The following is a 288,358-nucleotide window of genomic DNA, read 5'->3' as shown; positions in this document are numbered from 1 at the left end:
CTCTGTCTAAAGGAAGGTTCAACTCTGTGAGTTGAACACACACAACCCAAAGAAGTTACTGAGAATTCTTCTGTCTAGCATTAAATGAAGAAATCCCGTTTCCAACGAAATCCTCAAATAGCTCCAAATATCCACTTGCAGACTTTTAAAACAGAGTGTTTCCAAACTGCTCCATGAAAAGAAAGGTTAAACTCTGTGAATGGATCGCAGTCAACACAAAGTGGTTTTTGAGAATGATTCTCTCTAGTTTTTATACGAAGATATTTCCTTTTCTACCGTTTGCACCAAAACGCTTGAAATCTCCACTTGCAAATTCCACAATAAGAGGGTTTCAAATATGCTCTGTCTAAAGCTAGGTTCAACTCTGTGAGTTGAACTCACACAACCCAAAGAAGTTACTGAGAATTCTTCTGTCTAGCATTAGATGAAGAAATCCCGTTTCCAACGAAATCCTCAAAGATGTCCATATATCCACTTGCAGACTTTACAAACAGAGTGTTTCCAAACTGCTCTATGAAAAGAAAGGTGAAACTCTGTGAATGGATCGCAGTCAGCACAAAGTGGTTTCTGAGAATGATTCTCTCCAGTTTTTATACGAAGATATTTCCTTTTCTTCCGTTGGCCCGAAATCGCTTGAAATCTCCACTTTCAAATTCCACAAAAAGAGGGTTTCAAATATGCTCTGTCTAAAGGAAGTTTCAACTCTGTGAGTTGAACACACAAAACCCCAAGAAGTTACTGAGAATTCTTCTGTCTAGCATTAGATGAAGAAATCCCGTTTCCAACGGAATCCTCAAAGAGGTCCAAATATCCACTTGCAGACGTTACAAACAGAGTGTTTCCAAACTGCTCTATGAAAAGAAAGGTTAAACTCTGTGAGTGGAACGCACACAACACAAAGTGGTTTCTGAGAATGATTCTCTCTAGTTTTTATACGAAGATATTTCCTTTTCTACCGTTGGCCCAAAAGTGCTTGAAATCTCCACTTGCAAATTCCACAAAAAGAAGGTTTCATATCTGCTCTGTCTAAAGGAAGGTCCAACTCTGTGAGTTGAACACACACAACCCAAAGCAGTTACTGAGAATTCTTCTAACTAGAATTAGATGAGGAAATCCGGTTTCCAACGAAATCCTCAAAGAGGTCCAAATATCCACCTGCAGACTTTACAAACAGAGTGTTTCCAAACTGATCTATGAAAAGAAAGGTGAAACTCTGTGAGTGGAACGCACACAACACAAAGTGGTTTCTGAGAATGATTGTCTCTAGTTTTTATATGAAGATATTTGCCTTTCTACCGTTGGCCCCAAATCGCTTGAAATCTCCACCTGCAAATTCCACAAAAAGAGGGTTCAAATCTGCTCTGTCTAAAGGAAGGTTCAACTCTGTGAGTTGAACACACACAACCCAATGAAGTTACTGAGAATTCTTCTGTCTAGCATTGGATGAAGAAATCCCGTTTCCAACGAAATCCTCAAATAGGTCCAAATATCAACTTGCAGACTTTACAAACAGAGTGTTTCCAAACTGCTCCATGAAAAGAAAGGTTAAACTCTGTGAATGGATAGCAGTCAACACAAAGTGGTTTTTGAGAATGATTCTCTCTAGTTTTTATACGAAGATATTTCCTTTTCTACCGTTGGCACCAAAGCGCTTGAAATCTCCACTTGCAAATTCCACAAAAAGAGGGTTTCAAATATGCTGTGTCTAAAGGTAGGTTCAACTCTGTGAGTTGAACTCACACAACCCAAAGAAGTTACTGAGAATTCTTCTGTCTAGAATTAGATGAGGAAATACCGTTTCCAACGAAATCCTCAAAGATGTCTAAATATCCACTTGCAGACTTTACAAACAGAGTGTTTCCAAACTTCTCTATGAAAAGAAAGTTTAAACTCTGTGAGTGGAACGCACACAACACAAAGTGGTTTCTGAGAATGATTCTCTCTAGTTCTTAGACGAAGATATTTCCTTTTCTACCTTTGGCCCGAAAGCGCTTGAAATCTCCACTTTCAAATTCCACAAAAAGAGGGTTTCAAATCTGCTCTGTCTAAAGGAAGGTTCAACTCTGTGAGTTGAACACAGACAACCCAAAGAAGTTACTGAGAATTCTTCTGTCTAGCATTAAATGAAGAAATCCCGTTTCCAACGAAATCCTCAAATAGCTCCAAATATCCACTTGCAGACTTTAAAAACAGAGTGTTTCCAAACTGCTCCATGAAAAGAAAGGTTAAACTCTGTGAATGGATCGCAGTCAACACAAAGTGGTTTTTGAGAATGATTCTCTCTAGTTTTTATACGAAGATATTTCCTTTTCTACCGTTTGCACCAAAACGCTTGAAATCTCCACTTGCAAATTCCACAATAAGAGGGTTTCAAATATGCTCTGTCTAAAGCTAGGTTCAACTCTGTGAGTTGAACTCACACAACCCAAAGAAGTTACTGAGAATTCTTCTGTCTAGCATTAGATGAAGAAATCCCGTTTCCAACGAAATCCTCAAAGATGTCCATATATCCACTTGCAGACTTTACAAACAGAGTGTTTCCAAACTGCTCTATGAAAAGAAAGGTGAAACTCTGTGAATGGATCGCAGTCAACACAAAGTGGTTTCTGAGAATGATTCTCTCCAGTTTTTATACGAAGATATTTCCTTTTCTTCCGTTGGCCCGAAATCGCTTGAAATCTCCACTTTCAAATTCCACAAAAAGAGGGTTTCAAATATGCTCTGTCTAAAGGAAGTTTCAACTCTGTGAGTTGATCACACAAAACCCCAAGAAGTTACTGAGAATTCTTCTGTCTAGCATTAGATGAAGAAATCCCGTTTCCAACGGAATCCTCAAAGAGGTCCAAATATCCACTTGCAGACGTTACAAACAGAGTGTTTCCAAACTGCTCTATGAAAAGAAAGGTTAAACTCTGTGAGTGGAACGCACACAACACAAAGTGGTTTCTGAGAATGATTCTCTCTAGTTTTTATACGAAGATATTTCCTTTTCTACCGTTGGCCCAAAAGTGCTTGAAATCTCCACTTGCAAATTCCACAAAAAGAAGGTTTCATATCTGCTCTGTCTAAAGGAAGGTCCAACTCTGTGAGTTGAACACACACAACCCAAAGCAGTTACTGAGAATTCTTCTAACTAGAATTAGATGAGGAAATCCGGTTTCCAACGAAATCCTCAAAGAGGTCCAAATATCCACCTGCAGACTTTACAAACAGAGTGTTTCCAAACTGATCTATGAAAAGAAAGGTGAAACTCTGTGAGTGGAACGCACACAACACAAAGTGGTTTCTGAGAATGATTGTCTCTAGTTTTTATATGAAGATATTTGCCTTTCTACCGTTGGCCCCAAATCGCTTGAAATCTCCACCTGCAAATTCCACAAAAAGAGGGTTTCAAATCTGCTCTGTCTAAAGGAAGGTTCAACTCTGTGAGTTGAACACACACAACCCAATGAAGTTACTGAGAATTCTTCTGTCTAGCATTGGATGAAGAAATCCCGTTTCCAACGAAATCCTCAAATAGGTCCAAATATCAACTTTCAGACTTTACAAACAGAATGTTTCCAAACTGCTCCATGAAAAGAAAGGTTAAACTCTGTGAATGGATCGCAGTCAACACAAAGTGGTTTTTGAGAATGATTCTCTCTAGTTTTTATACGAAGATATTTCCTTTTCTACCGTTGGCACCAAAGCGCTTGAAATCTCCACTTGCAAATTCCACAAAAAGAGGGTTTCAAATATGCTGTGTCTAAAGGTAGGTTCAACTCTGTGAGTTGAACTCACACAACCCAAAGAAGTTACTGAGAATTCTTCTGTCTAGAATTAGATGAGGAAATACCGTTTCCAACGAAATCCTCAAAGATGTCTAAATATCCACTTGCAGACTTTACAAACAGAGTGTTTCCAAACTTCTCTATGAAAAGAAAGTTTAAACTCTGTGTGTGGAACGCACACAACACAAAGTGGTTTCTGAGAATGATTCTCTCTAGTTCTTATACGAAGATATTTCCTTTTCTACCTATGGCCCGAAAGCGCTTGAAATCTCCACATTCAAATTCCACAAAAAGAGGGTTTCAAATCTGCTCTCTCTAAAGGAAGGTTCAACTCTGTGAGTTGAAAACACACAACCCAAAGAAGTTACTGAGAATTCTTCTGTCTAGCATTAGATGAAGAAATCCCATTTCCAACGAAATCCTCAAATAGGTCCAAATATCCACTTGCAGACTTTACAAACAGAGTGTTTCCAAACTGCTCCATGAAAAGAAAGGTTAAACTCTGTGAATGGATCGTAGTCAACACAATGTGGTTTTTGAGAATGATTCTCTGTAGTTTTTATACGAAGATATTTCCTTTTCTACCGTTCGCACCAAAGCGCTTGAAATCTCCACTTGCAAATTCAACAAAAAGAGGGTTTCAAATATACTCTGTCTAAAGTTAGGTTCAACTCTGGGAGTTGAACTCACACAACCCAAAGAAGTTACTGAGAATTCTTCTGTCTAGCATTAGATGAAGAAATCCCGTTTCCAACGAAATCCTCAAAGATGTCCAAATATCCTCTTGCAGACTTTACAAACAGAGTGTTTCCAAACTGCTCTATGAAAAGAAAGGTTAAACTCTGTGAGTGGAACGCACACAACACAAAGTGATTTCTGAGAATGATTCTCTCTAGTTTTTATACGAAGATATTTCCTTTCCTACCATTGTCCCCAAAGCGCTTGAAATCTCCACTTGCAAATTCCACAAAAAGAGGGTTTCAAATCTGCTCTGTCTAAAGGAAGGTTCAACTCTCTGAGTTGAACACACACAACCCAATGAAGTTACTGATAATTCTTCTGTCTAGCATTAGATTAAGAAATCCCGTTTCCAACGAAATCCTCAAATAGGTCCAAATATCCACTTGCAGACTTTACAAACAGTGTTTCCCAACTGCTCCATGAAAAGAAAGGTTAAACTCTGTGAATGGATCGCAGTCAACACAAAATGGTTTCTGAGAATGATTCTCTCTAATTTTTATACGAAGATATTTCCTTTTCTACCGTTGTCCCGAAAGCGCTTGAAATCTCCACTTTCAAATTCCACAAAAAGAGGGTTTCAAATCTGCTCTGTCAAAAGGAAGGTTCAACTCTGTGAGTTGAACACACAAAACCCAAAGAAGTTACTGAGAATTCTTCTGTCTAGCATTAGATGAAGAAATCCCGTTTCCAACGAAATCCTCAAAGAGGTCCAAATATCCACTTGCAGACTTTACAAACAGAGTGTTTCCAAACTGCTCTATGAAAAGAAAGGTTAAACTCTGTGAGTAGAACGTACACAACACAAAGCGGTTTCTGAGAATGATTCTCTCTAGTTTTTATACGAAGATATTTCCTTTTCTACCGTTGGGCGAAAAGTGCTTGAAATCTCCACTTGCAAATTCCACAAAAAGAGGGTTTCATATCTGCTCTGTCTAAAGGAAGGTCCAACTCTGTGAGTTGAACACACGCAACCCAAAGAAGTTACTGAGAATTCTTCTAACTAGAATTAGATGAGGAAATACCGTTTCCAACGAAATCCTCAAAGAGGTATACATATCCACTTGCAGACTTTACAAACAGAGTGTTTCCAAACTTCTCTATGAAAAGAAAGGTTAAACTCTGTGAGTGGAATGCACACAACACAAAGTGGTTTCTGAGAATGATTCTCTCTAGTTCTTAAACGATGATATTTCCTTTTCTACTTTTCGCCCAAAAGCGCTTGAAATCTCCACTTTCAAATTCCACAAAAAGAGGGTTTCAAATCTGCTCTGTCTAAAGGAAGGTTCAACTCTGTGAGTTGAACACACACAACCCAATGAAGTTACTGAGAATTCTTCTGTCTAGCATTAGATGAAGAAATCCCGTTTCCAATGAAATCCTCAAATAGGTCCAAATATCCACTTGCAGACTTTACAAACAGAGTGTTCCCAAACTGCTCCATGAAAAGAAAGGTTAAACTCTGTGAATGGATCGCAGTCAACACAAAGTGGTTTTTGAGAATGATTCTCTCTAGTTTTTATACGAAGATATTTCCTTTTCTACCGTTGGCCCCAAAGCGCTTGAAATCTCCACTTGCAAATTCCACAAAAAGAGGGTTTCAAATATGCTGTGTCTAAAGGTAGGTTCAACTCTGTGAGTTGAACTCACACAACCCAAAGAAGTTACTGAGAATTCTTCTGTCTAGCATTACATGAAGAAATCCCGTTTCCAACGAAATCCTCAATGATGTCCAAATATCCACTTGCAGACTTTACAAAAAGAGTGTTTCCAAACTGCTCTATGAAAAGAAAGGTTAAACTCTGTGAATGGATCGCAGTCAACACAAAGTGGTTTTTCAGAATGATTCTCTCTAGTTTTTATACGAAGATATTTCCTTTTCTAAAGTTGGCACCAAATCGCTTGAAATCTCCACTAGCAAATTCCACAAAAAGAGGGTTTCAAATATGCTGTGTCTAAAGGTAGGTTCTAGTCTGTGAGTTGAACTCACAAAACCCAAAGAAGTTACTGAGAATTCTTCTGTCTAGCATTAGATGAAGAAATCCCGTTTCCAACGAAATCCTCAAAGATGTCCAAATATCCACTTGCAGACTTTACAAACAGAGTGTTTCCAAACTGCTCTATGAAAAGAAAGGTTAAACTCTGTGAGTGGAACGCACACAACACAAAGTGGTTTCTGAGAATGATTCTCTCTAGTTTTTATACGAAGATATTTCCTTTCCTACCATTGTCCCCAAAGCGCTTGAAATCTCCACTTGCAAATTCCACAAAAAGAGGGTTTCAAATCTGCTCTGTCTAAAGGAAGGTTCAAATCTGTGAGATGAACACACAACCCAAAGAAGTTACTGAGAATTCTTCAGTCTAGAATTAGAAGGAAATCCCGTTTCCAACGAAATCCTCAAAGATGTGTAAATATCCTCTTGCAGACTTTACAAACAGAGTGTTTCCAAACTTCTCTATGAAAAGAAAGTTTAAACTCTGTGAGTGGAACGCACAAAACACAAAGTGGTTTCTGAGAATGATTCTCTCTAGTTCTTATACGAAGATATTTCCTTTTCTACCTTTGGCCCGAAAGCGCTTGAAATCTCCACTTTCAAATTCCACAAAAAGAGGGTTTCAAATCTGCTCTGTCTAAAGGAAGGTTCAACTCTGTGAGTTGAACACACACAACCCAAAGAAGTTACTGAGAATTCTTCTGTCTAGCATTAGATGAAGAAATCCCGTTTCCAACCAAATCCTCAAAGAGGTCCAAATATCCTCTTGCAGACTTTACAAACAGAGTGTTTCCAAACTGCTCTATGAAAAGAAAGGTTAAACTCTGTGAGTGGAACGCACACAACACAAAGCGGTTTCTGAGAATGATTCTCTCTAGTTTTTATACGAAGATATTTCCTTTCCTACCATTGTCCCCAAAGCGCTTGAAATCTCCACTTGCAAATTCCACAAAAAGAGGGTTTCAAATCTGCTCTGTCTAAAGGAAGGTTCAACTCTGTGAGTTGAACACACACAACCCAATGAAGTTACTGAGAATTCTTCTGTCTACCATTAGATGAAGAAATCCCGTTTCCAACGAAATCCTCAAATAGGTCCAAATATCCACTTGCAGACTTTACAAACAGAGTGTTTCCAAACTGCTCCATGAAAAGAAAGGTAAAACTGTGTGAATGGATCGCAGTCAGAACAAAGTGGTTTTTGAGAATGATTCTCTCTAGTTTTTATACGAAGATATTTCCTTTTCTACCGTTGGCACCAAAGCGCTTGAAATCTCCACCTGCAAATTCCACAAAAAGAGGGTTTCAAATCTGCTCTGTCTAAAGGAATGTTCAACTCTGTGAGTTGAACACACACAACCCAAAGAAGTTACTGAGAATTCTTCTTTCTAGCATTAGATGAAGAAATCCCGTTTCCAACGAAATCCTCAAATAGGTCCAAATATCCACTTGCAGACTTTACAAACAGAGTGTTTCCAAACTGCTCCATGAAAAGAAAGGTTAAACTCTGTGAATGGATCGCAGTCAACACAAAGTGGTTTCTGAGAATGATTCTCTCTAGTTTTTATACGAAGATATTTCCTTTTCTACCGTTGGCACCAAATCGCTTGAAATCTCCACTAGCAAATTCCACAAAAAGAGGGTTTCAAATATGCTGTGTCTAAAGGTAGGTTCTAGTCTGTGAGTTGAACTCACAAAACCCAAAGAAGTTACTGAGAATTCTTCTGTCTAGCATTAGATGAAGAAATCCCGTTTCCAACAAAATCCTCAAAGATGTCCAAATATCCACTTGCAGACTTTACAAACAGAGTGTTTCCAAACTGCTCTATGAAAAGAAAGGTTAAACTCTGTGAGTGGAACGCACACAACACAAAGTTGTTTCTGAGAATGATTCTCTCTAGTTTTTATACGAAGATATTTCCTTTTCTACCGTTGGCCTGAAAGCGTTTGAAATCTCCACTTGCAAATTCCACAAAAAGAGGGTTTCAAATCTGCTCTGTCTAAAGGAAGGTTCAAATCTGTGAGATGAACACACAACCCAAAGAAGTTACTGAGAATTCTTCAGTCTAGAATTAGAAGGAAATCCCGTTTCCAACGAAATCCTCAAAGATGTGTAAATATCCTCTTGCAGACTTTACAAACAGAGTGTTTCCAAACTTCTCTATGAAAAGAAAGCTTAAACTCTGTGACTGGAACGCACAAAACACAAAGTGGTTTCTGAGAATGATTCTCTCTAGTTCTTATACGAAGATATTTCCTTTTCTACCTTTGGCCCGAAAGCGCTTGAAATCTCCACTTTCAAATTCCACAAAAAGAGGGTTTCAAATCTGCTCTGTCTAAAGGAAGGTTCAACTCTGTGAGTTGAACACACACAACCCAAAGAAGTTACGGAGAATTCTTCTGTCTAGCATTAGATGAAGAAATCCCGTTTCCAACCAAATCCTCAAAGAGGTCCAAATATCCTCTTGCAGACTTTACAAACAGAGTGTTTCCAAACTGCTCTATGAAAAGAAAGGTTAAACTCTGTGAGTGGAACGCACACAACACAAAGCGGTTTCTGAGAATGATTCTCTCTAGTTTTTATACGAAGATATTTCCTTTCCTACCATTGTCCCCAAAGCGCTTGAAATCTCCACTTGCAAATTCCACAAAAAGAGGGTTTCAAATCTGCTCTGTCTAAAGGAAGGTTCAACTCTGTGAGTTGAACACACACAACCCAATGAAGTTACTGAGAATTCTTCTGTCTACCATTAGATGAAGAAATCCCGTTTCCAACGAAATCCTCAAATAGGTCCAAATATCCACTTGCAGACTTTACAAACAGAGTGTTTCCAAACTGCTCCATGAAAAGAAAGGTAAAACTGTGTGAATGGATCGCAGTCAGCACAAAGTGGTTTTTGAGAATGATTCTCTCTAGTTTTTATACGAAGATATTTCCTTTTCTACCGTTGGCACCAAAGCGCTTGAAATCTCCACCTGCAAATTCCACAAAAAGAGGGTTTCAAATCTGCTCTGTCTAAAGGAATGTTCAACTCTGTGAGTTGAACACACACAACCCAAAGAAGTTACTGAGAATTCTTCTTTCTAGCATTAGATGAAGAAATCCCGTTTCCAACGAAATCCTCAAATAGGTCCAAATATCCACTTGCAGACTTTACAAACAGAGTGTTTCCAAACTGCTCCATGAAAAGAAAGGTTAAACTCTGTGAATGGATCGCAGTCAACACAAAGTGGTTTCTGAGAATGATTCTCTCTAGTTTTTATACGAAGATATTTCCTTTTCTACCGTTGGCACCAAATCGCTTGAAATCTCCACTAGCAAATTCCACAAAAAGAGGGTTTCAAATATGCTGTGTCTAAAGGTAGGTTCTAGTCTGTGAGTTGAACTCACAAAACCCAAAGAAGTTACTGAGAATTCTTCTGTCTAGCATTAGATGAAGAAATCCCGTTTCCAACGAAATCCTCAAAGATGTCCAAATATCCACTTGCAGACTTTACAAACAGAGTGTTTCCAAACTGCTCTATGAAAAGAAAGGTTAAACTCTGTGAGTGGAACGCACACAACACAAAGTGGTTTCTGAGAATGATTCTCTCTAGTTTTTATACGAAGATATTTCCTTTCCTACCATTGTCCCCAAAGCGCTTGAAATCTCCACTTGCAAATTCCACAAAAAGAGGGTTTCAAATCTGCTCTGTCTAAAGGAAGGTTCAAATCTGTGAGATGAACACACAACCCAAAGAAGTTACTGAGAATTCTTCAGTCTAGAATTAGAAGGAAATCCCGTTTCCAACGAAATCCTCAAAGATGTGTAAATATCCTCTTGCAGACTTTACAAACAGAGTGTTTCCAAACTTCTCTATGAAAAGAAAGTTTAAACTCTGTGAGTGGAACGCACAAAACACAAAGTGGTTTCTGAGAATGATTCTCTCTAGTTCTTATACGAAGATATTTCCTTTTCTGCCTTTGGCCCGAAAGCGCTTGAAATCTCCACTTTCAAATTCCACAAAAAGAGGGTTTCAAATCTGCTCTGTCTAAAGGAAGGTTCAACTCTGTGAGTTGAACACACACAACCCAAAGAAGTTACTGAGAATTCTTCTGTCTAGCATTAGATGAAGAAATCCCGTTTCCAACCAAATCCTCAAAGAGGTCCAAATATCCTCTTGCAGACTTTACAAACAGAGTGTTTCCAAACTGCTCTATGAAAAGAAAGGTTAAACTCTGTGAGTGGAACGCACACAACACAAAGCGGTTTCTGAGAATGATTCTCTCTAGTTTTTATACGAAGATATTTCCTTTCCTACCATTGTCCCCAAAGCGCTTGAAATCTCCACTTGCAAATTCCACAAAAAGAGGGTTTCAAATCTGCTCTGTCTAAAGGAAGGTTCAACTCTGTGAGTTGAACACACACAACCCAATGAAGTTACTGAGAATTCTTCTGTCTACCATTAGATGAAGAAATCCCGTTTCCAACGAAATCCTCAAATAGGTCCAAATATCCACTTGCAGACTTTACAAACAGAGTGTTTCCAAACTGCTCCATGAAAAGAAAGGTAAAACTGTGTGAATGGATCGCAGTCAGCACAAAGTGGTTTTTGAGAATGATTCTCTCTAGTTTTTATACGAAGATATTTCCTTTTCTACCGTTGGCACCAAAGCGCTTGAAATCTCCACCTGCAAATTCCACAAAAAGAGGGTTTCAAATCTGCTCTGTCTAAAGGAATGTTCAACTCTGTGAGTTGAACACACACAACCCAAAGAAGTTACTGAGAATTCTTCTTTCTAGCATTAGATGAAGAAATCCCGTTTCCAACGAAATCCTCAAATAGGTCCAAATATCCACTTGCAGACTTTACAAACAGAGTGTTTCCAAACTGCTCCATGAAAAGAAAGGTTAAACTCTGTGAATGGATCGCAGTCAACACAAAGTGGTTTCTGAGAATGATTCTCTCTAGTTTTTATACGAAGATATTTCCTTTTCTACCGTTGGCACCAAATCGCTTGAAATCTCCACTAGCAAATTCCACAAAAAGAGGGTTTCAAATATGCTGTGTCTAAAGGTAGGTTCTAGTCTGTGAGTTGAACTCACAAAACCCAAAGAAGTTACTGAGAATTCTTCTGTCTAGCATTAGATGAAGAAATCCCGTTTCCAACGAAATCCTCAAAGATGTCCAAATATCCACTTGCAGACTTTACAAACAGAGTGTTTCCAAACTGCTCTATGAAAAGAAAGGTTAAACTCTGTGAGTGGAACGCACACAACACAAAGTGGTTTCTGAGAATGATTCTCTCTAGTTTTTATACGAAGATATTTCCTTTCCTACCATTGTCCCCAAAGCGCTTGAAATCTCCACTTGCAAATTCCACAAAAAGAGGGTTTCAAATCTGCTCTGTCTAAAGGAAGGTTCAAATCTGTGAGATGAACACACAACCCAAAGAAGTTACTGAGAATTCTTCAGTCTAGAATTAGAAGGAAATCCCGTTTCCAACGAAATCCTCAAAGATGTGTAAATATCCTCTTGCAGACTTTACAAACAGAGTGTTTCCAAACTTCTCTATGAAAAGAAAGTTTAAACTCTGTGAGTGGAACGCACAAAACACAAAGTGGTTTCTGAGAATGATTCTCTCTAGTTCTTATACGAAGATATTTCCTTTTCTACCTTTGGCCCGAAAGCGCTTGAAATCTCCACTTTCAAATTCCACAAAAAGAGGGTTTCAAATCTGCTCTGTCTAAAGGAAGGTTCAACTCTGTGAGTTGAACACACACAACCCAAAGAAGTTACTGAGAATTCTTCTGTCTAGCATTAGATGAAGAAATCCCGTTTCCAACGAAATCCTCAAAGAGGTCCAAATATCCTCTTGCAGACTTTACAAACAGAGTGTTTCCAAACTGCTCTATGAAAAGAAAGGTTAAACTCTGTGAGTGGAACGCACACAACACAAAGCGGTTTCTGAGAATGATTCTCTCTAGTTTTTATACGAAGATATTTCCTTTCCTACCATTGTCCCCAAAGCGCTTGAAATCTCCACTTGCAAATTCCACAAAAAGAGGGTTTCAAATCTGCTCTGTGTAAATGAAGGTTCAAATCTGTGAGTTGAACACACACAACCCAATGAAGTTACTGAGAATTCTTCTGTCTAGCATCAGATGAAGAAATCCGGTTTCCAACGAAATCCTCAAAGAGGTCCAAATATCCACTTGCAGACTTTACAAACAGAGTGTTTCCAAACTGCTCCATGAAAAGAAAGGTTAAACTCTGTGAATGGATCGCAGTCAACACAAAGTGGTTTTTGAGAATGATTCTCTCTAGTTTTTATACGAAGATATTTCCTTTTCTACAGTTGGCAGCAAAGCCCTTGAAATCTCCACTTGCAAATACCACAAAAAGAGGGTTTCAAATATGCTGTGTCTAAAGGAAGGTTCAACTCTGTGAGTTGAACACACACAACCCAAAGAAGTTACTGAGAATTCTTCTGTCTAGGATTACATGAAGAAATACCGTTTCCAACGAAATCCTCAAATAGGTCCAAATATCCACTTGCAGACTTTACAAACAGAGTGTTTCCAAACTGCTCCATGAAAAGAAAGGTTAAACTCTGTGAATGGATCGCAGTCAACACAAAGTGGTTTCTGAGAATGATTCTCTCTAGTTTTTATACGAAGATGTTTCCTTTTCTGCCGTTGGCCCGAAAGTGCTTGAAATCTCCACTTTCAAATTCCACAAAAAGAGGGTTTCAAATCTGCTCTGTCTAAAGGAAGGTTCAAGTCTGTGAGTTGAACACACAAAACCCAAAGAAGTTACTGAGAATTCTTCTGTCTAGCCTTAGATGAAGAAATCCGCTTTCCAACGAAATCCTCAAAGAGGTCCAAATATCCACTTCCAGACTTTACAGAGTGTTTCCAAACTGCTCTATGAAAAGAAAGGTGAAACTCTGTGAGTGGAACGCACACAACACAAAGTGGTTTCTGAGAATGATTGTCTCTAGTTTTTATACGAAGATATTTCCTTTTCTACCGTTGGCAGAAAAGCGCTTGAAATCTCCACTTGCAAATTCCACAAAAAGAGGGTTTCAAATATGCTCTGTCTAAAGGAAGGTTCAACTCTGTGAGTTGAACTCACACAACCCAAAGAAGTTACTGAGAATTCTTCTGTCTAGCATTAGATGAAGAAATCCCGTTTCCAACGAAATCCTCAAATGGGTCCAAATATCCACTTCCAGATTTTACAGAGTGTTTCCAAACTGCTCTATGAAAAGAAAGGATAAACTCTGTGAGTGGAACGCACACAACACAAAGTGATTTCTGAGAATGATTCTCTCTAGTTTTTATACGAAGATATTTCCTTTTCTACCGTTGGCCCGAAAGCGTTTGAAATCTCCACTTTCAAATTCCACAAAAAGAGGGTTTCAAATCTGCTCTGTCTAAAGGAAGGTTCAACTCTGTGAGTTGAACACACAAAACCCAAAGACGTTACTGAGAATTCTTCTGTCTAGCATTAGATGAAGAAATCCCGTTTCCAACGAAATGCTCAAAGAGGTCCAAATATCCACTTGCAGACGTTACAAACAGAGTGTTTCCAAACTGCTCCATGAAAAGAAAGGTTAAACTCTGTGAGTGGAACGCACACAACACAAAGTGGTTTCTGAGAATGATTCTCTCTAGTTTTTATACGAAGATATTTCCTCTTCTACCGTTGGCCCAAAAGTGCTCGAAATCTCCAATTGCAAATTCCACAAAAAGAGGGTTTCATATCTGCTCTGTCTAAAGGAAGGTCAAACTCTGTGAGTTGAACACACGCAACCCAAAGCAGTTACTGAGAATTCTTCTAACTAGAATTAGATGAGGAAATCCGGTTTCCAAAGAAATCCTCAAAGAGGTCCAAATATCCACTTGCAGACTTTACAAACAGAGTGTTTCCAAACTGATCTATGAAAACAAAGTTTAAACTCTCTGAATGGAACGCACACAACACAAAGTGGTTTCTGAGAATGATTCTCTCTAGTTTTTATATGAAGATATTTGCCTTTCTACCGTTGGCCCCAAAGCGCTTGAAATCTCCACTTGCAAATTCCACAAAAAGAGGGTTTCAAATCTGCTCTGTCTAAAGGAAGGTTCAAATCTGTGAGTTGAACACACACAACCCAAAAAAGTTACTGAGAATTCTTCTGTCAAGCATTAGATGAAGAAATCCCGTTTCCAACGAAATCCTCACATACGTCCAAATATCCACTTGCAGACATTACAAACAGAGTGTTTCCAAACTTCTCTATGAAAAGAAAGTTTAAACTCTGTGAGTGGAACGCACACAACACAAAGTGGTTTCTGAGAATGATTCTCTCTAGTTTTTATACGAAGATATTTCCTTTTCTACCGTTGGCCCAAAAGCGCTTGAAATCTGCACTTGCAAATTCCACAAAAAGAGGGTTTCATATCTGCTCTGTCTAAAGGAAGGTTCAACTCTGTGAGCTGAACACACGCAACCCAAAGAAGTTACTGAGAATTCCTCTAACTAGAATTAGATGAGGAAATCCCTTTTCCAACAAAATCCTCAAAGAGGTCTAAATATCCACTTGCAGACTTTACAAACAGAGTGTTTCCAAACTGCTCCATGAAAAGAAAGGTTAAACTCTGTGAGTGGAACGCACACAACACAAAGTGGTTTCTGAGAATGATTCTCTCTAGTTTCTATACGAAGGTATTTCCTTTTCTACCGTTTGCACAAAACCGCTTGAAATCTCCACTTGCAAATTCCACAAAAAGACGGTTTCAAATCTGCTCTGTCTAAAGGAAGGTTCAACTCTGTGAGTTGAACACACGCAACCCAAAGAAGTTACTGAGAATTCTTCTAACTAGAATTAGATGAAGAAATCCCGTTTCCAACAAAATCCTCAAAGAGGTCTAAATATCCACTTGCAGACTTTACAAACAGAGTGTTTCCAAACTGCTCTATGAAAAGAAAGGTTAAACTCTGTGAGTGGAACGCACACAACACAAAGTGGTTTCTGAGAATGTTTCTCTCTAGTTTTTATACGAAGATATTTCCTTTTCTACCGTTGGCCCAAAAGCGCTTGAAATCTCCACTTGCAAATTCCACAAAAAAGGGTTTCATATCTGCTCTGTCTAAAGGAAGGTTCAACTCTGTGAGTTGAACACACAAAACCCAAAGAAGTTACTGAGAATTCCTCTGTCTAGCATTAGATGAAGAAATCCCGTTTCCAACGAAATCCTCAAATAGGTCCAAATATCCACTTGCAGACTTTACAAAGAGAGTGTTTCCAAACTGCTCCATGAAAAGAAAGGTAAAACTCTGTGAATGGATCGCAGTCAACACAAAGTTGTTTCTGAGAATGATTCTCTCTAGTTTTTAAAAGAAGATATTTCCTTTTCTTCCGTTGGCCCGAAAGCACTTGAAATCTCCACTTTCATATTCCACAAAAAGAGGGTTTCAAATCTGCCCTGTCTAAAGGAAGGTTCAAATCTGTGAGTTGAACACACACAACCCAAAGAAGTTACTGAGAATACTTCAGTCTAGAATTAGATGAGGAAATCCCGTTTCCAACGAAATCCTCAAAGAGGTCTAAATATCCACTTGCAGACTTTACAAACAGAGTGTTTCCAAACTTCTCTATCAAAAGAATGGTTAAACTCTGTGAGTGGAACGCACACAACACAAGGTGGTTTCTGAGAATGATTCTCTCTAGTTTTTATACGAAGATATTTCCTCTTCTACCGTTGGCCCAAAAGTGCTTGAAATCTCCACTTGCAATTTCCACAAAAAGAGGGTTTCATATCTGCTCTCTCTAATGGAAGGTCCAACTCTGTGAGTTGAACACACGCAACCCAAAGAAGTTACTGAGAATTCTTCTCACTAGAATTAGATGAGGAAATCCCGTTTCCAACGAAATCCTCAAAGAGCTCCAAATATCCACTTGCAGACTTTACAAACAGAGTGTTTCCAAACTGCTCTATGAAAAGAAAGGTGAAACTCTGTGAGTGGAACGCACACAACACAAAGTGGTTTCTGAGAATGATTGTCTCTAGTTTTCATACGAAGATATTTTCTTTTCTACCGTTGGCAGAAAAGCGCTTGAAATCTCCACTTGCAAATTCCACAAAAAGAGGGTTTCAAATATGCTCTGTCTAAAGGAAGGTTCAACTCTGTGAGTTGAACTCACACAACCCAAGGAATTTACTGAGAATTCTTCTGTCTAGCATTAGATGAAGAAATCCCGTTTCCAACGAAATCCTCAAAGAGGTCCAAATATCCACTGGCAGACTTTACAAACAGAGTGTTTCCAAACTGCTCTATGAAAAGAAAGGATAAACTCTGTGAGTGGAACGCACACAACACAAAGTGATTTCTGAGAATGATTCTCTCTAGTTTTTATACGAAGATATTTCCTTTTCTACCGTTGGCCCGAAAGCGCTTGAAATCTCCACTTTCAAATTCCACAAAAAGAGGGTTTCAAATCTGCTCTGTCTAAAGGAAGGTTCAACTCTGTGAGTTGAACACACACAACCCAAAGAAGTTACTGAGAATTCTTCTGTCTAGCATTAGATGAAGAAATCCCGTTTCCAACGAAATCCTGAAATGGGTCCAAATATCCACTTGCAGACTTTACAAACAGAGTGTTTCCAAACTGCTCCATGAAAAGAAAGGTTAAACTCTGTGAATGCATCGCAGTCAACACAAAGTGGTTTCTGAGAATGATTCTCTCCAGTTTTTATACGAAGATATTTCCTTTTCTACCGTTGGCCTGAAAGCGTTTGAAATCTCCACTTTCAAATTCCACAAAAAGAGGGTTTCAAATCTGCTCTGTCTAAAGGAAGGTTCACCTCTGTGAGTAGAACACACAAAACCCAAAGAAGTTACTGAGAATTCTTCTGTCTAGCATTAGATGAAGAAATCCCGTTTCCAACGAAATGCTCAAAGAGGTCCAAATATCCACTTGCAGACGTTACAAACAGAGTGTTTCCAAACTGCTCCATGAAAAGAAAGGTTAAACTCTGTGAGTGGAACGCACACAACACAAAGTGGTTTCTGAGAATGATTCTCTCTAGTTTTTATACGAAGATATTTCCTCTTCTACCGTTGGCCCAAAAGTGCTCGAAATCTCCAATTGCAAATTCCACAAAAAGAGGGTTTCATATCTGCTCTGTCTAAAGGAAGGTCAAACTCTGTGAGTTGAACACACGCAACCCAAAGCAGTTACTGAGAATTCTTCTAACTAGAATTAGATGAGGAAATCCGGTTTCCAAAGAAATCCTCAAAGAGGTCCAAATATCCACTTGCAGACTTTACAAACAGAGTGTTTCCAAACTGATCTATGAAAACAAAGTTTAAACTCTGTGAATGGAACGCACACAACACAAAGTGGTTTCTGAGAATGATTCTCTCTAGTTTCTATATGAAGATATTTGCCTTTCTACCGTTGGCCCCAAAGCGCTTGAAATCTCCACTTGCAAATTCCACAAAAAGAGGGTTTCAAATCTGCTCTGTCTAAAGGAAGGTTCAACTCTGTGAGTTGAACACACACAACCCAAAAAAGTTACTGAGAATTCTTCTGTCAAGCATTAGATGAAGAAATCCCGTTTCCAACGAAATCCTCACATACGTCCACATATCCACTTGCAGACATTACAAACAGAGTGTTTCCAAACTTCTCTATGAAAAGAAAGTTTAAACTCTGTGAGTGGAACGCACACAACACAAAGTGGTTTCTGAGAATGATTCTCTCTAGTTTTTATACGAAGATATTTCCTTTTCTACCTTTGGCCCGAAAGCGCTTGAAATCTCCACTTTCAAATTCTACAAAAAGAGGGTTACAAATCTGCTCTGTCTAAAGGATGGTTCAACTCTGTGAGTTGAACACACACAACCCAAAGAAGTTACTGAGAATTCTTCTGTCTAGCATTAGATGAAGAAATCCCGTTTCCAACGAAATCCTCAAAGAGGTTCAAATATCCACTTGCAGACTTTACAAACAGAGGGTTTCCAAACTGCTCTATGAAAAGAAAGGTGAAACTCTGTGAGTGGAATGCACACAACACAAAGTGATTTCTGAGAATGATTCTCTCTAGTTCTTATACAAAGATATTTCCTTTTCTACCGTTGGCCCGAAAGCGCTTGAAATCTCCACTTTCAAATTCCACAAAAAGAGGGTTTCAAATCTGCTCTGTCTAAAGGAAGGTTCAACTCTGTGAGTTGAACACACAAAACCCAAAGAAGTTTCTGAGAATTCTTCTGTCTAGCATTAGATGAAGAAATCCCGTTTCCAACGAAATCCTCAAAGAGGTCCAAATATCCACTTGCAGACTTTACAAACAGAGTGTTTCCAAACTGCTCCATGAAAAGAAAGGTAAAACTCTGTGAATGGATCGCAGTCAACACAAAGTGGTTTCTGAGAATGATTCTCTCTAGTTTTTATACGAAGATATTTCCTTTTCTTCCGTTGGCCCGAGAGCGCTTGAAATCTCCACTTGCAAATTCCACAAAAAGAGGGTTTCATATCTGCTCTGTCTAAAGGAAGGTCCAACTCTGTGAGTTGAACACACGCAGCCCAAAGAAGTTACTGAGAATTCTTCTCACTAGAATTAGATGAGGATATCCCGTTTCCAACGAAATCCTCAAAGATGTCCAAATATCCACTTCCAGACTTTACAAACAGAGTGTTTCCAAACTGCTCTATGAAAAGAAAGGTGAAACTCTGTGAGTGGAACGCACACAACACAAAGTGGTTTCTGAGAATGATTGTCTCTAGTTTTTATACGAAGATATTTCCTTTTCTACCGTTGGCAGAAAAGCGCTTGAAATCTCCACTTGCAAATTCCACAAAAAGAGGGTTTCAAATATGCTCTGTCTAAAGGAAGGTTCAACTCTGTGAGTTGAACTCACACAAACCAAAGAAGTTACTGAGAATTCTTCTGTCTAGCATTAGATGAAGAAATCCCGTTTCCAACGAAATCCTCAAAGAGGTCCAAATATCCACTGGCAGACTTTACAAACAGAGTGTTTCCAAACTGCTCTATGAAAAGAAAGGATAAACTCTGTGAGTGGAACTCAAACAACACAAAGTGATTTCTGAGAATGATTCTCTCCAGTTTTTATACGAAGATATTTCCTTTTCTACCGTTGGCCCAAAAGCGCTTGAAATCTCCACTTGCAAATTCCACAAAAAGAGGGTTTCATATCTGCTCTGTCTAAAGGAAGGTCCAACTCTGTGAGTTGAACACACGCAACCCAAAGCAGTTACTGAGAATTCTTCTAACGAGAATTAGATGAGGAAATCCGGTTTCCAACGAAATCCTCAAAGAGGTCCAAATATCCACTTGCAGACTTTACAAACAGAGTGTTTCCAAACTGATCTATGAAAACAAAGTTTAAACTCTGTGAGTGGAACGCACACAACACAAAGTGGTTTCTGAGAATGATTCTCTCTAGTTTTTATATGAAGATATTGGCCTTTCTACCGTTGGCCCCAAAGCGCTTGAAATCTCCACTTGCAAATTCCACAAAAAGAGGGTTTCAAATCTGCTCTGTCTAAAGGAAGGTTCAACTCTGTGAGTTGAACACACACAACCCAAAAAAGTTACTGAGAATTCTTCTGTCAAGCATTAGATGAAGAAATCCCGTTTCCAACGAGATCCTCAAAGAGGTCCAAATATCCACATGCAGACTTTACAAACAGAGTGTTTCCAAACTTCTCTATGAAAAGAAAGTTTAAACCCTGTGAGTGGAACGCACACAACACAAAGTGGTTTCCGAGAATGATTCTCTCTAGTTCTTATACGAAGATATTTCCTTTTCTACCTTTGGCCCGAAAGCGCTTGAAATCTCCACTTTCAAATTCCACAAAAAGAGGGTTACAAATCTGCTCTGTCTAAAGGAATGTTCAACTCTGTGAGTTGAACACACACAACCCAAAGAAGTTACTGAGAATTCTTCTGTCTAGCATTAGATGAAGAAATCCCGTTTCCAACGAAATCCTCAAAGAGGTCCAAATATCCACTTGCAGACTTTACAAACAGAGGGTTTCAAACTGCTCTATGAAAAGAAAGGTTAAACTCTGTGAGTTGAATGCACACAACACGAAGTGGTTTCTGAGAATGATTCTCTCTAGTTCTTATTCAAAGATATTTCCTTTTCTACCGTTGGCCCGAAAGCGCTTGAAATCTCCACTTTCAAATTCCACAAAAAGAGGGTTTCAAATCTGCTCTGTCTAAAGGAAGGTTCAACTCTGTGAGTTGAACACACGCATCCCAAAGAAGTTACTGAGAATTCTTCTAACTAGAATTAGATGAAGAAATCCCGTTTCCAACGAAATCCTCAAAGAGGTCCAAATATCCACTTGCAGACTTTACAAACAGAGTGTTTCCAAACTGCTCTATGAAAAGAAAGGTGAAACCCTGTGAGTGGAACGCACACAGCACAAAGTGGTTTCTGAGAATGATTCTCTCTAGTTTCTATACGAAGATATTTCCTTTTCTACCGTTGGCCCCAAAGCGCTTGAAATCTGCACTTGCAAATTCCACAAAAAGAGGGTTTCATATCTGCTCTGTCTAAAGGAAGGTTCAACTCTGTGAGTTGAACACACGCAACCCAAAGAAGTTACTGAGAATTCTTCAGTCTAGAATTAGATGTGGAAATCCCTTTTCCAACAAAATCCTCAAAGAGGTCTAAATATCCACTTGCAGACTTTACAAACAGAGTGTTTCCAAACTGCTCTATGAAAAGAAAGGTGAAACTCTGTGAGTGGAACGCACACAACACAAAGTGGTTTCTGAGAATGATTCTCTCCAGTTTTTATACGAAGATATTTCCTTTTCTACCGTTGGTCCGAAAGCGCTTGAAATCTCCACTTTCAAATTCCACAAAAAGAGGGTTTCAAATCTGCTCTGTCTAAAGGAAGGTTCAACTCTGTGAGTTGAACACACGAAACCCAAAGAAGTTACTGAGAATTCTTCTGTCTAGCATTAGATGAAGAAAACCCCTTTCCAACGAAATGCTCAGAGGTCCAAATATCCACTTGCAGACTTTACAAACAGAGTGTTTCCAAACTGCTCCATGAAAAGAAAGGTTAAACTCTGTGAGTGGAAGGCACACAACACAAAGTGGTTTCTGAGAATGATTCTCTCTAGTTTTTATACGAAGATATTTCCTCTTCTACCATTGGCCCAAAAGTGCTTGAAATCTCCACTTGCAAATTCCACAAAAAGAGCGTTTCATATCTGCTCTGTCTAAAGGAAGGTTCAACTCTGTGAGTTGAACACACGCAACCCAAAGAAGTTACTGAGAATTCTTCAGTCTAGAATTAGATGAGGAAATCCTTTTTCCAAAAAAATCTTCAAAGAGGTCTAAATATCCACTTGCAGACTTTACAAACAGAGTGTTTCCAAACTGCTCTATGAAAAGAAAGGTGAAACTCTGTGAGTGGAATGCACACAACAGAAAGTGGTTTCTGAGAATGATTCTCTCTAATTTTTATACGAAGATATTTCCTTTTCTACCGTTGGCCCAAAAGCGCTTGAAATCTGCACTTGCAAATTCCACAAAAAGATGGTTTCATATCTGCTCTGTCTAAAGGAAGGTTCAACTCTGTGAGTTGAACACACGCAACCCAAAGAAGTTACTGAGAATTCTACAGTCTAGAATTAGATGAGGAAATCCCTTTTCCAACAGAATACTCAAAGAGGTCTAAATATCGACTTGCAGACTTTACAAACAGAGTGTTTCCAAACTGCTCTATGAAAGAAAGGTGAAACTCTGTGAGTGGAACGCACACAACACAAAGTGGTTTCTGAGAATGATTCTCTCTAGTTTTATACGAAGGTATTTCCTCTTCTACCGTTGGCACAAAAGCGCTTGAAATCTCCACTTGCAAATTCCACAAAAAGAGGGTTTCAAATCTGCTCTGTCTAAAGGAAGGTTCAACTCTGTGAGTTGAACACACGCAACCCAAAGAAGTTACTGAGAATTCTTCTGTCTAGCATTAGATGAAGAAATCCCGTTTCCAACGAAATCCTCAAATAGATCCAAATATCCACTTGCAGACTTTACAAACAGAGTGTTTCCAAACTGCTCCATGAAAAGAAAGGTAAAACTCTGTGAATGGATCGCAGTCAACACAAAGTGGTTTCTGAGAATGATTCTCTCCAGTTTTTATACGAAGATATTTCCTTTTCTTCCGTTGGCCCGAAAGCGCTTGAAATCTCCACTTTCAAATTCCACAAAAAGAGGGTTTCAAATCTGCTCTGTCTAAAGGAAGTTTCAACTCTGTGAGTTGAACTCACACAACCCAAAGAAGTTACTGAGAATTCTTCTGTCTAGCATTAGATGAAGAAATCCCGTTTCCAACGAAATCCTCTAAGAGGTCCGAATATCCACTTGCAGACGTTACAAACAGAGTGTTTCCAAACTGCTCTATGAAAAGAAAGGTTAAACTCTGTGAGTGGAACGCACACAACACAAAGTGGTTTCTGAGAATGATTCTCTCTAGTTTTTATACGAAGATATTTCCTTTTCTACCGTTGGCCCAAAAGTGCTTGAAATCTCCACTTGCAAATTCCACAAAAAGAGGGTTTCATATCTGCTCTGTCTAAAGGAAGGTCAAACTCTGTGAGTTGAACACACGCAACCCAAAGCAGTTACTGAGAATTCTTCTAACTAGAATTAGATGAGGAAATCCGGTTTCCAACGAAATCCTCAAAGAGGTCCAAATATCCACTTGCAGACTTTACAAACAGAGTGTTCCCAAGCTTCTCTATGAAAAGAAAGGTTAAACTCTGTGAGTGGAACGCACACAACACAAAGTGGTTTCTGAGAATGATTCTCTCTTGTTCTTATACGAAGATATTTCCTTTTCTACTTTTCGCCCAAAAGCGCTTGAAATCTCCAATTTCAAATTCCACAAAAAGAGGGTTTCAAATCTGCTCTGTCTAAAGGAAGGTTCAACTCTGTGAGTTGAACACACACAACCCAATGAAGTTACTGAGAATTCTTCTGTCTAGCATTAGATGAAGAAATCCCGTTTCCAACGAAATCCTCAAATAGGTCCAAATATCCACTTGCAGAATTTACAAACAGAGTGTTTCCAAACTGCTCCATGAAAAGAAAGGTTAAACTCTGTGAATGGATCGCAGTCAACACAAAGTGGTTTTTGAGAATGATTCTCTCTAGTTTTTATACGAAGATATTTCCTTTTCTACCGTTGGCACCAAAGCGCTTGAAATCTCCACTTGCAAATTCCACAAAAAGAGGGTTTCAAATATGCTGTGTCTAAAGGTAGGTTCAACTCTGTGAGTTGAACTCACACAACCCAAAGAAGTTAATGAGAATTCTTCTGTCTAGCATTACATGAAGAAATCCCGTTTCCAACGAAATCCACAATGATGTCCAAATATCCACTTGCAGACTTTACAAACAGAGTGTTTCCAAACTGCTCTATGAAAAGAATGGTTAAACTCTGTGAGTGGAACGCACACAACACCAAGTGGTTTCTGAGAATGATTCTGTCTAGTTTTTATACGAAGATATTTCCTTTCCTACCATTGTCCCCAAAGCGCTTGAAATCTCCACTTGCAAATTCCACAAAAAGAGGGTTTCAAATCTGCTCTGTCTAAAAGAAGGTTCAACTCTGTGAGTTGAACACACAAAACCCAATGAAGTTACTGAGAATTCTTCTCTCTAGCGTTAGATGAAAAAATCCCGTTTCCAACGAAATCCTCAAATAGGTCCAAATATCCACTTGCAGACTTTACAAACAGAGTATTTCCAAACTGCTCCATGAAAAGAAAGGTTAAACTCTCTGAATGGATCGCAGTCAACACAAAGTGGTTTTTGAGAATGATTCTCTCTAGTTTTTATACGAAGATATTTCCTTTTCTACCGTTGGCACCAAAGCGCTTGAAATCTCCACTTGCAAATTCCACAAAAAGAGGGTTTCAAATATGCTGTGTCTAAAGGCAGGTTCAACTCTGTGAGTTGAACTCACACAACCTAAAGAAGTTACTGAGAATTCTTCTGTCTAGCATTAGATGAAGAAATCCCTTTTCCAACGAAATCCTCAAAGATGTCTAAATATCCACTTGCAGACTTTACAAACAGAGTGTTTCCAAAGTTCTCTATGAAAAGAAAGTTTAAACTCTGTGAGTGGAACGCACACAACACAAAGTGGTTTCTGAGAATGATTCTCTCTAGTTCTTATACGAAGATATTTCCTTTTCTACCTTTGGCCCGAAAGTGCTTGAAATCTCCACCTGCAAATTCCACAAAAAGAGGGTTTCATATCTGCTCTGTCTAAAGGAAAGTCCAACTCTGTGAGTTGAACACACACAACCCAAAGCAGTTACTGAGTTTTCTTCTAACTAGAATTAGATGAGGAAATCCGGTTTCCAACGAAATCCTCAAAGAGGTCCAAATATCCACTTGCAGACTTTACAAACAGAGTGTTTCCAAACTGATCTATGAAAAGAAAGGTGAAACTCTGTGAGTGGAACGCACACAACACAAAGTGCTTTCTGCGAATGATTGTCTCTAGTTTTTATCTGAAGATATTTGCCTTTCTACCGTTGGCCCCAAAGCGCTTGATATCTCCACTTGCAAATTCCACAAAAAGAGGGTTTCAAATCTGCTCTGTCTAAAGGAAGGTTCAACTCTGTGAGTTGAACACACAGAACCCAAAAAAGTTACTGAGAATTCTTCTGTCAAGCATTAGATGAAGAAATCCCGTTTCCAACGAAATCCTCAAAGAGGTCCAAATATCCACATGCAGACTTTACAAACAGAGTGTTTGCAAACTTCTCTATGAAAAGAAAGTTTAAACCCTGAGAGTGAAACGCACACAACACAAAGTGGTTTCTGAGAATGATTCTCTCTAGTTCTTATACGAAGATATTTCCTTTTCTACCTTTGGCCCGAAAGCCCTTGAAATCTCCACTTGCAAATTCCACAAAAATAGGGTTACAAATCTGCTCTGTCTAAAGGAAGGTTCAACTCTGTGAGTTGAACACACACAACCCAAAGAAGTTACTGAGAATTCTTCTGTCTAGCATTAGATGAAGAAATCCCGTTTCCAACGAAATCCTCAAATAGGTCCAAATATCCACTTGCAGACTTTACAAACAGAGGGTTTCCAAACTGCTCTATGAAAAGAAAGGTTAAACTCTGTGAGTTGAATGCACACAACACAAAGTGGTTTCTGAGAATGATTCTCTCTAGTTCTTATACAAAGATATTTCCTTTTCTACCGTTGGCCCGAAAGCGCTTGAAATCTCCACTTTCATATTCCACAAAAAGAGGGTTTCAAATCTGCTCTGTCTAAAGGAAGGTTCAACTCTGTGAGTTGAACACACGCATCCCAAAGAAGTTACTGAGAATTCTTCTAACTAGAATTAGATGAAGAAATCCCGTTTCCAACGAAATCCTCAAAGAGGTCCAGATATCCACTTGCAGACTTTACAAACAGAGTGTTTCCAAACTGCTCTATGAAAAGAAAGGTGAAACCCTGTGAGTGGAACGCACACAACACAAAGTGGTTTCTGAGAATGATTCTCTCTAGTTTTTATACGAAGATATTTCCTTTTCTACCGTTGGCCCAAAAGCGCTTGAAATCTGCACTTGCAAATTCCACAAAAAGAGGGTTTCATATCTGCTCTGTCTAAAGGAAGGTTCAACTCTGTGAGTTGAACACACGCAACCCAAAGAAGTTACTGAGAATTCTTCAGTCTAGAATTAGATGAGGAAATCCCTTTTCCAACAAAATCCTCAAAGAGGTCTAAATATCCACTTGCAGACTTTACAAACAGAGTGTTTCCAAACTGCTCTATGAAAAGAAAGGTGAAACTCTGTGAGTGGAACGCACACAACACAAAGTGGTTTCTGAGAATGATTCTCTCCAGTTTTTATACGAAGATATTTCCTTTTCTACCTTTGGCCCGAAAGCGCTTGAAATCTCCACTTTCAAATTCCACAAAAAGAGGGTTTCAAATCTGCTCTGTCTAAAGGAAGGTTCAACTCTGTGAGTTGAACACACAAAACCCAAAGAAGTTACTGAGAATTCTTCTGTCTAGCATTAGATGAAGAAATCCCCTTTCCAACGAAATGCTCAAAGAGGTCCAAATATCCACTTGCAGACGTTACAAACAGAGTGTTTCCAAACTGCTCCATGAAAAGAAAGGTTAAACTCTGTGAGTGGAAGGCACACAACACAAAGTGGTTTCTGAGAATGATTCTCTCTAGTTTTCATACGAAGATATTTCCTCTTCTACCATTGGCCCAAAAGTGCTTGAAATCTCCACTTGCAAATTCCACAAAAAGAGGGTTTCATATCTGCTCTGTCTAAAGGAAGGTCCAACTCTGTGAGTTGAACACACGCAACCCAAAGAAGTTACTGAGAATTCTTCTCACTAGAATTAGATGAGGAAATCCCGTTTCCAACGAAATCCTCAAAGAGGTCCAAATATCGACTTCCAGACGTTACAAACAGAGTGTTTCCAAACTGCTCTATGAAAAGAAAGGTGAAACTCTGTGAGTGGAACGCACACAACACAAAGTGGTTTCTGAGAATGATTGTCTCTAGTTTTTATATGAAGATATTTCCTTTTCTACCGTTGGCAGAAAAGCGCTTGAAATCTCCACTTGCAAATTCCACAAAAAGAGGGTTTCAAATATGCTCTGTCTAAAGGAAGGTTCAACTCTGTGAGTTGAACACACACAACCCAAAAAAGTTACTGAGAATTCTTCTGTCAAGCATTAGATGAAGAAATCCCGTTTCCAACGAGATCCTCAAAGAGGTCCAAATATCCACATGCAGACTTTACAAACAGAGTGTTTCCAAACTTCTCTATGAAAAGCAAGTTTAAACCCTGTGAGTGGAACGCACACAACACAAAGTGGTTTCCGAGAATGATTCTCTCTAGTTCTTATACGAAGATATTTCCTTTTCTACCTTTGGCCCGAAAGCGCTTGAAATCTCCACTTGCAAATTCCACAAAAAGAGGGTTACAAATCTGCTCTGTCTAAAGGAATGTTCAACTCTGTGAGTTGAACACACACAACCCAAAGAAGTTACTGAGAATTCTTCTGTCTAGCATTAGATGAAGAAATCCCGTTTCCAACGAAATCCTCAAAGAGGTCCAAATATCCACTTGCAGACTTTACAAACAGAGGGTTTCAAACTGCTCTATGAAAAGAAAGGTTAAACTCTGTGAGTTGAATGCACACAACACGAAGTGGTTTCTGAGAATGATTCTCTCTAGTTCTTATTCAAAGATATTTCCTTTTCTACCGTTGGCCCGAAAGCGCTTGAAATCTCCACTTTCAAATTCCACAAAAAGAGGGTTTCAAATCTGCTCTGTCTAAAGGAAGGTTCAACTCTGTGAGTTGAACACACGCATCCCAAAGAAGTTACTGAGAATTCTTCTAACTAGAATTAGATGAAGAAATCCCGTTTCCAACGAAATCCTCAAAGAGGTCCAAATATCCACTTGCAGACTTTACAAACAGAGTGTTTCCAAACTGCTCTATGAAAAGAAAGGTGAAACCCTGTGAGTGGAACGCACACAGCACAAAGTGGTTTCTGAGAATGATTCTCTCTAGTTTCTATACGAAGATATTTCCTTTTCTACCGTTGGCCCCAAAGCGCTTGAAATCTGCACTTGCAAATTCCACAAAAAGAGGGTTTCATATCTGCTCTGTCTAAAGGAAGGTTCAACTCTGTGAGTTGAACACACGCAACCCAAAGAAGTTACTGAGAATTCTTCAGTCTAGAATTAGATGTGGAAATCCCTTTTCCAACAAAATCCTCAAAGAGGTCTAAATATCCACTTGCAGACTTTACAAACAGAGTGTTTCCAAACTGCTCTATGAAAAGAAAGGTGAAACTCTGTGAGTGGAACGCACACAACACAAAGTGGTTTCTGAGAATGATTCTCTCCAGTTTTTATACGAAGATATTTCCTTTTCTACCGTTGGCCCGAAAGCGCTTGAAATCTCCACTTTCAAATTCCACAAAAAGAGGGTTTCAAATCTGCTCTGTCTAAAGGAAGGTTCAACTCTGTGAGTTGAACACACGAAACCCAAAGAAGTTACTGAGAATTCTTCTGTCTAGCATTAGATGAAGAAAACCCCTTTCCAACGAAATGCTCAGAGGTCCAAATATCCACTTGCAGACTTTACAAACAGAGTGTTTCCAAACTGCTCCATGAAAAGAAAGGTTAAACTCTGTGAGTGGAAGGCACACAACACAAAGTGGTTTCTGAGAATGATTCTCTCTAGTTTTTATACGAAGATATTTCCTCTTCTACCATTGGCCCAAAAGTGCTTGAAATCTCCACTTGCAAATTCCACAAAAAGAGCGTTTCATATCTGCTCTGTCTAAAGGAAGGTTCAACTCTGTGAGTTGAACACACGCAACCCAAAGAAGTTACTGAGAATTCTTCAGTCTAGAATTAGATGAGGAAATCCTTTTTCCAAAAAAATCTTCAAAGAGGTCTAAATATCCACTTGCAGACTTTACAAACAGAGTGTTTCCAAACTGCTCTATGAAAAGAAAGGTGAAACTCTGTGAGTGGAATGCACACAACAGAAAGTGGTTTCTGAGAATGATTCTCTCTAATTTTTATACGAAGATATTTCCTTTTCTACCGTTGGCCCAAAAGCGCTTGAAATCTGCACTTGCAAATTCCACAAAAAGATGGTTTCATATCTGCTCTGTCTAAAGGAAGGTTCAACTCTGTGAGTTGAACACACGCAACCCAAAGAAGTTACTGAGAATTCTACAGTCTAGAATTAGATGAGGAAATCCCTTTTCCAACAGAATACTCAAAGAGGTCTAAATATCGACTTGCAGACTTTACAAACAGAGTGTTTCCAAACTGCTCTATGAAAGAAAGGTGAAACTCTGTGAGTGGAACGCACACAACACAAAGTGGTTTCTGAGAATGATTCTCTCTAGTTTTATACGAAGGTATTTCCTCTTCTACCGTTGGCACAAAAGCGCTTGAAATCTCCACTTGCAAATTCCACAAAAAGAGGGTTTCAAATCTGCTCTGTCTAAAGGAAGGTTCAACTCTGTGAGTTGAACACACGCAACCCAAAGAAGTTACTGAGAATTCTTCTGTCTAGCATTAGATGAAGAAATCCCGTTTCCAACGAAATCCTCAAATAGATCCAAATATCCACTTGCAGACTTTACAAACAGAGTGTTTCCAAACTGCTCCATGAAAAGAAAGGTAAAACTCTGTGAATGGATCGCAGTCAACACAAAGTGGTTTCTGAGAATGATTCTCTCCAGTTTTTATACGAAGATATTTCCTTTTCTTCCGTTGGCCCGAAAGCGCTTGAAATCTCCACTTTCAAATTCCACAAAAAGAGGGTTTCAAATCTGCTCTGTCTAAAGGAAGTTTCAACTCTGTGAGTTGAACTCACACAACCCAAAGAAGTTACTGAGAATTCTTCTGTCTAGCATTAGATGAAGAAATCCCGTTTCCAACGAAATCCTCTAAGAGGTCCGAATATCCACTTGCAGACGTTACAAACAGAGTGTTTCCAAACTGCTCTATGAAAAGAAAGGTTAAACTCTGTGAGTGGAACGCACACAACACAAAGTGGTTTCTGAGAATGATTCTCTCTAGTTTTTATACGAAGATATTTCCTTTTCTACCGTTGGCCCAAAAGTGCTTGAAATCTCCACTTGCAAATTCCACAAAAAGAGGGTTTCATATCTGCTCTGTCTAAAGGAAGGTCAAACTCTGTGAGTTGAACACACGCAACCCAAAGCAGTTACTGAGAATTCTTCTAACTAGAATTAGATGAGGAAATCCGGTTTCCAACGAAATCCTCAAAGAGGTCCAAATATCCACTTGCAGACTTTACAAACAGAGTGTTCCCAAACTTCTCTATGAAAAGAAAGGTTAAACTCTGTGAGTGGAACGCACACAACACAAAGTGGTTTCTGAGAATGATTCTCTCTTGTTCTTATACGAAGATATTTCCTTTTCTACTTTTCGCCCAAAAGCGCTTGAAATCTCCAATTTCAAATTCCACAAAAAGAGGGTTTCAAATCTGCTCTGTCTAAAGGAAGGTTCAACTCTGTGAGTTGAACACACACAACCCAATGAAGTTACTGAGAATTCTTCTGTCTAGCATTAGATGAAGAAATCCCGTTTCCAACGAAATCCTCAAATAGGTCCAAATATCCACTTGCAGAATTTACAAACAGAGTGTTTCCAAACTGCTCCATGAAAAGAAAGGTTAAACTCTGTGAATGGATCGCAGTCAACACAAAGTGGTTTTTGAGAATGATTCTCTCTAGTTTTTATACGAAGATATTTCCTTTTCTACCGTTGGCACCAAAGCGCTTGAAATCTCCACTTGCAAATTCCACAAAAAGAGGGTTTCAAATATGCTGTGTCTAAAGGTAGGTTCAACTCTGTGAGTTGAACTCACACAACCCAAAGAAGTTAATGAGAATTCTTCTGTCTAGCATTACATGAAGAAATCCCGTTTCCAACGAAATCCACAATGATGTCCAAATATCCACTTGCAGACTTTACAAACAGAGTGTTTCCAAACTGCTCTATGAAAAGAATGGTTAAACTCTGTGAGTGGAACGCACACAACACCAAGTGGTTTCTGAGAATGATTCTGTCTAGTTTTTATACGAAGATATTTCCTTTCCTACCATTGTCCCCAAAGCGCTTGAAATCTCCACTTGCAAATTCCACAAAAAGAGGGTTTCAAATCTGCTCTGTCTAAAAGAAGGTTCAACTCTGTGAGTTGAACACACAAAACCCAATGAAGTTACTGAGAATTCTTCTCTCTAGCGTTAGATGAAAAAATCCCGTTTCCAACGAAATCCTCAAATAGGTCCAAATATCCACTTGCAGACTTTACAAACAGAGTATTTCCAAACTGCTCCATGAAAAGAAAGGTTAAACTCTCTGAATGGATCGCAGTCAACACAAAGTGGTTTTTGAGAATGATTCTCTCTAGTTTTTATACGAAGATATTTCCTTTTCTACCGTTGGCACCAAAGCGCTTGAAATCTCCACTTGCAAATTCCACAAAAAGAGGGTTTCAAATATGCTGTGTCTAAAGGCAGGTTCAACTCTGTGATTTGAACTCACACAACCTAAAGAAGTTACTGAGAATTCTTCTGTCTAGCATTAGATGAAGAAATCCCTTTTCCAACGAAATCCTCAAAGATGTCTAAATATCCACTTGCAGACTTTACAAACAGAGTGTTTCCAAAGTTCTCTATGAAAAGAAAGTTTAAACTCTGTGAGTGGAACGCACACAACACAAAGTGGTTTCTGAGAATGATTCTCTCTAGTTCTTATACGAAGATATTTCCTTTTCTACCTTTGGCCCGAAAGTGCTTGAAATCTCCACCTGCAAATTCCACAAAAAGAGGGTTTCATATCTGCTCTGTCTAAAGGAAAGTCCAACTCTGTGAGTTGAACACACACAACCCAAAGCAGTTACTGAGTTTTCTTCTAACTAGAATTAGATGAGGAAATCCGGTTTCCAACGAAATCCTCAAAGAGGTCCAAATATCCACTTGCAGACTTTACAAACAGAGTGTTTCCAAACTGATCTATGAAAAGAAAGGTGAAACTCTGTGAGTGGAACGCACACAACACAAAGTGCTTTCTGCGAATGATTGTCTCTAGTTTTTATATGAAGATATTTGCCTTTCTACCGTTGGCCCCAAAGCGCTTGATATCTCCACTTGCAAATTCCACAAAAAGAGGGTTTCAAATCTGCTCTGTCTAAAGGAAGGTTCAACTCTGTGAGTTGAACACACAGAACCCAAAAAAGTTACTGAGAATTCTTCTGTCAAGCATTAGATGAAGAAATCCCGTTTCCAACGAAATCCTCAAAGAGGTCCAAATATCCACATGCAGACTTTACAAACAGAGTGTTTCCAAACTTCTCTATGAAAAGAAAGTTTAAACCCTGAGAGTGAAACGCACACAACACAAAGTGGTTTCTGAGAATGATTCTCTCTAGTTCTTATACGAAGATATTTCCTTTTCTACCTTTGGCCCGAAAGCGCTTGAAATCTCCACTTGCAAATTCCACAAAAATAGGGTTACAAATCTGCTCTGTCTAAAGGAAGGTTCAACTCTGTGAGTTGAACACACACAACCCAAAGAAGTTACTGAGAATTCTTCTGTCTAGCATTAGATGAAGAAATCCCGTTTCCAACGAAATCCTCAAATAGGTCCAAATATCCACTTGCAGACTTTACAAACAGAGGGTTTCCAAACTGCTCTATGAAAAGAAAGGTTAAACTCTGTGAGTTGAATGCACACAACACAAAGTGGTTTCTGAGAATGATTCTCTCTAGTTCTTATACAAAGATATTTCCTTTTCTACCGTTGGCCCGAAAGCGCTTGAAATCTCCACTTTCATATTCCACAAAAAGAGGGTTTCAAATCTGCTCTGTCTAAAGGAAGGTTCAACTCTGTGAGTTGAACACACGCATCCCAAAGAAGTTACTGAGAATTCTTCTAACTAGAATTAGATGAAGAAATCCCGTTTCCAACGAAATCCTCAAAGAGGTCCAGATATCCACTTGCAGACTTTACAAACAGAGTGTTTCCAAACTGCTCTATGAAAAGAAAGGTGAAACCCTGTGAGTGGAACGCACACAACACAAAGTGGTTTCTGAGAATGATTCTCTCTAGTTTTTATACGAAGATATTTCCTTTTCTACCGTTGGCCCAAAAGCGCTTGAAAACTGCACTTGCAAATTCCACAAAAAGAGGGTTTCATATCTGCTCTGTCTAAAGGAAGGTTCAACTCTGTGAGTTGAACACACGCAACCCAAAGAAGTTACTGAGAATTCTTCAGTCTAGAATTAGATGAGGAAATCCCTTTTCCAACAAAATCCTCAAAGAGGTCTAAATATCCACTTGCAGACTTTACAAACAGAGTGTTTCCAAACTGCTCTATGAAAAGAAAGGTGAAACTCTGTGAGTGGAACGCACACAACACAAAGTGGTTTCTGAGAATGATTCTCTCCAGTTTTTATACGAAGATATTTCCTTTTCTACCTTTGGCCCGAAAGCGCTTGAAATCTCCACTTTCAAATTCCACAAAAAGAGGGTTTCAAATCTGCTCTGTCTAAAGGAAGGTTCAACTCTGTGAGTTGAACACACAAAACCCAAAGAAGTTACTGAGAATTCTTCTGTCTAGCATTAGATGAAGAAATCCCCTTTCCAACGAAATGCTCAAAGAGGTCCAAATATCCACTTGCAGACGTTACAAACAGAGTGTTTCCAAACTGCTCCATGAAAAGAAAGGTTAAACTCTGTGAGTGGAAGGCACACAACACAAAGTGGTTTCTGAGAATGATTCTCTCTAGTTTTCATACGAAGATATTTCCTCTTCTACCATTGGCCCAAAAGTGCTTGAAATCTCCACTTGCAAATTCCACAAAAAGAGGGTTTCATATCTGCTCTGTCTAAAGGAAGGTCCAACTCTGTGAGTTGAACACACGCAACCCAAAGAAGTTACTGAGAATTCTTCTCACTAGAATTAGATGAGGAAATCCCGTTTCCAAAGAAATCCTCAAAGAGGTCCAAATATCGACTTCCAGACGTTACAAACAGAGTGTTTCCAAACTGCTCTATGAAAAGAAAGGTGAAACTCTGTGAGTGGAACGCACACAACACAAAGTGGTTTCTGAGAATGATTGTCTCTAGTTTTTATATGAAGATATTTCCTTTTCTACCGTTGGCAGAAAAGCGCTTGAAATCTCCACTTGCAAATTCCACAAAAAGAGGGTTTCAAATATGCTCTGTCTAAAGGAAGGTTCAACTCTGTGAGTTGAACTCACACAACCCAAAGAATTTACTGAGAATTCTTCTGTCTAGCATTAGAGGAAGAAATCCCGTTTCCAACGAAATCCTCAAAGAGGTCCAAATATCCACTGGCAGACTTTACAAACAGAGTGTTTCCAAACTGCTCTATGAAAAGAAAGGATAAACTCTGTGAGTGGAACGCACACAACACAAAGTGATTTCTGAGAATGATTCTCTCTAGTTTTTATACGAAGATATTTCCTTTTCTACCGTTGGCCCAAAAGCGCTTGAAATCTCCACTTGCAAATTACACAAAAAGAGGGTTTCATATCTGCTCTGTCTAAAGGAAGGTTCAACTCTGTGAGTTGAACACACAAAACCCAAAGAAGTTACTGAGAATTCTTCTGTCTAGCATTAGATGAAGAAATCCCTTTTCCAATGAAATCCTCAAATAGGTCCAAATATCCACTTGCAGACTTTACAAACAGAGTGTTTCCAAACTGCTCCATTAAAGAAAGGTAAAACTCTGTGAATGGATCGCAGTCAACACAAAGTGGTTTCTGAGAATGATTCTCTCCAGTTTTTATACGAAGATATTTCCTTTTCTTCCGTTGGCCCGAAAGCGCTTGAAATCTCCACTTTCAAATTCCACAAAAAGAGGGTTTCAAATCTGCTCTGTCTAAAGGAAGTTTCAACTCTGTGAGTTGAACACACAAAACCCAAAGAAGTTACTGAGAATTCTTCTGTCTAGCATTAGATGAAGAAATCCCGTTTCCAACGAAATCCTCAAAGAGGTCCAAATATCCACTTGCAGACGTTACAAACAGAGTGTTTCCAAACTGCTCTATGAAAAGAAAGTTTAAACCCTGAGAGTGGAACGCACACAACACAAAGTGGTTTCTGAGAATGATTCTCTCTAGTTCTTATACGAAGATATTTCCTTTTCTACCTTTGGCCCGAAAGCGCTTGAAATCTCCACTTGCAAATTCCACAAAAATAGGGTTACAAATCTGCTCTGTCTAAAGGAAGGTTCAACTCTGTGAGTTGAACACACACAACCCAAAGAAGTTACTGAGAATTCTTCTGTCTAGCATTAGATGAAGAAATCCCGTTTCCAACGAAATCCTCAAATAGGTCCAAATATCCACTTGCAGACTTTACAAACAGAGGGTTTCCAAACTGCTCTATGAAAAGAAAGGTTAAACTCTGTGAGTTGAATGCACACAACACAAAGTGGTTTCTGAGAATGATTCTCTCTAGTTCTTATACAAAGATATTTCCTTTTCTACCGTTGGCCCGAAAGCGCTTGAAATCTCCATTTTCATATTCCACAAAAAGAGGGTTTCAAATCTGCTCTGTCTAAAAGAAGGTTCAACTCTGTGAGTTGAACACACGCATCCCAAAGAAGTTACTGAGAATTCTTCTAACTAGAATTAGATGAAGAAATCCCGTTTCCAACGAAATCCTCAAAGAGGTCCAAATATCCACTTGCAGACTTTACAAACAGAGTGTTTCCAAACTGCTCTATGAAAAGAAAGGTGAAACCCTGTGAGTGGAACGCACACAACACAAAGTGGTTTCTGAGAATGATTCTCTCTAGTTTTTATACGAAGATATTTCCTTTTCTACCGTTGGCCCAAAAGCGCTTGAAAACTGCACTTGCAAATTCCACAAAAAGAGGGTTTCATATCTGCTCTGTCTAAAGGAAGGTGCAACTCTGTGAGTTGAACACACGCAACCCAAAGAAGTTACTGAGAATTCTTCAGTCTAGAATTAGATGAGGAAATCCCTTTTCCAACAAAATCCTCAAAGAGGTCTAAATATCCACTTGCAGACTTTACAAACAGAGTGTTTCCAAACTGCTCTATGAAAAGAAAGGTGAAACTCTGTGAGTGGAACGCACACAACACAAAGTGGTTTCTGAGAATGATTCTCTCCAGTTTTTATACGAAGATATTTCCTTTTCTACCTTTGGCCCGAAAGCGCTTGAAATCTCCACTTTCAAATTCCACAAAAAGAGGGTTTCAAATCTGCTCTGTCTAAAGGAAGGTTCAACTCTGTGAGTTGAACACACAAAACCCAAAGAAGTTACTGAGAATTCTTCTGTCTAGCATTAGATGAAGAAATCCCCTTTCCAACGAAATGCTCAAAGAGGTCCAAATATCCACTTGCACACGTTACAAACAGAGTGTTTCCAAACTGCTCCATGAAAAGAAAGGTTAAACTCTGTGAGTGGAAGGCACACAACACAAAGTGGTTTCTGAGAATGATTCTCTCTAGTTTTCATACGAAGATATTTCCTCTTCTACAGTTGGCACAAAAGCGCTTGAAATCTCCACTTGCAGATTCCACAAAAAGAGGGTTTCAAATCTGCTCTGTCTAAAGGAAGGTTCAACTCTGTGAGTTGAACACACGCAACCCAAAGAAGTTACTGAGAATTCTTCTAACTAGAATTAGATGAAGAAATCCCGTTTCCAACGAAATCCTCAAAGAGGTCTAAATATCCACTTGCAGACTTCACAAACAGAGTGTTACCAAACTGCTCTATGAAAAGAAAGGTTAAACTCTGTGAGTGGAACGCACACAACACAAAGTGGTTTCTGAGAATGATTCTCTCTAGTTTTTATACGAAGATATTTCCTTTTCTACCGTTGGCCCAAAAGCGCTTGAAATCTGCACTTGCAAATTCCACAAAAAGATGGTTTCATATCTGCTCTGTCTAAAGGAAGGTTCAACTCTGTGAGTTGAACACACGCAACCCAAAGAAGTTACTGAGAATTCTTCAGTCTAGAATTAGATGAGGAAATCCCTTTTCCAACAAAATCCTCAAAGAGGTCTAAATATCCACTTGCAGACTTTACAAACAGAGTGTTTCCAAACTGCTCTATGAAAAGAAAGGTGAAACTCTGTGAGTGGAACGCACACAACACAAAGTGGTTTCTGAGAATGATTCTCTCTAGTTTTTATACGAAGGTATTTCCTTTTCTACCGTTGGCACAAAAGCGCTTGAAATCTCCACTTGCAAATTCCACAAAAAGAGGGTTTCAAATCTGCTCTGTCTAAAGGAAGGTTCAACTCTGTGAGTTGAACACACGCAACCCAAAGAAGTTACTGAGAATTCTTCAGTCTAGAATTAGATGAGGAAATCCCTTTTCCAACAAAATCCTCAAAGAGGTCTAAATATCCACTTGCAGACTTCACAGAGTGTTACCAAACTGCTCTATGAAGAGAAAGGTTAAACTCTGTGAGTGGAACGCACACAACAAAAAGTGGTTTCTGAGAATGTTTCTCTCTAGTTTTTATACGAAGATATTTCCTTTTCTACCGTTGGCCCAAAAGCGCTTGAAATCTCCACTTGCAAATTCCACAAAAAGAGGGTTTCATATCTGCTCTGTCTAAAGGAAGGTTCAACTCTGTGAGTTGAACACACAAAACCCAAAGAAGTTACTGAGAATTCTTCTGTCTAGCATTAGGTTAAGAAATCCCGTTTCCAACGAAATCCTCAAAAGGTCCAAATATCCACTTGCAGACTTTACAAACAGAGTGTTTCCAAACTTCTCTATCAAAAGAAAGGTTAAACTCTGTGAGTGGAACGCACACAACACAAAGTGGTTTCTGAGAATGATTCTCTCTAGTTCTTATACGAAGATATTTCCTTTTCTACCTTTGGCCCGTTAGCGCTTGAAATCTCCACTTTCAAATTCCACAAAAAGAGGGTTTCAAATCTGCTCTGTCTAAAGGAAGGTTCAACTCTGTGAGTTGAACACACACAACCCAAAGAAGTTACTGAGAATTCTTCTGTCTAGCATTAGATGAAGAAATCCCGTTTCCAAAGAAATCCTCAAATAGGTCCAAATATCCACTTGCAGACTTTACAAACAGAGTGTTTCCAAACTGCTCCATGAAAAGAAAGGTTAAACTCTGTGAATGGATCGCAGTCAACACAAAGTGGTTTCTGAGAATGATTCTCTCCAGTTTTTATACGAAGATATTTCCTTTTCTACCGTTGGCCCGAAAGCGCTTGAAATCTCCACTTGCAAATTCAACAAAAAGAGGGTTTCAAATATACTCTGTCTAAAGGTAGGTTCAACTCTGTGAGTTGAACAGACACAACCCAATGAAGTTACTGAGAATTCTTCTGTCTAGCATTAGATGAAGAAATCCCGTTTCCAACGAAATCCTCAAAGAGGTCCAAATATCCACTTGAAGACTTTACAAACAGAGTGTTTCCAAACTGTTCCATGAAAAGAAAGGTTAAACTCTGTGAATGGATCGCAGTCAACACAAAGTGGTTTTTGAGAATGATTCTCTCTAGTTTTTATACGAAGATATTTCCTTTTCTACCGTTGGCACCAAAGCGCTTGAAATCTCCACTTGCAAATTCCACAAAAAGAGGGTTTCAAATCTGCTCTGTCTAACGGAAGGTTCAACTCTGTGAGTTGAACACACAAAACCCAAAGAAGTTACTGAGAATTCTTCTGTCTAGCATTAGATGAAGAAATCCCCTTTCCAACGAAATGCTCAAAGAGGTCCAAATATCCACTTGCAGACGTTACAAACAGAGTGTTTCCAAACTGCTCCATGAAAAGAAACGTTAAACTCTCTCAGTGGAACGCACACAACACAAAGTGGTTTCTGAGAATGATTCTCTCTAGTTTTTATACGAAGATATTTCCTCTTCTACCATTGGCCCAAAAGTGCTTGAAATCTCCACTTGCAAATTCCACAAAAAGAGGGTTTCATATCTGCTCTGTCTAAAGGAAGGTCCAACTCTGTGAGTTGAAAACACGCAACCCAAAGAAGTTACTGAGAATTCTTCTCACTAGAATTAGATGAGGAAATCCCGTTTCCAACGAAATCCTCAAAGAGGTCCAAATATCCACTTCCAGACTTTACAGATTGTTTCCAAACTGCTCTATGAAAAGAAAGGTGAAACTCTGTGAGTGGAACGCACACAACACAAAGTGGTTTCTGAGAATGATTGTCTCTAGTTTTTATATGAAGATATTTCCTTTTCTACCGTTGGCAGAAAAGCGCTTGAAATCTCCACTTGCAAATTCCACAAAAAGAGGGTTTCAAATATGCTCTGTCTAAAGGAAGGTTCAACTCTGTGAGTTGAACTCACACAACCCAAAGAATTTACTGAGAATTCTTCTGTCTAGCATTAGATGAAGAAATCCCGTTTCCAACGAAATCCTCAAAGAGGTCCAAATATCCACTGGCAGACTTTACAAACAGAGTGTTTCCAAACTGCTCTATGAAAAGAAAGGATAAACTCTGTGAGTGGAACGCACACAACACAAAGTGATTTCTGAGAATGATTCTCTCTAGTTTTTATACGAAGATATTTCCTTTTCTACCGTTGGCCCAAAAGCGCTTGAAATCTCCACTTGCAAATTACACAAAAAGAGGGTTTCATATCTGCTCTGTCTAAAGGAAGGTTCAACTCTGTGAGTTGAACACACAAAACCCAAAGAAGTTACTGAGAATTCTTCTGTCTAGCATTAGATGAAGAAATCCCTTTTCCAATGAAATCCTCAAATAGGTCCAAATATCCACTTGCAGACTTTACAAACAGAGTGTTTCCAAACTGCTCCATTAAAGAAAGGTAAAACTCTGTGAATGGATCGCAGTCAACACAAAGTGGTTTCTGAGAATGATTCTCTCCAGTTTTTATACGAAGATATTTCCTTTTCTTCCGTTGGCCCGAAAGCGCTTGAAATCTCCACTTTCAAATTCCACAAAAAGAGGGTTTCAAATCTGCTCTGTCTAAAGGAAGTTTCAACTCTGTGAGTTGAACACACAAAACCCAAAGAAGTTACTGAGAATTCTTCTGTCTAGCATTAGATGAAGAAATCCCGTTTCCAACGAAATCCTCAAGGAGGTCCAAATATCCACTTGCAGACGTTACAAACAGAGTGTTTCCAAACTGCTCTATGAAAAGAAAGGTTAAACTCTGTGAGTGGAACGCACACAACACAAAGTGGTTTCTGAGAATGATTCTCTCTAGTTTTTATACGAAGATATTTCCTTTTCTACCCTTGGCCCAAAAGTGCTTGAAATCTCCACTTGCAAATTCAACAAAAAGAGGGTTTCATATCTGCTCTGTCTAAAGGAAGGTCAAACTCTGTGAGTTGAACACACGCAACCCAAAGCAGTTACTGAGAATTCTTCTAACGAGAATTAGATGAGGAAATCCGGTTTACAACGAAATCCTCAAAGAGGTCCAAATATCCACTTGCAGACTTTACAAACAGAGTGTTTCCAAACTGATCTATGAAAACAAAGTTTAAACTCTGTGAGTGGAACGCACACAACACAAAGTGGTTTCTGAGAATGATTCTCTCTAGTTTTTATATGAAGATATTTGCCTTTCTACCGTTGGCCCCAAAGCGCTTGATATCTCCACTTGCAAATTCCACAAAAAGAGGGTTTCAAATCTGCTCTGTCTAAAGGAAGGTTCAACTCTGTGAGTTGAACACACAGAACCCAAAAAAGTTACTGAGAATTCTTCTGTCAAGCATTAGATGAAGAAATCCCGTTTCCAACGAAATCCTCAAAGAGGTCCAAATATCCACATGCAGACTTTACAAACAGAGTGTTTCCAAACTTCTCTATGAAAAGAAAGTTTAAACCCTGAGAGTGGAACGCACACAACACAAAGTGGTTTCTGAGAATGATTCTCTCTAGTTCTTATACGAAGATATTTCCTTTTCTACCTTTGGCCCGAAAGCGCTTGAAATCTCCACTTGCAAATTCCACAAAAATAGGGTTACAAATCTGCTCTGTCTAAAGGAAGGTTCAACTCTGTGAGTTGAACACACACAACCCAAAGAAGTTACTGAGAATTCTTCTGTCTAGCATTAGATGAAGAAATCCCGTTTCCAACGAAATCCTCAAATAGGTCCAAATATCCACTTGCAGACTTTACAAACAGAGGGTTTCCAAACTGCTCTATGAAAAGAAAGGTTAAACTCTGTGAGTTGAATGCACACAACACAAAGTGGTTTCTGAGAATGATTCTCTCTAGTTCTTATACAAAGATATTTCCTTTTCTACCGTTGGCCCGAAAGCGCTTGAAATCTCCATTTTCATATTCCACAAAAAGAGGGTTTCAAATCTGCTCTGTCTAAAGGAAGGTTCAACTCTGTGAGTTGAACACACGCATCCCAAAGAAGTTACTGAGAATTCTTCTCACTAGAATTAGATGAAGAAATCCCGTTTCCAACGAAATCCTCAAAGAGGTCCAAATATCCACTTGCAGACTTTACAAACAGAGTGTTTCCAAACTGCTCTATGAAAAGAAAGGTGAAACCCTGTGAGTGGAACGCACACAACACAAAGTGGTTTCTGAGAATGATTCTCTCTAGTTTTTATACGAAGATATTTCCTTTTCTACCGTTGGCCCAAAAGCGCTTGAAAACTGCACTTGCAAATTCCACAAAAAGAGGGTTTCATATCTGCTCTGTCTAAAGGAAGGTGCAACTCTGTGAGTTGAACACACGCAACCCAAAGAAGTTACTGAGAATTCTTCAGTCTAGAATTAGATGAGGAAATCCCTTTTCCAACAAAATCCTCAAAGAGGTCTAAATATCCACTTGCAGACTTTACAAACAGAGTGTTTCCAAACTGCTCTATGAAAAGAAAGGTGAAACTCTGTGAGTGGAACGCACACAACACAAAGTGGTTTCTGAGAATGATTCTCTCCAGTTTTTATACGAAGATATTTCCTTTTCTACCTTTGGCCCGAAATCGCTTGAAATCTCCACTTTCAAATTCCACAAAAAGAGGGTTTCAAATCTGCTCTGTCTAAAGGAAGGTTCAACTCTGTGAGTTGAACACACAAAACCCAAAGAAGTTACTGAGAATTCTTCTGTCTAGCATTAGATGAAGAAATCCCCTTTCCAACGAAATGCTCAAAGAGGTCCAAATATCCACTTGCAGACGTTACAAACAGAGTGTTTCCAAACTGCTCCATGAAAAGAAAGGTTAAACTCTGTGAGTGGAAGGCACACAACACAAAGTGGTTTCTGAGAATGATTCTCTCTAGTTTTCATACGAAGATATTTCCTTTTCTACCGTTGGCCCAAAAGCGCTTGAAATCTGCACTTGCAAATTCCACAAAAAGATGGTTTCATATCTGCTCTGTCTAAAGGAAGGTTCAACTCTGTGAGTTGAACACACGCAACCCAAAGAAGTTACTGAGAATTCTTCAGTCTAGAATTAGATGAGGAAATCCCTTTTCCAACAAAATCCTCAAAGAGGTCTAAATATCCACTTGCAGACTTTACAAACAGAGTGTTTCCAAACTGCTCTATGAAAAGAAAGGTGAAACTCTGTGAGTGGAACGCACACAACACAAAGTGGTTTCTGAGAATGATTCTCTCTAGTTTTTATACGAAGGTATTTCCTTTTCTACCGTTGGCACAAAAGCGCTTGAAATCTCCACTTGCAAATTCCACAAAAAGAGGGTTTCAAATCTGCTCTGTCTAAAGGAAGGTTCAACTCTGTGAGTTGAACACACGCAACCCAAAGAAGTTACTGAGAATTCTTCAGTCTAGAATTAGATGAGGAAATCCCTTTTCCAACAAAATCCTCAAAGAGGTCTAAATATCCACTTGCAGACTTTACAAACAGAGGGTTTCCAAACTGCTCTATGAAAAGAAAGGTGAAACTCTGTGAGTGGAACGCACACAACACAAAGTGATTTCTGAGAATGATTCTCTCTAGTTTTTATACGAAGGTATTTCCTTTTCTACCGTTGGCTCAAAAGCGCTTGAAATCTCCACTTGCAAATTCCACAAAAAGAGGGTTTCAAATCTGCTCTGTCTAAAGGAAGGTTCAACTCCGTGAGTTGAACACACGCAACCCAAAGAAGTTACTGAGAATTCTTCTAACTAGAATTAGATGAAGAAATCCCTTTTCCAACGAAATCCTCAAAGAGGTCTAAATATCCACTTGCAGACTTCACAGAGTGTTACCAAACTGCTCTATGAAAAGAAAGGTTAAACTCTGTGAGTGGAACGCACACAACAAAAAGTGGTTTCTGAGAATGTTTCTCTCTAGTTTTTATACGAAGATATTTCCTTTTCTACCGTTGGCCCAAAAGCGCTTGAAATCTCCACTTGCAAATTCCACAAAAAGAGGGTTTCATATCTGCTCTGTCTAAAGGAAGGTTCAACTCTGTGAGTTGAACACACAAAACCCAAAGAAGTTACTGAGAATTCTTCTGTCTAGCATTAGGTTAAGAAATCCCGTTTCCAACGAAATCCTCAAAAGGTCCAAATATCCACTTGCAGACTTTACAAACAGAGTGTTTCCAAACTTCTCTATCAAAAGAAAGGTTAAACTCTGTGAGTGGAACGCACACAACACAAAGTGGTTTCTGAGAATGATTCTCTCTAGTTCTTATACGAAGATATTTCCTTTTCTACCTTTGGCCCGTTAGCGCTTGAAATCTCCACTTTCAAATTCCACAAAAAGAGGGTTTCAAATCTGCTCTGTCTAAAGGAAGGTTCAACTCTGTGAGTTGAACACACACAACCCAAAGAAGTTACTGAGAATTCTTCTGTCTAGCATTAGATGAAGAAATCCCGTTTCCAACGAAATCCTCAAAGAGGTCCAAATATCCACTTGAAGACTTTACAAACAGAGTGTTTCCAAACTGCTCCATGAAAAGAAAGGTTAAACTCTGTGAATGGATCGCAGTCAACACAAAGTGGTTTCTGAGAATGATTCTCTCCAGTTTTTATACGAAGATATTTCCTTTTCTACCGTTGGCCCGAAAGCGCTTGAAATCTCCACTTGCAAATTCAACAAAAAGAGGGTTTCAAATATACTCTGTCTAAAGGTAGGTTCAACTCTGTGAGTTGAACAGACACAACCCAATGAAGTTACTGAGAATTCTTCTGTCTAGCATTAGATGAAGAAATCCCGTTTCCAACGAAATCCTCAAAGAGGTCCAAATATCCACTTGAAGACTTTACAAACAGAGTGTTTCCAAACTGCTCCATGAAAAGAAAGGTTAAACTCTGTGAATGGATCGCAGTCAACACAAAGTGGTTTTTGAGAATGATTCTCTCTAGTTTTTATACGAAGATATTTCCTTTTCTACCGTTGGCACCAAAGCGCTTGAAATCTCCACTTGCAAATTCCACAAAAAGAGGGTTTCAAATCTGCTCTGTCTAACGGAAGGTTCAACTCTGTGAGTTGAACACACAAAACCCAAAGAAGTTACTGAGAATTCTTCTGTCTAGCATTAGATGAAGAAATCCCCTTTCCAACGAAATGCTCAAAGAGGTCCAAATATCCACTTGCAGACGTTACAAACAGAGTGTTTCCAAACTGCTCCATGAAAAGAAACGTTAAACTCTCTCAGTGGAACGCACACAACACAAAGTGGTTTCTGAGAATGATTCTCTCTAGTTTTTATACGAAGATATTTCCTCTTCTACCATTGGCCCAAAAGTGCTTGAAATCTCCACTTGCAAATTCCACAAAAAGAGGGTTTCATATCTGCTCTGTCTAAAGGAAGGTCCAACTCTGTGAGTTGAAAACACGCAACCCAAAGAAGTTACTGAGAATTCTTCTCACTAGAATTAGATGAGGAAATCCCGTTTCCAACGAAATCCTCAAAGAGGTCCAAATATCCACTTCCAGACTTTACAGATTGTTTCCAAACTGCTCTATGAAAAGAAAGGTGAAACTCTGTGAGTGGAACGCACACAACACAAAGTGGTTTCTGAGAATGATTGTCTCTAGTTTTTATACGAAGATATTTCCTTTTCTACCGTTGGCAGAAAAGCGCTTGAAATCTCCACTTGCAAATTCCACAAAAAGAGGGTTTCAAATATGCTCTGTCTAAAGGAAGGTTCAACTCTGTGAGTTGAACTCACACAACCCAAAGAATTTACTGAGAATTCTTCTGTCTAGCATTAGATGAAGAAATCCCGTTTAAAACGAAATCCTCAAAGAGGTCCAAATATCCACTGGCAGACTTTACAAACAGAGTGTTTCCAAACTGCTCTATGAAAAGAAAGGATAAACTCTGTGAGTGGAACGCACACAACACAAAGTGATTTCTGAGAATGATTCTCTCTAGTTTTTATACGAAGATATTTCCTTTTCTACCGTTGGCCCGAAAGCGCTTGAAATCTCCACTTGCAAATTCCACAAAAAGAGGGTTTCAAATCTGCTCTGTCTAAAGGAAGGTTCAACTCTGTGAGTTGAACACACACAACCCAAAGAAGTTACTGAGAATTCTTCTGTCTAGCATTAGATGAAGAAATCCCGTTTCCAAAGAAATCCTCAAAGAGGTCCAAATATCCACTTTCAGACTTTTCAAACAGAGTGTTTCCAAACTGCTCCATGAAAAGAAAGGTTAAACTCTGTGAATGCATCGCAGTCAACACAAAGTGGTTTCTGAGAATGATTCTCTCCAGTTTTTATACGAAGATATTTCCTTTTCTACTGTTGGCCCGAAATCGCTTGAAATCTCCACTTTCAAATTCCACTAAGAGAGGGTTTCAAATCTGCTCTGTCTAAAGGAAAGTTCAACTCTGTGAGTTGAACACACAAAACCCAAAGAAGTTACTGAGAATTCTTCTGTCTAGCATTAGATGAAGAAATCCCGTTTCCAACGAAATCCTCAAAGAGGTCCAAATATCCACTTGCAGACTTTACAAACAGAGGGTTTCCAAACTACTCTATGAAAAGAAAGGTGAAACTCTGTGAGTGGAACGCACAAAACACAAAGTGGTTTCTGAGAATGATTGTCTCTAGTTTTTATACGAAGATGTTTCCCTTTCTACCGTTGGCAGAAAAGCGCTTGAAATCTCCACTTGCAAATTCCACAAAAAGAGGGTTTCAAATATGCTCTGTCTAAAGGAAGGTTCAACTCTGTGAGTTGAACTCACACAACCCAAAGAAGTTACTGAGAATTCTTCTCTCTAGCATTAGATGAGGAAATCCCGTTTCCAACGAAATCCTCAATGATGTCCAAATATCCACTTGCAGACTTTACAAACAGAGTGTTTCCAAACTGCTCCATGAAAAGAAAGGTAAAACTCTGTGAATGGATTGCAGTCAACACAAAGTGGTTTCTGAGAATGATTCTCTCCGGTTTTTATACGAAGATATTTCCTTTTCTTCCGTTGGCCCGAAAGCGCTTGAAATCTCCACTTTCAAATTCCACAAAAAGAGGGTTTCAAATCTGCCCTGTCTAAATGAAGGTTCAAATCTGTGAGTTGAACACACACAACCCAAAGAAGTTACTGAGAATTCTTCTGTCTAGCATTAGATGAAGAAATCCCGTGTCCAATCAAATCCTCAAAGAGATCCAAATATCCACTGGCAGACTTTACAAACAGAGTGTTTCCAAACTGCTCTATGAAAAGAAAGGATAAAATCTGTGAGTGGAACGCACACAACACAAAGTGGTTTCTGAGAATGATTCTCTCTAGTTCTTATACGAAGATATTTCCTTTTCTACCTATGGCCCGAAAGCGCTTGAAATCTCCACTTTCAAATTCCACAAAAAGAGGGTTACAAATCTGCTCTGTCTAAAGGAAGGTACAACTCTGTGAGTTGAACACACACAACCCAAAGACGTTACTGAGAATTCTTCTGTCTAGCATTAGATGAAGAAATCCCGTTTCCAACGAAATCCTCAAAGAGGTCCAAATATCCACTTGCAGACTTTACAAACAGAGTGTTTCCAAACTGCTCTATGAAAAGAAAGGTTAAACTCTGTGAGTGGAACGCACACAACACAAAGTGGTTTCTGAGAATGATTCTCTCTAGTTTTTATACGAAGATATTTCCTTTTCTACCGTTGGCCCGAAAGAGCTTGAAATCTCCACTTTCAAATTCCACAAAAAGAGGGTTTCAAATCTGCTCTGTCTAAAGGAAGGTTCAACTCTGTGAGTTGAACACACAAAACCCAAAGAAGTTACTGAGAATTCTTCTGTCTAGCATTAGATGAAGAAATCCCGTTTCCAACAAAATCCTCAAAGAGGTCCAAATATCCACTTGCAGACTTTACAAACAGAGTGTTTCCAAACTTCTCTATCAAAAGAAAGGTTAAACTCTGTGAGTGGAACGCACACAACACAAAGTGGTTTCTGAGAATGATTCTCTCTAGTTCTTATACGAAGATATTTCCTTTTCTACCTTTGGCCCGTTAGCGCTTGAAATCTCCACTTTCAAATTCCACAAAAAGAGGGTTTCAAATCTGCTCTGTCTAAAGGAAGGTTCAACTCTGTGAGTTGAACACACACAACCCAAAGAAGTTACTGAGAATTCTTCTGTCTAGGATTAGATGAAGAAATCCCGTTTCCAACAAAATCCTCAAATAGGTCCAAATATCCACTTGCAGACTTTACAAACAGAGTGTTTCCAAACTGCTCCATGAAAAGAAAGGTTAAACTCTGTGAATGGATCGCAGTCAACACAAAGTGGTTTCTGAGAATGATTCTCTCCAATTTTTATACGAAGATATTTCCTTTTCTACCGTTGGCCCGAAAGCTCTTGAAATCTCCACTTTCAAATTCCACAAAAAGAGGGTTTCAAATCTGCTCTGTCTAAAGGAAGGTTCAACTCTGTGAGTTGAACACACACAACCCAAAGAAGTTACTGAGAATTCTTCTGTCTAGCATTAGATGAAGAAATCCCGTTTCCAACGAAATCCTCAAATAGGTCCAAATATCCACTTGCAGACGTTACAAACAGAGTGTTTCCAAACTGCTCCATGAAAAGAAAGGTTAAACTCTGTGAATGGATCGCAGTCAACACAATGTGGTTTTTGAGAATGATTCTCTCTAATTTTTATACGAAGATATTTCCTTTTCTACCGTTCGCACCAAAGCGCTTGAAATCTCCACTTGCAAATTCAACAAAAAGACGGTTTCAAATATACTCTGTCTAAAGGTAGGTTCAACTCTGTGAGTTGAACTCACACAACCCAAAGAAGTTACTGAGAATTCTTCTGTCTGGCATTAGATGAAGAAATCCCGTTTCCAACGAAATCCTCAAAGATGTCCAAATATCCTCTTGCAGACTTTACAAACAGAGTGTTTCCAAACTGCTCTATGAAAAGAAAGGTTAAACTCTGTGAGTGGAACGCACACAACACAAAGTGATTTCTGAGAATGATTCTCTCTAGTTTTTATACGAAGATATTTCCTTTCCTACCATTGTCCCCAAAGCGCTTGAAATCTCCACTTGCAAATTCCACAAAAAGAGGGTTTCAAATCTGCTCTGTCTAAAGGAAGCTTCAACTCTGTGGGTTGAACACACAAAACCCAAAGAAGTTACTGAGAATTCTTCTGTCTAGCATTAGATGAAGAAATCCCGTTTCCAACGAAATGCTCAAAGAGGTCCAAATATCCACTTGCAGACGTTACAAACAGAGTGTTTCCAAACTGCTCCATGAAAAGAAAGGTTAAACTCTGTGAGTGGAAGGCACACAACACAAAGTGGTTTCTGAGAATGATTCTCTCTAGTTTTTATACGAAGATATTCCCTCTTCTACCATTGGCCCAAAAGTGCTTGAAATCTCCACTTGCAAATTCCACAAAAAGAGGGTTTCATATCTGCTCTGTCTAAAGGAAGGTCCAACTCTGTGAGTTGAACACACGCAACCCAAAGAAGTTACTGAGAATTCTTCTCACTAGAATTAGATGAGGAAATCCCGTTTCCAACGTAATCCTCAAAGAGGTCCAAATATCCACTTCCAGACTTTACAAACAGAGTGTTTCCAAACTGATCTATGAAAAGAAAGGTGAAACTCTGTGAGTGGAACGCACACAACACAAAGTGGTTTCTGAGAATGATTGTCTCTAGTTTTTATACGAAGATATTTCCTTTTCTACCGTTGGCAGAAAAGCGCTTGAAATCTCCACTTGCAAATTCCACAAAAAGAGGGTTTCAAATATGCTCTGTCTAAAGGAAGGTTCAACTCTGTGAGTTGAACTCACACAACCCAAAGAATTTACTGAGAATTCTTCTGTCTAGCATTAGATGAAGAAATCCCGTTTCCAACGAAATCCTCAAAGAGGTCCAAATATCCACTGGCAGACTTTACAAACAGAGTGTTTCCAAACTGCTGTATGAAAAGAAAGGATAAACTCTGTGAGTGGAACGCACACAACACAAAGTGATTTCTGAGAATGATTCCCTCTAGTTTTTATACGAAGATATTTCCTTTTCTACCGTTGGCCCAAAAGTGCTTGAAATCTCCACTTGCAAATTCCACAAAAAGAGGGTTTCATATCTGCTCTGTATAAAGGAAGGTTCAAGTCTGTGAGTTGAACACACAAAACCCAAAGAAGTTACTGAGAATTCTTCTGTCTAGCATTAGATGAAGAAATCCCTTTTCCAACGAAATCCTCAAATAGGTCCAAATATCCACTTGCAGACTTTACAAACAGAGTGTTTCCAAACTGCTCCATTAAAGAAAGGTAAAACTCTGTGAATGGATCGCAGTCAACACAAAGTGGTTTCTGAGAATGATTCTCTCCAGTTTTTATACGAAGATATTTCCTTTTCTTCCGTTGGCTGGAAAGCGCTTGAAATCTCCACTTTCAAATTCCACAAAAAGAGGGTTTCAAATCTGCTCTGTCTAAAGGAAGTTTCAACTCTGTGAGTTGAACACACAAAACCCAAAGAAGTTACTGAGAATTCTTCTGTCTAGCATTAGATGAAGAAATCCCGTTTCCAACGAAATCCTCAAAGAGGTCCAAATATCCACTTGCAGACGTTACAAACAGAGTGTTTCCAAACTGCTCTATGAAAAGAAAGGTTAAACTCTGTGAGTGGAACGCACACAACACAAAGTGGTTTCTGAGAATGATTCTCTCTAGTTTTTATACGAAGATATTTCCTTTTCTACCCTTGGCCCAAAAGTGCTTGAAATCTCCACTTGCAAATTCAACAAAAAGAGGGTTTCATATCTGCTCTGTCTAAAGGAAGGTCAAACTCTGTGAGTTGAACACACGCAACCCAAAGCAGTTACTGAGAATTCTTCTAACGAGAATTAGATGAGGAAATCCGGTTTCCAACGAAATCCTCAAAGAGGTCCAAATATCCACTTGCAGACTTTACAAACAGAGTGTTTCCAAACTGATCTATGAAAACAAAGTTTAAACTCTGTGAGTGGAACGCACACAACACAAAGTGGTTTCTGAGAATGATTCTCTCTAGTTTTTATATGAAGATATTTGCCTTTCTACCGTTGGCCCCAAAGCGCTTGATATCTCCACTTGCAAATTCCACAAAAAGAGGGTTTCAAATCTGCTCTGTCTAAAGGAAGGTTCAACTCTGTGAGTTGAACACACAGAACCCAAAAAAGTTACTGAGAATTCTTCTGTCAAGCATTAGATGAAGAAATCCCGTTTCCAACGAAATCCTCAAAGAGGTCCAAATATCCACATGCAGACTTTACAAACAGAGTGTTTCCAAACTTCTCTATGAAAAGAAAGTTTAAACCCTGAGAGTGGAACGCACACAACACAAAGTGGTTTCTGAGAATGATTCTCTCTAGTTCTTATACGAAGATATTTCCTTTTCTACCTTTGGCCCGAAAGCGCTTGAAATCTCCACTTGCAAATTCCACAAAAATAGGGTTACAAATCTGCTCTGTCTAAAGGTAGGTTCAACTCTGTGAGTTGAACACACACAACCCAAAGAAGTTACTGAGAATTCTTCTGTCTAGCATTAGATGAAGAAATCCCGTTTCCAACGAAATCCTCAAATAGGTCCAAATATCCACTTGCAGACTTTACAAACAGAGGGTTTCCAAACTGCTCTATGAAAAGAAAGGTTAAACTCTGTGAGTTGAATGCACACAACACAAAGTGGTTTCTGAGAATGATTCTCTCTAGTTCTTATACGAAGATATTTCCTTTTCTACCGTTGGCCCGAAAGCGCTTGAAATCTCCACTTTCATATTCCACAAAAAGAGGGTTTCAAATCTGCTCTGTCTAAAGGAAGTTTCAACTCTGTGAGTTGAACACACAAAACCCAAAGAAGTTACTGAGAATTCTTCTGTCTAGCATTAGATGAAGAAATCCCGTTTCCAACGAAATCCTCAAAGAGGTCCAAATATCCACTTGCAGACGTTACAAACAGAGTGTTTCCAAACTGCTCTATGAAAAGAAAGGTTAAACTCTGTGAGTGGAACGCACACAACACAAAGTGGTTTCTGAGAATGATTCTCTCTAGTTTTTATACGAAGATATTTCCTTTTCTACCCTTGGCCCAAAATTGCTTGAAATCTCCACTTGCAAATTCAACAAAAAGAGGGTTTCATATCTGCTCTGTCTAAAGGAAGGTCAAACTCTGTGAGTTGAACACACGCAACCCAAAGCAGTTACTGAGAATTCTTCTAACTAGAATTAGATGAAGAAATCCCGTTTCCAACGAAATCCTCAAAGAGGTCCAAATATCCACTTGCACACTTTACAAACAGAGTGTTTCCAAACTGCTCTATGAAAAGAAAGGTGAAACCCTGTGAGTGGAACGCACACAACACAAAGTGGTTTCTGAGAATGATTCTCTCTAGTTTTCATACGAAGATATTTTCTTTTCTAACGTTGGCCCAAAATCGCTTGAAATCTGCACTTGCAAATTCCACAAAAAGAGGGTTTCATATCTGCTCTGTCTAAAGGAAGGTTCAACTCTGTGAGTTGAACACACGCAACCCAAAGAAGTTACTGAGAATTCTTCAGTCTAGAATTAGATGAGGAAATTCCTTTTCCAACAAAATCCTCAAAGAGGTCTAAATATCCACTTGCAGACTTTACAAACAGAGTGTTTCCAAACTGCTCCATGAAAAGAAAGGTGAAACTCTGTGAGTGGAACGCACACAACACAAAGTGGTTTCTGAGAATGATTCTCTCTAGTTTTTATACGAAGGTATTTCCTTTTCTACAGTTGGCACAAAAGCGCTTGAAATCTCCACTTGCAGATTCCACAAAAAGAGGGTTTCAAATCTGCTCTGTCTAAAGGAAGGTTCAACTCTGTGAGTTGAACACACGCAACCCAAAGAAGTTACTGAGAATTCTTCAGTCTAGAATTAGATGAGGAAATCCCTTTTCCAACAAAATCCTCAAAGAGGTCTAAATATCCACTTGCAGACTTTACAAACAGAGTGTTTCCAAACTGCTCTATGAAAAGAAAGGTGAAACTCTGTGAGTGGAACGCACACAGCACAAAGTGGTTTCTGAGACTGATTCTCTCTAGTTTTTATACGACGGTATTTCCTTTTCTACCGTTGGCACAAAAGCGCTTGAAATCTCCACTTGCAAATTCCACAAAAAGAGGGTTTCAAATCTGCTCTGTCTAAAGGAAGGTTCAAATCTGTGAGATGAACACACAACCCAAAGAAGTTACTGAGAATTCTTCAGTCTAGAATTAGAAGGAAATCCCGTTTCCAACGAAATCCTCAAAGATGTGTAAATATCCTCTTGCAGACTTTACAAACAGAGTGTTTCCAAACTTCTCTATGAAAAGAAAGTTTAAACTCTGTGAGTGGAACGCACAAAACACAAAGTGGTTTCTGAGAATGATTCTCTCTAGTTCTTATACGAAGATATTTCCTTTTCTACCTTTGGCCCGAAAGCGCTTGAAATCTCCACTTTCAAATTCCACAAAAAGAGGGTTTCAAATCTGCTCTGTCTAAAGGAAGGTTCAACTCTGTGAGTTGAACACACACAACCCAAAGAAGTTACTGAGAATTCTTCTGTCTAGCATTAGATGAAGAAATCCCGTTTCCAACCAAATCCTCAAAGAGGTCCAAATATCCTCTTGCAGACTTTACAAACAGAGTGTTTCCAAACTGCTCTATGAAAAGAAAGGTTAAACTCTGTGAGTGGAACGCACACAACACAAAGCGGTTTCTGAGAATGATTCTCTCTAGTTTTTATACGAAGATATTTCCTTTCCTACCATTGTCCCCAAAGCGCTTGAAATCTCCACTTGCAAATTCCACAAAAAGAGGGTTTCAAATCTGCTCTGTCTAAAGGAAGGTTCAACTCTGTGAGTTGAACACACACAACCCAATGAAGTTACTGAGAATTCTTCTGTCTACCATTAGATGAAGAAATCCCGTTTCCAACGAAATCCTCAAATAGGTCCAAATATCCACTTGCAGACTTTACAAACAGAGTGTTTCCAAACTGCTCCATGAAAAGAAAGGTAAAACTGTGTGAATGGATCGCAGTCAGCACAAAGTGGTTTTTGAGAATGATTCTCTCTAGTTTTTATACGAAGATATTTCCTTTTCTACCGTTGGCACCAAAGCGCTTGAAATCTCCACCTGCAAATTCCACAAAAAGAGGGTTTCAAATCTGCTCTGTCTAAAGGAATGTTCAACTCTGTGAGTTGAACACACACAACCCAAAGAAGTTACTGAGAATTCTTCTTTCTAGCATTAGATGAAGAAATCCCGTTTCCAACGAAATCCTCAAATAGGTCCAAATATCCACTTGCAGACTTTACAAACAGAGTGTTTCCAAACTGCTCCATGAAAAGAAAGGTTAAACTCTGTGAATGGATCGCAGTCAACACAAAGTGGTTTCTGAGAATGATTCTCTCTAGTTTTTATACGAAGATATTTCCTTTTCTACCGTTGGCACCAAATCGCTTGAAATCTCCACTAGCAAATTCCACAAAAAGAGGGTTTCAAATATGCTGTGTCTAAAGGTAGGTTCTAGTCTGTGAGTTGAACTCACAAAACCCAAAGAAGTTACTGAGAATTCTTCTGTCTAGCATTAGATGAAGAAATCCCGTTTCCAACGAAATCCTCAAAGATGTCCAAATATCCACTTGCAGACTTTACAAACAGAGTGTTTCCAAACTGCTCTATGAAAAGAAAGGTTAAACTCTGTGAGTGGAACGCACACAACACAAAGTGGTTTCTGAGAATGATTCTCTCTAGTTTTTATACGAAGATATTTCCTTTCCTACCATTGTCCCCAAAGCGCTTGAAATCTCCACTTGCAAATTCCACAAAAAGAGGGTTTCAAATCTGCTCTGTCTAAAGGAAGGTTCAAATCTGTGAGATGAACACACAACCCAAAGAAGTTACTGAGAATTCTTCAGTCTAGAATTAGAAGGAAATCCCGTTTCCAACGAAATCCTCAAAGATGTGTAAATATCCTCTTGCAGACTTTACAAACAGAGTGTTTCCAAACTTCTCTATGAAAAGAAAGTTTAAACTCTGTGAGTGGAACGCACAAAACACAAAGTGGTTTCTGAGAATGATTCTCTCTAGTTCTTATACGAAGATATTTCCTTTTCTGCCTTTGGCCCGAAAGCGCTTGAAATCTCCACTTTCAAATTCCACAAAAAGAGGGTTTCAAATCTGCTCTGTCTAAAGGAAGGTTCAACTCTGTGAGTTGAACACACACAACCCAAAGAAGTTACTGAGAATTCTTCTGTCTAGCATTAGATGAAGAAATCCCGTTTCCAACCAAATCCTCAAAGAGGTCCAAATATCCTCTTGCAGACTTTACAAACAGAGTGTTTCCAAACTGCTCTATGAAAAGAAAGGTTAAACTCTGTGAGTGGAACGCACACAACACAAAGCGGTTTCTGAGAATGATTCTCTCTAGTTTTTATACGAAGATATTTCCTTTCCTACCATTGTCCCCAAAGCGCTTGAAATCTCCACTTGCAAATTCCACAAAAAGAGGGTTTCAAATCTGCTCTGTCTAAAGGAAGGTTCAACTCTGTGAGTTGAACACACACAACCCAATGAAGTTACTGAGAATTCTTCTGTCTACCATTAGATGAAGAAATCCCGTTTCCAACGAAATCCTCAAATAGGTCCAAATATCCACTTGCAGACTTTACAAACAGAGTGTTTCCAAACTGCTCCATGAAAAGAAAGGTAAAACTGTGTGAATGGATCGCAGTCAGCACAAAGTGGTTTTTGAGAATGATTCTCTCTAGTTTTTATACGAAGATATTTCCTTTTCTACCGTTGGCACCAAAGCGCTTGAAATCTCCACCTGCAAATTCCACAAAAAGAGGGTTTCAAATCTGCTCTGTCTAAAGGAATGTTCAACTCTGTGAGTTGAACACACACAACCCAAAGAAGTTACTGAGAATTCTTCTTTCTAGCATTAGATGAAGAAATCCCGTTTCCAACGAAATCCTCAAATAGGTCCAAATATCCACTTGCAGACTTTACAAACAGAGTGTTTCCAAACTGCTCCATGAAAAGAAAGGTTAAACTCTGTGAATGGATCGCAGTCAACACAAAGTGGTTTCTGAGAATGATTCTCTCTAGTTTTTATACGAAGATATTTCCTTTTCTACCGTTGGCACCAAATCGCTTGAAATCTCCACTAGCAAATTCCACAAAAAGAGGGTTTCAAATATGCTGTGTCTAAAGGTAGGTTCTAGTCTGTGAGTTGAACTCACAAAACCCAAAGAAGTTACTGAGAATTCTTCTGTCTAGCATTAGATGAAGAAATCCCGTTTCCAACGAAATCCTCAAAGATGTCCAAATATCCACTTGCAGACTTTACAAACAGAGTGTTTCCAAACTGCTCTATGAAAAGAAAGGTTAAACTCTGTGAGTGGAACGCACACAACACAAAGTGGTTTCTGAGAATGATTCTCTCTAGTTTTTATACGAAGATATTTCCTTTCCTACCATTGTCCCCAAAGCGCTTGAAATCTCCACTTGCAAATTCCACAAAAAGAGGGTTTCAAATCTGCTCTGTCTAAAGGAAGGTTCAAATCTGTGAGATGAACACACAACCCAAAGAAGTTACTGAGAATTCTTCAGTCTAGAATTAGAAGGAAATCCCGTTTCCAACGAAATCCTCAAAGATGTGTAAATATCCTCTTGCAGACTTTACAAACAGAGTGTTTCCAAACTTCTCTATGAAAAGAAAGTTTAAACTCTGTGAGTGGAACGCACAAAACACAAAGTGGTTTCTGAGAATGATTCTCTCTAGTTCTTATACGAAGATATTTCCTTTTCTACCTTTGGCCCGAAAGCGCTTGAAATCTCCACTTTCAAATTCCACAAAAAGAGGGTTTCAAATCTGCTCTGTCTAAAGGAAGGTTCAACTCTGTGAGTTGAACACACACAACCCAAAGAAGTTACTGAGAATTCTTCTGTCTAGCATTAGATGAAGAAATCCCGTTTCCAACGAAATCCTCAAAGAGGTCCAAATATCCTCTTGCAGACTTTACAAACAGAGTGTTTCCAAACTGCTCTATGAAAAGAAAGGTTAAACTCTGTGAGTGGAACGCACACAACACAAAGCGGTTTCTGAGAATGATTCTCTCTAGTTTTTATACGAAGATATTTCCTTTCCTACCATTGTCCCCAAAGCGCTTGAAATCTCCACTTGCAAATTCCACAAAAAGAGGGTTTCAAATCTGCTCTATCTAAAGGAAGGTTCAACTCTGTGAGTTGAACACACACAACCCAATGAAGTTACTGAGAATTCTTCTGTCTACCATTAGATGAAGAAATCCCGTTTCCAACGAAATCCTCAAATAGGTCTAAATATCCACTTGCAGACTTTACAAACAGAGTGTTTCCAAACTGCTCCATGAAAAGAAAGGTAAAACTGTGTGAATGGATCGCAGTCAGCACAAAGTGGTTTTTGAGAATGATTCTCTCTAGTTTTTATACGAAGATATTTCCTTTTCTACCGTTGGCACCAAAGCGCTTGAAATCTCCACCTGCAAATTCCACAAAAAGAGGGTTTCAAATCTGCTCTGTCTAAAGGAATGTTCAACTCTGTGAGTTGAACACACACAACCCAAAGAAGTTACTGAGAATTCTTCTTTCTAGCATTAGATGAAGAAATCCCGTTTCCAACGAAATCCTCAAATAGGTCCAAATATCCACTTGCAGACTTTACAAACAGAGTGTTTCCAAACTGCTCCATGAAAAGAAAGGTTAAACTCTGTGAATGGATCGCAGTCAACACAAAGTGGTTTCTGAGAATGATTCTCTCCAGTTTTTATACGAAGATATTTCCTTTTCTACCGTTGGCCCGAAAGCGCTTGAAATCTTCACTTTCAAATTCCACAAAAAGAGGGTTTCAAATCTGCTCTGTCTAAAGGAAGGTTCAACTCTGTGAGTTGAACACACACAACCCAAAGAAGTTACTGAGAATTCTTCTGTCTAGCATTAGATGAAGAAATCCCGTTTCCAACGAAATCCTCAAATAGGTCCAAATATCCACTTGCAGACTTTACAAACAGACTGTTTCCAAACTGCTCCATGAAAAGAAAGGTTAAACTCTGTGAATGGATCGCAGTCAACAAAATGTGGTTTTTGAGAATGATTCTCTCTAGTTTTTATACGAAGATATTTCCTTTTCTACCGTTCGCACCAAAGCGCATGAAATCTCCACTTGCAAATTCAACAAAAAGAGGGTTTCAAATATACTCTGTCTAAAGGTAGGTTCAACTCTGTGAGTTGAACTCACACAACCCAAAGAAGTTACTGAGAATTCTTCTGTCTAGCATTAGATGAAGAAATCCCGTTTCCAACGAAATCCTCAAAGATGTCCAAATATCCTCTTGCAGACTTTACAAACAGAGTGTTTCCAAACTGCTCTATGAAAAGAAAGGTTAAACTCTGTGAGTGGTACGCACACAACACAAAGCGATTTCTGAGAATGATTCTCTCTAGTTTTTATACGAAGATATTTCCTTTCCTACCATTGTCCCCAAAGCGCTTGAAATCTCCACTTGCAAATTCCACAAAAAGAGGGTTTCAAATCTGCTCTGTGTAAATGAAGGTTCAAATCTGTGAGTTGAACACACACAACCCAATGAAGTTACTGAGAATTCTTCTGTCTAGCATCAGATGAAGAAATCCGGTTTCCAACGAAATCCTCAAAGAGGTCCAAATATCCACTTGCAGACTTTACAAACAGAGTGTTTCCAAACTGCTCCATGAAAAGAAAGGTTAAACTCTGTGAATGGATCGCAGTCAACACAAAGTGGTTTTTGAGAATGATTCTCTCTAGTTTTTATACGAAGATATTTCCTTTTCTACAGTTGGCAGCAAAGCCCTTGAAATCTCCACTTGCAAATACCACAAAAAGAGGGTTTCAAATATGCTGTGTCTAAAGGAAGGTTCAACTCTGTGAGTTGAACACACACAACCCAAAGAAGTTACTGAGAATTCTTCTGTCTAGGATTACATGAAGAAATACCGTTTCCAACGAAATCCTCAAATAGGTCCAAATATCCACTTGCAGACTTTACAAACAGAGTGTTTCCAAACTGCTCCATGAAAAGAAAGGTTAAACTCTGTGAATGGATCGCAGTCAACACAAAGTGGTTTCTGAGAATGATTCTCTCTAGTTTTTATACGAAGATGTTTCCTTTTCTGCCGTTGGCCCGAAAGTGCTTGAAATCTCCACTTTCAAATTCCACAAAAAGAGGGTTTCAAATCTGCTCTGTCTAAAGGAAGGTTCAAGTCTGTGAGTTGAACACACAAAACCCAAAGAAGTTACTGAGAATTCTTCTGTCTAGCATTAGATGAAGAAATCCGCTTTCCAACGAAATCCTCAAAGAGGTCCAAATATCCACTTCCAGACTTTACAGAGTGTTTCCAAACTGCTCTATGAAAAGAAAGGTGAAACTCTGTGAGTGGAACGCACACAACACAAAGTGGTTTCTGAGAATGATTGTCTCTAGTTTTTATACGAAGATATTTCCTTTTCTACCGTTGGCAGAAAAGCGCTTGAAATCTCCACTTGCAAATTCCACAAAAAGAGGGTTTCAAATATGCTCTGTCTAAAGGAAGGTTCAACTCTGTGAGTTGAACTCACACAACCCAAAGAAGTTACTGAGAATTCTTCTGTCTAGCATTAGATGAAGAAATCCCGTTTCCAACGAAATCCTCAAATGGGTCCAAATATCCACTTCCAGATTTTACAGAGTGTTTCCAAACTGCTCTATGAAAAGAAAGGATAAACTCTGTGAGTGGAACGCACACAACACAAAGTGATTTCTGAGAATGATTCTCTCTAGTTTTTATACGAAGATATTTCCTTTTCTACCGTTGGCCCGAAAGCGTTTGAAATCTCCACTTTCAAATTCCACAAAAAGAGGGTTTCAAATCTGCTCTGTCTAAAGGAAGGTTCAACTCTGTGAGTTGAACACACAAAACCCAAAGACGTTACTGAGAATTCTTCTGTCTAGCATTAGATGAAGAAATCCCGTTTCCAACGAAATGCTCAAAGAGGTCCAAATATCCACTTGCAGACGTTACAAACAGAGTGTTTCCAAACTGCTCCATGAAAAGAAAGGTTAAACTCTGTGAGTGGAACGCACACAACACAAAGTGGTTTCTGAGAATGATTCTCTCTAGTTTTTATACGAAGATATTTCCTCTTCTACCGTTGGCCCAAAAGTGCTCGAAATCTCCAATTGCAAATTCCACAAAAAGAGGGTTTCATATCTGCTCTGTCTAAAGGAAGGTCAAACTCTGTGAGTTGAACACACGCAACCCAAAGCAGTTACTGAGAATTCTTCTAACTAGAATTAGATGAGGAAATCCGGTTTCCAAAGAAATCCTCAAAGAGGTCCAAATATCCACTTGCAGACTTTACAAACAGAGTGTTTCCAAACTGATCTATGAAAACAAAGTTTAAACTCTCTGAATGGAACGCACACAACACAAAGTGGTTTCTGAGAATGATTCTCTCTAGTTTTTATATGAAGATATTTGCCTTTCTACCGTTGGCCCCAAAGCGCTTGAAATCTCCACTTGCAAATTCCACAAAAAGAGGGTTTCAAATCTGCTCTGTCTAAAGGAAGGTTCAAATCTGTGAGTTGAACACACACAACCCAAAAAAGTTACTGAGAATTCTTCTGTCAAGCATTAGATGAAGAAATCCCGTTTCCAACGAAATCCTCACATACGTCCAAATATCCACTTGCAGACATTACAAACAGAGTGTTTCCAAACTTCTCTATGAAAAGAAAGTTTAAACTCTGTGAGTGGAACGCACACAACACAAAGTGGTTTCTGAGAATGATTCTCTCTAGTTTTTATACGAAGATATTTCCTTTTCTACCGTTGGCCCAAAAGCGCTTGAAATCTGCACTTGCAAATTCCACAAAAAGAGGGTTTCATATCTGCTCTGTCTAAAGGAAGGTTCAACTCTGTGAGCTGAACACACGCAACCCAAAGAAGTTACTGAGAATTCTTCTAACTAGAATTAGATGAGGAAATCCCTTTTCCAACAAAATCCTCAAAGAGGTCTAAATATCCACTTGCAGACTTTACAAACAGAGTGTTTCCAAACTGCTCCATGAAAAGAAAGGTTAAACTCTGTGAGTGGAACGCACACAACACAAAGTGGTTTCTGAGAATGATTCTCTCTAGTTTCTATACGAAGGTATTTCCTTTTCTACCGTTTGCACAAAACCGCTTGAAATCTCCACTTGCAAATTCCACAAAAAGACGGTTTCAAATCTGCTCTGTCTAAAGGAAGGTTCAACTCTGTGAGTTGAACACACGCAACCCAAAGAAGTTACTGAGAATTCTTCTAACTAGAATTAGATGAAGAAATCCCGTTTCCAACAAAATCCTCAAAGAGGTCTAAATATCCACTTGCAGACTTTACAAACAGAGTGTTTCCAAACTGCTCTATGAAAAGAAAGGTTAAACTCTGTGAGTGGAACGCACACAACACAAAGTGGTTTCTGAGAATGTTTCTCTCTAGTTTTTATACGAAGATATTTCCTTTTCTACCGTTGGCCCAAAAGCGCTTGAAATCTCCACTTGCAAATTCCACAAAAAAGGGTTTCATATCTGCTCTGTCTAAAGGAAGGTTCAACTCTGTGAGTTGAACACACAAAACCCAAAGAAGTTACTGAGAATTCCTCTGTCTAGCATTAGATGAAGAAATCCCGTTTCCAACGAAATCCTCAAATAGGTCCAAATATCCACTTGCAGACTTTACAAAGAGAGTGTTTCCAAACTGCTCCATGAAAAGAAAGGTAAAACTCTGTGAATGGATCGCAGTCAACACAAAGTTGTTTCTGAGAATGATTCTCTCTAGTTTTTAAAAGAAGATATTTCCTTTTCTTCCGTTGGCCCGAAAGCACTTGAAATCTCCACTTTCATATTCCACAAAAAGAGGGTTTCAAATCTGCCCTGTCTAAAGGAAGGTTCAAATCTGTGAGTTGAACACACACAACCCAAAGAAGTTACTGAGAATACTTCAGTCTAGAATTAGATGAGGAAATCCCGTTTCCAACGAAATCCTCAAAGAGGTCTAAATATCCACTTGCAGACTTTACAAACAGAGTGTTTCCAAACTTCTCTATCAAAAGAATGGTTAAACTCTGTGAGTGGAACGCACACAACACAAGGTGGTTTCTGAGAATGATTCTCTCTAGTTTTTATACGAAGATATTTCCTCTTCTACCGTTGGCCCAAAAGTGCTTGAAATCTCCACTTGCAATTTCCACAAAAAGAGGGTTTCATATCTGCTCTCTCTAATGGAAGGTCCAACTCTGTGAGTTGAACACACGCAACCCAAAGAAGTTACTGAGAATTCTTCTCACTAGAATTAGATGAGGAAATCCCGTTTCCAACGAAATCCTCAAAGAGCTCCAAATATCCACTTGCAGACTTTACAAACAGAGTGTTTCCAAACTGCTCTATGAAAAGAAAGGTGAAACTCTGTGAGTGGAACGCACACAACACAAAGTGGTTTCTGAGAATGATTGTCTCTAGTTTTCATACGAAGATATTTTCTTTTCTACCGTTGGCAGAAAAGCGCTTGAAATCTCCACTTGCAAATTCCACAAAAAGAGGGTTTCAAATATGCTCTGTCTAAAGGAAGGTTCAACTCTGTGAGTTGAACTCACACAACCCAAGGAATTTACTGAGAATTCTTCTGTCTAGCATTAGATGAAGAAATCCCGTTTCCAACGAAATCCTCAAAGAGGTCCAAATATCCACTGGCAGACTTTACAAACAGAGTGTTTCCAAACTGCTCTATGAAAAGAAAGGATAAACTCTGTGAGTGGAACGCACACAACACAAAGTGATTTCTGAGAATGATTCTCTCTAGTTTTTATACGAAGATATTTCCTTTTCTACCGTTGGCCCGAAAGCGCTTGAAATCTCCACTTTCAAATTCCACAAAAAGAGGGTTTCAAATCTGCTCTGTCTAAAGGAAGGTTCAACTCTGTGAGTTGAACACACACAACCCAAAGAAGTTACTGAGAATTCTTCTGTCTAGCATTAGATGAAGAAATCCCGTTTCCAACGAAATCCTGAAATGGGTCCAAATATCCACTTGCAGACTTTACAAACAGAGTGTTTCCAAACTGCTCCATGAAAAGAAAGGTTAAACTCTGTGAATGCATCGCAGTCAACACAAAGTGGTTTCTGAGAATGATTCTCTCCAGTTTTTATACGAAGATATTTCCTTTTCTACCGTTGGCCTGAAAGCGTTTGAAATCTCCACTTTCAAATTCCACAAAAAGAGGGTTTCAAATCTGCTCTGTCTAAAGGAAGGTTCACCTCTGTGAGTAGAACACACAAAACCCAAAGAAGTTACTGAGAATTCTTCTGTCTAGCATTAGATGAAGAAATCCCGTTTCCAACGAAATGCTCAAAGAGGTCCAAATATCCACTTGCAGACGTTACAAACAGAGTGTTTCCAAACTGCTCCATGAAAAGAAAGGTTAAACTCTGTGAGTGGAACGCACACAACACAAAGTGGTTTCTGAGAATGATTCTCTCTAGTTTTTATACGAAGATATTTCCTCTTCTACCGTTGGCCCAAAAGTGCTCGAAATCTCCAATTGCAAATTCCACAAAAAGAGGGTTTCATATCTGCTCTGTCTAAAGGAAGGTCAAACTCTGTGAGTTGAACACACGCAACCCAAAGCAGTTACTGAGAATTCTTCTAACTAGAATTAGATGAGGAAATCCGGTTTCCAAAGAAATCCTCAAAGAGGTCCAAATATCCACTTGCAGACTTTACAAACAGAGTGTTTCCAAACTGATCAATGAAAACAAAGTTTAAACTCTGTGAATGGAACGCACACAACACAAAGTGGTTTCTGAGAATGATTCTCTCTAGTTTCTATATGAAGATATTTGCCTTTCTACCGTTGGCCCCAAAGCGCTTGAAATCTCCACTTGCAAATTCCACAAAAAGAGGGTTTCAAATCTGCTCTGTCTAAAGGAAGGTTCAACTCTGTGAGTTGAACACACACAACCCAAAAAAGTTACTGAGAATTCTTCTGTCAAGCATTAGATGAAGAAATCCCGTTTCCAACGAAATCCTCACATACGTCCACATATCCACTTGCAGACATTACAAACAGAGTGTTTCCAAACTTCTCTATGAAAAGAAAGTTTAAACTCTGTGAGTGGAACGCACACAACACAAAGTGGTTTCTGAGAATGATTCTCTCTAGTTTTTATACGAAGATATTTCCTTTTCTACCTTTGGCCCGAAAGCGCTTGAAATCTCCACTTTCAAATTCTACAAAAAGAGGGTTACAAATCTGCTCTGTCTAAAGGATGGTTCAACTCTGTGAGTTGAACACACACAACCCAAAGAAGTTACTGAGAATTCTTCTGTCTAGCATTAGATGAAGAAATCCCGTTTCCAACGAAATCCTCAAAGAGGTTCAAATATCCACTTGCAGACTTTACAAACAGAGGGTTTCCAAACTGCTCTATGAAAAGAAAGGTGAAACTCTGTGAGTGGAATGCACACAACACAAAGTGATTTCTGAGAATGATTCTCTCTAGTTCTTATATAAAGATATTTCCTTTTCTACCGTTGGCCCGAAAGCGCTTGAAATCTCCACTTTCAAATTCCACAAAAAGAGGGTTTCAAATCTGCTCTGTCTAAAGGAAGGTTCAACTCTGTGAGTTGAACACACAAAACCCAAAGAAGTTTCTGAGAATTCTTCCGTCTAGCATTAGATGAAGAAATCCCGTTTCCAACGAAATCCTCAAAGAGGTCCAAATATCCACTTGCAGACTTTACAAACAGAGTGTTTCCAAACTGCTCCATGAAAAGAAAGGTAAAACTCTGTGAATGGATCGCAGTCAACACAAAGTGGTTTCTGAGAATGATTCTCTCTAGTTTTTATACGAAGATATTTCCTTTTCTTCCGTTGGCCCGAGAGCGCTTGAAATCTCCACTTGCAAATTCCACAAAAAGAGGGTTTCATATCTGCTCTGTCTAAAGGAAGGTCCAACTCTGTGAGTTGAACACACGCAGCCCAAAGAAGTTACTGAGAATTCTTCTCACTAGAATTAGATGAGGATATCCCGTTTCCAACGAAATCCTCAAAGATGTCCAAATATCCACTTCCAGACTTTACAAACAGAGTGTTTCCAAACTGCTCTATGAAAAGAAAGGTGAAACTCTGTGAGTGGAACGCACACAACACAAAGTGGTTTCTGAGAATGATTGTCTCTAGTTTTTATACGAAGATATTTCCTTTTCTACCGTTGGCAGAAAAGCGCTTGAAATCTCCACTTGCAAATTCCACAAAAAGAGGGTTTCAAATATGCTCTGTCTAAAGGAAGGTTCAACTCTGTGAGTTGAACTCACACAAACCAAAGAAGTTACTGAGAATTCTTCTGTCTAGCATTAGATGAAGAAATCCCGTTTCCAACGAAATCCTCAAAGAGGTCCAAATATCCACTGGCAGACTTTACAAACAGAGTGTTTCCAAACTGCTCTATGAAAAGAAAGGATAAACTCTGTGAGTGGAACTCAAACAACACAAAGTGATTTCTGAGAATGATTCTCTCCAGTTTTTATACGAAGATATTTCCTTTTCTACCGTTGGCCCAAAAGCGCTTGAAATCTCCACTTGCAAATTCCACAAAAAGAGGGTTTCATATCTGCTCTGTCTAAAGGAAGGTCCAACTCTGTGAGTTGAACACACGCAACCCAAAGCAGTTACTGAGAATTCTTCTAACGAGAATTAGATGAGGAAATCCGGTTTCCAACGAAATCCTCAAAGAGGTCCAAATATCCACTTGCAGACTTTACAAACAGAGTGTTTCCAAACTGATCTATGAAAACAAAGTTTAAACTCTGTGAGTGGAACGCACACAACACAAAGTGGTTTCTGAGAATGATTCTCTCTAGTTTTTATATGAAGATATTGGCCTTTCTACCGTTGGCCCCAAAGCGCTTGAAATCTCCACTTGCAAATTCCACAAAAAGAGGGTTTCAAATCTGCTCTGTCTAAAGGAAGGTTCAACTCTGTGAGTTGAACACACACAACCCAAAAAAGTTACTGAGAATTCTTCTGTCAAGCATTAGATGAAGAAATCCCGTTTCCAACGAGATCCTCAAAGAGGTCCAAATATCCACATGCAGACTTTACAAACAGAGTGTTTCCAAACTTCTCTATGAAAAGAAAGTTTAAACCCTGTGAGTGGAACGCACACAACACAAAGTGGTTTCCGAGAATGATTCTCTCTAGTTCTTATACGAAGATATTTCCTTTTCTACCTTTGGCCCGAAAGCGCTTGAAATCTCCACTTGCAAATTCCACAAAAAGAGGGTTACAAATCTGCTCTGTCTAAAGGAATGTTCAACTCTGTGAGTTGAACACACACAACCCAAAGAAGTTACTGAGAATTCTTCTGTCTAGCATTAGATGAAGAAATCCCGTTTCCAACGAAATCCTCAAAGAGGTCCAAATATCCACTTGCAGACTTTACAAACAGAGGGTTTCAAACTGCTCTATGAAAAGAAAGGTTAAACTCTGTGAGTTGAATGCACACAACACGAAGTGGTTTCTGAGAATGATTCTCTCTAGTTCTTATTCAAAGATATTTCCTTTTCTACCGTTGGCCCGAAAGCGCTTGAAATCTCCACTTTCAAATTCCACAAAAAGAGGGTTTCAAATCTGCTCTGTCTAAAGGAAGGTTCAACTCTGTGAGTTGAACACACGCATCCCAAAGAAGTTACTGAGAATTCTTCTAACTAGAATTAGATGAAGAAATCCCGTTTCCAACGAAATCCTCAAAGAGGTCCAAATATCCACTTGCAGACTTTACAAACAGAGTGTTTCCAAACTGCTCTATGAAAAGAAAGGTGAAACCCTGTGAGTGGAACGCACACAGCACAAAGTGGTTTCTGAGAATGATTCTCTCTAGTTTCTATACGAAGATATTTCCTTTTCTACCGTTGGCCCCAAAGCGCTTGAAATCTGCACTTGCAAATTCCACAAAAAGAGGGTTTCATATCTGCTCTGTCTAAAGGAAGGTTCAACTCTGTGAGTTGAACACACGCAACCCAAAGAAGTTACTGAGAATTCTTCAGTCTAGAATTAGATGTGGAAATCCCTTTTCCAACAAAATCCTCAAAGAGGTCTAAATATCCACTTGCAGACTTTACAAACAGAGTGTTTCCAAACTGCTCTATGAAAAGAAAGGTGAAACTCTGTGAGTGGAACGCACACAACACAAAGTGGTTTCTGAGAATGATTCTCTCCAGTTTTTATACGAAGATATTTCCTTTTCTACCGTTGGCCCGAAAGCGCTTGAAATCTCCACTTTCAAATTCCACAAAAAGAGGGTTTCAAATCTGCTCTGTCTAAAGGAAGGTTCAACTCTGTGAGTTGAACACACGAAACCCAAAGAAGTTACTGAGAATTCTTCTGTCTAGCATTAGATGAAGAAAACCCCTTTCCAACGAAATGCTCAGAGGTCCAAATATCCACTTGCAGACTTTACAAACAGAGTGTTTCCAAACTGCTCCATGAAAAGAAAGGTTAAACTCTGTGAGTGGAAGGCACACAACACAAAGTGGTTTCTGAGAATGATTCTCTCTAGTTTTTATACGAAGATATTTCCTCTTCTACCATTGGCCCAAAAGTGCTTGAAATCTCCACTTGCAAATTCCACAAAAAGAGCGTTTCATATCTGCTCTGTCTAAAGGAAGGTTCAACTCTGTGAGTTGAACACACGCAACCCAAAGAAGTTACTGAGAATTCTTCAGTCTAGAATTAGATGAGGAAATCCTTTTTCCAAAAAAATCTTCAAAGAGGTCTAAATATCCACTTGCAGACTTTACAAACAGAGTGTTTCCAAACTGCTCTATGAAAAGAAAGGTGAAACTCTGTGAGTGGAATGCACACAACAGAAAGTGGTTTCTGAGAATGATTCTCTCTAATTTTTATACGAAGATATTTCCTTTTCTACCGTTGGCCCAAAAGCGCTTGAAATCTGCACTTGCAAATTCCACAAAAAGATGGTTTCATATCTGCTCTGTCTAAAGGAAGGTTCAACTCTGTGAGTTGAACACACGCAACCCAAAGAAGTTACTGAGAATTCTACAGTCTAGAATTAGATGAGGAAATCCCTTTTCCAACAGAATACTCAAAGAGGTCTAAATATCGACTTGCAGACTTTACAAACAGAGTGTTTCCAAACTGCTCTATGAAAGAAAGGTGAAACTCTGTGAGTGGAACGCACACAACACAAAGTGGTTTCTGAGAATGATTCTCTCTAGTTTTATACGAAGGTATTTCCTCTTCTACCGTTGGCACAAAAGCGCTTGAAATCTCCACTTGCAAATTCCACAAAAAGAGGGTTTCAAATCTGCTCTGTCTAAAGGAAGGTTCAACTCTGTGAGTTGAACACACGCAACCCAAAGAAGTTACTGAGAATTCTTCTGTCTAGCATTAGATGAAGAAATCCCGTTTCCAACGAAATCCTCAAATAGATCCAAATATCCACTTGCAGACTTTACAAACAGAGTGTTTCCAAACTGCTCCATGAAAAGAAAGGTAAAACTCTGTGAATGGATCGCAGTCAACACAAAGTGGTTTCTGAGAATGATTCTCTCCAGTTTTTATACGAAGATATTTCCTTTTCTTCCGTTGGCCCGAAAGCGCTTGAAATCTCCACTTTCAAATTCCACAAAAAGAGGGTTTCAAATCTGCTCTGTCTAAAGGAAGTTTCAACTCTGTGAGTTGAACTCACACAACCCAAAGAAGTTACTGAGAATTCTTCTGTCTAGCATTAGATGAAGAAATCCCGTTTCCAACGAAATCCTCTAAGAGGTCCGAATATCCACTTGCAGACGTTACAAACAGAGTGTTTCCAAACTGCTCTATGAAAAGAAAGGTTAAACTCTGTGAGTGGAACGCACACAACACAAAGTGGTTTCTGAGAATGATTCTCTCTAGTTTTTATACGAAGATATTTCCTTTTCTACCGTTGGCCCAAAAGTGCTTGAAATCTCCACTTGCAAATTCCACAAAAAGAGGGTTTCATATCTGCTCTGTCTAAAGGAAGGTCAAACTCTGTGAGTTGAACACACGCAACCCAAAGCAGTTACTGAGAATTCTTCTAACTAGAATTAGATGAGGAAATCCGGTTTCCAACGAAATCCTCAAAGAGGTCCAAATATCCACTTGCAGACTTTACAAACAGAGTGTTCCCAAACTTCTCTATGAAAAGAAAGGTTAAACTCTGTGAGTGGAACGCACACAACACAAAGTGGTTTCTGAGAATGATTCTCTCTTGTTCTTATACGAAGATATTTCCTTTTCTACTTTTCGCCCAAAAGCGCTTGAAATCTCCAATTTCAAATTCCACAAAAAGAGGGTTTCAAATCTGCTCTGTCTAAAGGAAGGTTCAACTCTGTGAGTTGAACACACACAACCCAATGAAGTTACTGAGAATTCTTCTGTCTAGCATTAGATGAAGAAATCCCGTTTCCAACGAAATCCTCAAATAGGTCCAAATATCCACTTGCAGAATTTACAAACAGAGTGTTTCCAAACTGCTCCATGAAAAGAAAGGTTAAACTCTGTGAATGGATCGCAGTCAACACAAAGTGGTTTTTGAGAATGATTCTCTCTAGTTTTTATACGAAGATATTTCCTTTTCTACCGTTGGCACCAAAGCGCTTGAAATCTCCACTTGCAAATTCCACAAAAAGAGGGTTTCAAATATGCTGTGTCTAAAGGTAGGTTCAACTCTGTGAGTTGAACTCACACAACCCAAAGAAGTTAATGAGAATTCTTCTGTCTAGCATTACATGAAGAAATCCCGTTTCCAACGAAATCCACAATGATGTCCAAATATCCACTTGCAGACTTTACAAACAGAGTGTTTCCAAACTGCTCTATGAAAAGAATGGTTAAACTCTGTGAGTGGAACGCACACAACACCAAGTGGTTTCTGAGAATGATTCTGTCTAGTTTTTATACGAAGATATTTCCTTTCCTACCATTGTCCCCAAAGCGCTTGAAATCTCCACTTGCAAATTCCACAAAAAGAGGGTTTCAAATCTGCTCTGTCTAAAAGAAGGTTCAACTCTGTGAGTTGAACACACAAAACCCAATGAAGTTACTGAGAATTCTTCTCTCTAGCGTTAGATGAAAAAATCCCGTTTCCAACGAAATCCTCAAATAGGTCCAAATATCCACTTGCAGACTTTACAAACAGAGTATTTCCAAACTGCTCCATGAAAAGAAAGGTTAAACTCTCTGAATGGATCGCAGTCAACACAAAGTGGTTTTTGAGAATGATTCTCTCTAGTTTTTATACGAAGATATTTCCTTTTCTACCGTTGGCACCAAAGCGCTTGAAATCTCCACTTGCAAATTCCACAAAAAGAGGGTTTCAAATATGCTGTGTCTAAAGGCAGGTTCAACTCTGTGAGTTGAACTCACACAACCTAAAGAAGTTACTGAGAATTCTTCTGTCTAGCATTAGATGAAGAAATCCCTTTTCCAACGAAATCCTCAAAGATGTCTAAATATCCACTTGCAGACTTTACAAACAGAGTGTTTCCAAAGTTCTCTATGAAAAGAAAGTTTAAACTCTGTGAGTGGAACGCACACAACACAAAGTGGTTTCTGAGAATGATTCTCTCTAGTTCTTATACGAAGATATTTCCTTTTCTACCTTTGGCCCGAAAGTGCTTGAAATCTCCACCTGCAAATTCCACAAAAAGAGGGTTTCATATCTGCTCTGTCTAAAGGAAAGTCCAACTCTGTGAGTTGAACACACACAACCCAAAGCAGTTACTGAGTTTTCTTCTAACTAGAATTAGATGAGGAAATCCGGTTTCCAACGAAATCCTCAAAGAGGTCCAAATATCCACTTGCAGACTTTACAAACAGAGTGTTTCCAAACTGATCTATGAAAAGAAAGGTGAAACTCTGTGAGTGGAACGCACACAACACAAAGTGCTTTCTGCGAATGATTGTCTCTAGTTTTTATATGAAGATATTTGCCTTTCTACCGTTGGCCCCAAAGCGCTTGATATCTCCACTTGCAAATTCCACAAAAAGAGGGTTTCAAATCTGCTCTGTCTAAAGGAAGGTTCAACTCTGTGAGTTGAACACACAGAACCCAAAAAAGTTACTGAGAATTCTTCTGTCAAGCATTAGATGAAGAAATCCCGTTTCCAACGAAATCCTCAAAGAGGTCCAAATATCCACATGCAGACTTTACAAACAGAGTGTTTCCAAACTTCTCTATGAAAAGAAAGTTTAAACCCTGAGAGTGAAACGCACACAACACAAAGTGGTTTCTGAGAATGATTCTCTCTAGTTCTTATACGAAGATATTTCCTTTTCTACCTTTGGCCCGAAAGCGCTTGAAATCTCCACTTGCAAATTCCACAAAAATAGGGTTACAAATCTGCTCTGTCTAAAGGAAGGTTCAACTCTGTGAGTTGAACACACAAAACCCAAAGAAGTTACTGAGAATTCTTCTGTCTAGCATTAGATGAAGAAATCCCGTTTCCAACGAAATCCTCAAATAGGTCCAAATATCCACTTGCAGACTTTACAAACAGAGGGTTTCCAAACTGCTCTATGAAAAGAAAGGTTAAACTCTGTGAGTTGAATGCACACAACACAAAGTGGTTTCTGAGAATGATTCTCTCTAGTTCTTATACAAAGATATTTCCTTTTCTACCGTTGGCCCGAAAGCGCTTGAAATCTCCACTTTCATATTCCACAAAAAGAGGGTTTCAAATCTGCTCTGTCTAAAGGAAGGTTCAACTCTGTGAGTTGAACACACGCATCCCAAAGAAGTTACTGAGAATTCTTCTAACTAGAATTAGATGAAGAAATCCCGTTTCCAACGAAATCCTCAAAGAGGTCCAGATATCCACTTGCAGACTTTACAAACAGAGTGTTTCCAAACTGCTCTATGAAAAGAAAGGTGAAACCCTGTGAGTGGAACGCACACAACACAAAGTGGTTTCTGAGAATGATTCTCTCTAGTTTTTATACGAAGATATTTCCTTTTCTACCGTTGGCCCAAAAGCGCTTGAAAACTGCACTTGCAAATTCCACAAAAAGAGGGTTTCATATCTGCTCTGTCTAAAGGAAGGTTCAACTCTGTGAGTTGAACACACGCAACCCAAAGAAGTTACTGAGAATTCTTCAGTCTAGAATTAGATGAGGAAATCCCTTTTCCAACAAAATCCTCAAACAGGTCTAAATATCCACTTGCAGACTTTACAAACAGAGTGTTTCCAAACTGCTCTATGAAAAGAAAGGTGAAACTCTGTGAGTGGAACGCACACAACACAAAGTGGTTTCTGAGAATGATTCTCTCCAGTTTTTATACGAAGATATTTCCTTTTCTACCTTTGGCCCGAAAGCGCTTGAAATCTCCACTTTCAAATTCCACAAAAAGAGGGTTTCAAATCTGCTCTGTCTAAAGGAAGGTTCAACTCTGTGAGTTGAACACACAAAACCCAAAGAAGTTACTGAGAATTCTTCTGTCTAGCATTAGATGAAGAAATCCCCTTTCCAACGAAATGCTCAAAGAGGTCCAAATATCCACTTGCAGACGTTACAAACAGAGTGTTTCCAAACTGCTCCATGAAAAGAAAGGTTAAACTCTGTGAGTGGAAGGCACACAACACAAAGTGGTTTCTGAGAATGATTCTCTCTAGTTTTCATACGAAGATATTTCCTCTTCTACCATTGGCCCAAAAGTGCTTGAAATCTCCACTTGCAAATTCCACAAAAAGAGGGTTTCATATCTGCTCTGTCTAAAGGAAGGTCCAACTCTGTGAGTTGAACACACGCAACCCAAAGAAGTTACTGAGAATTCTTCTCACTAGAATTAGATGAGGAAATCCCGTTTCCAACGAAATCCTCAAAGAGGTCCAAATATCGACTTCCAGACGTTACAAACAGAGTGTTTCCAAACTGCTCTATGAAAAGAAAGGTGAAACTCTGTGAGTGGAACGCACACAACACAAAGTGGTTTCTGAGAATGATTGTCTCTAGTTTTTATATGAAGATATTTCCTTTTCTACCGTTGGCAGAAAAGCGCTTGAAATCTCCACTTGCAAATTCCACAAAAAGAGGGTTTCAAATATGCTCTGTCTAAAGGAAGGTTCAACTCTGTGAGTTGAACTCACACAACCCAAAGAATTTACTGAGAATTCTTCTGTCTAGCATTAGAGGAAGAAATCCCGTTTCCAACGAAATCCTCAAAGAGGTCCAAATATCCACTGGCAGACTTTACAAACAGAGTGTTTCCAAACTGCTCTATGAAAAGAAAGGATAAACTCTGTGAGTGGAACGCACACAACACAAAGTGATTTCTGAGAATGATTCTCTCTAGTTTTTATACGAAGATATTTCCTTTTCTACCGTTGGCCCAAAAGCGCTTGAAATCTCCACTTGCAAATTACACAAAAAGAGGGTTTCATATCTGCTCTGTCTAAAGGAAGGTTCAACTCTGTGAGTTGAACACACAAAACCCAAAGAAGTTACTGAGAATTCTTCTGTCTAGCATTAGATGAAGAAATCCCTTTTCCAATGAAATCCTCAAATAGGTCCAAATATCCACTTGCAGACTTTACAAACAGAGTGTTTCCAAACTGCTCCATTAAAGAAAGGTAAAACTCTGTGAATGGATCGCAGTCAACACAAAGTGGTTTCTGAGAATGATTCTCTCCAGTTTTTATACGAAGATATTTCCTTTTCTTCCGTTGGCCCGAAAGCGCTTGAAATCTCCACTTTCAAATTCCACAAAAAGAGGGTTTCAAATCTGCTCTGTCTAAAGGAAGTTTCAACTCTGTGAGTTGAACACACAAAACCCAAAGAAGTTACTGAGAATTCTTCTGTCTAGCATTAGATGAAGAAATCCCGTTTCCAACGAAATCCTCAAAGAGGTCCAAATATCCACTTGCAGACGTTACAAACAGAGTGTTTCCAAACTGCTCTATGAAAAGAAAGGTTAAACTCTGTGAGTGGAACGCACACAACACAAAGTGGTTTCTGAGAATGATTCTCTCTAGTTTTTATACGAAGATATTTCCTTTTCTACCCTTGGCCCAAAAGTGCTTGAAATCTCCACTTGCAAATTCAACAAAAAGAGGGTTTCATATCTGCTCTGTCTAAAGGAAGGTCAAACTCTGTGAGTTGAACACACGCAACCCAAAGCAGTTACTGAGAATTCTTCTAACGAGAATTAGATGAGGAAATCCGGTTTCCAACGAAATCCTCAAAGAGGTCCAAATATCCACTTGCAGACTTTACAAACAGAGTGTTTCCAAACTGATCTATGAAAACAAAGTTTAAACTCTGTGAGTGGAACGCACACAACACAAAGTGGTTTCTGAGAATGATTCTCTCTAGTTTTTATATGAAGATATTTGCCTTTCTACCGTTGGCCCCAAAGCGCTTGATATCTCCACTTGCAAATTCCACAAAAAGAGGGTTTCAAATCTGCTCTGTCTAAAGGAAGGTTCAACTCTGTGAGTTGAACACACAGAACCCAAAAAAGTTACTGAGAATTCTTCTGTCAAGCATTAGATGAAGAAATCCCGTTTCCAACGAAATCCTCAAAGAGGTCCAAATATCCACATGCAGACTTTACAAACAGAGTGTTTCCAAACTTCTCTATGAAAAGAAAGTTTAAACCCTGAGAGTGGAACGCACACAACACAAAGTGGTTTCTGAGAATGATTCTCTCTAGTTCTTATACGAAGATATTTCCTTTTCTACCTTTGGCCCGAAAGCGCTTGAAATCTCCACTTGCAAATTCCACAAAAATAGGGTTACAAATCTGCTCTGTCTAAAGGAAGGTTCAACTCTGTGAGTTGAACACACACAACCCAAAGAAGTTACTGAGAATTCTTCTGTCTAGCATTAGATGAAGAAATCCCGTTTCCAACGAAATCCTCAAATAGGTCCAAATATCCACTTGCAGACTTTACAAACAGAGGGTTTCCAAACTGCTCTATGAAAAGAAAGGTTAAACTCTGTGAGTTGAATGCACACAACACAAAGTGGTTTCTGAGAATGATTCTCTCTAGTTCTTATACAAAGATATTTCCTTTTCTACCGTTGGCCCGAAAGCGCTTGAAATCTCCATTTTCATATTCCACAAAAAGAGGGTTTCAAATCTGCTCTGTCTAAAAGAAGGTTCAACTCTGTGAGTTGAACACACGCATCCCAAAGAAGTTACTGAGAATTCTTCTAACTAGAATTAGATGAAGAAATCCCGTTTCCAACGAAATCCTCAAAGAGGTCCAAATATCCACTTGCAGACTTTACAAACAGAGTGTTTCCAAACTGCTCTATGAAAAGAAAGGTGAAACCCTGTGAGTGGAACGCACACAACACAAAGTGGTTTCTGAGAATGATTCTCTCTAGTTTTTATACGAAGATATTTCCTTTTCTACCGTTGGCCCAAAAGCGCTTGAAAACTGCACTTGCAAATTCCACAAAAAGAGGGTTTCATATCTGCTCTGTCTAAAGGAAGGTGCAACTCTGTGAGTTGAACACACGCAACCCAAAGAAGTTACTGAGAATTCTTCAGTCTAGAATTAGATGAGGAAATCCCTTTTCCAACAAAATCCTCAAAGAGGTCTAAATATCCACTTGCAGACTTTACAAACAGAGTGTTTCCAAACTGCTCTATGAAAAGAAAGGTGAAACTCTGTGAGTGGAACGCACACAACACAAAGTGGTTTCTGAGAATGATTCTCTCCAGTTTTTATACGAAGATATTTCCTTTTCTACCTTTGGCCCGAAAGCGCTTGAAATCTCCACTTTCAAATTCCACAAAAAGAGGGTTTCAAATCTGCTCTGTCTAAAGGAAGGTTCAACTCTGTGAGTTGAACACACAAAACCCAAAGAAGTTACTGAGAATTCTTCTGTCTAGCATTAGATGAAGAAATCCCCTTTCCAACGAAATGCTCAAAGAGGTCCAAATATCCACTTGCAGACGTTACAAACAGAGTGTTTCCAAACTGCTCCATGAAAAGAAAGGTTAAACTCTGTGAGTGGAAGGCACACAACACAAAGTGGTTTCTGAGAATGATTCTCTCTAGTTTTCATACGAAGATATTTCCTCTTCTACAGTTGGCACAAAAGCGCTTGAAATCTCCACTTGCAGATTCCACAAAAAGAGGGTTTCAAATCTGCTCTGTCTAAAGGAAGGTTCAACTCTGTGAGTTGAACACACGCAACCCAAAGAAGTTACTGAGAATTCTTCTAACTAGAATTAGATGAAGAAATCCCGTTTCCAACGAAATCCTCAAAGAGGTCTAAATATCCACTTGCAGACTTCACAAACAGAGTGTTACCAAACTGCTCTATGAAAAGAAAGGTTAAACTCTGTGAGTGGAACGCACACAACACAAAGTGGTTTCTGAGAATGATTCTCTCTAGTTTTTATACGAAGATATTTCCTTTTCTACCGTTGGCCCAAAAGCGCTTGAAATCTGCACTTGCAAATTCCACAAAAAGATGGTTTCATATCTGCTCTGTCTAAAGGAAGGTTCAACTCTGTGAGTTGAACACACGCAACCCAAAGAAGTTACTGAGAATTCTTCAGTCTAGAATTAGATGAGGAAATCCCTTTTCCAACAAAATCCTCAAAGAGGTCTAAATATCCACTTGCAGACTTCACAGAGTGTTACCAAACTGCTCTATGAAGAGAAAGGTTAAACTCTGTGAGTGGAACGCACACAACAAAAAGTGGTTTCTGAGAATGTTTCTCTCTAGTTTTTATACGAAGATATTTCCTTTTCTACCGTTGGCCCAAAAGCGCTTGAAATCTCCACTTGCAAATTCCACAAAAAGAGGGTTTCATATCTGCTCTGTCTAAAGGAAGGTTCAACTCTGTGAGTTGAACACACAAAACCCAAAGAAGTTACTGAGAATTCTTCTGTCTAGCATTAGGTTAAGAAATCCCGTTTCCAACGAAATCCTCAAAAGGTCCAAATATCCACTTGCAGACTTTACAAACAGAGTGTTTCCAAACTTCTCTATCAAAAGAAAGGTTAAACTCTGTGAGTGGAACGCACACAACACAAAGTGGTTTCTGAGAATGATTCTCTCTAGTTCTTATACGAAGATATTTCCTTTTCTACCTTTGGCCCGTTAGCGCTTGAAATCTCCACTTTCAAATTCCACAAAAAGAGGGTTTCAAATCTGCTCTGTCTAAAGGAAGGTTCAACTCTGTGAGTTGAACACACACAACCCAAAGAAGTTACTGAGAATTCTTCTGTCTAGCATTAGATGAAGAAATCCCGTTTCCAAAGAAATCCTCAAATAGGTCCAAATATCCACTTGCAGACTTTACAAACAGAGTGTTTCCAAACTGCTCCATGAAAAGAAAGGTTAAACTCTGTGAATGGATCGCAGTCAACACAAAGTGGTTTCTGAGAATGATTCTCTCCAGTTTTTATACGAAGATATTTCCTTTTCTACCGTTGGCCCGAAAGCGCTTGAAATCTCCACTTGCAAATTCAACAAAAAGAGGGTTTCAAATATACTCTGTCTAAAGGTAGGTTCAACTCTGTGAGTTGAACAGACACAACCCAATGAAGTTACTGAGAATTCTTCTGTCTAGCATTAGATGAAGAAATCCCGTTTCCAACGAAATCCTCAAAGAGGTCCAAATATCCACTTGAAGACTTTACAAACAGAGTGTTTCCAAACTGTTCCATGAAAAGAAAGGTTAAACTCTGTGAATGGATCGCAGTCAACACAAAGTGGTTTTTGAGAATGATTCTCTCTAGTTTTTATACGAAGATATTTCCTTTTCTACCGTTGGCACCAAAGCGCTTGAAATCTCCACTTGCAAATTCCACAAAAAGAGGGTTTCAAATCTGCTCTGTCTAACGGAAGGTTCAACTCTGTGAGTTGAACACACAAAACCCAAAGAAGTTACTGAGAATTCTTCTGTCTAGCATTAGATGAAGAAATCCCCTTTCCAACGAAATGCTCAAAGAGGTCCAAATATCCACTTGCAGACGTTACAAACAGAGTGTTTCCAAACTGCTCCATGAAAAGAAACGTTAAACTCTCTCAGTGGAACGCACACAACACAAAGTGGTTTCTGAGAATGATTCTCTCTAGTTTTTATACGAAGATATTTCCTCTTCTACCATTGGCCCAAAAGTGCTTGAAATCTCCACTTGCAAATTCCACAAAAAGAGGGTTTCATATCTGCTCTGTCTAAAGGAAGGTCCAACTCTGTGAGTTGAAAACACGCAACCCAAAGAAGTTACTGAGAATTCTTCTCACTAGAATTAGATGAGGAAATCCCGTTTCCAACGAAATCCTCAAAGAGGTCCAAATATCCACTTCCAGACTTTACAGATTGTTTCCAAACTGCTCTATGAAAAGAAAGGTGAAACTCTGTGAGTGGAACGCACACAACACAAAGTGGTTTCTGAGAATGATTGTCTCTAGTTTTTATATGAAGATATTTCCTTTTCTACCGTTGGCAGAAAAGCGCTTGAAATCTCCACTTGCAAATTCCACAAAAAGAGGGTTTCAAATATGCTCTGTCTAAAGGAAGGTTCAACTCTGTGAGTTGAACTCACACAACCCAAAGAATTTACTGAGAATTCTTCTGTCTAGCATTAGATGAGGAAATCCCGTTTCCAACGAAATCCTCAAAGAGGTCCAAATATCCACTGGCAGACTTTACAAACAGAGTGTTTCCAAACTGCTCTATGAAAAGAAAGGATAAACTCTGTGAGTGGAACGCACACAACACAAAGTGATTTCTGAGAATGATTCTCTCTAGTTTTTATACGAAGATATTTCCTTTTCTACCGTTGGCCCAAAAGCGCTTGAAATCTCCACTTGCAAATTACACAAAAAGAGGGTTTCATATCTGCTCTGTCTAAAGGAAGGTTCAACTCTGTGAGTTGAACACACAAAACCCAAAGAAGTTACTGAGAATTCTTCTGTCTAGCATTAGATGAAGAAATCCCTTTTCCAATGAAATCCTCAAATAGGTCCAAATATCCACTTGCAGACTTTACAAACAGAGTGTTTCCAAACTGCTCCATTAAAGAAAGGTAAAACTCTGTGAATGGATCGCAGTCAACACAAAGTGGTTTCTGAGAATGATTCTCTCCAGTTTTTATACGAAGATATTTCCTTTTCTTCCGTTGGCCCGAAAGCGCTTGAAATCTCCACTTTCAAATTCCACAAAAAGAGGGTTTCAAATCTGCTCTGTCTAAAGGAAGTTTCAACTCTGTGAGTTGAACACACAAAACCCAAAGAAGTTACTGAGAATTCTTCTGTCTAGCATTAGATGAAGAAATCCCGTTTCCAACGAAATCCTCAAGGAGGTCCAAATATCCACTTGCAGACGTTACAAACAGAGTGTTTCCAAACTGCTCTATGAAAAGAAAGGTTAAACTCTGTGAGTGGAACGCACACAACACAAAGTGGTTTCTGAGAATGATTCTCTCTAGTTTTTATACGAAGATATTTCCTTTTCTACCCTTGGCCCAAAAGTGCTTGAAATCTCCACTTGCAAATTCAACAAAAAGAGGGTTTCATATCTGCTCTGTCTAAAGGAAGGTCAAACTCTGTGAGTTGAACACACGCAACCCAAAGCAGTTACTGAGAATTCTTCTAACGAGAATTAGATGAGGAAATCCGGTTTCCAACGAAATCCTCAAAGAGGTCCAAATATCCACTTGCAGACTTTACAAACAGAGTGTTTCCAAACTGATCTATGAAAACAAAGTTTAAACTCTGTGAGTGGAACGCACACAACACAAAGTGGTTTCTGAGAATGATTCTCTCTAGTTTTTATATGAAGATATTTGCCTTTCTACCGTTGGCCCCAAAGCGCTTGATATCTCCACTTGCAAATTCCACAAAAAGAGGGTTTCAAATCTGCTCTGTCTAAAGGAAGGTTCAACTCTGTGAGTTGAACACACAGAACCCAAAAAAGTTACTGAGAATTCTTCTGTCAAGCATTAGATGAAGAAATCCCGTTTCCAACGAAATCCTCAAAGAGGTCCAAATATCCACATGCAGACTTTGCAAACAGAGTGTTTCCAAACTTCTCTATGAAAAGAAAGTTTAAACCCTGAGAGTGGAACGCACACAACACAAAGTGGTTTCTGAGAATGATTCTCTCTAGTTCTTATACGAAGATATTTCCTTTTCTACCTTTGGCCCGAAAGCGCTTGAAATCTCCACTTGCAAATTCCACAAAAATAGGGTTACAAATCTGCTCTGTCTAAAGGAAGGTTCAACTCTGTGAGTTGAACACACACAACCCAAAGAAGTTACTGAGAATTCTTCTGTCTAGCATTAGATGAAGAAATCCCGTTTCCAACGAAATCCTCAAATAGGTCCAAATATCCACTTGCAGACTTTACAAACAGAGGGTTTCCAAACTGCTCTATGAAAAGAAAGGTTAAACTCTGTGAGTTGAATGCACACAACACAAAGTGGTTTCTGAGAATGATTCTCTCTAGTTCTTATACAAAGATATTTCCTTTTCTACCGTTGGCCCGAAAGCGCTTGAAATCTCCATTTTCATATTCCACAAAAAGAGGGTTTCAAATCTGCTCTGTCTAAAGGAAGGTTCAACTCTGTGAGTTGAACACACGCATCCCAAAGAAGTTACTGAGAATTCTTCTCACTAGAATTAGATGAAGAAATCCCGTTTCCAACGAAATCCACAAAGAGGTCCAAATATCCACTTGCAGACTTTACAAACAGAGTGTTTCCAAACTGCTCTATGAAAAGAAAGGTGAAACCCTGTGAGTGGAACGCACACAACACAAAGTGGTTTCTGAGAATGATTCTCTCTAGTTTTTATACGAAGATATTTCCTTTTCTACCGTTGGCCCAAAAGCGCTTGAAAACTGCACTTGCAAATTCCACAAAAAGAGGGTTTCATATCTGCTCTGTCTAAAGGAAGGTGCAACTCTGTGAGTTGAACACACGCAACCCAAAGAAGTTACTGAGAATTCTTCAGTCTAGAATTAGATGAGGAAATCCCTTTTCCAACAAAATCCTCAAAGAGGTCTAAATATCCACTTGCAGACTTTACAAACAGAGTGTTTCCAAACTGCTCTATGAAAAGAAAGGTGAAACTCTGTGAGTGGAACGCACACAACACAAAGTGGTTTCTGAGAATGATTCTCTCCAGTTTTTATACGAAGATATTTCCTTTTCTACCTTTGGCCCGAAATCGCTTGAAATCTCCACTTTCAAATTCCACAAAAAGAGGGTTTCAAATCTGCTCTGTCTAAAGGAAGGTTCAACTCTGTGAGTTGAACACACAAAACCCAAAGAAGTTACTGAGAATTCTTCTGTCTAGCATTAGATGAAGAAATCCCCTTTCCAACGAAATGCTCAAAGAGGTCCAAATATCCACTTGCAGACGTTACAAACAGAGTGTTTCCAAACTGCTCCATGAAAAGAAAGGTTAAACTCTGTGAGTGGAAGGCACACAACACAAAGTGGTTTCTGAGAATGATTCTCTCTAGTTTTCATACGAAGATATTTCCTTTTCTACCGTTGGCCCAAAAGCGCTTGAAATCTGCACTTGCAAATTCCACAAAAAGATGGTTTCATATCTGCTCTGTCTAAAGGAAGGTTCAACTCTGTGAGTTGAACACACGCAACCCAAAGAAGTTACTGAGAATTCTTCAGTCTAGAATTAGATGAGGAAATCCCTTTTCCAACAAAATCCTCAAAGAGGTCTAAATATCCACTTGCAGACTTTACAAACAGAGTGTTTCCAAACTGCTCTATGAAAAGAAAGGTGAAACTCTGTGAGTGGAACGCACACAACACAAAGTGGTTTCTGAGAATGATTCTCTCTAGTTTTTATACGAAGGTATTTCCTTTTCTACCGTTGGCACAAAAGCGCTTGAAATCTCCACTTGCAAATTCCACAAAAAGAGGGTTTCAAATCTGCTCTGTCTAAAGGAAGGTTCAACTCTGTGAGTTGAACACACGCAACCCAAAGAAGTTACTGAGAATTCTTCAGTCTAGAATTAGATGAGGAAATCCCTTTTCCAACAAAATCCTCAAAGAGGTCTAAATATCCACTTGCAGACTTTACAAACAGAGGGTTTCCAAACTGCTCTATGAAAAGAAAGGTGAAACTCTGTGAGTGGAACGCACACAACACAAAGTGATTTCTGAGAATGATTCTCTCTAGTTTTTATACGAAGGTATTTCCTTTTCTACCGTTGGCTCAAAAGCGCTTGAAATCTCCACTTGCAAATTCCACAAAAAGAGGGTTTCAAATCTGCTCTGTCTAAAGGAAGGTTCAACTCCGTGAGTTGAACACACGCAACCCAAAGAAGTTACTGAGAATTCTTCTAACTAGAATTAGATGAAGAAATCCCTTTTCCAACGAAATCCTCAAAGAGGTCTAAATATCCACTTGCAGACTTCACAGAGTGTTACCAAACTGCTCTATGAAAAGAAAGGTTAAACTCTGTGAGTGGAACGCACACAACAAAAAGTGGTTTCTGAGAATGTTTCTCTCTAGTTTTTATACGAAGATATTTCCTTTTCTACCGTTGGCCCAAAAGCGCTTGAAATCTCCACTTGCAAATTCCACAAAAAGAGGGTTTCATATCTGCTCTGTCTAAAGGAAGGTTCAACTCTGTGAGTTGAACACACAAAACCCAAAGAAGTTACTGAGAATTCTTCTGTCTAGCATTAGGTTAAGAAATCCCGTTTCCAACGAAATCCTCAAAAGGTCCAAATATCCACTTGCAGACTTTACAAACAGAGTGTTTCCAAACTTCTCTATCAAAAGAAAGGTTAAACTCTGTGAGTGGAACGCACACAACACAAAGTGGTTTCTGAGAATGATTCTCTCTAGTTCTTATACGAAGATATTTCCTTTTCTACCTTTGGCCCGTTAGCGCTTGAAATCTCCACTTTCAAATTCCACAAAAAGAGGGTTTCAAATCTGCTCTGTCTAAAGGAAGGTTCAACTCTGTGAGTTGAACACACACAACCCAAAGAAGTTACTGAGAATTCTTCTGTCTAGCATTAGATGAAGAAATCCCGTTTCCAAAGAAATCCTCAAATAGGTCCAAATATCCACTTGCAGACATTACAAACAGAGTGTTTCCAAACTGCTCCATGAAAAGAAAGGTTAAACTCTGTGAATGGATCGCAGTCAACACAAAGTGGTTTCTGAGAATGATTCTCTCCAGTTTTTATACGAAGATATTTCCTTTTCTACCGTTGGCCCGAAAGCGCTTGAAATCTCCACTTGCAAATTCAACAAAAAGAGGGTTTCAAATATACTCTGTCTAAAGGTAGGTTCAACTCTGTGAGTTGAACAGACACAACCCAATGAAGTTACTGAGAATTCTTCTGTCTAGCATTAGATGAAGAAATCCCGTTTCCAACGAAATCCTCAAAGAGGTCCAAATATCCACTTGAAGACTTTACAAACAGAGTGTTTCCAAACTGCTCCATGAAAAGAAAGGTTAAACTCTGTGAATGGATCGCAGTCAACACAAAGTGGTTTTTGAGAATGATTCTCTCTAGTTTTTATACGAAGATATTTCCTTTTCTACCGTTGGCACCAAAGCGCTTGAAATCTCCACTTGCAAATTCCACAAAAAGAGGGTTTCAAATCTGCTCTGTCTAACGGAAGGTTCAACTCTGTGAGTTGAACACACAAAACCCAAAGAAGTTACTGAGAATTCTTCTGTCTAGCATTAGATGAAGAAATCCCCTTTCCAACGAAATGCTCAAAGAGGTCCAAATATCCACTTGCAGACGTTACAAACAGAGTGTTTCCAAACTGCTCCATGAAAAGAAACGTTAAACTCTCTCAGTGGAACGCACACAACACAAAGTGGTTTCTGAGAATGATTCTCTCTAGTTTTTATACGAAGATATTTCCTCTTCTACCATTGGCCCAAAAGTGCTTGAAATCTCCACTTGCAAATTCCACAAAAAGAGGGTTTCATATCTGCTCTGTCTAAAGGAAGGTCCAACTCTGTGAGTTGAAAACACGCAACCCAAAGAAGTTACTGAGAATTCTTCTCACTAGAATTAGATGAGGAAATCCCGTTTCCAACGAAATCCTCAAAGAGGTCCAAATATCCACTTCCAGACTTTACAGATTGTTTCCAAACTGCTCTATGAAAAGAAAGGTGAAACTCTGTGAGTGGAACGCACACAACACAAAGTGGTTTCTGAGAATGATTGTCTCTAGTTTTTATACGAAGATATTTCCTTTTCTACCGTTGGCAGAAAAGCGCTTGAAATCTCCACTTGCAAATTCCACAAAAAGAGGGTTTCAAATATGCTCTGTCTAAAGGAAGGTTCAACTCTGTGAGTTGAACTCACACAACCCAAAGAATTTACTGAGAATTCTTCTGTCTAGCATTAGATGAAGAAATCCCGTTTAAAACGAAATCCTCAAAGAGGTCCAAATATCCACTGGCAGACTTTACAAACAGAGTGTTTCCAAACTGCTCTATGAAAAGAAAGGATAAACTCTGTGAGTGGAACGCACACAACACAAAGTGATTTCTGAGAATGATTCTCTCTAGTTTTTATACGAAGATATTTCCTTTTCTACCGTTGGCCCGAAAGCGCTTGAAATCTCCACTTGCAAATTCCACAAAAAGAGGGTTTCAAATCTGCTCTGTCTAAAGGAAGGTTCAACTCTGTGAGTTGAACACACACAACCCAAAGAAGTTACTGAGAATTCTTCTGTCTAGCATTAGATGAAGAAATCCCGTTTCCAAAGAAATCCTCAAAGAGGTCCAAATATCCACTTTCAGACTTTTCAAACAGAGTGTTTCCAAACTGCTCCATGAAAAGAAAGGTTAAACTCTGTGAATGCATCGCAGTCAACACAAAGTGGTTTCTGAGAATGATTCTCTCCAGTTTTTATACGAAGATATTTCCTTTTCTACTGTTGGCCCGAAATCGCTTGAAATCTCCACTTTCAAATTCCACTAAGAGAGGGTTTCAAATCTGCTCTGTCTAAAGGAAAGTTCAACTCTGTGAGTTGAACACACAAAACCCAAAGAAGTTACTGAGAATTCTTCTGTCTAGCATTAGATGAAGAAATCCCGTTTCCAACGAAATCCTCAAAGAGGTCCAAATATCCACTTGCAGACTTTACAAACAGAGGGTTTCCAAACTACTCTATGAAAAGAAAGGTGAAACTCTGTGAGTGGAACGCACACAACACAAAGTGGTTTCTGAGAATGATTGTCTCTAGTTTTTATACGAAGATGTTTCCCTTTCTACCGTTGGCAGAAAAGCGCTTGAAATCTCCACTTGCAAATTCCACAAAAAGAGGGTTTCAAATATGCTCTGTCTAAAGGAAGGTTCAACTCTGTGAGTTGAACTCACACAACCCAAAGAAGTTACTGAGAATTCTTCTCTCTAGCATTAGATGAGGAAATCCCGTTTCCAACGAAATCCTCAATGATGTCCAAATATCCACTTGCAGACTTTACAAACAGAGTGTTTCCAAACTGCTCCATGAAAAGAAAGGTAAAACTCTGTGAATGGATTGCAGTCAACACAAAGTGGTTTCTGAGAATGATTCTCTCCGGTTTTTATACGAAGATATTTCCTTTTCTTCCGTTGGCCCGAAAGCGCTTGAAATCTCCACTTTCAAATTCCACAAAAAGAGGGTTTCAAATCTGCCCTGTCTAAATGAAGGTTCAAATCTGTGAGTTGAACACACACAACCCAAAGAAGTTACTGAGAATTCTTCTGTCTAGCATTAGATGAAGAAATCCCGTGTCCAATCAAATCCTCAAAGAGATCCAAATATCCACTGGCAGACTTTACAAACAGAGTGTTTCCAAACTGCTCTATGAAAAGAAAGGATAAAATCTGTGAGTGGAACGCACACAACACAAAGTGGTTTCTGAGAATGATTCTCTCTAGTTCTTATACGAAGATATTTCCTTTTCTACCTATGGCCCGAAAGCGCTTGAAATCTCCACTTTCAAATTCCACAAAAAGAGGGTTACAAATCTGCTCTGTCTAAAGGAAGGTACAACTCTGTGAGTTGAACACACACAACCCAAAGACGTTACTGAGAATTCTTCTGTCTAGCATTAGATGAAGAAATCCCGTTTCCAACGAAATCCTCAAAGAGGTCCAAATATCCACTTGCAGACTTTACAAACAGAGTGTTTCCAAACTGCTCTATGAAAAGAAAGGTTAAACTCTGTGAGTGGAACGCACACAACACAAAGTGGTTTCTGAGAATGATTCTCTCTAGTTTTTATACGAAGATATTTCCTTTTCTACCGTTGGCCCGAAAGAGCTTGAAATCTCCACTTTCAAATTCCACAAAAAGAGGGTTTCAAATCTGCTCTGTCTAAAGGAAGGTTCAACTCTGTGAGTTGAACACACAAAACCCAAAGAAGTTACTGAGAATTCTTCTGTCTAGCATTAGATGAAGAAATCCCGTTTCCAACAAAATCCTCAAAGAGGTCCAAATATCCACTTGCAGACTTTACAAACAGAGTGTTTCCAAACTTCTCTATCAAAAGAAAGGTTAAACTCTGTGAGTGGAACGCACACAACACAAAGTGGTTTCTGAGAATGATTCTCTCTAGTTCTTATACGAAGATATTTCCTTTTCTACCTTTGGCCCGTTAGCGCTTGAAATCTCCACTTTCAAATTCCACAAAAAGAGGGTTTCAAATCTGCTCTGTCTAAAGGAAGGTTCAACTCTGTGAGTTGAACACACACAACCCAAAGAAGTTACTGAGAATTCTTCTGTCTAGGATTAGATGAAGAAATCCCGTTTCCAACAAAATCCTCAAATAGGTCCAAATATCCACTTGCAGACTTTACAAACAGAGTGTTTCCAAACTGCTCCATGAAAAGAAAGGTTAAACTCTGTGAATGGATCGCAGTCAACACAAAGTGGTTTCTGAGAATGATTCTCTCCAATTTTTATACGAAGATATTTCCTTTTCTACCGTTGGCCCGAAAGCTCTTGAAATCTCCACTTTCAAATTCCACAAAAAGAGGGTTTCAAATCTGCTCTGTCTAAAGGAAGGTTCAACTCTGTGAGTTGAACACACACAACCCAAAGAAGTTACTGAGAATTCTTCTGTCTAGCATTAGATGAAGAAATCCCGTTTCCAACGAAATCCTCAAATAGGTCCAAATATCCACTTGCAGACGTTACAAACAGAGTGTTTCCAAACTGCTCCATGAAAAGAAAGGTTAAACTCTGTGAATGGATCGCAGTCAACACAATGTGGTTTTTGAGAATGATTCTCTCTAATTTTTATACGAAGATATTTCCTTTTCTACCGTTCGCACCAAAGCGCTTGAAATCTCCACTTGCAAATTCAACAAAAAGAGGGTTTCAAATATACTCTGTCTAAAGGTAGGTTCAACTCTGTGAGTTGAACTCACACAACCCAAAGAAGTTACTGAGAATTCTTCTGTCTAGCATTAGATGAAGAAATCCCGTTTCCAACGAAATCCTCAAAGATGTCCAAATATCCTCTTGCAGACTTTACAAACAGAGTGTTTCCAAACTGCTCTATGAAAAGAAAGGTTAAACTCTGTGAGTGGAACGCACACAACACAAAGTGATTTCTGAGAATGATTCTCTCTAGTTTTTATACGAAGATATTTCCTTTCCTACCATTGTCCCCAAAGCGCTTGAAATCTCCACTTGCAAATTCCACAAAAAGAGGGTTTCAAATCTGCTCTGTCTAAAGGAAGCTTCAACTCTGTGGGTTGAACACACACAACCCAAAGAAGTTACTGAGAATTCTTCTGTCTAGGATTAGATGAAGAAACCCCGTTTCCAACGAAATCCTCAAATAGGTCCAAATATCCACTTGCAGACTTTACAAACAGAGTGTTTCCAAACTGCTCCATGAAAAGAAAGGTTAAACTCTGTGAATGGATCGCAGTCAACACAAAGTGGTTTCTGAGAATGATTCTCTCCAGTTTTTATACGAAGATATTTCCTTTTCTACCGTTGGCCCGAAAGCGCTTGAAATCTCCACTTTCAAATTCCACAAAAAGAGGGTTTCAAATCTGCTCTGTCTAAAGGAAGGTTGAACTCTGTGAGTTGAACACACAAAACCCAAAGAAGTTACTGAGAATTCTTCTGTCTAGCATTAGATGAAGAAATCCCGTTTCCAACGAAATGCTCAAAGAGGTCCAAATATCCACTTGCAGACGTTACAAACAGAGTGTTTCCAAACTGCTCCATGAAAAGAAAGGTTAAACTCTGTGAGTGGAAGGCACACAACACAAAGTGGTTTCTGAGAATGATTCTCTCTAGTTTTTATACGAAGATATTCCCTCTTCTACCATTGGCCCAAAAGTGCTTGAAATCTCCACTTGCAAATTCCACAAAAAGAGGGTTTCATATCTGCTCTGTCTAAAGGAAGGTCCAACTCTGTGAGTTGAACACACGCAACCCAAAGAAGTTACTGAGAATTCTTCTCACTAGAATTACATGAGGAAATCCCGTTTCCAACGTAATCCTCAAAGAGGTCCAAATATCCACTTCCAGACTTTACAAACAGAGTGTTTCCAAACTGATCTATGAAAAGAAAGGTGAAACTCTGTGAGTGGAACGCACACAACACAAAGTGGTTTCTGAGAATGATTGTCTCTAGTTTTTATACGAAGATATTTCCTTTTCTACCGTTGGCAGAAAAGCGCTTGAAATCTCCACTTGCAAATTCCACAAAAAGAGGGTTTCAAATATGCTCTGTCTAAAGGAAGGTTCAACTCTGTGAGTTGAACTCACACAACCCAAAGAATTTACTGAGAATTCTTCTGTCTAGCATTAGATGAAGAAATCCCGTTTCCAACGAAATCCTCAAAGAGGTCCAAATATCCACTGGCAGACTTTACAAACAGAGTGTTTCCAAACTGCTGTATGAAAAGAAAGGATAAACTCTGTGAGTGGAACGCACACAACACAAAGTGATTTCTGAGAATGATTCCCTCTAGTTTTTATACGAAGATATTTCCTTTTCTACCGTTGGCCCAAAAGTGCTTGAAATCTCCACTTGCAAATTCCACAAAAAGAGGGTTTAATATCTGCTCTGTATAAAGGAAGGTTCAAGTCTGTGAGTTGAACACACAAAACCCAAAGAAGTTACTGAGAATTCTTCTGTCTAGCATTAGATGAAGAAATCCCTTTTCCAACGAAATCCTCAAATAGGTCCAAATATCCACTTGCAGACTTTACAAACAGAGTGTTTCCAAACTGCTCCATTAAAGAAAGGTAAAACTCTGTGAATGGATCGCAGTCAACACAAAGTGGTTTCTGAGAATGATTCTCTCCAGTTTTTATACGAAGATATTTCCTTTTCTTCCGTTGGCTGGAAAGCGCTTGAAATCTCCACTTTCAAATTCCACAAAAAGAGGGTTTCAAATCTGCTCTGTCTAAAGGAAGTTTCAACTCTGTGAGTTGAACACACAAAACCCAAAGAAGTTACTGAGAATTCTTCTGTCTAGCATTAGATGAAGAAATCCCGTTTCCAACGAAATCCTCAAAGAGGTCCAAATATCCACTTGCAGACGTTACAAACAGAGTGTTTCCAAACTGCTCTATGAAAAGAAAGGTTAAACTCTGTGAGTGGAACGCACACAACACAACGTGGTTTCTGAGAATGATTCTCTCTAGTTTTTATACGAAGATATTTCCTTTTCTACCCTTGGCCCAAAAGTGCTTGAAATCTCCACTTGCAAATTCAACAAAAAGAGGGTTTCATATCTGCTCTGTCTAAAGGAAGGTCAAACTCTGTGAGTTGAACACACGCAACCCAAAGCAGTTACTGAGAATTCTTCTAACGAGAATTAGATGAGGAAATCCGGTTTCCAACGAAATCCTCAAAGAGGTCCAAATATCCACTTGCAGACTTTACAAACAGAGTGTTTCCAAACTGATCTATGAAAACAAAGTTTAAACTCTGTGAGTGGAACGCACACAACACAAAGTGGTTTCTGAGAATGATTCTCTCTAGTTTTTATATGAAGATATTTGCCTTTCTACCGTTGGCCCCAAAGCGCTTGATATCTCCACTTGCAAATTCCACAAAAAGAGGGTTTCAAATCTGCTCTGTCTAAAGGAAGGTTCAACTCTGTGAGTTGAACACACAGAACCCAAAAAAGTTACTGAGAATTCTTCTGTCAAGCATTAGATGAAGAAATCCCGTTTCCAACGAAATCCTCAAAGAGGTCCAAATATCCACATGCAGACTTTACAAACAGAGTGTTTCCAAACTTCTCTATGAAAAGAAAGTTTAAACCCTGAGAGTGGAACGCACACAACACAAAGTGGTTTCTGAGAATGATTCTCTCTAGTTCTTATACGAAGATATTTCCTTTTCTACCTTTGGCCCGAAAGCGCTTGAAATCTCCACTTGCAAATTCCACAAAAATAGGGTTACAAATCTGCTCTGTCTAAAGGTAGGTTCAACTCTGTGAGTTGAACACACACAACCCAAAGAAGTTACTGAGAATTCTTCTGTCTAGCATTAGATGAAGAAATCCCGTTTCCAACGAAATCCTCAAATAGGTCCAAATATCCACTTGCAGACTTTACAAACAGAGGGTTTCCAAACTGCTCTATGAAAAGAAAGGTTAAACTCTGTGAGTTGAATGCACACAACACAAAGTGGTTTCTGAGAATGATTCTCTCTAGTTCTTATACGAAGATATTTCCTTTTCTACCGTTGGCCCGAAAGCGCTTGAAATCTCCACTTTCATATTCCACAAAAAGAGGGTTTCAAATCTGCTCTGTCTAAAGGAAGTTTCAACTCTGTGAGTTGAACACACAAAACCCAAAGAAGTTACTGAGAATTCTTCTGTCTAGCATTAGATGAAGAAATCCCGTTTCCAACGAAATCCTCAAAGAGGTCCAAATATCCACTTGCAGACGTTACAAACAGAGTGTTTCCAAACTGCTCTATGAAAAGAAAGGTTAAACTCTGTGAGTGGAACGCACACAACACAAAGTGGTTTCTGAGAATGATTCTCTCTAGTTTTTATACGAAGATATTTCCTTTTCTACCCTTGGCCCAAAATTGCTTGAAATCTCCACTTGCAAATTCAACAAAAAGAGGGTTTCATATCTGCTCTGTCTAAAGGAAGGTCAAACTCTGTGAGTTGAACACACGCAACCCAAAGCAGTTACTGAGAATTCTTCTAACTAGAATTAGATGAAGAAATCCCGTTTCCAACGAAATCCTCAAAGAGGTCCAAATATCCACTTGCACACTTTACAAACAGAGTGTTTCCAAACTGCTCTATGAAAAGAAAGGTGAAACCCTGTGAGTGGAACGCACACAACACAAAGTGGTTTCTGAGAATGATTCTCTCTAGTTTTCATACGAAGATATTTTCTTTTCTAACGTTGGCCCAAAATCGCTTGAAATCTGCACTTGCAAATTCCACAAAAAGAGGGTTTCATATCTGCTCTGTCTAAAGGAAGGTTCAACTCTGTGAGTTGAACACACGCAACCCAAAGAAGTTACTGAGAATTCTTCAGTCTAGAATTAGATGAGGAAATTCCTTTTCCAACAAAATCCTCAAAGAGGTCTAAATATCCACTTGCAGACTTTACAAACAGAGTGTTTCCAAACTGCTCCATGAAAAGAAAGGTGAAACTCTGTGAGTGGAACGCACACAACACAAAGTGGTTTCTGAGAATGATTCTCTCTAGTTTTTATACGAAGGTATTTCCTTTTCTACAGTTGGCACAAAAGCGCTTGAAATCTCCACTTGCAGATTCCACAAAAAGAGGGTTTCAAATCTGCTCTGTCTAAAGGAAGGTTCAACTCTGTGAGTTGAACACACGCAACCCAAAGAAGTTACTGAGAATTCTTCAGTCTAGAATTAGATGAGGAAATCCCTTTTCCAACAAAATCCTCAAAGAGGTCTAAATATCCACTTGCAGACTTTACAAACAGAGTGTTTCCAAACTGCTCTATGAAAAGAAAGGTGAAACTCTGTGAGTGGAACGCACACAGCACAAAGTGGTTTCTGAGACTGATTCTCTCTAGTTTTTATACGACGGTATTTCCTTTTCTACCGTTGGCACAAAAGCGCTTGAAATCTCCACTTGCAAATTCCACAAAAAGAGGGTTTCAAATCTGCTCTGTCTAAAGGAAGGTTCAACTCTGTGAGTTGAACACACGCAACCCAAAGAAGTTACTGAGAATTCTTCTAACTAGAATTAGATGAAGAAATCACGTTTCCAACGAAATCCTCAAAGAGGTCTAAATATCCACTTGCAGACTTCACAAACAGAGTGTTACCAAACTGCTCTATGAAAAGAAAGGTTAAACTCTGTGAGTGGAACGCACACAACACAAAGTGGTTTCTGAGAATGATTCTCTCTAGTTTTTATACGAAGATATTTCCTTTTCTACCATTGGCCCAAAAGCGCTTGAAATCTGCACTTGCAAATTCCACAAAAAGATGGTTTCATATCTGCTCTGTCTAAAGGAAGGTTCAACTCTGTGAGTTGAACACACGCAACCCAAAGAAGTTACTGAGAATTCTTCAGTCTAGAATTAGATGAGGAAATCCCTTTTCCAACAAAATCCTCAAAGAGGTCTAAATATCCACTTGCAGACTTTACAAACAGAGGGTTTCCAAACTGCTCTATGAAAAGAAAGGTGAAACTCTGTGAGTGGAACGCACACAACACAAAGTGATTTCTGAGAATGATTCTCTCTAGTTTTTATACGAAGGTATTTCCTTTTCTACCGTTGGCTCAAAAGCGCTTGAAATCTCCACTTGCAAATTCCACAAAAAGAGGGTTTCAAATCTGCTCTGTCTAAAGGAAGGTTCAACTCCGTGAGTTGAACACACGCAACCCAAAGAAGTTACTGAGAATTCTTCTAACTAGAATTAGATGAAGAAATCCCTTTTCCAACGAAATCCTCAAAGAGGTCTAAATATCCACTTGCAGACTTCACAGAGTGTTACCAAACTGCTCTATGAAAAGAAAGGTTAAACTCTGTGAGTGGAACGCACACAACAGAAAGTGGTTTCTGAGAATGTTTCTCTCTAGTTTTTATACGAAGATATTTCCTTTTCTACCGTTGGCCCAAAAGCGCTTGAAATCTCCACTTGCAAATTCCACAAAAAGAGGGTTTCATATCTGCTCTGTCTAAAGGAAGGTTCAACTCTGTGAGTTGAACACACAAAACCCAAAGAAGTTACTGAGAATTCTTCTGTCTAGCATTAGGTTAAGAAATCCCGTTTCCAACGAAATCCTCAAAAGGTCCAAATATCCACTTGCAGACTTTACAAACAGAGTGTTTCCAAACTTCTCTATCAAAAGAAAGGTTAAACTCTGTGAGTGGAACGCACACAACACAAAGTGGTTTCTGAGAATGATTCTCTCTAGTTCTTATACGAAGATATTTCCTTTTCTACCTTTGGCCCGTTAGCGCTTGAAATCTCCACTTTCAAATTCCACAAAAAGAGGGTTTCAAATCTGCTCTGTCTAAAGGAAGGTTCAACTCTGTGAGTTGAACACACACAACCCAAAGAAGTTACTGAGAATTCTTCTGTCTAGCATTAGATGAAGAAATCCCGTTTCCAAAGAAATCCTCAAATAGGTCCAAATATCCACTTGCAGACTTTACAAACAGAGTGTTTCCAAACTGCTCCATGAAAAGAAAGGTTAAACTCTGTGAATGGATCGCAGTCAACACAAAGTGGTTTCTGAGAATGATTCTCTCCAGTTTTTATACGAAGATATTTCCTTTTCTACCGTTGGCCCGAAAGCGCTTGAAATCTCCACTTGCAAATTCAACAAAAAGAGGGTTTCAAATATACTGTGTCTAAAGGTAGGTTCAACTCTGTGAGTTGAACTCACACAACCCAAAGAAGTTACTGAGAATTCTTCTGTCTAGCATTAGATGAAGAAATCCCGTTTCCAACGAAATCCTCAAAGATGTCCAAATATCCACTTGCAGACTTTACAAACAGAGTGTTTCCAAACTGCTCTATGAAAAGAAAGGTTAAACTCTGTGAGTGGAACGCACACAACACAAAGTGATTTCTGAGAATGATTCTCTCTAGTTTTTATACGAAGATATTTCCTTTCCTACCATTGTCCCCAAAGCGCTTGAAATCTCCACTTGCAAATTCCACAAAATGAGGGTTTCAAATCTGCTCTGTCTAAAGGTAGGTTCAACTCTGTGAGTTGAACTCACACAACCCAAAGAAGTTACTGAGAATTCTTCTGTCTAGCATTAGATGAAGAAATCCCGTTTCCAACGAAATCCTCAAAGACGTCCAAATATCCTTTGCAGACTTTACAAACAGAGTGTTTCCAAACTGCTCTATGAAAAGAAAGGTTAAACTCTGTGAGTGGAACGCACACAACACAAAGTGATTTCTGAGAATGATTCTCTCCAGTTTTTATACGAAGATATTTCCTTTTCTACCGTTGGCACCAAAGCGCTTGAAATCTCCACTTTCAAATTCCACAAAAAGAGGGTTTCAAATCTGCTCTGTCTAAAGGAAGGTTCAACTCTGTGAGTTGAACACACAAAACCCAAAGAAGTTATTGAGAATTCTTCTGTCTAGCATTAGATGAAGAAATCCCCTTTCCAACGAAATGCTCAAAGAGGTCCAAATATCCACTTGCAGACGTTACAAACAGAGTGTTTCCAAACTGCTCCATGAAAAGAAAGGTTAAACTCTCTCAGTGGAACGCACACAACACAAAGTGGTTTCTGAGAATGATTCTCTCTAGTTTTTATACGAAGATATTTCCTCTTCTACCATTGGCCCAAAAGTGCTTGAAATCTCCACTTGCAAATTCCACAAAAAGAGGGTTTCATATCTGCTCTGTCTAAAGGAAGGTCCAACTCTGTGAGTTGAACACACGCAACCCAAAGAAGTTACTGAGAATTCTTCTCACTAGAATTAGATGAGGAAATCCCGTTTCCAACGAAATCCTCAAAGAGGTCCAAATATCCACTTCCAGACTTTACAGATTGTTTCAAAACTGCTCTATGAAAAGAAAGGTGAAACTCTGTGAGTGGAACGCACACAACACAAAGTGGTTTCTGAGAATGATTGTCTCTAGTTTTTATACGAAGATATTTCCTTTTCTACCGTTGGCAGAAAAGCGCTTGAAATCTCCACTTGCAAATTCCACAAAAAGAGGGTTTCAAATATGCTCTGTCTAAAGGAAGGTTCAACTCTGTGAGTTGAACTCACACAACCCAAAGAATTTACTGAGAATTCTTCTGTCTAGCATTAGATGAAGAAATCCCGTTTAAAACGAAATCCTCAAAGAGGTCCAAATATACACTGGCAGACTTTACAAACAGAGTGTTTCCAAACTGCTCTATGAAAAGAAAGGATAAACTCTGTGAGTGGAACGCACACAACACAAAGTGATTTCTGAGAATGATTCTCTCTAGTTTTTATACGAAGATATTTCCTTTTCTACCGTTGGCCCGAAAGCGCTTGAAATCTCCACTTGCAAATTCCACAAAAAGAGGGTTTCAAATCTGCTCTGTCTAAAGGAAGGTTCAACTCTGTGAGTTGAACACACACAACCCAAAGAAGTTACTGAGAATTCTTCTGTCTAGCATTAGATGAAGAAATCCCGTTTCCAACAAAATCCTCAAATAGGTCCAAATATCCACTTTCAGACTTTTCAAACAGAGTGTTTCCAAACTGCTCCATGAAAAGAAAGGTTAAACTCTGTGAATGCATCGCAGTCAACACAAAGTGGTTTCTGAGAATGATTCTCTCCAGTTTTTATACGAAGATATTTCCTTTTCTACCGTTGGCCCGAAATCGCTTGAAATCTCCACTTTCAAATTCCACTAAGAGAGGGTTTCAAATCTGCTCTGTCTAAAGGAAAGTTCAACTCTGTGAGTTGAACACACAAAACCCAAAGAAGTTACTGAGAATTCTTCTGTCTAGCATTAGATGAAGAAATCCCGTTTCCAACGAAATCCTCAAAGAGGTCCAAATATCCACTTGCAGACTTTACAAACAGAGGGTTTCCAAACTACTCTATGAAAAGAAAGGTGAAACTCTGTGAGTGGAACGCACACAACACAAAGTGGTTTCTGAGAATGATTGTCTCTAGTTTTTATACGAAGATGTATCCCTTTCTACCGTTGGCAGAAAAGCGCTTGAAATCTCCACTTGCAAATTCCACAAAAAGAGGGTTTCAAATATGCTCTGTCTAAAGGAAGGTTCAACTCTGTGAGTTGAACTCACACAACCCAAAGAAGTTACTGAGAATTCTTCTCTCTAGCATTAGATGAGGAAATCCCGTTTCCAACGAAATCCTCAATGATGTCCAAATATCCACTTGCAGACTTTACAAACAGAGTGTTTCCAAACTGCTCCATGAAAAGAAAGGTAAAACTCTGTGAATGGATCGCAGTCAACACAAAGTGGTTTCTGAGAATGATTCTCTCCGGTTTTTATACGAAGATATTTCCTTTTCTTCCGTTGGCCCGAAAGCGCTTGAAATCCTCACTTTCAAATTCCACAAAAAGAGGGTTTCAAATCTGCCCTGTCTAAATGAGGGTTCAAATCTGTGAGTTGAACACACACAACCCAAAGAAGTTACTGAGAATTCTTCTGTCTAGCATTAGATGAAGAAATCCCGTGTCCAACGAAATCCTCAAAGAGATCCAAATATCCACTGGCAGACTTTACAAACAGAGTGTTTCCAAACTGCTCTATGAAAAGAAAGGATAAAATCTGTGAGTGGAACGCACACAACACAAAGTGGTTTCTGAGAATGATTCTCTCTAGTTCTTATACGAAGATATTTCCTTTTCTACCTATGGCCCGAAAGCGCTTGAAATCTCCACTTTCAAATTCCGCAAAAAGAGGGTTACAAATCTGCTCTGTCTAAAGGAAGGTACAACTCTGTGAGTTGAACACACACAACCTAAAGACGTTACTGAGAATTCTTCTGTCTAGCATTAGATGAAGAAATCCCGTTTCCAACGAAATCCTCAAAGAGGTCCAAATATCCACTTGCAGACGTTACAAACAGAGTGTTTCCAAACTGCTCTATGAAAAGAAAGGTTAAACTCTGTGAGTGGAACGCACACAACACAAAGTGGTTTCTGAGAATGATTCTCTCTAGTTTTTATACGAAGATATTTCCTTTTCTACCGTTGGCCCGAAAGAGCTTGAAATCTCCACTTTCAAATTCCACAAAAAGAGGGTTTCAAATCTGCTCTGTCTAAAGGAAGGTTCAACTCTGTGAGTTGAACACACAAAACCCAAAGAAGTTACTGAGAATTCTTCTGTCTAGCATTAGATGAAGAAATCCCGTTTCCAACGAAATCCTCAAAGAGGTCCAAATATCCACTTGCAGACTTTACAAACAGAGTGTTTCCAAACTTCTCTATCAAAAGAAAGGTTAAACTCTGTGAGTGGAATGCACACAACACAAAGTGGTTTCTGAGAATGATTCTCTCTAGTTCTTATACGAAGATATTTCCTTTTCTACCTTTGGCCCGTTAGCGCTTGAAATCTCCACTTTCAAATTCCACAAAAAGAGGGTTTCAAATCTGCTCTGTCTAAAGGAAGGTTCAACTCTGTGAGTTGAACACACACAACCCAAAGAAGTTACTGAGAATTCTTCTGTCTAGGATTAGATGAAGAAATCCCGTTTCCAACAAAATCCTCAAAGAGGTCCAAATATCCACTTGCAGACTTTACAAACAGAGTGTTTCCAAACTGCTCCATGAAAAGAAAGGTTAAACTCTGTGAATGGTTCGCAGTCAACACAAAGTGGTTTCTGAGAATGATTCTCTCCAATTTTTATACGAAGATATTTCCTTTTCTACCGTTGGCCCGAAAGCGCTTGAAATCTCCACTTTCAAATTCCACAAAAAGAGGGTTTCAAATCTGCTCTGTCTAAAGGAAGGTTCAACTCTGTGAGTTGAACACACACAACCCAAAGAAGTTACTGAGAATTCTTCTGTCTAGCATTAGATGAAGAAATCCCGTTTCCAACGAAATCCTCAAATAGGTCCAAATATCCACTTGCAGACGTTGCAAACAGAGTGTTTCCAAACTGCTCCATGAAAAGAAAGGTTAAACTCTGTGAATGGATCGCAGTCAACACAATGTGGTTTTTGAGAATGATTCTCTCTAATTTTTATACGAAGATATTTCCTTTTCTACCGTTCGCACCAAAGCGCTTGAAATCTCCACTTGCAAATTCAACAAAAAGAGGGTTTCAAATATACTCTGTCTAAAGGTAGGTTCAGCTCTGTGAGTTGAACTCACACAACCCAAAGAAGTTACTGAGAATTCTTCTGTCTAGCATTAGATGAAGAAATCCCGTTTCCAACGAAATCCTCAAAGATGTCCAAATATCCTCTTGCAGACTTTACAAACAGAGTGTTTCCAAACTGCTCTATGAAAAGAAAGGTTAAACTCTGTGAGTGGAACGCACACAACACAAAGTGATTTCTGAGAATGATTCTCTCTAGTTTTTATACGAAGATATTTCCTTTCCTACCATTGTCCCCAAAGCTCTTGAAATCTCCACTTGCAAATTCCACAAAAAGAGGGTTTCAAATCTGCTCTGTCTAAAGGAAGGTTCAACTCTGTGAGTTGAACACACACAACCCAATGAAGTTACTGAGAATTCTTCTGTCTAGCATTAGATGAAGAAATCCCGTTTCCAACGAAATCCTCAAAGAGGTCCAAATATCCACTTGCATACTTTACAAACAGATTGTTTCCAAACTGCTCCATGAAAAGAAAGGTTAAACTCTGTGAATGCATCGCAGTCAACACAAAGTGGTTTCTGAGAATGATTCTCTCCAGTTTTTATACGAAGATATTTCCTTTTCTACCGTTGGCCCGAAAGCGTTTGAAATCTCCACTTTCAAATTCCACAAAAAGAGGGTTTCAAATCTGCTCTGTCTAAAGGAAGTTTCAACTCTGTGAGTTGAACACACAAAACCCAAAGAAGTTACTGAGAATTCTTCTGTCTAGCATTAGATGAAGAAATCCCGTTTCCAACGAAATCCTCAAAGAGGTCCAAATATCCACTTGCAGACTTTACAAACAGAGGGTTTCCAAACTGCTCTATGAAAAGAAAGGTGAAACTCTGTGAGTGGAACGCACACAACACAAAGTGGTTTCTGAGAATGATTGTCTCTAGTTTTTATACGAAGATGTTTCCCTTTCTACCGTTGGCAGAAAAGCGCTTGAAATCCCAACTGGCAAATTCCACAAAAAGAGGGTTTCAAATATGCTCTGTCTAAAGGAAGGTTCAACTCTGTGAGTTGAACTCACACAACCCAAAGAAGTTACTGAGAATTCTTCTGTCTAGCATTAGATGAGGAAATCCCGTTTCCAACGAAATCCTCAATGATGCCCAAATATCCACTTGCAGACTTTACAAACAGAGTGTTTCCAAACTGCTCCATGAAAAGAAAGGTAAAACTCTGTGAATGGATCGCAGTCAACACAAAGTGGTTTCTGAGAATGATTCTCTCCAATTTTTATACGAAGATATTTCCTTTTCTTCCGTTGGCCCGAAAGCGCTTGAAATCTCCACTTTCAAATTCCACAAAAAGAGGGTTTCAAATCTGCCCTGTCTAAATGAAGGTTCAAATCTGTGAGTTGAACAAACACAACCCAAAGAAGTTACTGAGAATTCTTCTGTCTAGCATTAGATGAAGAAATCCGGTTTCCAACCAAATCCTCAAAGAGATCCAAATATCCACTGGCAGACTTTACAAACAGAGTGTTTCCAAACTGCTCTATGAAAAGAAAGGATAAAATCTGTGAGTGGAACGCACACAACACAAAGTGGTTTCTGAGAATGATTCTCTCTAGTTCTTATACGAAGATATTTCCTTTTCTACCTATGGCCCGAAAGCGCTTGAAATCTCCACTTTCAAATTCCACAAAAAGAGGGTTACAAATCTGCTCTGTCTAAAGGAAGGTAGAACTCTGTGAGTTGAACACACACAACCTAAAGACGTTACTGAGAATTCTTCTGTCTAGCATTAGATGAAGAAATCCCGTTTCCAACGAAATCCTCAAAGAGGTCCAAATATCCACTTGCAGACGTTACAAACAGAGTGTTTCCAAACTGCTCTATGAAAAGAAAGGTTAAACTCTGTGAGTGGAACGCACACAACACAAAGTGGTTTCTGAGAATGATTCTCTCTAGTTTTTATACGAAGATATTTCCTTTTCTACCGTTGGCCCGAAAGAGCTTGAAATCTCCACTTTCAAATTCCACAAAAAGAGGGTTTCAAATCTGCTCTGTCTAAAGGAAGGTTCAACTCTGTGAGTTGAACACACAAAACCCAAAGAAGTTACTGAGAATTCTTCTGTCTAGCATTAGATGAAGAAATCCCGTTTCCAACGAAATCCTCAAAGAGGTCCAAATATCCACTTGCAGACTTTACAAACAGAGTGTTTCCAAACTTCTCTATCAAAAGAAAGGTTAAACTCTGTGAGTGGAATGCACACAACACAAAGTGGTTTCTGAGAATGATTCTCTCTACTTCTTATACGAAGATATTTCCTTTTCTACCTTTGGCCCGTTAGCGCTTGAAATCTCCACTTTCAAATTCCACAAAAAGAGGGTTTCAAATCTGCTCTGTCTAAAGGAAGGTTCAACTCTGTGAGTTGAACACACACAACCCAAAGAAGTTACTGAGAATTCTTCTGTCTAGGATTAGATGAAGAAATCCCGTTTCCAACAAAATCCTCAAAGAGGTCCAAATATCCACTTGCAGACTTTACAAACAGAGTGTTTCCAAACTGCTCCATGAAAAGAAAGGTTAAACTCTGTGAATGGATCGCAGTCAACACAAAGTGGTTTCTGAGAATGATTCTCTCCAATTTTTATACGAAGATATTTCCTTTTCTACCGTTGGCCCGAAAGCGCTTGAAATCTCCACTTTCAAATTCCACAAAAAGAGGGTTTCAAATCTGCTCTGTCTAAAGGAAGGTTCAACTCTGTGAGTTGAACACACACAACCCAAAGAAGTTACTGAGAATTCTTCTGTCTAGCATTAGATGAAGAAATCCCGTTTCCAACGAAATCCTCAAATAGGTCCAAATATCCACTTGCAGACGTTGCAAACAGAGTGTTTCCAAACTGCTCCATGAAAAGAAAGGTTAAACTCTGTGAATGGATCGCAGTCAACACAATGTGGTTTTTGAGAATGATTCTCTCTAATTTTTATACGAAGATATTTCCTTTTCTACCGTTCGCACCAAAGCGCTTGAAATCTCCACTTGCAAATTCAACAAAAAGAGGGTTTCAAATATACTCTGTCTAAAGGTAGGTTCAGCTCTGTGAGTTGAACTCACACAACCCAAAGAAGTTACTGAGAATTCTTCTGTCTAGCATTAGATGAAGAAATCCCGTTTCCAACGAAATCCTCAAAGATGTCCAAATATCCTCTTGCAGACTTTACAAACAGAGTGTTTCCAAACTGCTCTATGAAAAGAAAGGTTAAACTCTGTGAGTGGAACGCACACAACACAAAGTGATTTCTGAGAATGATTCTCTCTAGTTTTTATACGAAGATATTTCCTTTCCTACAATTGTCCCCAAAGCTCTTGAAATCTCCACTTGCAAATTCCACAAAAAGAGGGTTTCAAATCTGCTCTGTCTAAAGGAAGGTTCAACTCTGTGAGTTGAACACACACAACCCAATGAAGTTACTGAGAATTCTTCTGTCTAGCATTAGATGAAGAAATCCCGTTTCCAACGAAATCCTCAAAGAGGTCCAAATATCCACTTGCATACTTTACAAACAGAGTGTTTCCAAACTGCTCCATGAAAAGAAAGGTTAAACTCTGTGAATGCATCGCAGTCAACACAAAGTGGTTTCTGAGAATGATTCTCTCCAGTTTTTATACGAAGATATTTCCTTTTCTACCGTTGGCCCGAAAGCGTTTGAAATCTCCACTTTCAAATTCCACAAAAAGAGGGTTTCAAATCTGCTCTGTCTAAAGGAAGTTTCAACTCTGTGAGTTGAACACACAAAACCCAAAGAAGTTACTGAGAATTCTTCTGTCTAGCATTAGATGAAGAAATCCCGTTTACAACGAAATCCTCAAAGAGGTCCAAATATCCACTTGCAGACTTTACAAACAGAGGGTTTCCAAACTGCTCTATGAAAAGAAATGTGAAACTCTGTGAGTGGAACGCACACAACACAAAGTGGTTTCTGAGAATGATTGTCTCTAGTTTTTATACGAAGATGTTTCCCTTTCTACCGTTGGCAGAAAAGCGCTTGAAATCCCAACTGGCAAATTCCACAAAAAGAGGGTTTCAAATATGCTCTGTCTAAAGGAAGGTTCAACTCTGTGAGTTGAACTCACACAACCCAAAGAAGTTACTGAGAATTCTTCTGTCTAGCATTAGATGAGGAAATCCCGTTTCCAACGAAATCCTCAATGATGCCCAAATATCCACTTGCAGACTTTACAAACAGAGTGTTTCCAAACTGCTCCATGAAAAGAAAGGTAAAACTCTGTGAATGGATCGCAGTCAACACAAAGTGGTTTCTGAGAATGATTCTCTCCAATTTTTATACGAAGATATTTCCTTTTCTTCCGTTGGCCCGAAAGCGCTTGAAATCTCCACTTTCAAATTCCACAAAAAGAGGGTTTCAAATCTGCCCTGTCTAAATGAAGGTTCAAATCTGTGAGTTGAACAAACACAACCCAAAGAAGTTACTGAGAATTCTTCTGTCTAGCATTAGATGAAGAAATCCGGTTTCCAACCAAATCCTCAAAGAGATCCAAATATCCACTGGCAGACTTTACAAACAGAGTGTTTCCAAACTGCTCTATGAAAAGAAAGGATAAACTCTGTGAGTGGAACGCACACAACACAAAGTGGTTTCTGAGAATGATTCTCTCTAGTTCTTATACGAAGATATTTCCTTTTCTACCTTTGGCCCGAAAGCGCTTGAAATCTCCACTTTCAAATTCCACAAAAAGAGGGTTACAAATCTGCTCTGTCTAAAGGAAGGTTCAACTCTGTGAGTTGAACACACACAACCCAAAGAAGTTACTGAGAATTCTTCTGTCTAGCATTAGATGAAGAAATCCCGTTTCCAACGAAATCCTCAAAGAGGTCCAAATATCCACTTGCAGACGTTACAAACAGAGTGTTTCCAAACTGCTCTATGAAAAGAAAGGTTAAACTCTGTGAGTGGAACGCACACAACACAAAGTGGTTTCTGAGAATGATTCTCTCTAGTTTTTATACGAAGATATTTCCTTTTCTACCGTTGGCCCAAAAGTGCTTGAAATCTCCACTTGCAAATTCCACAAAAAGAGGGTTTCATATCTGCTCTGTCTAATGGAAGGTCAAACTCTGTGAGTTGAACACACGCAACCCAAAGCAGGTACTGAGAATTCTTCTAACTAGAATTAGATGAGGAAATCCGGTTTCCAACGAAATCCTCAAAGAGGTCCAAATATCCACTTGCCCACTTTACAAACAGAGTGTTTCCAAACTGATCTATGAAAACAAAGTTTAAACTCTGCGAGTGGAACGCACACAACACAAAGTGGTTTCTGAGAATGATTCTCTCTAGTTTTTATATGAAGATATTTGCCTTTCTACCGTTGGCCCCAAAGCGCTTGAAATCTCCACTTGCAAATTCCACAAAAAGAGGGTTTCAAATCTGCTCTGTCTAAAGGAAGGTTCAACTCTGTGAGTTGAACACACACAACCCAAAGAAGTTACTGAGAATTCTTCTGTCAAGCATTAGATGAAGAAATCCCGTTTCCAAAGAAATCCTCAAATACGTCCAAATATCCACTTGCAGACATTACAAACAGAGTGTTTCCAAACTTCTCTATGAAAAGAAAGTTTAAACTCTGTGAGTGGAACGCACACAACACAAAGTGGTTTCTGAGAATGATTCTCTCTAGTTTTTATACGAAGATATTTCCTTTTCTACCGTTGGCCCAAAAGCGCTTCAAATCTGCACTTGCAAATTCCACAAAAAGAGGGTTTCATATCTGCTCTGTCTAAAGGAAGGTTCAACTCTGTGAGCTGAACACAGGCAACCCAAAGAAGTTACTGAGAATTCTTCTAACTAGAATTTGATGAAGAAATCCCTTTTCCAACAAAATCCTCAAAGAGGTCTAAATATCCTCTTGCAGACTTTACAAACAGAGTGTTTCCAAACTGCTCTATGAAAAGAAAGGTTGAACTCTGTGAGTGGAACGCACACAACACAAAGTGGTTTCTGAGAATGTTTCTCTCTAGTTTTTATACGAAGATATTTCCTTTTCTTCCGTTGGCCCGAAAGCGCTTGAAATCTCCACTTTCAAATTCCACAAAAAGAGGGTTTCAAATCTGCCCTGTCTAAAGGAAGGTTCAAATCTGTGAGTTGAACACACACAACCCAAAGAAGTTACTGAGAATTCTTCAGTCTAGAATTAGATGAGGAAATCCCGTTTCCAACGAAATCCTCAAAGAGGTCTAAATATCCACTTGCAGACTTTACAAACAGAGTGTTTCCAAACTTCTCTATCAAAAGAATGGTTAAACTCCGTGAGTGGAACGCACACAACACAAAGTGGTTTCTGAGAATGATTCTCTCTAGTTCTTATACGAAGATATTTCCTTTTCTACCTTTGGCCCGAAAGCGCTTGAAATCTCCACTTTCAAATTCCACAAAAAGAGGGTTTCAAATCTGCTCTGTCTAAAGGAAGGTTCAACTCTGTGAGTTGAACACACACAACCCAATGAAGTTACTGAGAATTCTTCTGTCTAGCATTAGATGAAGAAATCCCGTTTCCAACGAAATCCTCAAATAGGTCCAAATATCCACTTGCAGACTTTACAAACAGAGTGTTTCCAAACTGCTCCATGAAAAGAAAGGTTAAACTCTGTGAATGGATCGCAGTCAACACAAAGTGGTTTCTGAGAATGATTCTCTCTAGTTTTTATACGAAGATATATCCTTTTCAACCGTTGGTCCGAAAGCGCTTGAAATCTCCACTTTCAAATTCCACAAAAAGAGGGTTTCAAATCTGCTCTGTCTAAAGGAAGGTTCAACTCTGTGAGTTGAACACACAAAACCCAAAGAAGTTACTGAGAATTCTTCTGTCTAGCATTAGATGAAGAAATCCCGTTTCCAACGAAATGCTCAAAGAGGTCCAAATATCCACTTGCAGACGTTACAAACAGAGTGTTTCCAAACTGCTCCATGAAAAGAAAGGTTAAACTCTGTGAGTGGAACGCACACAACACAAAGTGGTTTCTGAGAATGATTCTCTCTAGTTTTTATACGAAGATATTTCCTCTTCTACCGTTGGCCCAAAAGTGCTTGAAATCTCCACTTGCAATTTCCACAAAAAGAGGGTTTCATATCTGCTCTGTCTAAAGGAAGGTCCAACTCTGCGAGTTGAACACACGCAACCCAAAGAAGTTACTGAGAATTCTTCTCACTAGAATTAGATGAGGAAATCCCGTTTCCAACGAAATCCTCAAAGAGGTCCAAATATCCATTTGCAGACTTTACAAACAGAGTGTTTCCAAACTGATCTATGAAAAGAAAGGTGAAACTCTGTGAGTGGAACGCACACAACACAAAGTGGTTTCTGAGAATGATTCTCTCTAGTTTTTATAGGAAGATATTTGCTATTCTACCGTTGGCCCCAAAGCGCTTGAAATCTCCACTTGCAAATTCCACAAAAAGAGGGTTTCAAATCTGCTCTGTCTAAAGGAAGGTTCAACTCTGTGAGTTGAACACACACAACCCAAAAAAGTTACTGAGAATTCTTCTGTCTAGCATTAGATGAAGAAATCCCGTTTCCAACGAAATCCTCAAAAAGGTCCAAATATCCATTTGCAGACTTTGCAAACAGAGTGTTTCCAAACTACTCCATGAAAAGAAAGGTTAAACCCTGTGAGTGGAATGCACACAACACAAAGTGGTTTTTGAGAATGATTCTCTCTAGTTTTTATACGAAGATATTCCCTTTTCTACCGTTGGCACCAAAGCGCTTGAAATCTCCACTTGCAAATTCCACAAAAAGAGGGTTTCATATCTGCTCTGTCTAAAGGAAGGTTCAACTCTGTGAGCTGAACACACGCAACCCAAAGAAGTTACTGAGAATTCTTCTAACTAGAATTAGATGAAGAAATCCCTTTTCCAAAAAAATCCTCAAAGAGGTCTAAATATCCACTTGCAGACTTTACAAATAGAGTGTTTCCAAACTGCTCTATGAAAAGAAAGGTTAAACTCTGTGAGTGGAACGCACACAACACAAAGTGGTTTCTGAGAATGTTTCTCTCTAGTTTTTATACGAAGATATTTCCTTTTCTACCGTTGGCCCAAAAGCGCTTGAAATCTCCACTTGCAAATTCCACAAAAAAGGGTTTCATATCTGCTCTGTCTAAAGGAAGGTTCAACTCTGTGAGTTGAACACACACAACCCAATGAAGTTACTGAGAATTCTTCTGTCTAGCATTAGATGAAGAAATCCCGTTTCCAACGAAATCCTCAAAGAGGTCCAAATATCCACTTGCATACTTTACAAACAGAGTGTTTCCAAACTGCTCCATGAAAAGAAAGGTAAAACTGTGTGAATGGATCGCAGTCAACACAAAGTGGTTTCTGAGAATGATTCTCTCTAGTTTTTATACGAAGATATTTCCTTTTCTTCCGTTGGCCCGAAAGCGCTTGAAATCTCCACTTTCAAATTCCACAAAAAGAGGGTTTCAAATCTGCCCTGTCTAAAGGAAGGTTCAAATCTGTGAGTTGAACACACACAATCCAAAGAAGTTACTGAGAATTCTTCAGTCTAGAATTAGATGAGGAAATCCCGTTTCCAACGAAATCCTCAAAGAGGTCTAAATATCCACTTGCAGACTTTACAAACAGAGTGTTTCCAAACTTCTCTATCAAAAGAATGGTAAAACTCTGTGAGTGGAACGCACACAACACAAAGTGGTTTCTGAGAATGATTCTCTCTAGTTCTTATACGAAGATATTTCCTTTTCTACCTTTGGCCCGAAAGCGCTTGAAATCTCCACTTTCAAATTCCACAAAAAGAGGGTTTCAAATCTGCTCTGTCTAAAGGAAGGTTCAACTCTGTGAGTTGAACACACACAACCCAAAAAAGTTACTGAGAATTCTTCTGTCTAGCATTAGATGAAGAAATCCCGTTTCCAACGAAATCCTCAAATAGGTCCAAATATCCACTTGCAGACTTTACAAACAGAGTGTTTCCAAACTGCTTCATGAAAAGAAAGGTTAAACTCTGTGAATGGATCGCAGTCAACACAAAGTGGTTTCTGAGAATGATTCTCTCCAGTTTTTATACGAAGATATATCCTTTTCTACCGTTGGTCCGAAAGCGCTTGAAATCTCCACTTTCAAATTCCACAAAAAGAGGGTTTCAAATCTGCTCTGTCTAAAGGAAGGTTCAACTCTGTGAGTTGAACACACAAAACCCAAAGAAGTTACTGAGAATTCTTCTGTCTAGCATTAGATGAAGAAATCCCGTTTCCAACGAAATGCTCAAAGAGGTCCAAATATCCACTTGCAGACGTTACAAACAGAGTGTTTCCAAACTGCTCCATGAAAAGAAAGGTTAAACTCTGTGAGTGGAACGCACACAACACAAAGTGCTTTCTGAGAATGATTCTCTCTAGTTTTTATACGAAGATATTTCCTCTTCTACCGTTGGCCCAAAAGTGCTTGAAATCTCCACTTGCAATTTCCACAAAAAGAGTGTTTCATATCTGCTCTGTCTAAAGGAAGGTCCAACTCTGTGAGTTGAACACACGCAACCCAAAGAAGTTACTGAGAATTCTTCTCACTAGAATTAGATGAGGAAATCCCGTTTCCAACGAAATCCTCAAAGAGGTCCAAATATCCACTTCCAGACTTTACAAACAGAGTGTTTCCAAACTGATCTATGAAAAGAAAGGTGAAACTCTGTGAGTGGAACGCACACAACACAAAGTGGTTTCTGAGAATGATTCTCTCTAGTTTTTATACGAAGATATTCCCTTTTCTACCGTTGGCCCCAAAGCTCTTGAAATCTCCACTTGCAAATTCCACAAAAAGAGGGTTTCAAATCTGCTCTGTCTAAAGGAAGGTTCAACTCTGTGAGTTGAACACACACAACCCAAAGAAGTTACTGAGAATTCTTCTGTCTAGCATTAGATGAAGAAATCCCGTTTCCAACGAAATCCTCAAATAGGTCCAAATATCCACTGTCAGACTTTACAAACAGAGTGTTTCCAAACTGCTCTATGAAAAGAAAGGATAAACTCTGTGAGTGGAACGCACACAACACAAAGTGATTTCTGAGAATGATTCTCTCTAGTTTTTATACGAAGATATTTCCTTTTCTACCGTTGGCCCAAAAGCGCTTGAAATCTCCACTTGCAAATTCCACAAAAAGAGGGTTTCATATCTGCTCTGTCTAAAGGAAGGTTCAACTCTGTGAGTTGAACACACACAACCCAAAGAAGTTACTGAGAATTCTTCTGTCTAGCATTAGATGAAGAAATCCCGTTTCCAAAGAAATCCTCAAAGAGGTCCAAATATCCACTTGCAGACTTTACAAACAGAGTGTTTCCAAACTGCTCCATGAAAAGAAAGGTAAAACTCTGTGAATGGATCGCAGTCAACACAAAGTGGTTTCTGAGAATGATTCTCTCCAGTTTTTATACGAAGATATTTCCTTTTCTTCCGTTGGCCCGAAAGCGCTTGAAATCTCCACTTTCAAATTCCACAAAAAGAGGGTTACAAATCTGCTCTGTCTAAAGGAAGGTTCAACTCTGTGAGTTGAACACACACAACCCAAAGAAGTTACTGAGAATTCTTCTGTCTAGCATTAGATGAAGAAATCCCGTTTCCAACGAAATCCTCAAAGAGGTTCAAATATCCACTTGCAGACTTTACAAACAGAGGGTTTCCAAACTGCTCTATGAAAAGAAAGGTGAAACTCTGTGAGTGGAATGCACACAACACAAAGTGATTTCTGAGAATGATTCTCTCTAGTTCTTATACAAAGATATTTCCTTTTCTACCGTTGGCCCGAAAGCTCTTGAAATCTCCACATTCAAATTCCACAAATAGAGGGTTTCAAATCTGCTCTGTCTAAAGGAAGGTTCAACTCTTTGAGTTGAACACACACAACCCAAAGAAGTTACTGAGAATTCTTCTGTCTAGCATTATATGAAGAAATCCCGTTTCCAACGAAATCCTCAAAGAGGTCAAAATATCCACTTGCAGACTTTACAAACAGAGTGTTTCCAAACTGCTCTATGAAAAGAAAGGTGAAACTCTGTGAGTGGAACGCACACAACACAAAGTGGTTTCTGAGAATGATTGTCTCTAGTTTTTATACGAAGATATTTCCTTTTCAACCGTTGGCAGAAAAGAGCTTGAAATCTCCACTTGCAAATTCCTCAAAAAGAGGGTTTCAAATCTGCTCTGTCTAAAGGAAGGTTCAACTCTGTGAGTTGAACACACGCAACCCAAAGAAGTTACTGAGAATTCTTCTAACTAGAATTAGATGAAGAAATCCCGTTTCCAACGAAATCCTCAAAGAGGTCCAAATATCCACTTGCAGACTTTACAAACAGAGTGTTTCCAAACTGCTCTATGAAAAGAAAGGTGAAACTCTGTGAGTGGAACGCACACAACACAAAGTGGTTTCTGAGAATGATTCTCTCTAGTTTTTATACGAAGATATTTCCTTTTCTACCGTTGGCCCAAAAGCGCTTGAAATCTGCACTTGCAAATTCCACAAAAAGAGGGTTTCATATCCGCTCTGTCTAAAGGAAGGTTCAACTCTGTGAGTTGAACACACGCAACCCAAAGAAGTTACTGAGAATTCTTCAGTCTAGAATTAGATGAGGAAATCCCTTTTCCAACAAAATCCTCAAAGAGGTCTAAATATCCACTTGCAGACTTTACAAACAGAGTGTTTCCAAACTGCTCTATGAAAAGAAAGGTGAAACCCTGTGAGTGGAACGCACACAACACAAAGTGGTTTCTGAGAATGATTCTCTCTAGTTTTTATACGAAGATATTTCCTTTTCTACCGTTCGCCCAAAAGCGCTTGAAATCTCCACTTTCAAATTCCACAAAAAGAGGGTTTCATATCTGCTCTGTCTAAAGGAAGGTTCAACTCTGTGAGTTGAACACACAAAACCCAAAGAAGTTTCTGAGAATTCTTCTTTCTAGCATTAGATGAAGAAATCCCGTTTCCAACGAAATCCTCAAATAGGTCCAAATATCCACTTGCAGACTTTACAAACAGAGTGTTTCCAAACTGCTCCATGAAAAGAAAGGTAAAACTCTGTGAATGGATCGCAGTCAACACAAAGTGGTTTCTGAGAATGATTCTCTCTAGTTTTTATAAGAAGATATTTCCTTTTCTTCCGTTGGCCCGAAAGCGCTTGAAATCTCCACTTTCAAATTCCACAAAAAGAGGGTTTCAAATCTGCCCTGTCTGAAGGAAGGTTCAAATCTGTGAGTTGAACACACACAACCCAAAGAAGTTACTGAGAATTCTTCAGTCTAGAATTAGATGAGGAAATCCCGTTTCCAATGAAATCCTCAAAGAGGTCTAAATATCCACTTGCAGACTTTACAAACAGAGTGTTTCCAAACTTCTCTATCAAAAGAAAGGTTAAACTCTGTGAGTGGAACGCACACAACACAAAGTGATTCCTGAGAATGATTCTCTCTAGTTTTTATACGAAGATATTTCCTTTCCTACCATTGTCCCCAAAGCGCTTGAAATCTCCACTTGCAAATTCCACAAAAAGAGGGTTTCAAATCTGCTCTGTCTAAAGGAAGGTTCAAATCTGTGAGTTGAACACACAACCCAAAGAAGTTACTGAGAATTCTTCAGTCTAGAATTAGATGAGGAAATCCCGTTTCCAAAGAAATCCTCAAAGAGGTCTAAATATCCACTTGCAGACTTTACAAACAGAGTGTTTCCAAACTTCTCTATGAATAGAAAGGTTAAACTCTGTGAGTGGAATGCACACAACACAAAGTGGTTTCTGAGAATGATTCTCTCTAGTTCTTATACGAAGATATTTCCTTTTCTACGTTTGGCCCGAAAGCGCTTGAAATCTCCACTTTCAAATTCCACAAAAAGAGGGTTTCAAATCTGCTCTGTCTAAAGGAAGGTTCAACTCTGTGAGTTCAACACACACAACCCAATGAAGTTACTGAGAATTCTTCTGTCTAGCCTTAGATGAAGAAATCCCGTTTCCAACGAAATCCTCAAATAGGTCCAAATATCCACTTGCAGACTTTACAAACAGAGTGCTTCCAAACTGCTCCATGAAAAGAAAGGTTAAACTCTGTGAATGGATCGCAGTCAACACAAAGTGGTTTTTGAGAATGATACTCTCTAGTTTTTATAGGAAGATATTTCCTTTTCTACCGTTGGCACCAAAGCGCTTGAAATCTCCACTTGCAAATTCCACAAAAAGAGGGTTTCAAATCTGCTCTGTCAAAAGGAAGGTTCAAGTCTGTGAGTTGAACACACAAAACCCAAAGAAGTTACTGAGAATTCTTCTGTCTATCATTAGATGAAGAAATCCCGTTTCCAACGAAATCCTCAAAGAGGTCCAAATATCCACTTGCAGACTTTACAAACAGAGTGTTTCCAAACTGCTCAATGAAAAGAAAGGTTAAACTCTGTGAGTGGAACGCACACAACACAAAGCGGTTTCTGAGAATGATTCTCTCTAGTTTTTATACGAAGATATTTCCTTTTCTACCGTTGGACGAAAAGTGTTTGAAATCTCCACTTGCAAATTCCACAAAAAGAGGGTTACATATCTGCTCTGTCTAAAGGAAAGTCCAACTCTGTGAGTTGAGCACACGCAACCCAAAGAAGTTACTGAGAATTCTTCAATCTAGAATTAGATGAGGAAAACCCGTTTCCAACGAAATCCTCAAAGAGGTCCAAATATCCACTTGCAGACTATACAAACAGAGTGTTTCCAAACTGCTCTATGAAAAGAAAGGTTAAACTCTGTGAGTGGAACGCACACAACACAAAGTGGTTTCTGAGAATGATTCTCTCTAGTTGTTATACGAAGATATTTTCTTTTCTACCCTTGGCCCAAAAGCGCTTGAAATCTCCACTTGCAAATTCCACAAAAAGAGGGTTTCAAATCTGCTCTGACTAAAGGAAGGTTCAAATCTGTGAGTTGAACACACACAACCCAAAGAAGTTACTGAGAATTCTTCAATCTAGAATTAGATGAGGAAATCCCGTTTCCAACGAAATTCTCAAAGAGGTCTAAATATCCACTTGCAGACTTTACAAACAGAGTGTTTCCAAACTTCTCTATCAAAAGAAAGGTTAAACTCTGTGAGTGGAACGCACACAACACAAAGTGGTTTCTGAGAATGATTCTCTCTAGTTCTTATACGAAGATATTTCCTTTTCTACCTTTGGCCCCAAAGCGCTTGAAATCTCCACTTGCAAATTCCACAAAAAGAGGGTTTCAAATCTGCTCTGTCTAAAGGAAGGTTCAACTCTGTGAGTTGAACACACAGAACCTAAAGAAGTTACTGAGAATTCTTCTGTCTAGCATTAGATGAAGAAATCCCGTTTCCAACGAAATCCTCAAGTAGGTCCAAATATCCACTTGCAGACTTTACAAACAGAGTGTTTCCAAACTGCTCCATGAAAAGAAAGGTTAAACTCTGTGAATGGATCGCAGTCAACACAAAGTGGTTTCTGAGAATGATTCTCTCTAGTTTTTATACGAAGATATTTCCTTTTCTACCGTTGGCCCAAAAGTGCTTGAAATCTCCACTTGCAAATTCCACAAAAAGAGGGTTTCATATCTGCTCTGTCTAAAGGAAGGTCCAAATCTGTGAGTTGAACACACGCAACCCAAAGAAGTTACTGAGAATTCTTCTCACTTGAATTAGATGAGGAAATCCCGTTTCCAACGAAATCCTCAAAGAGGTCCAAATATCCACTTGCAGACTTTACAAACAGAGTGTTTCCAAACTGCTCTATGAAAAGAAAGGTGAAACTCTGTGAGTGGAACGCACACAATGCAAAGTGGTTTCTGAGAATGATTCTCTCTAGTTTTTATAGGAAGATATTTGCCTTTCTACCGTTGGCCACAAAGCGCTTGAAGTCTCCACTTGCAAATTCCACGAAAAGAGGGTTTCAAATCTGCTCTGTCTAAAGGAAGGTTCCACTCTGTGAGTTGAACACACACACCCCAAAAAAGTTACTGAGAATTCTTCTGTCTAGCATTAGATGAAGAAATCCCGTTTCCAACGAAATCCTCAAAGAGGTCAAAATATCTACTTGCAGACTTTACAAACAGAGTGTTTCCAAACTGCTCTATGAAAAGAAAGGTTAAACTCTGTGAGTGGAACGCACACAACACAAAGTGGTTTCTGAGAATGATTCTCTCTAGTTTTTATACGAAGATATTTCCTTTCCTAACATTGTCCCAAAAGCGCTTGAAATCTCCACTTGCAAATTCCACAAAAAGAGGGTTTCAAATCTGCTCTGACTAAAGGAAGGTTCAAATCTGTGAGTTGAACACACACAACCCAAAGAAGTTACTGAGAATTCTTCAATCTAGAATTAGATGAGGAAATCCCGTTTCCAACGAAATTCTCAAAGAGGTCTAAATATCCACTTGCAGACATTACAAACAGAGTGTTTTCAAACTGCTCCATGAAAAGAAAGGGTAAACCCTGTGAATGGGTCGCAGTCAACACAAAGTGGTTTTTGAGAATGATTCTCTCTAGTTTTTATAGGAAGATATTTCCTTTTCTACCATTGGCACCAAAGCGCATGAAATCTCCACTTGCAAATTCCACAAAAAGAGGGTTTCAAATCTGCTCTGTCAAAAGGAAGGTTCAAGTCTGTGAGTTGAACACACAAAACCCAAAGAAGTTACTGAGAATTCTTCTAACTAGAATTAGATGAAGAAATCCCGTTTCCAACGAAATCCTTAAAGAGGTCCAAATATCCACTTGCAGACTTTACAAACAGAGTGTTTCCAAACTGCTCTATGAAAAGAAAGGTGAAACTCTGTGAGTGGAACGCACACAACACAAAGTGGTTTCTGAGAATGATTCTCTCTAGTTCTTATATGAAGATATTTCCTTTCCTAACATTGTCCCAAAAGCGCTTGAAATCTACACTTGCAAATTCCACAAAAAGAGGGTTTCAAATCTGCTCTGACTAAAGGAAGGTTCAAATCTGTGAGTTGAACACACACAACCCAAAGAAGTTACTGAGAATTCTTCAATCTAGAATTAGATGAGGAAATCCCGTTTCCAACGAAATTCTCAAAGAGGTCTAAATATCCACTTGCAGACTTTACAAACAGAGTGTTTCCAAACTTCTCTATCAAAAGAAAGGTTAAACTCTGTGAGTGGAACGCACACAACACAAAGTGGTTTCTGAGAATGATTCTCTCTAGTTCTTATACGAAGATATTTCCTTTTCTACCTTTGGCCCCAAAGCGCTTGAAATCTCCACTTGCAAATTCCACAAAAAGAGGGTTTCAAATCTGCTCTGTCTAAAGGAAGGTTCAACTCTGTGAGTTGAACACACAGAACCTAAAGAAGTTACTGAGAATTCTTCTGTCTAGCATTAGATGAAGAAATCCCGTTTCCAACGAAATCCTCAAGTAGGTCCAAATATCCACTTGCAGACTTTACAAACAGAGTGTTTCCAAACTGCTCCATGAAAAGAAAGGTTAAACTCTGTGAATGGATCGCAGTCAACACAAAGTGGTTTCTGAGAATGATTCTCTCTAGTTTTTATACGAAGATATTTCCTTTTCTACCGTTGGCCCAAAAGTGCTTGAAATCTCCACTTGCAAATTCCACAAAAAGAGGGTTTCATATCTGCTCTGTCTAAAGGAAGGTCCAAATCTGTGAGTTGAACACACGCAACCCAAAGAAGTTACTGAGAATTCTTCTCACTAGAATTAGATGAGGAAATCCCGTTTCCAACGAAATCCTCAAAGAGGTCCAAATATCCACTTGCAGACTTTACAAACAGAGTGTTTCCAAACTGCTCTATGAAAAGAAAGGTGAAACTCTGTGAGTGGAACGCACGCAATGCAAAGTGGTTTCTGAGAATGATTCTCTCTAGTTTTTATAGGAAGATATTTGCCTTTCTACCGTTGGCCACAAAGCGCTTGAAGTCTCCACTTGCAAATTCCACGAAAAGAGGGTTTCAAATCTGCTCTGTCTAAAGGAAGGTTCCACTCTGTGAGTTGAACACACACACCCCAAAAAAGTTACTGAGAATTCTTCTGTCTAGCATTAGATGAAGAAATCCCGTTTCCAACGAAATCCTCAAAGAGGTCAAAATATCTACTTGCAGACTTTACAAACAGAGTGTTTCCAAACTGCTCTATGAAAAGAAAGGTTAAACTCTGTGAGTGGAACGCACACAACACAAAGTGGTTTCTGAGAATGATTCTCTCTAGTTTTTATACGAAGATATTTCCTTTCCTAACATTGTCCCAAAAGCGCTTGAAATCTCCACTTGCAAATTCCACAAAAAGAGGGTTTCAAATCTGCTCTGACTAAAGGAAGGTTCAAATCTGTGAGTTGAACACACACAACCCAAAGAAGTTATTGAGAATTCTTCAATCTAGAATTAGATGAGGAAATCCCGTTTCCAACGAAATTCTCAAAGAGGTCTAAATATCCACTTGCAGACATTACAAACAGAGTGTTTTCAAACTGCTCCATGAAAAGAAAGGGTAAACCCTGTGAATGGGTCGCAGTCAACACAAAGTGGTTTTTGAGAATGATTCTCTCTAGTTTTTATAGGAAGATATTTCCTTTTCTACCATTGGCACCAAAGCGCATGAAATCTCCACTTGCAAATTCCACAAAAAGAGGGTTTCAAATCTGCTCTGTCAAAAGGAAGGTTCAAGTCTGTGAGTTGAACACACAAAACCCAAAGAAGTTACTGAGAATTCTTCTAACTAGAATTAGATGAAGAAATCCCGTTTCCAACGAAATCCTCAAAGAGGTCTAAATATCCACTTGCAGACTTTACAAACAGAGTGTTTCCAAACTGCTCTATGAATAGAAAGGTTAAACTCTGTGAGTGGAACGCATACAACACAAAGTGGTTTCTGAGAATGATTCTCTCTAGTTTTTATACGAAGATATTTCCTTTTCTACCGTTGGCCCAAAAGGGCTTGAAATCTCCACTTGCAAATTCCACAAAAAAGGGTTTCATATCTGCTCTGTCTAAAGGAAGGTTCAACTCTGTGAGTTGAACACACAAAACCCAAAGAAGTTACTGAGAATTCTTCGGTCTAGCATTAGATGAAGAAATCCCGTTTCCAACGAAATCCTCAAATAGGTCCAAATATCCACTTGCAGACTTTACAAACAGAGTGTTTCCAAACTGCTCCATGAAAAGAAAGGGAAAACTGTGTGAATGGATCGCAGTCAACACAAAGTGGTTTCTGAGAATGATTCTCTCTAGTTTTTATACGAAGATATTTCCTTTTCTTCCGTTGGCCCGAAAGCGCTTGAAATCTCCACTTTCAAATTCCACAAAAAGAGGGTTTCAAATCTGCCTTGTCTAAAGGAAGGTTCAAATCTGTGAGTTGAACACACACAACCCAAAGAAGTTACTGAGAATTCTTCAGTCTAGAATTAGATGAGGAAATCCCGTTTCCAACGAAATCCTCAAAGAGGTCCAAATATCCACTTGCAGACTTTGCAAACAGAGTGTTTCCAAACTGCTCCATGAAAAGAAAGGTTAAACCCTGTGAGTGGAACGCACACAACACAAAGTGGTTTTTGAGAATGATTCTCTCTAGTTTTTATACGAAGATATTCCCTTTTCTACCGTTGGCACCAAAGCGCTTGAAATCTCCACTTGCAAATTCCACAAAAAGAGGGTTTCAAATCTGCTCTGTCTAAAGGAAGGTTCAACTCTGTGAGTTGAACTCACACAACCCAAAGAAGTTACTGAGAATTCTTCTGTCTAGCATTAGATGAAGAAATCCCGTTTCCAACGAAATCCTCAAAGAGGTCCAAATATCCACTGTCAGACTTTACAAACAGAGTGTTTCCAAAGTGCTCTATGAAAAGAAAGGATAAACTCTGTGAGTGGAACGCACACAACACAAAGTGATTTCTGAGAATGATTCTCTCTAGTTTTTATACGAAGATATTCCCTTTTCTACCATTGGCCCAAAAGCGCTTGAAATCTCCACTTGCAAATTCCACAAAAAGAGGGTTTCATATCTGCTCTGTCTAAAGGAAGGTTCAACTCTGTGAGTTGAACACACACAACCCAAAGAAGTTACTGAGAATTCTTCTGTCTAGCATTAGATGAAGAAATCCCGTTTCCAACGAAATCCTCAAATAGGTCCAAATATCCACTTGCAGACTTTACAAACAGAGTGTTTCCAAACTGCTCCATGAAAAGAAAGGTAAAACTCTGTGAATGGATCGCAGTCAACACAAAGTGGTTTCTGAGAATGATTCTCTCCAGTTTTTATACGAAGATATTTCCTTTTCTTCCGTTGGCCCGAAAGCGCTTGAAATCTACACTTTCAAATTCCACAAAAAGAGGGTTACAAATCTGCTCTGTCTAAAGGAAGGTTCAACTCTGTGAGTTGAACACACACAACCCAAAGAAGTTACTGAGAATTCTTCTGTCTAGCATTAGATGAAGAAATCCCGTTTCCAATGAAATCCTCAAAGAGGTTCAAATATCCACTTGCAGACTTTACAAACAGAGGGTTTCCAAACTGCTCTATGAAAAGAAAGGTGAAACGCTGTGAGTGGAATGCACACAACACAAAGTGATTTCTGAGAATGATTCTCTCTAGTTCTTATACAAAGATATTTCCTTTTCTACCGTTGGCCCGAAAGCGCTTGAAATCTCCACATTCAAATTCCACAAATAGAGGGTTTCAAATCTGCTCTGTCTAAAGGAAGGTTCAACTCTGTGAGTTGAACACACACAACCCAAAGAAGTTACTGAGAATTCTTCTGTCTAGCATTAGATGAAGAAATCCCGTTTCCAACGAAATCCTCAAAGAGGTCCAAATATCCATTTGCAGACTTTACAAACAGAGTGTTTCCAAACTGCTCTATGAAAAGAAAGGTGAAACTCTGTGAGTGGAACGCACACAACACAAAGTGGTTTCTGAGAATGATTGTTTCTAGTTTTTATACGAAGATATTTCCTTTTCTACCGTTGGCAGAAAAGCGCTTGAAATCTGCACTTGCAAATTCCACAAAAAGAGGGTTTCAAATCTGCTCTGTCTAAAGGAAGGTTCAACTCTGTGAGTTGAACACACACAACCCAAAGAAGTTACTGAGAATTCTTCTGTCTAGCATTAGATGAAGAAATCCCGTTTCCAACGAAATCCTCAAAGAGGTCAAAATATCTACTTGCAGACGTTACAAACAGAGTGTTTCCAAACTGCTCCATGAAAAGAAAGGTTAAACTCTGTGAATGGATCGCAGTCAACACAAAGTGGTTTTTGAGAATGATTCTCTCTAGTTTTTATACGAAGATATTTCCTTTTCTACCATTCGCACCAAAGCGCTTGAAATCTCCACTTGGAAATTCCACAAAAAGAGGGTTTCAAATATGCTCTGTCTAAAGGTAGGTTCAACTCTGTGAGTTGAACACACACACCCCAAAAAAGTTACTGAGAATTCTTCTGTCTAGCATTAGATGAAGAAATCCCGTTTCCAACGAAATCCTCAAAGATGTCCAAATATCCACTTGCAGACTTTACAAACAGAGGGTTTCCAAACTGCTCTATGAAAAGAAAGGTTAAACTCTGAGAGTGGAACGCACACAACACAAAGTGATTTCTGAGAATGATTCTCTCTAGTTTTTATACGAAGATATTTCCTTTCCTACCATTGTCCCCAAAGCGCTTGAAATCTCCACTTGCAAATTCCACAAAAAGAGGGTTTCAAATCTGCTCTGTCTAAAGGAAGGTTCAAATCTGTGAGTTGAACACACAACCCGAAGAAGTTACTGAGAATTCTTCAGTCTAGAATTAGATGAGGAAATCCCGTTTCCAACGAAATCCTCAAAGAGGTCTAAATATCCACTTGCAGACTTTACAAACAGAGTGTTTCCAAACTTCTCTATGAATAGAAAGGTTAAACTCTGTGAGTGGAACGCACACAACACAAAGTGGTTTCTGAGAATGATTCTCTCTAGTTCTTATACGAAGATATTTCCTTTTCTACCTTTGGCCCGAAAGCGCTTGAAATCTCCACTTTCAAATTCCACAAAAAGAGGGTTTCAAATCTGCTCTGTCTAAAGGAAGGTTCAACTCTGTGAGTTCAACACACACAACCCAATGAAATTACTGAGAATTCTTCTGTCTAGCCTTAGATGAAGAAATCCCGTTTCCAACGAAATCCTCAAATAGGTCCAAATATCCACTTGCAGACTTTACAAACAGAGTGTTTCCAAACTGCTCCATGAAAAGAAAGGTTAAACTCTGTGAATGGATCGCAGTCAACACAAAGTGGTTTTTGAGAATGATTCTCTCTAGTTTTTATAGGAAGATATTTCCTTTTCTACCGTTGGCACCAAAGCGCTTGAAATCTCCACTTGCAAATTCCACAAAAAGAGGGTTTCAAATCTGCTCTGTCAAAAGGAAGGTTCAATTCTGTGAGTTGAACACACAAAACCCAAAGAAGTTACTGAGAAATCTTCTGTCTAGCATTAGATGAAGAAATCCCGTTTCCAACGAAATCCTCAAAGAGGTCCAAATATCCACTTGCAGACTTTACAAACAGAGTGTTTCCAAACTGCTCAATGAAAAGAAAGGTTAAACTCTGTGAGTGGAACGCACACAACACAAAGCGGTTTCTGAGAATGATTCTCTCTAGTTTTTATAGGAAGATATTTCCTTTTCTACCGTTGGACGAAAAGTGCTTGAAATCTCCACTTGCAAATTCCACAAAAAGAGGGTTACATATCTGCTCTGTCTAAAGGAAGGTCCAACTCTGTGAGTTGAGCACACGCAACCCAAAGAAGTTACTGAGAATTCTTCAATCTAGAATTAGATGAGGAAAACCCGTTTCCAACGAAATCCTCAAAGAGGTCCAAATATCCACTTGCAGACTTTACAAACAGAGTGTTTCCAAACTGCTCAATGAAAAGAAAGGTTAAACTCTGTGAGTGGAACGCACACAACACAAAGCGGTTTCTGAGAATGATTCTCTCTAGTTTTTATACGAAGATATTTCCTTTTCTACCGTTGGACGAAAAGTGCTTGAAATCTCCACTTGCAAATTCCACAAAAAGAGGGTTACATATCTGCTCTGTCTAAAGGAAGGTCCAACTCTGTGAGTTGAGCACACGCAACCCAAAGAAGTTACTGAGAATTCTTCAATCTAGAATTAGATGAGGAAAACCCGTTTCCAACGAAATCCTCAAAGAGGTCCAAATATCCACCTGCAGACTTTACAAACAGAGTGTTTCCAAACTGCTCTATGAAAAGAAAGGTTAAACTCTGTGAGTGGAACGCACACAACACAAAGTGGTTTCTGAGAATGATTCTCTCTAGTTTTTATACGAAGATATTTCCTTTCCTAACATTGTCCCAAAAGCGCTTGAAATCTCCACTTGCAAATTCCACAAAAAGAGGGTTTCAAATCTGCTCTGACTAAAGGAAGGTTCAAATCTGTGAGTTGAACACACACAACCCAAAGAAGTTACTGTGAATTCTTCAATCTAGAATTAGATGAGGAAATCCCGTTTCCAACGAAATTCTCAAAGAGGTCTAAATATCCACTTGCAGACTTTACAAAGAGAGTGTTTTCAAACTGCTCCATGAAAAGAAAGGGTAAACTCTTTGAATGGGTCGCAGTCAACACAAAGTGGTTTTTGAGAATGATTCTCTCTAGTTTTTATAGGAAGATATTTCCTTTTCTACCGTTGGCACCAAAGCGCTTGAAATCTCCACTTGCAAATTCCACAAAAAGAGGGTTTCAAATCTGCTCTGTCAAAAGGAAGGTTCAAGTCTGTGAATTGAACACACAAAACCCAAAGAAGTTACTGAGAAATCTTCTGTCTAGCATTAGATGAAGAAATCCCTTTTCCAACAAAATCCTCAAAGAGGTCTAAATATCCACTTGCAGACTTTACAAACAGAGTGTTTCCAAACTGCTCTATGAAAAGAAAGGTGAAACTCTGTGAGTGGAACGCACACAACACAAAGTGGTTTCTGAGAATGATTCTCTCTAGTTTTTATACGAAGGTATTTCCTTTTCTACCGTTGGCACAAAAGCGCTTGAAATCTCCACTTGCAAATTCCATAAAAAGAGGGTTTCAAATCTGCTCTGCTAAAGGAAGGTTCAACTCTGTGAGTTGAACACACGCAACCCAAAGAAGTTACTGAGAATTCTTCTAACTAGAATTAGATGAAGAAATCCAGTTTCCAACGAAATCCTCAAATAGGTCCAAATATCCACTTGCAGACTTTACAAACAGAGTGTTTCCAAACTGCTCTATGAAAAGAAAGGTTAAACTCTGTGAGTGGAACGCACACAACACAAAGTGGTTTCTGAGAATGTTTCTCTCTAGTTTTTATACGAAGATATTTCCTTTTCTACCTTTGGCCCAAAAGCGCTTGAAATCTCCACTTGCAAATTCCACAAAAAAGGGTTTCATATCTGCTCTGTCTAAAGGAAGGTTCAACTCTGTGAGTTGAACACACAAAACCCAAAGAAGTTACTGAGAATTCTTCTGTCTAGCATTAGATGAAGAAATCCCGTTTCCAACGAAATCCTCCAATAGGTCCAAATATCCACTTGCAGACTTTACAAACAGAGTGTTTCCAAACTGCTCCATGAAAAGAAAGGTAAAACTGTGTGAATGGATCGCAGTCAACACAAAGTGGTTTCTGAGAATGATTCTCTCTAGTTTTTATAGGAAGATATTTGCCATTCTACCGTTGGCCCAAAAGCGCTTGAAATCTCCACTTGCAAATTCCACAAAAAGAGGGTTTCAAATCTGCTCTGTCTAAAGGAAGGTTCAACTCTGTGAGTTGAACACACACAACCCAAAAAAGTTACTGAGAATTCTTCTGTCTAGCATTAGATGAAGAAATCCCGTTTCCAACGATATCCTCAAAAAGGTCCAAATATCCACTTGCAGACTTTGCAAACAGAGTGTTTCCAAACTGCTCCATGAAAAGAAAGGTTAAACCCTGTGAGTGGAACGCACACAACACAAAGTGGTTTTTGAGAATGATTCTCTCTAGTTTTTATATGAAGGTATTCCCTTTTCTACCATTGGCACCAAAGCGCTTGAAATCTCCACTTGCAAATTCCACAAAAAGAGGGTTTCAAATATGCTCTGTCTAAAGGAAGGTTCAACTCTGTGAGTTGAACTCACACAACCCAAAGAAGTTACTGAGAATTCTTCTGTCTAGCATTAGATGAAGAAATCCCGTTTCCAACGAAATCCTCAAAGAGGTCCAAATATCCACTGGCAGACTTTACAAACAGAGTGTTTCCAAACTGCTCTATGAAAAGAAAGGATAAACTCTGTGAGTGGAACGCACACAACACAAAGTGATTTCTGAGAATGATTCTCTCTAGTTTTTATACGAAGATATTACCTTTTCTACCGTTGGCCCCAAAGCGCTTGAAATCTCCACTTGCAAATTCCACAAAAAGAGGGTTTCGTATGTGCTCTGTCTAAAGGAAGGTTCAACTCTGTGAGTTGAACACACAAAACCCAAAGAAGTTACTGAGAATTCTTCTATCTAGCATTTGATGAAGAAATCCCGTTTCCAACGAAATCCTAAAATAGCTCCAAATATCCACTTGCAGACTTTACAAACAGAGTGTTTCCAAACTGCTCCATGAAAAGAAAGGTAAAACTCTGTGAATGGATCGCAGTCAACACAAAGTGGTTTCTGAGAATGATTCTCTTTAGTTCTTATACGAAGATATTTCCTTTTCTTCCGTTGGCCCGAAAGCGCTTGAAATCTCCACTTTCAAATTCCACAAAAAGAGGGTTTCAAATCTGCCCTGTCTAAAGGGAGGTTCAAGTCTGTGAGTTGAACACACACAACCCAAAGAAGTTACTGAGAATTCTTCTGTCTAGCATTAGATGAAGAAATCCCGTTTCCAACGAAATCCTCAAAGAGGTCCAAATATCCACTTGCAGACTTTACAAACAGAGTGTTTCCAAACTGATCTATGAAAAGAAAGGATAAACTCTGTGAGTGGAACGCACACAACACAAAGTGATTTCTGAGAATGATTCTCTCTATTTTTTATACGAAGATATTTCCTTTTCTACCGTTGGCCCAAAAGCGCTTGAAATCTCCACTTGCAAATTCCACAAAAAGAGGGTCTCATATCTGCTCTGTCTAAAGGAAGGTTCAACTCTGTGAGTTGAACACACACAACCCAAAGAAGTTACTGAGAATTCTTCTGTCTAGCATTAGATGAAGAAATCCCGTTTCCAACGAAATCCTCAAATAGGTCCAAATATCCACTTGCAGACTTTACAAACAGAGTGTTTCCAAACTGCTCCATGAAAAGAAAGGTAAAACTCTGTGAGTGGATCGCAGTCAACACAAAGTGGTTTCTTAGAATGATTCTCTCCACTTTTTATACGAAGATATTTCCTTTTCTTCCGTTGGCCCGAAAGCGCTTGAAATCTCCACTTTCAAATTCCACAAAAAGAGGGTTACAAATCTGCTCTGTCTAAAGGAAGGTTCAACTCTGTGAGTTGAACACACACAACCCAAAGAAGTTACTGAGAATTCTTCTGTCTAGCATTAGATGAAGAAATCCCGTTTCCAACGAAATCCTCAAAGAGGTTCAAATATCCACTTGCAGACTTTACAAACAGAGGGTTTCCAAACTGGTCTATGAAAAGAAAGGTGAAACTCTGTGAGTGGAATGCACACAACACAAAGTGCTTTCTGAGAATGATTCTCTCTAGTTCTTATACAAAGATATTTCCTTTTCTACCGTAGGCCCGAAAGCGCTTGAAATCTCCACATTCAAATTCCACAAAAAGAGGGTTTCAAATCTGCTCTGTCTAAAGGAAGGTTCAACTCTGTGAGTTGAACACACACAACCCAAAGAAGTTACTGAGAATTCTTCTGTCTAGCATTAGATGAAGAAATCCCGTTTCCAACGAAATCCTCAAAGAGGTCCAAATATCCACTTGCAGACTTTACAAACAGAGTGTTTCCAAACTGCTCTATGAAAAGAAAGGTGAAACTCTGTGAGTGGAATGCACACAACACAAAGCGGTTTCTGAGAATGATTCTCTCTAGTTTTTATACGAAGATATTTCCTTTTCTACTGTTGGACGAATAGTGCTTGAAATCTCCACTTGCAAATTCCACAAAAAGAGGGTTACATATCTGCTCTGTCTAAAGGAAAGTCCAACTCTGTGAGTTGAGCACACGCAACCCAAAGAAGTTACTGAGAATTCTTCAATCTAGAATTAGATGAGGAAAACCTGTTTCCAACGAAATCCTCAAAGAGGTCCAAATATCCACTTGCAGACTTTACAAACAGAGTGTTTCCAAACTGCTCTATGAAAAGAAAGGTTAAACTCTGTGAGTGGAACGCACACAACACAAAGTGGTTTCTGAGAATGATTCTCTCTAGTTTTTATACGAAGATATTTCCTTTTCAACCCATGGCCCAAAATCGCTTGAAATCTCCACTTGCAAATTCCACAAAAAGAGGGTTTCAAATCTGCTCTGACTAAAGGAAGGTTCAAATCTGTGAGTTGAACACACAAAACCCAAAGAAGTTACTGAGAATTCTTCAATCTAGAATTAGATGAGGAAATCCCGTTTCCAAAGAAATTCTCAAAGAGGTCTAAATATCCACTTGCAGACTTTACAAACAGAGTTTTTTCAAACTGCTCCATGAAAAGAAAGGGAAAACTCTGTGAATGGGTCGCAGTCCACACAAAGTGCTTTCTGAGAATGAATCTCTCTAGTTTTTATACGAACATATTTCCTTTTCTACCGTTGGCCCAAAAGTGCTTGAAATCTCCACTTGCAAATTCCACAAAAAGAGGGTTACATATCTGCTCTGTCTAAAGGTAGGTTCAACTCTGTGAGTTGAACTCACACAACCCAAAGAAGTTACTGAGAATTCTTCTGTCTAGCATTAGATGAAGAAATCCCGTTTCCAACGAAATCCTCAAAGATGTCCAAATATCCACTTGCAGACTGTACAAACAGAGTGTTTCCAAACTGCTCTATGAAAAGAAAGGTGAAACTCTGTGAGTGGAACGCACACAATGCAAAGTGGTTTCTGAGAATGATTCTCTCTAGTTTTTATAGGAAGATATTTGCCTTTCAACCGTTGGCCACAAAGAGCTTGAAATCTCCACTTGCAAATTCCACAAAAAGAGGGTTTCAAATCTGCTCTGTCTAAAGGAAGGTTCCACTCTGTGAGTTGAACACACACACCCCAAAAAAGTTACTGAGAATTCTTCTGTCTAGCATTAGATGAAGAAATCCCGTTTCCAACGAAATCCTCAAAGAGGTCCAAATATCCACTTGCAGACTTTCAAACAGAGTGTTTCCAAACTGCTCTATGAAAAGAAAGGTTAAACTCTGTGAATGGAACGCACACAACACAAAGTGGTTTCTGAGAATGATTCTCCCTAGTTTTTATACGAAGATATTTCCTTTCCTAACATTGTCCCAAAAGCGCTTGAAATCTCCACTTGCAAATTCCACAAAAAGAGGGTTTCAAATCTGCTCTGACTAAACGAAGGTTTAAATCTGTGAGTTGAACACACACAACCCAAAGAAGTTACTGAGAATTCTTCAGTCTAGAATTAGATGAGGAAATCCCGTTTCCAACGAAATCCTCAAAGAGGTCTAAATATCCACTTGCAGACTTTACAAACAGAGTGTTTCCAAACTTCTCTATGAAAAGAAAGGTTAAACTCTGTGAGTGGAACACACACAACACAAAGTGGTTTCTGAGAATGATTCTCTCTATTTCTTATACGAAGATATTTCCTTTTCTACCTTTGGCCCGAAAGCGCATGAAATCTCCACTTTCAAATTCCACAAAAAGAGGGTTTCAAATCTGCTCTGTCTAAAGGAAGGTTCAACTCTGTGAGTTGAACACACAGAACCTAAAGAAGTTACTGAGAATTCTTCTGTCTAGCATTAGATGAAGAAATCCCGTTTCCAACGAAATCCTCAAATAGGTCCAAATATCCACTTGCAGACTTTACAAACAGAGTGTTTCCAAACTGCTCCGTGAAAAGAAAGGTTAAACTCTGTGAATGGATCGCAGTCAACACAAAGTGGTTTCTGAGAATGATTGTCTCTAGTTTTTATACGAAGATATTTCCTTTTCAACCGTTGGCCCGAAACCGCTTGAAATCTCCACTTTCAAATTCCACAAAAAGAGGGTTTCAAATCTGCTCTGTCTAAAGGAAGTTTCAACTCTGTGAGTTGAACACACAAAACCCAAAGAAGTTACTGAGAATTCTTCTGTCTATCATTAGATGAAGAAATCCCGTTTCCAACGAAATCCTCAAAGAGGTCCAAATATCCACTTGCAGCCGTTACAAACAGAGTGTTTCCAAACTGCTCCATGAAAAGAAAGGTTAAACTCTGTGAGTGGAACGCACACAACACAAAGTGGTTTCTGAGAATGATTCTCTCTAGTTTTTATACGAAGATATTTCCTCTTCTACCGTTGGCCCAAAAGTGCTTGAAATCTCCACTTGCAAATTCCACAAAAAGAGGGTTTCATATCTGCTCTGTCTAAAGGAAGGTCCAACTCTGTGAGTTGAACACACGCAACCCAAAGAAGTTACTGAGAATTCTTCTCACTACAATTAGATGAGGAAATCCCGTTTCCAACGAAATCCTCAAAGAGGTCCAAATATCCACTTGCAGACTTTACAAACAGAGTGTTTCTAATCTGATCTATGAAAAGAAAGGTGAAACTCTGTGAGTGGAACGCACACAACACAAAGTGGTTTCTGAGAATGATTCTCTCTAGTTTTTATAGGAAGATATTTGCCTTTCTACCGTTGGCCCCAAAGTGCTTGAAATCTCCACTTGCAAATTCCACAAAAAGAGGGTTTCAAATCTGCTCTGTCTAAAGGAAGTTTCAACTCTGTGAGTTGAACACACACAACCCAAAAAAGTTACTGAGAATTCTTCTGTCTAGCATTAGATGAAGAAATCCCGTTTCCAACGAAATCCTCAAAAAGGTCCAAATATCCACTTGCAGACTTTGCAAACAGAGTGTTTCCAAACTGCTCCATGAAAAGAAAGGTTAAACCCTGTGAGTGGAACGCACACAACACAAAGTGGTTTTTGAGAATGATTCTCTCTAGTTTTTATACGAAGATATTCCCTTTTCTACCGTTGGCAACAAAGTGCTTGAAATCTCCACTTGCAAATTCCACAAAAAGAGGGTTTCAAATCTGCTCTATCTAAAGGAAGGTTCAACTCTGTGAGTTGAACTCACACAACCCAAAGAAGTTACTGAGAATTCTTCTGTCTAGCATTAGATGAAGAAATCCCGTTTCCAACGAAATCCTCAAAGAGGTCCAAATATCCACTGGCAGACTTTACAAACAGAGTGTTTCCAAACTGCTCTATGAAAAGAAAGGATAAACTCAGTGAGTGGAACGCACACAACACAAAGTGGTTTCTGAGAATGATTCTCTCTAGTTTTTATACGAAGATATTTCCTTTCCTACCATTGTCCCCAAAGCGCTTGAAATCTCCACTTGCAAATTCCACAAAAAGAGGGTTTCAAATCTGCTCTGTCTAAAGGAAGGTTCAAATCTGTGAGTTGAACACACAACCCAAAGAAGTTACTGAGAATTCTTCAGTCTAGAATTAGATGAGGAAATCCCGTTTCCAACGAAATCCTCAAATAGGTCTAAATATCCACTTGCAGACTTTACAAACAGAGTGTTTCCAAACTTCTCTATGAAAAGAAAGGTTAAACTCTGTGAGTGGAACGCACACAACACAAAGTGGTTTCTGAGAATGATTCTCTCTAGTTCTTATACGAAGATATTTCCTTTTCTACCTTTGGCCCGAAAGCGCTTGAAATCTCCACTTTCAAATTCCACAAAAAGAGGGTTTCAAATATGCTCTGTCTAAAGGAAGGTTCAACTCTGTGAGTTGAACACATACAACCCAATTAAGTTACTGAGAATTCTTCTGTCTAGCATTAGATGAAGAAATCCCGTTTCCAACGAAATCCTCAAAGATGTCCAAATATCCACTTGCAGACTTTACAAACAGTGTGTTTCCAAACTGCTCCATGAAAAGAAAGGTTAAACTCTGTGTGTGGAACGCACACAACACAAAGTGATTTCTGAGAATGATTCTCTCTAGTTTTTATACGAAGATATTTCCTTTTCTACCGTTGTCCCGAAAGCGCTTGAAATCTCCACTTTCAAATTCCACAAAAAGAGGGTTACATAACTGCTCTGTCTAAAGGAAGGTCCAACTCTGTGAGTTGAGCACACGCAACCCAAAGAAGTTACTGAGAATTCTTCTGTCTAGAATTAGATGAGGAAAACCCGTTTCCAACGAAATCCTCAAAGAGGTCCAAATATCCACTTGCAGGCTTTACAAACAGAGTGTTTCCAAACTGCTCTATGAAAAGAAAGGTTGAACTCTGTGAGTGAAACGCACACAACACAAAGTGGTTTCGGAGAATGATTCTCTCTAGTTTTTATACGAAGATATTTCCTTTCCTAATATTGTCCCAAAAGCGCTTGAAATCTCCACTTGCAAATTCCACAAAAAGAGGGTTTCATATCTGCTCTGTCTAAAGGAAGGTCCAACTCTGTGAGTTGAACACACGCAACCCAAAGAAGTTACTGAGAATTCTTCTAACTAGAAATAGATGGGGAAATACCGTTTCCAACGAAATCCTCAAAGAGGTCCAAATATCCACTTGCAGACTTTACAAACAGAGTGTTTCCAAACTGCTCTATGAAAAGAAAGGTTAAACTCTGTGAGTGGAACGCACACAACCCAAAGTGGTTTCTGAGAATGATTCTCTCTAGTTTTTATACGAAGATATTTCCTTTTCAACCCCTGGCCCAAAATCGCTTGAAATCTCCACTTGCAAATTCCACAAAAAGAGGGTTTCAAATCTGCTCTGACTAAAGGAAGGTTCAAATCTGTGAGTTGAACACACAAAACCCAAAGAAGTTACTGAGAATTCTTCAATCTAGAATTAGATGAGGAAATCCCGTTTCCAACGAAATTCTCAAAGAGGTCTAAATATCCACTTGCAGACTTTACAAACAGAGTTTTTTAAAAATGCTCCATGAAAAGAAAGGGAAAACTCTGTGAATGGGTCGCAGTCCACACAAAGTGCTTTCTGAGAATGAATCTCTCTAGTTTTTATACGAACATATTTCCTTTTCTACCGTTGGCCCAAAAGTGCTTGAAATCTCCACTTGCAAATTCCACAAAAAGAGGGTTACATATCTGCTCTGTCTAAAGGTAGGTTCAACTCTGTGAGTTGAACTCACACAACCCAAAGAAGTTACTGAGAATTCTTCTGTCTAGCATTAGATGAAGAAATCCCGTTTCCAAAGAAATCCTCAAAGATGTCCAAATATCCACTTGCAGACTGTACAAACAGAGTGTTTCCAAACTGCTCTATGAAAAGAAAGGTTAAACTCTCTGTGTGGAACGCACACAACACAAAGTGATTTCTGAGAATGATTCTCTCTAGTTTTTATACGAAGATATTTCCTTTTCTACCGTTGTCCCGAAAGCGCTTGAAATCTCCACTTTCAAATTCCACAACAAGAGGGTTACATATCTGCTCTGTCTAAAGGAAGGTCCAACTCTGTGAGTTGAGCACACGCAACCCAAAGAAGTTACTGAGAATTCTTCTGTCCAGAATTAGATGAGGAAAACCCGTTTCCAACGAAATCCTCAAAGAGGTCCAAATATCCACTTGCAGACTTTACAAACAGAGTGTTTCCAAACTGCTCTATGAAAAGAAAGGTGAAACTCTGTGAGTGGAACGCACACAATGCAAAGTGGTTTCTGAGAATGATTCTCTCTAGTTTTTATAGGAAGATATTTGCCTTTCTACCGTTGGCCACAAAGCGCTTGAAATCTCCACTTGCAAATTCCACAAAAAGAGGGTTTCAAATCTGCTCTGTCTAAAGGAAGGTTCGACTCTGTGAGTTGAACACACACACCCCAAAAAAGTTACTGAGAATTCTTCTGTCTAGCATTAGATGAAGAAATCCCGTTTCCAACGAAATCCTCAAAGAGGTCCAAATATCCACTTGCAGACTTTACAAACAGAGTGTTTCCAAACTGCTCTATGAAAAGAAAGGTGAAACTCTGTGAGTGGAATGCACACAACACAAAGCGGTTTCTGAGAATGATTCTCTCTAGTTTTTATACGAAGATATTTCCTTTTCTACCGTTGGACGAAAAGTGCTTGAAATCTCCACTTGCAAATTCCACAAAAAGAGGGTTACATATCTGCTCTGTCTAAAGGAAAGTCCAACTCTGTGAGTTGAGCACACGCAACCCAAAGAAGTTACTGAGAATTCTTCAATCTAGAATTAGATGAGGAAAACCCGTTTCCAACGAAATCCTCAAAGAGGTCCAAATATCCACTTGCAGACTTTACAAACAGAGTGTTTCCAAACTGCTCTATGAAAAGAAAGGTTGAACTCTGTGAGTGGAACGCACACAACCCAAAGTGGTTTCTGAGAATGATTCTCTCTAGTTTTTATACGAAGATATTTCCTTTTCAACCCCTGGCCCAAAATCGCTTGAAATCTCCACTTGCAAATTCCACAAAAAGAGGGTTTCAAATCTGCTCTGACTAAAGGAAGGTTCAAATCTGTGAGTTGAACACACAAAACCCAAAGAAGTTACTGAGAATTCTTCAATCTAGAATTAGATGAGGAAATCCCGTTTCCAACGAAATTCTCAAAGAGGTCTAAATATCCACTTGCAGACTTTACAAACAGAGTTTTTTAAAAATGCTCCATGAAAAGAAAGGGAAAACTCTGTGAATGGGTCGCAGTCCACACAAAGTGCTTTCTGAGAATGAATCTCTCTAGTTTTTATACGAACATATTTCCTTTTCTACCGTTGGCCCAAAAGTGCTTGAAATCTCCACTTGCAAATTCCACAAAAAGAGGGTTACATATCTGCTCTGTCTAAAGGTAGGTTCAACTCTGTGAGTTGAACTCACACAACCCAAAGAAGTTACTGAGAATTCTTCTGTCTAGCATTAGATGAAGAAATCCCGTTTCCAAAGAAATCCTCAAAGATGTCCAAATATCCACTTGCAGACTGTACAAACAGAGTGTTTCCAAACTGCTCTATGAAAAGAAAGGTTAAACTCTGTGTGTGGAACGCACACAACACAAAGTGATTTCTGAGAATGATTCTCTCTAGTTTTTATACGAAGATATTTCCTTTTCTACCGTTGTCCCGAAAGCGCTTGAAATCTCCACTTTCAAATTCCACAACAAGAGGGTTACATATCTGCTCTGTCTAAAGGAAGGTCCAACTCTGTGAGTTGAGCACACGCAACCCAAAGAAGTTACTGAGAATTCTTCTGTCCAGAATTAGATGAGGAAAACCCGTTTCCAACGAAATCCTCAAAGAGGTCCAAATATCCACTTGCAGACTTTACAAACAGAGTGTTTCCAAACTGCTCTATGAAAAGAAAGGTGAAACTCTGTGAGTGGAACGCACACAATGCAAAGTGGTTTCTGAGAATGATTCTCTCTAGTTTTTATAGGAAGATATTTGCCTTTCTACCGTTGGCCACAAAGCGCTTGAAATCTCCACTTGCAAATTCCACAAAAAGAGGGTTTCAAATCTGCTCTGTCTAAAGGAAGGTTCGACTCTGTGAGTTGAACACACACACCCCAAAAAAGTTACTGAGAATTCTTCTGTCTAGCATTAGATGAAGAAATCCCGTTTCCAACGAAATCCTCAAAGAGGTCCAAATATCCACTTGCAGACTTTACAAACAGAGTGTTTCCAAACTGCTCTATGAAAAGAAAGGTGAAACTCTGTGAGTGGAATGCACACAACACAAAGCGGTTTCTGAGAATGATTCTCTCTAGTTTTTATACGAAGATATTTCCTTTTCTACCGTTGGACGAAAAGTGCTTGAAATCTCCACTTGCAAATTCCACAAAAAGAGGGTTACATATCTGCTCTGTCTAAAGGAAAGTCCAACTCTGTGAGTTGAGCACACGCAACCCAAAGAAGTTACTGAGAATTCTTCAATCTAGAATTAGATGAGGAAAACCCGTTTCCAACGAAATCCTCAAAGAGGTCCAAATATCCACTTGCAGACTTTACAAACAGAGTGTTTCCAAACTGCTCTATGAAAAGAAAGGTTGAACTCTGTGAGTGGAACGCACACAACCCAAAGTGGTTTCTGAGAATGATTCTCTCTAGTTTTTATACGAAGATATTTCCTTTTCAACCCCTGGCCCAAAATCGCTTGAAATCTCCACTTGCAAATTCCACAAAAAGAGGGTTTCAAATCTGCTCTGACTAAAGGAAGGTTCAAATCTGTGAGTTGAACACACAAAACCCAAAGAAGTTACTGAGAATTCTTCAATCTAGAATTAGATGAGGAAATCCCGTTTCCAACGAAATTCTCAAAGAGGTCTAAATATCCACTTGCAGACTTTACAAACAGAGTTTTTTAAAAATGCTCCATGAAAAGAAAGGGAAAACTCTGTGAATGGGTCGCAGTCCACACAAAGTGCTTTCTGAGAATGAATCTCTCTAGTTTTTATACGAACATATTTCCTTTTCTACCGTTGGCCCAAAAGTGCTTGAAATCTCCACTTGCAAATTCCACAAAAAGAGGGTTACATATCTGCTCTGTCTAAAGGTAGGTTCAACTCTGTGAGTTGAACTCACACAACCCAAAGAAGTTACTGAGAATTCTTCTGTCTAGCATTAGATGAAGAAATCCCGTTTCCAAAGAAATCCTCAAAGATGTCCAAATATCCACTTGCAGACTGTACAAACAGAGTGTTTCCAAACTGCTCTATGAAAAGAAAGGTTAAACTCTGTGTGTGGAACGCACACAACACAAAGAGATTTCTGAGAATGATTCTCTCTAGTTTTTATACGAAGATATTTCCTTTTCTACCGTTGTCCCGAAAGCGCTTGAAATCTCCACTTTCAAATTCCACAACAAGAGGGTTACATATCTGCTCTGTCTAAAGGAAGGTCCAACTCTGTGAGTTGAGCACACGCAACCCAAAGAAGTTACTGAGAATTCTTCTGTCCAGAATTAGATGAGGAAAACCCGTTTCCAACGAAATCCTCAAAGAGGTCCAAATATCCACTTGCAGACTTTACAAACAGAGTGTTTCCAAACTGCTCTATGAAAAGAAAGGTGAAACTCTGTGAGTGGAACGCACACAATGCAAAGTGGTTTCTGAGAATGATTCTCTCTAGTTTTTATAGGAAGATATTTGCCTTTCTACCGTTGGACACAAAGCGCTTGAAATCTCCACTTGCAAATTCCACAAAAAGAGGGTTTCAAATCTGCTCTGTCTAAAGGAAGGTTCGACTCTGTGAGTTGAACACACACACCCCAAAAAAGTTACTGAGAATTCTTCTGTCTAGCATTAGATGAAGAAATCCCGTTTCCAACGAAATCCTCAAAGAGGTCCAAATATCCACTTGCAGACTTTACAAACAGAGTGTTTCCAAACTGCTCTATGAAAAGAAAGGTTAAACTCTGTGAATGGAACGCACACAACACAAAGTGGTTTCTGAGAATGATTCTCCCTAGTTTTTATACGAAGATATTTCCTTTCCTAACATTGTCCCAAAAGCGCTTGAAATCTCCACTTGCAAATTCCACAAAAAGAGGGTTTCAAATCTGCTCTGACTAAACGAAGGTTCCAATCTGTGAGTTGAACACACACAACCCAAAGAAGTTACTGAGAATTCTTCAGTCTAGAATTAGATGAGGAAATCCCGTTTCCAACGAAATCCTCAAAGAGGTCTAAATATCCACTTGCAGACTTTACAAACAGAGTGTTTCCAAACTTCTCTATGAAAAGAAAGGTTAAACTCTGTGAGTGGAACACACACAACACAAAGTGGTTTCTGAGAATGATTCTCTCTATTTCTTATACGAAGATATTTCCTTTTCTACCTTTGGCCCAAAAGCGCTTGAAATCTCCACTTTCAAATTCCACAAAAAGAGGGTTTCAAATCTGCTCTGTCTAAAGGAAGGTTCAACTCTGTGAGTTGAACACACAGAACCTAAAGAAGTTACTGAGAATTCTTCTGTCTAGCATTAGATGAAGAAATCCCGTTTCCAACGAAATCCTCAAATAGGTCCAAATATCCACTTGCAGACTTTACAAACAGAGTGTTTCCAAACTGCTCCATGAAAAGAAAGGTTAAACTCTGTGAATGGATTGCAGTCAACACAAAGTGGTTTCTGAGAATGATTGTCTCTAGTTTTTATACGAAGATATTTCCTTTTCAACCGTTGGCCCGAAACCGCTTGAAATCTCCACTTTCAAATTCCACAAAAAGAGGGTTTCAAATCTGCTCTGTCTAAAGGAAGTTTCAACTCTGTGAGTTGAACACACGCAACCCAAAGAAGTTACTGAGAATTCTTCTCACTACAATTAGATGAGGAAATCCCGTTTCCAATGAAATCCTCAAAGAGGTCCAAATATCCACTTGCAGACTTACAAACAGAGTGTTTCCTATCTGATCTATGAAAAGAAAGGTTGAACTCTGTCAGTGGAAAGCACACAACACAAAGTGGTTTCTGAGAATGATTCTCTCTAGTTTTTATAGGAAGATATTTGCCTTTCTACCGTTGGCCCCAAAGTGCTTGAAATCTCCACTTGCAAATTCCACAAAAAGAGGGTTTCAAATCTGCTCTATCTAAAGGAAGGTTCAACTCTGTGAGTTGAACTCACACAACCCAAAGAAGTTACTGAGAATTCTTCTGTCTAGCATTAGATGAAGAAATCCCGTTTCCAACGAAATCCTCAAAGAGGTCCAAATATCCACTGGCAGACTTTACAAACAGAGTGTTTCCAAACTGCTCTATGAAAAGAAAGGATAAACTCTGTGAGTGGAACGCACACAACACAAAGTGGTTTCTGAGAATGATTCTCTCTAGTTTTTATACGAAGATATTTCCTTTCCTACCATTGTCCCCAAAGCGCTTGAAATCTCCACTTGCAAATTCCACAAAAAGAGGGTTTCAAATCTGCTCTGTCTAAAGGAAGGTTCAAATCTGTGAGTTGAACACACAACCCAAAGAAGTTACTGAGAATTCTTCAGTCTAGAATTAGATGAGGAAATCCCGTTTCCAACGAAATCCTCAAATAGGTCTAAATATCCACTTGCAGACTTTACAAACAGAGTTTTTACAAACTTCTCTATGAAAAGAAAGGTTAAACTCTGTGAGTGGAACGCACACAACACAAAGTGGTTTCTGAGAATGATTCTCTCTAGTTCTTATACGAAGATATTTCCTTTTCTACCTTTGGCCCGAAAGCGCTTGAAATCTCCACTTTCAAATTCCACAAAAAGAGGGTTTCAAATATGCTCTGTCTAAAGGAAGGTTCAACTCTGTGAGTTGAACACATACAACCCAATTAAGTTACTGAGAATTCTTCTGTCTAGCATTAGATGAAGAAATCCCGTTTCCAACGAAATCCTCAAATAGGTCCAAATATCCACTTGCGGACTTTACAAACAGTGTGTTTCCAAACTGCTCCATGAAAAGAAAGGTTAGACTCTGTGAATGGATCGCAGTCAACACAAAGTGGTTTTTGAGAATGATTCTCTCTAGTTTTTATACGAAGATATTTCCTTTTCTACCGTTGGCACCAAAGCGCTTGAAATCTCCACTTGCAAATTCCACAAAAAGAGGGTTTCAAATATGCTCTGTCTAAAGGTAGGTTCAACTCTGTGAGTTGAACTCACACAACCCAAAGAAGTTACTGAGAATTCTTCTGTCTAGCATTAGATGAAGAAATCCCGTTTCCAACGAAATCCTCAAAGATGTCCAAATATCCACTTGCAGACTTTACAAACAGAGTGTTTCCAAACTGCTCTATGAAAAGAAAGGTTAAACTCTGTGTGTGGAACGCACACAACACAAAGTGATTTCTGAGAATGATTCTCTCTAGTTTTTATACGAAGATATTTCCTTTTCTACCGTTGTCCCGAAAGCGCTTGAAATCTCCACTTTCAAATTCCACAAAAAGAGGGTTACATATCTGCTCTGTCTAAAGGAAGGTCCAACTCTGTGAGTTGAGCACACGCAACCCAAAGAAGTTACTGAGAATTCTTCTGTCTAGAATTAGATGAGGAAAACCCGTTTCCAACGAAATCCTCAAAGAGGTCCAAATATCCACTTGCAGACTTTACAAACAGAGTGTTTCCAAACTGCTCTATGAAAAGAAAGGTTGAACTCTGTGAGTGGAACGCACACAACACAAAGTGGATTCGGAGAATGATTCTCTCTAGTTTTTATACGAAGATATTTCCTTTCCTAACATTGTCCCAAAAGCGCTTGAAATCTCCACTTGCAAATTCCACAAAAAGAGGGTTTCAAATCTGCTCTGACTAAAGGAAGGTTCAAATCTGTGAGTTGAACACACACAACCCAAAGAAGTTACTGAGAATTCTTCAATCTAGAATTAGATGAAGAAATCCAGTTTCCAACGAAATTCTCAAAGAGGTCTAAATATCCACTTGCAGACTTTACAAACAGAGTGTTTCCAAACTGCTCCATGAAAAGAAAGGTTAAACTCGGTGAATGGGTCGCAGTCAACACAAAGTGTTTTCTGAGAATGAATCTCTCTAGTTTTTATACGAAGATATTTCCTTTTCTACCGTTGGCCCAAAAGTGCTTGATATCTCCACTTGCAATTTCCACAAAAAGAGGGTTTCATATCTGCTCTGTCTAAAGGAAGGTCCAACTCTGTGAGTTGAACACACGCAACCCAAAGAAGTTACTGAGAATTCTTCTAACTAGAATTAGATGGGGACATTCCGTTTCCAACGAAATCCTCAAAGAGGTCCAAATATCCACTTGCAGACATTACAAACAGAGTGTTTCCAAACTGCTCCATGAAAAGAAAGGTTAAACTCTGTGAATGGATCGCAGTCAACACAAAGTGGTTTTTGAGAATGATTCTCTCTAGTTTTTATACGAAGATATTTCCTTTTCTACCGTTGGCACCAAAGCGCTTGAAATCTCCACTTGCAAATTCCACAAAAAGAGGGTTTCAAATCTGCTCTCTCAAAAGGAAGGTTCAAGTCTGTGAGTTGAACACACAAAACCCAAAGAAGTTACTGAGAAATCTTCTGTCTAGCATTAGATGAAGAAATCCCGTTTCCAACGAAATCCTCAAAGAGGTCCAAATATCCACTTGCAGACTTTACAAACAGAGTGTTTCCAAACTGCTCTATGAAAAGAAATGTTAAACTCTGTGAGTGGAACGCACACAACACAAAGTGGTTTCTGAGAATGATTCTCTCTTGTTTTTATACGAAGATATTTCCTTTTCTAACATTGTCCCAAAAGCGCTTGAAATCTCCACTTGCAAATTCCACAAAAAGAGGATTTCAAATCTGCTCTGACTAAAGGAAGGTTCAAATCTGTGAGTTGAACACACGCAACCCATAGAAGTTACTGAGAATTCTTCAATCTAGAATTAGATGAGGAAATCCCGTTTCCAAAGAAATTCTCAAAGATGTCTAAATATCCACTTGCAGACTTTACAAACAGAGTGTTTTCAAACAGCTCCATGAAAAGAAAGGTTAAACTCTGTGAATGGGTCGCAGTGAACACAAAATGTTTTCTGAGAATGAATCTCTCTAGTTTTTATACGAAGATATTTCCTTTTCTACCGTTGGCCCAAAAGTGCTTGAAATCTCCACTTGCAAATTCCACAAAAAGAGGGTTTCATATCTGCTCTGTCTAAAGGAAGGTCCAACTCTGTGAGTTGAACACACACAACCCAAAGAAGTTACTGAGAATTCTTCTAACTAGAATTAGATGGTTAAATCCCGTTTCCAACGAAATCCTCAAAGAGGTCCAAATATCCACTTGCAGACTTTACAAACAGAGTGTTTCCAAACTTCTCTATGAAAAGAAAGGTTAAACTCTGTGAGTGGAATGCTCACAACACAAAGTGGTTTCTGAGAATGATTCTCTCTAGTTCTTATACAAAGATATTTCCTTTTCTACCGTTGGCCCGAAAGCGCTTGAAATCTCCACTTTCAAATTCCACAAAAAGAGGGTTACAAATCTGCTCTGTCTAAAGGAAGGTTCAACTCTGTGAGTTGAACACACAAAACCCAAAGAAGTTACTGAGAATTCTTCTGTCTAGCATTAGATAAAGAAATCCCGTTTCTAACGAAATCCTCAAAGAGGTCCAAATATCCACTTGCAGACTTTACAAACAGAGTGTTTCCAAACTGCTCCATGAAAAGAAAGGTGAAACTCTGTGAGTGGAACGCACACAACACAAAGTGGTTTCTGAGAATGATTCTCTCTAGTTTTTATACGAAGGTATTTCCTTTTCTACCGTTGGCACAAAAGCGCTTGAAATCTCCACTTGCAAATTCCACAAAAAGAGGGTTTCAAATCTGCTCTGTCTAAAGGAAGGTTCAACTCTGTGAGTTGAACACACAAAACCCAAAGAAGTTACTGAGAATTCTTCTGTCTAGCATTAGATGAAGAAATCCCGTTTCCAACGAAATGCTCAAAGAGGTCCAAATATCCACCTGCAGACGTTACAAACACAGTGTTCCCAAACTGCTCTATGAAAAGAAAGGTGAAACTCTGTGAGTGGAATGCACACAACACAAAGTGGTTTCTGAGAATGATTCTCTCTAGTTCTTATACAAAGATATTTCCTTTTCTACCGTAGGCCCGAAAGCGCTTGAAATCTCCACTTTCAAATTCCACAAATAGAGGGTTTCAAATCTGCTCTGTCTAAAGGAAGGTTCAACTCTGTGAGTTGAACACAAAAAACCCAAAGAAGTTACTGAGAATTCTTCTGTCTAGCATTAGATGAAGAAATCCCGTTTCCAACGAAATCCTCAAAGAGGTCCAAATATCCACTTGCAGACTTTACAAACAGAGGGTTTCCAAACTGCTCTATGAAAAGAAAGGTGAAACTCTGTGAGTGGAATGCACACAACACAAAGTGGTTTCTGAGAATGATTCTCTCTAGTTTTTATACAAAGATATTTCCTTTTCTACCGTTGGCCCGAAAGCGCTTGTAATCTCCACTTCCAAATTCCACAAAAAGAGGGTTTCAAATCTGCTCTGTCTAAAGGAAGGTTCAACTCTGTGAGTTGAACACACTAAACCCAAAGAAGTTACTGAGAATTCTTCTGTCTAGCATTAGATGAAGAAATCCCGTTTCCAACGAAATCCTCAAAGAGGTCCAAATATCCACTTGCAGACTTTACAAACAGAGTGTTTCCAAACTGCTCTATGAAAAGAAACGTGAAACTCTGTGAGTGGAACGCACACAACGCAAAGTGGTTTCTGAGAATGATTGTCTCTAGTTTTATACGAAGATATTTCCTTTTCTACCGTTGGCAGAAAAGCGCATGAAATCTCCACTTGCAAATTCCACAAAAAGAGGGTTTCAAATATGCTCTGTCTAAAGGAAGGTTCAACTCTGTGAGTTGAACTCACACAACCCAAAGAAGTTACTGAGAATTCTTCTGTCTAGCATTAAATGAAGAAATCCCGTTTCCAACGAAATCCTCAAAGAGGTCCAAATATCCACTGGCAGACTTTACAAACAGAGTGTTTCCAAACTGCTCTTTGAAAAGAAACGATAAACTCTGTGAGTGGAACGCACACAACCCAAAGTGATTTCTGAGAATGATTCTCTGTAGTTTTTATACGAAGATATTTCCTTTTCTACCATTCGCACCAAAGCGCTTGAAATCTCCACTTGCAAATTCCACAAAAAGAGAGTTTCAAATCTGCTCTGTCTAAAGGAAGGTTCAACTCTGTGAGTTCAACACACACAACCCAATGAAGTTACTGAGAATTCTTCTGTCTAGCATTAGATGAAGAAATCCCGTTTCCAACGAAATCCTCAAATTGTTCCAAATATCCACTTGCAGACTTTACAAACAGAGGGTTTCCACACTGCTCTATGAAAAGAAAGGTGAAACTCTGTGAGTGGAATGCACACAACAGAAAGTGGTTTCTGAGAATGATTCTCTCTAGTTCTTATACAAAGATATTTCCTTTTCTACCGTTGGCCCGAAAGCACTTGAAATCTCCACTTCGAAATTCCACAAAAAGAGGGTTTCAAATCTGCTCTGTCTAAAGGAAAGTTCAACTCTGTGAGTTGAACACACAAAACCCAAAGAAGTTACTGAGAATTCTTCTGTCTAGCATTAGATGAAGAAATCCCGTTTCCAACGAAATCCTCAAAGAGGTCCAAATATCCACTTGCAGACTTTACAAACAGAGTGTTTCCAAACTGCTGTATGAAAAGAAAGGTGAAACTCTGTGAGTGGAACGCACACAACACAAAGTGGTTTCTGAGAATGATTGTCTCTAGTTTTTATACGAAGATATTTCCTTTTCTACCTTTGGCAGAAAAGCGCTTGAAATCTCCACTTGTAAATTCCACAAAAAGAGGGTTTCAAATCTGCTCTGTCTAAAGGAAGGTTCAAATCTGTGAGCTGAACACACAACACAAAGAAGTTACTGAGAATTCTTCAGTCTAGAATTAGATGAGGAAATCCCGTTTCCAACGAAATCCTCAAAGAGGTCTAAATATCCACTTGCAGACTTTACAAACAGAGTGTTTCCAAACTTCTCTATGAATAGAAAGGTTAAACTCTGTGAGTGGAACGCACACAACACAAAGTGGTTTCTGAGAATGATTCTCTCTAGTTCTTATACGAAGATATTTCCTTTTCTACCTTTGGCCCGAAAGCGCTTGAAATCTCCACTTTCAAATTCCACAAAAAGAGGGTTTCAAATCTGCTCTGTCTAAAGGAAGGTTCAACTCTGTGAGTTCAACACACACAACCCAATGAAGTTACTGAGAATTCTTCTGTCTAGCCTTAGATGAAGAAATCCCGTTTCCAACGAAATCCTCAAATAGGTCCAAATATCCACTTGCAGACTTTACAAACAGAGTGTTTCCAAACTGCTCCATGAAAAGAAAGGTTAAACTCTGTGAATGGATCGCAGTCAACACAAAGTGGTTTTTGAGAATGATACTCTCTAGTTTTTATAGGAAGATATTTCCTTTTCTACCGTTGGCACCAAAGCGTTTGAAATCTCCACTTGCAAATTCCACAAAAAGAGGCTTTCAAATCTGCTCTGTCAAAAGGAAGGTTCAAGTCTGTGAGTTGAACACACAAAACCCAAAGAAGTTACTGAGAAATCTTCTGTCTAGCATTAGATGAGGAAAACCCGTTTCCAACGAAATCCTCAAAGAGGTCCAAATATCCACTTGCAGACTTTACAAACAGAGTGTTTCCAAACTGCTCTATGAAAAGAAAGGTTAAACTCTGTGAGTGGAAGGCACACAACACAAAGTGGTCTCTGAGAATGATTCTCTCTAGTTTTTATACGAAGATATTTCCTTTTCAACCCTTGTCCGAAAAGCGCTTGAAATCTCCACTTGCAAATTCCACAAAAAGAGGGTTTCAAATCTGCTCTGACTAAAGGAAGGTTCAAATCTGTGAGTTGAACACACACAACCCAAAGAAGTTACTGAGAATTCTTCAATCTAGAATTAGATGAGGAAATCCCGTTTCCAACGAAATTCTCAAAGAGGTCTAAATATCCACTTGCGGACTTTACAAACAGAGTTTTTTCAAACTGCTCCATGAAAAGAAAGGGAAAACTCTGTGAATGGGTCGCAGTCCACACAAAGTGTTTTCTGAGAATGAATCTCTCTAGTTTTTATACGAAGATATTTCCTTTTCTACCGTTGGCCCAAAAGTGCTTGAAATCTCCACTTGCAAATTCCACAAAAAGAGGGTTACATATCTGCTCTGTCTAAAGGAAGGTCCAACTCTGTGAGTTGAGCACACGCAACCCAAAGAAGTTACTGAGAATTCTTCAATCTAGAATTAGATGAGGAAAACCCGTTTCCAACGAAATCCTCAAAGAGGTCCAAATATCCACTTGCAGACTTTACAAACAGAGTGTTTCCAAACTGCTCTATGAAAAGAAAGGTTAAACTCTGTGAGTGGAACGCACACAACACAAAGTGGTTTCTGAGAATGATTCTCTGTAGTTTTTATACGAAGATATTTCCTTTCCTAACATTGTCCCAAAAGCGCTTGAAATCTCCACTTGCAAATTCCACAAAAAGAGGGTTTCAAATCTGCTCTGACTAAAGGAAGGTTCAAATCTGTGAGTTGAACACACACAACCCAAAGAAGTTACTGAGAATTCTTCAATCTAGAATTAGATGAGGAAATCCCGTTTCCAACAAAATTCTCAAAGAGGTCTAAATATCCACTTGCAGACTTTACAAACAGAGTGTTTCCAAACTGCTCCATGAAAAGAAAGCTTAAACTCTGTGAATGGGTCGCAGTCAACACAAAGTGTTTTCTGAGAATGAATCTCTCTAGTTTTTATACGAAGATATTTCCTTTTCTACCGTTGGCCCAAAAGTGCTTGAAATCTCCACTTGCAAATTCCACAAAAAGAGGGTTTCATATCTGCTCTGTCTAAAGGAAGGTCCAACTCTGTGAGTTGAACACACGCAACCCAAAGAAGTTACTGAGAATTCTTCTAACTAGAAATAGATGGGGAAATACCGTTTCCAACGAAATCCTCAAAGAGGTCTAAATATCCACTTGCAGACTTTACAAACACAGTGTTTCCAAACTTCTCTATCAAAAGAAAGGTTAAACTCTGTGAGTGGAACGCACACAACACAAAGCGGTTTCTGAGAATGATTCTCTCTAGTTCTTATACGAAGATATTTCCTTTTCTACATTGGGCCCCAAAGCGCTTGAAATCTCCACTTTCAAATTCCACAAAAAGAGGGTTTCAAATCTGCTCTGTCTAAAGGAAGGTTCAACTCTGTGAGTTGAACACACAAAACCCAAAGAAGTTACTGAGAATTCTTCTGTCTAGCATTAGATGAAGAAATCCCGTTTCCAACGAAATGCTCAAAGAGGTCCAAATATCCACTTGCAGACGTTACAAACACAGTGTTTCCAAACTGCTCCATGAAAAGAAAGGTTAAACTCTGTGAATGGATCGCAGTCAACACAAAGTGGTTTTTGAGAATGATTCTCTCTAGTTTTTATACGAAGATATTTCCTTTTCTACCATTCGCACCAAAGCGCTTGAAATCTCCACTTGCAAATTCCACAAAAAGAGAGTTTCAAATCTGCTCTGTCTAAAGGAAGGTTCAACTCTGTGAGTTCAACACACACAACCCAATGAAGTTACTGAGAATTCTTCTGTCTAGCATTAGATGAAGAAATCCCGTTTCCAACGAAATCCTCAAATTGTTCCAAATATCCACTTGCAGACTTTACAAACAGAGGGTTTCCACACTGCTCTATGAAAAGAAAGGTGAAACTCTGTGAGTGGAATGCACACAACACAAAGTGGTTTCTGAGAATGATTCTCTCTAGTTCTTATACAAAGATATTTCCTTTTCTACCGTTGGCCCGAAAGCACATGAAATCTCCACTTCCAAATTCCACAAAAAGAGGGTTTCAAATCTGCTCTGTCTAAAGGAAAGTTCAACTCTGTGAGTTGAACACACAAAACCCAAAGAAGTTACTGAGAATTCTTCTGTCTAGCATTAGATGAAGAAATCCCGTTTCCAACGAAATCCTCAAAGAGGTCCAAATATCCACTTGCAGACTTTACAAACAGAGTGTTTCCAAACTTCTCTATGAAAAGAAAGGTGAAACTCTGTGAGTGGAACGCACACAACCCAAAGTGGTTTCTGAGAATGATTCTCTCTAGTTTTTATAGGAAGATATTTGCCTTTCTACCGTTGGCCACAAAGCGCTTGAAGTCTCCACTTGCAAATTCCACGAAAAGAGGGTTTCAAATCTGCTCTGTCTAAAGGAAGGTTCAACTCTGTGAGTTCAACACACACAACCCAAAGAAGTTACTGAGAATTCTTCAGTCTAGAATTAGATGAGGAAATCCCGTTTCCAACGAAATCCTCAAAGAGGTCTAAATATCCACTTGCAGACTTTACAAACAGAGTGTTTCCAAACTGCTCCATGAAAAGAAAGGTTAAACTCTGTGAATGGATCGCAGTCAACACAAAGTGGTTTTTGAGAATGATTCTCTCTAGTTTTTATACGAAGATATTTCCTTTTCTACAGTTGGCCGAAAAGCGCTTGAAATCTCCACTTGCAAATTCCACAAAAAGAGGGTTTCATATCTGCTCTGTCTAAAGGAAGGTTCAACTCTGTGAGTTGAACACACGCAACCCAAAGAAGTTACTGAGAATTCTTCAGTCTAGAATTAGATGAGGAAATCCCTTTTCCAACAAAATCCTCAAAGGGGTCTAAATATCCACTTGCAGACTTTACAAACAGAGTGTTTCCAAACTGCTCTATGAAAAGAAAGGTGAAACTCTGTGAGTGGAACGCACACAACACAAAGTGGTTTCTGAGAATGATTCTCTCTAGTTTTTATACGAAGGTATTTCCTTTTCTACCGTTGGCACAAAAGCTCTTGAAATCTCCACTTGCAAATTCCACAAAAAGAGGGTTTCAAATCTGCTCTGTCTAAAGGAAGGTTCAACTCTGTGAGATGAACACACGCAACCCAAAGAAGTTACTGAGAATTCTTCTAACTAGAATTAGATGAAGAAATCCCGTTTCCAACGAAATCCTCAAAGAGGTCTAAATATCCACTTGCAGACTTTACAAACAGAGTGTTTCCAAACTGGTCTATGAAAAGAAAGGTTAAACTCTGTGAGTGGAACGCACACAACACAAAGTGGTTTCTGAGAATGTTTCTCTGTAGTTTTTATACGAAGATATTTCTTTTTCTACCGTTGGCCAAAAAGCGCTTGAAATCTCCACTTGCAAAATCCACAAAAAGAGGGTTTCATATCTGCTATGTCTAAAGGAAGGTTCAACTCTGTGAGTTGAACACACAAAACCCAAAGAAGTTACTGAGAATTCTTCTGTCTAGCATTAGATGTAGAAATCCCGTTTCCAACGAAATCCTCTAATAGGTCCAAATATCCACTTGCAGACTTTACAAACAGAGTGTTTCCAAACTGCTCCATGAAAAGAAAGGTTAAACTCTGTGAATGGATCGCAGTCAACACAAAGTGGTTTCTGAGAATGATTCTCTCTGGTTTTTATACGAAGATATTTCCTTTTCTTCCGTTGGCCCCAAAGCGCTTGAAATCTCCACTTGCAAATTCCACAAAATGAGGGTTTCAAATCTGCCCTGTCTAAAGGAAGGTTCAAATCTGTGAGTTGAACACACACAACCCAAAGAAGTTACTGAGAATTCTTCAGTCTAGAATTAGATGAGGAAATCCCGTTTCCAACGAAATCCTCAAAGAGGTCTAAATATCCACTTGCAGACTTTACAAACAGAGTGTTTCCAAACTTCTCTATCAAAAGAAAGGTTAAACTCTGTGAGTGGAACGCACACAACACAAAGTGGTTTCTGAGAATGATTCTTTCTAGTTCTTATACGAAGATATTTCCTTTTCTACCTTTGGCCCGAAAGCGCTTGAAATCTCCACTTGCAAATGCCACAAAAAGAGGGTTTCAAATCTGCTCTGTCTAAAGGAAGGTTCAACTCTGTGAGTTGAACACACACAACCCAAAGAAGTTACTGAGAATTCTTCTGTCTAGCATTAGATGAAGAAATCCCGTTTCCATCGAAATCCTCAAATAGGTCCAAATATCCACTTGCAGAGTTTACAAAGAGAGTGTTTCCAAACTGCTCCATGAAAATAAAGGTTAAACTCTGTGAATGGATCGCAGTCAACACAAAGTGGTTTCTGAGAATGATTCTCTCCAGTTTTTATACGAAGATATTTCCTTTTCTACCGTTGGCCCGAAAGCGCTTGAAATATCCACTTTCAAATTCCACAAAAAGAGGGTTTCAAATCTGCTGTGTCTAAAGGAAGGTTCAACTCTGTGAGTTGAACACACAAAACCCAAAGAAGTTACTGAGAATTCTTCTGTCTAGCATTAGATGAAGAAATCCCGTTTCCAACGAAATCCTCAAAGAGGTCCAAATATCCTCTTGCAGACTTTACAAACAGAGTGTTTCCAAACTGCTCCATGAAAAGAAAGGTTAAACTCTGTGAGTGGAACGCACACAACACAAAGTGGTTTCTGAGAATGATTCTCTCTAGTTTTTATACGAAGATATTTCCTCTTCTACCGTTGGCCCAAAAGTGCTTGAAATCTGCACTTGCAAATTCCAGAAAAAGAGGGTTTCATATCTGCTCTGTCTAAAGGAAGGTCCAACTCTGTGAGTTGAACACACGCAACCCAAAGAAGTTACTGAGAATTCTTCTCACTACAATTAGATGAAGAAATCCCGTTTCCAACGAAATCCTCAAAGAGGTCCAAATATCCACTTGCAGACTTTACAAACAGAGTGTTTCCAAACTTCTCTATGAAAAGAAAGGTTAAACTCTGTGAGTGGAACGCACACAACACAAAGTGGTTTCTGAGAATGATTCTCTCTAGTTCTTATACGAAGATATTTCCTTTTCTACCTTTGGCCCGAAAGCGCTTGAAATCTCCACTTTCAAATTCCACAAAAAGAGGGTTACATATCTGCTCTGTCTAAAGGAAGGTCCAACTCTGTGAGTTGAGCACCCGCAACCCAAAGAAGTTACTGAGAATTCTTCTGTCCAGAATTAGATGAGGAAAACCCGTTTCCAACGAAATCCTCAAAGAGGTCCAAATATCCACTTGCAGACTTTACAAACAGAGTGTTTCCAAACTGCTCTATGAAAAGAAAGGTGAAACTCTGTGAGTGGAATGCACACAACACAAAGTGGTTTCTGAGAATGATTCTCTCTAGTTTTTATAGGAAGATATTTGCCTTTCTACCGTTGGCCCGAAAGCGCTTGAAATCTCCACTTTCAAATTCCACAAAAAGAGGGTTTCAAATCTGCTCTGTCTAAAGGAAGGTTCAACTCTGTGAGTTGAACACACAAAACCCAAAGAAGTTACTGAGAATTCTTCTGTCTAGCATTAGATGAAGAAATCCCGTTTCCAACGAAATCCTCAAAGAGGTCCAAATATCCACTTGGAGACTTTACAAACAGAGTGTTTCCAAACTGCTCTATGAAAAGAAAGGTGAAACTCTGTGAGTGGAACGCACACAACGCAAAGTGGTTTCTGAGAATGATTGTCTCTAGTTTTTATACGAAGATATTTCCTTTTCTACCATTGGCAGAAAAGCGCTTGAAATCTCCACTTGCAAATTCCACAAAAAGAGGGTTTCAAATCTGCTCTGTGAAAGGAAGGTTCAAATCTGTGAGTTGAACACACAACCCAAAGAAGTTACTGAGAATTCTTCAGTCTAGTATTAGATGAGGAAATCCCGTTTCCAACGAAATCCTCAAAGAGGTCTAAATATCCACTTGCAGACTTTACAAACAGAGTGTTTCCAAAGTTCTCTATGAAAAGAAAGGTTAAACTCTGTGAGTGGAACGCACACAACACAAAGTGGTTTCTGAGAATGATTCTCTCTAGTTCTTATACGAAGATATTTACTTTTCTACCTTTGGCCCGAAAGCGCTTGAAATCTCCACTTGCAAATTCCACAAAAAGAGGGTTTCAAATATGCTCTGTCTAAAGGAAGGTTCAACTCTGTGAGTTGAACACACACAACCCAATGAAGTTACTGAGAATTCTTCTGTCTAGCATTAGATGAAGAAATCCCGTTTCCAACGAAATGCTCAAATAGGTCCAAATATCCACTTGCAGAGTTTACAAACAGTGTGTTTCCTAACTGCTCCATGAAAAGAAAGGTTAAACACTGTCAATGGATCGCAGTCAACACAAAGTGGTTTTTGAGAATGATTCTCTCTAGTTTTTATACGAAGATATTTCCTTTTCTACCGTTGGCCGAAAAGCGCTTGAAATCTCCACTTGCAAATTCCACAAAAAGAGGGTTTCATATCTGCTCTGTCTAAGGGAAGGTTCAACTCTATGAGTTGAACACACACAACCCAAAGAAGTTACTGAAAAGTCTTCTGTCTAGCACTAGATGAAGAAATCCCGTTTCCAAAGAAATCCTCAAATAGGTCCAAATATCCACTTGCAGACTTTACAAACAGAGTGTTTCCAAACTGCTGCATGAAAAGAAAGGTTAAACTCTGTGAATGGATCGCAGTCAACACAAAGTGGTTTCTGAGAATGATTCTCTCTAGTTTTTATACGAAGATATTTCCTTTTCTACCGTTGTCCCGAAAGCGCTTGAAATCTCCACTTTCAAATTCCACAAAAAGAGGGTTTCAAATCTGCTCTGTCAAAAGGAAGGTTCAACTCTGTGAGTTGAACACACAAAACCCAAAGAAGTTACTGAGAAGTCTTCTGTCTGGCATTAGATGAAGAAATCCCGTTTCCAACGAAATCCTCAAAGAGGTCCAAATATCCACTTGCAGACGTTACAAACAGAGTGTTTCCAAACTGCTCCATGAAAAGAAAGGTTAAACTCTGTGAATGGATCGCAGTCAACACAAAGTGGTTTTTGAGAATGATTCTCTCTAGTTTTTATATGAAGATATTTCCTTTTCTACCATTCGCACCAAAGCGCTTGAAATCTCCACTTGCAAATTCCACAAAAAGAGAGTTTCAAATCTGCTCTGTCTAAAGGAAGGTTCAACCCTGTGAGTTCAACACACACAACCCAATGAAGTTACTGAGAATTCTTCTGTCTAGCATTAGATGAAGAAATCCCGTTTCCAACGAAATCCTCAAATTGTTCCAAATATCCACTTGCAGACTTTACAAACAGAGGGTTTCCACACTGCTCTATGAAAAGAAAGGTGAAACTCTGTGAGTGGAATGCACACAACACAAAGTGGTTTCTGAGAATGATTCTCTCTAGTTCTTATACAAAGATATTTCCTTTTCTACCGTTGGCCCGAAAGCGCTTGAAATCTCCACTTTCAAATTCCACAAAAAGAGGGTTTCAAATCTGCTCTGTCTAAAGGAAGGTTCAACTCTGTGAGTTGAACACACAAAACCCAAAGAAGTTACTGAGAATTCTTCTGTCTAGCATTAGATGAAGAAATCCCGTTTCCAACGAAATCCTCAAAGAGGTCCAAATATCCACTTGCAGACTTTACAAACAGAGTGTTTCCAAACTGCTCCATGAAAAGAAAGGTGAAACTCTGTGAGTGGAACGCACACAACACAAAGTGGTTTCTGAGAATGATTCTCTCTAGTTTTTATACGAAGGTATTTCCTTTTCTACCGTTGGCACAAAAGCGCTTGAAATCTCCACTTGCAAATTCCACAAAAAGAGGGTTTCAAATCTGCTCTGTCTAAAGGAAGGTTCAACTCTGTGAGTTGAACACACAAAACCCAAAGAAGTTACTGAGAATTCTTCTGTCTAGCATTAGATGAAGAAATCCCGTTTCAAACGAAATGCTCAAAGAGGTCCAAATATCCACTTGCAGACTTTACAAACAGAGTGTTTCCAAACTGCTCTATGAAAAGAAAGGTTAAACTCTGTGAGTGGAACGCACACAACACAAAGTGGTTTCTGAGAATGATTCTCTCTAGTTTTTATACGAAGATATTTCCTTTTCTACCGTTGGCCCAAAAGTGCTTGAAATCTCCACTTGCAAATTCCACAAAAAGAGGGTTTCATATCTGCTCTGTCTAAAGGAAGGTCAAATTCTGTGAGTTGAACACACGCAACCCAGAGCAGTTACTGAGAATTCTTCTAACTAGAATTAGATGAGGAAATCCGGTTTCCAACGAAATCCTCAAAGAGGTCCAAATATCCACTTGCAGACTTTACAAACAGAGTGTTTCCAAACTGATCTATGAAAACAAAGTTTAAACTCTGTGAGTGGAACGCACACAACACAAGGTGGTTTCTGAGAATGATTCTCTCCAGTTTTTATACGAAGATATTTCCTTTTCTACCGTTGGCACAAAAGCGCTTGAAATCTCCACTTGCAAATTCCACAAAAAGAGGGTTTCCAATCTGCTCTGTCTAAAGGAAGGTTCAACTCTGTGAGTTGAACACACACAACCCAAAAAAGTTACTGAGAATTCTTCTGTCAAGCATTAGATGAAGAAATCCCGTTTCCAACTAAATCCTCAAGTACGTCCAAATATCCACTTGCAGACTTTACAAACAGAGTGTTTCCAAACTTCTCAATGAAAAGAAAGTTTAAACTCTGTGAGTGGAACGCAAACAACACAAAGTGGTTTCTGAGAATGATTCTCTCTAGTTCTTATACGAAGATATTTCCTTTTCTACCTTTGGCCCGAAAGCGCTTGAAATCTCCACTTTCAAATTCCACAAAAAGAGGGTTACAAATCTGCTCTGTCTAAAGGAAGGTTCAACTCTGTGAGTTGAACACACAAAACCCAAAGAAGTTACAGAGAATTCTTCTGTCTAGCATTAGATGAAGAAATCCCGTTTCCAACGAAATCCTCAAATAGGTCCAAATATCCACTTGCAGACTTTACAAACAGAGTGTTTCCAAACTGCTCCATGAAAAGAAAGGTAAAACTCTGTGAATGGATCGCAGTCAACACAAAGTGGTTTCTGAGAATGATTCTCTCCAGTTTTTATACGAAGATATTTCCTTTTCTTCCGTTGGCCCGAAAGCGCTTGAAATCTCCACTTTCAAATTCCACAAAAAGAGGGTTTCAAATCTGCCCTGTCTAAATGAAGGTTCAAATCTGTGAGTTGAACACACACAACCCAAAGAAGTTACTGAGAATTCTTCTGTCTAGCATTAGATGAAGAAATCCCGTTTCCAACGAAATCCTCAAAGAGGTCCAAATATCCTCTTGCAGACTTTACAAACAGAGTGTTTCCAAACTGCTCCATGAAAAGAAAGGTTAAACTCTGTGAGTGGAACGCACACAACACAAAGTGGTTTCTGAGAATGATTCTCTCTAGTTTTTATACGAAGATATTTCCTCTTCTACCGTTGGCCCAAAAGTGCTTGAAATCTGCACTTGCAAATTCCAGAAAAAGAGGGTTTCATATCTGCTCTGTCTAAAGGAAGGTCCAACTCTGTGAGTTGAACACACGCAACCCAAAGAAGTTACTGAGAATTCTTCTCACTACAATTAGATGAAGAAATCCCGTTTCCAACGAAATCCTCAAAGAGGTCCAAATATCCACTTGCAGACTTTACAAACAGAGTGTTTCCAAACTTCTCTATGAAAAGAAAGGTTAAACTCTGTGAGTGGAACGCACACAACACAAAGTGGTTTCTGAGAATGATTCTCTCTAGTTCTTATACGAAGATATTTCCTTTTCTACCTTTGGCCCGAAAGCGCTTCAAATCTCCACTTTCAAATTCCACAAAAAGAGGGTTACATATCTGCTCTGTCTAAAGGAAGGTCCAACTCTGTGAGTTGAGCACCCGCAACCCAAAGAAGTTACTGAGAATTCTTCTGTCCAGAATTAGATGAGGAAAACCCGTTTCCAACGAAATCCTCAAAGAGGTCCAAATATCCACTTGCAGACTTTACAAACAGAGTGTTTCCAAACTGCTCTATGAAAAGAAAGGTGAAACTCTGTGAGTGGAACGCACACAATGCAAAGTGGTTTCTGAGAATGATTCTCTCTAGTTTTTATAGGAAGATATTTGCCTTTCTACCGTTGGCCACAAAGCGCTTGAAATCTCCACTTGCAAATTCCACAAAAAGAGGGTTTCAAATCTGCTCTGTCTAAAGGAAGGTTCCACTCTGTGAGTTGAACACACACACCCCAAAAAAGTTACTGAGAATTCTTCTGTCTAGCATTAGATGAAGAAATCCCGTTTCCAACGAAATCCTCAAAGAGGTCCAAATATCCACTTGCAGACTTTACAAACAGAGTGTTTCCAAACTGCTCTATGAAAAGAAAGGTTAAACTCTGTGAATGGAACGCACACAACACAAAGTGGTTTCTGAGAATGATTCTCTCTAGTTGTTATACGAAGATATTTCCTTTCCTAACATTGTCCCAAAAGCGCTTGAAATCTCCACTTGCAAATTCCACAAAAAGAGGGTTTCAAATCTGCTCTGACTAAACGAAGGTTCAAATCTGTGAGTTGAACACACACAACCCAAAGAAGTTACTGAGAATTCTTCTTTCTAGCATTAGATGAAGAAATCCCGTTTCCAACGAAATTCTCAAAGAGGTCCAAATATCCACTTGCAGACTTTACAAACAGAGTGTTTCCAAACTGCTGCATGAAAAGAAAGGTTAAACTCTGTGAATGGATCGCAGTCAACACAAAGTGGTTTCTGAGAATGATTCTCTCTAGTTTTTATACGAAGATATTTCCTTTTCTACCGTTGTCCCGAAAGCGCTTGAAATCTCCACTTTCAAATTCCACAAAAAGAGGGTTTCAAATCTGCTCTGTCAAAAGGAAGGTTCAACTCTGTGAGTTGAACACACAAAACCCAAAGAAGTTACTGAGAAGTCTTCTGTCTGGCATTAGATGAAGAAATCCCGTTTCCAACGAAATCCTCAAAGAGGTCCAAATATCCACTTGCAGACGTTACAAACAGAGTGTTTCCAAACTGCTCCATGAAAAGAAAGGTTAAACTCTGTGAATGGATCGCAGTCAACACAAAGTGGTTTTTGAGAATGATTCTCTCTAGTTTTTATATGAAGATATTTCCTTTTCTACCATTCGCACCAAAGCGCTTGAAATCTCCACTTGCAAATTCCACAAAAAGAGAGTTTCAAATCTGCTCTGTCTAAAGGAAGGTTCAACCCTGTGAGTTCAACACACACAACCCAATGAAGTTACTGAGAATTCTTCTGTCTAGCATTAGATGAAGAAATCCCGTTTCCAACGAAATCCTCAAATTGTTCCAAATATCCACTTGCAGACTTTACAAACAGAGGGTTTCCACACTGCTCTATGAAAAGAAAGGTGAAACTCTGTGAGTGGAATGCACACAACACAAAGTGGTTTCTGAGAATGATTCTCTCTAGTTCTTATACAAAGATATTTCCTTTTCTACCGTTGGCCCGAAAGCGCTTGAAATCTCCACTTTCAAATTCCACAAAAAGAGGGTTTCAAATCTGCTCTGTCTAAAGGAAGGTTCAACTCTGTGAGTTGAACACACAAAACCCAAAGAAGTTACTGAGAATTCTTCTGTCTAGCATTAGATGAAGAAATCCCGTTTCCAACGAAATCCTCAAAGAGGTCCAAATATCCACTTGCAGACTTTACAAACAGAGTGTTTCCAAACTGCTCCATGAAAAGAAAGGTGAAACTCTGTGAGTGGAACGCACACAACACAAAGTGGTTTCTGAGAATGATTCTCTCTAGTTTTTATACGAAGGTATTTCCTTTTCTACCGTTGGCACAAAAGCGCTTGAAATCTCCACTTGCAAATTCCACAAAAAGAGGGTTTCAAATCTGCTCTGTCTAAAGGAAGGTTCAACTCCGTGAGTTGAACACACAAAACCCAAAGAAGTTACTGAGAATTCTTCTGTCTAGCATTAGATGAAGAAATCCCGTTTCCAACGAAATGCTCAAAGAGGTCCAAATATCCACTTGCAGACTTTACAAACAGAGTGTTTCCAAACTGCTCTATGAAAAGAAAGGTTAAACTCTGTGAGTGGAACGCACACAACACAAAGTGGTTTCTGAGAATGATTCTCTCTAGTTTTTATACGAAGATATTTCCTTTTCTACCGTTGGCCCAAAAGTGCTTGAAATCTCCACTTGCAAATTCCACAAAAAGAGGGTTTCATATCTGCTCTGTCTAAAGGAAGGTCAAATTCTGTGAGTTGAACACACGCAACCCAGAGCAGTTACTGAGAATTCTTCTAACTAGAATTAGATGAGGAAATCCGGTTTCCAACGAAATCCTCAAAGAGGTCCAAATATCCACTTGCAGACTTTACAAACAGAGTGTTTCCAAACTGATCTATGAAAACAAAGTTTAAACTCTGTGAGTGGAACGCACACAACACAAGGTGGTTTCTGAGAATGATTCTCTCCAGTTTTTATACGAAGATATTTCCTTTTCTACCGTTGGCACAAAAGCGCTTGAAATCTCCACTTGCAAATTCCACAAAAAGAGGGTTTCCAATCTGCTCTGTCTAAAGGAAGGTTCAACTCTGTGAGTTGAACACACACAACCCAAAAAAGTTACTGAGAATTCTTCTGTCAAGCATTAGATGAAGAAATCCCGTTTCCAACTAAATCCTCAAATACGTCCAAATATCCACTTGCAGACTTTACAAACAGAGTGTTTCCAAACTTCTCAATGAAAAGAAAGTTTAAACTCTGTGAGTGGAACGCACACAACACAAAGTGGTTTCTGAGAATGATTCTCTCTAGTTCTTATACGAAGATATTTCCTTTTCTACCTTTGGCCCGAAAGCGCTTGAAATCTCCACTTTCAAATTCCACAAAAAGAGGGTTACAAATCTGCTCTGTCTAAAGGAAGGTTCAACTCTGTGAGTTGAACACACAAAACCCAAAGAAGTTACTGAGAATTCTTCTGTCTAGCATTAGATAAAGAAATCCCGTTTCTAACGAAATCCTCAAAGAGGTCCAAATATCCACTTGCAGACTTTACAAACAGAGTGTTTCCAAACTGCTCCATGAAAAGAAAGGTGAAACTCTGTGAGTGGAACGCACACAACACAAAGTGGTTTCTGAGAATGATTCTCTCTAGTTTTTATACGAAGGTATTTCCTTTTCTACCGTTGGCACAAAAGCGCTTGAAATCTCCACTTGCAAATTCCACAAAAAGAGGGTTTCAAATCTGCTCTGTCTAAAGGAAGGTTCAACTCTGTGAGTTGAACACACAAAACCCAAAGAAGTTACTGAGAATTCTTCTGTCTAGCATTAGATGAAGAAATCCCGTTTCCAACGAAATGCTCAAAGAGGTCCAAATATCCACCTGCAGACGTTACAAACACAGTGTTTCCAAACTGCTCTATGAAAAGAAAGGTGAAACTCTGTGAGTGGAATGCACACAACACAAAGTGGTTTCTGAGAATGATTCTCTCTAGTTCTTATACAAAGATATTTCCTTTTCTACCGTAGGCCCGAAAGCGCTTGAAATCTCCACTTTCAAATTCCACAAATAGAGGGTTTCAAATCTGCTCTGTCTAAAGGAAGGTTCAACTCTGTGAGTTGAACACAAAAAACCCAAAGAAGTTACTGAGAATTCTTCTGTCTAGCATTAGATGAAGAAATCCCGTTTCCAACGAAATCCTCAAAGAGGTCCAAATATCCACTTGCAGACTTTACAAACAGAGGGTTTCCAAACTGCTCTATGAAAAGAAAGGTGAAACTCTGTGAGTGGAATGCACACAACACAAAGTGGTTTCTGAGAATGATTCTCTCTAGTTTTTATACAAAGATATTTCCTTTTCTACCGTTGGCCCGAAAGCGCTTGTAATCTCCACTTCCAAATTCCACAAAAAGAGGGTTTCAAATCTGCTCTGTCTAAAGGAAGGTTCAACTCTGTGAGTTGAACACACAAAACCCAAAGAAGTTACTGAGAATTCTTCTGTCTAGCATTAGATGAAGAAATCCCATTTCCAACGAAATCCTCAAAGAGGTCCAAATATCCACTTGCAGACTTTACAAACAGAGTGTTTCCAAACTGCTCTATGAAAAGAAACGTGAAACTCTGTGAGTGGAACGCACACAACGCAAAGTGGTTTCTGAGAATGATTGTCTCTAGTTTTATACGAAGATATTTCCTTTTCTACCGTTGGCAGAAAAGCGCATGAAATCTCCACTTGCAAATTCCACAAAAAGAGGGTTTCAAATATGCTCTGTCTAAAGGAAGGTTCAACTCTGTGAGTTGAACTCACACAACCCAAAGAAGTTACTGAGAATTCTTCTGTCTAGCATTAAATGAAGAAATCCCGTTTCCAACGAAATCCTCAAAGAGGTCCAAATATCCACTGGCAGACTTTACAAACAGAGTGTTTCCAAACTGCTCTTTGAAAAGAAACGATAAACTCTGTGAGTGGAACGCACACAACCCAAAGTGATTTCTGAGAATGATTCTCTGTAGTTTTTATACGAAGATATTTCCTTTTCTACCATTCGCACCAAAGCGCTTGAAATCTCCACTTGCAAATTCCACAAAAAGAGAGTTTCAAATCTGCTCTGTCTAAAGGAAGGTTCAACTCTGTGAGTTCAACACACACAACCCAATGAAGTTACTGAGAATTCTTCTGTCTAGCATTAGATGAAGAAATCCCGTTTCCAACGAAATCCTCAAATTGTTCCAAATATCCACTTGCAGACTTTACAAACAGAGGGTTTCCACACTGCTCTATGAAAAGAAAGGTGAAACTCTGTGAGTGGAATGCACACAACACAAAGTGGTTTCTGAGAATGATTCTCTCTAGTTCTTATACAAAGATATTTCCTTTTCTACCGTAGGCCCGAAAGCGCTTGAAATCTCCACTTTCAAATTCCACAAATAGAGGGTTTCAAATCTGCTCTGTCTAAAGGAAGGTTCAACTCTGTGAGTTGAACACAAAAAACCCAAAGAAGTTACTGAGAATTCTTCTGTCTAGCATTAGATGAAGAAATCCCGTTTCCAACGAAATCCTCAAAGAGGTCCAAATATCCACTTGCAGACTTTACAAACAGAGGGTTTCCAAACTGCTCTATGAAAAGAAAGGTGAAACTCTGTGAGTGGAATGCACACAACACAAAGTGGTTTCTGAGAATGATTCTCTCTAGTTTTTATACAAAGATATTTCCTTTTCTACCGTTGGCCCGAAAGCGCTTGTAATCTCCACTTCCAAATTCCACAAAAAGAGGGTTTCAAATCTGCTCTGTCTAAAGGAAGGTTCAACTCTGTGAGTTGAACACACAAAACCCAAAGAAGTTACTGAGAATTCTTCTGTCTAGCATTAGATGAAGAAATCCCATTTCCAACGAAATCCTCAAAGAGGTCCAAATATCCACTTGCAGACTTTACAAACAGAGTGTTTCCAAACTGCTCTATGAAAAGAAACGTGAAACTCTGTGAGTGGAACGCACACAACGCAAAGTGGTTTCTGAGAATGATTGTCTCTAGTTTTATACGAAGATATTTCCTTTTCTACCGTTGGCAGAAAAGCGCATGAAATCTCCACTTGCAAATTCCACAAAAAGAGGGTTTCAAATATGCTCTGTCTAAAGGAAGGTTCAACTCTGTGAGTTGAACTCACACAACCCAAAGAAGTTACTGAGAATTCTTCTGTCTAGCATTAAATGAAGAAATCCCGTTTCCAACGAAATCCTCAAAGAGGTCCAAATATCCACTGGCAGACTTTACAAACAGAGTGTTTCCAAACTGCTCTTTGAAAAGAAACGATAAACTCTGTGAGTGGAACGCACACAACCCAAAGTGATTTCTGAGAATGATTCTCTGTAGTTTTTATACGAAGATATTTCCTTTTCTACCATTCGCACCAAAGCGCTTGAAATCTCCACTTGCAAATTCCACAAAAAGAGAGTTTCAAATCTGCTCTGTCTAAAGGAAGGTTCAACTCTGTGAGTTCAACACACACAACCCAATGAAGTTACTGAGAATTCTTCTGTCTAGCATTAGATGAAGAAATCCCGTTTCCAACGAAATCCTCAAATTGTTCCAAATATCCACTTGCAGACTTTACAAACAGAGGGTTTCCACACTGCTCTATGAAAAGAAAGGTGAAACTCTGTGAGTGGAATGCACACAACAGAAAGTGGTTTCTGAGAATGATTCTCTCTAGTTCTTATACAAAGATATTTCCTTTTCTACCGTTGGCCCGAAAGCACTTGAAATCTCCACTTCGAAATTCCACAAAAAGAGGGTTTCAAATCTGCTCTGTCTAAAGGAAAGTTCAACTCTGTGAGTTGAACACACAAAACCCAAAGAAGTTACTGAGAATTCTTCTGTCTAGCATTAGATGAAGAAATCCCGTTTCCAACGAAATCCTCAAAGAGGTCCAAATATCCACTTGCAGACTTTACAAACAGAGTGTTTCCAAACTGCTGTATGAAAAGAAAGGTGAAACTCTGTGAGTGGAACGCACACAACACAAAGTGGTTTCTGAGAATGATTGTCTCTAGTTTTTATACGAAGATATTTCCTTTTCTACCTTTGGCAGAAAAGCGCTTGAAATCTCCACTTGTAAATTCCACAAAAAGAGGGTTTCAAATCTGCTCTGTCTAAAGGAAGGTTCAAATCTGTGAGCTGAACACACAACACAAAGAAGTTACTGAGAATTCTTCAGTCTAGAATTAGATGAGGAAATCCCGTTTCCAACGAAATCCTCAAAGAGGTCTAAATATCCACTTGCAGACTTTACAAACAGAGTGTTTCCAAACTTCTCTATGAATAGAAAGGTTAAACTCTGTGAGTGGAACGCACACAACACAAAGTGGTTTCTGAGAATGATTCTCTCTAGTTCTTATACGAAGATATTTCCTTTTCTACCTTTGGCCCGAAAGCGCTTGAAATCTCCACTTTCAAATTCCACAAAAAGAGGGTTTCAAATCTGCTGTCTAAAGGAAGGTTCAACTCTGTGAGTTCAACACACACAACCCAATGAAGTTACTGAGAATTCTTCTGTCTAGCCTTAGATGAAGAAATCCCGTTTCCAACGAAATCCTCAAATAGGTCCAAATATCCACTTGCAGACTTTACAAACAGAGTGTTTCCAAACTGCTCCATGAAAAGAAAGGTTAAACTCTGTGAATGGATCGCAGTCAACACAAAGTGGTTTTTGAGAATGATACTCTCTAGTTTTTATAGGAAGATATTTCCTTTTCTACCGTTGGCACCAAAGCGTTTGAAATCTCCACTTGCAAATTCCACAAAAAGAGGCTTTCAAATCTGCTCTGTCAAAAGGAAGGTTCAAGTCTGTGAGTTGAACACACAAAACCCAAAGAAGTTACTGAGAAATCTTCTGTCTAGCATTAGATGAGGAAACCCGTTTCCAACGAAATCCTCAAAGAGGTCCAAATATCCACTTGCAGACTTTACAAACAGAGTGTTTCCAAACTGCTCTATGAAAAGAAAGGTTAAACTCTGTGAGTGGAAGGCACACAACACAAAGTGGTTTCTGAGAATGATTCTCTCTAGTTTTTATACGAAGATATTTCCTTTTCAACCCTTGTCCGAAAAGCGCTTGAAATCTCCACTTGCAAATTCCACAAAAAGAGGGTTTCAAATCTGCTCTGACTAAAGGAAGGTTCAAATCTGTGAGTTGAACACACACAACCCAAAGAAGTTACTGAGAATTCTTCAATCTAGAATTAGATGAGGAAATCCCGTTTCCAACGAAATTCTCAAAGAGGTCTAAATATCCACTTGCGGACTTTACAAACAGAGTTTTTTCAAACTGCTCCATGAAAAGAAAGGGAAAACTCTGTGAATGGGTCGCAGTCCACACAAAGTGTTTTCTGAGAATGAATCTCTCTAGTTTTTATACGAAGATATTTCCTTTTCTACCGTTGGCCCAAAAGTGCTTGAAATCTCCACTTGCAAATTCCACAAAAAGAGGGTTACATATCTGCTCTGTCTAAAGGAAGGTCCAACTCTGTGAGTTGAGCACACGCAACCCAAAGAAGTTACTGAGAATTCTTCAATCTAGAATTAGATGAGGAAAACCCGTTTCCAACGAAATCCTCAAAGAGGTCCAAATATCCACTTGCAGACTTTACAAACAGAGTGTTTCCAAACTGCTCTATGAAAAGAAAGGTTAAACTCTGTGAGTGGAACGCACACAACACAAAGTGGTTTCTGAGAATGATTCTCTGTAGTTTTTATACGAAGATATTTCCTTTCCTAACATTGTCCCAAAAGCGCTTGAAATCTCCACTTGCAAATTCCACAAAAAGAGGGTTTCAAATCTGCTCTGACTAAAGGAAGGTTCAAATCTGTGAGTTGAACACACATAACCCAAAGAAGTTACTGAGAATTCTTCAATCTAGAATTAGATGAGGAAATCCCGTTTCCAACAAAATTCTCAAAGAGGTCTAAATATCCACTTGCAGACTTTACAAACAGAGTGTTTCCAAACTGCTCCATGAAAAGAAAGCTTAAACTCTGTGAATGGGTCGCAGTCAACACAAAGTGTTTTCTGAGAATGAATCTCTCTAGTTTTTATACGAAGATATTTCCTTTTCTACCGTTGGCCCAAAAGTGCTTGAAATCTCCACTTGCAAATTCCACAAAAAGAGGGTTTCATATCTGCTCTGTCTAAAGGAAGGTCCAACTCTGTGAGTTGAACACACGCAACCCAAAGAAGTTACTGAGAATTCTTCTAACTAGAAATAGATGGGGAAATACCGTTTCCAACGAAATCCTCAAAGAGGTCTAAATATCCACTTGCAGACTTTACAAACACAGTGTTTCCAAACTTCTCTATCAAAAGAAAGGTTAAACTCTGTGAGTGGAACGCACACAACACAAAGCGGTTTCTGAGAATGATTCTCTCTAGTTCTTATACGAAGATATTTCCTTTTCTACATTGGGCCCCAAAGCGCTTGAAATCTCCACTTTCAAATTCCACAAAAAGAGGGTTTCAAATCTGCTCTGTCTAAAGGAAGGTTCAACTCTGTGAGTTGAACACACAAAACCCAAAGAAGTTACTGAGAATTCTTCTGTCTAGCATTAGATGAAGAAATCCCGTTTCCAACGAAATGCTCAAAGAGGTCCAAATATCCACTTGCAGACGTTACAAACACAGTGTTTCCAAACTGCTCCATGAAAAGAAAGGTTAAACTCTGTGAATGGATCGCAGTCAACACAAAGTGGTTTTTGAGAATGATTCTCTCTAGTTTTTATACGAAGATATTTCCTTTTCTACCATTCGCACCAAAGCGCTTGAAATCTCCACTTGCAAATTCCACAAAAAGAGAGTTTCAAATCTGCTCTGTCTAAAGGAAGGTTCAACTCTGTGAGTTCAACACACACAACCCAATGAAGTTACTGAGAATTCTTCTGTCTAGCATTAGATGAAGAAATCCCGTTTCCAACGAAATCCTCAAATTGTTCCAAATATCCACTTGCAGACTTTACAAACAGAGGGTTTCCACACTGCTCTATGAAAAGAAAGGTGAAACTCTGTGAGTGGAATGCACACAACACAAAGTGGTTTCTGAGAATGATTCTCTCTAGTTCTTATACAAAGATATTTCCTTTTCTACCGTTGGCCCGAAAGCACATGAAATCTCCACTTCCAAATTCCACAAAAAGAGGGTTTCAAATCTGCTCTGTCTAAAGGAAAGTTCAACTCTGTGAGTTGAACACACAAAACCCAAAGAAGTTACTGAGAATTCTTCTGTCTAGCATTAGATGAAGAAATCCCGTTTCCAACGAAATCCTCAAAGAGGTCCAAATATCCACTTGCAGACTTTACAAACAGAGTGTTTCCAAACTTCTCTATGAAAAGAAAGGTGAAACTCTGTGAGTGGAACGCACACAACCCAAAGTGGTTTCTGAGAATGATTCTCTCTAGTTTTTATAGGAAGATATTTGCCTTTCTACCGTTGGCCACAAAGCGCTTGAAGTCTCCACTTGCAAATTCCACGAAAAGAGGGTTTCAAATCTGCTCTGTCTAAAGGAAGGTTCAACTCTGTGAGTTCAACACACACAACCCAAAGAAGTTACTGAGAATTCTTCAGTCTAGAATTAGATGAGGAAATCCCGTTTCCAACGAAATCCTCAAAGAGGTCTAAATATCCACTTGCAGACTTTACAAACAGAGTGTTTCCAAACTGCTCCATGAAAAGAAAGGTTAAACTCTGTGAATGGATCGCAGTCAACACAAAGTGGTTTTTGAGAATGATTCTCTCTAGTTTTTATACGAAGATATTTCCTTTTCTACAGTTGGCCGAAAAGCGCTTGAAATCTCCACTTGCAAATTCCACAAAAAGAGGGTTTCATATCTGCTCTGTCTAAAGGAAGGTTCAACTCTGTGAGTTGAACACACGCAACCCAAAGAAGTTACTGAGAATTCTTCAGTCTAGAATTAGATGAGGAAATCCCTTTTCCAACAAAATCCTCAAAGGGGTCTAAATATCCACTTGCAGACTTTACAAACAGAGTGTTTCCAAACTGCTCTATGAAAAGAAAGGTGAAACTCTGTGAGTGGAACGCACACAACACAAAGTGGTTTCTGAGAATGATTCTCTCTAGTTTTTATACGAAGGTATTTCCTTTTCTACCGTTGGCACAAAAGCTCTTGAAATCTCCACTTGCAAATTCCACAAAAAGAGGGTTTCAAATCTGCTCTGTCTAAAGGAAGGTTCAACTCTGTGAGATGAACACACGCAACCCAAAGAAGTTACTGAGAATTCTTCTAACTAGAATTAGATGAAGAAATCCCGTTTCCAACGAAATCCTCAAAGAGGTCTAAATATCCACTTGCAGACTTTACAAACAGAGTGTTTCCAAACTGGTCTATGAAAAGAAAGGTTAAACTCTGTGAGTGGAACGCACACAACACAAAGTGGTTTCTGAGAATGTTTCTCTGTAGTTTTTATACGAAGATATTTCTTTTTCTACCGTTGGCCAAAAAGCGCTTGAAATCTCCACTTGCAAAATCCACAAAAAGAGGGTTTCATATCTGCTATGTCTAAAGGAAGGTTCAACTCTGTGAGTTGAACACACAAAACCCAAAGAAGTTACTGAGAATTCTTCTGTCTAGCATTAGATGTAGAAATCCCGTTTCCAACGAAATCCTCTAATAGGTCCAAATATCCACTTGCAGACTTTACAAACAGAGTGTTTCCAAACTGCTCCATGAAAAGAAAGGTTAAACTCTGTGAATGGATCGCAGTCAACACAAAGTGGTTTCTGAGAATGATTCTCTCTGGTTTTTATACGAAGATATTTCCTTTTCTTCCGTTGGCCCCAAAGCGCTTGAAATCTCCACTTGCAAATTCCACAAAATGAGGGTTTCAAATCTGCCCTGTCTAAAGGAAGGTTCAAATCTGTGAGTTGAACACACACAACCCAAAGAAGTTACTGAGAATTCTTCAGTCTAGAATTAGATGAGGAAATCCCGTTTCCAACGAAATCCTCAAAGAGGTCTAAATATCCACTTGCAGACTTTACAAACAGAGTGTTTCCAAACTTCTCTATCAAAAGAAAGGTTAAACTCTGTGAGTGGAACGCACACAACACAAAGTGGTTTCTGAGAATGATTCTTTCTAGTTCTTATACGAAGATATTTCCTTTTCTACCTTTGGCCCGAAAGCGCTTGAAATCTCCACTTGCAAATGCCACAAAAAGAGGGTTTCAAATCTGCTCTGTCTAAAGGAAGGTTCAACTCTGTGGGTTGAACACACACAACCCAAAGAAGTTACTGAGAATTCTTCTGTCTAGCATTAGATGAAGAAATCCCGTTTCCATCGAAATCCTCAAATAGGTCCAAATATCCACTTGCAGAGTTTACAAAGAGAGTGTTTCCAAACTGCTCCATGAAAATAAAGGTTAAACTCTGTGAATGGATCGCAGTCAACACAAAGTGGTTTCTGAGAATGATTCTCTCCAGTTTTTATACGAAGATATTTCCTTTTCTACCGTTGGCCCGAAAGCGCTTGAAATATCCACTTTCAAATTCCACAAAAAGAGGGTTTCAAATCTGCTGTGTCTAAAGGAAGGTTCAACTCTGTGAGTTGAACACACAAAACCCAAAGAAGTTACTGAGAATTCTTCTGTCTAGCATTAGATGAAGAAATCCCGTTTCCAACGAAATCCTCAAAGAGGTCCAAATATCCTCTTGCAGACTTTACAAACAGAGTGTTTCCAAACTGCTCCATGAAAAGAAAGGTTAAACTCTGTGAGTGGAACGCACACAACACAAAGTGGTTTCTGAGAATGATTCTCTCTAGTTTTTATACGAAGATATTTCCTCTTCTACCGTTGGCCCAAAAGTGCTTGAAATCTGCACTTGCAAATTCCAGAAAAAGAGGGTTTCATATCTGCTCTGTCTAAAGGAAGGTCCAACTCTGTGAGTTGAACACACGCAACCCAAAGAAGTTACTGAGAATTCTTCTCACTACAATTAGATGAAGAAATCCCGTTTCCAACGAAATCCTCAAAGAGGTCCAAATATCCACTTGCAGACTTTACAAACAGAGTGTTTCCAAACTTCTCTATGAAAAGAAAGGTTAAACTCTGTGAGTGGAACGCACACAACACAAAGTGGTTTCTGAGAATGATTCTCTCTAGTTCTTATACGAAGATATTTCCTTTTCTACCTTTGGCCCGAAAGCGCTTGAAATCTCCACTTTCAAATTCCACAAAAAGAGGGTTACATATCTGCTCTGTCTAAAGGAAGGTCCAACTCTGTGAGTTGAGCACCCGCAACCCAAAGAAGTTACTGAGAATTCTTCTGTCCAGAATTAGATGAGGAAAACCCGTTTCCAACGAAATCCTCAAAGAGGTCCAAATATCCACTTGCAGACTTTACAAACAGAGTGTTTCCAAACTGCTCTATGAAAAGAAAGGTGAAACTCTGTGAGTGGAATGCACACAACACAAAGTGGTTTCTGAGAATGATTCTCTCTAGTTTTTATAGGAAGATATTTGCCTTTCTACCGTTGGCCCGAAAGCGCTTGAAATCTCCACTTTCAAATTCCACAAAAAGAGGGTTTCAAATCTGCTCTGTCTAAAGGAAGGTTCAACTCTGTGAGTTGAACACACAAAACCCAAAGAAGTTACTGAGAATTCTTCTGTCTAGCATTAGATGAAGAAATCCCGTTTCCAACGAAATCCTCAAAGAGGTCCAAATATCCACTTGGAGACTTTACAAACAGAGTGTTTCCAAACTGCTCTATGAAAAGAAAGGTGAAACTCTGTGAGTGGAACGCACACAACGCAAAGTGGTTTCTGAGAATGATTGTCTCTAGTTTTTATACGAAGATATTTCCTTTTCTACCATTGGCAGAAAAGCGCTTGAAATCTCCACTTGCAAATTCCACAAAAAGAGGGTTTCAAATCTGCTCTGTGAAAGGAAGGTTCAAATCTGTGAGTTGAACACACAACCCAAAGAAGTTACTGAGAATTCTTCAGTCTAGTATTAGATGAGGAAATCCCGTTTCCAACGAAATCCTCAAAGAGGTCTAAATATCCACTTGCAGACTTTACAAACAGAGTGTTTCCAAAGTTCTCTATGAAAAGAAAGGTTAAACTCTGTGAGTGGAACGCACACAACACAAAGTGGTTTCTGAGAATGATTCTCTCTAGTTCTTATACGAAGATATTTACTTTTCTACCTTTGGCCCGAAAGCGCTTGAAATCTCCACTTGCAAATTCCACAAAAAGAGGGTTTCAAATATGCTCTGTCTAAAGGAAGGTTCAACTCTGTGAGTTGAACACACACAACCCAATGAAGTTACTGAGAATTCTTCTGTCTAGCATTAGACGAAGAAATCCCGTTTCCAACGAAATGCTCAAATAGGTCCAAATATCCACTTGCAGAGTTTACAAACAGTGTGTTTCCTAACTGCTCCATGAAAAGAAAGGTTAAACACTGTCAATGGATCGCAGTCAACACAAAGTGGTTTTTGAGAATGATTCTCTCTAGTTTTTATACGAAGATATTTCCTTTTCTACCGTTGGCCGAAAAGCGCTTGAAATCTCCACTTGCAAATTCCACAAAAAGAGGGTTTCATATCTGCTCTGTCTAAGGGAAGGTTCAACTCTATGAGTTGAACACACACAACCCAAAGAAGTTACTGAAAAGTCTTCTGTCTAGCACTAGATGAAGAAATCCCGTTTCCAAAGAAATCCTCAAATAGGTCCAAATATCCACTTGCAGACTTTACAAACAGAGTGTTTCCAAACTGCTGCATGAAAAGAAAGGTTAAACTCTGTGAATGGATCGCAGTCAACACAAAGTGGTTTCTGAGAATGATTCTCTCTAGTTTTTATACGAAGATATTTCCTTTTCTACCGTTGTCCCGAAAGCGCTTGAAATCTCCACTTTCAAATTCCACAAAAAGAGGGTTTCAAATCTGCTCTGTCAAAAGGAAGGTTCAACTCTGTGAGTTGAACACACAAAACCCAAAGAAGTTACTGAGAAGTCTTCTGTCTGGCATTAGATGAAGAAATCCCGTTTCCAACGAAATCCTCAAAGAGGTCCAAATATCCACTTGCAGACGTTACAAACAGAGTGTTTCCAAACTGCTCCTTGAAAAGAAAGGTTAAACTCTGTGAATGGATCGCAGTCAACACAAAGTGGTTTTTGAGAATGATTCTCTCTAGTTTTTATATGAAGATATTTCCTTTTCTACCATTCGCACCAAAGCGCTTGAAATCTCCACTTGCAAATTCCACAAAAAGAGAGGTTCAAATCTGCTCTGTCTAAAGGAAGGTTCAACCCTGTGAGTTCAACACACACAACCCAATGAAGTTACTGAGAATTCTTCTGTCTAGCATTAGATGAAGAAATCCCGTTTCCAACGAAATCCTCAAATTGTTCCAAATATCCACTTGCAGACTTTACAAACAGAGGGTTTCCACACTGCTCTATGAAAAGAAAGGTGAAACTCTGTGAGTGGAATGCACACAACACAAAGTGGTTTCTGAGAATGATTCTCTCTAGTTCTTATACAAAGATATTTCCTTTTCTACCGTTGGCCCGAAAGCGCTTGAAATCTCCACTTTCAAATTCCACAAAAAGAGGGTTTCAAATCTGCTCTGTCTAAAGGAAGGTTCAACTCTGTGAGTTGAACACACAAAACCCAAAGAAGTTACTGAGAATTCTTCTGTCTAGCATTAGATGAAGAAATCCCGTTTCCAACGAAATCCTCAAAGAGGTCCAAATATCCACTTGCAGACTTTACAAACAGAGTGTTTCCAAACTGCTCCATGAAAAGAAAGGTGAAACTCTGTGAGTGGAACGCACACAACACAAAGTGGTTTCTGAGAATGATTCTCTCTAGTTTTTATACGAAGGTATTTCCTTTTCTACCGTTGGCACAAAAGCGCTTGAAATCTCCACTTGCAAATTCCACAAAAAGAGGGTTTCAAATCTGCTCTGTCTAAAGGAAGGTTCAACTCTGTGAGTTGAACACACAAAACCCAAAGAAGTTACTGAGAATTCTTCTGTCTAGCATTAGATGAAGAAATCCCGTTTCCAACGAAATGCTCAAAGAGGTCCAAATATCCACTTGCAGACTTTACAAACAGAGTGTTTCCAAACTGCTCTATGAAAAGAAAGGTTAAACTCTGTGAGTGGAACGCACACAACACAAAGTGGTTTCTGAGAATGATTCTCTCTAGTTTTTATACGAAGATATTTCCTTTTCTACCGTTGGCCCAAAAGTGCTTGAAATCTCCACTTGCAAATTCCACAAAAAGAGGGTTTCATATCTGCTCTGTCTAAAGGAAGGTCAAATTCTGTGAGTTGAACACACGCAACCCAGAGCAGTTACTGAGAATTCTTCTAACTAGAATTAGATGAGGAAATCCGGTTTCCAACGAAATCCTCAAAGAGGTCCAAATATCCACTTGCAGACTTTACAAACAGAGTGTTTCCAAACTGATCTATGAAAACAAAGTTTAAACTCTGTGAGTGGAACGCACACAACACAAGGTGGTTTCTGAGAATGATTCTCTCCAGTTTTTATACGAAGATATTTCCTTTTCTACCGTTGGCACAAAAGCGCTTGAAATCTCCACTTGCAAATTCCACAAAAAGAGGGTTTCCAATCTGCTCTGTCTAAAGGAAGGTTCAACTCTGTGAGTTGAACACACACAACCCAAAAAAGTTACTGAGAATTCTTCTGTCAAGCATTAGATGAAGAAATCCCGTTTCCAACTAAATCCTCAAATACGTCCAAATATCCACTTGCAGACTTTACAAACAGAGTGTTTCCAAACTTCTCAATGAAAAGAAAGTTTAAACTCTGTGAGTGGAACGCACACAACACAAAGTGGTTTCTGAGAATGATTCTCTCTAGTTCTTATACGAAGATATTTCCTTTTCTACCTTTGGCCCGAAAGCGCTTGAAATCTCCACTTTCAAATTCCACAAAAAGAGGGTTACAAATCTGCTCTGTCTAAAGGAAGGTTCAACTCTGTGAGTTGAACACACAAAACCCAAAGAAGTTACAGAGAATTCTTCTGTCTAGCATTAGATGAAGAAATCCCGTTTCCAACGAAATCCTCAAATAGGTCCAAATATCCACTTGCAGACTTTACAAACAGAGTGTTTCCAAACTGCTCCATGAAAAGAAAGGTAAAACTCTGTGAATGGATCGCAGTCAACACAAAGTGGTTTCTGAGAATGATTCTCTCCAGTTTTTATACGAAGATATTTCCTTTTCTTCCGTTGGCCCGAAAGCGCTTGAAATCTCCACTTTCAAATTCCACAAAAAGAGGGTTTCAAATCTGCCCTGTCTAAATGAAGGTTCAAATCTGTGAGTTGAACACACACAACCCAAAGAAGTTACTGAGAATTCTTCTGTCTAGCATTAGATGAAGAAATCCCGTTTCCAACGAAATCCTCAAAGAGGTCCAAATATCCTCTTGCAGACTTTACAAACAGAGTGTTTCCAAACTGCTCCATGAAAAGAAAGGTTAAACTCTGTGAGTGGAACGCACACAACACAAAGTGGTTTCTGAGAATGATTCTCTCTAGTTTTTATACGAAGATATTTCCTCTTCTACCGTTGGCCCAAAAGTGCTTGAAATCTGCACTTGCAAATTCCAGAAAAAGAGGGTTTCATATCTGCTCTGTCTAAAGGAAGGTCCAACTCTGTGAGTTGAACACACGCAACCCAAAGAAGTTACTGAGAATTCTTCTCACTACAATTAGATGAAGAAATCCCGTTTCCAACGAAATCCTCAAAGAGGTCCAAATATCCACTTGCAGACTTTACAAACAGAGTGTTTCCAAACTTCTCTATGAAAAGAAAGGTTAAACTCTGTGAGTGGAACGCACACAACACAAAGTGGTTTCTGAGAATGATTCTCTCTAGTTCTTATACGAAGATATTTCCTTTTCTACCTTTGGCCCGAAAGCTCTTGAAATCTCCACTTTCAAATTCCACAAAAAGAGGGTTACATATCTGCTCTGTCTAAAGGAAGGTCCAACTCTGTGAGTTGAGCACCCGCAACCCAAAGAAGTTACTGAGAATTCTTCTGTCCAGAATTAGATGAGGAAAACCCGTTTCCAACGAAATCCTCAAAGAGGTCCAAATATCCACTTGCAGACTTTACAAACAGAGTGTTTCCAAACTGCTCTATGAAAAGAAAGGTGAAACTCTGTGAGTGGAACGCACACAATGCAAAGTGGTTTCTGAGAATGATTCTCTCTAGTTTTTATAGGAAGATATTTGCCTTTCTACCGTTGGCCACAAAGCGCTTGAAATCTCCACTTGCAAATTCCACAAAAAGAGGGTTTCAAATCTGCTCTGTCTAAAGGAAGGTTCCACTCTGTGAGTTGAACACACACACCCCAAAAAAGTTACTGAGAATTCTTCTGTCTAGCATTAGATGAAGAAATCCCGTTTCCAACGAAATCCTCAAAGAGGTCCAAATATCCACTTGCAGACTTTACAAACAGAGTGTTTCCAAACTGCTCTATGAAAAGAAAGGTTAAACTCTGTGAATGGAACGCACACAACACAAAGTGGTTTCTGAGAATGATTCTCTCTAGTTGTTATACGAAGATATTTCCTTTCCTAACATTGTCCCAAAAGCGCTTGAAATCTCCACTTGCAAATTCCACAAAAAGAGGGTTTCAAATCTGCTCTGACTAAACGAAGGTTCAAATCTGTGAGTTGAACACACACAACCCAAAGAAGTTACTGAGAATTCTTCTTTCTAGCATTAGATGAAGAAATCCCGTTTCCAACGAAATTCTCAAAGAGGTCCAAATATCCACTTGCAGACTTTACAAACAGAGTGTTTCCAAACTGCTGCATGAAAAGAAAGGTTAAACTCTGTGAATGGATCGCAGTCAACACAAAGTGGTTTCTGAGAATGATTCTCTCTAGTTTTTATACGAAGATATTTCCTTTTCTACCGTTGTCCCGAAAGCGCTTGAAATCTCCACTTTCAAATTCCACAAAAAGAGGGTTTCAAATCTGCTCTGTCAAAAGGAAGGTTCAACTCTGTGAGTTGAACACACAAAACCCAAAGAAGTTACTGAGAAGTCTTCTGTCTGGCATTAGATGAAGAAATCCCGTTTCCAACGAAATCCTCAAAGAGGTCCAAATATCCACTTGCAGACGTTACAAACAGAGTGTTTCCAAACTGCTCCATGAAAAGAAAGGTTAAACTCTGTGAATGGATCGCAGTCAACACAAAGTGGTTTTTGAGAATGATTCTCTCTAGTTTTTATATGAAGATATTTCCTTTTCTACCATTCGCACCAAAGCGCTTGAAATCTCCACTTGCAAATTCCACAAAAAGAGAGTTTCAAATCTGCTCTGTCTAAAGGAAGGTTCAACCCTGTGAGTTCAACACACACAACCCAATGAAGTTACTGAGAATTCTTCTGTCTAGCATTAGATGAAGAAATCCCGTTTCCAACGAAATCCTCAAATTGTTCCAAATATCCACTTGCAGACTTTACAAACAGAGGGTTTCCACACTGCTCTATGAAAAGAAAGGTGAAACTCTGTGAGTGGAATGCACACAACACAAAGTGGTTTCTGAGAATGATTCTCTCTAGTTCTTATACAAAGATATTTCCTTTTCTACCGTTGGCCCGAAAGCGCTTGAAATCTCCACTTTCAAATTCCACAAAAAGAGGGTTTCAAATCTGCTCTGTCTAAAGGAAGGTTCAACTCTGTGAGTTGAACACACAAAACCCAAAGAAGTTACTGAGAATTCTTCTGTCTAGCATTAGATGAAGAAATCCCGTTTCCAACGAAATCCTCAAAGAGGTCCAAATATCCACTTGCAGACTTTACAAACAGAGTGTTTCCAAACTGCTCCATGAAAAGAAAGGTGAAACTCTGTGAGTGGAACGCACACAACACAAAGTGGTTTCTGAGAATGATTCTCTCTAGTTTTTATACGAAGGTATTTCCTTTTCTACCGTTGGCACAAAAGCGCTTGAAATCTCCACTTGCAAATTCCACAAAAAGAGGGTTTCAAATCTGCTCTGTCTAAAGGAAGGTTCAACTCTGTGAGTTGAACACACAAAACCCAAAGAAGTTACTGAGAATTCTTCTGTCTAGCATTAGATGAAGAAATCCCGTTTCCAACGAAATGCTCAAAGAGGTCCAAATATCCACTTGCAGACTTTACAAACAGAGTGTTTCCAAACTGCTCTATGAAAAGAAAGGTTAAACTCTGTGAGTGGAACGCACACAACACAAAGTGGTTTCTGAGAATGATTCTCTCTAGTTTTTATACGAAGATATTTCCTTTTCTACCGTTGGCCCAAAAGTGCTTGAAATCTCCACTTGCAAATTCCACAAAAAGAGGGTTTCATATCTGCTCTGTCTAAAGGAAGGTCAAATTCTGTGAGTTGAACACACGCAACCCAGAGCAGTTACTGAGAATTCTTCTAACTAGAATTAGATGAGGAAATCCGGTTTCCAACGAAATCCTCAAAGAGGTCCAAATATCCACTTGCAGACTTTACAAACAGAGTGTTTCCAAACTGATCTATGAAAACAAAGTTTAAACTCTGTGAGTGGAACGCACACAACACAAGGTGGTTTCTGAGAATGATTCTCTCCAGTTTTTATACGAAGATATTTCCTTTTCTACCGTTGGCAGAAAAGCGCTTGAAATCTCCACTTGCAAATTCCACAAAAAGAGGGTTTCCAATCTGCTCTGTCTAAAGGAAGGTTCAACTCTGTGAGTTGAACACACACAACCCAAAAAAGTTACTGAGAATTCTTCTGTCAAGCATTAGATGAAGAAATCCCGTTTCCAACTAAATCCTCAAATACGTCCAAATATCCACTTGCAGACTTTACAAACAGAGTGTTTCCAAACTTCTCAATGAAAAGAAAGTTTAAACTCTGTGAGTGGAACGCACACAACACAAAGTGGTTTCTGAGAATGATTCTCTCTAGTTCTTATACGAAGATATTTCCTTTTCTACCTTTGGCCCGAAAGCGCTTGAAATCTCCACTTTCAAATTCCACAAAAAGAGGGTTACAAATCTGCTCTGTCTAAAGGAAGGTTCAACTCTGTGAGTTGAACACACAAAACCCAAAGAAGTTACAGAGAATTCTTCTGTCTAGCATTAGATGAAGAAATCCCGTTTCCAACGAAATCCTCAAATAGGTCCAAATATCCACTTGCAGACTTTACAAACAGAGTGTTTCCAAACTGCTCCATGAAAAGAAAGGTAAAACTCTGTGAGTGGAATGCACACAACACAAAGTGGTTTCTGAGAATGATTCTCTCTAGTTTTTATACAAAGATATTTCCTTTTCTACCGTTGGCCCGAAAGCGCTTGTAATCTCCACTTCCAAATTCCACAAAAAGAGGGTTTCAAATCTGCTCTGTCTAAAGGAAGGTTCAACTCTGTGAGTTGAACACACAAAACCCAAAGAAGTTACTGAGAATTCTTCTGTCTAGCATTAGATGAAGAAATCCCGTTTCCAACGAAATCCTCAAAGAGGTCCAAATATCCACTTGCAGACTTTACAAACAGAGTGTTTCCAAACTGCTCTATGAAAAGAAACGTGAAACTCTGTGAGTGGAACGCACACAACGCAAAGTGGTTTCTGAGAATGATTGTCTCTAGTTTTATACGAAGATATTTCCTTTTCTACCGTTGGCAGAAAAGCGCATGAAATCTCCACTTGCAAATTCCACAAAAAGAGGGTTTCAAATATGCTCTGTCTAAAGGAAGGTTCAACTCTGTGAGTTGAACTCACACAACCCAAAGAAGTTACTGAGAATTCTTCTGTCTAGCATTAAATGAAGAAATCCCGTTTCCAACGAAATCCTCAAAGAGGTCCAAATATCCACTGGCAGACTTTACAAACAGAGTGTTTCCAAACTGCTCTTTGAAAAGAAACGATAAACTCTGTGAGTGGAACGCACACAACCCAAAGTGATTTCTGAGAATGATTCTCTGTAGTTTTTATACGAAGATATTTCCTTTTCTACCATTCGCACCAAAGCGCTTGAAATCTCCACTTGCAAATTCCACAAAAAGAGAGTTTCAAATCTGCTCTGTCTAAAGGAAGGTTCAACTCTGTGAGTTCAACACACACAACCCAATGAAGTTACTGAGAATTCTTCTGTCTAGCATTAGATGAAGAAATCCCGTTTCCAACGAAATCCTCAAATTGTTCCAAATATCCACTTGCAGACTTTACAAACAGAGGGTTTCCACACTGCTCTATGAAAAGAAAGGTGAAACTCTGTGAGTGGAATGCACACAACAGAAAGTGGTTTCTGAGAATGATTCTCTCTAGTTCTTATACAAAGATATTTCCTTTTCTACCGTTGGCCCGAAAGCACTTGAAATCTCCACTTCGAAATTCCACAAAAAGAGGGTTTCAAATCTGCTCTGTCTAAAGGAAAGTTCAACTCTGTGAGTTGAACACACAAAACCCAAAGAAGTTACTGAGAATTCTTCTGTCTAGCATTAGATGAAGAAATCCCGTTTCCAACGAAATCCTCAAAGAGGTCCAAATATCCACTTGCAGACTTTACAAACAGAGTGTTTCCAAACTGCTGTATGAAAAGAAAGGTGAAACTCTGTGAGTGGAACGCACACAACACAAAGTGGTTTCTGAGAATGATTGTCTCTAGTTTTTATACGAAGATATTTCCTTTTCTACCTTTGGCAGAAAAGCGCTTGAAATCTCCACTTGTAAATTCCACAAAAAGAGGGTTTCAAATCTGCTCTGTCTAAAGGAAGGTTCAAATCTGTGAGCTGAACACACAACACAAAGAAGTTACTGAGAATTCTTCAGTCTAGAATTAGATGAGGAAATCCCGTTTCCAACGAAATCCTCAAAGAGGTCTAAATATCCACTTGCAGACTTTACAAACAGAGTGTTTCCAAACTTCTCTATGAATAGAAAGGTTAAACTCTGTGAGTGGAACGCACACAACACAAAGTGGTTTCTGAGAATGATTCTCTCTAGTTCTTATACGAAGATATTTCCTTTTCTACCTTTGGCCCGAAAGCGCTTGAAATCTCCACTTTCAAATTCCACAAAAAGAGGGTTTCAAATCTGCTGTCTAAAGGAAGGTTCAACTCTGTGAGTTCAACACACACAACCCAATGAAGTTACTGAGAATTCTTCTGTCTAGCCTTAGATGAAGAAATCCCGTTTCCAACGAAATCCTCAAATAGGTCCAAATATCCACTTGCAGACTTTACAAACAGAGTGTTTCCAAACTGCTCCATGAAAAGAAAGGTTAAACTCTGTGAATGGATCGCAGTCAACACAAAGTGGTTTTTGAGAATGATACTCTCTAGTTTTTATAGGAAGATATTTCCTTTTCTACCGTTGGCACCAAAGCGTTTGAAATCTCCACTTGCAAATTCCACAAAAAGAGGCTTTCAAATCTGCTCTGTCAAAAGGAAGGTTCAAGTCTGTGAGTTGAACACACAAAACCCAAAGAAGTTACTGAGAAATCTTCTGTCTAGCATTAGATGAGGAAACCCGTTTCCAACGAAATCCTCAAAGAGGTCCAAATATCCACTTGCAGACTTTACAAACAGAGTGTTTCCAAACTGCTCTATGAAAAGAAAGGTTAAACTCTGTGAGTGGAAGGCACACAACACAAAGTGGTTTCTGAGAATGATTCTCTCTAGTTTTTATACGAAGATATTTCCTTTTCAACCCTTGTCCGAAAAGCGCTTGAAATCTCCACTTGCAAATTCCACAAAAAGAGGGTTTCAAATCTGCTCTGACTAAAGGAAGGTTCAAATCTGTGAGTTGAACACACACAACCCAAAGAAGTTACTGAGAATTCTTCAATCTAGAATTAGATGAGGAAATCCCGTTTCCAACGAAATTCTCAAAGAGGTCTAAATATCCACTTGCGGACTTTACAAACAGAGTTTTTTCAAACTGCTCCATGAAAAGAAAGGGAAAACTCTGTGAATGGGTCGCAGTCCACACAAAGTGTTTTCTGAGAATGAATCTCTCTAGTTTTTATACGAAGATATTTCCTTTTCTACCGTTGGCCCAAAAGTGCTTGAAATCTCCACTTGCAAATTCCACAAAAAGAGGGTTACATATCTGCTCTGTCTAAAGGAAGGTCCAACTCTGTGAGTTGAGCACACGCAACCCAAAGAAGTTACTGAGAATTCTTCAATCTAGAATTAGATGAGGAAAACCCGTTTCCAACGAAATCCTCAAAGAGGTCCAAATATCCACTTGCAGACTTTACAAACAGAGTGTTTCCAAACTGCTCTATGAAAAGAAAGGTTAAACTCTGTGAGTGGAACGCACACAACACAAAGTGGTTTCTGAGAATGATTCTCTGTAGTTTTTATACGAAGATATTTCCTTTCCTAACATTGTCCCAAAAGCGCTTGAAATCTCCACTTGCAAATTCCACAAAAAGAGGGTTTCAAATCTGCTCTGACTAAAGGAAGGTTCAAATCTGTGAGTTGAACACACACAACCCAAAGAAGTTACTGAGAATTCTTCAATCTAGAATTAGATGAGGAAATCCCGTTTCCAACAAAATTCTCAAAGAGGTCTAAATATCCACTTGCAGACTTTACAAACAGAGTGTTTCCAAACTGCTCCATGAAAAGAAAGCTTAAACTCTGTGAATGGGTCGCAGTCAACACAAAGTGTTTTCTGAGAATGAATCTCTCTAGTTTTTATACGAAGATATTTCCTTTTCTACCGTTGGCCCAAAAGTGCTTGAAATCTCCACTTGCAAATTCCACAAAAAGAGGGTTTCATATCTGCTCTGTCTAAAGGAAGGTCCAACTCTGTGAGTTGAACACACGCAACCCAAAGAAGTTACTGAGAATTCTTCTAACTAGAAATAGATGGGGAAATACCGTTTCCAACGAAATCCTCAAAGAGGTCTAAATATCCACTTGCAGACTTTACAAACACAGTGTTTCCAAACTTCTCTATCAAAAGAAAGGTTAAACTCTGTGAGTGGAACGCACACAACACAAAGCGGTTTCTGAGAATGATTCTCTCTAGTTCTTATACGAAGATATTTCCTTTTCTACATTGGGCCCCAAAGCGCTTGAAATCTCCACTTTCAAATTCCACAAAAAGAGGGTTTCAAATCTGCTCTGTCTAAAGGAAGGTTCAACTCTGTGAGTTGAACACACAAAACCCAAAGAAGTTACTGAGAATTCTTCTGTCTAGCATTAGATGAAGAAATCCCGTTTCCAACGAAATGCTCAAAGAGGTCCAAATATCCACTTGCAGACGTTACAAACACAGTGTTTCCAAACTGCTCCATGAAAAGAAAGGTTAAACTCTGTGAATGGATCGCAGTCAACACAAAGTGGTTTTTGAGAATGATTCTCTCTAGTTTTTATACGAAGATATTTCCTTTTCTACCATTCGCACCAAAGCGCTTGAAATCTCCACTTGCAAATTCCACAAAAAGAGAGTTTCAAATCTGCTCTGTCTAAAGGAAGGTTCAACTCTGTGAGTTCAACACACACAACCCAATGAAGTTACTGAGAATTCTTCTGTCTAGCATTAGATGAAGAAATCCCGTTTCCAACGAAATCCTCAAATTGTTCCAAATATCCACTTGCACACTTTACAAACAGAGGGTTTCCACACTGCTCTATGAAAAGAAAGGTGAAACTCTGTGAGTGGAATGCACACAACACAAAGTGGTTTCTGAGAATGATTCTCTCTAGTTCTTATACAAAGATATTTCCTTTTCTACTGTTGGCCCGAAAGCACATGAAATCTCCACTTCCAAATTCCACAAAAAGAGGGTTTCAAATCTGCTCTGTCTAAAGGAAGGTTCAACTCTGTGAGTTGAACACACAAAACCCAAAGAAGTTACTGAGAATTCTTCTGTCTAGCATTAGATGAAGAAATCCCGTTTCCAACGAAATCCTCAAAGAGGTCCAAATATCCTCTTGCAGACTTTACAAACAGAGTGTTTCCAAACTGCTCCATGAAAAGAAAGGTTAAACTCTGTGAGTGGAACGCACACAACACAAAGTGGTTTCTGAGAATGATTCTCTCTAGTTTTTATACGAAGATATTTCCTCTTCTACCGTTGGCCCAAAAGTGCTTGAAATCTGCACTTGCAAATTCCAGAAAAAGAGGGTTTCATATCTGCTCTGTCTAAAGGAAGGTCCAACTCTGTGAGTTGAACACACGCAACCCAAAGAAGTTACTGAGAATTCTTCTCACTACAATTAGATGAAGAAATCCCGTTTCCAACGAAATCCTCAAAGAGGTCCAAATATCCACTTGCAGACTTTACAAACAGAGTGTTTCCAAACTTCTCTATGAAAAGAAAGGTTAAACTCTGTGAGTGGAACGCACACAACACAAAGTGGTTTCTGAGAATGATTCTCTCTAGTTCTTATACGAAGATATTTCCTTTTCTACCTTTGGCCCGAAAGCGCTTGAAATCTCCACTTTCAAATTCCACAAAAAGAGGGTTACATATCTGCTCTGTCTAAAGGAAGGTCCAACTCTGTGAGTTGAGCACCCGCAACCCAAAGAAGTTACTGAGAATTCTTCTGTCCAGAATTAGATGAGGAAAACCCGTTTCCAACGAAATCCTCAAAGAGGTCCAAATATCCACTTGCAGACTTTACAAACAGAGTGTTTCCAAACTGCTCTATGAAAAGAAAGGTGAAACTCTGTGAGTGGAACGCACACAATGCAAAGTGGTTTCTGAGAATGATTCTCTCTAGTTTTTATAGGAAGATATTTGCCTTTCTACCGTTGGCCACAAAGCGCTTGAAATCTCCACTTGCAAATTCCACAAAAAGAGGGTTTCAAATCTGCTCTGTCTAAAGGAAGGTTCCACTCTGTGAGTTGAACACACACACCCCAAAAAAGTTACTGAGAATTCTTCTGTCTAGCATTAGATGAAGAAATCCCGTTTCCAACGAAATCCTCAAAGAGGTCCAAATATCCACTTGCAGACTTTACAAACAGAGTGTTTCCAAACTGCTCTATGAAAAGAAAGGTTAAACTCTGTGAATGGAACGCACACAACACAAAGTGGTTTCTGAGAATGATTCTCTCTAGTTGTTATACGAAGATATTTCCTTTCCTAACATTGTCCCAAAAGCGCTTGAAATCTCCACTTGCAAATTCCACAAAAAGAGGGTTTCAAATCTGCTCTGACTAAACGAAGGTTCAAATCTGTGAGTTGAACACACACAACCCAAAGAAGTTACTGAGAATTCTTCTTTCTAGCATTAGATGAAGAAATCCCGTTTCCAACGAAATTCTCAAAGAGGTCCAAATATCCACTTGCAGACTTTACAAACAGAGTGTTTCCAAACTGCTGCATGAAAAGAAAGGTTAAACTCTGTGAATGGATCGCAGTCAACACAAAGTGGTTTCTGAGAATGATTCTCTCTAGTTTTTATACGAAGATATTTCCTTTTCTACCGTTGTCCCGAAAGCGCTTGAAATCTCCACTTTCAAATTCCACAAAAAGAGGGTTTCAAATCTGCTCTGTCAAAAGGAAGGTTCAACTCTGTGAGTTGAACACACAAAACCCAAAGAAGTTACTGAGAAGTCTTCTGTCTGGCATTAGATGAAGAAATCCCGTTTCCAACGAAATCCTCAAAGAGGTCCAAATATCCACTTGCAGACGTTACAAACAGAGTGTTTCCAAACTGCTCCATGAAAAGAAAGGTTAAACTCTGTGAATGGATCGCAGTCAACACAAAGTGGTTTTTGAGAATGATTCTCTCTAGTTTTTATATGAAGATATTTCCTTTTCTACCATTCGCACCAAAGCGCTTGAAATCTCCACTTGCAAATTCCACAAAAAGAGAGTTTCAAATCTGCTCTGTCTAAAGGAAGGTTCAACCCTGTGAGTTCAACACACACAACCCAATGAAGTTACTGAGAATTCTTCTGTCTAGCATTAGATGAAGAAATCCCGTTTCCAACGAAATCCTCAAATTGTTCCAAATATCCACTTGCAGACTTTACAAACAGAGGGTTTCCACACTGCTCTATGAAAAGAAAGGTGAAACTCTGTGAGTGGAATGCACACAACACAAAGTGGTTTCTGAGAATGATTCTCTCTAGTTCTTATACAAAGATATTTCCTTTTCTACCGTTGGCCCGAAAGCGCTTGAAATCTCCACTTTCAAATTCCACAAAAAGAGGGTTTCAAATCTGCTCTGTCTAAAGGAAGGTTCAACTCTGTGAGTTGAACACACAAAACCCAAAGAAGTTACTGAGAATTCTTCTGTCTAGCATTAGATGAAGAAATCCCGTTTCCAACGAAATCCTCAAAGAGGTCCAAATATCCACTTGCAGACTTTACAAACAGAGTGTTTCCAAACTGCTCCATGAAAAGAAAGGTGAAACTCTGTGAGTGGAACGCACACAACACAAAGTGGTTTCTGAGAATGATTCTCTCTAGTTTTTATACGAAGGTATTTCCTTTTCTACCGTTGGCACAAAAGCGCTTGAAATCTCCACTTGCAAATTCCACAAAAAGAGGGTTTCAAATCTGCTCTGTCTAAAGGAAGGTTCAACTCTGTGAGTTGAACACACAAAACCCAAAGAAGTTACTGAGAATTCTTCTGTCTAGCATTAGATGAAGAAATCCCGTTTCCAACGAAATGCTCAAAGAGGTCCAAATATCCACTTGCAGACTTTACAAACAGAGTGTTTCCAAACTGCTCTATGAAAAGAAAGGTTAAACTCTGTGAGTGGAACGCACACAACACAAAGTGGTTTCTGAGAATGATTCTCTCTAGTTTTTATACGAAGATATTTCCTTTTCTACCGTTGGCCCAAAAGTGCTTGAAATCTCCACTTGCAAATTCCACAAAAAGAGGGTTTCATATCTGCTCTGTCTAAAGGAAGGTCAAATTCTGTGAGTTGAACACACGCAACCCAGAGCAGTTACTGAGAATTCTTCTAACTAGAATTAGATGAGGAAATCCGGTTTCCAACGAAATCCTCAAAGAGGTCCAAATATCCACTTGCAGACTTTACAAACAGAGTGTTTCCAAACTGATCTATGAAAACAAAGTTTAAACTCTGTGAGTGGAACGCACACAACACAAGGTGGTTTCTGAGAATGATTCTCTCCAGTTTTTATACGAAGATATTTCCTTTTCTACCGTTGGCAGAAAAGCGCTTGAAATCTCCACTTGCAAATTCCACAAAAAGAGGGTTTCCAATCTGCTCTGTCTAAAGGAAGGTTCAACTCTGTGAGTTGAACACACACAACCCAAAAAAGTTACTGAGAATTCTTCTGTCAAGCATTAGATGAAGAAATCCCGTTTCCAACTAAATCCTCAAATACGTCCAAATATCCACTTGCAGACTTTACAAACAGAGTGTTTCCAAACTTCTCAATGAAAAGAAAGTTTAAACTCTGTGAGTGGAACGCACACAACACAAAGTGGTTTCTGAGAATGATTCTCTCTAGTTCTTATACGAAGATATTTCCTTTTCTACCTTTGGCCCGAAAGCGCTTGAAATCTCCACTTTCAAATTCCACAAAAAGAGGGTTACAAATCTGCTCTGTCTAAAGGAAGGTTCAACTCTGTGAGTTGAACACACAAAACCCAAAGAAGTTACAGAGAATTCTTCTGTCTAGCATTAGATGAAGAAATCCCGTTTCCAACGAAATCCTCAAATAGGTCCAAATATCCACTTGCAGACTTTACAAACAGAGTGTTTCCAAACTGCTCCATGAAAAGAAAGGTAAAACTCTGTGAGTGGAATGCACACAACACAAAGTGGTTTCTGAGAATGATTCTCTCTAGTTTTTATACAAAGATATTTCCTTTTCTACCGTTGGCCCGAAAGCGCTTGTAATCTCCACTTCCAAATTCCACAAAAAGAGGGTTTCAAATCTGCTCTGTCTAAAGGAAGGTTCAACTCTGTGAGTTGAACACACAAAACCCAAAGAAGTTACTGAGAATTCTTCTGTCTAGCATTAGATGAAGAAATCCCGTTTCCAACGAAATCCTCAAAGAGGTCCAAATATCCACTTGCAGACTTTACAAACAGAGTGTTTCCAAACTGCTCTATGAAAAGAAACGTGAAACTCTGTGAGTGGAACGCACACAACGCAAAGTGGTTTCTGAGAATGATTGTCTCTAGTTTTATACGAAGATATTTCCTTTTCTACCGTTGGCAGAAAAGCGCATGAAATCTCCACTTGCAAATTCCACAAAAAGAGGGTTTCAAATATGCTCTGTCTAAAGGAAGGTTCAACTCTGTGAGTTGAACTCACACAACCCAAAGAAGTTACTGAGAATTCTTCTGTCTAGCATTAAATGAAGAAATCCCGTTTCCAACGAAATCCTCAAAGAGGTCCAAATATCCACTGGCAGACTTTACAAACAGAGTGTTTCCAAACTGCTCTTTGAAAAGAAACGATAAACTCTGTGAGTGGAACGCACACAACCCAAAGTGATTTCTGAGAATGATTCTCTGTAGTTTTTATACGAAGATATTTCCTTTTCTACCATTCGCACCAAAGCGCTTGAAATCTCCACTTGCAAATTCCACAAAAAGAGAGTTTCAAATCTGCTCTGTCTAAAGGAAGGTTCAACTCTGTGAGTTCAACACACACAACCCAATGAAGTTACTGAGAATTCTTCTGTCTAGCATTAGATGAAGAAATCCCGTTTCCAACGAAATCCTCAAATTGTTCCAAATATCCACTTGCAGACTTTACAAACAGAGGGTTTCCACACTGCTCTATGAAAAGAAAGGTGAAACTCTGTGAGTGGAATGCACACAACAGAAAGTGGTTTCTGAGAATGATTCTCTCTAGTTCTTATACAAAGATATTTCCTTTTCTACCGTTGGCCCGAAAGCACTTGAAATCTCCACTTCGAAATTCCACAAAAAGAGGGTTTCAAATCTGCTCTGTCTAAAGGAAAGTTCAACTCTGTGAGTTGAACACACAAAACCCAAAGAAGTTACTGAGAATTCTTCTGTCTAGCATTAGATGAAGAAATCCCGTTTCCAACGAAATCCTCAAAGAGGTCCAAATATCCACTTGCAGACTTTACAAACAGAGTGTTTCCAAACTGCTGTATGAAAAGAAAGGTGAAACTCTGTGAGTGGAACGCACACAACACAAAGTGGTTTCTGAGAATGATTGTCTCTAGTTTTTATACGAAGATATTTCCTTTTCTACCTTTGGCAGAAAAGCGCTTGAAATCTCCACTTGTAAATTCCACAAAAAGAGGGTTTCAAATCTGCTCTGTCTAAAGGAAGGTTCAAATCTGTGAGCTGAACACACAACACAAAGAAGTTACTGAGAATTCTTCAGTCTAGGATTAGATGAGGAAATCCCGTTTCCAACGAAATCCTCAAAGAGGTCTAAATATCCACTTGCAGACTTTACAAACAGAGTGTTTCCAAACTTCTCTATGAATAGAAAGGTTAAACTCTGTGAGTGGAACGCACACAACACAAAGTGGTTTCTGAGAATGATTCTCTCTAGTTCTTATACGAAGATATTTCCTTTTCTACCTTTGGCCCGAAAGCGCTTGAAATCTCCACTTTCAAATTCCACAAAAAGAGGGTTTCAAATCTGCTGTCTAAAGGAAGGTTCAACTCTGTGAGTTCAACACACACAACCCAATGAAGTTACTGAGAATTCTTCTGTCTAGCCTTAGATGAAGAAATCCCGTTTCCAACGAAATCCTCAAATAGGTCCAAATATCCACTTGCAGACTTTACAAACAGAGTGTTTCCAAACTGCTCCATGAAAAGAAAGGTTAAACTCTGTGAATGGATCGCAGTCAACACAAAGTGGTTTTTGAGAATGATACTCTCTAGTTTTTATAGGAAGATATTTCCTTTTCTACCGTTGGCACCAAAGCGTTTGAAATCTCCACTTGCAAATTCCACAAAAAGAGGCTTTCAAATCTGCTCTGTCAAAAGGAAGGTTCAAGTCTGTGAGTTGAACACACAAAACCCAAAGAAGTTACTGAGAAATCTTCTGTCTAGCATTAGATGAGGAAACCCGTTTCCAACGAAATCCTCAAAGAGGTCCAAATATCCACTTGCAGACTTTACAAACAGAGTGTTTCCAAACTGCTCTATGAAAAGAAAGGTTAAACTCTGTGAGTGGAAGGCACACAACACAAAGTGGTTTCTGAGAATGATTCTCTCTAGTTTTTATACGAAGATATTTCCTTTTCAACCCTTGTCCGAAAAGCGCTTGAAATCTCCACTTGCAAATTCCACAAAAAGAGGGTTTCAAATCTGCTCTGACTAAAGGAAGGTTCAAATCTGTGAGTTGAACACACACAACCCAAAGAAGTTACTGAGAATTCTTCAATCTAGAATTAGATGAGGAAATCCCGTTTCCAACGAAATTCTCAAAGAGGTCTAAATATCCACTTGCGGACTTTACAAACAGAGTTTTTTCAAACTGCTCCATGAAAAGAAAGGGAAAACTCTGTGAATGGGTCGCAGTCCACACAAAGTGTTTTCTGAGAATGAATCTCTCTAGTTTTTATACGAAGATATTTCCTTTTCTACCGTTGGCCCAAAAGTGCTTGAAATCTCCACTTGCAAATTCCACAAAAAGAGGGTTACATATCTGCTCTGTCTAAAGGAAGGTCCAACTCTGTGAGTTGAGCACACGCAACCCAAAGAAGTTACTGAGAATTCTTCAATCTAGAATTAGATGAGGAAAACCCGTTTCCAACGAAATCCTCAAAGAGGTCCAAATATCCACTTGCAGACTTTACAAACAGAGTGTTTCCAAACTGCTCTATGAAAAGAAAGGTTAAACTCTGTGAGTGGAACGCACACAACACAAAGTGGTTTCTGAGAATGATTCTCTGTAGTTTTTATACGAAGATATTTCCTTTCCTAACATTGTCCCAAAAGCGCTTGAAATCTCCACTTGCAAATTCCACAAAAAGAGGGTTTCAAATCTGCTCTGACTAAAGGAAGGTTCAAATCTGTGAGTTGAACACACACAACCCAAAGAAGTTACTGAGAATTCTTCAATCTAGAATTAGATGAGGAAATCCCGTTTCCAACAAAATTCTCAAAGAGGTCTAAATATCCACTTGCAGACTTTACAAACAGAGTGTTTCCAAACTGCTCCATGAAAAGAAAGCTTAAACTCTGTGAATGGGTCGCAGTCAACACAAAGTGTTTTCTGAGAATGAATCTCTCTAGTTTTTATACGAAGATATTTCCTTTTCTACCGTTGGCCCAAAAGTGCTTGAAATCTCCACTTGCAAATTCCACAAAAAGAGGGTTTCATATCTGCTCTGTCTAAAGGAAGGTCCAACTCTGTGAGTTGAACACACGCAACCCAAAGAAGTTACTGAGAATTCTTCTAACTAGAAATAGATGGGGAAATACCGTTTCCAACGAAATCCTCAAAGAGGTCTAAATATCCACTTGCAGACTTTACAAACACAGTGTTTCCAAACTTCTCTATCAAAAGAAAGGTTAAACTCTGTGAGTGGAACGCACACAACACAAAGCGGTTTCTGAGAATGATTCTCTCTAGTTCTTATACGAAGATATTTCCTTTTCTACATTGGGCCCCAAAGCGCTTGAAATCTCCACTTTCAAATTCCACAAAAAGAGGGTTTCAAATCTGCTCTGTCTAAAGGAAGGTTCAACTCTGTGAGTTGAACACACAAAACCCAAAGAAGTTACTGAGAATTCTTCTGTCTAGCATTAGATGAAGAAATCCCGTTTCCAACGAAATGCTCAAAGAGGTCCAAATATCCACTTGCAGACGTTACAAACACAGTGTTTCCAAACTGCTCCATGAAAAGAAAGGTTAAACTCTGTGAATGGATCGCAGTCAACACAAAGTGGTTTTTGAGAATGATTCTCTCTAGTTTTTATACGAAGATATTTCCTTTTCTACCATTCGCACCAAAGCGCTTGAAATCTCCACTTGCAAATTCCACAAAAAGAGAGTTTCAAATCTGCTCTGTCTAAAGGAAGGTTCAACTCTGTGAGTTCAACACACACAACCCAATGAAGTTACTGAGAATTCTTCTGTCTAGCATTAGATGAAGAAATCCCGTTTCCAACGAAATCCTCAAATTGTTCCAAATATCCACTTGCAGACTTTACAAACAGAGGGTTTCCACACTGCTCTATGAAAAGAAAGGTGAAACTCTGTGAGTGGAATGCACACAACACAAAGTGGTTTCTGAGAATGATTCTCTCTAGTTCTTATACAAAGATATTTCCTTTTCTACTGTTGGCCCGAAAGCACATGAAATCTCCACTTCCAAATTCCACAAAAAGAGGGTTTCAAATCTGCTCTGTCTAAAGGAAAGTTCAACTCTGTGAGTTGAACACACAAAACCCAAAGAAGTTACTGAGAATTCTTCTGTCTAGCATTAGATGAAGAAATCCCGTTTCCAACGAAATCCTCAAAGAGGTCCAAATATCCACTTGCAGACTTTACAAACAGAGTGTTTCCAAACTTCTCTATGAAAAGAAAGGTGAAACTCTGTGAGTGGAACGCACACAACCCAAAGTGGTTTCTGAGAATGATTCTCTCTAGTTTTTATAGGAAGATATTTGCCTTTCTACCGTTGGCCACAAAGCGCTTGAAGTCTCCACTTGCAAATTCCACGAAAAGAGGGTTTCAAATCTGCTCTGTCTAAAGGAAGGTTCAACTCTGTGAGTTCAACACACACAACCCAAAGAAGTTACTGAGAATTCTTCAGTCTAGAATTAGATGAGGAAATCCCGTTTCCAACGAAATCCTCAAAGAGGTCTAAATATCCACTTGCAGACTTTACAAACAGAGTGTTTCCAAACTGCTCCATGAAAAGAAAGGTTAAACTCTGTGAATGGATCGCAGTCAACACAAAGTGGTTTTTGAGAATGATTCTCTCTAGTTTTTATACGAAGATATTTCCTTTTCTACAGTTGGCCGAAAAGCGCTTGAAATCTCCACTTGCAAATTCCACAAAAAGAGGGTTTCATATCTGCTCTGTCTAAAGGAAGGTTCAACTCTGTGAGTTGAACACACGCAACCCAAAGAAGTTACTGAGAATTCTTCAGTCTAGAATTAGATGAGGAAATCCCTTTTCCAACAAAATCCTCAAAGGGGTCTAAATATCCACTTGCAGACTTTACAAACAGAGTGTTTCCAAACTGCTCTATGAAAAGAAAGGTGAAACTCTGTGAGTGGAACGCACACAACACAAAGTGGTTTCTGAGAATGATTCTCTCTAGTTTTTATACGAAGGTATTTCCTTTTCTACCGTTGGCACAAAAGCTCTTGAAATCTCCACTTGCAAATTCCACAAAAAGAGGGTTTCAAATCTGCTCTGTCTAAAGGAAGGTTCAACTCTGTGAGATGAACACACGCAACCCAAAGAAGTTACTGAGAATTCTTCTAACTAGAATTAGATGAAGAAATCCCGTTTCCAACGAAATCCTCAAAGAGGTCTAAATATCCACTTGCAGACTTTACAAACAGAGTGTTTCCAAACTGGTCTATGAAAAGAAAGGTTAAACTCTGTGAGTGGAACGCACACAACACAAAGTGGTTTCTGAGAATGTTTCTCTGTAGTTTTTATACGAAGATATTTCTTTTTCTACCGTTGGCCAAAAAGCGCTTGAAATCTCCACTTGCAAAATCCACAAAAAGAGGGTTTCATATCTGCTATGTCTAAAGGAAGGTTCAACTCTGTGAGTTGAACACACAAAACCCAAAGAAGTTACTGAGAATTCTTCTGTCTAGCATTAGATGTAGAAATCCCGTTTCCAACGAAATCCTCTAATAGGTCCAAATATCCACTTGCAGACTTTACAAACAGAGTGTTTCCAAACTGCTCCATGAAAAGAAAGGTTAAACTCTGTGAATGGATCGCAGTCAACACAAAGTGGTTTCTGAGAATGATTCTCTCTGGTTTTTATACGAAGATATTTCCTTTTCTTCCGTTGGCCCCAAAGCGCTTGAAATCTCCACTTGCAAATTCCACAAAATGAGGGTTTCAAATCTGCCCTGTCTAAAGGAAGGTTCAAATCTGTGAGTTGAACACACACAACCCAAAGAAGTTACTGAGAATTCTTCAGTCTAGAATTAGATGAGGAAATCCCGTTTCCAACGAAATCCTCAAAGAGGTCTAAATATCCACTTGCAGACTTTACAAACAGAGTGTTTCCAAACTTCTCTATCAAAAGAAAGGTTAAACTCTGTGAGTGGAACGCACACAACACAAAGTGGTTTCTGAGAATGATTCTTTCTAGTTCTTATACGAAGATATTTCCTTTTCTACCTTTGGCCCGAAAGCGCTTGAAATCTCCACTTGCAAATGCCACAAAAAGAGGGTTTCCAATCTGCTCTGTCTAAAGGAAGGTTCAACTCTGTGAGTTGAACACACACAACCCAAAGAAGTTACTGAGAATTCTTCTGTCTAGCATTAGATGAAGAAATCCCGTTTCCATCGAAATCCTCAAATAGGTCCAAATATCCACTTGCAGAGTTTACAAAGAGAGTGTTTCCAAACTGCTCCATGAAAATAAAGGTTAAACTCTGTGAATGGATCGCAGTCAACACAAAGTGGTTTCTGAGAATGATTCTCTCCAGTTTTTATACGAAGATATTTCCTTTTCTACCGTTGGCCCGAAAGCGCTTGAAATATCCACTTTCAAATTCCACAAAAAGAGGGTTTCAAATCTGCTGTGTCTAAAGGAAGGTTCAACTCTGTGAGTTGAACACACAAAACCCAAAGAAGTTACTGAGAATTCTTCTGTCTAGCATTAGATGAAGAAATCCCGTTTCCAACGAAATCCTCAAAGAGGTCCAAATATCCTCTTGCAGACTTTACAAACAGAGTGTTTCCAAACTGCTCCATGAAAAGAAAGGTTAAACTCTGTGAGTGGAACGCACACAACACAAAGTGGTTTCTGAGAATGATTCTCTCTAGTTTTTATACGAAGATATTTCCTCTTCTACCGTTGGCCCAAAAGTGCTTGAAATCTGCACTTGCAAATTCCAGAAAAAGAGGGTTTCATATCTGCTCTGTCTAAAGGAAGGTCCAACTCTGTGAGTTGAACACACGCAACCCAAAGAAGTTACTGAGAATTCTTCTCACTACAATTAGATGAAGAAATCCCGTTTCCAACGAAATCCTCAAAGAGGTCCAAATATCCACTTGCAGACTTTACAAACAGAGTGTTTCCAAACTTCTCTATGAAAAGAAAGGTTAAACTCTGTGAGTGGAACGCACACAACACAAAGTGGTTTCTGAGAATGATTCTCTCTAGTTCTTATACGAAGATATTTCCTTTTCTACCTTTGGCCCGAAAGCGCTTGAAATCTCCACTTTCAAATTCCACAAAAAGAGGGTTACATATCTGCTCTGTCTAAAGGAAGGTCCAACTCTGTGAGTTGAGCACCCGCAACCCAAAGAAGTTACTGAGAATTCTTCTGTCCAGAATTAGATGAGGAAAACCCGTTTCCAACGAAATCCTCAAAGAGGTCCAAATATCCACTTGCAGACTTTACAAACAGAGTGTTTCCAAACTGCTCTATGAAAAGAAAGGTGAAACTCTGTGAGTGGAATGCACACAACACAAAGTGGTTTCTGAGAATGATTCTCTCTAGTTTTTATAGGAAGATATTTGCCTTTCTACCGTTGGCCCGAAAGCGCTTGAAATCTCCACTTTCAAATTCCACAAAAAGAGGGTTTCAAATCTGCTCTGTCTAAAGGAAGGTTCAACTCTGTGAGTTGAACACACAAAACCCAAAGAAGTTACTGAGAATTCTTCTGTCTAGCATTAGATGAAGAAATCCCGTTTCCAACGAAATCCTCAAAGAGGTCCAAATATCCACTTGGAGACTTTACAAACAGAGTGTTTCCAAACTGCTCTATGAAAAGAAAGGTGAAACTCTGTGAGTGGAACGCACACAACGCAAAGTGGTTTCTGAGAATGATTGTCTCTAGTTTTTATACGAAGATATTTCCTTTTCTACCATTGGCAGAAAAGCGCTTGAAATCTCCACTTGCAAATTCCACAAAAAGAGGGTTTCAAATCTGCTCTGTGAAAGGAAGGTTCAAATCTGTGAGTTGAACACACAACCCAAAGAAGTTACTGAGAATTCTTCAGTCTAGTATTAGATGAGGAAATCCCGTTTCCAACGAAATCCTCAAAGAGGTCTAAATATCCACTTGCAGACTTTACAAACAGAGTGTTTCCAAAGTTCTCTATGAAAAGAAAGGTTAAACTCTGTGAGTGGAACGCACACAACACAAAGTGGTTTCTGAGAATGATTCTCTCTAGTTCTTATACGAAGATATTTACTTTTCTACCTTTGGCCCGAAAGCGCTTGAAATCTCCACTTGCAAATTCCACAAAAAGAGGGTTTCAAATATGCTCTGTCTAAAGGAAGGTTCAACTCTGTGAGTTGAACACACACAACCCAATGAAGTTACTGAGAATTCTTCTGTCTAGCATTAGACGAAGAAATCCCGTTTCCAACGAAATGCTCAAATAGGTCCAAATATCCACTTGCAGAGTTTACAAACAGTGTGTTTCCTAACTGCTCCATGAAAAGAAAGGTTAAACACTGTCAATGGATCGCAGTCAACACAAAGTGGTTTTTGAGAATGATTCTCTCTAGTTTTTATACGAAGATATTTCCTTTTCTACCGTTGGCCGAAAAGCGCTTGAAATCTCCACTTGCAAATTCCACAAAAAGAGGGTTTCATATCTGCTCTGTCTAAGGGAAGGTTCAACTCTATGAGTTGAACACACACAACCCAAAGAAGTTACTGAAAAGTCTTCTGTCTAGCACTAGATGAAGAAATCCCGTTTCCAAAGAAATCCTCAAATAGGTCCAAATATCCACTTGCAGACTTTACAAACAGAGTGTTTCCAAACTGCTGCATGAAAAGAAAGGTTAAACTCTGTGAATGGATCGCAGTCAACACAAAGTGGTTTCTGAGAATGATTCTCTCTAGTTTTTATACGAAGATATTTCCTTTTCTACCGTTGTCCCGAAAGCGCTTGAAATCTCCACTTTCAAATTCCACAAAAAGAGGGTTTCAAATCTGCTCTGTCAAAAGGAAGGTTCAACTCTGTGAGTTGAACACACAAAACCCAAAGAAGTTACTGAGAAGTCTTCTGTCTGGCATTAGATGAAGAAATCCCGTTTCCAACGAAATCCTCAAAGAGGTCCAAATATCCACTTGCAGACGTTACAAACAGAGTGTTTCCAAACTGCTCCATGAAAAGAAAGGTTAAACTCTGTGAATGGATCGCAGTCAACACAAAGTGGTTTTTGAGAATGATTCTCTCTAGTTTTTATATGAAGATATTTCCTTTTCTACCATTCGCACCAAAGCGCTTGAAATCTCCACTTGCAAATTCCACAAAAAGAGAGGTTCAAATCTGCTCTGTCTAAAGGAAGGTTCAACCCTGTGAGTTCAACACACACAACCCAATGAAGTTACTGAGAATTCTTCTGTCTAGCATTAGATGAAGAAATCCCGTTTCCAACGAAATCCTCAAATTGTTCCAAATATCCACTTGCAGACTTTACAAACAGAGGGTTTCCACACTGCTCTATGAAAAGAAAGGTGAAACTCTGTGAGTGGAATGCACACAACACAAAGTGGTTTCTGAGAATGATTCTCTCTAGTTCTTATACAAAGATATTTCCTTTTCTACCGTTGGCCCGAAAGCGCTTGAAATCTCCACTTTCAAATTCCACAAAAAGAGGGTTTCAAATCTGCTCTGTCTAAAGGAAGGTTCAACTCTGTGAGTTGAACACACAAAACCCAAAGAAGTTACTGAGAATTCTTCTGTCTAGCATTAGATGAAGAAATCCCGTTTCCAACGAAATCCTCAAAGAGGTCCAAATATCCACTTGCAGACTTTACAAACAGAGTGTTTCCAAACTGCTCCATGAAAAGAAAGGTGAAACTCTGTGAGTGGAACGCACACAACACAAAGTGGTTTCTGAGAATGATTCTCTCTAGTTTTTATACGAAGGTATTTCCTTTTCTACCGTTGGCACAAAAGCGCTTGAAATCTCCACTTGCAAATTCCACAAAAAGAGGGTTTCAAATCTGCTCTGTCTAAAGGAAGGTTCAACTCTGTGAGTTGAACACACAAAACCCAAAGAAGTTACTGAGAATTCTTCTGTCTAGCATTAGATGAAGAAATCCCGTTTCCAACGAAATGCTCAAAGAGGTCCAAATATCCACTTGCAGACTTTACAAACAGAGTGTTTCCAAACTGCTCTATGAAAAGAAAGGTTAAACTCTGTGAGTGGAACGCACACAACACAAAGTGGTTTCTGAGAATGATTCTCTCTAGTTTTTATACGAAGATATTTCCTTTTCTACCGTTGGCCCAAAAGTGCTTGAAATCTCCACTTGCAAATTCCACAAAAAGAGGGTTTCATATCTGCTCTGTCTAAAGGAAGGTCAAATTCTGTGAGTTGAACACACGCAACCCAGAGCAGTTACTGAGAATTCTTCTAACTAGAATTAGATGAGGAAATCCGGTTTCCAACGAAATCCTCAAAGAGGTCCAAATATCCACTTGCAGACTTTACAAACAGAGTGTTTCCAAACTGATCTATGAAAACAAAGTTTAAACTCTGTGAGTGGAACGCACACAACACAAGGTGGTTTCTGAGAATGATTCTCTCCAGTTTTTATACGAAGATATTTCCTTTTCTACCGTTGGCACAAAAGCGCTTGAAATCTCCACTTGCAAATTCCACAAAAAGAGGGTTTCCAATCTGCTCTGTCTAAAGGAAGGTTCAACTCTGTGAGTTGAACACACACAACCCAAAAAAGTTACTGAGAATTCTTCTGTCAAGCATTAGATGAAGAAATCCCGTTTCCAACTAAATCCTCAAATACGTCCAAATATCCACTTGCAGACTTTACAAACAGAGTGTTTCCAAACTTCTCAATGAAAAGAAAGTTTAAACTCTGTGAGTGGAACGCACACAACACAAAGTGGTTTCTGAGAATGATTCTCTCTAGTTCTTATACGAAGATATTTCCTTTTCTACCTTTGGCCCGAAAGCGCTTGAAATCTCCACTTTCAAATTCCACAAAAAGAGGGTTACAAATCTGCTCTGTCTAAAGGAAGGTTCAACTCTGTGAGTTGAACACACAAAACCCAAAGAAGTTACAGAGAATTCTTCTGTCTAGCATTAGATGAAGAAATCCCGTTTCCAACGAAATCCTCAAATAGGTCCAAATATCCACTTGCAGACTTTACAAACAGAGTGTTTCCAAACTGCTCCATGAAAAGAAAGGTAAAACTCTGTGAATGGATCGCAGTCAACACAAAGTGGTTTCTGAGAATGATTCTCTCCAGTTTTTATACGAAGATATTTCCTTTTCTTCCGTTGGCCCGAAAGCGCTTGAAATCTCCACTTTCAAATTCCACAAAAAGAGGGTTTCAAATCTGCCCTGTCTAAATGAAGGTTCAAATCTGTGAGTTGAACACACACAACCCAAAGAAGTTACTGAGAATTCTTCTGTCTAGCATTAGATGAAGAAATCCCGTTTCCAACGAAATCCTCAAAGAGGTCCAAATATCCTCTTGCAGACTTTACAAACAGAGTGTTTCCAAACTGCTCCATGAAAAGAAAGGTTAAACTCTGTGAGTGGAACGCACACAACACAAAGTGGTTTCTGAGAATGATTCTCTCTAGTTTTTATACGAAGATATTTCCTCTTCTACCGTTGGCCCAAAAGTGCTTGAAATCTGCACTTGCAAATTCCAGAAAAAGAGGGTTTCATATCTGCTCTGTCTAAAGGAAGGTCCAACTCTGTGAGTTGAACACACGCAACCCAAAGAAGTTACTGAGAATTCTTCTCACTACAATTAGATGAAGAAATCCCGTTTCCAACGAAATCCTCAAAGAGGTCCAAATATCCACTTGCAGACTTTACAAACAGAGTGTTTCCAAACTTCTCTATGAAAAGAAAGGTTAAACTCTGTGAGTGGAACGCACACAACACAAAGTGGTTTCTGAGAATGATTCTCTCTAGTTCTTATACGAAGATATTTCCTTTTCTACCTTTGGCCCGAAAGCGCTTGAAATCTCCACTTTCAAATTCCACAAAAAGAGGGTTACATATCTGCTCTGTCTAAAGGAAGGTCCAACTCTGTGAGTTGAGCACCCGCAACCCAAAGAAGTTACTGAGAATTCTTCTGTCCAGAATTAGATGAGGAAAACCCGTTTCCAACGAAATCCTCAAAGAGGTCCAAATATCCACTTGCAGACTTTACAAACAGAGTGTTTCCAAACTGCTCTATGAAAAGAAAGGTGAAACTCTGTGAGTGGAACGCACACAATGCAAAGTGGTTTCTGAGAATGATTCTCTCTAGTTTTTATAGGAAGATATTTGCCTTTCTACCGTTGGCCACAAAGCGCTTGAAATCTCCACTTGCAAATTCCACAAAAAGAGGGTTTCAAATCTGCTCTGTCTAAAGGAAGGTTCCACTCTGTGAGTTGAACACACACACCCCAAAAAAGTTACTGAGAATTCTTCTGTCTAGCATTAGATGAAGAAATCCCGTTTCCAACGAAATCCTCAAAGAGGTCCAAATATCCACTTGCAGACTTTACAAACAGAGTGTTTCCAAACTGCTCTATGAAAAGAAAGGTTAAACTCTGTGAATGGAACGCACACAACACAAAGTGGTTTCTGAGAATGATTCTCTCTAGTTGTTATACGAAGATATTTCCTTTCCTAACATTGTCCCAAAAGCGCTTGAAATCTCCACTTGCAAATTCCACAAAAAGAGGGTTTCAAATCTGCTCTGACTAAACGAAGGTTCAAATCTGTGAGTTGAACACACACAACCCAAAGAAGTTACTGAGAATTCTTCTTTCTAGCATTAGATGAAGAAATCCCGTTTCCAACGAAATTCTCAAAGAGGTCCAAATATCCACTTGCAGACTTTACAAACAGAGTGTTTCCAAACTGCTGCATGAAAAGAAAGGTTAAACTCTGTGAATGGATCGCAGTCAACACAAAGTGGTTTCTGAGAATGATTCTCTCTAGTTTTTATACGAAGATATTTCCTTTTCTACCGTTGTCCCGAAAGCGCTTGAAATCTCCACTTTCAAATTCCACAAAAAGAGGGTTTCAAATCTGCTCTGTCAAAAGGAAGGTTCAACTCTGTGAGTTGAACACACAAAACCCAAAGAAGTTACTGAGAAGTCTTCTGTCTGGCATTAGATGAAGAAATCCCGTTTCCAACGAAATCCTCAAAGAGGTCCAAATATCCACTTGCAGACGTTACAAACAGAGTGTTTCCAAACTGCTCCATGAAAAGAAAGGTTAAACTCTGTGAATGGATCGCAGTCAACACAAAGTGGTTTTTGAGAATGATTCTCTCTAGTTTTTATATGAAGATATTTCCTTTTCTACCATTCGCACCAAAGCGCTTGAAATCTCCACTTGCAAATTCCACAAAAAGAGAGTTTCAAATCTGCTCTGTCTAAAGGAAGGTTCAACCCTGTGAGTTCAACACACACAACCCAATGAAGTTACTGAGAATTCTTCTGTCTAGCATTAGATGAAGAAATCCCGTTTCCAACGAAATCCTCAAATTGTTCCAAATATCCACTTGCAGACTTTACAAACAGAGGGTTTCCACACTGCTCTATGAAAAGAAAGGTGAAACTCTGTGAGTGGAATGCACACAACACAAAGTGGTTTCTGAGAATGATTCTCTCTAGTTCTTATACAAAGATATTTCCTTTTCTACCGTTGGCCCGAAAGCGCTTGAAATCTCCACTTTCAAATTCCACAAAAAGAGGGTTTCAAATCTGCTCTGTCTAAAGGAAGGTTCAACTCTGTGAGTTGAACACACAAAACCCAAAGAAGTTACTGAGAATTCTTCTGTCTAGCATTAGATGAAGAAATCCCGTTTCCAACGAAATCCTCAAAGAGGTCCAAATATCCACTTGCAGACTTTACAAACAGAGTGTTTCCAAACTGCTCCATGAAAAGAAAGGTGAAACTCTGTGAGTGGAACGCACACAACACAAAGTGGTTTCTGAGAATGATTCTCTCTAGTTTTTATACGAAGGTATTTCCTTTTCTACCGTTGGCACAAAAGCGCTTGAAATCTCCACTTGCAAATTCCACAAAAAGAGGGTTTCAAATCTGCTCTGTCTAAAGGAAGGTTCAACTCTGTGAGTTGAACACACAAAACCCAAAGAAGTTACTGAGAATTCTTCTGTCTAGCATTAGATGAAGAAATCCCGTTTCCAACGAAATGCTCAAAGAGGTCCAAATATCCACTTGCAGACTTTACAAACAGAGTGTTTCCAAACTGCTCTATGAAAAGAAAGGTTAAACTCTGTGAGTGGAACGCACACAACACAAAGTGGTTTCTGAGAATGATTCTCTCTAGTTTTTATACGAAGATATTTCCTTTTCTACCGTTGGCCCAAAAGTGCTTGAAATCTCCACTTGCAAATTCCACAAAAAGAGGGTTTCATATCTGCTCTGTCTAAAGGAAGGTCAAATTCTGTGAGTTGAACACACGCAACCCAGAGCAGTTACTGAGAATTCTTCTAACTAGAATTAGATGAGGAAATCCGGTTTCCAACGAAATCCTCAAAGAGGTCCAAATATCCACTTGCAGACTTTACAAACAGAGTGTTTCCAAACTGATCTATGAAAACAAAGTTTAAACTCTGTGAGTGGAACGCACACAACACAAGGTGGTTTCTGAGAATGATTCTCTCCAGTTTTTATACGAAGATATTTCCTTTTCTACCGTTGGCAGAAAAGCGCTTGAAATCTCCACTTGCAAATTCCACAAAAAGAGGGTTTCCAATCTGCTCTGTCTAAAGGAAGGTTCAACTCTGTGAGTTGAACACACACAACCCAAAAAAGTTACTGAGAATTCTTCTGTCAAGCATTAGATGAAGAAATCCCGTTTCCAATTAAATCCTCAAATACGTCCAAATATCCACTTGCAGACTTTACAAACAGAGTGTTTCCAAACTTCTCAATGAAAAGAAAGTTTAAACTCTGTGAGTGGAACGCACACAACACAAAGTGGTTTCTGAGAATGATTCTCTCTAGTTCTTATACGAAGATATTTCCTTTTCTACCTTTGGCCCGAAAGCGCTTGAAATCTCCACTTTCAAATTCCACAAAAAGAGGGTTACAAATCTGCTCTGTCTAAAGGAAGGTTCAACTCTGTGAGTTGAACACACAAAACCCAAAGAAGTTACAGAGAATTCTTCTGTCTAGCATTAGATGAAGAAATCCCGTTTCCAACGAAATCCTCAAATAGGTCCAAATATCCACTTGCAGACTTTACAAACAGAGTGTTTCCAAACTGCTCCATGAAAAGAAAGGTAAAACTCTGTGAATGGATCGCAGTCAACACAAAGTGGTTTCTGAGAATGATTCTCTCCAGTTTTTATACGAAGATATTTCCTTTTCTTCCGTTGGCCCGAAAGCGCTTGAAATCTCCACTTTCAAATTCCACAAAAAGAGGGTTTCAAATCTGCCCTGTCTAAATGAAGGTTCAAATCTGTGAGTTGAACACACACAACCCAAAGAAGTTACTGAGAATTCTTCTGTCTAGCATTAGATGAAGAAATCCCGTTTCCAACGAAATCCTCAAAGAGGTCCAAATATCCTCTTGCAGACTTTACAAACAGAGTGTTTCCAAACTGCTCCATGAAAAGAAAGGTTAAACTCTGTGAGTGGAACGCACACAACACAAAGTGGTTTCTGAGAATGATTCTCTCTAGTTTTTATACGAAGATATTTCCTCTTCTACCGTTGGCCCAAAAGTGCTTGAAATCTGCACTTGCAAATTCCAGAAAAAGAGGGTTTCATATCTGCTCTGTCTAAAGGAAGGTCCAACTCTGTGAGTTGAACACACGCAACCCAAAGAAGTTACTGAGAATTCTTCTCACTACAATTAGATGAAGAAATCCCGTTTCCAACGAAATCCTCAAAGAGGTCCAAATATCCACTTGCAGACTTTACAAACAGAGTGTTTCCAAACTTCTCTATGAAAAGAAAGGTTAAACTCTGTGAGTGGAACGCACACAACACAAAGTGGTTTCTGAGAATGATTCTCTCTAGTTCTTATACGAAGATATTTCCTTTTCTACCTTTGGCCCGAAAGCGCTTGAAATCTCCACTTTCAAATTCCACAAAAAGAGGGTTACATATCTGCTCTGTCTAAAGGAAGGTCCAACTCTGTGAGTTGAGCACCCGCAACCCAAAGAAGTTACTGAGAATTCTTCTGTCCAGAATTAGATGAGGAAAACCCGTTTCCAACGAAATCCTCAAAGAGGTCCAAATATCCACTTGCAGACTTTACAAACAGAGTGTTTCCAAACTGCTCTATGAAAAGAAAGGTGAAACTCTGTGAGTGGAACGCACACAATGCAAAGTGGTTTCTGAGAATGATTCTCTCTAGTTTTTATAGGAAGATATTTGCCTTTCTACCGTTGGCCACAAAGCGCTTGAAATCTCCACTTGCAAATTCCACAAAAAGAGGGTTTCAAATCTGCTCTGTCTAAAGGAAGGTTCCACTCTGTGAGTTGAACACACACACCCCAAAAAAGTTACTGAGAATTCTTCTGTCTAGCATTAGATGAAGAAATCCCGTTTCCAACGAAATCCTCAAAGAGGTCCAAATATCCACTTGCAGACTTTACAAACAGAGTGTTTCCAAACTGCTCTATGAAAAGAAAGGTTAAACTCTGTGAATGGAACGCACACAACACAAAGTGGTTTCTGAGAATGATTCTCTCTAGTTGTTATACGAAGATATTTCCTTTCCTAACATTGTCCCAAAAGCGCTTGAAATCTCCACTTGCAAATTCCACAAAAAGAGGGTTTCAAATCTGCTCTGACTAAACGAAGGTTCAAATCTGTGAGTTGAACACACACAACCCAAAGAAGTTACTGAGAATTCTTCTTTCTAGCATTAGATGAAGAAATCCCGTTTCCAACGAAATTCTCAAAGAGGTCCAAATATCCACTTGCAGACTTTACAAACAGAGTGTTTCCAAACTGCTGCATGAAAAGAAAGGTTAAACTCTGTGAATGGATCGCAGTCAACACAAAGTGGTTTCTGAGAATGATTCTCTCTAGTTTTTATACGAAGATATTTCCTTTTCTACCGTTGTCCCGAAAGCGCTTGAAATCTCCACTTTCAAATTCCACAAAAAGAGGGTTTCAAATCTGCTCTGTCAAAAGGAAGGTTCAACTCTGTGAGTTGAACACACAAAACCCAAAGAAGTTACTGAGAAGTCTTCTGTCTGGCATTAGATGAAGAAATCCCGTTTCCAACGAAATCCTCAAAGAGGTCCAAATATCCACTTGCAGACGTTACAAACAGAGTGTTTCCAAACTGCTCCATGAAAAGAAAGGTTAAACTCTGTGAATGGATCGCAGTCAACACAAAGTGGTTTTTGAGAATGATTCTCTCTAGTTTTTATATGAAGATATTTCCTTTTCTACCATTCGCACCAAAGCGCTTGAAATCTCCACTTGCAAATTCCACAAAAAGAGAGTTTCAAATCTGCTCTGTCTAAAGGAAGGTTCAACCCTGTGAGTTCAACACACACAACCCAATGAAGTTACTGAGAATTCTTCTGTCTAGCATTAGATGAAGAAATCCCGTTTCCAACGAAATCCTCAAATTGTTCCAAATATCCACTTGCAGACTTTACAAACAGAGGGTTTCCACACTGCTCTATGAAAAGAAAGGTGAAACTCTGTGAGTGGAATGCACACAACACAAAGTGGTTTCTGAGAATGATTCTCTCTAGTTCTTATACAAAGATATTTCCTTTTCTACCGTTGGCCCGAAAGCGCTTGAAATCTCCACTTTCAAATTCCACAAAAAGAGGGTTTCAAATCTGCTCTGTCTAAAGGAAGGTTCAACTCTGTGAGTTGAACACACAAAACCCAAAGAAGTTACTGAGAATTCTTCTGTCTAGCATTAGATGAAGAAATCCCGTTTCCAACGAAATCCTCAAAGAGGTCCAAATATCCACTTGCAGACTTTACAAACAGAGTGTTTCCAAACTGCTCCATGAAAAGAAAGGTGAAACTCTGTGAGTGGAACGCACACAACACAAAGTGGTTTCTGAGAATGATTCTCTCTAGTTTTTATACGAAGGTATTTCCTTTTCTACCGTTGGCACAAAAGCGCTTGAAATCTCCACTTGCAAATTCCACAAAAAGAGGGTTTCAAATCTGCTCTGTCTAAAGGAAGGTTCAACTCTGTGAGTTGAACACACAAAACCCAAAGAAGTTACTGAGAATTCTTCTGTCTAGCATTAGATGAAGAAATCCCGTTTCCAACGAAATGCTCAAAGAGGTCCAAATATCCACTTGCAGACTTTACAAACAGAGTGTTTCCAAACTGCTCTATGAAAAGAAAGGTTAAACTCTGTGAGTGGAACGCACACAACACAAAGTGGTTTCTGAGAATGATTCTCTCTAGTTTTTATACGAAGATATTTCCTTTTCTACCGTTGGCCCAAAAGTGCTTGAAATCTCCACTTGCAAATTCCACAAAAAGAGGGTTTCATATCTGCTCTGTCTAAAGGAAGGTCAAATTCTGTGAGTTGAACACACGCAACCCAGAGCAGTTACTGAGAATTCTTCTAACTAGAATTAGATGAGGAAATCCGGTTTCCAACGAAATCCTCAAAGAGGTCCAAATATCCACTTGCAGACTTTACAAACAGAGTGTTTCCAAACTGGTCTATGAAAACAAAGTTTAAACTCTGTGAGTGGAACGCACACAACACAAGGTGGTTTCTGAGAATGATTCTCTCCAGTTTTTATACGAAGATATTTCCTTTTCTACCGTTGGCACAAAAGCGCTTGAAATCTCCACTTGCAAATTCCACAAAAAGAGGGTTTCCAATCTGCTCTGTCTAAAGGAAGGTTCAACTCTGTGAGTTGAACACACACAACCCAAAAAAGTTACTGAGAATTCTTCTGTCAAGCATTAGATGAAGAAATCCCGTTTCCAACTAAATCCTCAAATACGTCCAAATATCCACTTGCAGACTTTACAAACAGAGTGTTTCCAAACTTCTCAATGAAAAGAAAGTTTAAACTCTGTGAGTGGAACGCACACAACACAAAGTGGTTTCTGAGAATGATTCTCTCTAGTTCTTATACGAAGATATTTCCTTTTCTACCTTTGGCCCGAAAGCGCTTGAAATCTCCACTTTCAAATTCCACAAAAAGAGGGTTACAAATCTGCTCTGTCTAAAGGAAGGTTCAACTCTGTGAGTTGAACACACAAAACCCAAAGAAGTTACAGAGAATTCTTCTGTCTAGCATTAGATGAAGAAATCCCGTTTCCAACGAAATCCTCAAATAGGTCCAAATATCCACTTGCAGACTTTACAAACAGAGTGTTTCCAAACTGCTCCATGAAAAGAAAGGTAAAACTCTGTGAATGGATCGCAGTCAACACAAAGTGGTTTCTGAGAATGATTCTCTCCAGTTTTTATACGAAGATATTTCCTTTTCTTCCGTTGGCCCGAAAGCGCTTGAAATCTCCACTTTCAAATTCCACAAAAAGAGGGTTTCAAATCTGCCCTGTCTAAATGAAGGTTCAAATCTGTGAGTTGAACACACACAACCCAAAGAAGTTACTGAGAATTCTTCTGTCTAGCATTAGATGAAGAAATCCCGTTTCCAACGAAATCCTCAAAGAGGTCCAAATATCCTCTTGCAGACTTTACAAACAGAGTGTTTCCAAACTGCTCCATGAAAAGAAAGGTTAAACTCTGTGAGTGGAACGCACACAACACAAAGTGGTTTCTGAGAATGATTCTCTCTAGTTTTTATACGAAGATATTTCCTCTTCTACCGTTGGCCCAAAAGTGCTTGAAATCTGCACTTGCAAATTCCAGAAAAAGAGGGTTTCATATCTGCTCTGTCTAAAGGAAGGTCCAACTCTGTGAGTTGAACACACGCAACCCAAAGAAGTTACTGAGAATTCTTCTCACTACAATTAGATGAAGAAATCCCGTTTCCAACGAAATCCTCAAAGAGGTCCAAATATCCACTTGCAGACTTTACAAACAGAGTGTTTCCAAACTTCTCTATGAAAAGAAAGGTTAAACTCTGTGAGTGGAACGCACACAACACAAAGAGGTTTCTGAGAATGATTCTCTCTAGTTCTTATACGAAGATATTTCCTTTTCTACCTTTGGCCCGAAAGCGCTTGAAATCTCCACTTTCAAATTCCACAAAAAGAGGGTTACATATCTGCTCTGTCTAAAGGAAGGTCCAACTCTGTGAGTTGAGCACCCGCAACCCAAAGAAGTTACTGAGAATTCTTCTGTCCAGAATTAGATGAGGAAAACCCGTTTCCAACGAAATCCTCAAAGAGGTCCAAATATCCACTTGCAGACTTTACAAACAGAGTGTTTCCAAACTGCTCTATGAAAAGAAAGGTGAAACTCTGTGAGTGGAACGCACACAATGCAAAGTGGTTTCTGAGAATGATTCTCTCTAGTTTTTATAGGAAGATATTTGCCTTTCTACCGTTGGCCACAAAGCGCTTGAAATCTCCACTTGCAAATTCCACAAAAAGAGGGTTTCAAATCTGCTCTGTCTAAAGGAAGGTTCCACTCTGTGAGTTGAACACACACACCCCAAAAAAGTTACTGAGAATTCTTCTGTCTAGCATTAGATGAAGAAATCCCGTTTCCAACGAAATCCTCAAAGAGGTCCAAATATCCACTTGCAGACTTTACAAACAGAGTGTTTCCAAACTGCTCTATGAAAAGAAAGGTTAAACTCTGTGAATGGAACGCACACAACACAAAGTGGTTTCTGAGAATGATTCTCTCTAGTTGTTATACGAAGATATTTCCTTTCCTAACATTGTCCCAAAAGCGCTTGAAATCTCCACTTGCAAATTCCACAAAAAGAGGGTTTCAAATCTGCTCTGACTAAACGAAGGTTCAAATCTGTGAGTTGAACACACACAACCCAAAGAAGTTACTGAGAATTCTTCTTTCTAGCATTAGATGAAGAAATCCCGTTTCCAACGAAATTCTCAAAGAGGTCCAAATATCCACTTGCAGACTTTACAAACAGAGTGTTTCCAAACTGCTCTATGAAAAGAAAGGTGAAACTCTGTGAGTGGAATGCATTCAACACAAAGTGGTTTCTGAGAATGATTCTCTCTAGTTCTTATACAAAGATATTTCCTTTTCTACCGTTGGCCCGAAAGCGCTTGAAATCTCCACTTGCAAATTCCACAAAAAGAGGGTTTCAAATCTGCTCTGTCTAAAGGAAGGTTCAACTCTGTGAGTTGAACACACAAAACCCAAAGAAGTTACTGAGAATTCTTCTGTCTAGCATTAGATGAAGAAATCCCGTTTCCAACGAAATCCTCAAATAGGTCCAAATATCCACTTGCAGACTTTACAAACAGAGGGTTTCCAAACTGCTCTATGAAAAGAAAGGTGAAACTCTGTGAGTGGAATGCACACAACACAAAGTGGTTTCTGAGAATGATTCTCTCTAGTTTTTATACAAAGATATTTCCTTTTCTACCGTTGGCCCGAAAGCGCTTGTAATCTCCACTTTCAAATTCCACAAAAAGAGGGTTTCAAATCTGCTCTGTCTAAAGGAAGGTTCAAGTCTGTGAGTTGAACACACAAAACCCAAAGAAGTTACTGAGAATTCTTCTGTCTAGCATTAGATGAAGAAATTCCGTTTCCAACGAAATCCTCAAAGAGGTCCAAATATCCACTTGGAGACTTTACAAACAGAGTGTTTCCAAACTGCTCTATGAAAAGAAAGGTGAAACTCTGTGAGTGTAACGCACACAACGCAAAGTGGTTTCTGAGAATGATTGTCTCTAGTTTTTATACGAAGATATTTCCTTTTCTACCATTGGCAGAAAAGCGCTTGAAATCTCCACTTGCAAATTCCACAAAAAGAGGGTTTCAAATATGCTCTGTCTAAATGAAGGTTCAACTCTGTGAGTTGAACTCACACAACCCAAAGAAGTTACTGAGAATTCTTCTGTCTAGCATTAGATGAAGAAATCCCGATTCCAACGAATTCCTCAAAGAGGTCCAAATATCCACTGGCAGACTTTACAAACAGAGTGTTTCCAAACTGCTCTATGAAAAGAAAGGATAAACTCTGTGAGTGGAACGCACACAACCCAAATTGATTTCTGAGAATGATTCTCTCTAGTTTTTATACGAAGATATTTCCTTTTCTACCGTTGGCCCAAAAGCGCATGAAATCTCCACTTGCAAATTCCACAAAAGAGGGTTTCATATCTGCTCTGTCAAAGGAAGGTTCAAATCTGTGAGTTGAACACACAACTCAAAGAAGTTACTGAGAATTCTTCAGTCTAGTATTAGATGAGGAAATCCCGTTTCCAACGAAATCCTCAAAGAGGTCTAAATATCCACTTGCAGACTTTACAAACAGAGTGTTTCCAAAGTTCTCTATGAAAAGAAAGGTTAAACTCTGTGAGTGGAACGCACACAACACAAAGTGGTTTCTGAGAATGATTCTCTCTAGTTCTTATACGAAGATATTTACTTTTCTACCTTTGGCCCGAAAGCGCTTGAAATCTCCACTTGCAAATTCCACAAAAAGAGGGTTTCAAATATGCTCTGTCTAAAGGAGGGTTCAACTCTGTGAGTTGAACACACACAACCCAATGAAGTTACTGAGAATTCTTCTGTCTAGCATTAGATGAAGAAATCCCGTTTCCAACGAAATGCTCAAATAGGTCCAAATATCAACTTGCAGACTTTACAAACAGTGTGTTTCCTAACTGCTCCATGAAAAGAAAGGTTAAACACTGTCAATGGATCGCAGTCAACACAAAGTGGTTTTTGAGAATGATTCTCTCTAGTTTTTATACGAAGATATTTCCTTTTCTACCGTTGTCCCGAAAGCGCTTGAAATCTCCACTTTCAAATTCCACAAAAAGAGGGTTTCAAATCTGCTCTGTCAAAAGGAAGGTTCAACTCTGTGAGTTGAACACCCAAAACCCAAAGAAGTTACTGAGAAGTCTTCTGTCTGGCATTAGATGAAGAAATCCCGTTTCCAACGAAATCCTCAAAGAGGTCCAAATATCCACTTGCAGACGTTACAAACAGAGTGTTTCCAAACTGCTCCATGAAAAGAAAGGTTAAACTCTGTGAATGGATCGCAGTCAACACAAAGTGGTTTTTGAGAATGATTCTCTCTAGTTTTTATATGAAGATATTTTCTTTTCTACCATTCGCACCAAAGCGCTTGAAATCTCCACTTGCAAATTCCACAAAAAGAGAGTTTCAAATCTGCTCTGTCTAAAGGAAGGTTCAACCCTGTGAGTTCAACACACACAACCCAATGAAGTTACTGAGAATTCTTCTGTCTAGCATTAGATGAAGAAATCCCGTTTCCAACGAAATCCTCAAATTGTTCCAAATATCCACTTGCAGACTTTACAAACAGAGGGTTTCCACACTGCTCTATGAAAAGAAAGGTGAAACTCTGTGAGTGGAATGCACACAACACAAAGTGGTTTCTGAGAATGATTCTCTCTAGTTCTTATACAAAGATATTTCCTTTTCTACCGTTGGCCCGAAAGCGCTTGAAATCTCCACTTTCAAATTCCACAAAAAGAGGGTTTCAAATCTGCTCTGTCTAAAGGAAGGTTCAACTCTGTGAGTTGAACACACAAAACCCAATGAGGTTACTGAGAATTCTTCTGTCTAGCATTAGATGAAGAAATCCCGTTTCCAACGAAATCCTCAAAGAGGTCCAAATATCCACTTGCAGACTTTACAAACAGAGTGTTTCCAAACTGCTCCATGAAAAGAAAGGTGAAACTCTGTGAGTGGAACGCACACAACACAAAGTGGTTTCTGAGAATGATTCTCTCTAGTTTTTATACGAAGGTATTTCCTTTTCTACCGTTGGCACAAAAGCGCTTGAAATCTCCACTTGCAAATTCCACAAAAAGAGGGTTTCAAATCTGCTCTGTCTAAAGGAAGGTTCAACTCTGTGAGTTGAACACACAAAACCCAAAGAAGTTACTGAGAATTCTTCTGTCTAGCATTAGATGAAGAAATCCCGTTTCCAACGAAATGCTCAAAGAGGTCCAAATATCCACTTGCAGACTTTACAAACAGAGTGTTTCCAAACTGCTCTATGAAAAGAAAGGTTAAACTCTGTGAGTGGAACGCACACAACACAAAGTGGTTTCTGAGAATGATTCTCTCTAGTTTTTATACGAAGATATTTCCTTTTCTACCGTTGGCCCAAAAGTGCTTGAAATCTCCACTTGCAAATTCCACAAAAAGAGGGTTTCATATCTGCTCTGTCTAAAGGAAGGTCAAATTCTGTGAGTTGAACACACGCAACCCAGAGCAGTTACTGAGAATTCTTCTAACTAGAATTAGATGAGGAAATCCGGTTTCCAACGAAATCCTCAAAGAGGTCCAAATATCCACTTGCAGACTTTACAAACAGAGTGTTTCCAAACTGATCTATGAAAATAAAGTTTAAACTCTGTGAGTGGAACGCACACAACACAAGGTGGTTTCTGAGAATGATTCTCTCCAGTTTTTATACGAAGATATTTCCTTTTCTACCGTTGGCACAAAAGCGCTTGAAATCTCCACTTGCAAATTCCACAAAAAGAGGGTTTCAAATCTGCTCTGTCTAAAGGAAGGTTCAACTCTGTGAGTTGAACACACACAACCCAAAAAAGTTACTGAGAATTCTTCTGTCAAGCATTAGATGAAGAAATCCCGTTTCCAACTAAATCCTCAAATACGTCCAAATATCCACTTGCAGACTTTACAAACAGAGTGTTTCCAAACTTCTCAATGAAAAGAAAGTTTAAACTCTGTGAGTGGAACGCACACAACACAAAGTGGTTTCTGAGAATGATTCTCTCTAGTTCTTATACGAAGATATTTCCTTTTCTACCTTTGGCCCGAAAGCGCTTGAAATCTCCACTTTCAAATTCCACAAAAAGAGGGTTACAAATCTGCTCTGTCTAAAGGAAGGTTCAACTCTGTGAGTTGAACACACAAAACCCAAAGAAGTTACAGAGAATTCTTCTGTCTAGCATTAGATGAAGAAATCCCGTTTCCAACGAAATCCTCAAATAGGTCCAAATATCCACTTGCAGACTTTACAAACAGAGTGTTTCCAAACTGCTCCATGAAAAGAAAGGTAAAACTCTGTGAATGGATCGCAGTCAACACAAAGTGGTTTCTGAGAATGATTCTCTCCAGTTTTTATACGAAGATATTTCCTATTCTTCCGTTGGCCCGAAAGCGCTTGAAATCTCCACTTTCAAATTCCACAAAAAGAGGGTTTCAAATCTGCCCTGTCTAAATGAAGGTTCAAATCTGTGAGTTGAACACACACAACCCAAAGAAGTTACTGAGAATTCTTCTGTCTAGCATTAGATGAAGAAATCCCGTTTCCAACGAAATCCTCAAAGAGGTCCAAATATCCACTTGCAGACTTTGCAAACAGAGTGTTTCCAAACTGCTCTATGAAAAGAAAGGTTAAACTCTGTGAGTGGAACGCACACAACACAAAGTGGTTTCTGAGAATGATGCTCTCTAGTTTTTATACGAAGATATTTCCTTTTCTACCGTTGGCCCAAAAGTGCTTGAAATCTCCACTTGCAAATTCCACAAAAAGAGGGTTTCATATCTGCTCTGTCTGAAGGAAGGTCAAACTCTGTGAGTTGAATACACGCAACCCAAAGCAGTTACTGAGAATTCTTCTAACTAGAATTAGATGAGGAAATCCGGTTTCCAACGAAATCCTCAAAGAGGTCCAAATATCCACTTGCAGACTTTACAAACAGAGTGTTTCCAAACTGATCTCTGAAAACAAAGTTTAAACTCTGCGAGTGGAACGCACACAACACAAAGTGGTTTCTGAGAATGATTCTCTCTAGTTTTTATATGAAGATATTTGCCTTTCTACCGTTGGCCCCAAAGCGCTTGAAATCTCCACTTGCAAATTCCACAAAAAGAGGGTTTCAAATCTGCTCTGTCTAAATGAAGGTTCAACTCTGTGAGTTGAACACACACAACCCAAAAAAGTTACTGAGAATTCTTCTGTCAAGCATTAGATGAAGAAATTCCGTTTCCAACCAAATCCTCAAATACGTCCAAATATCCACCTGCAGACATTACAAACAGAGTGTTTCCAAACTTCTCTATGAAAAGAAAGTTTAAACTCTGTGAGTGGAACGCACACAACACAAAGTGGTTTCTGAGAATGATTCTCTCTAGTTTTTATACGAAGATATTTCCTTTTCTACCGTTGGCCCAAAAGCGCTTGAAATCTGCACTTGCAAATTCCACAAAAAGAGGGTTTCATATCTGCTCTGTCTAAAGGAAGGTTCAACTCTGTGAGCTGAACACACGCAACCCAAAGAAGTTACTGAGAATTCTTCAGTCTAGAATTAGATGAGGAAATCCCTTTTCCAACAAAATCCTCAAAGAGGTCTAAATATCCACTTGCAGACTTTACAAACAGAGTGTTTCCAAACTGCTCTATGAAAAGAAAGGTGAAACTCTGTGAGTGGAACGCACACAACACAAAGTGGTTTCTGAGAATGATTCTCTCTAGTTTTTATACGAAGGTATTTCCTTTTCTACCGTTGGCAAAAAAGCGCTTGAAATCTCCACTTTCAAATTCCACAAAAAGAGTGTTTCAAATCTGCTCTGTCTAAAGGAAGGTTCAACTCTGTGAGTTGAACACACACAACCCAAAGAAGTTACTGAGAATTCTTCTGTGTAGCATTAGATGAAGAAATCCCGTTTCCAACGAAATCCTCAAATAGGTCCAAATATCCACTTGCAGACTTTACAGAGTGTTTCCAAACTGCTCCATGAAAAGAAAGGTTAAACTCTGTGAATGGATCGCAGTCAACACAAAGTGGTTTCTGAGAATGATTCTCTCCAGTTTTTATACGAAGATATATCCTTTTTTACCGTTGGCCCGAAAGCGCTTGAAATCTCCACTTTCAAATTCCACAAAAAGAGGGTTTCATATCTGCTCTGTCTAAAGGAAGGTCCAACTCTGTGAGTTGAACACACGCAACCCAAAGAAGTTACTGAGAATTCTTCTCACTAGAATTAGATGAGGAAATCCCGTTTCCAACGAAATCCTCAAAGAGGTCCAAATATCCAGTTGCAGACTTTACAAACAGAGTGTTTCCAAACTGATCTATGAAAAGAAAGGTGAAACTCTGTGAGTGGAACGCACACAACACAAAGTGGTTTCTGAGAATGATTCTCTCTAGTTTTTATAGGAAGATATTTGCCATTCTACCGTTGGCCCCAAAGCGCTTGAAATCTCCACTTGCAAATTCCTCAAAAAGAGGGTTTCAAATCTGCTCTGTCTAAAGGAAGGTTCAACTCTGTGAGTTGAACACACACAACCCAAAAAAGTTACTGAGAATTCTTCTGTCTAGCATTAGATGAAGAAATCCCGTTTCCAACGAAATCCTCAAAAAGGTCCAAATATCCACTTGCAGACTTTGCAAACAGAGTGTTTCCAAACTGCTCCATGAAAAGAAAGGTTAAACCCTGTGAGTGGAACGCACACAACACAAAGTGGTTTTTGAGAATGATTCTCTCTAGTTTTTATACGAAGATATTCCCCTTTCTACCGTTGGCACCAAAGCGCTTGAAATCTCCACTTGCAAATTCCACAAAAAGAGGGTTTCAAATATGCTCTGTCTAAAGGAAGGTTCAACTCTGTGAGTTGAACTCACACAACCCAAAGAAGTTACTGAGAATTCTTCTGTCTAGCATTAGATGAAGAATTCCCGTTTCCAACGAAATCCTCAAAGAGGTCCAAATATCCACTGGCAGACTTTACAAACAGAGTGTTTCCAAACTGCTCTATGAAAAGAAAGGATAAACTCTGTGAGTGGAACGCACACAACACAAAGTGATTTCTGAGAATGATTCTCTCTAGTTTTTATACGAAGATATTTCCTTTTCTACCGTTGGCCCCAAAGCGCTTGAAATCTCCAATTGCAAATTCCACAAAAAGAGGGTTTCATATCTGCTCTGTCTAAAGGAAGGTTCAACTCTGTGAGTTGAACACACAAAACCCAAAGAAGTTACTGAGAATTCTTCTATCTAACATTAGATGAAGAAATCCCGTTTCCAATGAAATCCTAAAATAGCTCCAAATATCCACTTGCAGACTTTACAAACAGAGTGTTTCCAAACTGCTCCATGAAAAGAAAGGTGAAACCCTGTGAGTGGAACGCACACAACACAAAGTGGTTTCTGAGAATGATTCTCTCTAGTTTTTATACGAAGATATTTCCTTTTCTACCGTTGGCCAAAAAGCGCTTGAAATCTGCACTTGCAAATTCCACAAAAAGAGGGTTTCATATCTGCTCTGTCTAAAGGAAGGTTCAACTCTGTGAGTTGAACACACGCAACCCAAAGAAGTTACTGAGAATTCTTCTAACTAGAATTAGATGAAGAAATCCCGTTTCCAACGATATCCTCAAAGAGGTCTAAATATCCACTTGCAGACTTTACAAACAGAGTGTTTCCAAACTGCTCTGTGAAAAGAAAGGTTAAACTCTGTGAGTGGAACGCACACAACACAAAGTGGTTTCTGAGAATGTTTCTCTCTAGTTTTTATACGAAGATATTTCCTTTTCTACCGTTCGCCCAAAAGCGCTTGAAATCTCCACTTTCAAATTCCACAAAAAGAGGGTTTCAAATCTGCTCTGTCTAAAGGAAGTTTCATCTCTGTGAGTTGAACACACAAAACCCAAAGAAGTTACTGAGAATTCTTCTGTCTAGCATTAGATGAAGAAATCCCGTTTCCAACGAAATCCTCAAAGATGTACAAATATCCACTTGCAGACTTTACAAACAGAGTGTTTCCAAACTGCTCTATGAAAAGAAAGGTTAAACTCTGTGAGTGGAACACACACAACACAAAGTGATTTCTGAGAATGATTCTCTCTAGTTCTTATACGAAGATATTTCCTTTTCTACCTTTGGCCCGAAAGCGCTTGAAATCTCCACTTTCAAATTCCACAAAAAGAGGGTTTCAAATCTGCTCTGTCTAAAGGAAGGTTCAACTCTGTGAGTTCAACACACACAACCCAATGAAGTTACTGAGAATTCTTCTGTCTAGCCTTAGATGAAGAAATCCCGTTTCCAACGAAATCCTCAAATAGGTCCAAATATCCGCTTGCAGACATTACAAACAGAGTGTTTCCAAACTGCTCCATGAAAAGAAAGGTGAAACTCAGTGAATGGATCGCAGTCAACACAAAGTGGTTTTTGAGAATGATTCTCTCTAGTTTTTATACGAAGATATTTCCTTTTCTACCGTTGGCACCAAAGCCCTTGAAATCTCCACTTGCAAATTCCACAAAAAGAGGGTTACAAATCTGCTCTGTCAAAAGGAAGGTTCAAGTCTGTGAGTTGAACACACAAAACCCAAAGAAGTTACTGAGAAATCTTCTGTCTAGCATTAGATGAAGAAATCCCGTTTCCAACGAAATCCTCAAAGAGGTCCAAATATCCACTTGCAGACTTTACAAACAGAGGGTTTCCAAACTACTCTATGAAAACAAAGGTGAAACTCTGTGAGTGGAATGCACACAACACAAAGTGGTTTCTGAGAATGATTCTCTCTAGTTCTTATACAAAGATATTTCCTTTTCTACCGTTGGCCCGAAAGCGCTTGAAATCTCCACTTTCAAATTCCACAAAAAGAGGGTTTCAAATCTGCTCTGTCTAAAGGAAAGTTCAACTCTGTGAGTTGAACACACAAAACCCAAAGAAGTTACTGAGAATTCTTCTGTCTAGCATTAGATGAAGAAATCCCGTTTCCAACGAAATCCTCAAAGAGGTCCAAATATCCACTTGCAGACTTTACAAACAGAGTGTTTCCAAACTGCTGTATGAAAAGAAAGGTGAAACTCTCTGAGTGAAACGCACACAACACAAAGTGGTTTCTGAGAATGATTGTCTCTAGTTTTTATACGAAGATATTTCCTTTTCTACCGTTGTCCCGAAAGCGCTTGAAATCTCCACTTTCAAATTCCACAAAAAGAGGGTTTCAAATCTGCTCGGTCAAAAGTAAGGTTCAACTCTGTGAGTTGAACACACAAAACCCAAAGAAGTTACTGAGAAATCTTCTGTCTGGCATTAGATGAAGAAATCCCGTTTCCAACGAAATCCTCAAAGAGGTCCAAATATCCACTTGCAGACTTTACAAACAGAGTGTTTCCAAACTGCTCTATGAAAAGAAAGGTTAAACTCTGTGAGTGGAACGCACACAACACAAAGCGGTTTCTGAGAATGATTCTCTCTAGTTTTTATACGAAGATATTTCCTTTTCTACCGTTGGACGAATAGTGCTTGAAATCTCCACTTGCAAATTCCACAAAAAGAGGGTTACATATCTGCTCTGTCTAATGGAATGTCCAACTCTGTGAGTTGAGCACACGCAACCCAAAGAAGTTACTGAGAATTCTTCAATCTAGAATTAGATGAGGAAAACCCGTTTCCAACGAAATCCTCAAAGAGGTCCAAATATCCACTTGCAGACTTTACAAACAGAGTGTTTCCAAACTGCTCTATGAAAAGAAAGGTTAAACTCTGTGAGTGGAACGCACACAACACAAAGTGGTTTCTGAGAATGATTCTCTCTAGTTTTTATACGAAGATATTTCCTTTCCTAACATTGTCCCAAAAGCGCTTGAAATCTCCACTTGCAAATTCCACAAAAAGAGGGTTTCAAATCTGCTCTGACTAAAGGAAGGTTCAAATCTGTGAGTTGAACACACACAACCCAAAGAAGTTACTGAGAATTCTTCAATCTAGAATTAGATGAGGAAATCCCGTTTCCAACGAAATTCTCAAAGAGGTCTAAATATCCACTTGCAGACTTTACAAACAGAGTGTTTCCAAACTGCTCCATGAAAAGAAAGGTTAAACTCTGTGAATGGGTCGCAGTGAACACAAAGTGTTTTCTGAGAATGAATCTCTCTAGTTTTTATACGAAGATATTTCCTTTTCTACCGTTGGCCCAAAAGTGCTTGAAATCTCCACTTGCAAATTCCACAAAAAGAGGGTTTCATATCTGCTCTGTCTAAAGGAAGGTCCAACTCTGTGAGTTGAACACACGCAACCCAAAGAAGTTACTGAGAATTCTTCTAACTAGAATAAGATGGGGAAATACCGTTTCCAACGAAATCCTCAAAGAGGTCTAAATATCCACTTTCAGACTTTACAAACACAGTGTTTCCAAACTTCTCTATCAAAAGAAAGGTTAAACTCTGTGAGTGGAACGCACACAACACAAAGTGGTTTCTGAGAATGATTCTCTCTAGTTCTTATACGAAGATATTTCCTTTTCTACATTGGGCCCCAAAGCGCGTGAAATCTCCACTTTCAAATTCCACAAAAAGAGGGTTTCAAATCTGCTCTGTCTAAAGGAAGGTTCAACTCTGTGAGTTGAACACACAAAACCCAAAGAAGTTACTGAGAATTCTTCTGTCTAGCATTAGATGAAGAAATCCCGTTTCCAACGAAATGCTCAAAGAGGTCAAAATATCCACTTGCAGACGTTACAAACAGAGTGTTTCCAAACTGCTCCATGAAAAGAAAGGTTAAACTCTGTGAATGGATCGCAGTCAACACAAAGTGGCTTTTGAGAATGATTCTCTCTAGTTTTTATACGAAGATATTTCCTTTTCTACCATTCGCACCAAAGCGCTTGAAATCTCCACTTGCAAATTCCGCAAAAAGAGAGTTTCAAATCTGCTCTGTCTAAAGGAAGGTTCAACTCTGTGAGTTCAACACACACAACCCAATGAAGTTACTGAGAATTCTTCTGTCTAGCATTAGATGAAGAAATCCCGTTTCCAACGAAATCCTCAAATAGGTCCAAATATCCACTTGCAGACTTTACAAACAGAGGGTTTCCAAACTGCTCTATGAAAAGAAAGGTGAAACTCTGTGACTGGAAGGCACACAACACAAAGTGGTTTCTGAGAATGATTCTCTCTAGTTCTTATACAAAGATATTTCCTTTTCTACCGTTGGCCCGAAAGCGCTTGAAATCTCCACTTTCAAATTCCACAAAAAGAGGGTTTCAAATCTGCTCTGTCTAAAGGAAAGTTCAACTCTGTGAGTTGAACACACAAAACCCAAAGAAGTTACTGAGAATTCTTCTGTCTAGCATTAGATGAAGAAATCCCGTTTCCAAAGAAATCCTCAAAGAGGTCCAAATATCCACTTGCAGACTTTACAAACAGAGTGTTTCCAAACTGCTGTATGAAAAGAAAGGTGAAACTCTCTGAGTGAAACGCACACAACACAAAGTGGTTTCTGAGAATGATTGTCTCTAGTTTTTATACGAAGATATTTCCTTTTCTACCGTTGTCACGAAAGCGCTTGAAATCTCCAGTTTCAAATTCCACAAAAAGAGGGTTTCAAATCTGCTCTGTCAAAAGGAAGGTTCAACTCTGTGAGTTGAACACACAAAACCCAATGAAGTTACTGAGAAATCTTCTGTCTGGCATTAGATGAAGAAATCCCGTTTCCAACGAAATCCTCAAAGAGGTCCAAATATCCACTTGCAGACTTTACAAACAGAGTGTTTCCAAACTGCTCTATGAAAAGAAAGGTTAAACTCTGTGAGTGGAACGCACACAACACAAAGCGGTTTCTGAGAATGATTCTCTCTAGTTTTTATACGAAGATATTTCCTTTTCTACCGTTGGACGAAAAGTGCTTGAAATCTCCACTTGCAAATTCCACAAAAAGAGGGTTACATATCTGCTCTGTCTAATGGAATGTCCAACTCTGTGAGTTGAGCACACGCAACCCAAAGAAGTTACTGAGAATTCTTCAATCTAGAATTAGATGAGGAAAACCCGTTTCCAACGAAATCCTCAAAGAGGTCCAAATATCCACTTGCAGACTTTACAAACAGAGTGTTTCCAAACTGCTCTATGAAAAGAAAGGTTAAACTCTGTGAGTGGAACGCACACAACACAAAGTGGTTTCTGAGAATGATTCTCTCTAGTTTTTATACGAAGATATTTCCTTTCCTAACATTGTCCAAAAAGCGCTTGAAATCTCCACTTGCAAATTCCACAAAAAGAGGGTTTCAAATCTGCTCTGAATAAAGGAAGGTTCAAATCTGTGAGTTGAACACACACAACCCAAAGAAGTTACTGAGAATTCTTCAATTTAGAATTAGATGAGGAAATCCCGTTTCCAACGAAATTCTCAAAGAGGTCTAAATATCCACTTGCAGACTTTACAAACAGAGTGTTTCCAAACTGCTGCATGAAAAGAAAGGTTAAACTCTGTGAATGGGTCGCAGTCAACACAAAGTGTTTTCTGAGAATGAATCTCTCTAGTTTTTATACGAAGATATTTCCTTTTCTACCGTTGGCCCAAAAGTGCTTGAAATCTCCACTTGCAAATTCCACAAAAAGAGGGTTTCATATCTGCTCTGTCTAAAGGAAGGTCCAACTGTGTGAGTTGAACACACGCAACCCAAAGAAGTTACTGAGAATTCTTCTAACTAGAATAAGATGGGGAAATACCGTTTCCAACGAAATCCTCAAAGAGGTCTAAATATCCACTTGCAGACTTTACAAACACAGTGTTTCCAAACTTCTCTATCAAAAGAAAGGTTAAACTCTGTGAGTGGAACGCACACAACACAAAGTGGTTTCTGAGAATGATTCTCTCTAGTTCTTATACGAAGATATTTCCTTTTCTACATTGGGCCCCAAAGCGCTTGAAATCTCCACTTTCAAATTCCACAAAAAGAGGGTTTCAAATCTGCTCTGTCTAAAGGAAGGTTCAACTCTGTGAGTTGAACACACAAAACCCAAAGAAGTTACTGAGAATTCTTCTGTCTAGCATTAGATGAAGAAATCCCGTTTCCAACGAAATGCTCAAAGAGGTCAAAATATCCACTTGCAGACGTTACAAACAGAGTGTTTCCAAACTGCTCCATGAAAAGAAAGGTTAAACTCTGTGAATGGATCGCAGTCAACACAAAGTGGTTTTTGAGAATGATTCTCTCTAGTTTTTATACGAAGATATTTCCTTTTCTACCATTCGCACCAAAACGCTTGAAATCTCCACTTGCAAATTCCACAAAAAGAGAGTTTCAAATCTGCTCTGTCTAAAGGAAGGTTCAACTCTGTGAGTTCAACACACACAACCCAATGAAGCTACTGAGAATTCTTCTGTCTAGCATTAGATGAAGAAATCCCGTTTCCAACGAAATCCTCAAATAGGTCCAAATATCCACTTGCAGACTTTACAAACAGAGGGTTTCCAAACTGCTCTATGAAAAGAAAGGTGAAACTCTGTGAGTGGAATGCACACAACACAAAGTGGTTTCTGAGAATGATTCTCTCTAGTTCTTATACAAAGATATTTCCTTTTCTACCGTTGGCCCGAAAGCGCTTGAAATCTCCACTTTCAAATTCCACAAAAAGAGGGTTTCAAATCTGCTCTGTCTAAAGGAAAGTTCAACTCTGTGAGTTGAACACACAAAACCCAAAGAAGTTACTGAGAATTCTTCTGTCTAGCATTAGATGAAGAAATCCCGTTTCCAACGAAATCCTCAAAGAGGTCCAAATATCCACTTGCAGACTTTACAAACAGAGTGTTTCCAAACTGCTCCATGAAAAGAAAGGTGAAACTCTCTGAGTGAAACGCACACAACACAAAGTGGTTTCTGAGAATGATTGTCTCTAGTTTTTATACGAAGATATTTCCTTTTCTACCGTTGTCCCGAAAGCGCTTGAAATCTCCACTTTCAAATTCCACAAAAAGAGGGTTTCAAATCTGCTCTGTCAAAAGGAAGGTTCAACTCTGTGAGTTGAACACACAAAACCCAAAGAAGTTACTGAGAAATCTTCTGTCTGGCATTAGATGAAGAAATCCCGTTTCCAACGAAATCCTCAAAGAGGTCCAAATATCCACTTGCAGACTTTACAAACAGAGTGTTTCCAAACTGCTCTATGAAAAGAAAGGTTAAACTCTGTGAGTGGAACGCACACAACACAAAGCGGTTTCTGAGAATGATTCTCTCTAGTTTTTATACGAAGATATTTCCATTTCTACCGTTGGAGGAAAAGTGCTTGAAATCTCCACTTGCAAATTCCACAAAAAGAGGGTTACATATCTGCTCTGTCTAATGGAATGTCCAACTCTGTGAGTTGAGCACACGCAACCCAAAGAAGTTACTGAGAATTCTTCAATCTAGAATTAGATGAGGAAAACCCGTTTCCAACGAAATCCTCAAAGAGGTCCAAATATCCACTTGCAGACTTTACAAACAGAGTGTTTCCAAACTGCTCTATGAAAAGAAAGGTTAAACTCTGTGAGTGGAACGCACACAACACAAAGTGGTTTCTGAGAATGATTCTCTCTAGTTTTTATACGAAGATATTTCCTTTCCTAACATTGTCCCAAAAGCGCGTGAAATCTCCACTTGCAAATTCCACAAAAAGAGGGTTTCAAATCTGCTCTGACTAAAGGAAGGTTCAAATCTGTGAGTTGAACACACACAACCCAAAGAAGTTACTGAGAATTCTTCCATCTAGAATTAGATGAGGAAATCCCGTTTCCAACGAAATTCTCAAAGAGGTCTAAATATCCACTTGCAGACTTTACAAACAGAGTGTTTCCAAACTGCTCCATGAAAAGAAAGGTTAAACTCTGTGAATGGGTCGCAGTGAACACAAAGTGTTTTCTGAGAATGAATCTCTCTAGTTTTTATACGAAGATATTTCCTTTTCTACCGTTGGCCCAAAATTGCTTGAAATCTCCACTTGCAAATTCCACAAAAAGAGGGTTTCATATCTGCTCTGTCTAAAGGAAGGTCCAACTCTGTGAGTTGAACACATGCAACCCAAAGAAGTTACTGAGAATTCTTCTAACTAGAATAAGATGGGGAAATACCGTTTCCAACGAAATCCTCAAAGAGGTCTAAATATCCACTTGCAGACTTTACAAACACAGTGTTTCCAAACTTCTCTATCAAAAGAAAGGTTAAACTCTGTGAGTGGAACGCACACAACACAAAGTGGTTTCTGAGAATGATTCTCTCCAGTTCTTATACGAAGATATTTCCTTTTCTACATTGGGCCCCAAAGCGCGTGAAATCTCCACTTTCAAATTCTACAAAAAGAGGGTTTCAAATCTGCTCTGTCTAAAGGAAGGTTCAACTCTGTGAGTTGAACACACAAAACCCAAAGAAGTTACTGAGAATTCTTCTGTCTAGCATTAGATGAAGAAATCCCGTTTCCAAAGAAATGCTCAAAGAGGTCAAAATATCCACTTGCAGACATTACAAACAGAGTGTTTCCAAACTGCTCCATGAAAAGAAAGGTTAAACTCTGTGAATGGATCGCAGTCAACACAAAGTGGTTTTTGAGAATGATTCTCTCTAGTTTTTATACGAAGATATTTCCTTTTCTACCATTCGCACCAAAGCGCTTGAAATCTCCACTTGCAAATTCCACAAAAAGAGATTTTCAAATCTGCTCTGTCTAAAGGAAGGTTCAACTCTGTGAGTTCAACACACACAACCCAATGAAGCTACTGAGAATTCTTCTGTCTAGCATTAGATGAAGAAATCCCGTTTCCAACGAAATCCTCAAATAGGTCCAAATATCCACTTGCAGGCTTTACAAACAGAGGGTTTCCAAACTGCTCTATGAAAAGAAAGGTGAAACTCTGTGAGTGGAATGCACACAACACAAAGTGGTTTCTGAGAATGATTCTCTCTAGTTCTTATACAAAGATATTTCCTTTTCTACCGTTGGCCCGAAAGCGCTTGAAATCTCCACTTTCAAATTCCACAAAAAGAGGGTTTCAAATCTGCTCTGTCTAAAGGAAAGTTCAACTCTGTGAGTTGAACACACAAAACCCAAAGAAGTTACTGAGAATTCTTCTGTCTAGCATTAGATGAAGAAATCCCGTTTCCAACGAAATCCTCAAAGAGGTCCAAATATCCACTTGCAGACTTTACAAACAGAGTGTTTCCAAACTGCTGTATGAAAAGAAAGGTGAAACTCTCTGAGTGAAACGCACACAACACAAAGTGGTTTCTGAGAATGATTGTCTCTAGTTTTTATACGAAGATATTTCCTTTTCTACCGTTGTCCCGAAAGCGCTTGAAATCTCCACTTTCAAATTCCACAAAAAGAGGGTTTCAAATCTGCTCTGTCAAAAGGAAGGTTCAACTCTGTGAGTTGAACACACAAAACCCAAAGAAGTTACTGAGAAATCTTCTGTCTGGCATTAGATGAAGAAATCCCGTTTCCAACGAAATCCTCAAAGAGGTCCAAATATCCACTTGCAGACTTTACAAACAGAGTGTTTCCAAACTGCTCTATGAAAAGAAAGGTTAAACTCTGTGAGTGGAACGCACACAACACAAAGCGGTTTCTGAGAATGATTCTCTCTAGTTTTTATACGAAGATATTTCCTTTTCTACCGTTGGACGAAAAGTGCTTGAAATCTCCACTTGCAAATTCCACAAAAAGAGGGTTACATATCTGCTCTGTCTAATGGAATGTCCAACGCTGTGAGTTGAGCACACGCAACCCAAAGAAGTTACTGAGAATTCTTCAATCTAGAATTAGATGAGGAAAACCCGTTTCCAACGAAATCCTCAAAGAGGTCCAAATATCCACTTGCAGACTTTACAAACAGAGTGTTTCCAAACTGCTCTATGAAAAGAAAGGTTAAACTCTGTGAGTGGAACGCACACAACACAAAGTGGTTTCTGAGAATGATTCTCTCTAGTTTTTATACGAAGATATTTCCTTTCCTAACATTGTCCCAAAAGCGCGTGAAATCTCCACTTGCAAATTCCACAAAAAGAGGGTTTCAAATCTGCTCTGACTAAAGGAAGGTTCAAATCTGTGAGTTGAACACACACAACCCAAAGAAGTTACTGAGAATTCTTCCATCAAGAATTAGATGAGGAAATCCCGTTTCCAACGAAATTCTCAAAGAGGTCTAAATATCCACTTGCAGACTTTACAAACAGAGTGTTTCCAAACTGCTCCATGAAAAGAAAGGTTAAACTCTGTGAATGGGTCGCAGTGAACACAAAGTGTTTTCTGAGAATGAATCTATCTAGTTTTTATACGAAGATATTTCCTTTTCTACTGTTGGCCCAAAAGTGCTTGAAATCTCCACTTGCAAATTCCACAAAAAGAGGGTTTCATATCTGCTCTGTCTAAAGGAAGGTCCAACTCTGTCAGTTGAACACATGCAACCCAAAGAAGTTACTGAGAATTCTTCTAACTAGAATAAGATGGGGAAATACCGTTTCCAACGAAATCCTCAAAGAGGTCCAAATATCCACTTGCAGACTTTACAAACACAGTGTTTCCAAACTTCTCTATCAAAAGAAAGGTTAAACTCTGTGAGTGGAACGCACACAACACAAAGTGGTTTCTGAGAATGATTCTCTCCAGTTCTTATACGAAGATATTTCCTTTTCTACATTGGGCCCCAAAGCGCGTGAAATCTCCACTTTCAAATTCCACAAAAAGAGGGTTTCAAATCTGCTCTGTCTAAAGGAAGGTTCAACTCTGTGAGTTGAACACACAAAACCCAAAGAAGTTACTGAGAATTCTTCTGTCTAGCATTAGATGAAGAAATCCCGTTTCCAACGAAATGCTCAAAGAGGTCAAAATATCCACTTGCAGACGTTACAAACAGAGTGTTTCCAAACTGCTCCATGAAAAGAAAGGTTAAACTCTGTGAATGGATCGCAGTCAACACAAAGTGGTTTTTGAGAATGATTCTCTCTAGTTTTTATACGAAGATATTTCCTTTTCTACCATTCGCACCAAAGCGCTTGAAATCTCCACTTGCAAATTCCACAAAAAGAGAGTTTCAAATCTGCTCTGTCTAAAGGAAGGTTCAACTCTGTGAGTTCAACACACACAACCCAATGAAGTTACTGAGAATTCTTCTGTCTAGCATTAGATGAAGAAATCCCGTTTCCAACGAAATCCTCAAATAGGTCCAAATGTCCACTTGCAGACTTTACAAACAGAGGGTTTCCAAACTGCTCTATGAAAAGAAAGGTGAAACTCTGTGAGTGGAATGCACACAACACAAAGTGGTTTCTGAGAATGATTCTCTCTAGTTCTTATACAAAGATATTTCCTTTTCTACCGTTGGCCCGAAAGCGCTTGAAATCTCCACTTTCAAATTCCACAAAAAGAGGGTTTCAAATCTGCTCTGTCTAAAGGAAAGTTCAACTCTGTGAGTTGAACACACAAAACCCAAAGAAGTTACTGAGAATTCTTCTGTCTAGCATTAGATGAAGAAATCCCGTTTCCAACGAAATCCTCAAAGAGGACCAAATATCCACTTGCAGACTTTACAAACAGAGTGTTTCCAAACTGCTGTATGAAAAGAAAGGTGAAACTCTCTGAGTGAAACGCACACAACACAAAGTGGTTTCTGAGAATGATTGTCTCTAGTTTTTATACGAAGATATTTCCTTTTCTACCTTTGGCAGAAAAGCGCTTGAAATCTCCACTTGCAAATTCCACAAAAAGAGGGTTTCAAATCTTCTCTGTCTAAGGGAAGGTTCAACTATGTGATTTGAACACACAAAACCCAAAGAAGTTACTGAGAATTCTTCTGTCTAGCATTAGATGAAGAAATCCCGTTTCCAACGAAATCCTCAAAGAGGTCCAAATATCCACTTGCAGACTTTACAAACAGAGTGTTTCCAAACTGCTCCATGAAAAGAAAGGTGAAACTCTGTGAGTGGAACGCACACAACACAAAGTGGTTTCTGAGAATGATTGTCTCTAGTTTTTATACGAAGATATTTCCTTTTCTACCGTTGGCCCCAAAGCGCTTGAAATCTCCACTTGCAAATTCCACAAAAAGAGGGTTTCAAATCTGCTATGTCTAAAGGACGGTTCAACTCTGTGAGTTGAACACACACAACCCAAAAAAGTTACTGAGAATTCTTCTGTCAAGCATTAGATGAAGAAATCCCGTTCCCAACGAAATCCTCAAATACGTCCAAATATCCACTTGCAGACTTTACAGAGTGTTTCCAAACTTCTCTATGAAAAGAAAGTTTAAACTCTGTGAGTGGAACGCATACAACACAAAGTGGTTTCTGAGAATGATTCTCTCTAGTTCTTATACGAAGATATTTCCTTTTCTACCTTTGGCCCGAAAGCGCTTGAAATCTCCACTTTCAAATTCCACAAAAAGAGGGTTACAAATCTGCTCTGTCTAAAGGAAGGTTCAACTCTGTGAGTTGAACACACACAACCCAAAGAAGTTACTGAGAATTCTTCTGTCTAGCATTAGATGAAGAAATCCCGTTTCCAACGAAATCCTCAAAGAGGTCCAAATATCCACTTGCAGACTTTACAAACAGAGGGTTTCCAAACTGCTCTATGAAAAGAAAGGTGAAACTCTGTGAGTGGAATGCACACAACACAAAGTGGTTTCTGAGAATGATTCTCTCTAGTTCTTATACAAAGATATTTCCTTTTCTACCGTTGGCCCGAAAGCGCTTGAAATCTCCACTTTCAAATTCCACAAAAAGAGGGTTTCAAATCTGCTCTGTCTAAAGGAAGGTTCAAGTCTGTGAGTTGAACACACAAAACCCAAAGAAGTTACTGAGAATTCTTCTGTCTAGCATTAGATGAAGAAATCCCGTTTCCAACGAAATCCTCAAAGAGGTCCAAATATCCACTTGCAGACTTTACAAACAGAGTGTTTCCAAACTGCTCTATGAAAAGAAAGGTGAAACTCTGTGAGTGGAACGCACACAACACAAAGTGGTTTCTGAGAATGATTGTCTCTAGTTTTTATACGAAGATATTTCCTTTTCCACCGTTGGCCCGAAAGCGCTTGAAATCTCCACTTTCAAATTCCACAAAAAGAGGGTTTCAAATCTGCTCTGTCTAAAGGAAGTTTCAACTCTGTGAGTTGAACACACAAAACCCAAAGGAGTTACTGAGAATTCTTCTGTCTAGCATTAGATGAAGAAATCCCGTTTAAAACGAAATCCTCAAAGAGGTCCAATTATCCACTTGCAGACTTTACAAACAGAGTGTTTCCAAACTGCTCTATGAAAAGAAAGGTTAAACTCGGTGAGTGGAACGCACACAACACAAAGTGGTTTCTGAGAATGATTCTCTCTAGTTTTTATACGAAGATATTTCCTTTTCTACCGTTGGCCCAAAGGTGCTTGAAATCTCCACTTGCAAATTCCACAAAAAGAGGGTTTCATATCTGCTCTGTCTAAAGGAAGGTCAAACTCTGTGAGTTGAACACACACAACCCAAAGAAGTTACTGAGAATTCTTCTGTCTGGCATTAGATGAAGAAATCCCGTTTCCAACGAAATCCTCAAAGAGGTCCAAATATCCACTTGCAGACTTTACAAACAGAGTGTTTCCAAACTGCTCTATGAAAAGAAAGGTTAAACTCTGTGAGTGGAACGCACACAACACAAAGCCGTTTCTGAGAATGATTCTCTCTAGTTTTTATACGAAGATATTTCCTTTTCTACCGTTGGACGAAAAGTGCTTGAAATCTCCACTTGCAAATTCCACAAAAAGAGGTTTACATATCTGCTCTGTCTAATGGAATGTCCAACTCTGTGAGTTGAGCACACGCAACCCAAAGAAGTTACTGAGAATTCTTCAATCTAGAATTAGATGATGAAAACCCGTTTCCAACGAAATCCTCAAAGAGGTCCAAATATCCACTTGCAGACTTTACAAACAGAGTGTTTCCAAACTGCTCTATGAAAAGAAAGGTTAAACTCTGTGAGTGGAACGCACACAACACAAAGTGGTTTCTGAGAATGATTCTCTCTAGTTTTTATACGAAGATATTTCCTTTCCTAACATTGTCCCAAAAGCGCGTGAAATCTCCACTTGCAAATTCCACAAAAAGAGGGTTTCAAATCTGCTCTGACTAAAGGAAGGTTCAAATCTGTGAGTTGAACACACACAACCCAAAGAAGTTACTGAGAATTCTTCCATCTAGAATTAGATGAGGAAATCCCGTTTCCAACGAAATTCTCAAAGAGGTCTAAATATCCACTTGCAGACTTTACAAACAGAGTGTTTCCAAACTGCTCCATGAAAAGAAAGGTTAAACTCTGTGAATGGGTCGCAGTGATCACAAAGTGTTTTCTGAGAATGAATCTCTCTAGTTTTTATACGAAGATATTTCCTTTTCTACCGATGGCCCAAAAGTGCTTGAAATCTCCACTTGCAAATTCCACAAAAAGAGGGTTTCATATCTGCTCTGTCTAAAGGAAGGTCCAACTCTGTGAGTTGAACACATGCAACCCAAAGAAGTTACTGAGAATTCTTCTAACTAGAATAAGATGGGGAAATACCGTTTCCAACGAAATCCTCAAAGAGGTCTAAATATCCACTTGCAGACTTTACAAACACAGTGTTTCCAAACTTCTCTATCAAAAGAAAGGTTAAACTCTGTGAGTGGAACGCACACAACACAAAGTGGTTTCTGAGAATGATTCTCTCCAGTTCTTATACGAAGATATTTCCTTTTCTACATTGGGCCCCAAAGCGCGTGAAATCTCCACTTTCAAATTCCACAAAAAGAGGGTTTCAAATCTGCTCTGTCTAAAGGAAGGTTCAACTCTGTGAGTTGAACACACAAAACCCAAAGAAGTTACTGAGAATTCTTCTGTCTAGCATTAGATGAAGAAATCCCGTTTCCAACGAAATGCTCAAAGAGGTCAAAATATCCACTTGCAGACGTTACAAACAGAGTGTTTCCAAACTGCTCCATGAAAAGAAAGGTTAAACTCTGTGAATGGATCGCAGTCAACACAAAGTGGTTTTTGAGAATGATTCTCTCTAGTTTTTATACGAAGATATTTCCTTTTCTACCATTCGCACCAAAGCGCTTGAAATCTCCACTTGCAAATTCCACAAAAAGAGAGTTTCAAATCTGCTCTGTCTAAAGGAAGGTTCAACTCTGTGAGTTCAACACACACAACCCAATGAAGTTACTGAGAATTCTTCTGTCTAGCATTAGATGAAGAAATCCCGTTTCCAACGAAATCCTCAAATAGGTCCAAATGTCCACTTGCAGACTTTACAAACAGAGGGTTTCCAAACTGCTCTATGAAAAGAAAGGTGAAACTCTGTGAGTGGAATGCACACAACACAAAGTGGTTTCTGAGAATGATTCTCTCTAGTTCTTATACAAAGATATTTCCTTTTCTACCGTTGGCCCGAAAGCGCTTGAAATCTCCACTTTCAAATTCCACAAAAAGAGGGTTTCAAATCTGCTCTGTCTAAAGGAAAGTTCAACTCTGTGAGTTGAACACACAAAACCCAAAGAAGTTACTGAGAATTCTTCTGTCTAGCATTAGATGAAGAAATCCCGTTTCCAACGAAATCCTCAAAGAGGACCAAATATCCACTTGCAGACTTTACAAACAGAGTGTTTCCAAACTGCTGTATGAAAAGAAAGGTGAAACTCTCTGAGTGAAACGCACACAACACAAAGTGGTTTCTGAGAATGATTGTCTCTAGTTTTTATACGAAGATATTTCCTTTTCTACCTTTGGCAGAAAAGCGCTTGAAATCTCCACTTGCAAATTCCACAAAAAGAGGGTTTCAAATCTTCTCTGTCTAAGGGAAGGTTCAACTATGTGATTTGAACACACAAAACCCAAAGAAGTTACTGAGAATTCTTCTGTCTAGCATTAGATGAAGAAATCCCGTTTCCAACGAAATCCTCAAAGAGGTCCAAATATCCACTTGCAGACTTTACAAACAGAGTGTTTCCAAACTGCTCCATGAAAAGAAAGGTGAAACTCTGTGAGTGGAACGCACACAACACAAAGTGGTTTCTGAGAATGATTGTCTCTAGTTTTTATACGAAGATATTTCCTTTTCTACCGTTGGCCCCAAAGCGCTTGAAATCTCCACTTGCAAATTCCACAAAAAGAGGGTTTCAAATCTGCTATGTCTAAAGGACGGTTCAACTCTGTGAGTTGAACACACACAACCCAAAAAAGTTACTGAGAATTCTTCTGTCAAGCATTAGATGAAGAAATCCCGTTCCCAACGAAATCCTCAAATACGTCCAAATATCCACTTGCAGACTTTACAGAGTGTTTCCAAACTTCTCTATGAAAAGAAAGTTTAAACTCTGTGAGTGGAACGCATACAACACAAAGTGGTTTCTGAGAATGATTCTCTCTAGTTCTTATACGAAGATATTTCCTTTTCTACCTTTGGCCCGAAAGCGCTTGAAATCTCCACTTTCAAATTCCACAAAAAGAGGGTTACAAATCTGCTCTGTCTAAAGGAAGGTTCAACTCTGTGAGTTGAACACACACAACCCAAAGAAGTTACTGAGAATTCTTCTGTCTAGCATTAGATGAAGAAATCCCGTTTCCAACGAAATCCTCAAAGAGGTCCAAATATCCACTTGCAGACTTTACAAACAGAGGGTTTCCAAACTGCTCTATGAAAAGAAAGGTGAAACTCTGTGAGTGGAATGCACACAACACAAAGTGGTTTCTGAGAATGATTCTCTCTAGTTCTTATACAAAGATATTTCCTTTTCTACCGTTGGCCCGAAAGCGCTTGAAATCTCCACTTTCAAATTCCACAAAAAGAGGGTTTCAAATCTGCTCTGTCTAAAGGAAGGTTCAAGTCTGTGAGTTGAACACACAAAACCCAAAGAAGTTACTGAGAATTCTTCTGTCTAGCATTAGATGAAGAAATCCCGTTTCCAACGAAATCCTCAAAGAGGTCCAAATATCCACTTGCAGACTTTACAAACAGAGTGTTTCCAAACTGCTCTATGAAAAGAAAGGTGAAACTCTGTGAGTGGAACGCACACAACACAAAGTGGTTTCTGAGAATGATTGTCTCTAGTTTTTATACGAAGATATTTCCTTTTCCACCGTTGGCCCGAAAGCGCTTGAAATCTCCACTTTCAAATTCCACAAAAAGAGGGTTTCAAATCTGCTCTGTCTAAAGGAAGTTTCAACTCTGTGAGTTGAACACACAAAACCCAAAGGAGTTACTGAGAATTCTTCTGTCTAGCATTAGATGAAGAAATCCCGTTTAAAACGAAATCCTCAAAGAGGTCCAATTATCCACTTGCAGACTTTACAAACAGAGTGTTTCCAAACTGCTCTATGAAAAGAAAGGTTAAACTCGGTGAGTGGAACGCACACAACACAAAGTGGTTTCTGAGAATGATTCTCTCTAGTTTTTATACGAAGATATTTCCTTTTCTACCGTTGGCCCAAAGGTGCTTGAAATCTCCACTTGCAAATTCCACAAAAAGAGGGTTTCATATCTGCTCTGTCTAAAGGAAGGTCAAACTCTGTGAGTTGAACACACACAACCCAAAGAAGTTACTGAGAATTCTTCTGTCTGGCATTAGATGAAGAAATCCCGTTTCCAACGAAATCCTCAAAGAGGTCCAAATATCCACTTGCAGACTTTACAAACAGAGTGTTTCCAAACTGCTCTATGAAAAGAAAGGTTAAACTCTGTGAGTGGAACGCACACAACACAAAGCCGTTTCTGAGAATGATTCTCTCTAGTTTTTATACGAAGATATTTCCTTTTCTACCGTTGGACGAAAAGTGCTTGAAATCTCCACTTGCAAATTCCACAAAAAGAGGTTTACATATCTGCTCTGTCTAATGGAATGTCCAACTCTGTGAGTTGAGCACACGCAACCCAAAGAAGTTACTGAGAATTCTTCAATCTAGAATTAGATGATGAAAACCCGTTTCCAACGAAATCCTCAAAGAGGTCCAAATATCCACTTGCAGACTTTACAAACAGAGTGTTTCCAAACTGCTCTATGAAAAGAAAGGTTAAACTCTGTGAGTGGAACGCACACAACACAAAGTGGTTTCTGAGAATGATTCTCTCTAGTTTTTATACGAAGATATTTCCTTTCCTAACATTGTCCCAAAAGCGCGTGAAATCTCCACTTGCAAATTCCACAAAAAGAGGGTTTCAAATCTGCTCTGACTAAAGGAAGGTTCAAATCTGTGAGTTGAACACACACAACCCAAAGAAGTTACTGAGAATTCTTCCATCTAGAATTAGATGAGGAAATCCCGTTTCCAACGAAATTCTCAAAGAGGTCTAAATATCCACTTGCAGACTTTACAAACAGAGTGTTTCCAAACTGCTCCATGAAAAGAAAGGTTAAACTCTGTGAATGGGTCGCAGTGATCACAAAGTGTTTTCTGAGAATGAATCTCTCTAGTTTTTATACGAAGATATTTCCTTTTCTACCGATGGCCCAAAAGTGCTTGAAATCTCCACTTGCAAATTCCACAAAAAGAGGGTTTCATATCTGCTCTGTCTAAAGGAAGGTCCAACTCTGTGAGTTGAACACATGCAACCCAAAGAAGTTACTGAGAATTCTTCTAACTAGAATAAGATGGGGAAATACCGTTTCCAACGAAATCCTCAAAGAGGTCTAAATATCCACTTGCAGACTTTACAAACACAGTGTTTCCAAACTTCTCTATCAAAAGAAAGGTTAAACTCTGTGAGTGGAACGCACACAACACAAAGTGGTTTCTGAGAATGATTCTCTCCAGTTCTTATACGAAGATATTTCCTTTTCTACATTGGGCCCCAAAGCGCGTGAAATCTCCACTTTCAAATTCCACAAAAAGAGGGTTTCAAATCTGCTCTGTCTAAAGGAAGGTTCAACTCTGTGAGTTGAACACACAAAACCCAAAGAAGTTACTGAGAATTCTTCTGTCTAGCATTAGATGAAGAAATCCCGTTTCCAACGAAATGCTCAAAGAGGTCAAAATATCCACTTGCAGACGTTACAAACAGAGTGTTTCCAAACTGCTCCATGAAAAGAAAGGTTAAACTCTGTGAATGGATCGCAGTCAACACAAAGTGGTTTTTGAGAATGATTCTCTCTAGTTTTTATACGAAGATATTTCCTTTTCTACCATTCGCACCAAAGCGCTTGAAATCTCCACTTGCAAATTCCACAAAAAGAGAGTTTCAAATCTGCTCTGTCTAAAGGAAGGTTCAACTCTGTGAGTTCAACACACACAACCCAATGAAGTTACTGAGAATTCTTCTGTCTAGCATTAGATGAAGAAATCCCGTTTCCAACGAAATCCTCAAATAGGTCCAAATGTCCACTTGCAGACTTTACAAACAGAGGGTTTCCAAACTGCTCTATGAAAAGAAAGGTGAAACTCTGTGAGTGGAATGCACACAACACAAAGTGGTTTCTGAGAATGATTCTCTCTAGTTCTTATACAAAGATATTTCCTTTTCTACCGTTGGCCCGAAAGCGCTTGAAATCTCCACTTTCAAATTCCACAAAAAGAGGGTTTCAAATCTGCTCTGTCTAAAGGAAGGTTCAACTCGGTGAGTTGAACACACAAAACAAAAAGAAGTTACTGAGAATTCTTCTGTCTAGCATTAGATGAAGAAATCCCGTTTCCAACGAAATCCTCAAAGAGGTCCAAATATCCACTTGCAGACTTTACAAACAGAGTGTTTCCAAACTGCTCTATGAAAAGAAAGGTTAAACTCTGTGAGTGGAACGCACACAACACAAAGTGGTTTCTGAGAATGATTCTCCCTAGTTTTTATACGAAGATATTTCCTTTTCTACCGTTGGCCCAAAAGTGCTTGAAATCTCCACTTGCAAATTCCACAAAAAGAGGGTTTCATATCTGCTCTGTCTAAAGGAAGGTCAAACTCTGTGAGTTGAACACACGCAACCCAAAGCAGTTACTGAGAATTCTTCTAACTAGAATTAGATGAGGAAATCCGGTTTCCAACGAAATCCTCAAAGATGTCCAAATATCCACTTGCAGACTTTACAAACAGAGTGTTTCCAAACTGATCTATGAAAACAAAGTTTAAACTCTGTGAGTGGAACGCACACAACACAAAGTGGTTTCTGAGAATGATTCTCTCTAGTTTTTATATGAAGATATTTGCCTTTCTACCGTTGGCCCCAAAGCGCTTGAAATCTCCACTTGCAAATTCCACAAAAAGAGGGTTTCAAATCTGCTATGTCTAAAGGACGGTTCAACTCTGTGAGTTGAACACACACAACCCAAAAAAGTTACTGAGAATTCTTCTGTCAAGCATTAGATGAAGAAATCCCGTTCCCAACGAAATCCTCAAATACGTCCAAATATCCACTTGCAGACTTTACAGAGTGTTTCCAAACTTCTCTATGAAAAGAAAGTTTAAACTCTGTGAGTGGAACGCATACAACACAAAGTGGTTTCTGAGAATGATTCTCTCTAGTTCTTATACGAAGATATTTCCTTTTCTACCTTTGGCCCGAAAGCGCTTGAAATCTCCACTTTCAAATTCCACAAAAAGAGGGTTACAAATCTGCTCTGTCTAAAGGAAGGTTCAACTCTGTGAGTTGAACACACACAACCCAAAGAAGTTACTGAGAATTCTTCTGTCTAGCATTAGATGAAGAAATCCCGTTTCCAACGAAATCCTCAAAGAGGTCCAAATATCCACTTGCAGACTTTACAAACAGAGGGTTTCCAAACTGCTCTATGAAAAGAAAGGTGAAACTCTGTGAGTGGAATGCACACAACACAAAGTGGTTTCTGAGAATGATTCTCTCTAGTTCTTATACAAAGATATTTCCTTTTCTACCGTTGGCCCGAAAGCGCTTGAAATCTCCACTTTCAAATTCCACAAAAAGAGGGTTTCAAATCTGCTCTGTCTAAAGGAAGGTTCAAGTCTGTGAGTTGAACACACAAAACCCAAAGAAGTTACTGAGAATTCTTCTGTCTAGCATTAGATGAAGAAATCCCGTTTCCAACGAAATCCTCAAAGAGGTCCAAATATCCACTTGCAGACTTTACAAACAGAGTGTTTCCAAACTGCTCTATGAAAAGAAAGGTGAAACTCTGTGAGTGGAACGCACACAACACAAAGTGGTTTCTGAGAATGATTGTCTCTAGTTTTTATACGAAGATATTTCCTTTTCTACCGTTGGCCCGAAAGCGCTTGAAATCTCCACTTTCAAATTCCACAAAAAGAGGGTTTCAAATCTGCTCTGTCTAAAGGAAGTTTCAACTCTGTGAGTTGAACACACAAAACCCAAAGAAGTTACTGAGAATTCTTCTGTCTAGCATTAGATGAAGAAATCCCGTTTAAAACGAAATCCTCAAAGAGGTCCAATTATCCACTTGCAGACGTTACAAACAGAGTGTTTCCAAACTGCTCTATGAAAAGAAAGGTTAAACTCGGTGAGTGGAACGCACACAACACAAAGTGGTTTCTGAGAATGATTCTCTCTAGTTTTTATATGAAGATATTTCCTTTTCTACCGTTGGCCCAAAGGTGCTTGAAATCTCCACTTGCAAATTCCACAAAAAGAGGGTTTCATATCTGCTCTGTCTAAAGGAAGGTCAAACTCTGTGAGTTGAACACACACAACCCAAAGAAGTTACTGAGAATTCTTCTGTCTAGCATTAGATGAAGAAATCCCGTTTCCAACGAAATCCTCAAAGAGGTCCAAATATCCACTTGCAGACTTTACAAACAGAGGGTTTCCAAACTGCTCTATGAAAAGAAAGGTTAAACTCTGTGAGTGGAATGCACACAACACAAAGTGGTTTCTGAGAATGATTCTCTCTAGTTCTTATACGAAGATATTTCCTTTTCTACCGTTGGCCCGAAAGCGCTTGAAATCTCCACTTTCAAATTCCACAAAAAGAGGGTTTCAAATCTGCTCTGTCTAAAGGAAGTTTCAACTCTGTGAGTTGAACACACAAAACCCAAAGAAGTTACTGAGAATTCTTCTGTCTAGCATTAGATGAAGAAATCCCGTTTAAAACGAAATCCTCAAAGAGGTCCAATTATCCACTTGCAGACGTTACAAACAGAGTGTTTCCAAACTGCTCTATGAAAAGAAAGGTTAAACTCGGTGAGTGGAACGCACACAACACAAAGTGGTTTCTGAGAATGATTCTCTCTAGTTTTTATATGAAGATATTTCCTTTTCTACCGTTGGCCCAAAGGTGCTTGAAATCTCCACTTGCAAATTCCACAAAAAGAGGGTTTCATATCTGCTCTGTCTAAAGGAAGGTCAAACTCTGTGAGTTGAACACACACAACCCAAAGAAGTTACTGAGAATTCTTCTGTCTAGCATTAGATGAAGAAATCCCGTTTCCAACGAAATCCTCAAAGAGGTCCAAATATCCACTTGCAGACTTTACAAACAGAGGGTTTCCAAACTGCTCTATGAAAAGAAAGGTTAAACTCTGTGAGTGGAATGCACACAACACAAAGTGGTTTCTGAGAATGATTCTCTCTAGTTCTTATACGAAGATATTTCCTTTTCTACCGTTGGCCCGAAAGCGCTTGAAATCTCCACTTTCAAATTCCACAAAAAGAGGGTTTCAAATATGCTCTGTCTAAAGGAAGGTTCAACTCTGTGATTTGAACACACAAAACCCAAAGAAGTTACTGAGAATTCTTCTGTCTAGCATTAGATGAAGAAATCCCGTTTCCAACGAAATCCTCAAAGAGGTCCAAATATCCACTTGCAGACTTTACAAACAGAGTGATTCCAAACTGCTCCATGAAAAGAAAGGTGAAACTCTGTGAGTGGAACGCACACAACACAAAGTGGTTTCTGAGAATGATTGTCTCTAGTTTTTATACGAAGATATTTCCTTTTCTACCTTTGGCAGAAAAGCGCTTGAAATCTCCACTTGTAAATTCCACAAAAAGAGGGTTTCAAATCTGCTCTGTCTAAAGGAAGGTTCAAATCTGTGAGCTGAACACACAACACAAAGAAGTTACTGAGAATTCTTCAGTCTAGAATTAGATGAGGAAATCCCGTTTCCAACGAAATCCTCAAAGAGGTCTAAATATCCACTTGCAGACTTTACAAACAGAGTGTTTCCAAACTTCTCTATGAATAGAAAGGTTAAACTCTGTGAGTGGAACGCACACAACACAAAGTGGTTTCTGAGAATGATTCTCTCTAGTTCTTATACGAAGATATTTCCTTTTCTACCTTTGGCCCGAAAGCGCTTGAAATCTCCACTTTCAAATTCCACAAAAAGAGGGTTTCAAATCTGCTGTCTAAAGGAAGGTTCAACTCTGTGAGTTCAACACACACAACCCAATGAAGTTACTGAGAATTCTTCTGTCTAGCCTTAGATGAAGAAATCCCGTTTCCAACGAAATCCTCAAATAGGTCCAAATATCCACTTGCAGACTTTACAAACAGAGTGTTTCCAAACTGCTCCATGAAAAGAAAGGTTAAACTCTGTGAATGGATCGCAGTCAACACAAAGTGGTTTTTGAGAATGATACTCTCTAGTTTTTATAGGAAGATATTTCCTTTTCTACCGTTGGCACCAAAGCGTTTGAAATCTCCACTTGCAAATTCCACAAAAAGAGGCTTTCAAATCTGCTCTGTCAAAAGGAAGGTTCAAGTCTGTGAGTTGAACACACAAAACCCAAAGAAGTTACTGAGAAATCTTCTGTCTAGCATTAGATGAGGAAACCCGTTTCCAACGAAATCCTCAAAGAGGTCCAAATATCCACTTGCAGACTTTACAAACAGAGTGTTTCCAAACTGCTCTATGAAAAGAAAGGTTAAACTCTGTGAGTGGAAGGCACACAACACAAAGTGGTTTCTGAGAATGATTCTCTCTAGTTTTTATACGAAGATATTTCCTTTTCAACCCTTGTCCGAAAAGCGCTTGAAATCTCCACTTGCAAATTCCACAAAAAGAGGGTTTCAAATCTGCTCTGACTAAAGGAAGGTTCAAATCTGTGAGTTGAACACACACAACCCAAAGAAGTTACTGAGAATTCTTCAATCTAGAATTAGATGAGGAAATCCCATTTCCAACGAAATTCTCAAAGAGGTCTAAATATCCACTTGCGGACTTTACAAACAGAGTTTTTTCAAACTGCTCCATGAAAAGAAAGGGAAAACTCTGTGAATGGGTCGCAGTCCACACAAAGTGTTTTCTGAGAATGAATCTCTCTAGTTTTTATACGAAGATATTTCCTTTTCTACCGTTGGCCCAAAAGTGCTTGAAATCTCCACTTGCAAATTCCACAAAAAGAGGGTTACATATCTGCTCTGTCTAAAGGAAGGTCCAACTCTGTGAGTTGAGCACACGCAACCCAAAGAAGTTACTGAGAATTCTTCAATCTAGAATTAGATGAGGAAAACCCGTTTCCAACGAAATCCTCAAAGAGGTCCAAATATCCACTTGCAGACTTTACAAACAGAGTGTTTCCAAACTGCTCTATGAAAAGAAAGGTTAAACTCTGTGAGTGGAACGCACACAACACAAAGTGGTTTCTGAGAATGATTCTCTGTAGTTTTTATACGAAGATATTTCCTTTCCTAACATTGTCCCAAAAGCGCTTGAAATCTCCACTTGCAAATTCCACAAAAAGAGGGTTTCAAATCTGCTCTGACTAAAGGAAGGTTCAAATCTGTGAGTTGAACACACATAACCCAAAGAAGTTACTGAGAATTCTTCAATCTAGAATTAGATGAGGAAATCCCGTTTCCAACAAAATTCTCAAAGAGGTCTAAATATCCACTTGCAGACTTTACAAACAGAGTGTTTCCAAACTGCTCCATGAAAAGAAAGCTTAAACTCTGTGAATGGGTCGCAGTCAACACAAAGTGTTTTCTGAGAATGAATCTCTCTAGTTTTTATACGAAGATATTTCCTTTTCTACCGTTGGCCCAAAAGTGCTTGAAATCTCCACTTGCAAATTCCACAAAAAGAGGGTTTCATATCTGCTCTGTCTAAAGGAAGGTCCAACTCTGTGAGTTGAACACACGCAACCCAAAGAAGTTACTGAGAATTCTTCTAACTAGAAATAGATGGGGAAATACCGTTTCCAACGAAATCCTCAAAGAGGTCTAAATATCCACTTGCAGACTTTACAAACACAGTGTTTCCAAACTTCTCTATCAAAAGAAAGGTTAAACTCTGTGAGTGGAACGCACACAACACAAAGCGGTTTCTGAGAATGATTCTCTCTAGTTCTTATACGAAGATATTTCCTTTTCTACATTGGGCCCCAAAGCGCTTGAAATCTCCACTTTCAAATTCCACAAAAAGAGGGTTTCAAATCTGCTCTGTCTAAAGGAAGGTTCAACTCTGTGAGTTGAACACACAAAACCCAAAGAAGTTACTGAGAATTCTTCTGTCTAGCATTAGATGAAGAAATCCCGTTTCCAACGAAATGCTCAAAGAGGTCCAAATATCCACTTGCAGACGTTACAAACACAGTGTTTCCAAACTGCTCCATGAAAAGAAAGGTTAAACTCTGTGAATGGATCGCAGTCAACACAAAGTGGTTTTTGAGAATGATTCTCTCTAGTTTTTATACGAAGATATTTCCTTTTCTACCATTCGCACCAAAGCGCTTGAAATCTCCACTTGCAAATTCCACAAAAAGAGAGTTTCAAATCTGCTCTGTCTAAAGGAAGGTTCAACTCTGTGAGTTCAACACACACAACCCAATGAAGTTACTGAGAATTCTTCTGTCTAGCATTAGATGAAGAAATCCCGTTTCCAACGAAATCCTCAAATTGTTCCAAATATCCACTTGCAGACTTTACAAACAGAGGGTTTCCACACTGCTCTATGAAAAGAAAGGTGAAACTCTGTGAGTGGAATGCACACAACACAAAGTGGTTTCTGAGAATGATTCTCTCTAGTTCTTATACAAAGATATTTCCTTTTCTACCGTTGGCCCGAAAGCACATGAAATCTCCACTTCCAAATTCCACAAAAAGAGGGTTTCAAATCTGCTCTGTCTAAAGGAAAGTTCAACTCTGTGAGTTGAACACACAAAACCCAAAGAAGTTACTGAGAATTCTTCTGTCTAGCATTAGATGAAGAAATCCCGTTTCCAACGAAATCCTCAAAGAGGTCCAAATATCCACTTGCAGACTTTACAAACAGAGTGTTTCCAAACTTCTCTATGAAAAGAAAGGTGAAACTCTGTGAGTGGAACGCACACAACCCAAAGTGGTTTCTGAGAATGATTCTCTCTAGTTTTTATAGGAAGATATTTGCCTTTCTACCGTTGGCCACAAAGCGCTTGAAGTCTCCACTTGCAAATTCCACGAAAAGAGGGTTTCAAATCTGCTCTGTCTAAAGGAAGGTTCAACTCTGTGAGTTCAACACACACAACCCAAAGAAGTTACTGAGAATTCTTCAGTCTAGAATTAGATGAGGAAATCCCGTTTCCAACGAAATCCTCAAAGAGGTCTAAATATCCACTTGCAGACTTTACAAACAGAGTGTTTCCAAACTGCTCCATGAAAAGAAAGGTTAAACTCTGTGAATGGATCGCAGTCAACACAAAGTGGTTTTTGAGAATGATTCTCTCTAGTTTTTATACGAAGATATTTCCTTTTCTACAGTTGGCCGAAAAGCGCTTGAAATCTCCACTTGCAAATTCCACAAAAAGAGGGTTTCATATCTGCTCTGTCTAAAGGAAGGTTCAACTCTGTGAGTTGAACACACGCAACCCAAAGAAGTTACTGAGAATTCTTCAGTCTAGAATTAGATGAGGAAATCCCTTTTCCAACAAAATCCTCAAAGGGGTCTAAATATCCACTTGCAGACTTTACAAACAGAGTGTTTCCAAACTGCTCTATGAAAAGAAAGGTGAAACTCTGTGAGTGGAACGCACACAACACAAAGTGGTTTCTGAGAATGATTCTCTCTAGTTTTTATACGAAGGTATTTCCTTTTCTACCGTTGGCACAAAAGCTCTTGAAATCTCCACTTGCAAATTCCACAAAAAGAGGGTTTCAAATCTGCTCTGTCTAAAGGAAGGTTCAACTCTGTGAGATGAACACACGCAACCCAAAGAAGTTACTGAGAATTCTTCTAACTAGAATTAGATGAAGAAATCCCGTTTCCAACGAAATCCTCAAAGAGGTCTAAATATCCACTTGCAGACTTTACAAACAGAGTGTTTCCAAACTGGTCTATGAAAAGAAAGGTTAAACTCTGTGAGTGGAACGCACACAACACAAAGTGGTTTCTGAGAATGTTTCTCTGTAGTTTTTATACGAAGATATTTCTTTTTCTACCGTTGGCCAAAAAGCGCTTGAAATCTCCACTTGCAAAATCCACAAAAAGAGGGTTTCATATCTGCTATGTCTAAAGGAAGGTTCAACTCTGTGAGTTGAACACACAAAACCCAAAGAAGTTACTGAGAATTCTTCTGTCTAGCATTAGATGTAGAAATCCCGTTTCCAACGAAATCCTCTAATAGGTCCAAATATCCACTTGCAGACTTTACAAACAGAGTGTTTCCAAGCTGCTCCATGAAAAGAAAGGTTAAACTCTGTGAATGGATCGCAGTCAACACAAAGTGGTTTCTGAGAATGATTCTCTCTGGTTTTTATACGAAGATATTTCCTTTTCTTCCGTTGGCCCCAAAGCGCTTGAAATCTCCACTTGCAAATTCCACAAAATGAGGGTTTCAAATCTGCCCTGTCTAAAGGAAGGTTCAAATCTGTGAGTTGAACACACACAACCCAAAGAAGTTACTGAGAATTCTTCAGTCTAGAATTAGATGAGGAAATCCCGTTTCCAACGAAATCCTCAAAGAGGTCTAAATATCCACTTGCAGACTTTACAAACAGAGTGTTTCCAAACTTCTCTATCAAAAGAAAGGTTAAACTCTGTGAGTGGAACGCACACAACACAAAGTGGTTTCTGAGAATGATTCTTTCTAGTTCTTATACGAAGATATTTCCTTTTCTACCTTTGGCCCGAAAGCGCTTGAAATCTCCACTTGCAAATGCCACAAAAAGAGGGTTTCAAATCTGCTCTGTCTAAAGGAAGGTTCAACTCTGTGAGTTGAACACACACAACCCAAAGAAGTTACTGAGAATTCTTCTGTCTAGCATTAGATGAAGAAATCCCGTTTCCATCGAAATCCTCAAATAGGTCCAAATATCCACTTGCAGAGTTTACAAAGAGAGTGTTTCCAAACTGCTCCATGAAAATAAAGGTTAAACTCTGTGAATGGATCGCAGTCAACACAAAGTGGTTTCTGAGAATGATTCTCTCCAGTTTTTATACGAAGATATTTCCTTTTCTACCGTTGGCCCGAAAGCGCTTGAAATATCCACTTTCAAATTCCACAAAAAGAGGGTTTCAAATCTGCTGTGTCTAAAGGAAGGTTCAACTCTGTGAGTTGAACACACAAAACCCAAAGAAGTTACTGAGAATTCTTCTGTCTAGCATTAGATGAAGAAATCCCGTTTCCAACGAAATCCTCAAAGAGGTCCAAATATCCTCTTGCAGACTTTACAAACAGAGTGTTTCCAAACTGCTCCATGAAAAGAAAGGTTAAACTCTGTGAGTGGAACGCACACAACACAAAGTGGTTTCTGAGAATGATTCTCTCTAGTTTTTATACGAAGATATTTCCTCTTCTACCGTTGGCCCAAAAGTGCTTGAAATCTGCACTTGCAAATTCCAGAAAAAGAGGGTTTCATATCTGCTCTGTCTAAAGGAAGGTCCAACTCTGTGAGTTGAACACACGCAACCCAAAGAAGTTACTGAGAATTCTTCTCACTACAATTAGATGAAGAAATCCCGTTTCCAACGAAATCCTCAAAGAGGTCCAAATATCCACTTGCAGACTTTACAAACAGAGTGTTTCCAAACTTCTCTATGAAAAGAAAGGTTAAACTCTGTGAGTGGAACGCACACAACACAAAGTGGTTTCTGAGAATGATTCTCTCTAGTTCTTATACGAAGATATTTCCTTTTCTACCTTTGGCCCGAAAGCGCTTGAAATCTCCACTTTCAAATTCCACAAAAAGAGGGTTACATATCTGCTCTGTCTAAAGGAAGGTCCAACTCTGTGAGTTGAGCACCCGCAACCCAAAGAAGTTACTGAGAATTCTTCTGTCCAGAATTAGATGAGGAAAACCCGTTTCCAACGAAATCCTCAAAGAGGTCCAAATATCCACTTGCAGACTTTACAAACAGAGTGTTTCCAAACTGCTCTATGAAAAGAAAGGTGAAACTCTGTGAGTGGAATGCACACAACACAAAGTGGTTTCTGAGAATGATTCTCTCTAGTTTTTATAGGAAGATATTTGCCTTTCTACCGTTGGCCCGAAAGCGCTTGAAATCTCCACTTTCAAATTCCACAAAAAGAGGGTTTCAAATCTGCTCTGTCTAAAGGAAGGTTCAACTCTGTGAGTTGAACACACAAAACCCAAAGAAGTTACTGAGAATTCTTCTGTCTAGCATTAGATGAAGAAATCCCGTTTCCAACGAAATCCTCAAAGAGGTCCAAATATCCACTTGGAGACTTTACAAACAGAGTGTTTCCAAACTGCTCTATGAAAAGAAAGGTGAAACTCTGTGAGTGGAACGCACACAACGCAAAGTGGTTTCTGAGAATGATTGTCTCTAGTTTTTATACGAAGATATTTCCTTTTCTACCATTGGCAGAAAAGCGCTTGAAATCTCCACTTGCAAATTCCACAAAAAGAGGGTTTCAAATCTGCTCTGTGAAAGGAAGGTTCAAATCTGTGAGTTGAACACACAACCCAAAGAAGTTACTGAGAATTCTTCAGTCTAGTATTAGATGAGGAAATCCCGTTTCCAACGAAATCCTCAAAGAGGTCTAAATATCCACTTGCAGACTTTACAAACAGAGTGTTTCCAAAGTTCTCTATGAAAAGAAAGGTTAAACTCTGTGAGTGGAACGCACACAACACAAAGTGGTTTCTGAGAATGATTCTCTCTAGTTCTTATACGAAGATATTTACTTTTCTACCTTTGGCCCGAAAGCGCTTGAAATCTCCACTTGCAAATTCCACAAAAAGAGGGTTTCAAATATGCTCTGTCTAAAGGAAGGTTCAACTCTGTGAGTTGAACACACACAACCCAATGAAGTTACTGAGAATTCTTCTGTCTAGCATTAGACGAAGAAATCCCGTTTCCAACGAAATGCTCAAATAGGTCCAAATATCCACTTGCAGAGTTTACAAACAGTGTGTTTCCTAACTGCTCCATGAAAAGAAAGGTTAAACACTGTCAATGGATCGCAGTCAACACAAAGTGGTTTTTGAGAATGATTCTCTCTAGTTTTTATACGAAGATATTTCCTTTTCTACCGTTGGCCGAAAAGCGCTTGAAATCTCCACTTGCAAATTCCACAAAAAGAGGGTTTCATATCTGCTCTGTCTAAGGGAAGGTTCAACTCTATGAGTTGAACACACACAACCCAAAGAAGTTACTGAAAAGTCTTCTGTCTAGCACTAGATGAAGAAATCCCGTTTCCAAAGAAATCCTCAAATAGGTCCAAATATCCACTTGCAGACTTTACAAACAGAGTGTTTCCAAACTGCTGCATGAAAAGAAAGGTTAAACTCTGTGAATGGATCGCAGTCAACACAAAGTGGTTTCTGAGAATGATTCTCTCTAGTTTTTATACGAAGATATTTCCTTTTCTACCGTTGTCCCGAAAGCGCTTGAAATCTCCACTTTCAAATTCCACAAAAAGAGGGTTTCAAATCTGCTCTGTCAAAAGGAAGGTTCAACTCTGTGAGTTGAACACACAAAACCCAAAGAAGTTACTGAGAAGTCTTCTGTCTGGCATTAGATGAAGAAATCCCGTTTCCAACGAAATCCTCAAAGAGGTCCAAATATCCACTTGCAGACGTTACAAACAGAGTGTTTCCAAACTGCTCCATGAAAAGAAAGGTTAAACTCTGTGAATGGATCGCAGTCAACACAAAGTGGTTTTTGAGAATGATTCTCTCTAGTTTTTATATGAAGATATTTCCTTTTCTACCATTCGCACCAAAGCGCTTGAAATCTCCACTTGCAAATTCCACAAAAAGAGAGGTTCAAATCTGCTCTGTCTAAAGGAAGGTTCAACCCTGTGAGTTCAACACACACAACCCAATGAAGTTACTGAGAATTCTTCTGTCTAGCATTAGATGAAGAAATCCCGTTTCCAACGAAATCCTCAAATTGTTCCAAATATCCACTTGCAGACTTTACAAACAGAGGGTTTCCACACTGCTCTATGAAAAGAAAGGTGAAACTCTGTGAGTGGAATGCACACAACACAAAGTGGTTTCTGAGAATGATTCTCTCTAGTTCTTATACAAAGATATTTCCTTTTCTACCGTTGGCCCGAAAGCGCTTGAAATCTCCACTTTCAAATTCCACAAAAAGAGGGTTTCAAATCTGCTCTGTCTAAAGGAAGGTTCAACTCTGTGAGTTGAACACACAAAACCCAAAGAAGTTACTGAGAATTATTCTGTCTAGCATTAGATGAAGAAATCCCGTTTCCAACGAAATCCTCAAAGAGGTCCAAATATCCACTTGCAGACTTTACAAACAGAGTGTTTCCAAACTGCTCCATGAAAAGAAAGGTGAAACTCTGTGAGTGGAACGCACACAACACAAAGTGGTTTCTGAGAATGATTCTCTCTAGTTTTTATACGAAGGTATTTCCTTTTCTACCGTTGGCACAAAAGCGCTTGAAATCTCCACTTGCAAATTCCACAAAAAGAGGGTTTCAAATCTGCTCTGTCTAAAGGAAGGTTCAACTCTGTGAGTTGAACACACAAAACCCAAAGAAGTTACTGAGAATTCTTCTGTCTAGCATTAGATGAAGAAATCCCGTTTCCAACGAAATGCTCAAAGAGGTCCAAATATCCACTTGCAGACTTTACAAACAGAGTGTTTCCAAACTGCTCTATGAAAAGAAAGGTTAAACTCTGTGAGTGGAACGCACACAACACAAAGTGGTTTCTGAGAATGATTCTCTCTAGTTTTTATACGAAGATATTTCCTTTTCTACCGTTGGCCCAAAAGTGCTTGAAATCTCCACTTGCAAATTCCACAAAAAGAGGGTTTCATATCTGCTCTGTCTAAAGGAAGGTCAAATTCTGTGAGTTGAACACACGCAACCCAGAGCAGTTACTGAGAATTCTTCTAACTAGAATTAGATGAGGAAATCCGGTTTCCAACGAAATCCTCAAAGAGGTCCAAATATCCACTTGCAGACTTTACAAACAGAGTGTTTCCAAACTGATCTATGAAAACAAAGTTTAAACTCTGTGAGTGGAACGCACACAACACAAGGTGGTTTCTGAGAATGATTCTCTCCAGTTTTTATACGAAGATATTTCCTTTTCTACCGTTGGCACAAAAGCGCTTGAAATCTCCACTTGCAAATTCCACAAAAAGAGGGTTTCCAATCTGCTCTGTCTAAAGGAAGGTTCAACTCTGTGAGTTGAACACACACAACCCAAAAAAGTTACTGAGAATTCTTCTGTCAAGCATTAGATGAAGAAATCCCGTTTCCAACTAAATCCTCAAATACGTCCAAATATCCACTTGCAGACTTTACAAACAGAGTGTTTCCAAACTTCTCAATGAAAAGAAAGTTTAAACTCTGTGAGTGGAACGCACACAACACAAAGTGGTTTCTGAGAATGATTCTCTCTAGTTCTTATACGAAGATATTTCCTTTTCTACCTTTGGCCCGAAAGCGCTTGAAATCTCCACTTTCAAATTCCACAAAAAGAGGGTTACAAATCTGCTCTGTCTAAAGGAAGGTTCAACTCTGTGAGTTGAACACACAAAACCCAAAGAAGTTACAGAGAATTCTTCTGTCTAGCATTAGATGAAGAAATCCCGTTTCCAACGAAATCCTCAAATAGGTCCAAATATCCACTTGCAGACTTTACAAACAGAGTGTTTCCAAACTGCTCCATGAAAAGAAAGGTAAAACTCTGTGAATGGATCGCAGTCAACACAAAGTGGTTTCTGAGAATGATTCTCTCCAGTTTTTATACGAAGATATTTCCTTTTCTTCCGTTGGCCCGAAAGCGCTTGAAATCTCCACTTTCAAATTCCACAAAAAGAGGGTTTCAAATCTGCCCTGTCTAAATGAAGGTTCAAATCTGTGAGTTGAACACACACAACCCAAAGAAGTTACTGAGAATTCTTCTGTCTAGCATTAGATGAAGAAATCCCGTTTCCAACGAAATCCTCAAAGAGGTCCAAATATCCTCTTGCAGACTTTACAAACAGAGTGTTTCCAAACTGCTCCATGAAAAGAAAGGTTAAACTCTGTGAGTGGAACGCACACAACACAAAGTGGTTTCTGAGAATGATTCTCTCTAGTTTTTATACGAAGATATTTCCTCTTCTACCGTTGGCCCAAAAGTGCTTGAAATCTGCACTTGCAAATTCCAGAAAAAGAGGGTTTCATATCTGCTCTGTCTAAAGGAAGGTCCAACTCTGTGAGTTGAACACACGCAACCCAAAGAAGTTACTGAGAATTCTTCTCACTACAATTAGATGAAGAAATCCCGTTTCCAACGAAATCCTCAAAGAGGTCCAAATATCCACTTGCAGACTTTACAAACAGAGTGTTTCCAAACTTCTCTATGAAAAGAAAGGTTAAACTCTGTGAGTGGAACGCACACAACACAAAGTGGTTTCTGAGAATGATTCTCTCTAGTTCTTATACGAAGATATTTCCTTTTCTACCTTTGGCCCGAAAGCGCTTGAAATCTCCACTTTCAAATTCCACAAAAAGAGGGTTACATATCTGCTCTGTCTAAAGGAAGGTCCAACTCTGTGAGTTGAGCACCCGCAACCCAAAGAAGTTACTGAGAATTCTTCTGTCCAGAATTAGATGAGGAAAACCCGTTTCCAACGAAATCCTCAAAGAGGTCCAAATATCCACTTGCAGACTTTACAAACAGAGTGTTTCCAAACTGCTCTATGAAAAGAAAGGTGAAACTCTGTGAGTGGAACGCACACAATGCAAAGTGGTTTCTGAGAATGATTCTCTCTAGTTTTTATAGGAAGATATTTGCCTTTCTACCGTTGGCCACAAAGCGCTTGAAATCTCCACTTGCAAATTCCACAAAAAGAGGGTTTCAAATCTGCTCTGTCTAAAGGAAGGTTCCACTCTGTGAGTTGAACACACACACCCCAAAAAAGTTACTGAGAATTCTTCTGTCTAGCATTAGATGAAGAAATCCCGTTTCCAACGAAATCCTCAAAGAGGTCCAAATATCCACTTGCAGACTTTACAAACAGAGTGTTTCCAAACTGCTCTATGAAAAGAAAGGTTAAACTCTGTGAATGGAACGCACACAACACAAAGTGGTTTCTGAGAATGATTCTCTCTAGTTGTTATACGAAGATATTTCCTTTCCTAACATTGTCCCAAAAGCGCTTGAAATCTCCACTTGCAAATTCCACAAAAAGAGGGTTTCAAATCTGCTCTGACTAAACGAAGGTTCAAATCTGTGAGTTGAACACACACAACCCAAAGAAGTTACTGAGAATTCTTCTTTCTAGCATTAGATGAAGAAATCCCGTTTCCAACGAAATTCTCAAAGAGGTCCAAATATCCACTTGCAGACTTTACAAACAGAGTGTTTCCAAACTGCTGCATGAAAAGAAAGGTTAAACTCTGTGAATGGATCGCAGTCAACACAAAGTGGTTTCTGAGAATGATTCTCTCTAGTTTTTATACGAAGATATTTCCTTTTCTACCGTTGTCCCGAAAGCGCTTGAAATCTCCACTTTCAAATTCCACAAAAAGAGGGTTTCAAATCTGCTCTGTCAAAAGGAAGGTTCAACTCTGTGAGTTGAACACACAAAACCCAAAGAAGTTACTGAGAAGTCTTCTGTCTGGCATTAGATGAAGAAATCCCGTTTCCAACGAAATCCTCAAAGAGGTCCAAATATCCACTTGCAGACGTTACAAACAGAGTGTTTCCAAACTGCTCCATGAAAAGAAAGGTTAAACTCTGTGAATGGATCGCAGTCAACACAAAGTGGTTTTTGAGAATGATTCTCTCTAGTTTTTATATGAAGATATTTCCTTTTCTACCATTCGCACCAAAGCGCTTGAAATCTCCACTTGCAAATTCCACAAAAAGAGAGTTTCAAATCTGCTCTGTCTAAAGGAAGGTTCAACCCTGTGAGTTCAACACACACAACCCAATGAAGTTACTGAGAATTCTTCTGTCTAGCATTAGATGAAGAAATCCCGTTTCCAACGAAATCCTCAAATTGTTCCAAATATCCACTTGCAGACTTTACAAACAGAGGGTTTCCACACTGCTCTATGAAAAGAAAGGTGAAACTCTGTGAGTGGAATGCACACAACACAAAGTGGTTTCTGAGAATGATTCTCTCTAGTTCTTATACAAAGATATTTCCTTTTCTACCGTTGGCCCGAAAGCGCTTGAAATCTCCACTTTCAAATTCCACAAAAAGAGGGTTTCAAATCTGCTCTGTCTAAAGGAAGGTTCAACTCTGTGAGTTGAACACACAAAACCCAAAGAAGTTACTGAGAATTCTTCTGTCTAGCATTAGATGAAGAAATCCCGTTTCCAACGAAATCCTCAAAGAGGTCCAAATATCCACTTGCAGACTTTACAAACAGAGTGTTTCCAAACTGCTCCATGAAAAGAAAGGTGAAACTCTGTGAGTGGAACGCACACAACACAAAGTGGTTTCTGAGAATGATTCTCTCTAGTTTTTATACGAAGGTATTTCCTTTTCTACCGTTGGCACAAAAGCGCTTGAAATCTCCACTTGCAAATTCCACAAAAAGAGGGTTTCAAATCTGCTCTGTCTAAAGGAAGGTTCAACTCTGTGAGTTGAACACACAAAACCCAAAGAAGTTACTGAGAATTCTTCTGTCTAGCATTAGATGAAGAAATCCCGTTTCCAACGAAATGCTCAAAGAGGTCCAAATATCCACTTGCAGACTTTACAAACAGAGTGTTTCCAAACTGCTCTATGAAAAGAAAGGTTAAACTCTGTGAGTGGAACGCACACAACACAAAGTGGTTTCTGAGAATGATTCTCTCTAGTTTTTATACGAAGATATTTCCTTTTCTACCGTTGGCCCAAAAGTGCTTGAAATCTCCACTTGCAAATTCCACAAAAAGAGGGTTTCATATCTGCTCTGTCTAAAGGAAGGTCAAATTCTGTGAGTTGAACACACGCAACCCAGAGCAGTTACTGAGAATTCTTCTAACTAGAATTAGATGAGGAAATCCGGTTTCCAACGAAATCCTCAAAGAGGTCCAAATATCCACTTGCAGACTTTACAAACAGAGTGTTTCCAAACTGATCTATGAAAACAAAGTTTAAACTCTGTGAGTGGAACGCACACGACACAAGGTGGTTTCTGAGAATGATTCTCTCCAGTTTTTATACGAAGATATTTCCTTTTCTACCGTTGGCAGAAAAGCGCTTGAAATCTCCACTTGCAAATTCCACAAAAAGAGGGTTTCCAATCTGCTCTGTCTAAAGGAAGGTTCAACTCTGTGAGTTGAACACACACAACCCAAAAAAGTTACTGAGAATTCTTCTGTCAAGCATTAGATGAAGAAATCCCGTTTCCAACTAAATCCTCAAATACGTCCAAATATCCACTTGCAGACTTTACAAACAGAGTGTTTCCAAACTTCTCAATGAAAAGAAAGTTTAAACTCTGTGAGTGGAACGCACACAACACAAAGTGGTTTCTGAGAATGATTCTCTCTAGTTCTTATACGAAGATATTTCCTTTTCTACCTTTGGCCCGAAAGCGCTTGAAATCTCCACTTTCAAATTCCACAAAAAGAGGGTTACAAATCTGCTCTGTCTAAAGGAAGGTTCAACTCTGTGAGTTGAACACACAAAACCCAAAGAAGTTACAGAGAATTCTTCTGTCTAGCATTAGATGAAGAAATCCCGTTTCCAACGAAATCCTCAAATAGGTCCAAATATCCACTTGCAGACTTTACAAACAGAGTGTTTCCAAACTGCTCCATGAAAAGAAAGGTAAAACTCTGTGAGTGGAATGCACACAACACAAAGTGGTTTCTGAGAATGATTCTCTCTAGTTTTTATACAAAGATATTTCCTTTTCTACCGTTGGCCCGAAAGCGCTTGTAATCTCCACTTCCAAATTCCACAAAAAGAGGGTTTCAAATCTGCTCTGTCTAAAGGAAGGTTCAACTCTGTGAGTTGAACACACAAAACCCAAAGAAGTTACTGAGAATTCTTCTGTCTAGCATTAGATGAAGAAATCCCGTTTCCAACGAAATCCTCAAAGAGGTCCAAATATCCACTTGCAGACTTTACAAACAGAGTGTTTCCAAACTGCTCTATGAAAAGAAACGTGAAACTCTGTGAGTGGAACGCACACAACGCAAAGTGGTTTCTGAGAATGATTGTCTCTAGTTTTATACGAAGATATTTCCTTTTCTACCGTTGGCAGAAAAGCGCATGAAATCTCCACTTGCAAATTCCACAAAAAGAGGGTTTCAAATATGCTCTGTCTAAAGGAAGGTTCAACTCTGTGAGTTGAACTCACACAACCCAAAGAAGTTACTGAGAATTCTTCTGTCTAGCATTAAATGAAGAAATCCCGTTTCCAACGAAATCCTCAAAGAGGTCCAAATATCCACTGGCAGACTTTACAAACAGAGTGTTTCCAAACTGCTCTTTGAAAAGAAACGATAAACTCTGTGAGTGGAACGCACACAACCCAAAGTGATTTCTGAGAATGATTCTCTGTAGTTTTTATACGAAGATATTTCCTTTTCTACCATTCGCACCAAAGCGCTTGAAATCTCCACTTGCAAATTCCACAAAAAGAGAGTTTCAAATCTGCTCTGTCTAAAGGAAGGTTCAACTCTGTGAGTTCAACACACACAACCCAATGAAGTTACTGAGAATTCTTCTGTCTAGCATTAGATGAAGAAATCCCGTTTCCAACGAAATCCTCAAATTGTTCCAAATATCCACTTGCAGACTTTACAAACAGAGGGTTTCCACACTGCTCTATGAAAAGAAAGGTGAAACTCTGTGAGTGGAATGCACACAACAGAAAGTGGTTTCTGAGAATGATTCTCTCTAGTTCTTATACAAAGATATTTCCTTTTCTACCGTTGGCCCGAAAGCACTTGAAATCTCCACTTCGAAATTCCACAAAAAGAGGGTTTCAAATCTGCTCTGTCTAAAGGAAAGTTCAACTCTGTGAGTTGAACACACAAAACCCAAAGAAGTTACTGAGAATTCTTCTGTCTAGCATTAGATGAAGAAATCCCGTTTCCAACGAAATCCTCAAAGAGGTCCAAATATCCACTTGCAGACTTTACAAACAGAGTGTTTCCAAACTGCTGTATGAAAAGAAAGGTGAAACTCTGTGAGTGGAACGCACACAACACAAAGTGGTTTCTGAGAATGATTGTCTCTAGTTTTTATACGAAGATATTTCCTTTTCTACCTTTGGCAGAAAAGCGCTTGAAATCTCCACTTGTAAATTCCACAAAAAGAGGGTTTCAAATCTGCTCTGTCTAAAGGAAGGTTCAAATCTGTGAGCTGAACACACAACACAAAGAAGTTACTGAGAATTCTTCAGTCTAGAATTAGATGAGGAAATCCCGTTTCCAACGAAATCCTCAAAGAGGTCTAAATATCCACTTGCAGACTTTACAAACAGAGTGTTTCCAAACTTCTCTATGAATAGAAAGGTTAAACTCTGTGAGTGGAACGCACACAACACAAAGTGGTTTCTGAGAATGATTCTCTCTAGTTCTTATACGAAGATATTTCCTTTTCTACCTTTGGCCCGAAAGCGCTTGAAATCTCCACTTTCAAATTCCACAAAAAGAGGGTTTCAAATCTGCTGTCTAAAGGAAGGTTCAACTCTGTGAGTTCAACACACACAACCCAATGAAGTTACTGAGAATTCTTCTGTCTAGCCTTAGATGAAGAAATCCCGTTTCCAACGAAATCCTCAAATAGGTCCAAATATCCACTTGCAGACTTTACAAACAGAGTGTTTCCAAACTGCTCCATGAAAAGAAAGGTTAAACTCTGTGAATGGATCGCAGTCAACACAAAGTGGTTTTTGAGAATGATACTCTCTAGTTTTTATAGGAAGATATTTCCTTTTCTACCGTTGGCACCAAAGCGTTTGAAATCTCCACTTGCAAATTCCACAAAAAGAGGCTTTCAAATCTGCTCTGTCAAAAGGAAGGTTCAAGTCTGTGAGTTGAACACACAAAACCCAAAGAAGTTACTGAGAAATCTTCTGTCTAGCATTAGATGAGGAAACCCGTTTCCAACGAAATCCTCAAAGAGGTCCAAATATCCACTTGCAGACTTTACAAACAGAGTGTTTCCAAACTGCTCTATGAAAAGAAAGGTTAAACTCTGTGAGTGGAAGGCACACAACACAAAGTGGTTTCTGAGAATGATTCTCTCTAGTTTTTATACGAAGATATTTCCTTTTCAACCCTTGTCCGAAAAGCGCTTGAAATCTCCACTTGCAAATTCCACAAAAAGAGGGTTTCAAATCTGCTCTGACTAAAGGAAGGTTCAAATCTGTGAGTTGAACACACACAACCCAAAGAAGTTACTGAGAATTCTTCAATCTAGAATTAGATGAGGAAATCCCGTTTCCAACGAAATTCTCAAAGAGGTCTAAATATCCACTTGCGGACTTTACAAACAGAGTTTTTTCAAACTGCTCCATGAAAAGAAAGGGAAAACTCTGTGAATGGGTCGCAGTCCACACAAAGTGTTTTCTGAGAATGAATCTCTCTAGTTTTTATACGAAGATATTTCCTTTTCTACCGTTGGCCCAAAAGTGCTTGAAATCTCCACTTGCAAATTCCACAAAAAGAGGGTTACATATCTGCTCTGTCTAAAGGAAGGTCCAACTCTGTGAGTTGAGCACACGCAACCCAAAGAAGTTACTGAGAATTCTTCAATCTAGAATTAGATGAGGAAAACCCGTTTCCAACGAAATCCTCAAAGAGGTCCAAATATCCACTTGCAGACTTTACAAACAGAGTGTTTCCAAACTGCTCTATGAAAAGAAAGGTTAAACTCTGTGAGTGGAACGCACACAACACAAAGTGGTTTCTGAGAATGATTCTCTGTAGTTTTTATACGAAGATATTTCCTTTCCTAACATTGTCCCAAAAGCGCTTGAAATCTCCACTTGCAAATTCCACAAAAAGAGGGTTTCAAATCTGCTCTGACTAAAGGAAGGTTCAAATCTGTGAGTTGAACACACACAACCCAAAGAAGTTACTGAGAATTCTTCAATCTAGAATTAGATGAGGAAATCCCGTTTCCAACAAAATTCTCAAAGAGGTCTAAATATCCACTTGCAGACTTTACAAACAGAGTGTTTCCAAACTGCTCCATGAAAAGAAAGCTTAAACTCTGTGAATGGGTCGCAGTCAACACAAAGTGTTTTCTGAGAATGAATCTCTCTAGTTTTTATACGAAGATATTTCCTTTTCTACCGTTGGCCCAAAAGTGCTTGAAATCTCCACTTGCAAATTCCACAAAAAGAGGGTTTCATATCTGCTCTGTCTAAAGGAAGGTCCAACTCTGTGAGTTGAACACACGCAACCCAAAGAAGTTACTGAGAATTCTTCTAACTAGAAATAGATGGGGAAATACCGTTTCCAACGAAATCCTCAAAGAGGTCTAAATATCCACTTGCAGACTTTACAAACACAGTGTTTCCAAACTTCTCTATCAAAAGAAAGGTTAAACTCTGTGAGTGGAACGCACACAACACAAAGCGGTTTCTGAGAATGATTCTCTCTAGTTCTTATACGAAGATATTTCCTTTTCTACATTGGGCCCCAAAGCGCTTGAAATCTCCACTTTCAAATTCCACAAAAAGAGGGTTTCAAATCTGCTCTGTCTAAAGGAAGGTTCAACTCTGTGAGTTGAACACACAAAACCCAAAGAAGTTACTGAGAATTCTTCTGTCTAGCATTAGATGAAGAAATCCCGTTTCCAACGAAATGCTCAAAGAGGTCCAAATATCCACTTGCAGACGTTACAAACACAGTGTTTCCAAACTGCTCCATGAAAAGAAAGGTTAAACTCTGTGAATGGATCGCAGTCAACACAAAGTGGTTTTTGAGAATGATTCTCTCTAGTTTTTATACGAAGATATTTCCTTTTCTACCATTCGCACCAAAGCGCTTGAAATCTCCACTTGCAAATTCCACAAAAAGAGAGTTTCAAATCTGCTCTGTCTAAAGGAAGGTTCAACTCTGTGAGTTCAACACACACAACCCAATGAAGTTACTGAGAATTCTTCTGTCTAGCATTAGATGAAGAAATCCCGTTTCCAACGAAATCCTCAAATTGTTCCAAATATCCACTTGCACACTTTACAAACAGAGGGTTTCCACACTGCTCTATGAAAAGAAAGGTGAAACTCTGTGAGTGGAATGCACACAACACAAAGTGGTTTCTGAGAATGATTCTCTCTAGTTCTTATACAAAGATATTTCCTTTTCTACTGTTGGCCCGAAAGCACATGAAATCTCCACTTCCAAATTCCACAAAAAGAGGGTTTCAAATCTGCTCTGTCTAAAGGAAGGTTCAACTCTGTGAGTTGAACACACAAAACCCAAAGAAGTTACTGAGAATTCTTCTGTCTAGCATTAGATGAAGAAATCCCGTTTCCAACGAAATCCTCAAAGAGGTCCAAATATCCTCTTGCAGACTTTACAAACAGAGTGTTTCCAAACTGCTCCATGAAAAGAAAGGTTAAACTCTGTGAGTGGAACGCACACAACACAAAGTGGTTTCTGAGAATGATTCTCTCTAGTTTTTATACGAAGATATTTCCTCTTCTACCGTTGGCCCAAAAGTGCTTGAAATCTGCACTTGCAAATTCCAGAAAAAGAGGGTTTCATATCTGCTCTGTCTAAAGGAAGGTCCAACTCTGTGAGTTGAACACACGCAACCCAAAGAAGTTACTGAGAATTCTTCTCACTACAATTAGATGAAGAAATCCCGTTTCCAACGAAATCCTCAAAGAGGTCCAAATATCCACTTGCAGACTTTACAAACAGAGTGTTTCCAAACTTCTCTATGAAAAGAAAGGTTAAACTCTGTGAGTGGAACGCACACAACACAAAGTGGTTTCTGAGAATGATTCTCTCTAGTTCTTATACGAAGATATTTCCTTTTCTACCTTTGGCCCGAAAGCGCTTGAAATCTCCACTTTCAAATTCCACAAAAAGAGGGTTACATATCTGCTCTGTCTAAAGGAAGGTCCAACTCTGTGAGTTGAGCACCCGCAACCCAAAGAAGTTACTGAGAATTCTTCTGTCCAGAATTAGATGAGGAAAACCCGTTTCCAACGAAATCCTCAAAGAGGTCCAAATATCCACTTGCAGACTTTACAAACAGAGTGTTTCCAAACTGCTCTATGAAAAGAAAGGTGAAACTCTGTGAGTGGAACGCACACAATGCAAAGTGGTTTCTGAGAATGATTCTCTCTAGTTTTTATAGGAAGATATTTGCCTTTCTACCGTTGGCCACAAAGCGCTTGAAATCTCCACTTGCAAATTCCACAAAAAGAGGGTTTCAAATCTGCTCTGTCTAAAGGAAGGTTCCACTCTGTGAGTTGAACACACACACCCCAAAAAAGTTACTGAGAATTCTTCTGTCTAGCATTAGATGAAGAAATCCCGTTTCCAACGAAATCCTCAAAGAGGTCCAAATATCCACTTGCAGACTTTACAAACAGAGTGTTTCCAAACTGCTCTATGAAAAGAAAGGTTAAACTCTGTGAATGGAACGCACACAACACAAAGTGGTTTCTGAGAATGATTCTCTCTAGTTGTTATACGAAGATATTTCCTTTCCTAACATTGTCCCAAAAGCGCTTGAAATCTCCACTTGCAAATTCCACAAAAAGAGGGTTTCAAATCTGCTCTGACTAAACGAAGGTTCAAATCTGTGAGTTGAACACACACAACCCAAAGAAGTTACTGAGAATTCTTCTTTCTAGCATTAGATGAAGAAATCCCGTTTCCAACGAAATTCTCAAAGAGGTCCAAATATCCACTTGCAGACTTTACAAACAGAGTGTTTCCAAACTGCTGCATGAAAAGAAAGGTTAAACTCTGTGAATGGATCGCAGTCAACACAAAGTGGTTTCTGAGAATGATTCTCTCTAGTTTTTATACGAAGATATTTCCTTTTCTACCGTTGTCCCGAAAGCGCTTGAAATCTCCACTTTCAAATTCCACAAAAAGAGGGTTTCAAATCTGCTCTGTCAAAAGGAAGGTTCAACTCTGTGAGTTGAACACACAAAACCCAAAGAAGTTACTGAGAAGTCTTCTGTCTGGCATTAGATGAAGAAATCCCGTTTCCAACGAAATCCTCAAAGAGGTCCAAATATCCACTTGCAGACGTTACAAACAGAGTGTTTCCAAACTGCTCCATGAAAAGAAAGGTTAAACTCTGTGAATGGATCGCAGTCAACACAAAGTGGTTTTTGAGAATGATTCTCTCTAGTTTTTATATGAAGATATTTCCTTTTCTACCATTCGCACCAAAGCGCTTGAAATCTCCACTTGCAAATTCCACAAAAAGAGAGTTTCAAATCTGCTCTGTCTAAAGGAAGGTTCAACCCTGTGAGTTCAACACACACAACCCAATGAAGTTACTGAGAATTCTTCTGTCTAGCATTAGATGAAGAAATCCCGTTTCCAACGAAATCCTCAAATTGTTCCAAATATCCACTTGCAGACTTTACAAACAGAGGGTTTCCACACTGCTCTATGAAAAGAAAGGTGAAACTCTGTGAGTGGAATGCACACAACACAAAGTGGTTTCTGAGAATGATTCTCTCTAGTTCTTATACAAAGATATTTCCTTTTCTACCGTTGGCCCGAAAGCGCTTGAAATCTCCACTTTCAAATTCCACAAAAAGAGGGTTTCAAATCTGCTCTGTCTAAAGGAAGGTTCAACTCTGTGAGTTGAACACACAAAACCCAAAGAAGTTACTGAGAATTCTTCTGTCTAGCATTAGATGAAGAAATCCCGTTTCCAACGAAATCCTCAAAGAGGTCCAAATATCCACTTGCAGACTTTACAAACAGAGTGTTTCCAAACTGCTCCATGAAAAGAAAGGTGAAACTCTGTGAGTGGAACGCACACAACACAAAGTGGTTTCTGAGAATGATTCTCTCTAGTTTTTATACGAAGGTATTTCCTTTTCTACCGTTGGCACAAAAGCGCTTGAAATCTCCACTTGCAAATTCCACAAAAAGAGGGTTTCAAATCTGCTCTGTCTAAAGGAAGGTTCAACTCTGTGAGTTGAACACACAAAACCCAAAGAAGTTACTGAGAATTCTTCTGTCTAGCATTAGATGAAGAAATCCCGTTTCCAACGAAATGCTCAAAGAGGTCCAAATATCCACTTGCAGACTTTACAAACAGAGTGTTTCCAAACTGCTCTATGAAAAGAAAGGTTAAACTCTGTGAGTGGAACGCACACAACACAAAGTGGTTTCTGAGAATGATTCTCTCTAGTTTTTATACGAAGATATTTCCTTTTCTACCGTTGGCCCAAAAGTGCTTGAAATCTCCACTTGCAAATTCCACAAAAAGAGGGTTTCATATCTGCTCTGTCTAAAGGAAGGTCAAATTCTGTGAGTTGAACACACGCAACCCAGAGCAGTTACTGAGAATTCTTCTAACTAGAATTAGATGAGGAAATCCGGTTTCCAACGAAATCCTCAAAGAGGTCCAAATATCCACTTGCAGACTTTACAAACAGAGTGTTTCCAAACTGATCTATGAAAACAAAGTTTAAACTCTGTGAGTGGAACGCACACAACACAAGGTGGTTTCTGAGAATGATTCTCTCCAGTTTTTATACGAAGATATTTCCTTTTCTACCGTTGGCAGAAAAGCGCTTGAAATCTCCACTTGCAAATTCCACAAAAAGAGGGTTTCCAATCTGCTCTGTCTAAAGGAAGGTTCAACTCTGTGAGTTGAACACACACAACCCAAAAAAGTTACTGAGAATTCTTCTGTCAAGCATTAGATGAAGAAATCCCGTTTCCAACTAAATCCTCAAATACGTCCAAATATCCACTTGCAGACTTTACAAACAGAGTGTTTCCAAACTTCTCAATGAAAAGAAAGTTTAAACTCTGTGAGTGGAACGCACACAACACAAAGTGGTTTCTGAGAATGATTCTCTCTAGTTCTTATACGAAGATATTTCCTTTTCTACCTTTGGCCCGAAAGCGCTTGAAATCTCCACTTTCAAATTCCACAAAAAGAGGGTTACAAATCTGCTCTGTCTAAAGGAAGGTTCAACTCTGTGAGTTGAACACACAAAACCCAAAGAAGTTACAGAGAATTCTTCTGTCTAGCATTAGATGAAGAAATCCCGTTTCCAACGAAATCCTCAAATAGGTCCAAATATCCACTTGCAGACTTTACAAACAGAGTGTTTCCAAACTGCTCCATGAAAAGAAAGGTAAAACTCTGTGAGTGGAATGCACACAACACAAAGTGGTTTCTGAGAATGATTCTCTCTAGTTTTTATACAAAGATATTTCCTTTTCTACCGTTGGCCCGAAAGCGCTTGTAATCTCCACTTCCAAATTCCACAAAAAGAGGGTTTCAAATCTGCTCTGTCTAAAGGAAGGTTCAACTCTGTGAGTTGAACACACAAAACCCAAAGAAGTTACTGAGAATTCTTCTGTCTAGCATTAGATGAAGAAATCCCGTTTCCAACGAAATCCTCAAAGAGGTCCAAATATCCACTTGCAGACTTTACAAACAGAGTGTTTCCAAACTGCTCTATGAAAAGAAACGTGAAACTCTGTGAGTGGAACGCACACAACGCAAAGTGGTTTCTGAGAATGATTGTCTCTAGTTTTATACGAAGATATTTCCTTTTCTACCGTTGGCAGAAAAGCGCATGAAATCTCCACTTGCAAATTCCACAAAAAGAGGGTTTCAAATATGCTCTGTCTAAAGGAAGGTTCAACTCTGTGAGTTGAACTCACACAACCCAAAGAAGTTACTGAGAATTCTTCTGTCTAGCATTAAATGAAGAAATCCCGTTTCCAACGAAATCCTCAAAGAGGTCCAAATATCCACTGGCAGACTTTACAAACAGAGTGTTTCCAAACTGCTCTTTGAAAAGAAACGATAAACTCTGTGAGTGGAACGCACACACCCCAAAGTGATTTCTGAGAATGATTCTCTGTAGTTTTTATACGAAGATATTTCCTTTTCTACCATTCGCACCAAAGCGCTTGAAATCTCCACTTGCAAATTCCACAAAAAGAGAGTTTCAAATCTGCTCTGTCTAAAGGAAGGTTCAACTCTGTGAGTTCAACACACACAACCCAATGAAGTTACTGAGAATTCTTCTGTCTAGCATTAGATGAAGAAATCCCGTTTCCAACGAAATCCTCAAATTGTTCCAAATATCCACTTGCAGACTTTACAAACAGAGGGTTTCCACACTGCTCTATGAAAAGAAAGGTGAAACTCTGTGAGTGGAATGCACACAACAGAAAGTGGTTTCTGAGAATGATTCTCTCTAGTTCTTATACAAAGATATTTCCTTTTCTACCGTTGGCCCGAAAGCACTTGAAATCTCCACTTCGAAATTCCACAAAAAGAGGGTTTCAAATCTGCTCTGTCTAAAGGAAAGTTCAACTCTGTGAGTTGAACACACAAAACCCAAAGAAGTTACTGAGAATTCTTCTGTCTAGCATTAGATGAAGAAATCCCGTTTCCAACGAAATCCTCAAAGAGGTCCAAATATCCACTTGCAGACTTTACAAACAGAGTGTTTCCAAACTGCTGTATGAAAAGAAAGGTGAAACTCTGTGAGTGGAACGCACACAACACAAAGTGGTTTCTGAGAATGATTGTCTCTAGTTTTTATACGAAGATATTTCCTTTTCTACCTTTGGCAGAAAAGCGCTTGAAATCTCCACTAGTAAATTCCACAAAAAGAGGGTTTCAAATCTGCTCTGTCTAAAGGAAGGTTCAAATCTGTGAGCTGAACACACAACACAAAGAAGTTACTGAGAATTCTTCAGTCTAGGATTAGATGAGGAAATCCCGTTTCCAACGAAATCCTCAAAGAGGTCTAAATATCCACTTGCAGACTTTACAAACAGAGTGTTTCCAAACTTCTCTATGAATAGAAAGGTTAAACTCTGTGAGTGGAACGCACACAACACAAAGTGGTTTCTGAGAATGATTCTCTCTAGTTCTTATACGAAGATATTTCCTTTTCTACCTTTGGCCCGAAAGCGCTTGAAATCTCCACTTTCAAATTCCACAAAAAGAGGGTTTCAAATCTGCTGTCTAAAGGAAGGTTCAACTCTGTGAGTTCAACACACACAACCCAATGAAGTTACTGAGAATTCTTCTGTCTAGCCTTAGATGAAGAAATCCCGTTTCCAACGAAATCCTCAAATAGGTCCAAATATCCACTTGCAGACTTTACAAACAGAGTGTTTCCAAACTGCTCCATGAAAAGAAAGGTTAAACTCTGTGAATGGATCGCAGTCAACACAAAGTGGTTTTTGAGAATGATACTCTCTAGTTTTTATAGGAAGATATTTCCTTTTCTACCGTTGGCACCAAAGCGTTTGAAATCTCCACTTGCAAATTCCACAAAAAGAGGCTTTCAAATCTGCTCTGTCAAAAGGAAGGTTCAAGTCTGTGAGTTGAACACACAAAACCCAAAGAAGTTACTGAGAAATCTTCTGTCTAGCATTAGATGAGGAAACCCGTTTCCAACGAAATCCTCAAAGAGGTCCAAATATCCACTTGCAGACTTTACAAACAGAGTGTTTCCAAACTGCTCTATGAAAAGAAAGGTTAAACTCTGTGAGTGGAAGGCACACAACACAAAGTGGTTTCTGAGAATGATTCTCTCTAGTTTTTATACGAAGATATTTCCTTTTCAACCCTTGTCCGAAAAGCGCTTGAAATCTCCACTTGCAAATTCCACAAAAAGAGGGTTTCAAATCTGCTCTGACTAAAGGAAGGTTCAAATCTGTGAGTTGAACACACACAACCCAAAGAAGTTACTGAGAATTCTTCAATCTAGAATTAGATGAGGAAATCCCGTTTCCAACGAAATTCTCAAAGAGGTCTAAATATCCACTTGCGGACTTTACAAACAGAGTTTTTTCAAACTGCTCCATGAAAAGAAAGGGAAAACTCTGTGAATGGGTCGCAGTCCACACAAAGTGTTTTCTGAGAATGAATCTCTCTAGTTTTTATACGAAGATATTTCCTTTTCTACCGTTGGCCCAAAAGTGCTTGAAATCTCCACTTGCAAATTCCACAAAAAGAGGGTTACATATCTGCTCTGTCTAAAGGAAGGTCCAACTCTGTGAGTTGAGCACACGCAACCCAAAGAAGTTACTGAGAATTCTTCAATCTAGAATTAGATGAGGAAAACCCGTTTCCAACGAAATCCTCAAAGAGGTCCAAATATCCACTTGCAGACTTTACAAACAGAGTGTTTCCAAACTGCTCTATGAAAAGAAAGGTTAAACTCTGTGAGTGGAACGCACACAACACAAAGTGGTTTCTGAGAATGATTCTCTGTAGTTTTTATACGAAGATATTTCCTTTCCTAACATTGTCCCAAAAGCGCTTGAAATCTCCACTTGCAAATTCCACAAAAAGAGGGTTTCAAATCTGCTCTGACTAAAGGAAGGTTCAAATCTGTGAGTTGAACACACACAACCCAAAGAAGTTACTGAGAATTCTTCAATCTAGAATTAGATGAGGAAATCCCGTTTCCAACAAAATTCTCAAAGAGGTCTAAATATCCACTTGCAGACTTTACAAACAGAGTGTTTCCAAACTGCTCCATGAAAAGAAAGCTTAAACTCTGTGAATGGGTCGCAGTCAACACAAAGTGTTTTCTGAGAATGAATCTCTCTAGTTTTTATACGAAGATATTTCCTTTTCTACCGTTGGCCCAAAAGTGCTTGAAATCTCCACTTGCAAATTCCACAAAAAGAGGGTTTCATATCTGCTCTGTCTAAAGGAAGGTCCAACTCTGTGAGTTGAACACACGCAACCCAAAGAAGTTACTGAGAATTCTTCTAACTAGAAATAGATGGGGAAATACCGTTTCCAACGAAATCCTCAAAGAGGTCTAAATATCCACTTGCAGACTTTACAAACACAGTGTTTCCAAACTTCTCTATCAAAAGAAAGGTTAAACTCTGTGAGTGGAACGCACACAACACAAAGCGGTTTCTGAGAATGATTCTCTCTAGTTCTTATACGAAGATATTTCCTTTTCTACATTGGGCCCCAAAGCGCTTGAAATCTCCACTTTCAAATTCCACAAAAAGAGGGTTTCAAATCTGCTCTGTCTAAAGGAAGGTTCAACTCTGTGAGTTGAACACACAAAACCCAAAGAAGTTACTGAGAATTCTTCTGTCTAGCATTAGATGAAGAAATCCCGTTTCCAACGAAATGCTCAAAGAGGTCCAAATATCCACTTGCAGACGTTACAAACACAGTGTTTCCAAACTGCTCCATGAAAAGAAAGGTTAAACTCTGTGAATGGATCGCAGTCAACACAAAGTGGTTTTTGAGAATGATTCTCTCTAGTTTTTATACGAAGATATTTCCTTTTCTACCATTCGCACCAAAGCGCTTGAAATCTCCACTTGCAAATTCCACAAAAAGAGAGTTTCAAATCTGCTCTGTCTAAAGGAAGGTTCAACTCTGTGAGTTCAACACACACAACCCAATGAAGTTACTGAGAATTCTTCTGTCTAGCATTAGATGAAGAAATCCCGTTTCCAACGAAATCCTCAAATTGTTCCAAATATCCACTTGCAGACTTTACAAACAGAGGGTTTCCACACTGCTCTATGAAAAGAAAGGTGAAACTCTGTGAGTGGAATGCACACAACACAAAGTGGTTTCTGAGAATGATTCTCTCTAGTTCTTATACAAAGATATTTCCTTTTCTACTGTTGGCCCGAAAGCACATGAAATCTCCACTTCCAAATTCCACAAAAAGAGGGTTTCAAATCTGCTCTGTCTAAAGGAAAGTTCAACTCTGTGAGTTGAACACACAAAACCCAAAGAAGTTACTGAGAATTCTTCTGTCTAGCATTAGATGAAGAAATCCCGTTTCCAACGAAATCCTCAAAGAGGTCCAAATATCCACTTGCAGACTTTACAAACAGAGTGTTTCCAAACTTCTCTATGAAAAGAAAGGTGAAACTCTGTGAGTGGAACGCACACAACCCAAAGTGGTTTCTGAGAATGATTCTCTCTAGTTTTTATAGGAAGATATTTGCCTTTCTACCGTTGGCCACAAAGCGCTTGAAGTCTCCACTTGCAAATTCCACGAAAAGAGGGTTTCAAATCTGCTCTGTCTAAAGGAAGGTTCAACTCTGTGAGTTCAACACACACAACCCAAAGAAGTTACTGAGAATTCTTCAGTCTAGAATTAGATGAGGAAATCCCGTTTCCAACGAAATCCTCAAAGAGGTCTAAATATCCACTTGCAGACTTTACAAACAGAGTGTTTCCAAACTGCTCCATGAAAAGAAAGGTTAAACTCTGTGAATGGATCGCAGTCAACACAAAGTGGTTTTTGAGAATGATTCTCTCTAGTTTTTATACGAAGATATTTCCTTTTCTACAGTTGGCCGAAAAGCGCTTGAAATCTCCACTTGCAAATTCCACAAAAAGAGGGTTTCATATCTGCTCTGTCTAAAGGAAGGTTCAACTCTGTGAGTTGAACACACGCAACCCAAAGAAGTTACTGAGAATTCTTCAGTCTAGAATTAGATGAGGAAATCCCTTTTCCAACAAAATCCTCAAAGGGGTCTAAATATCCACTTGCAGACTTTACAAACAGAGTGTTTCCAAACTGCTCTATGAAAAGAAAGGTGAAACTCTGTGAGTGGAACGCACACAACACAAAGTGGTTTCTGAGAATGATTCTCTCTAGTTTTTATACGAAGGTATTTCCTTTTCTACCGTTGGCACAAAAGCTCTTGAAATCTCCACTTGCAAATTCCACAAAAAGAGGGTTTCAAATCTGCTCTGTCTAAAGGAAGGTTCAACTCTGTGAGATGAACACACGCAACCCAAAGAAGTTACTGAGAATTCTTCTAACTAGAATTAGATGAAGAAATCCCGTTTCCAACGAAATCCTCAAAGAGGTCTAAATATCCACTTGCAGACTTTACAAACAGAGTGTTTCCAAACTGGTCTATGAAAAGAAAGGTTAAACTCTGTGAGTGGAACGCACACAACACAAAGTGGTTTCTGAGAATGTTTCTCTGTAGTTTTTATACGAAGATATTTCTTTTTCTACCGTTGGCCAAAAAGCGCTTGAAATCTCCACTTGCAAAATCCACAAAAAGAGGGTTTCATATCTGCTATGTCTAAAGGAAGGTTCAACTCTGTGAGTTGAACACACAAAACCCAAAGAAGTTACTGAGAATTCTTCTGTCTAGCATTAGATGTAGAAATCCCGTTTCCAACGAAATCCTCTAATAGGTCCAAATATCCACTTGCAGACTTTACAAACAGAGTGTTTCCAAACTGCTCCATGAAAAGAAAGGTTAAACTCTGTGAATGGATCGCAGTCAACACAAAGTGGTTTCTGAGAATGATTCTCTCTGGTTTTTATACGAAGATATTTCCTTTTCTTCCGTTGGCCCCAAAGCGCTTGAAATCTCCACTTGCAAATTCCACAAAATGAGGGTTTCAAATCTGCCCTGTCTAAAGGAAGGTTCAAATCTGTGAGTTGAACACACACAACCCAAAGAAGTTACTGAGAATTCTTCAGTCTAGAATTAGATGAGGAAATCCCGTTTCCAACGAAATCCTCAAAGAGGTCTAAATATCCACTTGCAGACTTTACAAACAGAGTGTTTCCAAACTTCTCTATCAAAAGAAAGGTTAAACTCTGTGAGTGGAACGCACACAACACAAAGTGGTTTCTGAGAATGATTCTTTCTAGTTCTTATACGAAGATATTTCCTTTTCTACCTTTGGCCCGAAAGCGCTTGAAATCTCCACTTGCAAATGCCACAAAAAGAGGGTTTCAAATCTGCTCTGTCTAAAGGAAGGTTCAACTCTGTGAGTTGAACACACACAACCCAAAGAAGTTACTGAGAATTCTTCTGTCTAGCATTAGATGAAGAAATCCCGTTTCCATCGAAATCCTCAAATAGGTCCAAATATCCACTTGCAGAGTTTACAAAGAGAGTGTTTCCAAACTGCTCCATGAAAATAAAGGTTAAACTCTGTGAATGGATCGCAGTCAACACAAAGTGGTTTCTGAGAATGATTCTCTCCAGTTTTTATACGAAGATATTTCCTTTTCTACCGTTGGCCCGAAAGCGCTTGAAATATCCACTTTCAAATTCCACAAAAAGAGGGTTTCAAATCTGCTGTGTCTAAAGGAAGGTTCAACTCTGTGAGTTGAACACACAAAACCCAAAGAAGTTACTGAGAATTCTTCTGTCTAGCATTAGATGAAGAAATCCCGTTTCCAACGAAATCCTCAAAGAGGTCCAAATATCCTCTTGCAGACTTTACAAACAGAGTGTTTCCAAACTGCTCCATGAAAAGAAAGGTTAAACTCTGTGAGTGGAACGCACACAACACAAAGTGGTTTCTGAGAATGATTCTCTCTAGTTTTTATACGAAGATATTTCCTCTTCTACCGTTGGCCCAAAAGTGCTTGAAATCTGCACTTGCAAATTCCAGAAAAAGAGGGTTTCATATCTGCTCTGTCTAAAGGAAGGTCCAACTCTGTGAGTTGAACACACGCAACCCAAAGAAGTTACTGAGAATTCTTCTCACTACAATTAGATGAAGAAATCCCGTTTCCAACGAAATCCTCAAAGAGGTCCAAATATCCACTTGCAGACTTTACAAACAGAGTGTTTCCAAACTTCTCTATGAAAAGAAAGGTTAAACTCTGTGAGTGGAACGCACACAACACAAAGTGGTTTCTGAGAATGATTCTCTCTAGTTCTTATACGAAGATATTTCCTTTTCTACCTTTGGCCCGAAAGCGCTTGAAATCTCCACTTTCAAATTCCACAAAAAGAGGGTTACATATCTGCTCTGTCTAAAGGAAGGTCCAACTCTGTGAGTTGAGCACCCGCAACCCAAAGAAGTTACTGAGAATTCTTCTGTCCAGAATTAGATGAGGAAAACCCGTTTCCAACGAAATCCTCAAAGAGGTCCAAATATCCACTTGCAGACTTTACAAACAGAGTGTTTCCAAACTGCTCTATGAAAAGAAAGGTGAAACTCTGTGAGTGGAATGCACACAACACAAAGTGGTTTCTGAGAATGATTCTCTCTAGTTTTTATAGGAAGATATTTGCCTTTCTACCGTTGGCCCGAAAGCGCTTGAAATCTCCACTTTCAAATTCCACAAAAAGAGGGTTTCAAATCTGCTCTGTCTAAAGGAAGGTTCAACTCTGTGAGTTGAACACACAAAACCCAAAGAAGTTACTGAGAATTCTTCTGTCTAGCATTAGATGAAGAAATCCCGTTTCCAACGAAATCCTCAAAGAGGTCCAAATATCCACTTGCAGACTTTACAAACAGAGTGTTTCCAAACTGCTCTATGAAAAGAAAGGTGAAACTCTGTGAGTGGAACGCACACAACGCAAAGTGGTTTCTGAGAATGATTGTCTCTAGTTTTTATACGAAGATATTTCCTTTTCTACCATTGGCAGAAAAGCGCTTGAAATCTCCACTTGCAAATTCCACAAAAAGAGGGTTTCAAATCTGCTCTGTGAAAGGAAGGTTCAAATCTGTGAGTTGAACACACAACCCAAAGAAGTTACTGAGAATTCTTCAGTCTAGTATTAGATGAGGAAATCCCGTTTCCAACGAAATCCTCAAAGAGGTCTAAATATCCACTTGCAGACTTTACAAACAGAGTGTTTCCAAAGTTCTCTATGAAAAGAAAGGTTAAACTCTGTGAGTGGAACGCACACAACACAAAGTGGTTTCTGAGAATGATTCTCTCTAGTTCTTATACGAAGATATTTACTTTTCTACCTTTGGCCCGAAAGCGCTTGAAATCTCCACTTGCAAATTCCACAAAAAGAGGGTTTCAAATATGCTCTGTCTAAAGGAAGGTTCAACTCTGTGAGTTGAACACACACAACCCAATGAAGTTACTGAGAATTCTTCTGTCTAGCATTAGACGAAGAAATCCCGTTTCCAACGAAATGCTCAAATAGGTCCAAATATCCACTTGCAGAGTTTACAAACAGTGTGTTTCCTAACTGCTCCATGAAAAGAAAGGTTAAACACTGTCAATGGATCGCAGTCAACACAAAGTGGTTTTTGAGAATGATTCTCTCTAGTTTTTATACGAAGATATTTCCTTTTCTACCGTTGGCCGAAAAGCGCTTGAAATCTCCACTTGCAAATTCCACAAAAAGAGGGTTTCATATCTGCTCTGTCTAAGGGAAGGTTCAACTCTATGAGTTGAACACACACAACCCAAAGAAGTTACTGAAAAGTCTTCTGTCTAGCACTAGATGAAGAAATCCCGTTTCCAAAGAAATCCTCAAATAGGTCCAAATATCCACTTGCAGACTTTACAAACAGAGTGTTTCCAAACTGCTGCATGAAAAGAAAGGTTAAACTCTGTGAATGGATCGCAGTCAACACAAAGTGGTTTCTGAGAATGATTCTCTCTAGTTTTTATACGAAGATATTTCCTTTTCTACCGTTGTCCCGAAAGCGCTTGAAATCTCCACTTTCAAATTCCACAAAAAGAGGGTTTCAAATCTGCTCTGTCAAAAGGAAGGTTCAACTCTGTGAGTTGAACACACAAAACCCAAAGAAGTTACTGAGAAGTCTTCTGTCTGGCATTAGATGAAGAAATCCCGTTTCCAACGAAATCCTCAAAGAGGTCCAAATATCCACTTGCAGACGTTACAAACAGAGTGTTTCCAAACTGCTCCATGAAAAGAAAGGTTAAACTCTGTGAATGGATCGCAGTCAACACAAAGTGGTTTTTGAGAATGATTCTCTCTAGTTTTTATATGAAGATATTTCCTTTTCTACCATTCGCACCAAAGCGCTTGAAATCTCCACTTGCAAATTCCACAAAAAGAGAGGTTCAAATCTGCTCTGTCTAAAGGAAGGTTCAACCCTGTGAGTTCAACACACACAACCCAATGAAGTTACTGAGAATTCTTCTGTCTAGCATTAGATGAAGAAATCCCGTTTCCAACGAAATCCTCAAATTGTTCCAAATATCCACTTGCAGACTTTACAAACAGAGGGTTTCCACACTGCTCTATGAAAAGAAAGGTGAAACTCTGTGAGTGGAATGCACACAACACAAAGTGGTTTCTGAGAATGATTCTCTCTAGTTCTTATACAAAGATATTTCCTTTTCTACCGTTGGCCCGAAAGCGCTTGAAATCTCCACTTTCAAATTCCACAAAAAGAGGGTTTCAAATCTGCTCTGTCTAAAGGAAGGTTCAACTCTGTGAGTTGAACACACAAAACCCAAAGAAGTTACTGAGAATTCTTCTGTCTAGCATTAGATGAAGAAATCCCGTTTCCAACGAAATCCTCAAAGAGGTCCAAATATCCACTTGCAGACTTTACAAACAGAGTGTTTCCAAACTGCTCCATGAAAAGAAAGGTGAAACTCTGTGAGTGGAACGCACACAACACAAAGTGGTTTCTGAGAATGATTCTCTCTAGTTTTTATACGAAGGTATTTCCTTTTCTACCGTTGGCACAAAAGCGCTTGAAATCTCCACTTGCAAATTCCACAAAAAGAGGGTTTCAAATCTGCTCTGTCTAAAGGAAGGTTCAACTCTGTGAGTTGAACACACAAAACCCAAAGAAGTTACTGAGAATTCTTCTGTCTAGCATTAGATGAAGAAATCCCGTTTCCAACGAAATGCTCAAAGAGGTCCAAATATCCACTTGCAGACTTTACAAACAGAGTGTTTCCAAACTGCTCTATGAAAAGAAAGGTTAAACTCTGTGAGTGGAACGCACACAACACAAAGTGGTTTCTGAGAATGATTCTCTCTAGTTTTTATACGAAGATATTTCCTTTTCTACCGTTGGCCCAAAAGTGCTTGAAATCTCCACTTGCAAATTCCACAAAAAGAGGGTTTCATATCTGCTCTGTCTAAAGGAAGGTCAAATTCTGTGAGTTGAACACACGCAACCCAGAGCAGTTACTGAGAATTCTTCTAACTAGAATTAGATGAGGAAATCCGGTTTCCAACGAAATCCTCAAAGAGGTCCAAATATCCACTTGCAGACTTTACAAACAGAGTGTTTCCAAACTGATCTATGAAAACAAAGTTTAAACTCTGTGAGTGGAACGCACACAACACAAGGTGGTTTCTGAGAATGATTCTCTCCAGTTTTTATACGAAGATATTTCCTTTTCTACCGTTGGCACAAAAGCGCTTGAAATCTCCACTTGCAAATTCCACAAAAAGAGGGTTTCCAATCTGCTCTGTCTAAAGGAAGGTTCAACTCTGTGAGTTGAACACACACAACCCAAAAAAGTTACTGAGAATTCTTCTGTCAAGCATTAGATGAAGAAATCCCGTTTCCAACTAAATCCTCAAATACGTCCAAATATCCACTTGCAGACTTTACAAACAGAGTGTTTCCAAACTTCTCAATGAAAAGAAAGTTTAAACTCTGTGAGTGGAACGCACACAACACAAAGTGGTTTCTGAGAATGATTCTCTCTAGTTCTTATACGAAGATATTTCCTTTTCTACCTTTGGCCCGAAAGCGCTTGAAATCTCCACTTTCAAATTCCACAAAAAGAGGGTTACAAATCTGCTCTGTCTAAAGGAAGGTTCAACTCTGTGAGTTGAACACACAAAACCCAAAGAAGTTACAGAGAATTCTTCTGTCTAGCATTAGATGAAGAAATCCCGTTTCCAACGAAATCCTCAAATAGGTCCAAATATCCACTTGCAGACTTTACAAACAGAGTGTTTCCAAACTGCTCCATGAAAAGAAAGGTAAAACTCTGTGAATGGATCGCAGTCAACACAAAGTGGTTTCTGAGAATGATTCTCTCCAGTTTTTATACGAAGATATTTCCTTTTCTTCCGTTGGCCCGAAAGCGCTTGAAATCTCCACTTTCAAATTCCACAAAAAGAGGGTTTCAAATCTGCCCTGTCTAAATGAAGGTTCAAATCTGTGAGTTGAACACACACAACCCAAAGAAGTTACTGAGAATTCTTCTGTCTAGCATTAGATGAAGAAATCCCGTTTCCAACGAAATCCTCAAAGAGGTCCAAATATCCTCTTGCAGACTTTACAAACAGAGTGTTTCCAAACTGCTCCATGAAAAGAAAGGTTAAACTCTGTGAGTGGAACGCACACAACACAAAGTGGTTTCTGAGAATGATTCTCTCTAGTTTTTATACGAAGATATTTCCTCTTCTACCGTTGGCCCAAAAGTGCTTGAAATCTGCACTTGCAAATTCCAGAAAAAGAGGGTTTCATATCTGCTCTGTCTAAAGGAAGGTCCAACTCTGTGAGTTGAACACACGCAACCCAAAGAAGTTACTGAGAATTCTTCTCACTACAATTAGATGAAGAAATCCCGTTTCCAACGAAATCCTCAAAGAGGTCCAAATATCCACTTGCAGACTTTACAAACAGAGTGTTTCCAAACTTCTCTATGAAAAGAAAGGTTAAACTCTGTGAGTGGAACGCACACAACACAAAGTGGTTTCTGAGAATGATTCTCTCTAGTTCTTATACGAAGATATTTCCTTTTCTACCTTTGGCCCGAAAGCGCTTGAAATCTCCACTTTCAAATTCCACAAAAAGAGGGTTACATATCTGCTCTGTCTAAAGGAAGGTCCAACTCTGTGAGTTGAGCACCCGCAACCCAAAGAAGTTACTGAGAATTCTTCTGTCCAGAATTAGATGAGGAAAACCCGTTTCCAACGAAATCCTCAAAGAGGTCCAAATATCCACTTGCAGACTTTACAAACAGAGTGTTTCCAAACTGCTCTATGAAAAGAAAGGTGAAACTCTGTGAGTGGAACGCACACAATGCAAAGTGGTTTCTGAGAATGATTCTCTCTAGTTTTTATAGGAAGATATTTGCCTTTCTACCGTTGGCCACAAAGCGCTTGAAATCTCCACTTGCAAATTCCACAAAAAGAGGGTTTCAAATCTGCTCTGTCTAAAGGAAGGTTCCACTCTGTGAGTTGAACACACACACCCCAAAAAAGTTACTGAGAATTCTTCTGTCTAGCATTAGATGAAGAAATCCCGTTTCCAACGAAATCCTCAAAGAGGTCCAAATATCCACTTGCAGACTTTACAAACAGAGTGTTTCCAAACTGCTCTATGAAAAGAAAGGTTAAACTCTGTGAATGGAACGCACACAACACAAAGTGGTTTCTGAGAATGATTCTCTCTAGTTGTTATACGAAGATATTTCCTTTCCTAACATTGTCCCAAAAGCGCTTGAAATCTCCACTTGCAAATTCCACAAAAAGAGGGTTTCAAATCTGCTCTGACTAAACGAAGGTTCAAATCTGTGAGTTGAACACACACAACCCAAAGAAGTTACTGAGAATTCTTCTTTCTAGCATTAGATGAAGAAATCCCGTTTCCAACGAAATTCTCAAAGAGGTCCAAATATCCACTTGCAGACTTTACAAACAGAGTGTTTCCAAACTGCTGCATGAAAAGAAAGGTTAAACTCTGTGAATGGATCGCAGTCAACACAAAGTGGTTTCTGAGAATGATTCTCTCTAGTTTTTATACGAAGATATTTCCTTTTCTACCGTTGTCCCGAAAGCGCTTGAAATCTCCACTTTCAAATTCCACAAAAAGAGGGTTTCAAATCTGCTCTGTCAAAAGGAAGGTTCAACTCTGTGAGTTGAACACACAAAACCCAAAGAAGTTACTGAGAAGTCTTCTGTCTGGCATTAGATGAAGAAATCCCGTTTCCAACGAAATCCTCAAAGAGGTCCAAATATCCACTTGCAGACGTTACAAACAGAGTGTTTCCAAACTGCTCCATGAAAAGAAAGGTTAAACTCTGTGAATGGATCGCAGTCAACACAAAGTGGTTTTTGAGAATGATTCTCTCTAGTTTTTATATGAAGATATTTCCTTTTCTACCATTCGCACCAAAGCGCTTGAAATCTCCACTTGCAAATTCCACAAAAAGAGAGTTTCAAATCTGCTCTGTCTAAAGGAAGGTTCAACCCTGTGAGTTCAACACACACAACCCAATGAAGTTACTGAGAATTCTTCTGTCTAGCATTAGATGAAGAAATCCCGTTTCCAACGAAATCCTCAAATTGTTCCAAATATCCACTTGCAGACTTTACAAACAGAGGGTTTCCACACTGCTCTATGAAAAGAAAGGTGAAACTCTGTGAGTGGAATGCACACAACACAAAGTGGTTTCTGAGAATGATTCTCTCTAGTTCTTATACAAAGATATTTCCTTTTCTACCGTTGGCCCGAAAGCGCTTGAAATCTCCACTTTCAAATTCCACAAAAAGAGGGTTTCAAATCTGCTCTGTCTAAAGGAAGGTTCAACTCTGTGAGTTGAACACACAAAACCCAAAGAAGTTACTGAGAATTCTTCTGTCTAGCATTAGATGAAGAAATCCCGTTTCCAACGAAATCCTCAAAGAGGTCCAAATATCCACTTGCAGACTTTACAAACAGAGTGTTTCCAAACTGCTCCATGAAAAGAAAGGTGAAACTCTGTGAGTGGAACGCACACAACACAAAGTGGTTTCTGAGAATGATTCTCTCTAGTTTTTATACGAAGGTATTTCCTTTTCTACCGTTGGCACAAAAGCACTTGAAATCTCCACTTGCAAATTCCACAAAAAGAGGGTTTCAAATCTGCTCTGTCTAAAGGAAGGTTCAACTCTGTGAGTTGAACACACAAAACCCAAAGAAGTTACTGAGAATTCTTCTGTCTAGCATTAGATGAAGAAATCCCGTTTCCAACGAAATGCTCAAAGAGGTCCAAATATCCACTTGCAGACTTTACAAACAGAGTGTTTCCAAACTGCTCTATGAAAAGAAAGGTTAAACTCTGTGAGTGGAACGCACACAACACAAAGTGGTTTCTGAGAATGATTCTCTCTAGTTTTTATACGAAGATATTTCCTTTTCTACCGTTGGCCCAAAAGTGCTTGAAATCTCCACTTGCAAATTCCACAAAAAGAGGGTTTCATATCTGCTCTGTCTAAAGGAAGGTCAAATTCTGTGAGTTGAACACACGCAACCCAGAGCAGTTACTGAGAATTCTTCTAACTAGAATTAGATGAGGAAATCCGGTTTCCAACGAAATCCTCAAAGAGGTCCAAATATCCACTTGCAGACTTTACAAACAGAGTGTTTCCAAACTGATCTATGAAAACAAAGTTTAAACTCTGTGAGTGGAACGCACACAACACAAGGTGGTTTCTGAGAATGATTCTCTCCAGTTTTTATACGAAGATATTTCCTTTTCTACCGTTGGCAGAAAAGCGCTTGAAATCTCCACTTGCAAATTCCACAAAAAGAGGGTTTCCAATCTGCTCTGTCTAAAGGAAGGTTCAACTCTGTGAGTTGAACACACACAACCCAAAAAAGTTACTGAGAATTCTTCTGTCAAGCATTAGATGAAGAAATCCCGTTTCCAACTAAATCCTCAAATACGTCCAAATATCCACTTGCAGACTTTACAAACAGAGTGTTTCCAAACTTCTCAATGAAAAGAAAGTTTAAACTCTGTGAGTGGAACGCACACAACACAAAGTGGTTTCTGAGAATGATTCTCTCTAGTTCTTATACGAAGATATTTCCTTTTCTACCTTTGGCCCGAAAGCGCTTGAAATCTCCACTTTCAAATTCCACAAAAAGAGGGTTACAAATCTGCTCTGTCTAAAGGAAGGTTCAACTCTGTGAGTTGAACACACAAAACCCAAAGAAGTTACAGAGAATTCTTCTGTCTAGCATTAGATGAAGAAATCCCGTTTCCAACGAAATCCTCAAATAGGTCCAAATATCCACTTGCAGACTTTACAAACAGAGTGTTTCCAAACTGCTCCATGAAAAGAAAGGTAAAACTCTGTGAATGGATCGCAGTCAACACAAAGTGGTTTCTGAGAATGATTCTCTCCAGTTTTTATACGAAGATATTTCCTTTTCTTCCGTTGGCCCGAAAGCGCTTGAAATCTCCACTTTCAAATTCCACAAAAAGAGGGTTTCAAATCTGCCCTGTCTAAATGAAGGTTCAAATCTGTGAGTTGAACACACACAACCCAAAGAAGTTACTGAGAATTCTTCTGTCTAGCATTAGATGAAGAAATCCCGTTTCCAACGAAATCCTCAAAGAGGTCCAAATATCCTCTTGCAGACTTTACAAACAGAGTGTTTCCAAACTGCTCCATGAAAAGAAAGGTTAAACTCTGTGAGTGGAACGCACACAACACAAAGTGGTTTCTGAGAATGATTCTCTCTAGTTTTTATACGAAGATATTTCCTCTTCTACCGTTGGCCCAAAAGTGCTTGAAATCTGCACTTGCAAATTCCAGAAAAAGAGGGTTTCATATCTGCTCTGTCTAAAGGAAGGTCCAACTCTGTGAGTTGAACACACGCAACCCAAAGAAGTTACTGAGAATTCTTCTCACTACAATTAGATGAAGAAATCCCGTTTCCAACGAAATCCTCAAAGAGGTCCAAATATCCACTTGCAGACTTTACAAACAGAGTGTTTCCAAACTTCTCTATGAAAAGAAAGGTTAAACTCTGTGAGTGGAACGCACACAACACAAAGTGGTTTCTGAGAATGATTCTCTCTAGTTCTTATACGAAGATATTTCCTTTTCTACCTTTGGCCCGAAAGCGCTTGAAATCTCCACTTTCAAATTCCACAAAAAGAGGGTTACATATCTGCTCTGTCTAAAGGAAGGTCCAACTCTGTGAGTTGAGCACCCGCAACCCAAAGAAGTTACTGAGAATTCTTCTGTCCAGAATTAGATGAGGAAAACCCGTTTCCAACGAAATCCTCAAAGAGGTCCAAATATCCACTTGCAGACTTTACAAACAGAGTGTTTCCAAACTGCTCTATGAAAAGAAAGGTGAAACTCTGTGAGTGGAACGCACACAATGCAAAGTGGTTTCTGAGAATGATTCTCTCTAGTTTTTATAGGAAGATATTTGCCTTTCTACCGTTGGCCACAAAGCGCTTGAAATCTCCACTTGCAAATTCCACAAAAAGAGGGTTTCAAATCTGCTCTGTCTAAAGGAAGGTTCCACTCTGTGAGTTGAACACACACACCCCAAAAAAGTTACTGAGAATTCTTCTGTCTAGCATTAGATGAAGAAATCCCGTTTCCAACGAAATCCTCAAAGAGGTCCAAATATCCACTTGCAGACTTTACAAACAGAGTGTTTCCAAACTGCTCTATGAAAAGAAAGGTTAAACTCTGTGAATGGAACGCACACAACACAAAGTGGTTTCTGAGAATGATTCTCTCTAGTTGTTATACGAAGATATTTCCTTTCCTAACATTGTCCCAAAAGCGCTTGAAATCTCCACTTGCAAATTCCACAAAAAGAGGGTTTCAAATCTGCTCTGACTAAACGAAGGTTCAAATCTGTGAGTTGAACACACACAACCCAAAGAAGTTACTGAGAATTCTTCTTTCTAGCATTAGATGAAGAAATCCCGTTTCCAACGAAATTCTCAAAGAGGTCCAAATATCCACTTGCAGACTTTACAAACAGAGTGTTTCCAAACTGCTGCATGAAAAGAAAGGTTAAACTCTGTGAATGGATCGCAGTCAACACAAAGTGGTTTCTGAGAATGATTCTCTCTAGTTTTTATACGAAGATATTTCCTTTTCTACCGTTGTCCCGAAAGCGCTTGAAATCTCCACTTTCAAATTCCACAAAAAGAGGGTTTCAAATCTGCTCTGTCAAAAGGAAGGTTCAACTCTGTGAGTTGAACACACAAAACCCAAAGAAGTTACTGAGAAGTCTTCTGTCTGGCATTAGATGAAGAAATCCCGTTTCCAACGAAATCCTCAAAGAGGTCCAAATATCCACTTGCAGACGTTACAAACAGAGTGTTTCCAAACTGCTCCATGAAAAGAAAGGTTAAACTCTGTGAATGGATCGCAGTCAACACAAAGTGGTTTTTGAGAATGATTCTCTCTAGTTTTTATATGAAGATATTTCCTTTTCTACCATTCGCACCAAAGCGCTTGAAATCTCCACTTGCAAATTCCACAAAAAGAGAGTTTCAAATCTGCTCTGTCTAAAGGAAGGTTCAACCCTGTGAGTTCAACACACACAACCCAATGAAGTTACTGAGAATTCTTCTGTCTAGCATTAGATGAAGAAATCCCGTTTCCAACGAAATCCTCAAATTGTTCCAAATATCCACTTGCAGACTTTACAAACAGAGGGTTTCCACACTGCTCTATGAAAAGAAAGGTGAAACTCTGTGAGTGGAATGCACACAACACAAAGTGGTTTCTGAGAATGATTCTCTCTAGTTCTTATACAAAGATATTTCCTTTTCTACCGTTGGCCCGAAAGCGCTTGAAATCTCCACTTTCAAATTCCACAAAAAGAGGGTTTCAAATCTGCTCTGTCTAAAGGAAGGTTCAACTCTGTGAGTTGAACACACAAAACCCAAAGAAGTTACTGAGAATTCTTCTGTCTAGCATTAGATGAAGAAATCCCGTTTCCAACGAAATCCTCAAAGAGGTCCAAATATCCACTTGCAGACTTTACAAACAGAGTGTTTCCAAACTGCTCCATGAAAAGAAAGGTGAAACTCTGTGAGTGGAACGCACACAACACAAAGTGGTTTCTGAGAATGATTCTCTCTAGTTTTTATACGAAGGTATTTCCTTTTCTACCGTTGGCACAAAAGCGCTTGAAATCTCCACTTGCAAATTCCACAAAAAGAGGGTTTCAAATCTGCTCTGTCTAAAGGAAGGTTCAACTCTGTGAGTTGAACACACAAAACCCAAAGAAGTTACTGAGAATTCTTCTGTCTAGCATTAGATGAAGAAATCCCGTTTCCAACGAAATGCTCAAAGAGGTCCAAATATCCACTTGCAGACTTTACAAACAGAGTGTTTCCAAACTGCTCTATGAAAAGAAAGGTTAAACTCTGTGAGTGGAACGCACACAACACAAAGTGGTTTCTGAGAATGATTCTCTCTAGTTTTTATACGAAGATATTTCCTTTTCTACCGTTGGCCCAAAAGTGCTTGAAATCTCCACTTGCAAATTCCACAAAAAGAGGGTTTCATATCTGCTCTGTCTAAAGGAAGGTCAAATTCTGTGAGTTGAACACACGCAACCCAGAGCAGTTACTGAGAATTCTTCTAACTAGAATTAGATGAGGAAATCCGGTTTCCAACGAAATCCTCAAAGAGGTCCAAATATCCACTTGCAGACTTTACAAACAGAGTGTTTCCAAACTGGTCTATGAAAACAAAGTTTAAACTCTGTGAGTGGAACGCACACAACACAAGGTGGTTTCTGAGAATGATTCTCTCCAGTTTTTATACGAAGATATTTCCTTTTCTACCGTTGGCACAAAAGCGCTTGAAATCTCCACTTGCAAATTCCACAAAAAGAGGGTTTCCAATCTGCTCTGTCTAAAGGAAGGTTCAACTCTGTGAGTTGAACACACACAACCCAAAAAAGTTACTGAGAATTCTTCTGTCAAGCATTAGATGAAGAAATCCCGTTTCCAACTAAATCCTCAAATACGTCCAAATATCCACTTGCAGACTTTACAAACAGAGTGTTTCCAAACTTCTCAATGAAAAGAAAGTTTAAACTCTGTGAGTGGAACGCACACAACACAAAGTGGTTTCTGAGAATGATTCTCTCTAGTTCTTATACGAAGATATTTCCTTTTCTACCTTTGGCCCGAAAGCGCTTGAAATCTCCACTTTCAAATTCCACAAAAAGAGGGTTACAAATCTGCTCTGTCTAAAGGAAGGTTCAACTCTGTGAGTTGAACACACAAAACCCAAAGAAGTTACAGAGAATTCTTCTGTCTAGCATTAGATGAAGAAATCCCGTTTCCAACGAAATCCTCAAATAGGTCCAAATATCCACTTGCAGACTTTACAAACAGAGTGTTTCCAAACTGCTCCATGAAAAGAAAGGTAAAACTCTGTGAATGGATCGCAGTCAACACAAAGTGGTTTCTGAGAATGATTCTCTCCAGTTTTTATACGAAGATATTTCCTTTTCTTCCGTTGGCCCGAAAGCGCTTGAAATCTCCACTTTCAAATTCCACAAAAAGAGGGTTTCAAATCTGCCCTGTCTAAATGAAGGTTCAAATCTGTGAGTTGAACACACACAACCCAAAGAAGTTACTGAGAATTCTTCTGTCTAGCATTAGATGAAGAAATCCCGTTTCCAACGAAATCCTCAAAGAGGTCCAAATATCCTCTTGCAGACTTTACAAACAGAGTGTTTCCAAACTGCTCCATGAAAAGAAAGGTTAAACTCTGTGAGTGGAACGCACACAACACAAAGTGGTTTCTGAGAATGATTCTCTCTAGTTTTTATACGAAGATATTTCCTCTTCTACCGTTGGCCCAAAAGTGCTTGAAATCTGCACTTGCAAATTCCAGAAAAAGAGGGTTTCATATCTGCTCTGTCTAAAGGAAGGTCCAACTCTGTGAGTTGAACACACGCAACCCAAAGAAGTTACTGAGAATTCTTCTCACTACAATTAGATGAAGAAATCCCGTTTCCAACGAAATCCTCAAAGAGGTCCAAATATCCACTTGCAGACTTTACAAACAGAGTGTTTCCAAACTTCTCTATGAAAAGAAAGGTTAAACTCTGTGAGTGGAACGCACACAACACAAAGAGGTTTCTGAGAATGATTCTCTCTAGTTCTTATACGAAGATATTTCCTTTTCTACCTTTGGCCCGAAAGCGCTTGAAATCTCCACTTTCAAATTCCACAAAAAGAGGGTTACATATCTGCTCTGTCTAAAGGAAGGTCCAACTCTGTGAGTTGAGCACCCGCAACCCAAAGAAGTTACTGAGAATTCTTCTGTCCAGAATTAGATGAGGAAAACCCGTTTCCAACGAAATCCTCAAAGAGGTCCAAATATCCACTTGCAGACTTTACAAACAGAGTGTTTCCAAACTGCTCTATGAAAAGAAAGGTGAAACTCTGTGAGTGGAACGCACACAATGCAAAGTGGTTTCTGAGAATGATTCTCTCTAGTTTTTATAGGAAGATATTTGCCTTTCTACCGTTGGCCACAAAGCGCTTGAAATCTCCACTTGCAAATTCCACAAAAAGAGGGTTTCAAATCTGCTCTGTCTAAAGGAAGGTTCCACTCTGTGAGTTGAACACACACACCCCAAAAAAGTTACTGAGAATTCTTCTGTCTAGCATTAGATGAAGAAATCCCGTTTCCAACGAAATCCTCAAAGAGGTCCAAATATCCACTTGCAGACTTTACAAACAGAGTGTTTCCAAACTGCTCTATGAAAAGAAAGGTTAAACTCTGTGAATGGAACGCACACAACACAAAGTGGTTTCTGAGAATGATTCTCTCTAGTTGTTATACGAAGATATTTCCTTTCCTAACATTGTCCCAAAAGCGCTTGAAATCTCCACTTGCAAATTCCACAAAAAGAGGGTTTCAAATCTGCTCTGACTAAACGAAGGTTCAAATCTGTGAGTTGAACACACACAACCCAAAGAAGTTACTGAGAATTCTTCTTTCTAGCATTAGATGAAGAAATCCCGTTTCCAACGAAATTCTCAAAGAGGTCCAAATATCCACTTGCAGACTTTACAAACAGAGTGTTTCCAAACTGCTCTATGAAAAGAAAGGTGAAACTCTGTGAGTGGAATGCATTCAACACAAAGTGGTTTCTGAGAATGATTCTCTCTAGTTCTTATACAAAGATATTTCCTTTTCTACCGTTGGCCCGAAAGCGCTTGAAATCTCCACTTGCAAATTCCACAAAAAGAGGGTTTCAAATCTGCTCTGTCTAAAGGAAGGTTCAACTCTGTGAGTTGAACACACAAAACCCAAAGAAGTTACTGAGAATTCTTCTGTCTAGCATTAGATGAAGAAATCCCGTTTCCAACGAAATCCTCAAATAGGTCCAAATATCCACTTGCAGACTTTACAAACAGAGGGTTTCCAAACTGCTCTATGAAAAGAAAGGTGAAACTCTGTGAGTGGAATGCACACAACACAAAGTGGTTTCTGAGAATGATTCTCTCTAGTTTTTATACAAAGATATTTCCTTTTCTACCGTTGGCCCGAAAGCGCTTGTAATCTCCACTTTCAAATTCCACAAAAAGAGGGTTTCAAATCTGCTCTGTCTAAAGGAAGGTTCAACTCTGTGAGTTGAACACACAAAACCCAAAGAAGTTACTGAGAATTCTTCTGTCTAGCATTAGATGAAGAAATTCCGTTTCCAACGAAATCCTCAAAGAGGTCCAAATATCCACTTGGAGACTTTACAAACAGAGTGTTTCCAAACTGCTCTATGAAAAGAAAGGTGAAACTCTGTGAGTGTAACGCACACAACGCAAAGTGGTTTCTGAGAATGATTGTCTCTAGTTTTTATACGAAGATATTTCCTTTTCTACCATTGGCAGAAAAGCGCTTGAAATCTCCACTTGCAAATTCCACAAAAAGAGGGTTTCAAATATGCTCTGTCTAAATGAAGGTTCAACTCTGTGAGTTGAACTCACACAACCCAAAGAAGTTACTGAGAATTCTTCTGTCTAGCATTAGATGAAGAAATCCCGATTCCAACGAATTCCTCAAAGAGGTCCAAATATCCACTGGCAGACTTTACAAACAGAGTGTTTCCAAACTGCTCTATGAAAAGAAAGGATAAACTCTGTGAGTGGAACGCACACAACCCAAATTGATTTCTGAGAATGATTCTCTCTAGTTTTTATACGAAGATATTTCCTTTTCTACCGTTGGCCCAAAAGCGCATGAAATCTCCACTTGCAAATTCCACAAAAGAGGGTTTCATATCTGCTCTGTCAAAGGAAGGTTCAAATCTGTGAGTTGAACACACAACTCAAAGAAGTTACTGAGAATTCTTCAGTCTAGTATTAGATGAGGAAATCCCGTTTCCAACGAAATCCTCAAAGAGGTCTAAATATCCACTTGCAGACTTTACAAACAGAGTGTTTCCAAAGTTCTCTATGAAAAGAAAGGTTAAACTCTGTGAGTGGAACGCACACAACACAAAGTGGTTTCTGAGAATGATTCTCTCTAGTTCTTATACGAAGATATTTACTTTTCTACCTTTGGCCCGAAAGCGCTTGAAATCTCCACTTGCAAATTCCACAAAAAGAGGGTTTCAAATATGCTCTGTCTAAAGGAGGGTTCAACTCTGTGAGTTGAACACACACAACCCAATGAAGTTACTGAGAATTCTTCTGTCTAGCATTAGATGAAGAAATCCCGTTTCCAACGAAATGCTCAAATAGGTCCAAATATCAACTTGCAGACTTTACAAACAGTGTGTTTCCTAACTGCTCCATGAAAAGAAAGGTTAAACACTGTCAATGGATCGCAGTCAACACAAAGTGGTTTTTGAGAATGATTCTCTCTAGTTTTTATACGAAGATATTTCCTTTTCTACCGTTGTCCCGAAAGCGCTTGAAATCTCCACTTTCAAATTCCACAAAAAGAGGGTTTCAAATCTGCTCTGTCAAAAGGAAGGTTCAACTCTGTGAGTTGAACACCCAAAACCCAAAGAAGTTACTGAGAAGTCTTCTGTCTGGCATTAGATGAAGAAATCCCGTTTCCAACGAAATCCTCAAAGAGGTCCAAATATCCACTTGCAGACGTTACAAACAGAGTGTTTCCAAACTGCTCCATGAAAAGAAAGGTTAAACTCTGTGAATGGATCGCAGTCAACACAAAGTGGTTTTTGAGAATGATTCTCTCTAGTTTTTATATGAAGATATTTCCTTTTCTACCATTCGCACCAAAGCGCTTGAAATCTCCACTTGCAAATTCCACAAAAAGAGAGTTTCAAATCTGCTCTGTCTAAAGGAAGGTTCAACCCTGTGAGTTCAACACACACAACCCAATGAAGTTACTGAGAATTCTTCTGTCTAGCATTAGATGAAGAAATCCCGTTTCCAACGAAATCCTCAAATTGTTCCAAATATCCACTTGCAGACTTTACAAACAGAGGGTTTCCACACTGCTCTATGAAAAGAAAGGTGAAACTCTGTGAGTGGAATGCACACAACACAAAGTGGTTTCTGAGAATGATTCTCTCTAGTTCTTATACAAAGATATTTCCTTTTCTACCGTTGGCCCGAAAGCGCTTGAAATCTCCACTTTCAAATTCCACAAAAAGAGGGTTTCAAATCTGCTCTGTCTAAAGGAAGGTTCAACTCTGTGAGTTGAACACACAAAACCCAATGAGGTTACTGAGAATTCTTCTGTCTAGCATTAGATGAAGAAATCCCGTTTCCAACGAAATCCTCAAAGAGGTCCAAATATCCACTTGCAGACTTTACAAACAGAGTGTTTCCAAACTGCTCCATGAAAAGAAAGGTGAAACTCTGTGAGTGGAACGCACACAACACAAAGTGGTTTCTGAGAATGATTCTCTCTAGTTTTTATACGAAGGTATTTCCTTTTCTACCGTTGGCACAAAAGCGCTTGAAATCTCCACTTGCAAATTCCACAAAAAGAGGGTTTCAAATCTGCTCTGTCTAAAGGAAGGTTCAACTCTGTGAGTTGAACACACAAAACCCAAAGAAGTTACTGAGAATTCTTCTGTCTAGCATTAGATGAAGAAATCCCGTTTCCAACGAAATGCTCAAAGAGGTCCAAATATCCACTTGCAGACTTTACAAACAGAGTGTTTCCAAACTGCTCTATGAAAAGAAAGGTTAAACTCTGTGAGTGGAACGCACACAACACAAAGTGGTTTCTGAGAATGATTCTCTCTAGTTTTTATACGAAGATATTTCCTTTTCTACCGTTGGCCCAAAAGTGCTTGAAATCTCCACTTGCAAATTCCACAAAAAGAGGGTTTCATATCTGCTCTGTCTAAAGGAAGGTCAAATTCTGTGAGTTGAACACACGCAACCCAGAGCAGTTACTGAGAATTCTTCTAACTAGAATTAGATGAGGAAATCCGGTTTCCAACGAAATCCTCAAAGAGGTCCAAATATCCACTTGCAGACTTTACAAACAGAGTGTTTCCAAACTGATCTATGAAAATAAAGTTTAAACTCTGTGAGTGGAACGCACACAACACAAGGTGGTTTCTGAGAATGATTCTCTCCAGTTTTTATACGAAGATATTTCCTTTTCTACCGTTGGCACAAAAGCGCTTGAAATCTCCACTTGCAAATTCCACAAAAAGAGGGTTTCAAATCTGCTCTGTCTAAAGGAAGGTTCAACTCTGTGAGTTGAACACACACAACCCAAAAAAGTTACTGAGAATTCTTCTGTCAAGCATTAGATGAAGAAATCCCGTTTCCAACTAAATCCTCAAATACGTCCAAATATCCACTTGCAGACTTTACAAACAGAGTGTTTCCAAACTTCTCAATGAAAAGAAAGTTTAAACTCTGTGAGTGGAACGCACACAACACAAAGTGGTTTCTGAGAATGATTCTCTCTAGTTCTTATACGAAGATATTTCCTTTTCTACCTTTGGCCCGAAAGCGCTTGAAATCTCCACTTTCAAATTCCACAAAAAGAGGGTTACAAATCTGCTCTGTCTAAAGGAAGGTTCAACTCTGTGAGTTGAACACACAAAACCCAAAGAAGTTACAGAGAATTCTTCTGTCTAGCATTAGATGAAGAAATCCCGTTTCCAACGAAATCCTCAAATAGGTCCAAATATCCACTTGCAGACTTTACAAACAGAGTGTTTCCAAACTGCTCCATGAAAAGAAAGGTAAAACTCTGTGAATGGATCGCAGTCAACACAAAGTGGTTTCTGAGAATGATTCTCTCCAGTTTTTATACGAAGATATTTCCTATTCTTCCGTTGGCCCGAAAGCGCTTGAAATCTCCACTTTCAAATTCCACAAAAAGAGGGTTTCAAATCTGCCCTGTCTAAATGAAGGTTCAAATCTGTGAGTTGAACACACACAACCCAAAGAAGTTACTGAGAATTCTTCTGTCTAGCATTAGATGAAGAAATCCCGTTTCCAACGAAATCCTCAAAGAGGTCCAAATATCCACTTGCAGACTTTGCAAACAGAGTGTTTCCAAACTGCTCTATGAAAAGAAAGGTTAAACTCTGTGAGTGGAACGCACACAACACAAAGTGGTTTCTGAGAATGATGCTCTCTAGTTTTTATACGAAGATATTTCCTTTTCTACCGTTGGCCCAAAAGTGCTTGAAATCTCCACTTGCAAATTCCACAAAAAGAGGGTTTCATATCTGCTCTGTCTGAAGGAAGGTCAAACTCTGTGAGTTGAATACACGCAACCCAAAGCAGTTACTGAGAATTCTTCTAACTAGAATTAGATGAGGAAATCCGGTTTCCAACGAAATCCTCAAAGAGGTCCAAATATCCACTTGCAGACTTTACAAACAGAGTGTTTCCAAACTGATCTCTGAAAACAAAGTTTAAACTCTGCGAGTGGAACGCACACAACACAAAGTGGTTTCTGAGAATGATTCTCTCTAGTTTTTATATGAAGATATTTGCCTTTCTACCGTTGGCCCCAAAGCGCTTGAAATCTCCACTTGCAAATTCCACAAAAAGAGGGTTTCAAATCTGCTCTGTCTAAATGAAGGTTCAACTCTGTGAGTTGAACACACACAACCCAAAAAAGTTACTGAGAATTCTTCTGTCAAGCATTAGATGAAGAAATTCCGTTTCCAACCAAATCCTCAAATACGTCCAAATATCCACCTGCAGACATTACAAACAGAGTGTTTCCAAACTTCTCTATGAAAAGAAAGTTTAAACTCTGTGAGTGGAACGCACACAACACAAAGTGGTTTCTGAGAATGATTCTCTCTAGTTTTTATACGAAGATATTTCCTTTTCTACCGTTGGCCCAAAAGCGCTTGAAATCTGCACTTGCAAATTCCACAAAAAGAGGGTTTCATATCTGCTCTGTCTAAAGGAAGGTTCAACTCTGTGAGCTGAACACACGCAACCCAAAGAAGTTACTGAGAATTCTTCAGTCTAGAATTAGATGAGGAAATCCCTTTTCCAACAAAATCCTCAAAGAGGTCTAAATATCCACTTGCAGACTTTACAAACAGAGTGTTTCCAAACTGCTCTATGAAAAGAAAGGTGAAACTCTGTGAATGGAACGCACACAACACAAAGTGGTTTCTGAGAATGATTCTCTCTAGTTTTTATACGAAGGTATTTCCTTTTCTACCGTTGGCAAAAAAGCGCTTGAAATCTCCACTTTCAAATTCCACAAAAAGAGTGTTTCAAATCTGCTCTGTCTAAAGGAAGGTTCAACTCTGTGAGTTGAACACACACAACCCAAAGAAGTTACTGAGAATTCTTCTGTGTAGCATTAGATGAAGAAATCCCGTTTCCAACGAAATCCTCAAATAGGTCCAAATATCCACTTGCAGACTTTACAGAGTGTTTCCAAACTGCTCCATGAAAAGAAAGGTTAAACTCTGTGAATGGATCGCAGTCAACACAAAGTGGTTTCTGAGAATGATTCTCTCCAGTTTTTATACGAAGATATATCCTTTTTTACCGTTGGCCCGAAAGCGCTTGAAATCTCCACTTTCAAATTCCACAAAAAGAGGGTTTCATATCTGCTCTGTCTAAAGGAAGGTCCAACTCTGTGAGTTGAACACACGCAACCCAAAGAAGTTACTGAGAATTCTTCTCACTAGAATTAGATGAGGAAATCCCGTTTCCAACGAAATCCTCAAAGAGGTCCAAATATCCAGTTGCAGACTTTACAAACAGAGTGTTTCCAAACTGATCTATGAAAAGAAAGGTGAAACTCTGTGAGTGGAACGCACACAACACAAAGTGGTTTCTGAGAATGATTCTCTCTAGTTTTTATAGGAAGATATTTGCCATTCTACCGTTGGCCCCAAAGCGCTTGAAATCTCCACTTGCAAATTCCTCAAAAAGAGGGTTTCAAATCTGCTCTGTCTAAAGGAAGGTTCAACTCTGTGAGTTGAACACACACAACCCAAAAAAGTTACTGAGAATTCTTCTGTCTAGCATTAGATGAAGAAATCCCGTTTCCAACGAAATCCTCAAAAAGGTCCAAATATCCACTTGCAGACTTTGCAAACAGAGTGTTTCCAAACTGCTCCATGAAAAGAAAGGTTAAACCCTGTGAGTGGAACGCACACAACACAAAGTGGTTTTTGAGAATGATTCTCTCTAGTTTTTATACGAAGATATTCCCCTTTCTACCGTTGGCACCAAAGCGCTTGAAATCTCCACTTGCAAATTCCACAAAAAGAGGGTTTCAAATATGCTCTGTCTAAAGGAAGGTTCAACTCTGTGAGTTGAACTCACACAACCCAAAGAAGTTACTGAGAATTCTTCTGTCTAGCATTAGATGAAGAATTCCCGTTTCCAACGAAATCCTCAAAGAGGTCCAAATATCCACTGGCAGACTTTACAAACAGAGTGTTTCCAAACTGCTCTATGAAAAGAAAGGATAAACTCTGTGAGTGGAACGCACACAACACAAAGTGATTTCTGAGAATGATTCTCTCTAGTTTTTATACGAAGATATTTCCTTTTCTACCGTTGGCCCCAAAGCGCTTGAAATCTCCAATTGCAAATTCCACAAAAAGAGGGTTTCATATCTGCTCTGTCTAAAGGAAGGTTCAACTCTGTGAGTTGAACACACAAAACCCAAAGAAGTTACTGAGAATTCTTCTATCTAACATTAGATGAAGAAATCCCGTTTCCAATGAAATCCTAAAATAGCTCCAAATATCCACTTGCAGACTTTACAAACAGAGTGTTTCCAAACTGCTCCATGAAAAGAAAGGTGAAACCCTGTGAGTGGAACGCACACAACACAAAGTGGTTTCTGAGAATGATTCTCTCTAGTTTTTATACGAAGATATTTCCTTTTCTACCGTTGGCCAAAAAGCGCTTGATATCTGCACTTGCAAATTCCACAAAAAGAGGGTTTCATATCTGCTCTGTCTAAAGGAAGGTTCAACTCTGTGAGTTGAACACACGCAACCCAAAGAAGTTACTGAGAATTCTTCTAACTAGAATTAGATGAAGAAATCCCGTTTCCAACGATATCCTCAAAGAGGTCTAAATATCCACTTGCAGACTTTACAAACAGAGTGTTTCCAAACTGCTCTGTGAAAAGAAAGGTTAAACTCTGTGAGTGGAACGCACACAACACAAAGTGGTTTCTGAGAATGTTTCTCTCTAGTTTTTATACGAAGATATTTCCTTTTCTACCGTTCGCCCAAAAGCGCTTGAAATCTCCACTTTCAAATTCCACAAAAAGAGGGTTTCAAATCTGCTCTGTCTAAAGGAAGTTTCATCTCTGTGAGTTGAACACACAAAACCCAAAGAAGTTACTGAGAATTCTTCTGTCTAGCATTAGATGAAGAAATCCCGTTTCCAACGAAATCCTCAAAGATGTACAAATATCCACTTGCAGACTTTACAAACAGAGTGTTTCCAAACTGCTCTATGAAAAGAAAGGTTAAACTCTGTGAGTGGAACACACACAACACAAAGTGATTTCTGAGAATGATTCTCTCTAGTTCTTATACGAAGATATTTCCTTTTCTACCTTTGGCCCGAAAGCGCTTGAAATCTCCACTTTCAAATTCCACAAAAAGAGGGTTTCAAATCTGCTCTGTCTAAAGGAAGGTTCAACTCTGTGAGTTCAACACACACAACCCAATGAAGTTACTGAGAATTCTTCTGTCTAGCCTTAGATGAAGAAATCCCGTTTCCAACGAAATCCTCAAATAGGTCCAAATATCCGCTTGCAGACATTACAAACAGAGTGTTTCCAAACTGCTCCATGAAAAGAAAGGTGAAACTCAGTGAATGGATCGCAGTCAACACAAAGTGGTTTTTGAGAATGATTCTCTCTAGTTTTTATACGAAGATATTTCCTTTTCTACCGTTGGCACCAAAGCCCTTGAAATCTCCACTTGCAAATTCCACAAAAAGAGGGTTACAAATCTGCTCTGTCAAAAGGAAGGTTCAAGTCTGTGAGTTGAACACACAAAACCCAAAGAAGTTACTGAGAAATCTTCTGTCTAGCATTAGATGAAGAAATCCCGTTTCCAACGAAATCCTCAAAGAGGTCCAAATATCCACTTGCAGACTTTACAAACAGAGGGTTTCCAAACTACTCTATGAAAACAAAGGTGAAACTCTGTGAGTGGAATGCACACAACACAAAGTGGTTTCTGAGAATGATTCTCTCTAGTTCTTATACAAAGATATTTCCTTTTCTACCGTTGGCCCGAAAGCGCTTGAAATCTCCACTTTCAAATTCCACAAAAAGAGGGTTTCAAATCTGCTCTGTCTAAAGGAAAGTTCAACTCTGTGAGTTGAACACACAAAACCCAAAGAAGTTACTGAGAATTCTTCTGTCTAGCATTAGATGAAGAAATCCCGTTTCCAACGAAATCCTCAAAGAGGTCCAAATATCCACTTGCAGACTTTACAAACAGAGTGTTTCCAAACTGCTGTATGAAAAGAAAGGTGAAACTCTCTGAGTGAAACGCACACAACACAAAGTGGTTTCTGAGAATGATTGTCTCTAGTTTTTATACGAAGATATTTCCTTTTCTACCGTTGTCCCGAAAGCGCTTGAAATCTCCACTTTCAAATTCCACAAAAAGAGGGTTTCAAATCTGCTCGGTCAAAAGTAAGGTTCAACTCTGTGAGTTGAACACACAAAACCCAAAGAAGTTACTGAGAAATCTTCTGTCTGGCATTAGATGAAGAAATCCCGTTTCCAACGAAATCCTCAAAGAGGTCCAAATATCCACTTGCAGACTTTACAAACAGAGTGTTTCCAAACTGCTCTATGAAAAGAAAGGTTAAACTCTGTGAGTGGAACGCACACAACACAAAGCGGTTTCTGAGAATGATTCTCTCTAGTTTTTATACGAAGATATTTCCTTTTCTACCGTTGGACGAATAGTGCTTGAAATCTCCACTTGCAAATTCCACAAAAAGAGGGTTACATATCTGCTCTGTCTAATGGAATGTCCAACTCTGTGAGTTGAGCACACGCAACCCAAAGAAGTTACTGAGAATTCTTCAATCTAGAATTAGATGAGGAAAACCCGTTTCCAACGAAATCCTCAAAGAGGTCCAAATATCCACTTGCAGACTTTACAAACAGAGTGTTTCCAAACTGCTCTATGAAAAGAAAGGTTAAACTCTGTGAGTGGAACGCACACAACACAAAGTGGTTTCTGAGAATGATTCTCTCTAGTTTTTATACGAAGATATTTCCTTTCCTAACATTGTCCCAAAAGCGCTTGAAATCTCCACTTGCAAATTCCACAAAAAGAGGGTTTCAAATCTGCTCTGACTAAAGGAAGGTTCAAATCTGTGAGTTGAACACACACAACCCAAAGAAGTTACTGAGAATTCTTCAATCTAGAATTAGATGAGGAAATCCCGTTTCCAACGAAATTCTCAAAGAGGTCTAAATATCCACTTGCAGACTTTACAAACAGAGTGTTTCCAAACTGCTCCATGAAAAGAAAGGTTAAACTCTGTGAATGGGTCGCAGTGAACACAAAGTGTTTTCTGAGAATGAATCTCTCTAGTTTTTATACGAAGATATTTCCTTTTCTACCGTTGGCCCAAAAGTGCTTGAAATCTCCACTTGCAAATTCCACAAAAAGAGGGTTTCATATCTGCTCTGTCTAAAGGAAGGTCCAACTCTGTGAGTTGAACACACGCAACCCAAAGAAGTTACTGAGAATTCTTCTAACTAGAATAAGATGGGGAAATACCGTTTCCAACGAAATCCTCAAAGAGGTCTAAATATCCACTTTCAGACTTTACAAACACAGTGTTTCCAAACTTCTCTATCAAAAGAAAGGTTAAACTCTGTGAGTGGAACGCACACAACACAAAGTGGTTTCTGAGAATGATTCTCTCTAGTTCTTATACGAAGATATTTCCTTTTCTACATTGGGCCCCAAAGCGCGTGAAATCTCCACTTTCAAATTCCACAAAAAGAGGGTTTCAAATCTGCTCTGTCTAAAGGAAGGTTCAACTCTGTGAGTTGAACACACAAAACCCAAAGAAGTTACTGAGAATTCTTCTGTCTAGCATTAGATGAAGAAATCCCGTTTCCAACGAAATGCTCAAAGAGGTCAAAATATCCACTTGCAGACGTTACAAACAGAGTGTTTCCAAACTGCTCCATGAAAAGAAAGGTTAAACTCTGTGAATGGATCGCAGTCAACACAAAGTGGCTTTTGAGAATGATTCTCTCTAGTTTTTATACGAAGATATTTCCTTTTCTACCATTCGCACCAAAGCGCTTGAAATCTCCACTTGCAAATTCCGCAAAAAGAGAGTTTCAAATCTGCTCTGTCTAAAGGAAGGTTCAACTCTGTGAGTTCAACACACACAACCCAATGAAGTTACTGAGAATTCTTCTGTCTAGCATTAGATGAAGAAATCCCGTTTCCAACGAAATCCTCAAATAGGTCCAAATATCCACTTGCAGACTTTACAAACAGAGGGTTTCCAAACTGCTCTATGAAAAGAAAGGTGAAACTCTGTGACTGGAAGGCACACAACACAAAGTGGTTTCTGAGAATGATTCTCTCTAGTTCTTATACAAAGATATTTCCTTTTCTACCGTTGGCCCGAAAGCGCTTGAAATCTCCACTTTCAAATTCCACAAAAAGAGGGTTTCAAATCTGCTCTGTCTAAAGGAAAGTTCAACTCTGTGAGTTGAACACACAAAACCCAAAGAAGTTACTGAGAATTCTTCTGTCTAGCATTAGATGAAGAAATCCCGTTTCCAAAGAAATCCTCAAAGAGGTCCAAATATCCACTTGCAGACTTTACAAACAGAGTGTTTCCAAACTGCTGTATGAAAAGAAAGGTGAAACTCTCTGAGTGAAACGCACACAACACAAAGTGGTTTCTGAGAATGATTGTCTCTAGTTTTTATACGAAGATATTTCCTTTTCTACCGTTGTCACGAAAGCGCTTGAAATCTCCAGTTTCAAATTCCACAAAAAGAGGGTTTCAAATCTGCTCTGTCAAAAGGAAGGTTCAACTCTGTGAGTTGAACACACAAAACCCAATGAAGTTACTGAGAAATCTTCTGTCTGGCATTAGATGAAGAAATCCCGTTTCCAACGAAATCCTCAAAGAGGTCCAAATATCCACTTGCAGACTTTACAAACAGAGTGTTTCCAAACTGCTCTATGAAAAGAAAGGTTAAACTCTGTGAGTGGAACGCACACAACACAAAGCGGTTTCTGAGAATGATTCTCTCTAGTTTTTATACGAAGATATTTCCTTTTCTACCGTTGGACGAAAAGTGCTTGAAATCTCCACTTGCAAATTCCACAAAAAGAGGGTTACATATCTGCTCTGTCTAATGGAATGTCCAACTCTGTGAGTTGAGCACACGCAACCCAAAGAAGTTACTGAGAATTCTTCAATCTAGAATTAGATGAGGAAAACCCGTTTCCAACGAAATCCTCAAAGAGGTCCAAATATCCACTTGCAGACTTTACAAACAGAGTGTTTCCAAACTGCTCTATGAAAAGAAAGGTTAAACTCTGTGAGTGGAACGCACACAACACAAAGTGGTTTCTGAGAATGATTCTCTCTAGTTTTTATACGAAGATATTTCCTTTCCTAACATTGTCCAAAAAGCGCTTGAAATCTCCACTTGCAAATTCCACAAAAAGAGGGTTTCAAATCTGCTCTGAATAAAGGAAGGTTCAAATCTGTGAGTTGAACACACACAACCCAAAGAAGTTACTGAGAATTCTTCAATTTAGAATTAGATGAGGAAATCCCGTTTCCAACGAAATTCTCAAAGAGGTCTAAATATCCACTTGCAGACTTTACAAACAGAGTGTTTCCAAACTGCTGCATGAAAAGAAAGGTTAAACTCTGTGAATGGGTCGCAGTCAACACAAAGTGTTTTCTGAGAATGAATCTCTCTAGTTTTTATACGAAGATATTTCCTTTTCTACCGTTGGCCCAAAAGTGCTTGAAATCTCCACTTGCAAATTCCACAAAAAGAGGGTTTCATATCTGCTCTGTCTAAAGGAAGGTCCAACTGTGTGAGTTGAACACACGCAACCCAAAGAAGTTACTGAGAATTCTTCTAACTAGAATAAGATGGGGAAATACCGTTTCCAACGAAATCCTCAAAGAGGTCTAAATATCCACTTGCAGACTTTACAAACACAGTGTTTCCAAACTTCTCTATCAAAAGAAAGGTTAAACTCTGTGAGTGGAACGCACACAACACAAAGTGGTTTCTGAGAATGATTCTCTCTAGTTC

The sequence above is a fragment of the Gorilla gorilla genome, chromosome 1 (genome assembly GCF_029281585.2).
Source record: "Gorilla gorilla gorilla isolate KB3781 chromosome 1, NHGRI_mGorGor1-v2.1_pri, whole genome shotgun sequence".
NCBI lineage: Eukaryota > Metazoa > Chordata > Mammalia > Primates > Hominidae > Gorilla > Gorilla gorilla.
Note: the sequence above shows the minus strand (reverse complement) of the source record.